A 267,946-nucleotide genomic window follows, 5' to 3' on the forward strand; every position below is an offset into this window, starting at 1 on the left:
AGGCAATATACCAAGGTGATAGGCTACAAAATCATTGTACAAAAATCAGTGACATTTCTTTACACAAACACTAAACATGAAGAAGAAGACATCTGTAAATCACTCCCATTTACTGTTGTAGCTAAATCATTATATAACCTAGGAATAAAGCTGAACAAAGAAGTGAAAGACTAGTATACTGAAAACTATGAGTCATTAGTCAAGGGAAATAGAATATGATACCAAGAAATGGAAAGACAGCCCATGCTCATGGATTGGAAGAATAAGTATCATCAAAATGAATATTCTCACCAGGGCCATATACAAATTTAATGCGATACCCATCAAACTTCCTCCGAGCTTCTTTAGGAGAATAGAACATAAACTGCAATCATTTATCTGGAACTAGAAAACACTTAGACTTGCAAAAAGAATCTTGCGGAAAAGAAACAGAAATGGAGGCTTCACACTGCCAGATCTCAAACTATACTAAAAGACCATCATCATCAAAACATCCTGGTACTGGAACAAAAATAGGCACACAGAGCAGTGGAACAGAATTGAAAGCCCAGAACTAAACCCCCACACCTATGGACATCTAATCTTTAATAAGGGGGCCCAAAGGATTAAATGAAAGGAGGAGACTCTCTTCAGTAAATGGTGCTGGGAAAACTGGGTTGAGACATGCAGAAGAATGAAAACGGAACCACCTTATGTGACCAGAAACAAAAATCAACTCCAAATGGATCAAGGACCTGGATGTTAGACCAGAAACTATCAAATACTTAGAGGGAAACATTGGTGGAACACTTTCCCACCTAAACCTCAAGGACATCTTTGATGATATAAATCTAATTGCAAGGAAGACTAAAGCAGAAACAAATCAATGGGACTACATCATATTGAAAAGCTTCTGCACAGCCAAAGAAACTGTCATACAAACAAGGAGACCCCTCACAGAATGAGAGAATATCTTCACATGCTATACATCAGACAAGAGACTAGTAACCAAAATATAGAAAGAGCTCAGGAAACTTAGCACAAACAAAGCAAATGACCCCATCCAAAAATGAGCAGAGGATATGAAGAAAACATTCACTACAGAAGAGATCCAAAAGGCTAACAAACATATGAAAAATTGCTCCAGGTCGCTGATTGTCAGAGAAATGCAAATAAAGACACCATTGAAATACTACCTCACTCCTGTGAGAATGGCATACGTCAAAAAGGAGAGCAGAAACAAATGCTGGAGAGGCTGTGGGGACAGAGAAACCATTCTGCACTGCTGGTGGGAATGTAAACTGGTCCAGCCTCTGTTGAGAGCAGTTTGGAAAACTCTCACATGTCTAGACATGGACATTCCATATGACCCAATAATCCCTCTCCTAAGGTTATACCCTAAAGACTCCATAATACCCAACCAAAAAGAAATGTGTACACCTATGTTCATAGCAGCATAATTAATAATAGCTAAAACCTGGAATCAGTCCAGGTTCCCACTAACAAATGAGTGGCTGAGAAAGCTGTGGTATATATACAAAATGGAATACTATGCAGCTATTAAGAACAATGAGCCAACCTTCTCTGACCCATCTTGGATGGAGCTAGAAAGAATTATGTTAAGTGAGCTAAGTCAGAAACATTAAGGTGAGTATGGGATGGTCCCACTCATAAACAAAATTTGAGAAAGAATAACAGAAAGGGAAACTCTAAGAGGGATCTGACTGAATTTGGAGTAGTAAAAACCCTGGGTTGAGGGTGAGGGTGGATATTCAGCTTCACGGGTTGGTGGGTGAGCAGAGGGGGTATGGGATGAAACAGTCTTTTGGTGGTGGGAATGGTGTTTATGTACACTCCTATCAATTTGTAGTCATATAGAGCACTACTTAATTAATATGACAGGGGAAAAACTGATCGAATGTCTCAAACTTTTTAAATAACAGACTGAGTCTTTTTAATACATAGGCTGAGTCTTTGATATGTTGACTCTCCTAAAACTTAGACCAGGGAGAACAGAAGCAACCAGTGGCACAGCTAAATACAAATAATGTCAAAGTTTTTGGTGGTGGGAATGGTGTTTATGTACACTCCTAGCAAAATGTAGTCATATAAATCACTAGTTAATTAATATGAGAGGGGGAAAAGTAATTGTATGTCTCAAAGTTTTTTAAAACACAGACTGAATCTTTTTAATATATAGGCTGTGTATTTGATATGCAGACTCTCTCAAAAGTCTAGACCAAGTAGATCAGAAGCAACCAATAGCACAGCTATATACAAGATACTGGGTACTGTACAGCAAACCATAACAAAAGGACTTTTCAAAGTTAACCCAATTACCAAATAATGTGATGATAACATTAACTATCAATTGTCTTTTTGAACCCTAAGACAGCAGGAACCTCACATCTCCACTATAGAGCCTCTCCTTCCCCCAGTCCTGGAACCCTTGGATAGGGCCTACTTTCCCATATGCCTCTCCCAATCCATATAAAATAATATTACACTGGCCGATCACAACCTAATCAATGCAACAATGGCCACCTCAACATGCTTCGGCTCAGACTGTGTCCAGAGACTTCACGTGTGGAATGACAACCCTTCAGCTTCATTGCTCGGGTGAGACCTTTCCTTTCATAGTATACTCTAATTCCATCTCAGGTGGTTCACTTTCTAACAAAGTCCCAAAACCTAGATATACACCCGTTTCTGTGAGAGAGAGCATATGTTCATACGTATCCATAACTACTGCAAAATATATACCTGAAAGCAGAAGTACACTAGAGTTTGCAGTGAGTATCCCCCTAATACTTCCTCTCCACTAATCCAAGCTTTGGGTCCATGATTGCTCAACAATTTGTATGTTAACTCTCTTTTCAGTCACCAGGTTCCAGATGTCATCAGGATGCCAGCCAGGCTTCCCTAGACTGAAGACCCCACCAATGTGTCCTGGACCTCTGCTTCCCCAGAGACTCACCCTACTAGGGAAAGAGAGAGGCAGACTGGGAGTATGGACCGACCAGTCAATGCTCATGTTCAGCGGGGAAGCAGTTACGGAAGCCAGACCTTTTATCTTCTGCAACCCACAATGACCCTGGGTCCATGCTCCCAGAGGGATAGAGAATGAGAAAACTATCAGGGGAGGTGGTGTGATATAGAGATTGGGTGGTGGGAATTGTGTGGAGTTGTACCCCTCCTACCCTATGGTTTTGTTAGTTTATCCTTTCTTAAATAAAAAAATAATAATAATAATGTCAAAAGACATAAATTATGGTGATGTTGTGTATGATACAGCAAATCCTAACAAAGGGATTTTTCAAAGTTAATCCAATTGCCAAATAATGTGATTATAGCAAAAAGTATCTACTATCTTCTTAAACCCTAAGACTGCAAGAACCTCCTGCTTCCTCTATAAAGCCTGTATTTCCCCCAGTCCTGGAACCTCTCAGATGGGGCTCACTTTCCTGCATGCTCCTTTCAATTCATACCAAGTGATATTGCATCCACTGATCCCAACCTAATCAATGCAACAAGTACCACCTCAGCATGCTTCACTTCAGACTGTGTCCAAAGACATCAAGCATGGAATGTCAACCCTTCACCTCATTACTCAGGTGAGACCTTTCCTTTCATAGGATTCTCTAATTCCATTCCAGGAGGTTCATTTCCTAACAAAGTCCTAAAACCTAGATATAAACCAGGTCCCATGAGCTAGAGCATATGTTCACATATATCCATAAATTAAGGCAAAATACATACCTGACAGCAAAAATACACAATAGTCTGCAATGAGTCAGTATAAAGTTCATAGTGAAATAGTGTCTACTTAGACTTAAATACCCTCCTCACCTACTTCCTATTACATTTTTCTAACTCACTGTCAAGCTATCCTTACCAAAGCAAGGACTGCAAAAGCTGAATAAGGGCAAGAGACTGGCATATTTTAAGGATGACTCTCTAGTCACTATCAGGCCTCCCCATCAGCTGGAGCCCTATTCAGGGAGTCCTGAGATTCCCAAACAGACTTGATAGGCCTAGATCTCAAATAAATCCCTCCATTGTTATCAGTCACCTCTATCAGGAACAACACAATAGACCCCTTTATGCACCCCCATAGGACCTTGCCCTTAACTTGGATCAACAATGGTGAGAATCTTCCAAGCCCCGAAGGGAGGATTGACAATATACTCTATGCTACACCTGAGGAAAATGGGTCCTGATATTGGGGCAGCTTTGGAATGTTCCCACTTATGACGACAGAATGTTACCTCAAATCTACAGGGATCCTGAGGTCACATAGGCTCCTAAGCTGAATACGGGCCCCAGATCACATCAAATCGATAGGGTTTACAATCAACAATATTTATACCCCTTTCCTATATTAAGGAGCTACTCTTCCCTGATCCAGCTTTCTGGTCTTTCTGCCAGCCATGATATCATCTCCCCAGATAATAAATAGGATCCACCCTCATATCAGATTTCAGGCTCAGGCAAAAACAAAACAAAACCAAAAAACCACACACACTAGTATAGCCATAGGCCCTTTGGAATATAACTAAAATATGCCTACTAGCTATCTACAATATGGAGAGTCACCCCCCTCCAACTCTTCATCTGCACTATTCCAACCTTTAGGTTCATGATTGGTCAACACTTTGTTTGGCTTTGTATGTTAAGTCTCTTTTCAATGTCCAGGTTCCAGATGCTAGCATGATGCCAACCAGACTTCCCTGGACAAACAACCCCACCAATGTGTCCTGGAGCTCTGCTTCCCCAGAACTCCACCCTAGTAGGGAAAGAGTGAGGCAGCCTGGGAGTATGAATCAACCAGACAACACCCATGTTCAGCGGGGAAGCAATGACAGAAGCCAGACCTTCAACCTTCGGCATCCCACAATGACCTTGGGCCCATACTCCCAGAGAGATAAAGAATACGAAAGCTATCATTGAGGGGATGGGATACAGAGATCTGGTGGTGGGCATTGTGGAGTTGTACTCCTCTTGTCCTGTGGTTTTGTCAATGTTTCCTTTTTATAAATAAAAAATTTTAAAATAAAAGAATACAGCAGATGAGATTTTGAGATCTTCATGTTGAAAGAAGCTAGGAAGTATTTTAGGTTTATCCCAAGGGGCCCATGACTTTACAAATTTTTGCCTGAGCTGAACAGTTAACATGCAGGTGGACTAAAAGTATTGTCTGGGAAGACAGTGTCAGAATTGCAAATGGGACTAGAAAGCTAGATAAGGACAGAAAGTAGCTCCCAAATATAGGGAAAGTATATAATTACCATTAACTGTAAGACCCATCATAGTCATATATTTTTATTACTTAAATTTTTATCTTTTAAAGTAAGTAGACACTATTTCAAGACAATTAGGACAGATTTCTGAATTTATGCTATCATAGACACTGTAAGTTATTCATCTTCAGTGCATCTGCCAGGCAATTTGATATAATACTAAGACAATTTAAGCATCTCAATTTCCTTCATATAGCAATTATTTAATAAGTGAAGCAAATTTTAAGTCATATCTTTCCTTATTTATTCATAATTTACCAATCAATTGAAGTACTTTCTTGTAAATTCAACCATAATATGATAAGTGCTTTAATCAGATAGTTTAAAGTTTAATCAACTCAGATTTCTATATCTATAGAAATGTTTTAGTAATTTAAATTAAAATCACCTACAATAGTTCACTCATTTCTCTCAATGGTATTTGCTAGTTCAAGGAGGGAAGAAAGTCATGGGGTTCGCTTTCAATAATTTTATATTCAATTGATTAAAAGTCATTTTCTCTAAGCACTGCATAAACTGCATTTTTAATCTCTACAGATTTTCATATTGACAAGAGAGAAGAATAGGAAACTTACTAAATAGGAGCTCCAGTGACACAGTTGGGTAATGTGCAGTAATTGTACAGGAAACAATAAATAAAACTGAACAGAATTGTCCAATGTTATTAATTATTTCATCTCCATATTTAAGTATATAATTTCACAGCTTAAAAACCATCAGATGAAATTATAGTCCCTATATTTTTAAATGGCAAATAAATTTGAGTTCATTAGAGCTCATATAATCAAGTAAATATAAACATTTTAAATTGTGTAAATTTGGAAAATAATCCATTGAGTTATAAATATTTATTAGATCACATGTAATATACAATGATATATATATATATAGAGAGAGAGAGAGTTACTAGAGGCAAAAAAAATCTACTTAATCAAGAAAAGATTTATACAAACATTTCTTGGTGCAAAGTAATATCAGATAGAGTGAGTTGACTGATTCTTCCAATCATATACTCTATTAACACTTGGAAAATAAAGACTATTTTAAGAAAAGGTTAAGAGTAATCTGTAAGTTCTATTTGCTATTAAACATGTACTTATCATTGACATTTTAAAAGTATAGGAATGTGTAGAAAAAACCACTTGCAATGTTAATATCCAAAGATAATAACTTTTAGCAATTTGACACACACATACATATATACCTACACATATTATACAAGGACTTGCAAGCATAAAATTTGAATGGGGTTATATTTTTACTACCAAAAATATACAACTTCCTACACAGTTTTTCACTGAAATTATGCCATAATTTTATTTTGAGATTATAACTAGATAGCCAAAATATGTTTATTATTAATAATTATGAATTATCCTTGAGCAATAAACACCATAAGCATAGGCACTAAGTCTGTTTTATTCATATAAGTGTTAACAAATATGTCATAATGTAACCATTTTCCTCTTAATTGGCATAGATGTGGTTTTCAAATATTCAGTACCATAAGTGCATGAGTTTTCTCAGTCTTTTATTTTTGCATGGCAGTTGCCTATTTTCTATTTCTCTCCCATCCTCCCAGGGGTTCTGATAACTCTGAGCTTCTGTGATATAGATTCAGAAGGAAAAAATGAAGTTGGAATATGAAGAACAAGAAACCTGTGGACAAGGTCAGGAACAGTTTTTCTAAGAATTTTGGAGGACAAGATATGGTTATAGCTGTGTAGAAGAACTACATGGAAGAGAAAAAGTATTTTAAGTAGTCAATGCCGCATCCCCCCCCCTCCCCCGAGTGTTACAAAATGCAAATATGGGGTGGGGGCACAGGCGGGTTAAGCACACATGGCACAAAGCACAAGGACCGGAATAAGGATCCCAGTTAGAGCCTGTGGCTCCCCACCTGCAGGGGATCCTTTCACAAGTGGTGAAGCAGGTCTGCAAGTGTCTATCATTCTCTTCCCCTCCTCTCTGGATTTCTCTGTGTCCTATCCAACAACAACAAAAAAGCTAACAACAACAAGGGTAACAAAAATGAAAAAATGTCCTCCAGGAGCAGTGGATTCATAGTTGCAGGCACTAAGCCCCAGTAATAGGCCTGAAAGAAATATATATATATATAAATTGAAGTGAATTTTTGTTTTTTGTTTCTGCCTGCCCAAACTCATTCTTAAGTCTTTGGGCAGTCTAACTTATGAAACAAACAATCTGTCAAATCTTAGTGACTCAATATCATTAGAATTTATTTCTTGCTCATGTCACAGTCCAATGAGGCATTAAGTCTTCATTTAATGACTTAGGAATTCAGTTCCTTCCATGTGGTTGATTAAATATATCCAAGGGTATCTTGCGCCTACCACCTCCTGCCTGGAGATGAGGAAGCAGACAGTACCCAAGACTACAAGTCTTAATGGTTCAGAGTTGAAGGTGGCATACATCATTGTTGTCACATTCTGTTGTCCAGAATTCAATCATGTAGCCATCACCCAGCTGCAAAGGAAGTCAAGAACATAGTTTACTGTGAACTAGAGAGAGCCAGTCTCTGCTATTTATGTTCCCCTGGCTTAACAGCATACACAGGCTTCAAGATTCTATTCAAAATCTTCTTCCCAGGTATTTAATCTAGAATAAAATGAAAAAAGGAGGGAAAAAATTGGGGGCTGGTTCATCCTGATGGTACCTTGTAATTACCATTTGTTCATTCTTGTACCCATCTTTTACAAGAATGAGATACTCTATTTTTCCTTCAGGTTTATGATCTAGTCACATCCTTCTAATAAAATCCTTTGCTACGTAAGATAATCACAATCAGGTTTTGTTTTATAGTCAAAGGACCCCAACTAATAGTGAATTTGAATTATCTTTAACAGGGACATGGAGAGAAAAATGAGGCAGTTGCATGTACAGGAAGAAAAAGTTTACTTAGTTAAAGAGCTAAGACTCTGGTGAACAAAAAGAGAGGGCATAGCTAATGGCTAATAGAATCAAAGGCCACAAGAGTTGGCTCTTATTAAGATAAGGGAGCAGATACACTAAAATTCATGGGCAGATGATGTGGACCAGATGTTCAAGTAGCAGATGTACTTGTTCTGATAATGGAGTTCATGCTAGCCAAGATCCACCATTTTTGTCCTGTTATCTAGATTTTGCCACCTAGGAAGATGTTGTTACCTATGTGCCTGCAGTCAAATCATATATGTTCATTTGTTGATGTTTACTTGGGAAAATGGCTGCCACTGCTTTGACAGAAGTGCCTCCATGCTGGATTGTCATCCTTCTTGTTCTTCAGCTTCCAGCATCAACTCTTTCCTTCTGAATCTGCATCATAAAAGCTGAAAGTGTCATCAAATAAAATAGAACTCCCCTGGGAAACTGGAAGAGATAAATTATTAATCTATGTTTCTTTGTTCATATCACCTTCAGATGATGGTTTTATAAGAATTACAGAAATAATGTTGTGACTGACTTTAACATAAACTTTTACCTTATTCCTGAGTATTTTCCTTAATCAAATGTCTAAATAAAATATTTCCAAAAGGTTTTATTACCAATTATGCATTTTAGAGACATCTATATAATTTTCTTCATATTGTAATCACTATCTTAGCTTTAGGAAATTATGCTTTCATCTTTTTAAGCTATAATAAACAATCTAATGTTAAAGTTAGGTTGAGCAGTGGTACACCCAATAGAGTACACGTGTTGAGGAACTGGATTCAAGCCCCCAGTGGCCACCTGCAGGGGGATGATTCATGAGAAGTGAAGCAATGCTGCATATATCTCTTTCTCTTGTTTTCACCCCTTTCCCTGTTAACTTCTGTCTCTACCCAAAAAATACATAAATAAATTAAATATTTTAAAAGGAAACTTTAGAAATTATATATTTAATTAGGTTAGGCTGGTACATATAGTCAGGAGTGAGGAAATTCTTCCAGAAATTTCACATACAGTATGAGCTTTATGGAAAATGCTGTCCTCATTTGCAATAAATAGGAAAAGTGTAACTACATTGCTAATGCAGCTTTTTGCTGCATATTGATTTTTAGTTGTGATCAGTTCAGAACTTGGTTTCAGTGGAAGCCACTTGTAGTCCCCTTTCTCCTTTCCTTAATCTCCTCTCACTTCAATTTTTTTCTCCTCCTATTTCTTAACATTGTGATATTTCTTTTTTTTTTTAAATAATTTATTTATTTATTCATGAGAAAGATAGGAGGAGAGAAAGAACCAGCCATCACTCTGGTACATGTGCTGCCGGGGATCAAACACAGGACCTCATGCTTGAGGGTCTAATTCCTTAGCCACTGTGCCACCTCTGGACTACAACATTGTTGCTGGGAAATTGTGCAGATGCAGTCACATCTGCCATGTTGTGCCCTCGGGGCATTGTCAATTCCCTGCGATAGTTGGAGTGCTTTGGTTACTCCTCCCCCTTCCCATTCTCATGAGAGTTATTATCCTACCCTGGAGTGCTATGGTTACTCCTCCCCCTTCCCATTCTCACCAGATTTATTATCCTACCCTGGAGTGCTATGGTTACTCCCCCCCTTCCCATTCTCACAAGAGCTATTCCCATAAAATCCCTCCTTATTCCGCCCCTTTCTCTCTTGCCCACCTTTCACTTTGGTGATTAGACACAGGGAAGGTTGCTGTGTGAGGCAGCCATTTTTGCTACCTCCACGTGGCCCAAACTGCTGCTCTCTCACCCAACTCTGAGGTGCCAGTGCAAATAAAGGATTGTGTTCCCTTTCTGCTCCAAACCTCCTTTTTCTGCATCCCTCTGCTGCAAGTGACACCTGGCACCCAACATGTCCCGCACTCATGCCCCACAGGGCGGCCTGGCCTGAGGTCCAGAAAAGCCACCCAGACACAGGTAAGTGGCAGCCGCCTGACTCTGCAGCCCCGCGTTTCCCCCCACCATGGGACTTTTCCCGCTTTATGAGGAGGTGTCCCAGACATTCTATTCTTTTCTCATGGGACAGGCTCTCTATCTCAGAGACGCTTTACTGGGGGCTGTACTGGGGGCTGCACCATGGGTTATCTTGGCTATGTTTGTAGTTTTCAGGATATATATAAGGTGCCCTGCCAAAGTTTAAGAGATCTTGAGGCTGAGATACAAGAGTTAAAGAAGATGTCTCAGCGCTTAGCCACCCTAAGCCTTCTGTATTTTGCCCCGAGTGTTCTATTTCAGCAGACACATGTTTGGTTTCTCTGGCAGCCGCTTCTCCAGCAGCTTCCACTTCCGTGACTCCTTCACCTGCTGATACCTCATCATAAAACCAAGTCCACACCTTCCCGGTAAATGTGGCCCCCCATAAACAAAACCCTCAGGTGTGGGACCCATACTCCTCCAAAGAACTCAAAGAAGCCAGACAGGCAGTGAAGGACGGAATCCATGCCCCATGGAACAAGTCCATTTTATGAGGCTTTTTCCAACACCTTAATAACCCCCAAGATTGGAGGGACTTAGTCCTTGCTGCACTCCCAGACACCCTCTACTTGCAATGGGAGGCATGTTTTCATGATGAATGCTCAAAACAATCCCAGAAAAATAGAAACAGCTACAATGGAATTTTGATGCACTGTTTGGAGCAGGAGAGTTTGAAACAGGAATCCAGCAGGCAGAATCCAAGTTTCCAGTCAGTTATTTTGAACAGGTATGCATCTGTGCAGCACAAGCATGGGAGAGGTTAATCCCATCCACAGGAGAGGCCTCAGTCCCCATTAACTCCCTTCACCAAGAAACCGATGAATCCTTAGCTAACTTCATTATCAGGGTGCGGTCAACCTTAGAGAGATTTATAATCCTGAAGTCCGCACTCTCCTCATGCATTCTATTGTCTGGGATGGCATGAGTCTGCTATTCCATCAGGCATGCCTCAGTCTTAAACACCAACACACAGATAATTGGATTTTAGCGACACAGGAACATAGACCAGGCTCTTATGGGGTACCCATTATGACACAAGCTTATGCAGTTACCCCATATAATCAAAAGAAGGACTGATTTCAGTGTGGTCACCAAGGGCATTGGCGTAACAAATGTCCAGATAAACCATGACCATGCTTCCAGTCAGGGCATCCAAGCCTCCAGTCAGGGTATCCACACCTCCAGTTAAGGCAACCACGCGTCCAGTCAGGGCAATCCCACCTTCAGTCAGGGAGCCAGAGGCCACGAACACTTTGTCCTAGATGTCAGAAAGGTTTTCATTGGAGAGATTGTTGGTCCAAGTTTCATAAAGATGGCATGCCCCTGAATGGTAAAAATTCAGGGCCTTAGATTTTGTGGACCACTCCTCTCTTAGAATGAGATCACCCTACTATGACAGTAAAGATTGGCAATATTCCTTTTAAATGTTTGATTGACACGGGGGCAGAAAAGACGATTTTAAGGCAAGCAGAGGTTCCCCAGAATTGGGAAATCCTCCCAGGACCCCGTTTACATGGACTTGGAGGGTTGACCCAAGCCTTTCTCACACGAGATTTGCTCATGTGGGAAGACCCTGAAGGGACTACTAGACACTTCTGCCCTTTGGTAGCTGATATTAGCACCAACCTACTGGGCAGGGATCTTCTGAAATGTCTTGATGTTAGGATATCCACAGATGACTCTACAGAGCATAACACCCGCTCCTGTGAGAATAGATCTAATCAGCACCCCCAATACTAACTGCCACTGTTCTTAACCACACTCCCTGTTTAGACTGGCTTTATAATGAGCCTGTCTGGGTGTAACAGTGGCCTTTGCCTAGGGATATGCTAGAAGTTTTATAGAGCTCGTCCAAGAGCAGTTGTCCTTGGGACACATTCATCATTCTCAAGCCCATAGAATACTCCTGTCTTTGTGATTAAAAAGCGCTCGGGAAAATGGCGCCTCCTCCAAGATCTCCATGTGGTAAATAAAACCATGCAGGTCTGGGGCTCCCCCCAAAGGGGTTTGCCTCTTGCTTCTGAAATTCCCACAGGGATTCCAATGAGATCTTGATATACAAAATTGTTTTTTCTCTATTCCCTTGCATCCACAAGACTGTAAATGTTTTGCCTTCTCTGTTCCTTCTATTAATAATGCCAGCCTTGCCGATAGATTTGAATGGGTGGTACTACCCCAGGGCATGGCCAATAGTCCTACAATTTGTCAAGAGGCTGTTAAATCTGCCCTTTTTCCATATATTCATAAGGGCCTTAATGTTTTTCACTACATGGATGACGTCTTAATATGGGGAGAATTAGATACAGATCTCTGTGCCCTCTGTGATTTTCTCATTCCTGCCTTAAAGAAAAGCGGCCTTAATGTAGCTCCTGAGAAGATACAGCTAATTCCTCCAATATCTTTCTTAGGTTCAGAGATTTCTCTAATGCAAATTCGTCCCTTAAAACCTAGTGTTACTTTTCCTTCTAACCTTACTCTTGCTTCTTTACAAAGTTTTCTTGGAAATTTAAATTGGCTTAGGCAGTATCTTAATCTGCCTACTAGCTGCCTCCAACCACTGTTTGACCTGTTAAAAGGAAACAAACAGCCCTCCTCAAAATGTATGTTAACTCCCAAGGCCTCCTTGACACTGGAAAGGGTTAACCAGGCCCCCGAGGACATGCACCTTGTTCGATTCTCCCCCACCTCTCTGGTAAACCTAATCTTTAACTCCACCCCCACAGTAGTGGGGGCACTGTGGCAGAACCATGGGGTTCTCGAGTGGCTTCACAAGCCAGTAGGTAGAGCTCCAAGACTTCTCACTGAGATAGACACATTAGCATTCATGGTTCGCTAAGGAAGAAACAGGTCTGTGCAGGTCTTAGGGAAAGAACCAGATTTAATTATTCTTCCTTTTTCTCTCACAGATACAGAATGGCTAATACGCCATCATTCCCGTTTTGCCATAAGCTTTATGGGGTTTCCAGGACAAACAGATAACCATTTTCCTTCTAATAAATTGATAGCTTCTTTACCTCTTTTGCCTCTACTCATACCTAAACTTTTCTCTCGAGATACCATCCCTTCTGCTCCTACAGTCTTCACTGATGGTGGAATATATGAGCCGCTGCTCTTATATATTACCCAGACAAACAATACCCTAAACCTCTCTTTACTGAGCTTCCTGATAATTCCCCTCAGTACAAAGACTGTATGCTGTTTTCCTTGCATTAAAAGCTGTACTAGAATCCTTCATCCTTTTTTCTGAGTGTGTATACTGTTAACTTACTTCCATGGCTTGCTTGTTCTTATGTGAAAATTGATGACAACCCACTTTCCCCTCTCTTGATTCAAATCGCCTCTATGCTCTGTTCTTGAACCCAACCACTGTATGTTCAACACCTTCATTCCCCACAGCCCTCTTCCTGGTTCCCTGTCTGAAGGGAATGCTGCAGCTGACCACCTTGCTTCCAGAGGAACTCTCCTAGTCTCTGTCTCTGATCCTGCTGACTTTCATTCCCTAACCCATGTTAATCTTAAAGGCCTTCTAGCTCAATTTCCTGATGTTCCTTTACCACAGTTGAAACATATCCTTGCTACATGTTCTTCCTGTGCAAGTCTCATAAAAACACCTGCTATTCAAACTCTTGGGGTTAACCCCCGAGGCTTAAAAGCCAATGCTCTTTGGCAAATCGATGTCATCCACATACCAAACAAAAATATGTGTTTGTCTCAATTGATACCTTTTCTAAATTTATGTGGGCAACAGCTCAGATGGGAGAAAGCTATAAAAAGCTTATAAGCCATATGCTCTCCTGTTTTGTTGTAATGGGCTTACCTCTTCAACTGAAAACTGACAATTGAAAGATGTTTACCAGCAAACAATTTAAAGATTTTTGTTCCTTCTGGAACATTACTCATACCACAGACATTCCCTATAATCCACAGGGACAAGGCATTGTCGAGAGGGCCCATCAAACCTCAATAAAATAAAGATAAAGGAGGAATGTACTCCCCCAATATCCAGCTAGCAAAAGCCTTAACTACATCAAATCTCTTTAATATTTACAATAACTCGGACTTACCTCCTATTATTCTTCACTGTCAAACACCATCCACCCTCCCAGCTATTAAGGTCAAATGGAAAGACCCACTTGATAAAATTTGGAAAGGGCCTGACCCCCTATTGACCATGGGAAGAGGTTTTGCATGCGTTTTTCCATAGAATTACTTCAAACCTGTCTGGGTTCCTGGCCGCCATGTCCAACAATACCCTCATGATGGCACTGCTATCCCTGAAGAACAAGAAATACTACAAGAGGACTAGATGCAGGATGCATCCCAGGATCCATAATACGACATGGTGGAACCTGGAAAATCTGGCTCACAGAGCCCTCTCTCCTACCCCTTCTCTGGATGTCTTATGTTATGCCTGGCCAGTTGTGTTTTGTGAGTGAGTGCGTTGAATGACCAAAAAAATTTTGTATGACCCATCTGCTCAGAGTACTCTAAAACGTAATTGACTTTATATAAAAATGCTGGACGCAGCCAAAGTTTCTGGAGACGTCCAGAAACATTCCAAAATTTTTTTTCTCTCTTTTGATTTTTTATATATAAGTCTTGGTATATATGTAAAGTGCTTAGTCTTAAACTGTGTGAGTAAAGATGTATCTGAATTTGTTTTCAAAATGATATGTTTTTATAACAAAATCTTTTCTCCTCCTGTGTGTTATAACTAAATGTTTATAGGTATGTTTCGAGTTTGGTAAACACTAACTTAATGGCTAAAAGTGTAAACTTGAAGCTACATTATTACCAGACAAGGTAAAATTAATTTGCTAAAAGTAACTATTTAAGGTAAAGTCTAAATATTTAACGTGACAATATATCCCCAAAACTAAAATGCAAATTCTCTATACAGGGCGCTTTTGGAGGACCCCCAAAAGTGCCCTGTAAACTATCTTGTGGAAATTAATCCACAACAGACCTGGCATCAATCTGGCACTGTAAATGTTAAAACCATTGTCACTAACATGTGTTAACTCTCTAAATAACCTGAGTCTGTTTATAGTCCAAAGTAAAATGGTTAAAAAATCAAGATATATATATTTTAACTAAAATAGGTCTGAAGATCCTGCTGTAGAGACTGCTACAAGAGGTAACATTAGATGACCTTTAAACAAAATCATAAAGATACTCAAACCAATTATAATCATTGAGCTATCAATTATAGTAAACCTCTAACTTGTTACAAGTTTTATTTTTTTCACAAGTAAGTGATTACAGCTATCAAGCCTTCATATGAAGAATCATCTGTTCATATGGTAAGGTATTAAACTATAAAAAGTTCCTGCATATACAACTTTTGTGAATTAACAACATTCACACATTCTTCTACACTTAACTAATGTATCTCATCTTGCCACTATAGGCCTGCCTTTGTCGGCCAACAATTTAAAGATATTTCCCTTTATAACATCACCCATGCCACGGACATCTCTTACTACCCCCAAAGACAAATGGCTGTTGAGAAGGCCTGCCAAATGCCTAGGCTCAATTAAGTTAAAAAAATAAAATAATAATAATAATAATAATAAATAGGGAAGATACATCCCCCAATACTTAGTTGGCTAAGGCACCAAACCTCTTCTTCTATAAAAAATTCAAATCAGATGCCCTGCTAACCACGAGAAGCAGATTGTTTGTGTTTCTTTCACAGGAATCCTGGGAAAAACCATCTGGACCTCTGCACACTCTGACATCACCCACTAGATGGCATGACTACAGTGGCACACCCCCGAAACCCTAGATGTCACCTGACATAATCTGAAGAACCTGATTCACAGACTCCAAGGACAGAATTTTTTACTGCCTGTCTGCCCTTCCTGCTTCTGCTTTGCCTGTCACCTTTTGGCAGTTCCAGCTCACTGTCTACAGAGAAGTGGAATTCCTGTGGCTGACCTTCCTCATGCAGCATTTCACCCCCTGCCATCTCTCCCCCTAGTCGCCTACTTTGGACTGACACTTATATTGGACTTGCTGGTTTACTCTTTGGACACTTTACACAATTTTACAGCAGCTTCCTTCCCTTCACGCTGCTGGCTTTTCAAAGACTGACCCTGAGTAGTTCATAGACTTTGCAGACTGTTGCCTTGAGGACTATAAAATGCCAAATAACCCCTCCACTTGGTGGGCTATGCCCTCCCACCTACAGGTCCTGCCCTTTGAGGCAGGAAATGCCCCCTCATTATGAACCCTTGCCACCACCCCCCCCCCAGAGACAGGGAACGTTCCTTTGCACACCAAGCCTTCCCTTGACATCACACTGGCTTTTACTGCTCCCCTACTTGTCCCTTCCTGTTTTGTTATATCATTCAGGTTTATGCCCAAAAGGTTTCTGCTCACCCCTACACTATAATTCCTCAGTCACAGATGGAGTCTATTACAGACATTGACCCATCTTAATGCAATGATTAGATAGAAAGATAGGGAAAGATGTAGAAAAATTGTAAGCAGATGGTGGAGCCTGGCAGAGCTTAACCTATGAAATGAGTCCCTCCAGGTAAGTCTCTCTCTACAGAGGGGTTGAGCACAGGGGGGACACATAAATCTCACAAGGTTTGCAGCCATGTAAGTTTTCCCTCCCCCACAAAAACATCCTACATCTTTCCACCTGAGCATGGCATTCCTTAAAAACATTTAAGCCTGCTCCACTCTAAATTTCCTATACTGTGGCCATTAGATATAAGGAAAGGGGGAGATGCTGGGAAATTGTGCAGATGCAGTCAAATCTGCCATGTTGTGCCCTCAGGGCATTGTCAATTCTCCACGATAGTTGGAGTGCTTTGGTTACTCCTCCCCCTTCCCATTCTCATGAGAGTTATTATCCTACCCTGGAGTGCTATGGTTACTTCCCCCCTTCCCATTCTCAGAAGAGCTATTCCCATAAAATCCCTCCTTATTCCGCCCCTTTCTCTCTTGCCCACCTTTCACTTTGGTGATTAGACACAGGGAAGGTTGCTGTGTGAGGCAGCCATTTTTGCTACCTCCACGTGGCCCAAACTGCTGCTCTCTCACCCAACTCTGAGGTGCCAGTGCAAATAAAGGACTGTGTTCCCTTTCTGCTCCAAACCTCCTTTTTCTGCATCCCGCCACTGCAAGTGACAATTGTGATACTTCTAAACATCCTTGAAGTAATATCCCACTATCAGTTCTGCACTCATAAGTCAGTCAGGTCTTTGTGAAATAGACAATGTGGCCTTGCAATTACATAAATCCAAATTCTTTCAGAGGACTGAAAGAAAGGCCTCTTTGATTTAGGAAAGGAAATAGAGTTTATGGCCATACCACCCAGACCATGCCCAATCTCCTCTGATCTTAGGAAAGAAAATAGAAAGTTTGGGGACATAACGTTCATATATACCCTATAAATGAAGTAAGGAAAAAAAAATGGAAGAGGCTTAATGTTCAAAAAGAAGAAAAAAATTTTTGAACTTTGCATGCCTAAGGCAATTCTTTATTTTTATTTTATTTTTTTAATTTTTAATTATTTGTTTGTTTTATTATTGGATAGAGACAGAGACATTGAGAAGTGAAATGGAGAATGAGGGAGAGAGAGAAACACCTGTAACCCTGCTTCACCATTCATGAAACTTCCCCCTGCAGGTGGGAACCAGAGACTGGGGCCTTTACTCACTGTAGTGCGTGCACTTAACTCCAATTCTTTATTTTTAATCACTTAAATAAGGGAAATAATAACTTATAAAACAATTATTGCCAGATAAAGACAGTTTCTTATCTTTGTGGTGTCTGCACATTTCAGTCACAACCACCATCGTGCACTGGGTGTCCAAAACTCTCTTTACCTCATCCCATCTTCTCCTCCCTTTAGAATCACCCCCACTGTGGTAGTAAACCACACTTAGCCTGGGGCAATTTTCTTTTTTGTTTTCCATTGCCAGTGCTTTACCACCCCAGGCTGAAAATTTCAGATACAGACAATGAGATAGAGGCAAAGAGACCACAGCACTGAAGCTTCCTCCAGAGCAGTAGAGACCAGACTCAAACATGGGCACACTATCAAGCTGAGTCATTTTGCCAGCCTGCGTCAAACAAGTCTAACACAATAATTTTCAATTATAAAACTGGAGTAATTGCCATCAGTTAAAATTTACCTCAAGTGTGAACTCAGTTAAGCACTTTGTTGTCATCTACCAATTTCTGATGTTGTTTGAAAATATGAATTCTTTAAGAAAATGCTAGAATAAATATTTAATTAGTATGTAATCCACAATGTGTAGTAATAAATTTTTTAAAGAGCAAAACAAATTTTGTCAATATTTTCTATTTTATAAATTAATTATTTTTAAAAAGAGAAAAACAAAACAGATTAAACATGGAAATTTTTAACAAAGTGATGCAAATGCATGAATAATCTAATTTAGTGAAATTAGATTAGAAAAAATCTCTTGAAATCCAAAGACAAAAGAAAATTTAAAGTTCTTTGAAAAGACTGACAGGATCACTCTATAAGCATTTAAAATCTAATTGAAATAAATTTCTTCAATGGATCCTGGAATAGTTTAAAGAAAAAAAATATTTCTAATGGGTGGTATGAAACTATTGGCAAGTATTAACCAAAGTAAAAGAAAAACTACCAATCAATCTCATTTATAAATATGAGCCAAAATATTCTAAACAAAGTACTAGAAAATTGAATTGAATGAGACACAGAAAAGATAGTAGGTCATGAATAAGTGTAATTTGTTCTGGATTGTATGTGTAATTTGATATCAGTATATAAATTAACATAATATATTCGTTTACTTGCCAAAAGCATTTTATATTCCAAATCTACTCCTGATTTTTGTTTTAAATTATGAAGAGGAATAAATTCTGCCTTCATATAATAAGACAATGTAATATTGTAAATTTAAGATCAGCAGTATGCATAGTGCATAAATAATGGAAATCTTTCTAATAAAGTTAAAAATAAAATACAGTGGGCAAGCAAAATAGCTCACTTGAATAGTGTGCTGCTTTGCCGTGTGTGCAATCCAGATTTGAGACTGACACCCACCACATTAAAAAACATTAGTGTTGTAGTTTATTTCACTCTTTTGCCTCTATCTTAAATATATTTATATAATTAAATAAGGTATGTTATCTTAGATACCCACAACTACTTAATGCCATTATAAATGTTCAAGTCAAAGCAATTAATAAAAAAAATAGAATAAGAGGAATGCACTCTTGAAGAAAATATACAATATTATCGTCATTTCCACTAGAAACAATTTTACACCTGTGAACACCAGGAAAACTTTTTTTTCTACTTCTTTTGAGTAGAGTACTGCTCAACTCTGGTTTATGGTGGTATGAGGGATTGATTGAACCTGGGACTTTGGTGCTGGCAGCAGGCATAAGAGTCATGGGTCCCTAGGAACATACATAAAAATAGACTTCCTCACTTCTTCTCTAAGATCCCTAATCTAACCTGCTCTATTACTAGTTTTGGTTCCTATTCATTAATCATTTTGTCCTGCTTTATATCTTATCACCTTTCAGCAACCAAGTTGTAGACACTATTATGATTCCTTCCTGACTTCCCTGTGCAGACAAACTCACCAATATGTGCTGGCACCCTACCTCTCCAGAGTCCTACCCCACTAAAGAAAGATAAAAACAGGCTGCAGGTATGTATCAACCTGATAACACCTATGTCCGGCAAAAGAACAATTACAGAAGTCAGAACTCCCACCTTCTGTATCCCAAAAAGAATTTTGATCCATACTGCCAGTGGGGTAGAAGTGATAGGAGGAAGATAACCAGAGGGCTCTGAACTCCAACTCCATCAGGACTCAGGGAGAGAAGAGGAAAAGAAGAAGGACATTTGGAAGTAGCAGTAGGTGTAGGTGTGATGTATAAAGGAAAAGAAGGCAGGACCATAGGAAAAAAATAGGCAAATATGTATGTCTAGACAGACAGTTATATAAATAATAGTCAACCCACATCTGCAACCTTGGGAGAACTTCTATAGCTTCCAATGGAGGGAATGAGGACACAGAACCCTGCTGGTGGGAACAATATAGGATTTAACCCTGTTGTCTTATAATTTTGTAAATAAATATTAGTGAATAAAATTAAAAATAATAATAAAATAAAATACTTTTAAAAAGAAATATAGGGAGTCGGGCGGTGGCGCAGTGGGTTAAGCGCACGTGGCGCAAAGCGCAGGGACCGGCGTAAGGATCCCGGTTCGAGCCCCCGGCTCCCCACCTGCAGGGGAGTTGCTTCACGGGCAGTGAAGCAGGTCTGCAGGTGTCTATCTTTCTCTCCCCTCTCTCTCTGTCTTCTCCTCCTCTCTCCATTTCTCTCTGTCCTATCCAACAACAAAAGCAACGTCAACAATGGCAATAATAACAGCAACGAGGCTGCAACAACTAGGGCAACAAAAAGGGGGAAAAATGGCCTCCAGGAGTGGTGGATTCATGGTGCAGGCACCGAGCCCAGCAATAACCCTGGAGGGAAAAAAAAAAAGAAATATATAGAAATATAATTAAAAAAAATATATATATATATATATTTATATAATAGTTTGCTTGAAATGAATTAAAGACAAACTCATAAAGCTACTAGAATATAGGGAGGTAGTTCTTTGACACATGACTTAGCAGTGCTTTTTAAAAAAATATTTACTTATCTGGGGCCCATATTCAGCATAGGAACCTTTGTAACCTCTACATCCCTGTAGGTCCAAACTTGCATTCTGTGGTCATCAGTACAGACATTCCAAGTTGCACTAATTTCAGGACCCATCTTCTTCAGGTGGTAGGTAGAGTGTTATCCAACTCCTCTTCGGAGGATGGAACATTCTCTGTTGTTAAAATTTGGTGGCTCTAGCTGGCCGGGCTAGCTTCACGGGCGGGTAACAGAGACTCAAGGACACACGGCTGGGCCGGGAAGCTATATTTCTTTATTCAGAAACAATGATCATAAACTAAACCAAACTAATCACCAAACAGAATTCTGCTGCCTCTTTCCCCTGTGGCGGCACCAAGCACTCTCTTACTCTCCAACTCTGGAACTCTGGAACCCTCTCGGGGTTCCTTGGGGCGGGGCCAAGCGGGCCAGCGAAACTAGCAGGACTGATCCAATTTTCTTGGCAGGAGGAGAGCTAGAACAACCCAATGTAAAGCATACAACAATTCTCTACCATTGTTGATCCACATAGAGGGCAAGGTCCTATGGGGGCCCCCAAAGGGGCCCATTATGTTGTACCTAATGGAGATGACCAGTGATAATAGGGAGAGGGATGTATTTGAGGTCTAGGCTCATCATGTTTGTGTGGGAATCCCAGGACTCCCCCACTATGGCCCCAGATGATGGGGTGGCCTGACAGTAACTAAAGAGTCATCATTCAAGTATGCCAGTCTCTTGCCCTTATTCAGATTTTGTAATCCTTACTTTGATAAGGTTAGCTTTGAAGTGACTGAGGGATTTGCAATAGGAAGTAGGTGAGATAGGTATGTAGGTCTAAGTAGAAACTATTTCATTAGGTACTTTATGGTGTCTTTCTAGTCTTGCTTCATTTATTGACTCACTGCAAACTTCTGTGAATTTTTGCATTAATGTATATATTTTGCCCTAAGTTATGGATACATGTGTACATCTGCTCTATCTCATGGGACCTGTGTCTATATCTAGGTTTTGAGGCTTTGTTAGGAAGTGGACCACCCAAAATGGTGTTTACAGTAAAAAATATTTATATATTTTTCCTATATTTGGGAGCTACTCTTTTCCCGGACCCAGCTTTCTAGCCTCTATTCCAGCCATGACATCTCCCCAGACAATAATCTGGGTCCACCTGCATATCAGATCTTAGGCTCAGGCAAAAACTAATAAAGTCATGGGCCCTTTGGAATATACCTAAAATAGACCTACTAGCTATTTCCAAAACAGAGACCCCAAATCTTCATCTGCAATATTCCAGCCTTTAGGCTCACAATTAATCAACAATTTGTATGGCTTTATATGTTAAACTTTTTTCCAGCTATCAGGTTCCAGATGCTATCATGATGCCAACCGGACTTCCCTGGACAGATGATCCTACCAATGTGTCCTGGAGCTCCGCTCCCTCAGAGTCCTACCCCACTAGGGGAAGAAAGAGGCAGGCTGGGAGTGTGGATCAGTCTATCAACACCCATGTTCAGTGGGGAAGCAATTATAGAAGCCAGACCTTCCACCTTTTGTATCCCATAATGACCCTGGGTCCATACTCCCAGAGTTAAAGAATAGGAAAGCTATCAGGGGAGGGGATAGGATACGGAGCTTTGGTGGTGGGAACTGTACCCCTCTTATCCTATGGTCTTGTCAGTGTTTCCATTTTATAAATAAATTAATTAAAAAATATATTTACTTGTTAGAGAGAGAGAACCATAGCATCACTCTGGCATTAGATGCTAGAGTTGAAACTTAAGACCACATGCTCACAAAGGTACAATATAGACTGTGATTGAGGCAATGGCTCAGCTGGTAAAGCATAGGATTTTCTTGATCCTCAGAACTACATGTGTAAGAGAGGTGCTGTAATCAATATCTCTCTCTTTCTCCCTCTCTCCCTTCTTTCTTGCACTTTGTCTCTAAATAAATAATATATATATATATAACAGGGATGGGGGCCAGGCAATGGCACACCAGATTAAGCATACATATCACCATGTGCTAGGACCCCCACTCCACACCTATAGGAGTGAACTTCATTAGCAGTAAAGCAGGTCTGCAGTTGTCTATCTTTATCTCCCCTCTCTAGCTCCCATTTCCCTCTCAATTTCTCTCTGTCCTGTCAAAAAGGAAGAAAAAAAAAAGAGAAATACAACAGGGACAATGTCATACTGGAAAACGGCAGAAGTAAAATATCATCAGCAAGTTGAAGATGCAACTTACTGAATATGAGAAATTATTTGCAAATAGTATAAGGGGTTAATATCCAAAATGTACAAAGATCTCATACAAAACAATAGGAAGAAAAGCAAGAAATTCAATTTAAAACAGGCAGTTTGAATAGACATTCTTTTTAGAAGCAAAACATACAGATGGTTGATATGCATATGAAAAAAATTAGTCAACATCAATAAACAACATGAAATTGAAAAGCAAAATCACAATGATATATCACTTAACAACTGTTAGAACAGCAATTTTCACTTAAGGCCAAGGAGGGGGTGGTCTCTATTACAACAAAAACTATAACATACAAGGAAAATCAGGCAATAAAAATGAATTTGGAGCTCGGGTGAATTAATGACAAAAAGAAAAAAAAAAAAAAAGAATCCAGGTGTAAAAAAAAAAAAGGAGGGTGAGGGAAACTTACAACTAAGGTTAAAATTCAGTGCACAATAGTGTACAGTGACCCTAAACAGGAAGCAAGTAGAAAGACCAAAAAAAAAAAAAAAAGAAACAATTATATACCTTTCCCATATTTGGAAGCTACTTTTGTTCCTGATCCAGCTTTCTAGTCCTATTTCCAACTCTGACACCATCTCCCCAGACAATACCTTTGGTCTACCTGCATTGTTAACTGTCAGGCTCAGGCAAAAATTAGTAAAGTCATGGGCCCCCTAGAATATACCTAAAATAGACATACTAGCTTTTTCCAAAATGGAGACCCCAAAACTCATCTGCTATATTCTTGCCTTTAGGTTCCTGATTATTAAAAAATGTGTTCTGCTTTATATCTTAATGCTTTTTCAGCCACCAAGTTGCAGATACTACCATGATGCCAACCTGACTTCTCCAGACAGAGGACCTCACCAATGGACCACTAGACCCCTACCTCTCCAGAGCCCTGTCCCACTAGGGAAAGCTAGGGACAGGCTGGGAGTGTGGATCAACATGCCAATGTCCATGTTCAGCAGATAAGCAATTTCAGAAGCCAGACCTTCCACCTTCTGTACCCCATCATGACCCTGGTTCCATGCTCCCAGAGGGATAAAGAATAAGAAAGCTTTCAAGGGAGGAAATGGGATATGGAACTCTGGTAGTGGAAATTGTACCCCTCTTGTGTGGAACTGTACCCCTTTTATCCTATGGTTTTGTTTTTTTAATTTTATAAATAAATTAATAATAATATAAAAACATTCACTTCCTGCTCATTTCCATACCACTGGTCCAGGATTTCACCACAGCAGTCATCTTTCCTCCTGGGTTCTAATCAGTGCTAATACCTGCTGCTATAGCCCAGCCTTTGCCACAGAATGCCGATTACATTTCTGGTGGCTGCTAGGCTCAACCCAATCCTTACTTAGATCTTTCCAGACAGCCCATCTAGCTTCAGTCCTCAGTTCCAGACAGATTCCCTTGCTGCTTGGTTCAGCTTGGCCCCATTCAATTCAAGCCCAGTTCAGCTCCAGGTCAATTGAACCTTTTCAAGAAGTACTAAAGGGACTCACATGAAACTATAGAATGACTCATTCACAGGTATAAAACAAACAAAGATAGGAAAATAAGCAAAACCCAACAAAATATATGAACTTGGGCAGCAGAACTTAGGTAAACAAAGGGATGGGATGGGGTGCTCATAAAGGTGATGGTTCAGTGGAGGAACACTGGTGATTTGGTGGGGGTGCGGTAACATATGGAGAGGTAAAAACTGTGTTTCTGAAACACTGATTGGCTTGTTGGCTATTGTTATATCAGGAACAAATAAAAACTTATTTTAAAAAGAATTGTTATGATCAAAAAGATACAAATTAAGAAGTATTGGGAGGGTATGGAAGAAAGAGAACCCTTCCACGGATGTCATTAGCAATGTAAATTGGTATATACATTATCTAAAATAGTACAGGGGTTCTTCAAAGTATTTAAAAATAGAACTAGCACATGAGCCACAAATCTACTTCTGGATATTTCTTTGGAAAAAAAAAAGCCACTAATTCAAAAGGCTATTATAGTTATCTCCGTGTTAATTGCAGCATTGCTTAAAATACCCAAAAATCTATAAACAGCCAAAGTATCTACCAATGGATGAATGAATAAAGACATTTTGGTGTGTATCAGCAGTGGAATATTATTCACTTGTTAAAAATGAAATCTTGGAATTTCTGAGACAATATAGATAGCTCTCAAGTAAAATGTCATGAAGAGAAAGATAAGTATTGTATGATCTCACCTACATGTAGAATATAAAAAAACACTAAAATCAAGAATAAAATAATAGTTACAGAGAAGAGAAATGAGAACACACAAAGTTCTACTCATCAATTTGATAAGATGAATTTGCAAGTTATAAGAATTCAATGCACAATATATGGCCATAGTCAATATGCCATATACACTTTAAACTTTGCAAAAAAGATCTTGAAAGTTCCCAATATGTGAACAAAAATTATGTAAGATCACAGACATAACTAGACTAATAATGGTGAGCCATGTATACGAACAACAAATTAGGTTGTACATCTGAAATTATTATAGTTTTATCAATTATGTCTTGGTAACAATTTCTAATGAAAGTTATAAACCCCAACAATAAAAACATAAATAAAAAGTCAAGTTATCATGTGTGAGTTCCTTCATTCTACAATACTGCACTTAAGAAAAAAAGTGAGCAGTATCTCTGGCAGCATTAACTGCTGGAATCTATTTTCCTTTTTTTATATAGTTACTTTATTCTTAGATTTTATTAGTGATTTTATACTGATTTACAAAACTATGTATCAACAGGAATATAATTGTATACTGTTCCCACCACCAGAGTTCTGAATTCACAGTTCCTCCATTGCAAGCCAAAGCAGTTCTCCTAAGGTTGCAGACAAGGGTTAACTATTATCTCTACAGCTATCTGTCTACATTTGTATATGATTTTCCCTTTTCTTCCACAGAGGTCCTGTCCTCTCTTCCCCTCTAAGCCACACATAACCCTACTACTACATTCAAATGTCCCTCCCGTTTTCCTCCTGTCTCATCCGGGTCCTAATGGAGCTGGAATTCAGAGACTTTTTATCCTCTTCCTCCTATCACTCATTCCACACTGGGAGTATGGGTCAAAATTGTTTCTGAGGTACAGAGAGTATGAGCTTTGGCTTCTATCATTTACAGCTTCTCTGCTGGACATGGATGTTGGCAGGTTGATCCATACCCCCAGCCCGTTTCTATCTTTCCCTAGTGGGCTAGAGTCCAGAATATATTTTTCTTTGTGGTTGTCTCAAAGATGCCTTCCATTTACCATTTAGGTCCACTTTCCATCCTTCTCCACTTAGTACTGACCCCTTTGCACTATGCAGACACATTGAACACAAGGAGCACCTTGACAGAATGCAGGAAGGCAGAACACTCACTCTCCCACGTGCTCCCAGTGAACTTGATTCAGGTAGCCTCTACAGTCCTCTTCCAGGTTACTGTAACCTCTCTTCCCCTCATCCTTTGACAGTGAAGAGGTGTCAGTCTTTGCATCGTCCCTCTTTGTTCACCTACCTCTTTGTAATTAGTTCCTATGCAAATAAAGCATGAGCCAGAAAAGAAGTCCAGAGAACAATGCTACATCTTACTAATGGCGTCAGTGCAGCTTTAGAACTGACTGGCTTTCCAATGCGTTTTCTTTTTTTTCATTTTCCATGTTATCAGGATAAAAAGACTGGCTTGTCCAAAACCTTCCCATTGCAGGGAGGCAGACTGGTGGGAGCTAGAAGCCAAGCGGGGCAGACATGAGGAAAATTGCCTCTTGCAGAGAGGCCTGGCCACTGGATTTTGGGCAGTGATCCACTGAAATTGTTTCTATGTTATAAATCCCATTTGCTATACTTACACCCACAGTCAGCTTGACAGTCTGATTTTATCTATGACACAAGCAAGGCTCAAATCTACCCCTTGTCGTGTAGCAGAAATAGAAGAACAGCAGGAAGGAGAAACTGGTTATCAAAGCAAAAATGGATCTAAAAAGGTCAGATGATGCTTGAATGGAAACAGTTGAAGGAAGGTGACAGGTAACCATCACAAGGGTCGAAGAATATAAATGATTTCTTTGTGGAGTCATACGTAACTGGGGGCAGGGGGAGATAAATACAGGACATTCTACTGCCACATGTGACTAGATATCAAAGCAGAGGGAGGCTCTGTGGAGACTTGGGACATTTCTATTTCCTACAAGTTTAAATCTATTTAGGTAACTATTGAGCCTTTGGGTGCATTAGTCCAATTTTCCCATGCTAGTGGTGAAAAGCAAGTCAGAACTTCCCAAATCATCTTAAAATCTTTTTAATGATTTGAGAAACTTCAGTTCTGGCAGGTATACATTTCACTAAAAAGCAGGCATTGTCATCATCATCGTCATCATCATCCTCATTATTACCAGATCACTGCTCAGCTCTAGCTTATGGTGGTACAGAGGACTGAACCTAGGACTTTGTAGCCTCAGGCATGAGAGGTATTTTTTAATTTTTAATGCTTTATCTATTTTACTTCGACTAGATCACTTGGTTAGGGAAATGTTGATTTCCAATTTCACATCCCCCCACAACAGAGGTTAGCATACTGCTCCATCATTTTTTTCTTCCTCCACTGTAGGACACTGGGCTACCACTCCCATTTTCTTCTCTCTCTCTCTATCTCTCTCTTTTTTTTTTTTCATTTTATTATTAGATAGAGACAGAGAATTGAGAGTGGGTAGAGAAGAAAGACACAATAAGGGAGTTGGGCTATAGCGCAGTGGGTTGAGCGAAGGTGGCACAAAGTGCAAGGACAGGCATAAGGATCCCGGTTCTAGCCCCCAGCTCACCACTTGCAGGGGAGTTGTTTCACAAGCGGTGAAGCAGGTCTGCAGGTGTCTATCTTTCTCTCCATTTCTGTCTTCCCTTCCTCTCTCCATTTCTCTCAGTCCTATCCAACAACTACATTAATAACAACAATAATAACTACAATAAAAGACAAGTGAACAAAAAAGAATAAATAAAATAAATATAAACAAAGTTGGCCTAGACATAAGTTAAAAAACAAAATCAGAAGAGAAAACACTAAGCAGAACTTGAGCTAGAGTTGGTGTACTACACTAAAATAAAAGCCTCTGAGATGGGTGAGAGGGGGTTCAGGTCCTGCAACATGATGGCAGAGGAGGACCTAGTGTGGGTTGTACTGTTATGTGGAAAATTGGAAAATGTTATGCATGTACAAACTATTGTATTTTACTGTCCACTGGAAACCATTAATCCCCTAATAAATAATTTTTTAAAAAATTGGTCTATAACAGTGAAATCACATGCACAAGGAAGTTCCACAAAAATAAAGTGCCCATTTTCCTTTAATTTGAACCTCCCCAACATAATTCTTTAATATTTCAGAATTAACATGCATTTAAGAAAAATATTACCTGAAAACTATTTCCATTTTCAGGGTTTTCTACTTTCATTTGTTAGTGGATTACTAAATAATGTGTGTATGAAATAAGAATATATAGAGAGCATTGGAGACATCATAATGGTTATGCAAACAGACTCTCATGCCTGAGGCTCCTAAGTCCCAGGTTCAATCCTCTGCACCGCCAGAGCTGAGCAGTGCTCTGGTGTTTCTCTCTGTGTGTGTCTCCTCTTTGCATCTCTCTCAAAAAAGAAAATTTTTTAAAATTTTAAGTATATACATATATAAATATGTATATATACATACATAAATATGTGTGTATATACATATATAAGTATATATATGTATATACATATATAAGTATATATATGTATATATATTTGCAGGAGCTTCATTGCTCAGAGCCAAATTTTTCAGATAGAAAGATAGACACAGAGAAACAGAGAAATAGGGGGAAAGACACCACAACACCAATGTTTCTTCAATGTTTCAGTGTAGAGGAAGCCCAGGCTCAAAACTGGCTTATGTTCATAGTAAAGTAGGCACCCTCAAAAGTGAGTTATCTTGTTGGTTCAAAAATAGGTTTATCTGTTTGGCCCACAGTCAAAACCATTAAGTTCTAGAAATTTCCATCTAGATGCAATACAACAGCAATATGGGAAAATGTCCCAGGAATTTTAATTATTTACATATGCAGAGTTTGATGCACATATTTTATGCCATAATGAGAAGATACAGGAGTAAATGATATTATATTCCCACCTCTGGCACCAGCTTCCCAGATAATACTTTTAGCCCATCTGCATGTAAGCTGTCAGGCTCAGGCAAAAATTAATAAAGTCATGGGCCCCTTGGGATAAATCTAAAATAGACTTCCTAGCTTCTTCCAATATGAAGACACCAATATCTCATTTGCTATATTCTTACCTTTAGGTTCCTGATTATTAAATAATTTGTTCTGCTTTCTATCTTAATGCTTTTCAGCCACCAAACTGCAGATGGGAAGTCAGTTTCCATTTAGAAGAAACACTCTTTGTAGATATAGAGAATTAGACATAAACTAAAGACTATATCCATGTGGGGAAAAATTAGTTCATTAGTTGTAGATATTCAGCACACCAAATTTTATAGTGGAATTAAAATGGATGGGCTTGATGTCTCTCCTTATTAAAACTGAAAGTAGCAATAGGTGTAGATGTGACTTAGAAAGAAAGAGAAGGGACCCAGGTGGTGACATACCTGGCTAAGTGTATGCACAAGGACCCAGGTTCAAGCCCCCGTACCCCCACCTACAGGGGGATAAAGCTTTGCAAGCCGTGAAAGAGTGCTGTAGGTGTCTCTCTCCCTATCACCCCCTTCCCTCTCAATTTCTAGCTGTCTCTACCCAATAAATAAATAAAATTAATATAATAAAAAAAGGAGAGAGGGCAGAACCATACAGAAAGTAGGGAAATATATATAAATAGTTATAGAAATAACAGTCAGCCCATATCTGTGACCTTGGAAAAACTACTGAAGTTTCTAGTGGAGGGAATGGGGACACAGAACTCCAGTGTGGAATTATACCCCTATGATCTTCTAGTTTTATAAATCAATATTAAGTCACTAATTTAAATGGGGGAGGGGTGATGGTTGCTCACTCAGTAGAGCACACATGTTATCATTTGCAAAGACCTGGGTTCATGCCCACTTGTCACCATTGCATCTGGGTTCCTCCCCACCTGCAGAGAGGAAGTTTCACAAGCAGTGGAGCAGTGTTAGAGGTATTTTCTTCTCGAACTACCTCTCTTTCACTATCGGTCCCTCACCACCTATCAAGACACATTAAAAAGAAAAAAAAAGGTCACTATGGAATAACGGACGTATGCAGGTACCAGAGTAGTAGTCATATCCCTGGTAGCAGATAATAATAATAACAACAATAGCAATAACACCAGCAACAATTACAATAAAAATTATTAAAAAGGGAAGGCAAAAGAAGTGCAGACACATGACACTCAAAGTATGGCATTACATGTAAAGTTTGTACATTAAGAACACTTATGAAACAAAGGCATTGTATATTGAGAGCACAGAAGAATTAATTGAAAGATCTACAGAGACTTCACAAAAGTGCTTCTGAGGAATGGGAGAGCTTGAGGAGTAAGAGGGATGACAAAGAACTTCCACTGGGCATCAGTGCATCAGCTCTGTCTCTAGTCACTTTTCTCTATATCAAGATTCATTTAATCTTCTCAACATCCATGAGACACTGGATGATACTATCCTCTTTGTAAAGGTGAAATAACTGATGTCAAAAAATACAGATATTGGGGCGGCAGGCAGTAGCACAGTGGGTTAATTACATGTGGCTTGAAGCGCAAGGATCCCAATTTGAGCCCCCGGCACCCCACCTGCAGGGGGGTCGCTTCACAAGCAGTGAAGCAGGTCTGCAGGTGTCTATCTTTCTCTCCTCCTCTCCATCTTCCCATCCTGTATCAATTTCTCTGTCCTATCCAACAACAATAATAATAACAACAGCAAGAGTAACAAAAATGGGTGGTGAAAAAAAAAGGCCTCCAGGAGCAGTGGATAACCCTGGAGGCAAAAAAGAAAAGAAATACAGATACTGGGAACATACTTGAAATCACAATAACCATATCAAAGGGATGCAATGAGTCTTTAGTGGTATGTAATATTTGAGTTCTTCCATTGTTAATAAAAACTTGGAGTTAATATGAAAAATTACAAACATAATATATGAATCGATGTTTAACTTCCCCTTTTTCCACAAAGTGTGAAATGTCAAGTTTAAATAAAACTTATTTTGTTCTTTCAGAAGTCCAAACCTCTCAAATAATTCTAAAATTCTGATTAGTACTTTCTTTGAAAATATTTTTATTTATAACTGGGTAGAGACAGAGAGAAATTGAGAAGAGGGGGAGATAGGGAGAGAGAAAGACACCTGCAGCCCTGCTTCACCACTCATGAAGCTTTCCCCCTGCAGGTGGGAATCAAAAGCTTGATCCTACATCCTTGCACAATGTCATATGTGCACTTACCCAGATGCACCACCACTTGGCCCCTAGAGTATTATTTCTTTTTTTTTAATTTATTTTTTATTTAAGAAAGGATAAATTAATGAAACCATAGGGTAGGAGGGGTACAGCTCCACACAATTCCCACCACCCAATCTCCATATCCCATCCCCTCCCCTGATAACTTTCCCATTCTCTATCCCTCTGGGAGCATGGACCCAGGGTTGTTGTGGGGATTATTATTTCTTTTAAAGAAAGTGAGTCTTGGGGGGCAGGCGGTGGTGCACCTGGTTAAGTGCATACAGTGCACAAAGGCCCTGATTCAAGTCCCTAGTTCTTCCCACCTGCAGGGAGAAAGCTTCATAAGTGGTGAAGCAGGGCTACAGGTCTCTCTCTCTCTCTCTCTCTCCCTCTCTATCTCCTTCTTCCCTCTCGATTTCTCTTTATCTCTATCCAATAATAAATAAATATAAAAAATTTAAGTGAGTCTATTCCTCAGTTGTCTTCGCCAAAAGTCAATAAGGAAGTTAGTGTCCTTTTTACTATTAGCTGTAATGAAATGGAAATGAATTTTATCTCAGCCTGCATTGGACAGTAGAACTATAAAATTGCATGCTCTGCAAAAATTCATGTTATAATATTTAAGAATTGATTCTCATCCAAAAAAGCTTTGCTTTGAATGGTTCAAATGGATAAAAGGGAGCTGGGCCAAATTTTTCCTAAATTTATTTAATATATTATTTTTTAAATTGTATAGATGAGTTAAGAGCCAGTATTTAAAAGCATGCTACATTTAGATTTCTAAGAGGCAAAACAATCAGCAACATAGTGATATTTGATTTATGCGCCCCAAACAGTTTCAGGTGTTAATTCCATCTCCACTTGCAAGATATATTTTAAAATTTGTCCAAAAACATTGATGAGAAAATTAATGTAGAAATGAGGATGGCTGGGGTAGCACAGCAGGTTAAGTACACGTGGCAGAAAGCTTAAGGACCTGGTTCGAGCCCCTGGCTCCCCAACTGCGGGGAAGTCACTTCACAGGTGGTAAAGCAGGTCTGCAGGTGTCTATCTTTTTCTCCCCCTCCGTCTTGCCCATCACCCTCAATTTCTCTCTGTCCTATCCAACAATAAAATGACAACAATAATATTAATAACAACAACAACGATAGTCAACAAGGGCAACAAAAGGGAAAAAAATGGCCTCCAGGAGCAGTGGATTCGTAGTGCAGGCACCAAGCCCCAGCAATAACCCTGGAGGCAAAATAAATAAATAAATATGAGGATGGCTATAAAGAGAAATTCTTGTTTGGAATTTTTCTCTAGGGCCAGTAAAGCAGCCAGTGCTGCCTCTCAGAAACCAGTCTCCACAAAGACCAGGATGGTAGAAACTGGCCAAATCTCCCTGACATATCTCCACTGGCACTTAGTTAGTCTAATTTATTTTTGCTTTTAAAAGCCAGGCAATTCCTTCAGTTCTTAGCTCCAGTGGTGGCACAAGAGTAGACTGGCCTAAACTATATAAACTGGTTTGGTTAACAGAATGCTTTAAATTACAAATGGGTCGTGGATGGGAGGGGAACACACATCTTCCAGTAACTAAGCAGCAGTAAGGTTTATAGAATCCTAGTCAATAAAAGGAAAACACTGAAGTGGAAAGATATTCCATGTTCATGGGTTGGAAGAATTAACATCATCAAAATGAATATATTACCCAGAGTCATCTACAAATTTAATGCTATCCCCATCAAGATCCCAAGCACATTTTTTAGGAGAATAGAAAAAATGCAACAAACGTTTATCTGGAACCAGAAAAGACCTAGAATTGCCAAAACAATCTTGAGAAAAAAGAACAGAACCGGAGGCATCACACTCCCAGACCTCAAACTGTATTATAAGGCCATTATCATCAAAACTGCTTGGTACTGGAACATGAACAGACACACTGACCAGTGGAATAGAATTGAGAGCCCAGAAATGAGGCCCCACACGTATGGACATCTAATTTTTGACAAAGGGGCCCAGACTATTCAATGGGGAAAGCAGAGTCTCTTCAACAAATGGTGTTGGGAACAATGGGTTGAAACATGCAGAAGAATGAAACTGAATCACTGTATTTCACCAAATACAAAAGTAAATTCCAAGTGGATCAAGGACTTGGATGTTAGACCAGAAACTATCAGATACTTAGAGGAAAATATTGGCAGAACTTTTTTCCACATACATTTTAAAGACATCTTCAATGAAACGAATCCAATTACAAGGAAGACTAAGGCAAGTATAAACCTATGGGACAACATCAAATTAAAAAGCTTCTTCACAGCAAAAGAAACCACTACCCAAACCAAGAGACCCCTCACAGAATGGGAGAAGATCTTTACATGCCATACATCAGATAAGAGTTTAATAACCAACATATATAAAGAGCTTGCCAGACTCAACAACAAGACAACAAATAACCCCATCCAAAAATGGGGGGAGGACTTGGACAGAATATTCACCACAGAAGAGGTCCAAACGGCTGAGAAACACATGAAAAAATGCTCCAAGTCTCTGATTGTCAGAGAAATGCAAATCAAGACAACAATGAGATATCACTTCACTCCTGTGAGAATGTCATACATCAGAAAAGGTAACAGCAGCAAATGCTGGAGAGGGTGTGGGGTCAAAGGAACCCTCCTGCACTGCTGGTGGGAATGTCAATTGGTCCAACCTCTGTGGAGAACAGTCTGGAGAGCTCTCAGAAGGCTAGAAATGGACCTACCCTATGACCCTGCAATTCCTCTCCTGGGGATATATCCTAAGGAACCCAACACATCCATCCAAAAAGATCTGTGTACACATATGTTCTTGGCAGCACAATTTGTAATAGCCAAAACCTGGAAGCAACCCAGGTGTCCAACAACAGATGAGTGGCTGAGCAAGTTGTGGTATATATACACAATGGAATACTACTCAGCTGTAAAACATGGTGACTTCACCGTTTTCAGCCGATCTTGGATGGACCTTGAAAAAATCATGTTGAGTGAAATAAGTCAGAAACAGAAAGATGAATATGGGATGATCTCACTCTCAGGCCGAAGTTGAAAAACAAGATTAGAAAAGAAAACACAAGTCGAACCTGAAATGGAATTGGAATATTACACCAAAGTAAAAGACTCTGGGGTGGGTGGGTGGGTGGTTGGGGAGAATACAGGTCCACGAAAGATGATGAATGACATAGTGGGGGTTGTATTGTTAAATGGGAATCTGGGGAATGTTATGCATGTACAAACTATTGTATTTACTGTTGAATGTAAAACATTAATTCCCCAATAAAGAAAGAAATAAAAAAAATAATAATAATAAAATATATACGTGTAGGTGTGATTTGGAAAGGAAGAGAAGATGGGACCATAGGGGAAAAAATGGGCAAATATATGCAAATATAAACAGAGAGTTGTAGAAATAATAGTTATCCCACATCTGCTACCAGAGAACTACTATAGCTTACAGTGGAGGGACTGGGGGTCCAGAACTCCGGTGGTGGGAACAGTGTGGAGTTGTACCCATGTTATCTTGTAACTTTGTAAATCAATATTAAATACCCAATAACATAAAAGAGAGAGAGAGAGTCTGAGAGAGAGAGAGAGAGAGAGAGAGAGGAGGTTCTGTAAGCAGACTAAGTTTTGCAGAGCAGGTTTATTGAAGAAGTTCCTTTTTGACAGGCAGATACTTTTAAACTGAAGCAAAGAATCCCTGAACTCTGCAAATTTAGCTGTCATTCCCCCCCCCCAAAAAAAAAAGGAAAACACTGGATGCCATTTTCACTGCTGTCTTTATTACCAACTTGTCACAAGGTCTGAATTTTTATCAAACATGTCAGGTGTAGACATAATCTAAGGAGTTGCTTGCTTCAGTGTAATCCTGTGCCTTATAAGAAAAGCAATTCAGGGGGGTCGGGCGGTGGCGCAGTGGGTTAAGCGCATGTGGTGCAAAGTGCAAGGACCGGCGTAAAGATCCCGGTTCGAGCCCCCGGCTCCCCACCTGCAGGGGAGTCGCTTCACAGGTGGTGAAGCGGGTCTGCAGGTGTCTGTCTTTCTCTCCCCCTCTCTGTCTTCCCCTCCTCTCTCCATTTCTCTCTGTCCTATCCAACAACGAACAACATCAACAATGGCAACAATAATAACGACAACTAGGCTACAACAACAAGGGCAACAAAACGGGGAAAAAATGGCCTCCAGGAGTGGTGGATTCATGGTGCAGGCACCGAGCCCAGTAATAACCCTGGAGGAAAAAAAAAAAAAAGAAGCAATTCAGACGTAATTTTGTAAATCAATATTAAATCACTAATAACATTTTAAAAGAAAGAAAGGGGGCTGGGTGGTGGTACACCTTGTTGAGCGCACAAATTACAGTGCACAAGGACCCAGATTTAAGCCCCCAGTCCCCACCTGCAGGAGAAAGCTTCACAAGCAGTGGAGCAGGGCTACAGGTATCTCTCTGTCTCTATTATTCTCTATCTCCTCCTTCTCTTGATTTCTGGATGTCTCTATCAAATAAATAAAGATAATAAAAAATTAAAAGAATAGGGAATCCTGCAATGGAGGGGATGGGATATGGAGCTCTAGTGGCGGGACTTGTACCCTTCTTATCCAACAATCTTGTTAATCATGATTAAAGCACTAATAAAAGGGGTACCTGGTTGAGCACACATGTCACAGTGCACAAGAACCCAAGTTCATGCCCCTAGTCCCCACCTGCAGGGGGAAAGCTTTGTGAGTGGTGAAGCAGAGCTGCAGGTGTCTCTTTGCCACTCTCCTTATCACTCCCTTCCTTTTCAATTTCTGGCTGCCTCTATCCACTAAGTAAATAAAGATAATGAAGGAATTTAAAAAAATAAATAGATGGGGAAAAAGAAATAAAAAATAAATCACTAATAAGAAATTAATTTTCAAAAAGAAGAAAAAAAGAAACTCAGATACCCAATGACAGGTGAGAGGTTAAAGTCATCTCATTCTCAATGGCTAATATTCACACATATTTTAGAAAGATGTAATCTTTATTGCAGGTACATTGACTCTCAGGTGACCCTGAACTAGTGCAAAATTCAGTATCCGATGCCTAGAATTACTTAATGATACAGAGATTACCCAGATCCGTACCAAAACCTAAGTACCAGTATGTCTTTAAAAATATTTGAAAATGATCGTATTTTTCTATATTAACAGCACAGAACATCATCTAGATGATTCAGCTTGCCAGCAATTTGGGGAATAGTAATTCTCAACATTTGGAAGCTACATCAACTGTACCTGAATGAAGAGTAAGCTGATTAAATATCCTTTCACTCTCCACTCCACTACAAGGCATATGAAGCAGAGTCTCTGGAAATTATCTAGAGTCCTAGATAATTCTTTTCTCTGGATGGAAGTAGAAAATACTAGATTTAAAATGCAGTGTTGGGGGCCTGGCAGTGGCACTCCCATTTAAGCACATAGTACAAAGTGAACCGCAAGTACCTGCATGCCTAAGGATCCTGGTTTGAGCCCCCGGCTCCCCACCTGCAGGGGGGTCGCTTCACAAGCAGTGAAGCAGGTCTGCAGGTGTCTATCTTTCTCTTCTCTTCTCTGTCTTCTGCTCTTCTCTCGATTTCTCTGTCCTATCCAACAACAACAGCAATAACAACAATGATAAACAAGGGCAAAAAAAGGGGAAAAAGTTATATATACATACATACATACATACACACACGCACAATGAAATACTACTCAGCTAATAAGGATGAAGTCACTGTCTTCACCTCATCTTGGATGGGATTTGAAGGAAGCATGTTACGTGAGATGAGCCAAAAGGAGAAGGGTGAATACTGGATGATCTCACTCATATGTGGAATTTAAGAAACAACAATAGTAAGGAAAAACACAAAGTAAAACTTGGACTGGGTTGGTGTATTGCACCAAAGCAAAGGTCTCTGAGGATAGAGGGGAGGGGAGAAAGATGGGGGATATGGGGAAGGCTTCAAGGTATATGATACTGGTGGTGAGAATGTTTTGCAGGCACCTATTATGGTGAGATGGGAAATTTCACAGGGGCAAGGCAGTAGCTCACAGGGTTAAGTGCACATAGTACGAAACACAAGGACCCGCTCAAGGATCCTGGTTCAAGCCCCCAGGTCCCCATCTGCGGGGAGGTGGGGGTGGTCGCTTCACAGGCAGTGAAATAGGTCTGTAGGTGTCTATCTTTCCCTCCCTCTCTGTCTTCCCCTCCTCTTTTAATTTCTGTCCTATTCAAAAAATTTAAGAAAGATGGCCACAGGAGCAGTAAGTTTGTAATGCACTGAGCCCCAATAACAATCCTGGAGGCAAAAAAAGAAATAAATTTTATGCAGGTGTCAACAACTGATATATAAACCATTAAGGCCCTAATAAAATTATTATTTTTTTAAATTTTTTATTTAAGAAAGGATTAATGAACAAAAACATAAGATAGGAGGGGTACAACTCCACACAATTCCCACCACCCAATCTCCATAACCCACCCCCTCCCATGATAGCTTTCCCATTCTCTAGCCCTCTGGGAGCATGGACCCAGGGTTGTTGAGGGTTGCAGAAGGTAGAAGGTCTGGCTTCTATAATTGCTTCCCCGCTGAACATGGGCGTTGACTGGTCGGTCCATACTCCCAGTCTGCCTCTCTCTTTCCCTAGTAAGGTGTGCCTCTGGGGAAGCTGAGCTCCAGGACACATTGGTGGGGTCTTCAATCCAGGGAAGCCTGGCCAGCATCCTGGTGGCATCTGGAACCTGGTGATTGAAAAGAGAGTTAACATACGAAGCCAAACAGTTTGTTGAGCAATCATGGATCCCAAGCTTGGAATAGTGGAGAGGAAGTGTTAGGGAGGTACTCACTGCAAACTCTAGTGTACTACTGCTTTCAGGTATATATTTTGCAGTAGTTTATGGATACGTGTGCACATAAGCTCTCTCTCACAGAAACTGGTGTATATCTAGGTTATGGGACTTTGTTAGAAAGTGAACTACCTGAGATGAAATTAGAGTGTACTATAAAAGGAAAGGTCTCACCCGAGTAATGAAGCTGAAGGGTTGTTATTCCACACGTGAAGTCTCTGGACACAGTCTGAGCTGAATGAAGCATGGTGAGGTGGCAATCGTTGCGTTGGTTAGGTTGTGATTGGCAGACGCAATATTATTTGATATGGATTGGGAGAGGCATGCAGGAAAGTGGGCCCTATCCAAGGGTTCCAGGACTGGGGGAAGTAGGGGCTCTATAGTGGAGATGTGAGGTTCCTGCTGTCTTAGGGTTCAAAAAGACAATCGATAGTGATAGTTAATCACATTATTTGGTAATTGGGTTAACTTTGAAAAGTCCTTTTGTTACGGTTTGCTGTACAGTATCCAGTATCTTGTATATAGCTGTGCTATTGGATGCTTCTAATCTACTTGGTCTAGGCTTTTGAGAGAGTCCGCATATCAAATACACCGCCTATATATTAAAAGGATTCAGTTTGTATTTTGAGAAACTTTGAGACATACAATTGATTTTCCCCCTCTCATATTAATTAACTACTGATTTATATGTCTACATTTTGCTAGGAGTGTACATAAACACCATTCCCACCACCAAAGGACTGTGACCCATCCCTCTCGCCCACTCCCACCCCCCACTGGCCCAGGAAGCTGCATGTCTACCCATCACCACTGGGTTTTTACTTTGGTGCCCTACTTACAATTTGATCAGGTCCTGCTTTTAGTTTCCCTTTATAAAATTATTTTTAAAAGGAGGGGAGAGATTCAGCTCTAGACTTCACTGGAAAAACAAAAATCTTTTAGTTTTTCCTTGCCTTACTGAAGTAGAATTTAGTTAATACATTCTCTCTAAAAATTAAATACCTTTCACTGCCTTTAGGTCAGCATTCTGGATTCAATTTAATTGTAGATAATTAAAGACCAAGAAGTAGGGAAGGAGCTAGTTGTTGAATGCTGACTTATGCCTTCAAGTAATTTCTCTGCATCTTTAGTCCTCCAGATGCCTAGATGCCTCAAAGGCAAGCTCTTCTTCTTCTTCTTTTTTCCTTGCATTTTTTTCCCACCAAGGTTACTACTGGAGCTCAGTGACTGCATGACTCCACAGTTCCCAGCAGTAATTTTTTTTAAATATTTATTTTGTTGCTCCCTGTTTTTGCCCTTGTTGTTTTTTATTGCTGTAGTTATTATTGTTGTCATCGTTGGATAGGACAGAGAGAAATGGAGAGATGAGGGGAAGACAGAGAGGGGGAGAGAAACAGACACCTGCAGACCTGCTTCACCGCCTGTGAAATGACCCCCCTGCAGGAGGGGAGCGCTGGGAGGGAGGGGAGGTTGAACCAGGATCCTTATGCTGGTCCTTGAGCTTTGAGCCACCTGCACTTAACCCACCGCACTACTGCCTGACTCCCAAGTAATTTTTTTTTTTTAAGAAAAAGTATGAGAGGCAGATATAGAGGAAAGGGGGAGAGAAAAAGTGAGATATGCCTAAAGTAATGTCTCACCACTGGTGAAGCTTCCCCCATGCAAGAGGGAGGAGTGGCTTAGTGAGACTCAGGTCTTCGTGAATGGTAATGTGTGGCACTACCCTGCCCCAAAGCAAGTTGTCCTTCCAAGTATGCACTCTATCCCTCCGTATAGTCTACCCATTACAGACTACTGTAGGAGTGGTTTTCTTAGTGTTTTGTGCATGTCATAATTATGCTGCAGTCAATTCTCAGCCAAACAAGTGCTAGGTTTTCTCCAGCTGATAACCACACCATTTCAGTGGAAAAGTAGTTTTTATGATTCTTTTTTTTTCTCACCATATTATTTGGTAGGACATTTGTTAAAATGTAGTTGTGCGTTTATTGAACCCAATCAGAAAAAGCAGATTGATTTGTTTGTTTTTTTTCTTCACTTTTCCAATTGTATTATATTTTCTGATGCACAACTCTGGAAAGATTCAAAGCTTTTTCATGGGCCAGAGAAAGAAGTAAACCATAGAGAGTGTATGACTTGCCATGCCTATGCTCACACCCTAGCAACTCACAGGTGGTGCTACAGGCACTGGAAGAAGCAGCAGTGCTTATAGTGTCTTTCCCACTCTCTATCTTTGTCTATCTCTGTCCCTCTCTATGTATGGAAAAGTGGCCCAGAACAAAGAAACCATGCATTCTTGAGGCCCTAAAAAAAAATACATCACCAAAGATATTTTGCTAATGTTGATTTATTATTTTTTTCATGATTTAATTATTATTTTTTTATTTAAGAAAGGATTAATTAACAAAACCATAGGGTAGGAGGGGTACAACTCCACACAATTCCCACCACCCAATCTCCATATCCCACCCCCTCCCCTGATAGCTTTCCCATTTTCCATCCCTCTGGGAGCATGGACCCAGGGTCATTGTGGGTTGCAGAAGGTAGAAGGTCTGGCTTCTGTAATTGCTTCCCCGCTGAACATGGGCGTTGACTGGTCGGTCCATACTCCCAGTCTGCCTCTCTCTTTCCCTAGTAGGGTGTGTCTCTGGGGAAGCTGAGTTCCAGGACACATTGGTGGGGTCTTCAATCCAGGGAAGCCTGGCCAGCATCCTGATGGCATCTGGAACCTGGTGACTGAAAAGAGAGTTAACATACGAAGCCAAACAAATTGTTGAGCAATCATGGACCCAAAGCTTGGAATAGTGGAGAGGAAGTGTTAGGGAACAAAGTCCCAAAACCTAGATATACACCAGTTTCTGTGAAAGAGAGCATATCTTCACACGTATCTATAAACTACTGCAAAATATATACCTGAAAACTTAAGTACACTAGAGTTTGCAGTGAGTACCTTCCTAACACTTCTTCTCCACTATTCCAAGATTTATTATTTTTTTTAGTTGTTGTAGTTGTTGTTATTATTATTGATGTCGTCATTGTTGGATAGGACAGAGAGCAATGGAGAGAGATGGGGAAGACAGAGGGGGGGAAAGAAAGATAGATGCCTACAGACCTGCTTCAACCACCTGTGAAGCGACTCCCCTGCAGGTGGGGAGCCAGAGGCTGGAACCGGGATCCTTACGCTGGTCCTTGCACTTCACATCAAGGGCGCTTAATCCGCTGTGCTACTGCACGACTCCTGCAAATGTTGCTTTAAAATGCACTTCTTTAAGCAATATCAGAAAATCATACCAAACATAACTCTAGTTTAATGTGCTAAACAGTAGGGAATTGTTTGTATTTGATCCTCCTTAAGAGTCTCATGCTTGAGCACTATAATGCTCTGTGGATATAGTTAAAGCTCTCCCTACAGGTAGATTGTTCACTTTGTCAAAGGCACATGACATATTTTTAGATTTACAATGGATTTTCTGCTGCCTTTCATCACAGTTCTGAATTCTCTCCCACTGCACAAGTGTGTGGGCTTAAAGAATAAAGAGCATCTTAATAATAACCCAATCAAAATGTAATTAAGAAAGATAATTTGGCACTAAAAATATTATATAAAACACATCAAAGATAAATTTGAGTAGTTTCTTACCATCTGCTCTTTAGGATTAGCACTTTTTTCCTCCACTGAGATCTAAATATATAATCTATCAATATACTGAAGCATACCTGCCTTTCTGAACCTACTTGTGCTTACCTTACAATATCCATTCTTTCTGTAACATTAAGTTTTTTCTGCCAGGCATTTAACTTTATGAATGTAGATCACTTCTTTAGTACATGAAGATTCCATTGCTTAGATAGTCTCTGACATCTTACCAACAATTCATTTGAATGAGCAATCGAATTAATGACTTTCTCTATCTCTGAGGGAGAATATGAATTAAGCTTTCCTTTTTTTTTGCTTCCAGCGTTATTGTTGGGACTCAGTGACAGCACTACAAAATCTACTGCTCCTGGCAGCCATTTTTTCCCATTTTATTGGCTAGGTCATAGAGAGAAATTGAGAGGGGAGGGAAGATAGAGAAGGAGAGATAGAAAGATACCTGAGGACCTGCTTCATCAATTGTGAGGTGACCACCCTGCAGGTGGGGAGCTGAGGACTTGAACCAGGATCCTTCCATGAGTCCTTCCACTTCCTACTATGTGCACTTAATGTTTAACCCTGTGCTTAATCCTGTGTGCAACTGCCCAGCCCCCAGCTTTCCTTTCTTCATAGTCTTGAGTTCTTGCCTATTACCTTTCTCTTACTCCATAGTATCTAGGCATAAAATTTATAATTTAAATAGAATTGAAAGTGTCTTATGTTGTTCTCCAGGGAGCTGTGGTTATATTCCTTCAACTCAGTTTTTTTTTTTAATGCTGAAGACCCAATATAATTGATATCTGCAAGTTCATACCTAAGAGTTGTCAACTTCTCACTATTTGCTTAAGATTAGCCATAGTAAATTTTGGTTTTGTATATTATATTGATGATTGTATCACATTTCTATTGTTTGCACCAAATAAATAGGGTTGATGTTGTTGTTTTAACATAGCTAACAGAAAGTGAAGAAGACTGATAGCATATCTGGTAGGGCTCATGCTTTGCCATGCATGAGGCCCAGGTCTGAGCCCAGGCATTGGGAGTGCTATGACACTGGAAGAAGTTCCATTGCTGTGGTGCCTCTCAAACCTCTCTTCCCCGTGTGTGTGTGTGTGTGTGTGTGTGTGTGTGTGTGTGTGTGTGTATGTCTGAAGGAAAAGGTGAGACTGTGAGCTGTGAAAATTCTGCATTCAAGCACTGGCTCTGGAAAAAAAAAAAAAAAAAACAGCAGACCCTGAGTTTAACACCTAGCACCAAAGACTCAGGAGTAATAATATGACCTCTCTATCTCTCTTGCTTGCTTTTTTTCTTTCTGTATGCCTCTCATGACATATATCTTTAAAAGAAAAAATTAATCTCCTCTTACAGGAAACATAGACAAATCAAGTATAAAGAGAGATTCAATTAGAGAGTCGGGTGGTAGGGCAGCGAGTTAAGTGCATGTGGCACTAAGCTCAAGGACCAGCGTTAAGAACCCCGGTTCAAGCCTCCGGCTCCCCACCTGCAAGGGAATTGCTTCACAGGTGATGAAGCAGGTCTGCAGGTGTCTTACTTTCTCCCTCTCTGTCTCCCCCTCCTCTCTCCATTTCTCTCTGTCCTAGCCAGCAACAATGAAAACAAGAATAACTAAAGCAATAAAACAACAAGGGCAACAGAAGGGAACAATAAATAAATATTTTTTTTTAAAAGAGAGAGAGATTCAATTATTTAAGTTTCCACTTCAGGGAATTAGATACCCTAAACTGATTCTGGAGGTTGCTTATTTCACACACAACATCTAAGAAGAAATTCCTTTCTGATACACACTGCATAGAGATGGGAAGGAATGACATTACAATATATTATTTCCACTGCTTTGAAAATGTGCTGACCCTCTGAAAGTTTCTGAATAGCTTCTCTGTGTGCTGTTAGGAAACATCTGGCTAGCTGCAGATGAACAAGTATCAACATATGAACATATGGGCCATAACACATACACAGCTCTGCTCCATTAGTGCAGATAATTAAGAAAAGGTCACTCTCTTTGGTATGTGAAGCTCATGCAAAAAAAAAAAAGGATTAGGGCAACAAAAGGATAAATAAATAAATATTTAAAAATAAAATAATAAAAAATAAAATAAATAGGATTATGTAGTAGAAGGCTTTCCCAGAGTACACATAGCAGTAGCAAGGACCTTTGTTTAAGTCCCCAGTCCCCACCTGAGGAAGGAAGCATCACAAGCAGTGAAACAGTGATGCAAGTGTCTCCCTTTCTGTCTGTCTCTCTCCATATATAGATATGAAAAAGGATATATATATATATACATATATCCTTTTTCAATTTCTCTCCTATCAAATAAAAGAAAGAAAAAATATGACCACCTAGAATGATGGATGTATTCACTGTACAGGCACTAAACCCTAGCAATAAAATAAATACTATCATGGCACCAGGAGGCATCATACCTGGTAGGTCATGAGTTTTACCATGTGTGAGGCCCAGGAGAATAGGTGATGACTGAGCACATGTGTTATCATGTGTGAGGTCTTGGGTACAAGTCCCTACATGGGAGCACTGTGGCATTAGAAGAAGCTCCATGGGGAGTCGGGCTGTAGCGCAGCGGGTTAAGCGCAGGTGGCGCAAAGCACAAGGACCGGCATAAAGATCCCGGTTCGAACCCCGGCTCCCCACCTGCAGGGGAGTAGCTTCACAGGCGGTGAAGCAGGTCTGCAGGTGTCTATCTTTCTCTCCTCCTCTCTGTCTTCCCCTCCTCTCTCCATTTCTCTCTGTCCTATCCAACAACGACGACAACAACAATAATAACTACAACAATAAAAAAAAAAACAAGGGCAACAAAAGGGAAAATAAATAAAATAAATATAAAAAAAGAAGCTCCATGGACTGTGCTATGGTATCTCTCTATCTCTCCCTTTCTCTGTGTCCAGAATAAAAAGAATTTGAAAAGTCAGCCTGGGAGCAGTGGGATCAGGCATATGCAAGGTCCTGCTGAAGAAGGAAGGAAGGAAGGAAGGAAGGAAGGAAGGAAGGAAGGAAGGAAGGAAGGAAGGAAGGAAGGGAGGAAGGGAGGGAGGGAGGGAGGGAGGAAGGAAAGGAGGGAGGAAGGGAGGAAGGGAGGGAGGGAGGGAGGAAGGAACTGTATGATAATTGTATTACATATGCCTATTATATGCATTCCAAACTATAATCCCTGAGTGAGGAGATAAGTCCTAAGTCATTCTTGCTAAAGACTCATAAAAATATACTTATAATGCTTATTTCAGATCACAATTCTTGGTTAAAACAAAGGCTGGCTCTTTGGCACAAGTTATGTCATATGTGAAAAATCATAAATTGATATTCACACACACTCAACTCCTGCCACTTATTTTCATTTTGATATCATACATATAAAGCACAGGAAATCAGTCCAATTATTGGAGTCATATTGATGGGAAAAACAGATGCAGAGGAGGAACTTGGGGGGGGGGTTAGACTGTTATGTGGAAAACTGAGTAATGTTATACATATACCAACTACTGTATTTTACTGTTGACTATAAACCATTAATCTCCCCCAATAAGGAAAAAAAGAACTCCCCCCCACACCAAAAAGACATGGTGCCATCCTTGAGGAATTACTAAACAATGGTGAAGAGATACATCAAATCAATAGTTAATAACAGAAAAAATATTCTTGATAGCAGAGGATAGCATGTTTGAGGGTTTTAAGATGAGAAGGAGCACAGTGTAGTGCAGGATCTATAAACATTTCTACCCACTAAAGTGAGGGCTTAGTTGATCATAAAAATGCTGGAAGAAAAATCTTCACTGCCTCCAGATAGCAATTTAACATATTTTCTAATATTCATTAATCTATTTATTTTGGGGGTTAGAGATAGAGAGGAATGGGAAAGAGAAAGGTAAGTACAGAGGGAGGGAGAGACACCTGCAGCACTGCTCTACCACTTGTGAAACTTTCTCCCTGCAGGTGAGGACCAAAGACTTGAACCAACATCCTTATGTGTTACAATATGAGCGTTCAACAGGGTATGCCACCGCCTGACCCCTCAGATGGCAATTTAGATAAATATATTCGCAAACACCATTTACTGGAAAAACGGCCTGAATTTTTTTGTCTTGATTTATCAAGATATTCCTAAGTTTAATAAAAGTGCATGGAAATATGACCTTCAGAAAAAATATAGAGCACCTCAAGTATGTTACACCACAGTGAAGGCTTTAAGAGTTGGGGTTGGATGGTGGGACACCTGGTTGAGCACATGTTACAATGCACAAGGACCTGGGTTCAAGCCCCCAACTCCACATGAAGGGAGAAGCTTCATGAGTGGTGAAGCAGGGCTGCAGGTGTCTGTCTCTCTCCTTCTCTGTCTCCCCCTTCCTCTCAATTTCTGGCTGTCTCTATCCAATACATAAATAAATAAATATAAAATTTAAAAAATTACAAATAAAAAAAGGCTTCATGAGTTATGGATAGCACCAACTCTGTGAGTATCTCCTGTTTAATGTTTACAGAACAAAACTAAACAGAATAGTAATAGTCATTAAGTTATCTTGTATGTACTTTACTTCCCAAGCATCATTTCCCAACATTCAATATTGCCAAAAATGACAGCTGATATCCTCGAGTGAGGAGATCAGTCCTAAGTCATTCTTACTGAATACTCATAAAATATGTGTAGTTCACTTTCTAAAAAGTCCCATAATCTAGATATACAACAGTTTCTGTGAGAGAGAGCTTATGTGCACACGTATCCATAAACTACTGCAAAATATATACCTGAAAGCAGAAGTACACTAGAGTTTGCAGTGAGTACCTCCCTAACACTTCCTCTCCACTATTCCAAGCTTGGGATCCATGATTGCTCAACAAATTGTTTGGCCTCATATGTTAACTCTCTTTTCAATCACCAGGTTCCAGATGCCACCAGGATGCTGGCTAGGCTTCCCTGGATTGAAGACCCCACCAATGTGTCCTGGAGCTCAGCTTCCCCAGAGACACACCTTACTAGGGAAAGAGAGAGGCAGACTGGGAGTATGGACCGACCAGTCAATGCCCATGTTCAGCGGGGAAGCAATTACAGAAGCCAGACCTTCTACCTTCTGCAACCCTCAACGACCCTGGGTCCATGCTCCCAGAGGGCTAGAGAATGGGAAAGCTACCATGGGAGGGGGGGGATTATGGGGATTGGGTGGTGGGAATTGTGTGGAGTTGTACCCCTTCTACCTTATGTTTTTGTTCACTAATCCTTTCTTAAATAAAAAATTTAAAAAAAAATATGTGCAAGATGCTTATTTCAGTGATTTTTTTTCTAAGTTCCAGTTTAAAAAAAAAATGTACCTTTACCACAAATTATAGCATGTCACACAGCATACACTGACTGGTTTTTCCCATTGACTCTCAATATCTACCTCTCCCTTTTATCTGACTTGCACATATGTAGCACACAGTATACATGTTCCAGCCCCTGCAAGCAGCCAGAAAGAAACAGAGTTCAGTAATAAGATATTCAAGTCAGGTGAGATGAACAACCAATTTGAATAAATAAGGCCTTGATCAAAACATGAAACCAAAACATCTGAAGTCCCAAATCAATCCACTTAGCCATATGCCATGTCTTAGAATACAGGAATGAAAACTGTCACTCCCTGCAGAAGGCTCAATGCTGATGGCTATAACCTTTATTGTACATTGTGACAATCTGAAATAGGTCTGCCTTTTACTGGATGGCAAATTCTTTAATTCTTTGTTGCTTTGATGGCTATATTAATCAAATCAAGGGGGGAGGTCATTTTAAAAAGAAAAAAAAACACTAAAAATGGTGGAGTTCTCAGAGAGAGATGAATGCAATTAATTACAGGATTTTTTTTTTCCCTCCAGGGTTATCATTGAGGCTTGGTGCCAGCACTACCAATCCACTACTCTTGGAGGCCTTTTTATTTATTTATTTATTTATTTATTTATTTATTTATTTATTTTTAGATAGAACTGAGAGAAATTGAGAGTGGGAGAGAGAGAGAGAAATAAAGAGGGAGCGAAAGAGAGATACTTGCAGACCTGCTTCATCACCTACAATGTGATCCTCCTACAGGTGAGGAGCTGGGGGCTTGAACTGGGATCCTTGCACTGGTCCTTGTGCTTCAGACTATGTGTGCTTAACCCGGCGCACCACCGTGCAGCCCCTGGATTTTAGTAAATATATTAGTCTCACTCTTCTGGTGTTCTGCATATAGCAACATTTATCACATCAGACCATCAAGTAAAAATCATTACTTAATTTGCTTTATTACAGCTACAAATAAGCTTTATTTGATGTAATATAATAAAGCATCTTCAAATTTAACATTTATCTGACCATAATTAATCATTTAAATTATGAATATAAGTATATACAGTCACGTTAGCAAATCTGAGGTTCAAGAACCTGTACAAGCTTTGTCTGAAAGAGCAGTGCCCACCTCCCCTGTCAGGAAGGCCAATCCCTCCCTGTTTCTAGTAAGAAGCAGTGACAATTAGATGAAATCTGCAGCCCACAGTGAATTCCACATTGTCCTGTGAGAGAACAGCTATACTTATTATAAGGAAATAACATTCTCCTTCAGCTCTTTCTTATCAAATGAAGGTTTGCATCCAGGTTTCCCCTAGTTACTCTTCAACACCCTCACTAACATCACAGTAACATAAAAAAAAAAGCAGGGGCCAGGTGATGGTGCACCTGGTTGAGTGCACATGTTACAGTGTGCAAGGACCCAGGTTTGAGCCCCAGGTCCCCACCTGCAAGGGGAAAGCTTTGCAAGTGAAGTAAGGGTGCAGGTGTCTGTCTCTCTCCCTCTCTATCTCCCTTCCCTTTTGATTTCTGGCTGCCTCTATTCAATAAATAAATTCAGATAATAAAATAAATTTAAAAACAAAAAACAAAAACTTGGACTGGGTTTGATGTATTGCACCAAAGCAAAGGATTCTGGGGAAAAAGAGACGGCAGCTGGGCATTGGTGTCCTGATGCATGACAATGGAAAAGGGCCTAAGTTAGGGGTGAGAGTGTTTTGTAAACACCAGTCACAGAGAGATGAGACACTGTACCCATGTATCAACAAGGGTACTGTAAACCATGAACCCCTTAATAAAGGAAAAAATATATCTCTATATATCCATAAAGGAATCTTCTCTCTTTCCTTACTTACTCTTAGTATCTATCACTTGGAGGCGAGAGGAAAATAGAATTGGTCAGTCACACATTTGATCTAAGAAGCAGAGAATACAGAGATAATCTTCTAGATGGAGTAGAATGTTATTCTGAAACATTTCCCAACCATGTTCCCAGTGACCACGTTTAGCCACAGATCTGTCTGGCACAACACTACTCAATAAGAATCAACACATTGCCGTTGAACATAGGGACAAATCAGAAGCTTTCATGGAAATCCCTTTGCTCTCATACTTCCTCCAAAAAGGGAGGAGGGGAGAGAGTTATGAACACACTCACGGGCTCACTGCACACATGTGAAAGGACAACATTCTGTGTTACTAGCTATGTGGATAGGCTACGCAGCTAAGGAGCACTCACTCTTCATCCAGGTAACAACCCTCACAGAAGGAAACTCCCTTACATCTCAGGACCTCTCCACAGAAGTGTCAGCACAAGGGAAGGTTTTCCCTCAGGTTTTATGATTCTCTCCATCCTGAACTCTGTTTCTGAGTTATACCATAACAGTACATGAGTGCACAAAGGGCTGTAGTGGGGAAGTCAGAGGGACCCTGCAGAAAAGTCAGACTCCTTGACAGAAGCTCTAAGCAGACACTGCTCTGGGAAATCATTTGTATTAGCTGACAACAGGACTCAGTTTGCTAACATGGACATGCAACATATTCAACACGAGGCTCACCGCAGTTTGCTTGGGGAAACACTCTTCTGGCCTACAAGGAAAAAATACATTCTGTCTCATGAATGGTTCCTGAATATTCACCACAATGCCTAGACTTGGAAGGATGGGGAAATGTGCATTGGAACTTTCTTCTGCTTGCATGAACTTGAACATACACAAAGCACCATAAACTGTTCCTTTTCTGGAACTCAATTCTATTTGTGCACTTAGTGCTGAGCTGATCAGTCTGTCTCAAACTGAGAACTAATTCCATTTGCATATAATAGCACTGATCCACAGGGGGGAAGAAAGGAGAGGTCGCCCTCTCCCTGGTCATATACTTTGTACAACAGATCACCCTGCTCGTCATGTTTTAGTCATCTCAAGGAAGGACAGAAGTCGCATTCCACTTCGTTGTCTCAGCAAATGATTGCATTCTGTGTCCACCTCTGTCTTGCCTTGTTTATTTCATCTCCATTATGCCGCTTTTGATCATGAATCATGACTTTTTTTTCTACAGTAGTCAGAGTTTTGTCTAAAGAGAGAGAGAGAGAGAAAGGGAAGAGACAAGAAAATGATTTAGCAGGACAGCAAATATGAGTTTTCAGCTTCTGGTAGGTGGATTTAATTTTTGCAACATTCAGTAATTTGAATCATTTGTGGCTTCTAAGGGGATGAGCACCTGGAAGGGGGGGGGGGATAAATGTCGTGGCTCTTTTCATAGATTTCATTAACTTACACAAGTTGCCAGGGCTTTAATATATTTGCAAATCATCTCCCAGATAAATCATTTAGAAATTCACTTTTATACTACCAAGATAGCTCTACTCTCAAAAAATCTTTGCAAAATATTAGAGCATGTCCTACATGAATTAATTATAGGATGCTAATGAGACATGCTCTCTCCTTCAAACCTAAGAGAGTTTACACATTATAGTAAATTATGTGTAAAGAGATCAGGACTCCACCCCCTCACTCCAATACATATTTTTAAAATTTTATTATTATATTTATTCATTTATTGCACAGAGACAGTCAGAAATCAAGGGGGGAGGGGAAGATAGCGGGGAAGATAGTCAGACACCTGTAGCACTGCTTCACCTAGCAAAGCTTTCCTCCTGCAGGTAGAGACTGGGGGCTCAAACCCAGGTTCTTGTACATTATAGCATGTGCATTCAACCAGGTGTACCACCACCGGCCCCTACACACGTCCTTCTCTCCAGATTCACAAAAGGTAGTATGAGTCAAGAGAAGTGATAGTCGGCAGCTGAGGAAGGCTCTTTCTCCTTAATGGAGCCCCTTCCTCTGTAGATTTGCACTCCCTTCACTCTGAACCTTCATTGGACTTATTAAATCTATTAAACTACTTCCATATGCTTAAAAGAGATGTGGCTATGAGGATCTAGCATCGTACCCCAGAACCTGTCTTGCCATCCCACTCAAAATGTCCCTCATAAGCATTTACAAGACCCAATGGATAAGAGTTTCCTGGTGACTAAGATCATCTTCTCCATGTGAGATGTTCTTATTTTTCAACTTCTTTCTGAGTGAGATCATTCCATATTCATCCTTCTCTTTCTGAATTATCTCACTTCATGTGATTCCTTCAAGCTCCATCCACAATGAGGTGAAGAAAGTGAATTCACCATTTTTAACAGCTGAGTAGTATTCCTTGTGTATATATACTACAACGTTCTCAGCCACTCATTTGTTGATGAACACCTGGGTTGCTTCCAGGTTTTGGCTATTAGAAATTGTGCTGCTAAGAATATATGTGTACACAGATCTTTTTGGATGGATGTGTTTGGTTCCTTAGGATATATTTCCAGGAGAGGAATTGCAGGGTCATAGGGTTGATCCACTTAGAATCTTCTGAGTTCTCCATACTGCCCTACTTTGAATTTTTATATATACTGTAGTTCTGGTCTCACTTCTGCTCAAAATCCCTCACCTCCATCAGACACACTTCCCAACTGACCTGCCATGCTGACTCCAGCCAACCAGTTTGCAGATACTGCTGAAGTCATGCCCTAGATGCCTAGATTCCCCACCCACATCTGTACTCCTCCACCCATACAGTCCCCTCTGGCCACACCCCAGCCCCTGGCCTTCCTTTTGTTAAATATTCCTGTTCCTTCAAGACCCGTCTCCTTAATGATTTCCATCATGCTTCTTTTCTTCCTACAACCTCTCACCCAAGACTTATTTTCCTTGTTCACCCATCTGTACAACTTACTTTCATTTTGTGCTATGTATGTTTCTTAGGTACTAAGAGAACAACTTCCACAAGGGAAAGGGGGGGGGGAGGGAGAGAGGATAGTCACCTGTCTCTCCTACTTTTAGAGATGTTCAAAGTTAAAATGTAGGCAACAACAAAGCTGGTATTTAGTCCCTGTTTATTTAATAAGATTAAAGCACAGAATTTCAGCTAGTTAATGATGAAGTAAAACAACTACTGAGAGTGGAGGTGGGAGGTAAACCTATAAAATAGTGAATTTTTGGGAGCCGAGCTGTGGTGCACCTGGCTGAATGCACGTTTCAGTGCGCAATGATCAGGTTTCAAGTCCCTGGTCCCCACCTGCAAGGGGAAAGCTCCACTGGTGATGAAACAGTGCTGCAGTTGTTTCTCTGTCTCTATCCTTCTCTGTCTCCCCCTTCCTCTCAATTTCTAGCTGTCTTTATCCAATAAATAGGTAAATAAATATAATAAAAATTTTAAATAAAATAGTGAACTTTTTTTGTCTCTGTTGTTAATGTAACATCATATCACAGGTAGCAGGGTCTCAAGAACCTTGAACTGTCCCAATTTCCACTGGTATTCATTCGTTGTTTGTTATTTCTGTTTTTCAATGATTAGCTTCCCAAAAGAAAAGGTAGGAAGACCCTGAGCTCCAAAGCTTCAGTACAAATCCTGGGGCAACAAATTCACAGGCTTATGACAGAAGCTCAAGGTTACTTCACAATGACACACCACTATAGGGATTATAGGGACTCTTAAGAGATTATAATGGACTCTATAGGGATTATAATGGACTCTTTGAAGAGAAAGACTGTACAATCACCAAGGAGGCAAAAGGGGAAAGGGAGAACTACTTTAAAACACTTTCATAAAATAATTTTCTATGGGTGCATTTTAGAAGTTGCTTTACAGTACAGCTCACAATAATAGTGCCAAAGAACAGGTGTCTTTAAAACCTGACACTTAATGGCAATTTGTGGCTATTTAAAGCAAATCCACAAGTAAAGTTATCATACAAAAAGGGGGAAAAAGATTCCCTGCTTATAGATTATTATTACATTAGACTTTGTGTTACCCAGATTTGAACACATGGAAAGGAAATAAGGATTAAAATCTGGAGTGATGAATTAAAATTACCACTATAGTAGCATTCATGGTCTTTCCTAGGCTCATTTATTTATGGTTATTTATTTATTTTTTTTTTACCTGAGCACTGCCCAGTTCTGGTTTTTGGTGATGTGGGAGATTGAACCTGGGACTTTGGAGCCTCAGACTTGAGAGTCTTTTTGCATAACAATTATTCTGTCATCTCCCCTACCCCCAACCCCTTTCATTTTCTACACCAGAACATTCCTGAGTACCTGCTGGACTACTGAACCATAGGTTATGCTGATCAAAGAAATAGGAAGATATGGGAAAAATATGGAATTAGCAATGCACAGCCTACCAGATTATCTACACAGGAAAGAAAGAAAACTATTAACTAGGAAAAAGAAGGGAAAAAATAGCAGAGAAAGCAGAATTAAGGACAAAAATAATACAGTAGAATTCAAACAGTTAAAGGGGAGAAAAAAACTAGGTAGACTAAAGGAAGGATTCCCTCCCTCCCCAAGTCCCTAGGCTGGCACAAGATGTTGAGAAACTAGGGGCAAGGTGAGGGCACACCTGGTTGAGAGTACATGTTACAGTGTGCAAGGACCCGGGTTCAAGCCCTCAGTCCCCACCTATAGGGGGAAAGCTTTGTGAGTGGTGAAGCAGTATGCAGATGTTTCTCTGTCTCTCTATCTCCCCTTTCCCTCTTGATTTCTGACTGCCTCTACCTAGTAAGCAAATAAAGAATACTACTACTAATAATAAATGAAATTGGGAAACTTGAGACACAGGTGGGGGCTACAAAGAATTCAGAGATTGCTAGGAGATACCCTGTCATTTTTCCAGAGACTCCAATAGAGTCCTAAACTGTTTAGGATTATCCAGCTAGTGCTTACTTGATTGCAACTGTACAGAATGTGGGCTATATAGAGGATATTCTGGTCACTACTCTACCAGCTGGTCTCCCATTCAAGCTCTAACCAGGCCGACCCTGCCTAGCTCCTGAGATCAGATAAGATCGAATGTCTTCAGACAGGTATGACTTTAGACGTGGCTACTACTCTTACTAGCCACCATATTTCCTATCACCGTGTCTATTGGATTACCCACTTCCAGAAACAAGGATGGCCATCTAGTCCTCCTTCCATCCTCTGCCATGTGTAGCACCATACCTTGCCTTCTGATTCAGCCCCCATGGGACTACTGAATAAGTTTTCACTGCTTTGCTGCTGATTCCATTCTCCTATCCACAGAGATACAGCCAGTGGCTTACTAGCTAGCTACTAGGTAGCTTCTCCCTCCGATATCTGTGACAACCTAAAATATCTCTAGACATTGTCAAATATCCCCTGAAGGCAAAAGAAAAAAAAAGTTCTCACTGAGACTCCCTTATCTGTACTAAAGTCCCATCTTCTGAAGCTAGAACTGATAATCCTTGGTAATTGAATCTTGTTCTAGTTTTCCATTGTGAATTCCAAACCATCCATCACATCTTGCAGACTGTCCTTTCCAAGAAAAAGTCACACACTAGTGCCTATATATAAAATGTGCTTCTCACCTGGAATTAGATTCTACTCTCCTTCAGTTGTAAACGTTTTGACTTTTGCTATCACTGACACACCGGAACACATATCCTCAGGAAGTCTTTTCTGAGCAAGGTTAGGCTAAGCTATCAGTTATTTTCCTCTCCTTAGAATCCTGTAGCTTTTCCTATCTTTAGTTTCCCTCTGCTCTTATTTCTTAAAAGGACAAATGTGTCTATGTGTGTGCTTATATGCAATCAGTGCAACAGAAATATGTGCACAAGAGTAGTGAAAAGTATCATCTATATTCTGTATCCTTTACAATATACAACTGCCATAAGAAAGAATTTTTTAAGGAATCATCTGATGTTGCAACAGACTAGAATAGCACTAGGTATAGAATTACAAAAACAGGGGACTGGGCTGTGGTGCACCTGATTAATTACACATAGTACTAAGAGCATGGACCCACACAGGGGTCCAAGTTCAAGCCCCTGGCTCCCCACCTACACAGGGGAAGCTTCACAAGTTGTGAAGCAGATCTGCAGGTGTCTCTCTTTCTCTGTTTCTATCTTCCCCTCCTCTCTCAATTTATCTGTGTCTTATTCAATAAAAGGGGGGGGGGGGTAAAAGGCGGCCAGAAGCAATGGATTCATAGTGCCAGCACCAAGCTCCAACACTGAGTCACAGTGATAACCCTGGAGACAAAAGAACAAGATGAAGAAGAAAAACAATGAAGAAGAGGAAGAAGAAGGAGAAGAATTACAAAATAGCAGCTATTCTAATACTTGTGTTAGAAGTTTCCTGAATTTGTGGTCCGGGAGGTGGTCCAGTAGTAAAGCATTGGACACTCAAGCATGAGGTCCCGAATTTGATCCCCAGCAGCACATGTGCCAGAGTGATGTTCTTTCTCCTCCTTTCTCATAAATAAATAAAATCTTTAAAAAAAAAAAAAAAGAAATTTCCTGAAGTTAATAGATATCTAGACCCACTATCTAAAAAGATTTATAATAAAACTAATAAAAATTGGGGGTAGATAGCATAATGGTTATGCAAACAGACTGTCATGCCTGAGGTTCCAAAGTCCCAGGTTCAAACCCTCACACCACCATAAGCCAGAGATGATTAGTGCTCTGGTTAAGTAAATAAATATATGCATATATATATATATATATATATATATATAGTTTTAAAAACCTAATAATAATAAATTTCAAAAACATATACCAAGGGGAGTCATTTTCTTAGACTAGGTGACAACAAACCATGGTTGGTGGACCAAATCCAACTGACCACCTATTTCTGTAAATAAATAATTTGGTTACTTCTATCAATGTATAGATGACTGCTTTCTCACAAGAATAGAAACAAATTACTACCTGGTCCTTCTTAGCAGAACTTTGTTGACTCCTGTCAACAAAGTTGACTAAACTAGCTAAAAGCACAAAGACTTTGGGCTCTGTATAAGATGATTAATATTGGGCTAGGAGAGTAAAAGCTAAAAGAACTTTCAAACACTGATTTATTTCCTGGGCTCCAATTACACTCCGTTGCTTTCTATATGTATGAGTTTGGGGAAACAGAAATGAAAATTACCAACCTCTCATAAAGTTTTTAGGATGAAGTGATATGATTCCCATAAAGTATTCAACATCATACTGAGAGTGAATTTTCAATAAACGTGGGTTATTATTTTAAGCTGGAAAACCCCTTTTTGGAGTACATTTTGTGAATTAGCTATGATAAGTTAAAATAATCAATAACATTATCCTCAAGGTCCTGACTGAGTAGGGAACATGCAAATATGATGATATCTCCTAGTTTACTTCTTTTATTGTTTTCTAGTTTCTATTTTCTAGTTTCTATAGTTTCTCCTGCTACTAATGTTTCTATTTCATCTGCCCCTATTCACTGCTTCCTCAAATATATCTCTCAGTTGATTACTACTGAGAACTCAAAACAGCATCTTTTCTTGTTCCCGTACTAAACAATTCTGGGACAAGGCAAAATAACCTAGTTACTGTTCCAGGAAAAAGCTGTTATCCAAAAGTTAGAGCAATTAAAATTGCTTATTTATTAAGACTAAGATTTTGTTTATTATTAGTTTCAAGACCCTCACCTTGCTACAAGTCCAAGGCTTCTACCATAAGCTCAATCTAGTCTTTATCAATTACCTAGAGACCTTCCAGCTTAAAACCTAACATTCTTTTTTTTTTAATTTTTTAATATTTATTTATTTCCCCTTTTGTTGCCCTTGTTGTTTTTCACTGTTGTTGTAGTTATTATTGTTATTGATGTCGTCGTCGTTACATAGGACAAAGAAAAGTGGAGAGAGGACGGGAAGACAGAGGGGGAGAGAAAGATAGACAACTGCAGACCTGCCTCACTGCTTGTGAAGCAACTTCCCCTGCAGGTGGAGAGCCGGGGGCTCAAACCAGGATCCTTAAGCCGGTCCTTGCATTTTGCGCCATGTGCTTAACCCGCTGCGTTACCGCCCGACTCCCAAAACCTAACATTCTATCAACTTTTCTTCTTTATTTATCTGAGAAGTTACCAGGATTTTGACAAGGTGTCCTCCTATACTTAACAAACTTAACTTCTAGATTTTTCTAATGTTATTTTGAGGTTGTTGATGGCTATAATCTCTGACACAAGATATTGCATGATTCTTCACTGTGGGTATTGGTAGACTTCTATCATTTGACAGTGTCATACAATGGTTAACAACCACATGAACTGGACTATTTCATACCACATCTACCATTTTGGAGCACGTGGTCCTAGGTAAGTTACTTTATGTCCCTGCATCTCAGATTTTCTTCTGAAAATTGTTGAAATTGGCAGTGCCTCCTGCACAGGTAGGACAGCCAATAGCATGTAGCAGGTATTCAACTGTTAGCAATTATCACTTTTACGTGTCGCCTGTTGTGTGTCACATATGATAATCAGATTCGGCAAATAAAAACTTAAGCTATGGGGTCAGGCGGTAGCACAAAGGGTTAAGTGCACATGGCACCAAGTGCAAGGACCAGCACAAAGATCCCAGGTTCCCAAACTGCGGGGGGGGGGGGGGGGGGGCACTTCACAAGTGGTGAAGTGGGTCTGCAGGTGTCTATCTCTCTCTCCCCCTCTTGTCTTCCCCTACTTTCTCCATTTCTCTCTGCCCTATCCAACAACAATGGCATCAATAACAACAATAATAATAACCACAACAACCATAAAACAAAATGGGAGAAAATAGCCTCCAGGAGCAGTGGATTCATGGTGCAGGCACAGAGCCCCAGCAATAACCCTGGAGGCAAAAGAAAAGAAAAAACTTAAGCTATAACTCCTTGCTGAAGGCACTTAGAAACTGGCAGGTAAAAGAGAGTGTTCAACTCACTAACAATTTTATAAGCTTAGAACAATCAATAAAGGTATAGGTTGCTCATAATGCACATTCTAAAACGTAATTACTTTCTTTTAAAAAACATTTCTTACTGTGAGCAGTCTTATATGTACAATAAAAGTAAAAACAAAAATGAGTGTCTGGGATCCGGCAGCGAGTTAAGGGCACATGGCACAAAACGCACTGACTAGTTTAAGGATCCAGGTAGGAGCCTCCAGCTCCCCACCTGCAGGGGAGTTGCTTCATAGGATGTGAAGCATGAAGCAGGTCTGCAGGTATCTATTTTTCTCTCCCCTTCTCTGTTTTCCCCTCCTCTCTCCATTTCTCTCAGTCCTATCCAACAATGATGATATCAATAACAACAATAATAATAACTACAACAATTAAAAAAAAACATGGGCGGTGAAGCAGGTCTGCAGGTGTCTTTCTCTTCCCCTCTCTGTATTCCCTTCCTCTCACCATTTATCTCGGTCCTATCCAACAACGACGACATCAATAACAACAGTAATAACTACAACAACAATAAAAAAACAAGGGCATCAAAAGGGAAAATAAATAAATAACTATTTTTTTTAAATGAGTGTCTGTGAATCTATTTCCAGGTCAAGAATTAGCACATCTGTGATCATATAACTGTAAGTTCCTAGAATAAATAATAATCACTGATTTTCCTTACCTCTATTAGATGTTTCTGTTTGCTTCATTCAAGTGATAAATTAAAGAAGCTGAGTTACTAGAGGTTTTTAGAATCATTTGGAGAGTGCCCTATATTTAAAGTTTTTTTTTTTATCTTTATTTATTGGATAGACATCCAGAAATTAGGAGAAAGGGGAGACAGAAAGGGAGAGAGACAGAGAGACCCTTCAGCCATGCTTCACCACTTGTGAAGCTTTTTTCCTGCAGGTGGGGACCAGGGGCTTGAACCTGGGTCCCTGTGCACTCAACCACCCAGCCCTGAATACCCTATATTTAGAGATACTGGACTCTGTTGTAATCCAAGAGGTTACTTTGGCGTCTATCTAGTGTAGCTGTGGATCACTACCCATGCCTTCCTTGGGCCTCTGGAACTCTCCTTGAGATGAGTGTGGCTCCCCTGAAACAGCTGAGGACAGAGGTCTCCTCAGTCACCTCATTACACATAAAAGCAGAACAGGCTATGAAAAGTGCATGGAAGCTTTTTGAGATATGCATCAAGAAGTTACAGAGGTGAGGGGTTTAGGGGGGCGAAGCTGAGGGAGGATAAAAAGAAAACAGTGATAAATGACCTTACAGCACAAACTCAGCTCTCTCTGGCCTCTCTGCAAGCTTCAGCGCCTCGTGCATGCCGGCAGCCGACAGCTTCCGGTTGATATTCCGGTACTGGCACTGGAGCAGGCTGCGATAGGTGGTCCTCAGGTCCCGGTTGAAGAAGGCATATATAAAAGGGTTAATGAGAGAGTTTGCATAACCCAGCCACAGAAATGTCCTCTCCACCCACAGCGGGATGCAGCTGCAGGAAGTGCCACAGATGAAGGGCCTGGCCGTCGAGAGGAGGAAAAAGGGCAGCCAGCACACTGTAAAAGCCCCGACGATGATCCCCAAGGTGGTGGCTGCTTTCTGTTCCCTCTTAAAGATGGAAATATTTTTCCTTTCGTGTTTGAGGAGTCTGGAAAGGTTTGCACACTCCTCCACCTCTTTCTGGAGCTTGACTATGCCGTTCAGGGAGATGATGCTGTCTGGCTCCTCCACACGCGGGAAGCCCGGGAACTTGTGCTTGGCCGCGCTCTTCCTGGCGGCCTTGTAGATCTGGTAGTACATGAAAAGCATAACCGACATGGGGATATAAAATGCCACCGCAGTGGAGTAGATAGTGTAGCCGAAATCCTGGCTGATCAGACACACCTTGTCATCATTGACGTTCTGGGCCCAGCCAAAGAGCGGGGGTAAGGTGATGGAGGCCGACAGTAGCCAGACAGAGAGGATCATCTTGGCCATGCATTTCCCATTCTGCCTCACCGGGTATGTCAGCGGCCTTGTGATCCCCAGATACCTGGGACAGAAGCAGGGAGAGAACAGGTGAATACTGTGACCACACTCCCTCCTCCACTTCCAGGAAGGTAGTACCCCCTTGGGGGCCAGGCAGTGGTGCATCCAGTTAAGCACTCACATTACCATGAGCAAGGGCCTAGGTTGAAGCTCCTGGCCCCCACCTGCAGGATAAAAGCTTCATGAGTGGTGAAGCAGGCTGCAGGTGTCTTTCCTCCTAACTCCCCCTCTCCTCTCAATTTCTCTCTGTCTCTATCCAACAATAAATAAAATAAATAAAAATAGGCCATTCTTTTTTTTTAAAAAAAAAAGGAAGTACTACCCTCTGAACACTGGCCTTGAAATCCAGTAGTCCCTTTCTCATAGCTGTCCTTCTAGAGAGACACAAATCAACACCATTTTTGCAGAAAGGAAAACAAAGGCTCTGAGGTGTCAGTTATCAATATTCCATGTCAGGTCACACAGTAAGTCAGAGGCAGGGACAGATTCAACCTTAAAAAAAAAACTTCTGCCTTGGGCTGGAGAGACAGCATAATGATTCTGCAAAAGCTTTTCAACCCTGAGGCTTTGAGGTCCCCTGGTTAAATCCCCAGCACTAATATAAGCCAGAACTGAGCAGTGTTTTGGTCTTTCACTCTGGGTAACTTTCCCTCTGTGTCTACTCTTTCTCATTAAAATAAAATTATATATATATATATATATATATATATCCTCCAGGGTTATTGCTGGGGCTCGTTGCCTGTACTACAAATCTACTGCTCCTGGAAGCTATTTTTTTCCACTTTGTTGCCCTTGTTGTTTATTGTTGTTGCTGGTGTCATTGTTGTAGAATAAGACAGAGAGAAATGGAGAAAGGCTGGGAAGACAGAGAGGGGAGAGAAAGATAGACACCTGCAGACCTGCTTTACCACCCGTGAAATGACCCCCCTGCAGGTGGGGTGCCAGAGGCTGGAACTAGAATCCTTACGTTAGTCCCTGTGCTTTGCACCATATGTGCTTAACCTGCTGTGTTACTGCTCAGGCCCCTAAAAATATTTTTAAATTTTTTTAAAAACTCTTATGCCTTTAGTACCAGCAGAGGCATTTTTCTATTCTGTAGCTTCTATCACTTTGTTGCGTTGTCAATGCACTAAAATTTCAACATCCTTCTCACCAACCCACATGACAACAGCCAAGAACAATATGTCAAGCCTGATATGAGATGTTGTGACATATTCTCAAGAATTAACCAAGATCTACCAGCACTCTGACATTATACACCCGCTGTTATCCTCACTTATCTCCATTCAAGCCTTGCTTTTAATTCATTTTAATTCCCTCTGCACTGTAGCAAAGGCCTTATTTTATTTTATTTTATTTTATTTTATTGCAAAAGCATTTCTTTAAGATCATAGAGATTTGTGAGATAATAAGATGTCCAAAGGCCTTTTGGAATGGAAGTAACAAGGTTTTTTTGTTTGTTTTCTCTCCAGGATCCCAGGAAATTTTCATTCTAGAGCAAGGTTAAAAACAAACAGAAAATAGAAAATAGCCTGTGGGCTGGAGAGATAGTATGATGGTTATGCAAAAGACTTTCATGCCTGAGCCTCTGAGGTCCTAGGTTCAATCCCCAGCCAGAGCTGAGCAATGCTCTGCTTCTCTCTCTATCTCTTTCCCATTAAAATAAAATACTGCTGCTTTATCTCTTCTCATAAGAAGGATCATGGGGTAGGGACCTGGGAAGATGGCGGAATGAGAAGCTGCTAGTGGCTTGAGCTCTGACCACATCTACTGGAAACGGTAGGATTTTTTGCCTTTAGTAGGCCAGTCAACAAGGGGTCCTAGCGGTGACACCAAGGAGGTGACTGTAACTCAATTTGGGTTAGAAAATAGAGTAAAAAGAAAGGGGAAATTTTTTTCTTTTAAATTATTATTCCTGAATAATTTTTCTTTTAAATTAAGATTCCTGTCCCACCAGGGGGTGTCATTCATTCTAATTCTATTCCCTTCTGAAACCTTTGGCCTCTTTCCTTTCTAAGTAGCCAACCAGCTGCCTCTGCTCAGGGGGCCTGAGGCAGTCTGGAGCCATCCAAGCTGAAGACAGGACAGTTTTTTCACTCTGTTCTATTTTATTATCAATACAAGATAAACATGTACCCTTTCCCCCTCTCCTTCAGGTTGACCAGAATTAACTCTTAGTGTATTTTCCATTGCTAGGGGACTGGGTGTCATATTCACTGCTAAAATAACTTGTTTTACTTTTCCTACCGCCCCTACCCATTCTCTCACTTCCCACCACATAGCTAATTAAATAATAAAAAATAAATAAATAAATAAATAACTCTTTCCTTTCACTGCTTTTATTACTGTTCTTTTTCTTATCTTTTTCTTTTTTCTCTCTCTCTTTTTTCTTCTTTTCTCATTCTTGTCATCCTTTCTTCCTTCCTCCTTCAGATTTCTTTTTTTTTAATTTATTTTATTTATTTATTCCCTTTTGTTGCCCTTGTACTCCTTCAGCTTTCTGAATTCACTGATACACTTTTAGGATTTATTTTGGGGAAGAAATCTGACTAAGAGTGGACTCTCTCTGAGTATATCTTTACTCTAATTCCCTTTCTCCTTTAGCTACCCCTAGAATATACAGTGGATAGTAGATTTGCATAACTGTCTATTCCTGCTACTCTTGTCTAGTCCTGAGATTTTTTTTTTCCCTTTTCTTTCTTAAAAATCAGCTGCCTCTGCTCAGGAGGCTTGAGGCAAACTGGGAACAGGTTTTTTACCCAGCTCTATTTTATTATTAATATTATATAAAGGTGTATCTCTCCCCCCCCCCTTTAGGTTGACCAGAATTAACTCTTAGGGTATCTTTCATTGCTAGGGGACTGGGCATCTTATCCACTGTTTCAGTACTCCTACCTCCTCTACAGACTCTCCCTTTCTACCTCCTCCTAGGTAATTAATAAAATAAAATAAAATATAAAATAAATTAATCAATTAAAAAACTTTCCTTTCACTGCTCTTTTATTACAGATCTTTTTCTTATCTTTTTTTTTATCTTGTCTTCCTTTCTTCCCTCCTTCTTAAGGGTTGAGACCCCCAAGGAAAATACTGATTATCTTGAGGCAATTAGAGAACTGAAAGCTGAAATAGCTGAACTGAGGAAAGCTGAGGGAAGGGAAAGCAGACTAACAGAAGCAGAAAACAGAACTAGTCAGACAGAGGATGAGTTAGAGAAAACTAAGAAAGAGGTGAAAGAGCTCAAAAAGAGATTGAGAGACACTGCAAACAACAACAGAGACATATGGGATGATCTCAAAAGAAGTAACATTCGTATAATGGGCCTGCCAGAGGAAGAAAGAGAGGAAGGGGAAGAAAACATTCTAGAGGAAATTACAGAAGAAAACTTCCCAGATCTGAATAACAGACAGGACATTAAGATTCAAGAGGCCCAGAGAGGTCCAAACAGAATCAACTGAGACCTGAAGACACCAAGACACATCATACTCACAATGAGAAGAAGTAAGGGTAAAGAAAGGATCCAAAAGGCTGCAAGAGAAAAAAAAAAGTCACATACAGGGGAAAACCCATAAGACAATCAGCAGACTTCTCCACTCAAACTCTAAAATCCAGAAGAGAATGGCAAGATATCTATGGAGCCCTGAATGAAAAAGGGTTTCAGTCAAGGATAATATATCCTGCTATACTTTCATTCAAACTTATTGATATGCTTCTAGTTCTGCTTCTGGGATCTAGTTCTGCTTCTGTTACATTGCTTGACATTGTGGTCTATTTACATGGTCTTTTCTGTTACATTGGTTTGGTCTCACTCTCCCCCGCTGGGAGATTTGGTTTAGCCCTTGCTAGTTTTCGTGCTTCTCTCTTCTCCCTGCCCCCTACCCTATGTACTTCCTGAGTTCCTGCAGCTGCCACCAGAGGAGAAAGATGGAGGACGACATGGTGTGGTGATCAGACTTGTCTTTAAATCGTTGCTCTCAAATAAACAAATACAACTTCTCTGCTCAGCCGTGTGTCTGCGAGTCTCTGTCTACCGCCACGAAGCTAGCCTGGCCTACTGGCACCCCGCACTCTGATGACACAAACTAGATGGAGGGATCAAAACCTTCTAAGACAAACAACAGTTAAAGGAAGCAACCATCACCAAACTGGCCCTGAAAGAGGTTCTAAAAGACCTCTTATAAACAAGAACATCACTATAATACTTGCAATATATCAGAGCAAACAAAAAAAATTTTTTTGAACAATGGCACTACAATACATTAAATCCATAATATCAATAAATGTCAATGGCTTAAACTCACCCATCAAAAGGCACAGAGTGGGGGGAGGATCAGAAAACATAACCCAACCATATGCTGCTTGCAAGAATCCCATCTGACACAACAAGATAAACACAGACTTAAAGTGAAAGGATGGAAAACTATCCTACAGGCTAACGGACCACATAAAAAGGCAGGAATAGCCATTCTCATCTCAGACACAATAGATTTTAAATTAAATAAAGTAATAAAAGATAGGCAAGGACATTACATAATTATTAGAGGATCAATCAGCCAAGAAGACTTAACAATTATTAACATCTATGTACCCAATGAGGGACCATCTAAATACATCAAGCACCTACTGAAAGAATTTCAAAAATACATCAATAGTAATACAATAATAGTGGGAGACTTCAATACCCCAGTCTCACAGACAGATCAACAAAGCAGAGAATCAACAAAGATAAAAGAGAATTAAATGAAGATATTGACAGACTAGACCTCTTGGACATTTTCAGAGTCCTTCACCCCAAAAAACTGGAATACACCTTCTTTTCAAATCCACATAACATATCCTCAAAGACAGACCACATGTTAGGCCACAAAGACAGCATCAATAAATTCAAGAGCATTGAAATCATCCCAAGTATCTTCTCAGACCACACTGGAGTAAAACTAACATTTAACAACAAACAGAAAATTATTAAAAATCACAGAATTTGGAAACTAAACAACATACTTTCTAAGAACCACTGGGTCAGAGAGTCACTCAAGCATGAAGTTCAAATGTTCCTGGAAACAAATGAAAATGAAGACACAACCTATCAAAATATTTGGGACACAGCTAAAGCAGTACTGAGAGGGAAACTTATAGCCATACAATCACATATTAAACAACAAGAAAAAGCTCAAATGAATGACCTTACTGCACACCTCAGGACTTAGAGGAAGAGGAACAAAGGAACCCTAAAGCAACCAGAAGGACAGAAATCACTAAAATTAGACCAGAAATAAACATTGAAAATAAAAGAACCATACAAAAGATCATTGAAGCCAAATGTTAGTTCTTTGAAAGATTAAAAAAAATTGACAAACCCCTAGCCAGACTCACCAAACAAAAAAGAGAGAAGACTCAAATTAATAGAATTGTAAACGATGGAGGAGATATCACAACTGACACCACAGAAATCCAGAGAATCCTGCGAAACTTCTATGAAGAACTATACGCCACCAAGCTAGAGAATCTGGAAGAAATCGAACAATTCCTAGAACCATATGCCCTTCCAAAACTGAACCAAGAAGAACTACAAAATCTAAATGCACCAATCACAGACAAAGAAATTGAAACCGTTATTAAGAACCACCCCAACAACAAAAGTCCAGGACCAGATGGCTCCCAATTAATTAATAAGAGTTTATTTTATGAAATTCTGTCAATTAGAAGGTTAGAAGAGAAAAAAAAATCAGGGCTCAATAGTGGCATGTCAGGTTAAGTGCACATTTTATTATCTCCAAGGAACCAGGTTCAAATCCCCACCTGCAGGGGGAAAGCTTTACAAGTGGTGAAGGATATATCTTCACAATGAAAATGAGTATTGATGCTACATTTTCAAAAGGCAAACTGAAGTACAGTTAAGAAGGAATAACTAACTACTTGAGAAGGTCAATGTGGAATGCCAAGGTTTAGTGCCCCCCTCTGGAAAGATAATATGTAAGAGACAAGAGTTGGTGAGAGGAAACAGGTTTATTTTCAGGCCCTAGCTATCTGATGGCAGACTCCTGTCCCCAAACACCATGATGTTTTCAGGAAAGAAAGGCTGGGGGTGGGGGGGGGACACTTGGGGACAGGAGTAGTGTGCTGAAAAATAAAGAAAGAATAAGTCAGCTTTGCTTATTCACTTGAGAGTATTCTTTATTTCAGCAAATATTAGAATATGGCTCTTTCTGTATGCCAAGTGCTGTTTTAAATGAGAGTATAGCAGTGAATAGATGAGACAAAAGTCTTACTTGCAGGCAGGTGACTGCACAGAGAACTAAGGCCTAAAGTAATGCTTCCAACTTCATTTCACAGCCACTGCCTGTCCTAGTCCTGGATAGAACTGACCCACAAGCAGATTCTCTGAGTTTGTTAGTTGTAACTAGGAAAATGTTTTAGTGCCCAACTAGAATGATGGATAAGTAAGAAGAAGGTTTTCCTAAAAACAAGAAGACTGGCAAATATAGAATTGAAAAGTGAAGTGAAAGCAGGAAGATTAAGAGAGTTAGGCGGAAGGGAGGGGTTGAAAGAGACAGAAAAGAGAAAGGTAAAACAGACTTGGCCTAATGTAATATTATTTGATATCTAAGTTTTCTAAATAAACTCTCCCTTTCTGTTTTGGCTCAGGAGAATACTTTCCCTGTTATTATTATTACTTTTTTTTTTGCCTTCAGGTTATTGCTGGGGCTCAGTGCCAGCACTACAAATTCAATGCTCCTGGCGGCTATTTTTCACATTTTATTGGGTAGGTAGAAAGAAATTGAGAGAGGAGGTACAGATAGAGAGGGAGAAAGACAGACACTTCAAACCAACTTCACCCCTTGTGAAGCAACCCCCTCTGCAGGTGGTGAGCCTGGAGCTGTAGCAGGAATCCTTGTGTGTGTCCTTGTGCTTAATACTAAGGTGCACTTGACCCAGTGTGCCACTGCATGGGCCCCTTTCCCACGTTTCTTTCCAGAACATCTTTGTAGACTTTCTCCTTTTGGATTAACTCCTGGCTCTCTACTAGCTCCTGAGGATTTAGTCTTTTGCCCCATCCTTGGTTCCTAATTCCCCAAACAGCTTTCTCTAGGACTTGAACTTCATCATCTCTGCTTGTCTGTAGCCAGAGACATAAACTGCTTGTTTTCAAGCTTATTTCTGACTTCCAGGACAGCAATCCAGATGGAGGGAGGCCCAACTAGAGATCAGCTCATACACTTCCCTATGTGACCACCAGATGGAACCATCCAACCATTTTACCCAGTTTACTTGAGGGTTGGAATGATGGCTAATACCACAGACATGTTGGATGGAAGGAGGATCACTCAACAGGAAAATTCTATTGTATTTATGGGAATATATAAAAAGCTAGCAAGCCTGAAATTCCCAACCTGGTAAGAAGGTTCTATGTTCAAGAAAATTTCCTTAATTTGCCCTTTGACTCCATCCCCCTTTGTGTGTGTGTGCCAGCGACTGTCTTCTGTACAACCCTTCTATGACTGGCATTTATAATACAGAGCTCTCAAATTAACAGTCCTGAGAGATTTACTGACAACATCTCATAATATTAGATCATCCCAAAAGAGTGCATATATCACAGTTCTGAAGGCAGGGCTACTAAGCAGCAGCAGTTGTGTTTCTCTCCTCTCCAATCCCAGGTCAACTAAGAATACCAAAGGAGACCACCTGGGACCTCAACAAAACAGGACTAGAACAACTTCAGGAACCCATAAAATCATCAGTGAATGCAAATACCTGTGGCCTGTGGACAGAGAGAAGCATAGGGAGAGATTAAGTGGCTGATAACAGTCCAGCAGTTTACCAGTTGAGACACACCTCCAATCTGTTTCACCAACAAAAAGACTGCTGAAGGGAGGAGAGGACTCCCCAAAGACTCTCCAAATGCAACTGTGTGTCTCCATTGCTACTGCCCTCAGAATCTGGAGTGGGGGGCTGAGCTGACACCAGGAGTCAGAGAACCAAAGAGGAAACTCAGGAGAAGATATGTATATCTCCATGGCTTGGCAGGGCGGCTGTGAAAGTCTCTTTGTATAACCCCTGGATTATCTCTGCCCCACCCTGTTTTACCTCTTGGTCTGGAGTCAGTTACTAAAATAAGAAGCCTACTTATAGTTTAAAACCCCTCAGGCTTCCATAGCCAACAGGAAAGAAAAGGAGCAAAAGAAGGTTTTAAGGCACTGTGCTCCAACTCATGGACTAAATAATATTGAAACAACTATCAATTTCTATAACTGTGAAGACTTTAATTACCTTACTTAGACACAAGTCAATCCAGGCAATAGTGATCAATAATTTGAAAAGTACTTAGAGAGGAACCTCATAAAATACTATATAAAATGGTTAAAGCAAAAAGAAGAAATACTGGAGAAATGAACCAGGACAAGAGTCCAGCTAAAAGCCCCCCAAAGGTTGAAGCACAAATTAATGAGATCAACATCCAAACACTAGTTAAAGAAATAATCACAGAAGTGAGTAAAGAGTTTGAAAGAATTGTCATCAGAAATGCAGAAACAACAAATGAGACTCTGGAAGAAAACACTAATTATTACAAGGTTATTAGAAAACTGAAATCTGAAATAGCTGAACTAAGAATACAAGTAGCTGAACAAGCTAAGACAGTATCAGAACAGGGCAACAAAATAGATGAACTCCAGAAAACAGCAGAGAGCAGAGAGAATAGAATCAATGAGGCTGAAGACAGAACTAGCAAGATCGAGGATGAATTAGAGACAACTAAAAAAGAAGTAAGAGATCTCAAAAAGAGATTAAGAGATGCTGAAAACAACAAGAGGGACCTATGGGATGACTTCAAAAGAAACAATATATGCATTATTGGCATACCAGAGGAAGAAAAAGAACAAGAGGAAGAAAGCATTCTCCAGGCCATAATAGCTGAAAACTTCTCTAGTCTAGACAACATCAAAGACATAAAGATTCATGAAGCCCAGAGGGTCCCAAACAGAATTAACCCAGACTTAAAGACACCAAGATATATCATATTTCGAACAGAAAGGAATAAGGATAAAGAAAGGATCCTGAAGGCTGCAAGAGAAAAACAAAGAGTCGCTTACAGAGGAAAGCCCATCAAATTAGCAGCAGACTTTTTCAAACAAACACTACAAGCCAGAAGAGAATGGCAAGATATCTATGGAGTACTAAATGAGAAAGGCTTTCAACCAAGAATACTATATCCTGCTAGACTGTCATTCAGACTAGATGAAGGCATAAAAACCTTCTCAGATAAGCAACAGTTGAAAGAATCAACTATCACCAAGCCTGCCCTGAAAGAAGTCCAAAAGGTCTCCTATAAACAGTTAGACCACCATAAATAGGCCATCGACCAGAACACTCTAAAAATCTACAAGAATGGCACTGAAATATCTTCAGTCTATACTATCAATAAATGTCAATGGCCTAAATTCAACTAATAAAAGGCACAGAGTAGGGAGTCAGGCGGTGGCGCAGTGGGTTAAGCGCACGTGGCACAAAGCGCAGGGACCGGCATAAGGATCCCGGTTCGAGCCCCCAGCTCCTCACCTGCAGGGGAGTCACTTCACAGGCGGTGAAGCAGGTCTGCAGGTGTCTATCTTTCTCTCCCCTCTCTCTCTGTCTTCCCCTCCTCTCTCCATTTCTCTCTGTCCTATCCAACAACAAAGCAACGTCAACAATGGCAATAATGACCGCAACGAGGCTGCAACAACTAGGGCAACAAAAAGGGGAAAAAATGGCCTCCAGGAGCGGTGGATTCATGGTGCAGGCACCGAGCCCAGCAATAACCCTGGAGGAAAAAAAAAAAAAAAAAGGCACAGAGTAGAAAGAAGGATCAGAAAACACAACCTAACAATATGCTGTCTACAGGAAACCCACCTAACTCAACAAAACAAACACAGACTCAAAGTGAAAGGATGGAAAACTATCATACAAGTCAATGGCCCACAGAAAAGGGCAGAAACAGTTATTCTCATATCTGACACAATACACTTTAAAACAAATAAAATTTTAAAAGATAGGGATGGACACTATTTAATGCTCAGAGGATCACTCAATTAAGTCACCCAGTGAGAAGCCATCTAAATACATCAAAGATCTAGTTAAAGAGCTACAGCAATATATTAACAGCAACACAGTCATAGTAGGGGACTTGAACACCTCATTCACTCAACTTGACATATCATCCAGGCAGAAAATCAATAAAGAAATGAGGGAGCTAAAGGACAGAAAAATGTAAGGATGCCAGTTCAAGGCCCTGGCTCCCCACCTGCAGGGGAGTCGCTTCACAAGCCGTGAAGCAGGTCTGCAGGTGTTTATCTTTCTCTCCTCTGTCTTCCCCTCCTTCCTTTGTCCATTTCTCTCTGTCCTATCCAACAACTTGATATCAATAATAACTACAACAATAAAACAACAAGGGCAACAAAAAGGGAATAAGTAAATAAAATAAGAAAGGAGGGAGGTAAATGAGATGGTATCCCATCAAGATCCCAACTGCATTTTTTTGGAGAATAGAACAAATGCTACAAATGTTTATCTGAAACTAGAAAAGACTTAGAATTGCCAAAACAATCTTGAAAAGAAAGAACAGAACTGGAGGTATCACACTCCAGATGTCAAGTTGTATTATGGGCCCATTGTAATCAAAACTGCTTGGTACTGGAACATGAATAGACACACTGACCAGTGGAATAGAACTGAAAGCCCAGAAGTAAGCCCCCACACCTATGGACATCTAATCTTTGACAAGGTGCCCAGACTATTAAATGGGGAAAGCAGAGTCTCTTCAACAAATGATGTTGAAAAAATGGGTTGAAGCATGCAGAAGAATGAAACTGAACCACTATATTTCACCAAATACAAAAGTAAATTCCAAGTGGATCAAGGATGTAGATGTTAGACCAGAAACTATAACATACTTAAAGGAAAATACTGGCAGAACACTTTTCCACATAAATTTTAAGGACATCTTCAGTGAAACAAATCCAATTACAAAGACTAAGGCAAGCATATACCTATAGGACTACATCAAGTTAAGAAGTTTCTGCACAGCAAAAGAAACTACTACCCAAACCAAAAGACCCCTCACAGAATGGAGAAGATCTTTACACGCCATACATCAGGCAGAAGTTGAAAAACAAGATCAGAAGTGAAAACACAAGTAGAACCTAAACTGGAATTGGCATATTCCACCAAGGTAAAAGACTCAGGTTGGTGGTGGGGAGAGAATACAGGTCCAAAAATGGTAACAGAGGACCTAATGGGGGTTGTATTGTTATATGGAAAACTGGGAAATATTATGCATGTACAAACTATTGTATTTACTGTCGAATGTAAAACATTAATTCCCCAATAAAGAAATTTAAAAATATATATTCAAAGTATCACAAAGCTCCAATTTTCCCTCCACATATCTAAAAATATTGTACAACTGCCACTGAATATTCCAGCAAAAGTTTGTTCCTTTCTCTAAATGGCTTTCAGGTAATTAAGTAAACATGCAAAGAGTGACAGAATACCTAAACAATGAAGAAAAATGACAAAATGCCTATTGGATATAACAGACCAGAAAAATGGCACAGCAGGCAGAGCACCGAATTTGCATATAAGTGGTCCTGAGGAGTCTAATCCTCAAGTCTGCCAGAACTCAGGCTTGCTCTTCAAGTAAATTTGTTTCATACCAGAGTGTTGCTTGGCTCTGGATTATAGTGGTGTTGGGGATTGACCTGAGATCTTGAGGTCTCAAGAATGAGTCCCTTTGGATAAACATTATGCTGTTTCCCCACCCTTCTTCTTCTTTTTTTTTTTTTTTTTTTTGTCATGATCAGGGCTTCACTTTGCTAGAATGGCTTTTTCATATAGAACGAGAGAATGAAAGACACCGTCTCCACTCCTCTCCCGGATCAAGTAGGAATACCAAAGGAGACCACCTGGGACTGAAACAAGACAGGACTAGAACAACTACAGGAACCCACCAAATCACCAGTGACTGCAAACACACATGGCTGGTGACAGAGAGGAGCCTAGGGAGAGACTAAATGGCTGGTAACAGTCCAAAAGTCTATCAGTTGAAACACCACCTCCAGTCTGTTCCACCAACAAGGGGACAGCTGAAGGGAGTAGAGAACTCCCCTGAGACTCACCAAGTGCAACTCTGAGTCTCCATTGCTACTGCCCTCAAAATCTGGAGCAGTGGCAGGGAGGGACACCGGGGGACAGAGATCTAACCAGGAAATTCAGGAGAAGACCTATACCTTGGTGGCATAGCTGTGGGGTTGTGAAAGTCTCTTTGCATAACTACTGGACTATCTCTGCCACACCCTGCCTTATCTCTTGGTTAGGAGTTAGTGATTAAGTTAAGAAGCCTACTTATAGTTAGAAACCCTCAGGTTCCCACAGCCTACAGAGAAGGAAAAAAAAAGAGGCTTTTAAATCACTGAGCTCCAACTCAGGAATTAAAATAATACAGAAACAACTGTCAACTTCCACCACTGTAAACCCTTTAATTACCTTACTTAGACACAAGTCAATCCAGACAAGAGTGATCAGTAATTTGAAAACTACTAAGAGAGGGAACTCATAGCATAATATATAAAATGGGTAAACCAACAAGAAGAAACATTGGAGAAATGAACCAGGACAACAGTCCTGCTAAAATTCCCCCTAAGGTGAAGCACAAAATAACGAGTTCAACATCCAAACATTAGCTAAGGAAATAATCACAGGAGTGAGTAAAGAGTTTGAAAAAATTGTCATCAGAAATACAGGAACAACAAATGAGAATATGGAAGAAAACACTATCTCAAGGATAGTGGAGAACACTAACTATCTCAAGGATAGTGGAGAACTCTCAGAAGGCTAGAAATGGACATACCCTATGATTCTGCAATTCCTCTCCTGGGGATATATCCTAAGGAACCCAACACACCCATCCAAAAAGATCTGTGTACACATATGTTCTTGGCAGCACAATTTGTAATAGCCAAAACCTGGAAGAAACCCAGGTTTCAACAACAGATCTTGGATGGACCTTGAAAAATTCATGTTAAGTGAAATAAGTCAGAAACAGAAGGATGAGTATGGGATGATCTCACTGTCAGGTATAAGTTGAAAAACAACATCAGAAAAGAAAACACTAGTAGAACCTGAACTGGAATTGGCCTATTGCACCAAAGTAAAAGACTCTGGGGTGGTTAGGTGGGGAGAATACAGATCCAAGAAGGATTCAGAGGACCTAGTGCGGGTTGTATTGTTATATGGAAACTGGGGAATGTTATGCATATAAAAACTATTGTAATTACTGTTGAATGTGAAACATTAATTCCCCAATTAAAAAAAAAAAAAAAGAAAGAAAGGAAAAAAAGAAAGAAAGACACCACACCCTCAACTTGCTCCAATGCAGTGGGTGCAGCCAAACAATTACTAATTTAAATAATGATTCTAAAATACTATATATTTAAAACTAGTACAGGACCACAGAAGTTAAAACTCTATAATTAGTCATAAATTGACTGTAACAGAACCCAGAAGTAGAAGAAATATATGTGACTTTTTTTATGGCAACTACAGCACCTCATTTGGCTGTGTCTAGAGTCTTGGAAACTTGACTACAACGCATTCTCCTACAAATGGGCCTTGAAAATTTGTTCAGAGATCCTAGGAAAGGCAATACAACTATTCATATACCCCAAATAAAGAAAGGTTCTTCTTTATTGGAAGTTCATCCTCTGTAGAGTATGCAGCTTGGGGAGGGATACATGCAACATGGAGTAGTGAGGGAGGAAGGGGACACCAATGTAGCCAGCCAGATCTGTTGAATCCTGGGTATCAATGACAGCTGTCACAGTCAGACTGCACTTACATCCACATAAGCGATTTAATTTAAGAAAGTTTATTATCTTGAATCAGTGCTCGACCAGACCTGCCAATATACGCGGATATCTTCGCCCACCCTGTTCAACGCTTGACGTCTCGTCATCCAATCTGGTCTCCTATGCCTACACTGAACTTCTCTGTTCCAGACTCTTGGAAACAGAGTTGGCAGCCAGCTGAGGTAAAGAACAAACACCTCATCACAGACCCCTGCAAGCATCAACCCGGCTTTGACCTAGCATGTTATGATTGGGCCCTCCTCAATCGGTATCGAACAGGCTATGGCCGGTGCGCCGGTGCGCCGCTATGTTCCATCGCTGGGGAGCCAGAGACTACCCGAACTGCCCCTGTGGCTACAGACAGACTATGTCCCACATAGTCAACAACTTCCACCTCTCCAGATTCAAAGGAGGTCTTGAAACTTTACATCAGGCTCAACCTGACGCTGTTGACTGGCTACAGAAGAAGGGCAAACGCTAGAAAAAGAAGTGGTAGCAGATTTGATATTCTTGAACTCTGACAACTGCCTAGCAATTGGAATAAAAATAAAACTGGCTTGCCTTCCTCCATACTCAGAAATAAATTCCAGATGGATTAAAAATTATACAAAAAAAATATGTCTAATTCCATGGATGGTGGAGTAGTGCTTTGAAGCCTTTCTCTCTCTCTCTCTCTCTCTGTCTCTGTGTCTGCGTGTGCGTGTGTCTATAAAGGATTTTAAACATTAGAACAAAATGCAATTTAGTGGCACTGATTATGGTGATCTATCCCCCAGAGAACATGTTTAAAAAGTATGGTTGAAAGATAGTTCAACTCATAGGGTGTGAGTTATCCAGGATTCTACCTCTGACACCACACGGGGAAAAACATCGGCAGCTTGAGAGCTTCATGGATGCTTTGGTGTTTGCCTTTGTCTCTCTCCTTCTCTCTTGAAGTGTAAAATTGGGGGCTGGGGAGGCCACTGGGCTAGTTATGGTGAATGTGAGGGTCTCTGTTCATTTCTTAGGGCTGCATACATATCTTTAATCTAAATTTTACTTCAATATTTTAATTCTTAACTTTTTACAACTAAATATATAAAAAATTTTAATTATATGGTCAAAATAAAAGATTTATGAGTATTCTGTGATTCCAAAGTCATCTAACTAATATTGTCAATAAAGACAATCTTTAACAAGCTGATAATTAAATCTTAGATTGCTTTATTTGATTAATTTGTCAAAAGTGTTTTATTACATTCATAAATTCACACAAAGGAAATGGAACTCAGTGCTTTTTAAAATCCCATAATTACTATATAAAGTAATGTTGGTATTTAGGGAAGTGATTGGACAAATTATACATTATCCCAAATCTTATATAGATTAATGTTACCTTAGAGTGTAAGAGGAGGAAGAAATCTAGATTGATTCTGAATATTTGCTAGTATGTGTGGCTAATATTTGTCATACTAACATTTATGCTTGCTATTAACTAGAAAGCAGGAAGCTTATAGAATCTTCAGAATTTCCATTTTGAACACATACAAATATTAAAATGCAGTAAATCTCAGATATAAAAGCACCAAAGTGTTACATAATTGAGAAATGTATGCAATACACATTAGGGGTCCCATTACAGTAGCAGTTTGTAGAAAAGGTGGATCAGGGAGTTATAAACTGCATAGAGAGAGGTTCAGAAGCAAATTCATACTGCTTCATAAAAATTAGATATAATAGTTCATAATTGAATGGCTTTGCTTGAATTTTGTTGTTATGGAGTATAATTTAGTGGGGAAGGACCAGGTGTTCAAAAATACAGTGGATTTTAGAGTGTTGGGATAAAAATGCTTTGCAAACTTTGAAAAAACTTTCACAAGAAACTCTTCCCTATGGTAGATAAAATCTACTGGGATCTCCAGTTTTGTTTGTTGTTTGCCTCCAGGATTATCACTGGGGCTCCATGTTCCTGTACTACAAACCCACTACTCCTGGAGGTCATTTTTCCCATTTTGTTGCCCTTGTTGTTGTTATTGTTGTCATTGCTGTTGTTGTTGGATAGGACAGAGAAAAATTGAGAGAAGAGGGGAAGATAGAGAGTGGGGAAGAAAGATAGATACCTGCAGATCTGCTTCACTGCCTGTGAAGTGACAACCCTGTAGGAGGGGAGCCCGGGGCTGGAACCAGGATCCTTACGCTGGTCCTTACACTTAGTGCTTAGTTAGTGCTGTTAACCCACTACGCTACCATCCCGCTCTCCAATCTTGTTTTAATAATTGGTTTAGAGTTGTTAGAATCACACTGGAGCTTCTAAAATATACAGAATCCAGTCAGATTTTTCTTTCAACTATCTAGAAACCTGGTGTGTGTGTGTGTGTATGTGTCTGTGTGTGTGTGCATGCATTTGTTTTTATATAGTAATTTACAAAAGTACTTGTATCTCTCTGTCCTATGATAGGTGTGCATGATACCCACTGCCATGGTATGTTCATCCTGTAGATTCTTACAGGTAACAGTGAATGTTTTATAAGGAGCACTGAATACTGAATAACCCAGTGCTGTGTTTTTGACAAAACATGATTCTCTCAAACTAATACTGGGTTGAATAAGCAGGGCAGGGGTTGAGGATCAGGGAGAAGATTGTTCAAACCTTATCTCTGTTGGGAGGGGTCGTCAATGACAATGAAAATGTATTGGGAAAATTTGGGGTCTGGAAATGTAATCCTTTATGTGGTGTGATATGGAGAGAATTTCACTTTCTATACCTTTAAGTGATGTAAAAAGTTATGACTTGTGCAGTGAGTGTAATAGATAAGTTTAGCTTTAAAAAGGCAAGTTGGCAGTCGGGCAGTAGTGAAGTGGGTTAAGCACAAGTGACGCAAAGCGGAAGAACTGGATAAGGCATAAGGATCCCAGTTCAAGCCCCCGGCTCCCCACCTGCAAGGGAGTCCCTTCACAGGTGGTGAAAAGCAGGTTTACAGGTGTCTATCTTTCTCTCACCCTCTTTGTCTTCCCCATTTCTCTCTGTCCTATCTAACAATGACACCAGCAATTGTTGGATAGTATGCCAGCTCCCTCTGGCTTCTGCTTAACCATATGCCTATATAGGGATAGATTTAATCCCATTCAAAGCTTTGGTCTATTTACATAAATCACTTTTACATTTACATAAAGCACTCCCTCCAGGGCATTGGTGGTTCAGTGATAGGATTCTCACCTGCTCCACCCCCTCCTTGTCACACTCTGATTTTCACCAGTCACTTTTCTCTCCACCCTCTCTATGTCACATCCTGTTTCCACCCTACTTGGCAAGTATATATAAAGATAGCATTGTGAGTTTTACAGTACTTGAGTTTAGCTTAGCTCGTCTTAGATTGTGCTGCACCCTGCATGAATAAAGAGATACTGCCTACAGCTCAACCATGAGTCCCTGGTCGCCTGTTACCCGCCCGTGAAGCCAGCCCGGCGAAAACAACATAACCCGTCGAAAACAACATATGGCGCTACAACGTGGGACTGGACCTGCGCAACTCCCAGATAAGTGAAGACTTTGCCTACCTATGCACTATGGTCTTCTCTTCTACTTATGAAGAGGTTTGCCAAAGCCTCTACTGTTTCATTATGAGACAGTTTCTCTGTCTCTGGAACATTTTACTCTGGGCCACACTTCGGTTCCCTGACCAGGAACTTTGGTTTCTTATGACCGGGATCATAGAGCTTGGGAGATGCACGGAGATTTCTCCTTGGACTTTCTGGATTCCCTCTCCCATGTTTCCTGAGGAAAAGGACTACATTTTGCTCCAGGCCACAGTTTGGTTCTTTATGACCGTGATCGTAGACCTTGGGATATGCATGGGGATTTCCCCTGGGACTTTCTGGACTTCTTCTCGAATGTTTCCCATGGAGAAGAACTACTCTAGTTTGAGGAGCATTCTCCAGTACCCTGGCAGTTCCCAAGTATGGAGACACGTGGTTAGTTCTACTCTCCTGATTGGATTCTTTCTTCGATGGGAAGACGCTTTTAAAAATGGGTGCCTGAAGCAATCCAGCAGGAACAGTCAGAAGCACCCTAAATGGAATTTCGAGGAGCTTTTTGGACTAGGACACCCTCCAGGGACTCTTAATCCTACATGATGAGATCTTGATAATCTGGTTCAAGTTGCGTTTCATAAGAGAATGATTTGAATGACTGAATTTTTGTTTGACATTGACTTAAAAAAAAAAAATGCTGGATGCAGCCATGATTTCTAGAGACATCCAGAAACAATCCAAAAAACTGTTTTTTCCTCCTTTGATTTCTCTTTTATGTCTTGACATGAATCTGAAATGTTTAATCCTGAAAACTGTATGAGTTATGGGTGGGGCAGATAGTGCAATGATTATGTTAATTATTCTCATGCCTGAGGCTTTTAACCGTGGTTCTTCTGTTTACCTTTCCACATTATATTGAGTTTAAACTGTTTAAACAAACCTTAAAATCATACTAGAAAGGACTTCCAATTATAATGGAGTTATCAATTATAGTAAACTTCTAATCTGCTACAAGTTTTGTTTGACAAGTAAGTGAATTTCAGCTGTCAAGTCTTCACATGAAAAAGCATCTACTCAAATGAAAATTTCTGGAAATCCATTTGGACCCCTGTTCTCTGACATCGCCCACAAGATGGAATGACTACAAACACACCCCCGGAAACCAATGATGAGACCTGGCACGACCTGAAGAAACAGATTCACAGACTCCAAAGCTCACTCTCTACAGAAAAGCAGAATTCTGGTGGCCGACATTCCCCATCAAGACAGACGTGCAGCATTTCATCCTCTGGCATTTTCTTCTGTGGTCAGCTACTTTGGACTGACACCTCCATCGGACTTACTGGTACACGCTGCTGTGTTTCTCAAAGACTAACTTCAGCCAATTCCCTTGAGACTTTATAGACCATGTCCCCTCACCTGCAGGCTCTGTCCCAGAGGCAGAAAACTCCCCCTCCTTATTAGGTTATGCCCACAGAGGCATGAAGCGCCCTTTGAGGGAAGAGATGCCCCCAGAGGCATGAAGCATTCCCAGAGGCAAAAAATGCCCTTTCACCTGCTAGGCCTTGCCCTTTGAGGCAAGGAACGTTCCCCTTGGCATCACACTGGTTATTGCTGTTCGCCTATTTTGTTTTCCATGTCTTATGTCAGTTCTTTTGAAAACGCCTGTACGATATAGGTTTCTGTTCACCCCACAATGGCCATTAGTTAAAAAGAAAGGGGGAGATGTTGGATAGTATGCCAGCTCCCCCTGGCTTCTGCTTAACCATATGCCTATATAGGGATAGATTTAATCCCATTCAAAGCTTTGGTCTATTTACATAAATCACTTTTACATTTACATAAAGCACTCCCTCCAGGGCATTGGTGGTTCAGTGATAGGATTCTCACCTGCTCCACCCCCTCCTTGTCACACTCTGATTTTCACCAGTCACTTTTCTCTCCACCCTCTCTATGTCACATCCTGTTTCCACCCTACTTGGCAAGTATATATAAAGATAGCATTGTGAGTTTTACAGTACTTGAGTTTAGCTTAGCTCGTCTTAGATTGTGCTGCGCCCTGCATGAATAAAGAGATACTGCCTACAGCTCAACCATGAGTCCCTGGTCGCCTGTTACCCACCCGTGAAGCCAGCCCAGCGAAAACAACATAACCCGTCGAAAACAACAAGCAATAACTACAACAATAATAAAAAAGGGCAACAAAAGCAAAATTAAATAAATATAAAAATTTTTTTTAAAAAGTCAAGTTATCCAGACAACAACTTGGGTCCACCTGCATATTAGATGTCACGTGCAGGAAAGAACTAGTAAAATCATGGGCCCTTTGGAAAGTAACTAAAATACATATACTAGCTATCTACAAAACAGAGACCCCAAATCTTCATCTACAATATTCCAACCTTTAGGTTCATGATTAGTTAACAATTTGTTTGGCTTTATATGTTATCTCTTTTTTCAGCTATCAGGTTCTAGATGCTACCATGATGCCAAACAGACCTCCCTGGACAGACAACCCCACCAATGTGTCCTGGAGCCCTGGTTCCCCAGAGCCCTGCCCCACTAGGGAAAGAGAGAGACAGGTGGGAGTATGGATTGACCTACCAATGCCCAAGTTCAGTGGAGAAGCAATTACAGAAGGCAGACCTTCCACCTTCCGCACCCCATAATGACCCTGGGTTCATACTCCCAAAGGGATAAAGAATAAGAAAGCTATCAGGGGAGAGGATGGGGTAGAGAGTTCTGGTAGTGCCAACTGTGTGAAGTTGTACCTCTCTTATCCTATGGTTTTTGTTTCCTTTTTATAAATAACTTAAAAAAAAAGTCATTCTGTTTTGAGTGGACACAGTAGCAAACTAGGTAAAGCACATGTTACCATATGCAAGGACATGTGTTCAAGCAGGTGGTCCCCACCTGCAGAAGGAAAGTGTCATGAGTGGTGCTAAAGGTGTCTCTATCTCATTCTCACTTTATCCCCTTTCAGTGTTGACTTCTGTCTCTATTAGAACAAAAAAGTATTGGGGGGGGGCAGGCAGTAGCATAGTGGGTTAAGTGGGTTAAGTGCATAGTGCAAGCACCAGTATAAGGATCCAGGTTCGAGCCCCCCGGCTCCTCACCTGTATGGAGTGTCACTTCACAAGCGGTGAGGCAGATTTGCAAGTGTCTTTTTCTCCCCTTCTATGTCTTCCCCTCCTCTCTCAATTTCTCTGTCCTATCCAACAACAACAACAGCAATAACAACAACAATGATAAACAACAAGGGTAACAAAAGGAAAAAAGTAGCTCCCAGGAACAGTGGACTCATAGTGCAGGCACAGAGCCCCAGTGAGGCAAAATATAAATAAGTGTTTTTTAAAGTAAAAGTATGAGATGGCCAGGGAGTGGGGAGATTGTTTAAGTGCCTACATTACAATGCAAAAGGACCTGGGTTCAAGTCCCTGGTCCCCACCTGCAGGGATAAAGCTTCACAAGTGGTAAAGCATGGCTGCAGGTATCACTCTATTTTTTTCCCTTCCTATCTCCCTTCCCCTTCTCAATTTCTCTGTCACTATTATTTTTTTAATTTTTATTTATTTATTTTGTATATATGTATTTATTTTCCCTTTTGTTGCCCCTGTTGTTTTTCATTGTTGTTGTGGTTATTATTGTTGTTGTTACTGATGTCGTCATTGTTAGATAGGACAGAGAGAAATGGAGAGAGAAGGGGAAGACAGAGAGGCGGAGAGAAAGGTAGACACCTGCAGACTCACTTCACCACTTGTGAAACAACCCCCCTGCAGGTGGGGAGCCGAGGGTTCGAACCGGGATCCTTACTCCAGTCCTTGCGCTTTATGCCATGTGTCCTTAACCCTCTGCACTACTACCCGACTCCCTTTGTCTATATTATTATTCAATAATAAGTAAATAAAAATGCTTTTTAAAAAGGTAGAAGTATGTTTTTAAATATTTATTTGTTTATCCGTGAGTGAGAGAACCAGATTATTACTTTGTCACATACAATGTTGGGATTGAACTTGGGACCTCATGCTCTCAGTTCTGAGACTCTATGGCTAAATGACCTCCCATACTGCAAATCAAAACATGATTCTAAAAATCACGCTGAATTAATTTGCCATTAACCTAGAACTTGACCCATTCTCTAAAACCACTGCTATTGCTATCCTTTTAAACCATTTTCAATAATGTCTCCAAGCTTTAATTATAATTAAGACCAGTAACCAGTCTGAATTTTAAAGATTTGTTTAGGTTTTTTTTTCCTATAAAAAGAAGAGAGGAAAACAAAGCAAACAAACGAACAAACAAAAAAAGAGCATCACTCTGGTATATGTGATGCTAGGGTCTGAACGTAGGACCTCATGATTGAGATTCCAATGGTATATATATATATATATATGTGTGTGTGTGTGTGTGTAATATATATATATATATATATATATATATATATATATATATATGTATATATGAAACATTGAATAAACCATAGGATAAGAGGGGTACAACTCCACACAATACCAAACACCAGAACTCTGTATCCCATCCCCACCCCGGATAGCTTTCCTATTCCTTAACTCTCTGAGAGTATGGACCCAAGGTCATTGTGGGATGCAGAAGGTGGAAAGTCTGGCTTCTGTAATTGCTTCCCTGCTGAACATGGGTGTTAACAGGTTGATCTATACTCCCAGCCTCTCTCTCTCTTTCCGTAGTGGAAAAGGGCTCTGGGGAAGCAGAGCTCCAGGACACATTGGTGGGCTTGTCTGTCCAGGGAAGTCTGGTCGGCATCATGGAACCCGAAACCTGGTGGTTGACAAGAGAGTTAACATACATAGCCAAATTGTTGACCAATCATGGACCTGAAGGCTGGAATAGTGCAGATGAAGGGGGGGATCCTACATTTTGTAGATAGCTAGTAGGAATATTTTAGTTATATTCCTTTAGCTATACTAGAGCTATACTGGTTTTCTTTCTTTTTCCCCTGAGCCTAAAATCTGATATGCAGGTGGATCTAAGTTATTATCTGGGGAGATGATGTCATGGTTGGAAAAAGGACCAGAAAGCTGGATCAGGGAATAGAGTAGCTCCTTAATATGTGAAAGAGGTATAAATATTATTGACTATAAGTCCCATCGATTTGATGATTCCAATTCATTTTTACCCAAGGTACTACCTCTCAGACCACCCAACACACAATATAAATTTCCCATTCTGATATCAGTATTGAGGAAGAAAAGTGAGTGGAAGAGAGAAGGGGGTTAAAAAAAATGAGGGGGCAGAGCCAAGACGATGACTTGGAAGCAACTGCTGGTGTGAGCTCTGACAACAACTACTGGAAAAGGTTGGATCCTGGCCTTCAGCAGGACGGAGAACAAGGAGGTCTAAGCCTGACACCAAGGAGGTGACTATAGCTCAACTTGGGTTAGAAAACAGAGAAAAAAGAAAGGAAAATTTTTATTATTTCTGAACCTCAGCCCTGCCCACCCAAAAACCTGGGAGTGGGGAGCCGCTGCAAGCAGGCTCCCCGCTGACCTTTTTTCTTTACCAAGATTCTTGGCTCATCAGGGGTGTCATTCCACTCCTGTTCCTTTCTGAATCCCTTGGCTCTTTTTTTTTTTGTTCTGCGTAAGTGACTTAGTCCCATTTGGACTGACAAATATCTGACCAAGCAAAGCCTCACCCCACCTGGGAAAGACTGCTAGAAAGATTTTTTTTACAATTGGTTGTCTTGGCTCAGGGTGCCTGAGCTAATCGGGAGCCCTCCAAGCTGCAGACCCACTGTTAGGGCTTTTTACTATGTTCTATTTTATTATTACTATTATATATAGGCGTGTCCCTTTACCCCCCCCCTCAGGTTGACCAAAATTAACTCTTAGGGTATTTTCCATTACTAGGTGACTGGGTGTCTTATCCATTGTGAGAGGAACTTGTTTCACTCTTCCTACCTCCTCTATCCACTCTCCCCCTTCTCCCTCCTCCTAGCTAATTAAAAAATAATAATAAATAAATAAAATTTAAAAATTCTCCGTTCACTGCTCTTTTTTTACTATTTTCTTTTCTTTTTGATTTTCTTTTTTTTTTTTCTTCTCAGACCACAGTGGAGTAAAGCTCACATTTAACAACAAACAGAAAATTACTAAAAGACACAGATTTTAGAAACTAAACAACATACTGCTTAAGAATCACTGGTTCAGAGAGACACTCAAGCAAAAAATTAAAATGTTTCTGGAAACAAATGAAAATGAAGACACACGCTATCAAAATATTTGGGACACAACTAACGCAGTATTGAGAGGGAAACTCATAGCCATACAATCAAATATTAAAGGACAAGAAAAAGCTCAAATAAACGACCTTACTGCACACCTCGGGACTTAGAAAAAGAGGAACAAAGGAACCGTAAAGCATCCAGAAGGACAGAAATCACTAAAATTAGAGCAGAAATAAACAACATCAAAAATAAGAGAACCATACAAAAGATCAATGAAGCCAAATGTTGGTTCCTTGAAAAATTAAACAAGATTGACAAACCACTAGACAGAATCACTAAAAAAGGGAGAAGACTCAAATAAATAGAATTGTAAACAATAGAAGAGATATCACAAATGAAACCACAGAAATCCAGAAAATCATGCAAAACTTCTATGAAGAATTATATGCCACTAAGCTAGAAAATCTGGAAGAAATGGAAGAATTCCCAGAAACATATGCTCTTCCAAAACTGAACCAAGAAGAACTACAAAACCTAAATACACCAATCACAGATAAAGATATCAAAACAGTTAATAATTTCCCCAACAACAAAAGTCTTGTTGGGACTACATCAAATTGAACTACATCAAATGGGACTACATCAAATCGAAAAGCTTTTGCACAGCCAAAGAAACTATCACACAAACAAAGAGACCCCTCACATAATGGGAGAAGATCTTCACACGCCATACATCAGACAAGAGACTAGTAACCAAAATATATAAAGAGCTCAGCAAAGTTAGCACCAAAAAAGCAAATGACCCCATCCAAAAATGGGCAAAGGATATGAACAAAACATTTACTACAGAAGAGATCCAAAAGGCTAACAAACATGAAAAATTGCTCCAGGTCGCTGATTATCAGAGAAATGCAAATAAAGACAACATTGAAATACCACCTCACTCCTGTGAGAATGGCATACATCAAAAAGGATGGCAGCAACAAATGTTGGAGAGGCTGTGGGGACAGAGGAACTCTTCTACACTGCTGGTGCAAATGTAAATTGGTCCAGCCTCTCTGGAGAGCTGTCTGGAGAACTCTCACAAGGGTAGACATAGACCTTCCATATGACCCAGTAATTCCTCTCCTGGGGATATATCCCAAGGATTCCATAATGCCCAATCAAAAAGATATGTGTAGACCTATGTTCATAGCAGCACAATTCATAACAGCTAAAAACTGGAAGCAACCCAGGTGCCCAACAACAGATGAGTGGCTGAGAAAGCTGTGGTATATACACACAATGGAATACTATGCAGCTATTAAGAACAATGAACCCACCCTCTCTGACCCATCTTGGACAGAGCTAGATGGAATTCTGTTAAGTGAGCTAAGTCAGAAAGATAAAGATGAGTATGGGATGATCCCACTCATCAACAGAAGCTGAGAAAGAAGAACAGAAAGGGAAACTAAAAGCAGAATCTGATTAAATCGAGAGTAGGGCACCAAAGCAAAAACCCTGTGGTGAGGAGGAGGGTGGACATTCAGCTTCCCGGGGAAGGGGGGTGGGGGGACAAAGTCTTTTGGTGGTGGGAATGGTGTTTATGTACACTCATATTAAAGTGTAGTCATATATATCAGTATTTAATTAATATGAGAGGGGAAAATTGAGTATATGTCTCGAACTTTTTAAAACACAGACTGAGTCATTTTTTTAAACAGGAAATCAACTTGCCTTTTTATTTATTTTTATTTTTTTTTTGTAATTTTTTTATTTATTTATCTTCCCTTTTGTTGTCCTTGTTGTCTTTTTGTTGTTGTTGTTGTAGTTGATGTCGTTGTTGTTGGATAGGACAGAGAGAAATGGAGAGAGGAGGGGAAGACAGAGAGGAGGAGAGAAAGACAGACACCTGCAGATCTGCTTCACCGCCTGTGAAGTGACTCCCCTGCAGGCGGGGAGCCGGGGGCTTGAACCGGGATCGTCATGCTGGTCCTTGTGCTTAGCGCCACCTGCGCTTAACCCGCTGCGCTACAGCCCGGCTCCCAGACTGAGTCATTTTAATACATAGGCTGATTCTTTGATATGCTGACTCTCTCAAAAGCCTAGACCAGATAGAACAGAAGCAACCAACCAGTGTCATAGCTATATATAACATGTTGGGTATTATACAGCAAACCCTAACAAAGGGACTTTTCAAAGTTAACCCAATTACCAAATGTGATAACAATAACTATCCATTCTATCTTCTTAAACCCTAAGACAGCAGGAACCTCACATTTCCACTATATAGCCTGTATTTCCCCCAGTCCTGGAATCTCAGGGTGGGGGTCCATGCTTTCCTGTATGCTTCTCTCAATCCATATCAAATAATATTGCATCCTGAGATCCCACCCTAATCAACACAACAAGTTCCACCCCAGCATGCTTCACTTCAGACTGTGTCCAGAGACTTCAGGTGTGGAATGACAATGCTTCATCTTCATCACTCGGGTGAGACCTTTCCTTTCATAGTATTCTCTAATTCCATTCCAGGTGGTTCACTTTCTAACAAAGTCCCCAAACCTAGATATAGACCAGGTCCCCTGAGATAGAACATATATTCACACATGTCCATAAACCAGGGAAATATATATATACCTGAAAGCAGAAGTACAAAAGAGTCTGCAGTGAGTACCCCCCAACAATTCATCTGCACTATTCCAGCCTTTAGGTCCATAATTGTTCAAAAATTTGTTTGGCTTTGTATGTTAACTCTCTGTTCAGCCACCAGATCCCAGATGCCATCAGGATGCCAACCAGAATTCCCTGGACAGATGATCCCACCAATATGTCCTGGATCTCCGCTTCCCCAGAGACCCACCCTACTAGGGAAAGAGAAAGTCAGACTGGGAGTATGGATCGACCAGTCAATGCCCATGTTCAGCGGGGAAGCAATTACAGAAGCCAGACCTTCCGCCTTATGCAACCCACAATGACCTTGGGTCCATACTCCCAGAGGGATAAAGAATGGGAAAGCTATCAGGGGAGGGGATGGGATATAGAGATCTGGTGGTGGGAATTGTGTGGAGTTGGACCCCTCCTATCCTACAGTTTTGTTAATGTCTCCTTTTTTAACTCAATTATAAAACATGTTTCCCTGGGCAGATCACCTGCTTTGTCACACAGAGGATCCAGCTTTGAATGCAGCCACCAATGCACTGGGAAAAGCTTTAGTGCTATGATGTTTCCTTGTCTCTCTCTTTCTATCTGGGGGAGAAAAAAACTGCCTCAAGCAGTGACACCCTGTTGACAACAGGATAGAGTTACCCCTTGTGGAGAAAAATCAGACTTAATTACAATAAAGTAAACTACTTATAGCTAAATGCACTTGTAAAAACTCATACACTGAAAGTCAAAGGCCCATGAGAATATATCTAAAACAGACTTCTTAGCTTCTTCCAACATTAAGGCACCAAATCTAATCTGCTATATTCTTTACTTTTAGGTTCTTGATTATTAAACAATTTGTTCTGCTTTATGTATATCTTAATGCTTTTCAGCTACCAAGTTGCAGATGCTACCAGGACATCAACCTGACTTCCCTGGGCAGAAAACCTTACCAGTATGTCCTGGAACTCCACCTCCTCAGAGCCCTGCCTCACTAAGGAAAGACAGAAACAGGCTGGGGAATATATGGTTCAACCTTCCAATGCCCATGTCCAACAATTACAGAAGCCAGAACACCCACCTCCTGCACCCCATAAATATCTTTGGTCCACACTCTCAGAGGGATAAAGAATAATGAAGTTTCCAATGGAGGGGATGTGATATAGAACTCTGGTGGTGGGAATTGTATGGAATTGTATCCCATTCACCCCACAATCTTGTCAATCATTACTACATCACTGACAAAATAAAATTTTTAAAATTCATACACTATACTAGTTTACTGGTTTCTATATAATTAATCACCATAATATAGACTTAAAATAATACCAATTTGAAGAAAAGAACTGAATCTTTTAAATGGTGAGCTTAACAAATTCCTAATATTTATTTGATATTCACTGATGTGTACTAAAGCCTATAAATGCTATCATGCAGTTGTATGTCAGTTAAAACAATTAATTAATTTTACAAAAATAACAGCAGCATGATAGAGGTGGCTCAGTAGGTAGAACACAGGACTTTCAAGTCTGATGACTCATGTTCTGGTCCCCAAAGCACAGATGCCTGAGCAGTGCTCTAGTTTCTCTCTTTCTCTCTCTCCCTCTCTCTCTCTCTCACACAGTCTCTCTCTCTCTCTCTCTTTCTCTCTCTCTCATGCACTCTCTCTTTCAAAAAAATTATTATTATTTAAATCAATCTATAGATAGACAGGACGAAATCTGTAGGTATCAACTGGGTTCTCTATTAAGGGTCTGGCTAAATCAAAATCAAGTTATGAGTTGGAACTAACATGTGATGAAGCTCAGGGTACTCTTCCAAGTACACGTGGCTGCTGTTGGCAGAGTCATTTCCCTGTAGCTGTAGAACTCAACGGGTCCATCTACAAGAACATCAAAAGAACATCTGCTGTATCTCTCAATCTCTCCAGTCATTATACCCTCTTTGAAAAGGCTGGGAAAATAGTGTGCAACTCAGGTTCGACATAGACCCCACTGAAGGGAACTTTACTGTTGTGTTTTTTCTCCCTCTCTCTCTAAAACAAAACAAAAACAAAAAATCCCTCATTACATCACATCCACAAACATTCATGAAGAAGGAATTATTACAGGGTATGCATACAAAATGGGAAATTCTTGGGGCCATCTGAAAATTCTTCCTATCACAGATACTTTGTAATGACAAAAAGCTAGGGATACAGAAAATGTTCCACTGAGAAAGCTCAGCAAAGATTTACTTCTAACCTACTTAAGTTGAGAGAACCCTCCCACTGAAGAGAATCTTATCTGTATCATGAGAGAACTGCTTTCTGTTGAATTTGTCTATCATTCAAAGCAAAAGCATAATGTTTCTCTTACTACCAGCCTACTATGTAAAACTTTATGTCTATCATTAAAAAAATAAAAGGATTTTAGATAATTACAGAGTCATAAAACTTAATGATGTAGGAGGAGATCAACAGTAACCCTTGAATTGTGGATAATAATCATTTCAGTTGTATCTGAACTTAAAATAAACCCTAAATTTTCCACCAGAAAGCTTCATTCTTCTGAGAAAAAAAGACAATGAATGAGCAAAAAAAAAAAAATTATCAAAAGCAGTAAAACAGAGGAAAGACATACATAAAACCTCAACTAAAAACTTTGGGACTGAAAACAAGAAAGAAAAAGGAAATGTTTTGTATAAGAGAGTAAGTTCAAAGTGACTACTAATCCAACTTCATCATATAGAATCAGTGCCCAGGATAAATGGTAAGTGAATGAAATCTTTAAAATTCTGACTAGTGGTTCTTGGTAGATGGCTAAGCAGTACAGCACATATCTTTTTTTTAAATTTTTTATTATCTTTATTTATTTATTGGATAGAGAAAGCCAGAAATCAAGAGGGGTGGGGGGGATAGAGAGGAAGAGGGACAGAAAGACACCTGCAGCACTGCTTCACCACTCGTGAAACTTTTCCCTGCCGGTGGGGACCAGGGACTCAAACCTGGGTCCTTGAGCACTGTAACATGTACACTTGGCCAGGTGCACCTCTACCCGGGCCCAGCCCATATTTTGAATGAGTGCAGCACTGGGTTTAATCCTCTGTATTACATATAACAAAGTGATGCCTCATTCTTTCGCTTCTCTCCTTTCTCTTTGTCACAAAAAAAACAACTTTTTTTTTTAATCTGACTAATACCCTCTTTGAGGAGAAACCAGATGATGTTTTAAGATGTTCACCTGAGAAACAATAGTGAGTTGATCTGAGAGGTGGTACAGTGGATAAAGCATTGGACTCTCAAGCATAAAGTCCCGAGTTCAATCCCCTGCAGCATTAACAGATAAATAAAGTAATCTAAAAAAAAGAACTGCAAAGTAAAAGAAACAATAGTGAAAACTCATAAATAGCAGAAGTCTTGATGTACTAGTTCAGGAGCCATGGGCAAATCCACCAGATATTACTGACTTTCAGGACATTGGATTGAGCTGAGTTACACACCAAAGTCCAAATATTGAGTAATCCTTAATTTAGGGTGATGTACTCTGGTACAGAAGACCTAAGAACAGTCCTCTATTCAGTGTTTCCATCTGTGGCAAAAGGAATTTACTCTTTTCTTTTCCCTGAAACTTTCACCTTTAGGCTACGGAAAATGAATACAATAAAAACTAGCCTAAATAGAAAGAATTCGTTGGTATCCAATGAGATAGAATAGCAAGAAGAATTCAACCATGCTATGGTAAGAACATTAATATTAAATTTTAAAAAGACACATTAAGAATAAGCAAGATGAAAAAGATTACAGCAACCACACAGCATGCTACAATAATAACAATAAAGAACCAAATCTGCATAAGACTATTGCAAACTCAAGTCAAGGAAGCACAATGGCTGGGGAAGTTGTACAACAGTCCGAATACAGAATTTTTTTTTGTGGGACTCTGTATTCAACTATTGGTGCTGGTAATATCAAAACACTGCTCTAGATTCTCCTCTCTTTCCCACTTGTAGAATAAGTAAATACAGCTAAACATCCAGAAACCTCTGCCGTGTCAGGCATTTCCATATAAGGTCAATTAAGTTTCAGAGTACTCTGAGCAAAATGTGTCATACAAAAAATTCAGTGATCAAATCACACTCTTACAAAACACAACTGGAAGCAGAGGGGGCAGACAGCAAGCTTAAGATATTCTGAGAGAACGAGAGGGGAGAGAGAAGCAGTAGGGAGGTTTTGTTTTGGGGGGTCAGTGAACTAGCTTTTTTAGCCTCCCCATGTCGCATTATGGGTCCTGGAGGGAGTCCTGCACCTAATCCTCTTGCCATGTTTCTTGTTCTTCAGGGATAGCAGCGCCATCTTGCAGGCATTGCCAGACATGGAGGGCAGGAAGCCAGACAGGTTTTGGGTAATCCTGTGGAAACACGCATGTAAAACCCCTACCCATGGCCAATAGGGGATCAGGCCCTTTCCAAATTTTATCGAAGGGGTCTTTCCATTTGACCTTAGGAAAAGCTCCATCATGAAGCCGGCAAAGGTATTCTGTGTCCAATAGCCGCATAGCAGTGTGGGGAGGAACCATGGTAGGATGAGCCGCAGAAGCAGTGGGGGCAGCCGGAGATGTGTCTATTGAAAAGGGAGCCTCTGGGTGAAGTGAAGAAGGCTCAGGGTGGGTCAGGATTGGGGAAGGTGGAGGGACAGGCTTGGGAGGTTTTGCTTTCTCTAGAAAGCATGTATGGTGCTGGGCAAGTAGAATGACCTTGTCCTTCAAATCTTGGATCCCAGCCTCAAGGTCCCTTAGACTGGGGCTGTTTTCCAAGTTAGAGTTGCCACTCTCCACGGGAGACACGGGAGGGGGAACTAGAAGGGGGAGCCAGGGAAGTCTTAGTGGGAACTTCCTCAGTCTTTTTGGGAGGGGGCCTTGCATATCTCCTGAAAGCTGCAATCATGGTCAAGAGGAACCAAGGTGTGGCCCAGAGCAAAATGTCCCAGAGACAGAGAACCTGTCTAGCGAAAAAGGAGTAGAGGATTTGGGGATCCTCTTGATAAGGAGGACGGTTGCCCATGACAGAGGGGTCTCAGAAAAATAAGAAGAGGGAGGAAAAGAACCACTGTGCCTTCGTTAAACATGAGGCTGCAGAGAGCCAAGCGGCCATATACTTATCTGGGGCTGGGGTGCCTTCGTACATCTGCTGCTTGTGTGTGAAGCTGAGGTGGGTAGGTCCCACATTCAGGCACCAGATGCCAGGCTAGCATGGGGGTGCCTATTACCGTGCTCGTGCTCTCTGGGTTGGAGAGAACTCAACCAGAGCCAGCCTGGGCTGCTACTCACTCAGCGATGCAAGGGAGATGACTCAGGAACCAAACACATGGCACGAGGAAATGCAATATCTTTATTGATCAGAGAGCCAAAGCTTTTAAAGGGTAGACCTGGAAGTGGCAAGTCAGAAACGGAAATGGCTAGGAAATGGGCAGAGAAAGGCAAAATGGGGCTGGAAAGGTAGAAACTTCCTTAGCAACTGTTGCAAGGGTTTTAACTGGTAGGATTAATGATACCCTGGAGGTAGGGAGGGTCTTGAGGGTAGAAAGAAGATAGATCAAAGGAATGGAATGGGTGGGAACATTTCAGGCAAAACAATGATTATGTAGATAGGCCATAGTATAAGGAATGCAGGGTGCTTTGTGAGCCCTGTTAAGCTCAACCACATATGCACAATTTCCCGACATGTACTCATAAATCTTTTGGGGAGAGGGAAACAAATCTATCTAAGCAAAAAATGAATCACAATGAAAAGTTTAGAACCACAAGATTTTTACTGGACATGTGTAATGTACAACTACCATTTTTAAGAACTATACTATAAAAAATGTAAATTTTGAAAACTAAAAAATAATATAAACTAAAAGAGTCAGGAGCTGTGGAAAGAGATATAATGTCCAGCATTATAATACTAATCTTTTAACTATGATGACAGGGAGCCACAATATTGTCTATATTTTAATATATAATTTCTATGAATCTATCCTGTTGATAAATCTCATTTTTCTCCAATAACCTTCAGTCTTTTAGAAACTATTAATTCTGTAACAGCTCTAGCTTAAATTTCTTTCTTCATTTACACTTTATTTCTCTTCTTTCAAGTGGAAGTAAACCCCATTTTAATATTTTGGTAAAGTAAAATTCATAGTGTGATCTCCTTCTTACATTTCTTTATCAACTTTCTACCTACCTGCCTACTGAGTCAGGCAACTAGCTAGTACGTCATTCTTTTCAGATGACATAGATGTTAGGAGACATCTAAAATAATACTAACATTAACACCAGTTTTTTGCTCTGTAAAGGGAGTTTAGATGATTTGTCACATTCTTAGATGCATTTTTGTAATTGCTTGGAATTGTTATAAGTACATCTAATTTTCACAAAATTAAATTATTCTCAAAAATACTGCACATTATATAACGACTTGAGGCAATAACTTCATTTCCTTGCCAGCTGATGCTGCTTTATAAATTTCTCCATCAACTTGGCAAAGTTGAAATTAACTGTTGATTTAACCATATTCAGTTTCTCAGAAAATGTTACAAATTGTCTTGGTCCTTTAAATTCTCATTAACCTCTTGGGAGAAAAACAGTTTTATATAACTCATTGATACAATCTCCTAATCAACTGGGCTCAATTACTTGGATAATTAGATGACTTGGATAACTACAGATTGGCTATTCTTTGTCATTGCTCTCTTCAAGAAGAAAACTCTTCTGCTCACTTTATTCTGGAGAGAGATTGTGTGTGTGTGTGTGTGTGTGTGTGTGTGTGTGTGTGTGTTTTCACCAGAGCACTGTTTAGCCCCAACTTAAGGTATATGCTGAGGACTGAACCTAGGAGCTCAGAGCCTCAGGCATAAAAGCTATTTACATAACCAATATGCTATTTCCTCAACCCTTCACTTGTCTTTACTGATACTTAGAAGTGATGTCACCTAACTTCTTTTTTTATCACTCTATTGGAAAAATAATGATTTATAGAACAGTTATTGACACATGTGTACAATCTCTTTCTTAACTTACCATTACCATGATAGATGTCTGCACACCACTCCCACCACCATCCCAAAGTCCCTCTTCACCATCGTGCACTGGGTATTCACAGCCCTCTCCTTCTTCCTCCCTCTAGACTTTCGGCCTCTGTCTTCACTGGGAAACTCCCTCTTGGCTGCTAGATGACCAGTAAGAAGTCTAAGACTAACACACTACAAAGAATCCTAGTTAAGTGTTGGTATGCTTCTAGTTCTGCTTCTGAGATCTCTTCTGTTACATTGCTTGACGTTGTGGTCTATTTACATGGTCATTCTGTTACATTGGTTTGGTCTTACTCCTCTGGGAAATTTGGTTTAGCCCTGGCCTTTTCGCCTTCTTCCTGCCCCCATCCTAGATACTTCCTGAGTTCCTGACGCTGCCATCAGAAGAGAAAGATGCAGGACAGATTTGTGTGGTGATTAGACTAGATTAGTTTTTTGAACCGTTTGCTCATGAATAAAGAAATACTGCTTCTCTGCTCAGCCGTGTGTCCCTGGTCTCTGTCTCCTGCCTGCGAAGCTAGCCCGGCATACTGGTGCCCCGAACTTAAACGACAGTTAAGCATGTTAAGAAAAGGTACACTGAAAAGCAAAATGGATGTGTACCCATTTAGGACCTTCCAATCCAGGCTTGACACCAGCTGGGTGCAGCCAAGTGAATAATCCCACATGATGCCATTTGGAGTCAAAGAACCACCCACACAAACTCTGCCCAAGTTCCTGACCAAAAGAATTAGGAACAATAATGAATTAAAATAGTCACAGCATGGCTTATTATGCAACAATAGATAACTGAGACCGCATTCCAATGTCATATTCTCCTAACTAGCATACAGTCTTAGAAATGAATTTGCTGCCAAGCATTTGATCAGTTTGGTAAGAATACATCTATCCAACCCAACTGTTTTAAGTTAGTGCCTGTGTCCTCAAGTGAGACACAAGACACTCACTTGAGAGCTTGAAACAACTCCAGATTCATTTTATGCCTACTTTAAATTTGAGTCCTTTATTCATTCAAAGAATGTACCCTGCACATCTGCAATACATCCAGGGATTTTTTTTTTCTTTTTCTCTCTCTTTTTTTTTAAGGAGTGGGAGATAAATAAACAGATATTTTTAAATAATACTTTTTAAAATATTTACTTATTCCCTTTTTTTTGTTGTTGTTGTTGCTGTAGTTATTACTGTTGTTGGATAGGACAAAGAGAAATGGAGAGAGGAAGACACCTAAAGGGGTAGAGAAAGACACCTAAAGACCTGCTTCACCTCTTGTGAAGCGACTTCCCTGCAGGTGTGGAGCCAGGGGCTCCCAACTGGGATCCTTATGCTGGTCCTCTTCACGCTTAACCTGCTGCACTACCGCCCCACTTCCGTAAACAACAGATTTATCCAGGTTTACAATCTGGGATAAGGTGGAAAGACGGGTCATAAATAAATAAATAAAAAATATCTTGTAGGTCAGATAGTTAACTGCCATGGTTACAGAAATATCTGCAGTACAGCTGAATGTTACAGCTGGAAAGTGTTACAGCTCCAAGGTGTTTCAGCTCTAAGGTGCAGTAGATCCAAAGGACAAATTTGAGTCCAAGACCGAGTAGAGGGCAAGAAGTTACCCTGGCAGAATCAAACAGACTCCTGCGCCACACTAGACTGTCTGCCTGATTTGAAAAGCTGCTTATATTCTCCTCAAACCCGGTGAGGGAAGCATTGATTGGTTATACATTGGTTTTGGAAAAGGTAGATTTTGATTGATTACAAACTGCACTAATCAGGTGTGCTCAGGTACAAGGCTAATGTACAAAGGGATTGGTCACATTGTGAGTCATCAAGGTACATGTAAAATGCAGTATGAGGTGGACTGGTTACATTCCATGCCAACCCAATCCCAGCCGCCAAGGTGCAAGTGAATACAAAATGAAAGATACAATTTGGTTGGCTACATTCTGCAAAACGAAGATTCAATCCGATTGGTTACATTTCTAGTCTCCTAGGTTTGTTGAAATGCTGACCGGTGGACTGTCCACTGTGGAATTGGGGAATATTTCATTTCACCATAGAGATAAATAAAGCAGGGAAGAGGCTAGGGAGTTCAGAGTGGCGCTTGGGGAGATGCTGCAATATAGACTGCATTGTGCTAACAGCTTCAAAGTCCTTTCATCTCTATCTCCCAAACTAGGTAAACCTTAGTTTTTCCTTAGAATTTAGATATTGAGCTGTGCCTTTAAGTTAAAATAGGCCAGATCTTATTAACCAAGTCCCAACTCCACCTCTTGCCAGAATGTAGCTAAACAGCACTGACTTCGAGTGACCTTTCTCTCTCTTCAGAGCCCCAACCCACCTGAAGTGTACAGGTTTATCCTACCCCACTCACAGATTTCTATCTCTACATGGTTACATGTGTGTGCACCTTGTGTATATATTCTATTTCACCCCGTTTCCATGGAGTTCATCCCTTTTTATTCCAAATTTAAGCCATTATCTGCTCAGTTATTTCTATTCCCTTCTGACTTTCCTAATAATCTGACATCTGTCTCCAACACTCCAAAGCAGTTTACTCTTAAATTACCTCCTTATTAGTCTATCTTAATTGATTTTTGTACTTTTTTGTCTTTTCTGATCATACTCAATTTCTCTGCTCCCTGTAAATTAGCTGCAGACTGTCCATGCTTCTGCTCTACTCTCAAATTCTGTGGCATTACCTTTAGCTTCTTCTTTATTGTAGGCTGAATAGGGAAGTACCACCTCCACGTAGTGACTAAACAGTATTAAACATCAAGATAAAACTAGAACAGTTTTAAATTTTGCACCAGGCAGATTTAGTTTGAATTATAGCTTGGTTCTCTTTACTGGCTGAAGTACTCTGAAAAAGACATTCAGCCTCCATGAGCTGTCACTACCTCCCATATAAGAAAAAAGAAAAGCACAGCTGTCTCATGGAATCAGTAGAATAATTAAATGATAGCATGTATGTAAGGGAGCCTCCAACCAATACTGACCAGAAACTAAAAAACCCTCAGAAAGCATCTCATTTTAAAGAAAAGAAATGACAAATAAGATTGCTACCTGAGCAGATTCAATAGGCGTGGGAGGAAAGAGGATGGTCATGTAAAGCATCTGACAAAGAAAGTTAGAACTATTGGGGCTGAGTGGTGGCACACCTGGTGGAGTGCAGATTTAACAATGAGTAAGCACCCAGGTTCCAGCCCCCGGCCCCCACCTGCAGGGGGAAAGTTTTGAGAGTGGTGAAGCAGGGTTGTAGGTATCTCTCTATCACCTTCTTCCCTCTCAATCTCTGGATATCTAATAAACAAAGATTTTAAAAAATTATTTTAAAAAGAACTATATAGGTGACTATCCCTACATATTAAAAAAAAAAAAAAAAGTATAGTATCCCATAGTAGGTGTTTATATGTGAACTGGATGGATCTGACCTGGTAAAGTGTGTCAATACAACTAGAGAAGAGGGGAGACAGAAGCAATGAATATTCTTGAGACAAAGTAAAATAGGACTTGATAACTGAGTTAGCAAGAGTAGGGGGGGGGGTACAAAGGCAAAGGAAGTATTGAAGAATCTCAGTTTTCAAGGCTGGGTGTAGAGGAAGATGATGCAGTTATTATCTGAAATAAGTGAGCCTCAACCCACTGCAGGTTTGAAGACCTTCCACCCTAAGAAGTCTCTGAAACAGACCTTTCAGGGATCCCTGATCACCTTCCTAAACCCAGTCGACATTTCTCCAAACTCATCAGCCCTCAGTATGCACTCACTGAAGATATGCACTGTTTTTTGGACACTCTTCCACTAGTTCAGTTTCACTATACTCTCTTTGTTTCCTTGCCCTAACTGCTCTTATCTATTATCAGTGTTTAAAAAACTGCTATTGACTGATATGCCCAATTTTCTTATTTTATTTTATTTTATTTTATTTTATTTTATTTTATTTTATTTTAGTCCTCCAGGGTTATCTCTGGGGCTCAGTGCCTGCGCTATGAATCCACAGCTCCTGGCGGCCATCTTTTTTCCATTGTTGTTGATGGTGTTGCTGTTGGTGGTGGTGGTGTTGCTGTTGGTGACGGTAGTATTGTTGCTGCTGCTGCTGTTGTTGGATAAGACAGAGGGAAACAGAGAGGAGGGAAAGATAGAGTGGGAGAAAGACAGACACCTGCAGATCTACTTCACCACTTGCAATGCGACCCCCCCCACACACAGATGAGGAGCCAGGGGCTCGAACCAGGATCCTTGAACTTTTTACTGTGTGCACTTAACCCAGTGCATTACTGCCTAACCCCCAATCCCAAAATTTGATGGCCCCAGACTTAACACTTGGAGCTCCAGATCCAGATATCCAATTGCCTCCTTCACACTTGTACTTTGATCTCTCTAAAACATGTTCCGTCCTCATTCAGAAAACTTTCATAAAGTATCTTTTATGGGTCTGGCACTATCTGAGCATATCCAAAAATATTATCATCTCCACAAAACTGAGCCTCCTTCTGCTTCCTGAATTTAGAAAAACTATCTAAGGGTGTGATCCAGAGAGCCAGGAGTTAACCCCATCGCCTCCTCCCCAGTCATCATCCCTCTCCCTATTATTAACCCAATCCAGCCTATTTTACCTTTTCAGTATCTCCAAAACCTATTCCTTTGCTCTTTCTCCGTTACCATTACAGTAGAATCACTATATCTCCAAGGATAGATTACTGAATGATGTCTATTCTTCTTCCTACTCATTCCTCATGAATATAGGCTAATTATTGCATTTTAAAAATATTCATGTGAACTAATTTCTCAATATCTTCAGTGTTCAAAAATTAAAGTATAAAATGTACATACAAGGTCTTACTTCAAATCCCACATTTCCATCCTTGTGAGTTCCTACCTTCTGTTTACATCACATTTGTTAGAATGTTATGTGAACTTCAGGCTTTCTTTGTACAAAAGCAAGCACATGGGAATATAGGTGGCTATCTCCCAACTTCTTACACATAAGAAGTTCTTTCCCATCCACCAATCAAAGGCAAAAAGAAATACATACTTCAGAATCAAATTTCCATGCACATAATGAATCTTTAAAAATCCAGTTCCTCAGTGATGAGAACTCTAAAATTTAGTGGCTACCTGTCAACTGTCCTCTGAAGAAAAGGAAGGATACTACTGGCCAAGGCTAGTACTCAACTACAGAGTCTGTCCCACTGACAGGCAGCATATTCCTGATGTTTCTTTCCACTAGTCAAGAACTACCCATTTACTGAAACCTTATACTTGCTCACACACACACAGAAAAAATCTTTCTATTGTGAATATTTATGACCTTAAATCATCCTTATGAAAAAGACAAGACAAATTTCTACCATGTACCTCACAGTGATGCTTGAATGTATACATTATTTTACTGCTACTTTAAGGAAGCCACACATAATTTAAATTCTTGAATACTTGCATTTTTTTAAGTATATAAAATATGGCATCTAATTACAGAAGCCAGACCTTCCACCTTCTGTACCCCATAAAGAATTATGGTCCATACTCCCAGAGGGATAAAGAATATAGAACCATCCAGTGAAGGAGAGGAGATACAGAACTCTAGTGGTGGGAACTGTATGGAATTGTACATCTCTTATCCTACAATTTTGTCAATCATTATTAAATCACTCATTAAAAAATGATATTAAATATGGCATCTATTTGCCTTGGGTAAGCAGTTGTCTCTGTACTGAATATTTTTTATAAATTTTTTCTTTATTCATTTATTGGATAGAGACAGTCAGAAATCGAGAGAAGGGAGTGATAGAGAGGAAGAGAGACACTTGCAGCCCTGCCTCACCACTTGCAAAGCTTTCCCCCTACAGGTGGGGACAGGGAGCTCAAACCCCCTTGTACACATTAACGTGTGTTCAACCAGGTGCACCACCACCCAGCCCCCTCTGTATTGAATATTTTGATAACACATTTCTCTTTTATTTTAGTTATATGGAAAAAAGGTTAAACACACTTCACATATTTTCTTTTCTACTCATAACTGTTGACAATTATCCATTAATTTTCCCATTTCTATTAATCTTCTATAGCAAGCAAAGTCACAAATACAACTTGAAATGGATATTATGTATGCATATATGCAAAATTTCAATGTGTTTCCTTTCTGAATTAAATTGCTTATCAGATTTAGGTCTATCACAAATGTTCAGATATTTCCACTAAAACTATAAATAAACAGACATATCAAGATGGATTTTCTGATTTAAAGTTTTAAGTATTAAACCTGGTAACTTCTATACCCAAGTACATACTTTTAAATAACTATGAAAACAAGTAAACAAAAAATTTTAGAATCTGATTATATACTCCTACCTCTAAAACAGATTTAAACATTGGGCCTAAAAACTAAAGCAAAAATAAAACAGTCACAGGAGAACTAGTTGGTAAAATAACAAATGTCAAGTTAGTACTTTGAAAATTAATGAAATTGAAAAGCCCATTTTATGGAGTATGAAATGAGAAGGATTAAAAGAAAAGGGGTGAGGAAGATAGCACAATGGTTATGCAAAGAGATTCACATGCCTGAGGCCCCAAAGTCTCAGGTTCATTCTACCCACCACACACACACACCACCACCACCATTAATCAAAACCTCTGAGCAGCACTCTCCTAAGAAAAAGAGAAAGAAAATTTCATATAGAATATTAAATTTTTTCAAAAAAAATTAAAGGACAAAGTATTTTTTAAAGAATGCATTTAGTAAAAACAATGAATAATATGTATGGAAAGCAATTAGGAAGAACTCTCAATATAGAACCAATAATAAAATTGCCATAATATGACCATATGACCCAGTAACCCCTCTCCTAGGGATATACACCATGGACTCCATAACACCCAACCAAAAAGATATATGTACACCTATGTTCGTAGCAGCACAATTCATAATAGCTAAAACCTGGAAGCAACCCAGGTGCCCAACAACAAATGAGTGGCTAAGAAAGTTGTGGTATATATACACAATGGAGTACTATGCAGCTATTAAGAACAATGAACCAACCTTCTCTGACCCATCTTGGATGGAGCTAAAAGGAATTATGTTACATGAGCTAAGTCAGAAAGATTAAGATGAGTACGGGATGATCCCACCCAGAAACAGAAGTTTAAAAAGAATAACAGAAAGGGAAACTCAAAGCAGGATTTGACTAAATTTGGAGTAGGGCTCCAAAGTAAAAACCCTGACTTGAGGGTGAGGGTAGATGTTCAGCTTCATGGGGACCGGGGGGGGGGGGGGGGGGGGGGAGAGACAGGGCTGGGATGGGATACAGTCTTTTGGTAGTGAGAATGGTGTTTATGTACACTCCTATTAACTTGTAGTCATTTAAATCACTATTTAACTAATATGAGAGGGGAGAAACTGATTGAATGTCTCAAACTTTTTAAATCGCAGACTGAGTCTTTTTAATACATTGGCTGAGTGTTTGATATGTTGACTCGCTCAAAAGCTTAGACCAAGGAGAACAGAAGCAACCGGTGGTACAGCTATATACAAATAATGTCAAAGGACATAAAATATGGTGATGTTGTGTATGATACAGCAAACCTTAACAAAGGGATTTTTCAAAGTTAACCCAATTGCCAAATAATGTGATTATAGCAATAATTATATATTGTCTTTAAACCCTAAGACAATAGGAACCTCCCAGTTCCTCGATAGAGCCTATTATTTCCCAAGTCCTGGAACCTCTAGGGTGGGGCTCACTTTCCTGCATGCTCCTCTCAATTCATACCAAATGATAATGCATCCGCTGATCCCAACCTAATCAACACAACAAGTACCACCTCAGAATCCTTCACTTCAGACTGTGTCCAAAGACATCAAGGATGGAATGTCAACCCTTCACCCTCATTACTTGGGTGAGACCTTTCCTTTCATAGTATTCTCTAATTCCATTCCAGAAGGTTCACTACCTAACAAAGTCCCAAAACCTAGATATAGAACAGATCCCATGAGGTCACGTGTATCCATAAATTAGGGCAAAATATATACCTGAAAGCAAAAATAAACAATAGTCTGTAGTGAGTCAGTATAAAGTTCATAATGAAATAGTGTCTACTTAGACTTAGATACCCTCCTCACCTACTTCCTATTACAGTTCTCTCAACTATTCCAAAGCTAACCTCATCAAAGAAAGGATTGCAAAAGCTTAATAAGGGCAAGAGACTGGCATACTTTAATGATGACTCTTTATGATTTAGTCACTATCATACCAGCCCATCAGCTGGGGCCATAATTGGGGAGTCCTGAGATTCTCAAACAGACTTGATGGGCCTAGACCTCGAATAAATCCCTCTCTCCATTGTTACTGCTCATTTCTTTCTTTTTTTTTTTTTCTCAAGACTATACTTTCAGGGATCATTTGTATAGTATGTTACTGCTCATTTCTATCAGGAACAGAACAATAGACCCCTTTGTGCCCTCCCCACCACCCCCCCAGCCATAGGACCTTGCCCTCAACTTGGATCAATAATGGTAGAGAATGTTCCACCCTCTGAAGGGAGGATGGACAACATACTCTATGCTACACCTGAGGAAGATGGGTTGATATTGGGGCAGGATGGAATGTTCCTACTTAAGACCACAGAATGTGAGCTCAGATCTAGAGCAACGCAGATCTGAGCTCACATTCTGATCTAGGCTCCTAAGCTGACTATGGGTCCTAGATCAGATCAAATTAATGGGGTTTACAGTCAACAATATTTAGACACCTTTCCCATATTAGGGAGCTACTCTCTTCCCTGGTCCAGCTTTCTTGTACTTTCCAACCATGACATCATCTCCCCAGATAATAACTTAGATCCACCTGCATATCAAATTTTAGGCTCAAGGGAAAAAGAAAAAAGAAAAAACAAACAAACAAAAAACTAGTATAGCCACAGGCCCTTTGGAATATAACTAAAATATGCCTACTAGCTATCTACAAAATGGAGGACCCCCCCACACACACACACACACTCTCTTCATCTGCACTATTCCAGCCTTTAGGTCCATGATTGGTCAACAATTTGTTTGGCTTTGTATGTTAACTCTCTTGTCAACCACCAGGTTCCAGATGCTAGCATGATGCCGACCAGACTTCCCTGGACAGATAACCCCACCAATATGTCCTGGAGCTCTGCTGTCCCAGAGCCCTTCCCCAGTAGGGAAAGAGAGAGACAGGCTGGGAGTATGGATTGACCTGTCAACACCCATGTTCAGCAGGAAAGCAATTACAGAAGCCAGACCTTCCACCTTTTGCATTCCACAATGACCTTGGGTCCCAGAGGATTATCTTGGGAGGGGATGGGATACAGAGTTCTAGTGGTGGAAATTGTGTGAAGTTGTACCCCTCTTATCCTATGGTTTAGTCAGTGTTTCCCTTTTATAAATAAAAACTTAAAAAAAAAAAGAAAGAAAAGAAAAAGAAAATTGTCTGGTCAATATGAAAGCCATGTTATCTATCTATAAACTAGTTGCTACCCATATTGTACTATAGAATACAGTGTGCTCTAAGTTTCACTTAGCAAAGTCTGACTTTGCTTGTATTCTGCTTCAGAAAATAAACTAGCAGGCTCTTAATTTAAAAAAATAATAATCAGCATAAGTGCAAAAAATAACTGTATTTATTCTTTTGCAGCATTTGAATAATACTAACTAGTATTAACTGAGCAACTTAGCACACAACATGCCAGCCTTTGTGGTAAGTGCTTATACATAGTGCTGGATCCATTCCCTATGACCATATATGGTAGGTTTAATCCCCATTTTGCAAATGAAAAAGTTGAGGATCAAATAGTTAACTTGTTCTCCTAATGTTGTGTAAGAAACAGATCTCAAAACTGAATTTCAAACATAGATTTTTCTAAAACATTTTTTCACAAACACATAATTTTCTATCTCATCAATCACAATGCACACCCACAGCTAAAACCTGGAAGCAACCCAGGTGCCCAACAACAGATGAGTGGCTGAGAAAGCTGTGGTATATATACACAATGGAATACTATGCAGCTATCAAGAACAATGAACCCACCTTCTCCGACCCATCTTGGACAGAGCTAGAAGGAATTATGTTAAGTGAGCTAAGTCAGAAAGATAAAGATGAGTATGGGATGATCCCACTCGTCAACAGAAGTTGAGTAAGAAGATCTGAAAGGGAAACTAAAAGCAGGACCTGACCAAAATGTAAGTAGGGCACCAAAGTAAAATCCCTGTGGTGAGGGGTAGACATGCAGCTTCCTGGGCCAGTGGGGGGTGGGAGTGGGTGGGAGGGATGGGTCACAGTCTTTTGGTGGTGGGAATTCCGGTGTTTATGTACACTCCTAGTAAAATGTAGTCATATAAATCACTAGTTAATTAATACGAGAGGGGGAAAATTAATTGTATGTCTCAAAGTTTTTCAAAACACAAACTGAATCTTTTCAATATATAGGCTGTGTAATTGATATGCAGACTCTCTCAAAAGCCTAGACCAAGTAGATCAGAAGCAACCAATAGCACAGCTATATACAAGATACTGGGTACTGTACAGCAAACCCTAACAAAAGGACTTTTCAAAGTTAACCCAATTACCAATTAATGTGACGATAACATTAACTATCCATTGTCTTTTCGAACCCTAAGACAGCAGGAACCTCACATCTCCACTATAGAGCCTCTCCTTCCCCCAGTCCTGGAACCCTTGGATAGGGCCCACTTTCCCATATGCCTCTCCTAATCCATATCAAATAATATTGCATCTGCCGATCACAACCTAACCAACGCAACGATTGCCACCTCAACATGCTTCACTTCAGACTGTGTCCAGAGACTTCACGTGTGGAATGACAACCCTTCAGCTTCATTACTCAGTCACCAGGTTCCAGATGTCATCAGGATGCCGGCCAGGCTTCCCTGGACTGAAGACCCCACCAATATGTCCTAGAGCTCCGCTTCCCCAGAGACCCACCCTACTAGGGAAAGAGAGAGGCAGACTGGGAGTATGGACCGACCAGTCAACGTCCATGTTCAGTGGGGAAGCAATTACAGAAGCCAGACCTTCTACCTTCTGCAACCCACAATGACCCTGGGTCCATGCTCCCAGAGGGATAGAGAATGGGAAAGCTATCGGGGAGAGGATGGGATATGGAGATTGGGTGGTGGGAATTGTGTGGAGTTGTATCCATCCTACCCTATGGTTTTGTTAATTAATCCTTTCTTAAAAGAAAAAAAAAGAAATTACTATTTCAAGTATCCTTAGCTTTGGGTTAAACTTGTAGATTGGGAGTGAAATCACAACTGCTCAAAGCAACCTGCTATTTACACCATAAAACAATCCCAAATGCTTAAAGTTTCTACATTAAGTTGATGGCAAACTCATGTTTCAGTGAATCCCTACACATGGTTGTAATTCTTTTAGAGCAGCTGAGAATAGTTCTCAACTAAGCTATAGGATAATTACATAAATGGATGCAAACATGCTTTAACTTTTCATACCTTCTATTTGGTTAAGTACTTCCCCTGAAGGTAACAGAACCCTCCACTCAAACAAGAGTAAGCAAAAAGGCAAATGTTAATGCCTTACTAATAATTTTTTTTAAAGTTGATATGTTTCAGGCATAATTTTATTTTTTTAATGTGGTTATCAGGAATCAATCCAGGGCCTCGTACATGTGTGATATTCCTGAACTACCACCCCAGGTCAATATTTATTCTGTTTTTTTTTTTTTTTTTGTCTCCAGGGTTATTGCTGGGGCTCAGTGCCTGCACTATGAATCCACTGTTACTGGAGGCCATCTTTCCCCACCTTTTGTTGCCCTTGTTGTGGTTATTATTGTTATTGTTGATGTCATTCGTTGTTAGATAGGACAGAGAGAAATGGAGAATGGAGGGGAAGACAGAAAGGGGGAGAGAAAGACAGACACCTGCAGACCTGCTTCACTGCCTGTGAAGCGACTTCCCTGTAGGTGGGGAGCCGGGACTCAAACCGGGATCCTTCCACTAGTCCCTGCGCTTTGCACCACGTGCGCTTAACCCACTGCACTACCGCCCAACCCCCTTATTCTATTATTTTTAGAGACAAAAAGATTGAGGAGAGAAAGACAACAAAGACATCATGCTATACCATCCATGAAGTTGCACCTGTTTGGGTTCTTGGTATCCATGGTACTCTCATGTGGTACCAAGGATTAAACCCAGGACTTTGCACACAGAAGGCATGAGATCTACTGCTGATGTACTCCTGAAGTGCTGTGTCAGGCTGAAATTATGCTACCAGAATATGGGTTCCCTCTAGCTCTCATCTTTTCTTTTTTAATTTCCTTATTGGGGAATTAATGTTTTACATTCAACAGTAAATACAATAGTTTGTAAATGCATAACATTTCCCAGTTTTCCATATAACAGTACAACCTCCACTAGGTCCTCCTTTTTGGATCTGTATTCTCCCCACAGCCACCACCACTGCCACCACCAATCCCAGAGTCTTTTACTTGGGTGCAATACACCAATTCCAGTTCAGGTTTTACTTGTGTTTTCTCTTCTGATCTTGTTTTTCAACTTCTGCCTGAGAGTAGGTCATCCCATATTCATCTTTCTGTTTCTGACTTATTTCATGTAACATGGATTTTTCTCTTTTTTTAAAGACTTTATTTATTTATTAATGAGAAAGATAGGAGAAGAGAGAAAAAGAATCAGACATCACTCTGCTACATGTGCTGCCAGGGATTAAACTCAGGATCTCATGCTTGAGAGTCCGATGCCTTATCCACTGTGCCACCTCTCGGACCACTAACATGAATTTTTCAAGGTCCACCCAAGATCAGCTGAAAACAGTGATGTCACCATTTGTAATAGCTGAGTAGTATTCCATTGTGTATATATACCACAACTTGCTCAACCACTCATCTGTTGTTGGACATCTGGGTTGCTTCCAGGTTTTGGCTATTACAAATTGTTCTAGCCCTCATCTTAATACTCCAATTCAACACAGTTATACAGAATGTGACTTCTCAAGCAATACAGCTACCAAGAGCTCCAGATTCTATTTGTCAAGATTTAGTCTGAACAAAAGTAATCGACTCTTACAAACAAACTCTTAAAAAGTTTTACAACTTTGTGTTGGTTCTGGTTGTTTCATATGCCTACTACTGTCGCTCTTGTGCAGATCAGGAAAACGCAATGCCTTCTTACCTACCACCTCAGACAGGAGGGGAAGCCACAGAAATCAAAACACATTGACAAGTCTAAGGGGAGGGATAGTCTCCCAGACAAAAATAATAGTTATTTCAGATATCTTCCTTGACTTCAATAGATGTTGTCAGTTATCTTCTTAATAATATAACAGAAGAAATGAACACAGGATATATGTCTGAGTCAGCATAGATAACATAAAAAGGATAGTAGCTTTTCCACTATTTGTTGCACTTATAATTCAAGATTAGAAATTATATTGATAATTCAAAGAATACATTCAATTTTTTTGTAGTTGCTCTTCAAAATGAGCATTTTGCACTCATTTTGTGCTCATTTAATATGCTTGTCTTTCCTTGGGAAAATAGTATTCTACATTATCATCTCATTACTTTCCTCATATTTGAGAGCTACTCTCTGCCCTAGTCCAGATTTCTAGTTCTATTCTCAACTCTCACACCATCTTCCCAGACAATACTTTTAACCCACCTGCATGTTAGCTGTTGGGCTAAGGCAAGAATAACTAAAGTCATGGGCCACATGAAACATACCAAAAATAGACTTCCTAGCATCTCCCCACAAAAAAATCTCCTAGTTTCATTTGCTCTATTCCTATATTTGAGTTCCTGTTTATTGAAAATTTGCTTTATATCTTACCACCTTTCAGTCACCAAGTTGCAGATGCTAGTATGACACCATCTTGACCTCCCTGGGCAGATGACCTCACCAGTGTGTTCTAGAACCTCATCTCTCCAAAGCCCTGCCCCACTATGGAAAAGATAGAAACAGGTTGGGAGTATGGATCGACCTGCCAACATCCTTATCCAGTGGAGAAGCAGTTACAGAAGTCAGATCTTCACCTTCTGCACTCTATAAAGAATTCTGGTCCATACTCCCAGAGGGATAATGAACAGGATGCTTCCAATGGAAGGGGTGAGACACAGAAATCTGGTGGGACATGGGAACTGTGTAGAATTGTACCATTGTTATCTTATAATCTTGTTAATAATTATTAAATCACTAATAAAATGTATTGTCTTTTATTATAATTTTTGCATTCTGACAGGTTTATAATTTTCTTGAATTTTTTAAAAATACACCATCAGTTAAAGAGATTTAACTGGAATTTTTTTACTTAGAAAGCACAGCTGAAAATGAATTAAACGATGATAATGACTGATCTCCCAAACAGAAAGTCACAACATAGGATAGCTTCAAGATAGATCATTCGTCAGTCCAACATCATCAACAACATCATTCATTTCATTTCTAGCTTTCACTCTGCCATTCTCACTGTTTGAGCCTAGCAGCTCCATGAACATAACATGACTGCTACCAGTCTAATCATTACACAAACTATCTATCTCAGCAATGCAGCCTCTTTCATATTGTCATCTCAACACTCTTCTATTCACAGCTCACCAGAACTTGGTCACATAACAATTCATAAAACAATACCAGATCAAAATACAAGTAATTTTGGTAACATATTACCATGACTGGCGCAGAAACTAAGTAAGACATATTTTAAGATTTCTTTATTGTTTCTATGGTGAAACAACATAATGGCTTTGTTGAGGGTAAAATGTACTGATAGCTGTCTTGGGGACATTGAAGATGTTTCCTTATAGGAGACTTCCAGAGCTGTGGCCATGGAGTAGCAGTGTATATGCAATCATTCCTTAAAACAATAAGAAAAACAATAAAGGAGCACAGCAAATCTCAAATTACAGCAGCTAATTCTGAAGAAACACATTTAACCTCAGGTGAGTGCTTGTGCTTGTGACTAGGGAGCAAGGGATGAAGAGGAGAAACACAGTATGGAAGAAGCCAAGAATGCTAGCATCTTCAGGATATACAAGAATGTATTCTTGGTTGGTGGTAGACAGCATAATAGTTATGCAAAGAGACTCATGTCTGAGACTCCAAAGTCCCAGGTTCAATACCCAGGCACCACCACAAGCCAGAGCTGATAAGTGCTCTGGTAAAATATATATATATCTTGATGGCCACAATGGAGCACAAAGCCTGTCATGGGAAAACAGGGAGTCTCTGAACTCTGAACTATTAAACTCTGAACTCCAACTTCAGGAATATCAGAACACTAAACTGCTTGCAAGGACTCACCAAACTGGCAGAGAAATAACCCAGCTGAGAAGCTGTGTGGTCTGTGACTATCTCAAGGTAGATTCATAGGAGATTAAGCAGATGGCTTGAACAGCTGACTGGAACAATTAAGCCTTGGCTCTTTAAACACACATAAGAAAAAACAGCTCTCACACATCTAGTCCTCTGAAGTCTAGGTGCAAACTGAAAACACAAAGAATACCAGGCCGACTTAAACACAACTATATCACAAACTGGAAATATACCCCTGCCTCAGCACCACTTTTATCCTGAAAATACAAAAATACACAAAGGGAAATTTACCACTACAGTTAGAGCACCACCTTCTGGCTCAACAACAGAAAGCATGCTAAATACACAAAGCAGGGACAATGTCAAAATTCAGCAGCAATCATGAGAAACCTTACAGGATGAAAGGATTCAGAGGAGCTCCAAGAATATAAAGAATTGGAGAATTTATGAAAGGAAGGGCATTAAACAGGTAATCCTTCAAGAACCTAAACTTCACACAGAAAAAAGATATTCAAAAATCAAAGATTATTTCAGTAGAGAATTAAAAAGGAAAAGAACGGGGCCGGTTCGCGGCACACCTGGTTGAGCGCACATGTTACAATGCACAAGGTCCCAGGTTCAAGTCTCTAGTCCCCACCTGCAGGGCAAAGCTTCTCAAGTGGTAATGCAGTACTGCAGGTGTCTCTCTTCCTATCTATCTCCCCTCCCCTCTCAATTTCTGGCTGTCTCTACCCAATAAATAAAGATAATTTTTTTAAAAAAGGAAAAGAACTATAAGTTAGAAAACACAAAAGAAGGGGGTTGGGCGGTGGCGCAGTGGGTTACGCACATGTGGCGCAAAGCGCAAGGACCATTATAAGGATCCCGGTTCGAGCCCCCGGCTCCCCACCTGCAGGGGAGTTGCTTCACAGGCGGTGAAGCAGGTCTGCAGGTGTCTATCTTTCTCTCCCCCTCTCTGTCTTCCCCTCCTCTCTCCATTTCTCTCTGCCCTGTCCAACAACGAACAACAGCAAGAATGGCAATAATAATAAACACAACGAGGCTACAACAACAAGGGCAACAAAAGGGGAAAAAAATGGCCTCCAGGAGCAGTGGATTCATGGTGCAGGCACCAAGCCCAGCAATAACCTTGGAGGAAAAAATAAATAAAAAGAGAAAAAAAAAAACATAAAACACAAAAGAAAAACACCAGAGTTCACAAAGGAGTTAGGAAGCATGAACGAAAAACTCCAAACTGTTTAAAGATGTGAAAAACACATTACATGCTGCAAACTCAGGTAGTGGGTCTAAGAAGTAGTCTTAATCATGTAGCAGAAAGAATATTTGGTATAGATAATACAATGAACTCACATCTGAAAAACATTATGAAGAAGAAAGATTTAGGGAAAAAAATGAAGTAATTCTTGTGTAACAGGAGTGTCCACTGAAAGGCAAATGCGACAGTTACAGGAATTTCTGAGAGAGAAGTGAAAGAAAAAGAAAACAGAGACCACATTCAAAAAGGTCATAGAAAAGTATCTGCCACATTTGTGCAATGAGATAGGAAGTAATAGGACAGAAATGGACAGATTATTGCAATCAAACGATAGTCAATCATTCATGCATAGGGTAATTATTGATACAGGTGATTTACTTATAGCTATTCTGATTTTTCTTCATGAGACAAAGTTTATCTGTAACTGTGAAGATGGGGGGGGTTCCTCTGATGATTTTTCTCACATTGCTGTTGTTGTACAGGACAGAGAGAAATCGAGAGATGAGGAAGACAGAGAGGGAGAAAGAAAGAAAGATAAACACCTGCAGACCTGTTTCACTGCTTGTAGGACAGCCCTCCTTGCAGGTAGGGAGCCAGGAGCTCAAACCAGGATCCTTGCTCCGGTCATGGCACTTTGCACCATGTGTGCTTAACCCACTGTGCTACCAGGCCCCTCAAAACTATCTTTTTAAAAATTTAGTCTTGATTGACAAATCCATGGCATTTATATATATGTGTGATGTGTCAAGAGAAAAGGGAACTGAAGCAATTTCATCTACAATCGAATTCAAAAAGATAAAATACCTAGAAATGTTTCTGACAAAGAGGTGAAAGATCTTTCCAATCAAATCATAGGACACTTCAAAGAGAGGGTAACACAAAGAAAGAGAAGAGCATTCCTTGTTCATAGACTGAAAGAATAAATATAAAAATGGTGATCCTACCAAAAATAATCTATAGATTTAACACAATCCCTATCAAAATCTAAGGGCATATTTCAAGGATATTGAACAATTGGCACAAAATTTCATGTGGTTCCATAAAATAACACAATCAGCCAAAGCACTTCTGAGGAAAAAGAAGAAAAATAGTAGTGTCCATGCTCCCCAACTTCAGTTTACCATACAATTTATACTATAGTACATACCTACATTATTCACAATAGCCAAAATATAGAAGTAACCTAAATGTTATCAACACATGACCAGGTAGAGAAGTTAAGAGATATATATTCTCTGGAATACTGTTCTGCAATTAAACAAGACAATATCGTTGCCTTCAGGACAAAATAAATGGAGCTGTGAGTGATTATGCTTAGTGAAGTAAGGAGGGAAAAGACTACCACTGAATGTTTTCACTCTTATGTAGAATACTGAGAACTGAAACACATGAATTCTCTTACTAAAATAATTTTATTTAATTTATTTATTATTGGCTAGAGACAGAGAGAAATGGAGAAGAGAGGGGGAGATAAAGAGGGAAAGTGACAGAGAGACCCCTGCAGCCCTGCTTCACCACTCCTGAAGCTTTCCCCACATGAGTTTTCAAGGAAACTCATCCATCTCTAAGACTTCGCAATGGTGGTTATCATTGGGGTGGGGTCACAGAAGTTGGGCAATGTGTGTGATTTGGGATTACTGTTATTTTATAACACTGTAAATCACTAATAAACTACTAATGATGAAAAGGTAAAATAAAAAGGAGGTTAAAAAACATACCCTTGTGTCAATAACAATCATATAAATCGATTTGTCCTCAATAAAGTGATACTGGAGTTGGGAAAAAAATAAACATCTATTCATTCATTATGAGATAGAAAGGATAAGAGAGAGGATCAGCTCTGGCATCAGGTGTTACAGGGACTTGAAGCAATGGTCTGGCACCTGCTGTTGGAAAGATAACAGGGAAAAAAAATCAAAATCATCCTTAATCTTATCACTCAGAATAAAAGCTTTATTGATATGCTGGTGTTTTTCCTTCTAAACTTTTATTCTCCTTTTCCAGTTGCTTCACTTAAAATTGCTTCATTCATTCAGTTTGACAAAGATTTATTGAGAACCTCCTATGTTCTACACCATAGAGACTGAGTAGTGGTAAAGGTTAGGAAATAAACACACCTTATTCAGGCAATTCAGTTGAGTGCTGTGTAGATTTTTACTTTATCTTTTTTTAAATATTTATTTACTTATGTAAGGAGCGAGAGAAGAGATAGAGACCAGAGTACCACTTGGAAATACGTAGTACAAATGATTAAACCTGGGGCTTCCTGCAATTCATGCATATTACTCTCTTGATACTTCCCCAAACTGCTGTGTAAATGAACTCGAAAGTTTAAGAAACTATGTGAGGAAGGATTGTGGGGCAAAATGACATATGGAGTTGAGAGGAAACCCATCAAAGTGCAGCTCTGGGAGGAGAGAGTGAGACACATGAAGATCCACAGAAAGTGAACTGTACATACGAAGGCCATCAGAGGAGCACATAATCATGTTTTTAAAAAATCTGCCAGGGCACCCAGCGGTAGTGCATCAAGTTAAGTGCATGTGGCACAAAGCACAAGGATCCGCAAGGATCCACATAAAGATGCCAGTTCGAGCCCTGGCTCCCCACCTGCAGGTCTGCAGGTGTCTCTCTTTCTCTCCCCCTCTCTGTCTTCCCCTCCTCTCTCCATTTCTCTCTGTCCTATCCAACAATGATGACATCAATAACAACAACAATAATAACTACAACAATAATAAAAAAGAGCAACAAAAAGGAAATAAATATTTTAAAAGATTTTTTAAAAAAGGAAATAAAATTTAAAAATTTAAAAAAAGAAACAAAAACATTTGAATCCAAATGCACATTCGAGTATATGTAGATTGGGTAGCTCTATTTCAGAACACTTATTTGTAAAAGAATGTTGGAAATCTTTGTATTCTTTAATTAACTGGATAAATTTCCTTAATTTTAAAAAAGATGGGAAGCTTAGCTAATTTTTTCTCTAAGTTTATGACCTAACTTTAATTTAGTTACAGGAGTAATTTTTATAAACTTTACAGAGGTTAAAAGAATACAGAAAAAAAAAATCTACCAAAGGGTCGGCATGGCTAGTGTGGGATGATCTAGAAGGGCTGATGTAAGTGATAAATCTATAAAATGGTCAAGAATCAAACCAATGGAACCAACTAGGCCACGAGGAGAATTCTATTATTTTTTAAATGGATATATATATTTTTTAATTACCTTTATTTATGGGATAGAAACAGCCAGAAATAGAGAGGGAAGGGGAAGGTAGAGAGAAAGAAAAGCAGAGAGACACCTTCAGCACTGCTTTATCACTCGCAAAGCCTGCCCCCTTACAGGTAGGGACTGGGAACTTGAACCTGGGTCCTTGCACAATTGTAACATTTGCTCAACCAGGTGCAGCACCACCCAGCCCCACAGACTTTTATTATTTTTTAATCATCTTTTAAAGATTGAATGGGATAGCACAGTGATTATACAAAAGATTTTTGCTCCTAAGCCTCCCAGCACATGTACCTGAGAGATATCTGGTTCTTACTCTCCCTCTCTCTCTCTCTCTCTCTCTCTCTCTCTCTATCTTTCTCATTAATAAATAAATAAAATCTTAGGAAAAAATAATAAATAAATACTGTTGGTTAACCAGAAAATAACATGGTTTTGTTAATTGAAGTCTACAGTTATTGGTTGTTCCTTAATGTGAAAAATCTTTTTCTAATATACTAAGCAAATACGTACTACAACTGACTACAACAGAATTTTCCTTAGTGATTCCAGAAATTTTATAGTCTCAGTGTTATTATTCTGAATATATCTATCCATGTACAGTGATACAATGGAAAGAAAATCCAATTATTTAAGGTCTCAGTTTAGCTGAGATCTGGCCAGAATTCACTAGGGGATGGCAAATGAAAGCAATTATTGATTTGTAGAGTAAGTGAGGGTGAACCCATTGGGAATGTTTTGGACTGAATATAATAACCTCACCAAAGTTACTCAACCAAATAGGGGTTTGTTTACCTCTGTGGATTAGGAGTCCCCATGCTACATCTTGGAGAAATGTGGAACTGGAAGTTTGCCTATAGTAACAGCAGTCTCAGAAACCAACATAGTAATACTGATATTGACATTGACTGAGAGAGAGAGAGAGAGAGAGAGAGAAAGCCAGCATGCTTCCCCATTTTAAGGATTTTTTTTTTTTTTTTTGCCTTCTGGGTAACTCCTGAAGCTTGGTGCAGGCACTACAAATCCACTGCTCCTGGTGGCCATTTTTTTCCATTTTATTGTACAGGACAGAGAGAAATTGAGAAGGGAGGAAGAGATAGAGAGGGAGAGAGAAAGATAGACACATGCTTCACCAACTCGTGAGTCATCCCCCTGCAGGTGGGGAACAAAGGCCCAAACCTGGATCCTTATGTGGGTCCTTGTGCTTCACATTATGTGAGCTTAACAAGGTGCACCACCACCCAGCCCCCCTAAGGACTTTTCTAAAAGGCACTTCATTACCATTTTTTTCTTCCAGTTTCTTGGGCCAGAACTTTGTAATCTGATCACCATGGCACCAAGAGAGGCAGGGAGGCAAATTCTTTTTAACTAGAAATGGTGACATCCTAAACAAAAGAGAAACTTGTCAAGAAAAATAAAAGAATGGGTTTAGAAAAAGCAAAGAGTGGTCCAGGAGGTGGTGTAGTGGCTAAAGCACTGGGCTCTCAAGCGTGAGGTCCCCAGTTCAATCCCTGGCAGCACACATACCAGAGTGTTGTCTGGTTCTTTCTCTCTCTCCTCCTCTTTCTCATGAATGAATAAATAAAATCTTAAAAAATAAATTCTTAAAAAAAGAAAAAGAAAAGAAAAAGCAAAGAACAGGAGGTTGAGCGGAAGCACAGCAGGTTAAGCTCACTTGACATGAAGCTCAAGGACCAGCAAAAAAAGGATTGCGGTTAGAGCCCTAGGCTCCCCACCTGCAGGGGGGTCACTACACTAGTGGTGAAGCAGGTCTGCAGGTGTCTATCTTTCTTTCCCCCTCTTTGTCTTCCCTTCCTCTCTCTATTTCTCTCTGTCCCATCCAACAACAACAATAATAACCACAACAACAATAAAACAACAAGGGCAACAAAAGTAAAAGAATAAAAATTAAAAAAGAGGAAAGATTATCTCAGCAAAAGGAAGGATAAATATATTTTTCTTTCAACAAAATTAAAGAGGAAAAAGAAAAAAAAAAAGTGTTGGACTCTCAAGCATTAAGTCCCAAGTTCAGTCCTCAGCAGCACATGTGCCAGAGTGATGTCTGGTTCTTTCTCTCTCTCCTCCTAGCCCTCTCATTAATAAATAAATAGAATATTAAAAAGATCATATGGTGACATTTATATTTACAATATTGCTTGTGATAGTGATATTAAGATTAGGAACTGAAATGGGAAAGGAAGCAGTCACTTTTAAATTTATGCCATTTTATATTATTCACTGTTTTTGCTGTGGGTCATATATTTCACTCCTACAAGCTAACTTTTTTTTTTATTATTTATAAAAAGGAAACATTGACAAGACCATACAATAAGAGGGGTACAGTACAACCCCACATAATTCCCACCACCAGAACTCTGTATCCAATTCCCTCTCTAGATAGCTTTCTCATTCTTTATCCCTCTGGGAGTATGGACCCAGGATCAGTCAACATTTTATCCACTGTGCCACCTCCCAGACCACACTATATAATCTTTTCATGTGAAATCATACTCTACATATTTTACAAATTGCATTTTATCTTCCTTATATTTACTGACTATATCTCATCAGTATGTAAATGTGCCTCACTTGTATCCTAGCTCAATAGTGAGAATAAGAAATTTAAATCAAGTCCCTAATAAATGAGCCACTACAATCACTTCAGATATTTGCTTTCAAATATATCTTTCAAAAAAGAAAAGAGCCTTTAAGATATTCTTCACTGGAAAAAAAAAATCTGAAATCCATGTATGTTATACACAGAATCAAGAAAACACCAGAAGGCTAATATGTAATCAACACAACAGAATAACTAATCTTTTAACTGAAGATAAGAATCTGGGAAAGTAACTACTTTAGCTTTCCTAGAAAATACTGCATGTGTTTCTACCAGAAAAAAAAAAATCTAATTTAAATATCATTAATTCAAATACTTTGTCTTGTTACATAGTAAGTCCTCTTTTTTCATTTTCTCATAAGCAGAGAAACTGAATTAACTGCCCGCCTTCATCAACTTAAAGAGATATTTCTGTGTGGTATTTTCTGCTTCAGAATCAGTAATCTATTTGTTAATGCCTACAATGTTTTTGGTATAACCTCGCCTGTAGTCAGACTTGACTACAGGCAACAGTCCAGCCAGCATCTCCACCTGACTCAAAAACTGACTCCCTTGGTTATGTTCTTTACTATGGACACTTAGCTCCAGACAAGGGTCTCACTCTCTGCTAGAGTTGATTAGGCTGAATCAGGCTGAACTCTAGAAAGAAGCACGAACCTCTAGTTCTATTCTAGTTTCCCCTTGAGACTGATCGCCGTTCCTTTATTGCTGCCAGTGTTAACTATTGCTGAGGTGCTCAATGCCAGTACTAAGAATCCACCGCTCCACTACTCCTGGCAACCATTTTTTCCTTTTGTATTTTTTTCTTTCCTATTTCCTATTTCTTCTATTTTATTAGATAAAATTAGAGAAATTGAGAGAGGATAGAGACAGCAACGGAGAGAGAGAAAGACACCTGCAGACCTGCTTCACCCATGAAACATACTCCCTGCAGGTGGGAAGGGGGAGGGCCAAGCCTGGCTATTTGTTTTTTCCATGACCACAAGTTCCTTTCCACATCATTCTTTCTTTCTTTCTTTCTTTTTTTCCTTCCAGGTTTATTGCTGAGGCTTCTTGTGGCATTATGAATTCAAGGATCCTTGCACGCACCCTGGCACTTAAACGGATGCACAACTGCCTGGCCCTCATGAACACTTTTTTTCCCCCTCAGGATTATTGCTGGGACTCAGTGCCTGCACCATGAATCCACTGCTCCTGGAGGCCATTATTTTCCCCTTTTGTTGCCCTTGTTGTTGTAGCCTTGTTGTGGTTATTATTGTTTTCCTTGATGCCACTCGTTGTTAGATAGGACACAGAGAAATGGAGAGAGGAGGGGGAGAGAGAAAAGGGGAGAGAAAGACAGACATATGCAGACCTGCTTCACCGCCTGTGAAGAGACTCCCCTGCAGGTGGGGAGCTGGGGCTCTAACCCGGATCCTTACGCAACTCCTTGCACTTTGCTTCAGGTGCACTTAACTTTCTGCACTACAGCCCAACCCCCATCCACATCATTCTTTCAAGTCATTTCTCTTGCTTCCTTACAAACTCAGCCAAAAAATAAAAATTACATATAGCGAACATGCTATTGAATGTTTTTAAAGTCCTGCATTATATGCATTTTAAGACTATCTAGTTGATCCATAACACAACCAGAAATAGCATGAACTTTGCTATTAAAATTTACTCTGTAGTTTCTTCACCCCATTATATAACAGACTTACAATTAATCTCTCCTTGTCATCTGCCCCTATAATTGGGATGTTCTGATTATACTTTGGAGACCCTCTAACACCTCTGTCTAAGTTTTCTGTTATTTTCTTCACTTGTTTTCCATTAAGCTATAGCTTTCTAGCATGAATTTCTTTCAGCTCTGCCTGCCCATAGGAGAAAGGTTACTGTATAATTATTGTTTTTATTCTGTAACTCCAAGCAAGATTTCTAGAGATTTTTGTTCTTGACAAGTGTAACACAATTACACAAAGGAGAGATAAATTACATTCTCTCTAATACAAGTTCTATTAGAGATGATGTGGAATAGTATAACATTTTATACATTATCTGTCATAAAATATACCACATATACAACTCTCTAATCATACTGCTCACCACCCCAGGAGACAGCCATCTATCTCCTATAGTCCTTTCATTATATTAAAATTAAACACAAAGGACTTTGAGCAAAATCCAGTAATAACCAGTGTATTGTGTGCTAAATACCTCCATGTTATTTTTTTTTCCTTCCCTCTCAATTTCTTTCTGTCTCTATCCAAAGTAAATAAATTTAAACTTTTTCCATTAAAAATAAACAAAATAGGGAGTCGGGCGGTAGCGCAGCAGGTTAAATGCACATGGCGCAAAACACAAGGACCAGCATAAGGATCCAAATTCAAATCCCCAGCTCCCCACCTGCAGGGGGGTCACTTCACAGGTGGTGAAGCAGGTCTGCAGGTGTCTATCTTTCTCTCCTCCTCTCGGTCTTCCCCTCCTCTCTCCATTTCTCTCTGTCCTATCCAACAACAATGGCATTGTTATTACAATAACTACAACAATAAAAAAGGGCAACAAAAGGGAATAAATAAATTTAAAAAATAAACAAAATAAACATTCACCTAATATTATTGTAGAGTAGTGACACCAACTGAGCCTCTATTAATAGTCAACCTGCCGACATCCATGTCCAGCATAAAGGCAACTGCAGCAGCTAGACCTTCCACCTTCTGACCTCATAATTTTGGTCCATACTCTCAGAGGGATAGAATATAGGGAAGCTTCCATTGGAGGGAATGGGACACAGAACTCTGGTGGTGGGAACTGCATAGAATTGCACCCATTATCTTACAATCTTATTAATCATTATTAAATCACTAATGAATTTTTAAAAAAATATATAGTGTAAGGAAATTTTAAAAAATGCACTAGCCTCACTTTCTCTACCACATGGTCCTCTGTAGGGCCAGCCCATTCTCCAAGAGGGTGACTATAAAGCCTGATGGTTCTCATCCTGATTCAGGATTTGTAATGGCTAAGAATTTTACTTGAATTTTACTTTAGCACCAGAATATATGGTTCTAATACTGCCTATTTCACTCATCACTCATTCCTACTCTCAACTCACTGAGAAAGACTTAAGATCCTAGACCAGCAGGCTGTTCCTCTGAGTAGAACTCTCCAGACTTTTCATTAGCCTAAATCATATTCATTCTGTAACTATTAACTTGGAAGCTGTCTACTCCATGAAAACACTACAGTCTCACTGGACACCCTGCTCTGAGTTGCCAGAGTATCTCCTCATCATAGTATCAATTGCCCTGATAATGGTTTCCTATTTATTTGTTTGGATCCCCAGAAATGCAAAGATGCATTAGGGCAAAACTCAAGATTTTCATTGTTCAGCCTAACTCCTAGTCCGATGGCTGATGTGACAGGCAGGAAGTAAACTGTGATTCGGTGAATCAATGAGTGCAAGATGCAGGAAACTGTGGCAAAAGACTGCATTTGTCTAATACATGTCACTTAGAGGCATTAGAAATATCAAAGGTTTTGATCACACAGACAGACCTGAATCTGACATAGTCCAGTTGAAGATCTTGCAGAAACATAAGATTTTGTTTTTTTAAAATCTTTATTTATTTATTCCCTTTTGTTGCCCTTGTTGTTTTAGAAACATAAGATTTTGAAAGGTCTTTCCTCCATAAAAATCAGAGTCTGGGGGAGTCGGGTGGTAGTGCAGTGGGTTAAGCGTAGGTGGCACTAAGCGCATGGACCGACTAAGGATCCTGGTTCGAGCCCCCGGCTCCCCTTGTGAAGCAAAACCCCTGCAGGTGGGGAGCTTGGGGCTTGACCCAGAATCCTTGCACAGGTGGGTCCTTGTGCTTTGTACTAAGTGTGCTTAACACGTTGTGCCACCACCCAGCCCCATTAATTCTTCCTTCTTTAGTCCTTTAGGTTGTGCTGATTCTGCTCCCCCAATGTTTCCTATTGCTCCTCAAACTGCTCTGCAGTGCCTGATGAGAAAGAATGTGACCAGAATGCAGTACAGTGATCCATGGAGTCATCCATGCATCCGGCCCTTGGCACCATTTCTCAGGAGCCCCAGAAAGCACACCCGGCACTGCCTGCTAAGCAACCCCACATCAGAATGGAGCTGCCCCTGGAGTGTACTTGCTCCCCAAAATTTATGTGGCCGCGGGGATGTAGCCTTTCTCCAAGTGCTTTCACACCACCTGGCTTCCATTGTCAATACTGCTCATTCCAGGCATTTTTCAGAAGGTAGTACATTATGCCCAAGTTTATCTCTGACCTGAGCCAACCTCATTTTCATTAAAAACCCAATATGTAGAAAAAGGAGGCAGATTAACAGCTAATCTTCGCTCAGCATTTGCCCATAGGTCCAAGAAGCAGGCTAACCACTGGGGTGTATTAGCACTGTAGCAAAATGCCTGTGACATTTGCCTACTGCTAGACTGTCTGTTCATACTTCTTCATGCAGGTCACTGTCTTAATTTTTTTATTTTTTTAAATATTTTTATTTATTTATTTATTTTCCCTTGTGTTGCCCTTGTTGTTTTTCATTGTTGTTGTAGTTATTGTTGTTGTTGTTATTGATGTCATCGTTGTTAGATAGGACAAAGAGAAATGGAGAGAGGAGGGGAAGACAGAGAGGAGAGAAAGACAGACACCTGTAGTCCTGCTTCACTGCCTGTGAAGAGATTCCCCTGCAGGTGGGGAGCCGGGGGCTCAAACCGGGATCCTTATGCCGGTCCCTGCACTTTGCACCACCTGCGCTTAACCTTATTTTTTATTTACTTATTTATTTATTTATTTATTTATTTATTTTGTCATATATGTTCTCTTGGGAACTTTAAAGCAAGTAAGGCAGCCAGATGTGATGCCTGGTCTAAGATTTCCATGTGCATTTATTCCTGACATTGAAATATAAACTATAATGACAAGCTAAGAAATGCAAAAAGGGATGGAAAAACGATGAGACAAGGGGGGAAAAAAGAAAGCCTGACAGTGTTTGACTTCCCTTATTTTTGGTTATTACCTGAACTTTTATTTTTAAATGACAAAGTCTTGAAATTCATGAATAATACAGGAAATCTGTGAAATGCCACTTTTCTGGAATAAGCAGGACATTAAAATGCAAATTGCAGTTCCACACACAGCTGTACTTGATGTGACAAATTAAGCTCTTCTTATTCCTGGTCTTGACATTTGCCTTCAAGATGTTTGTTCAATGTAGAGAGAAAGAGCAAGGCAGAACAGACGAGGAGTGGCTTCAATACCCTCAGGAGATGAGTTCCACCACCACCCCCCACCTCCAAGGGTCAACCCCCAGGGAGTAAAAGATGTCTCTGGGAACTCTTTTCCTTTCCAGCAAAATACATGGGGGGAAACATCATCCTTTGCAATATTGTACTTCCTTATAAAGACACATCTTTAAATGAGTAGGACAGAAATCTAAAAGAAACTATGTAAACTAGAAAGCTTGTAAGTCTCTGTTACACACACACACACACACACACACACACACACACACACACACACACACGCCATTCCATATTTAATTTACTCAGCTTTTTCAAAAAGCCCATCCTTTATGCCTGATTGTTCAATGTATTTATTCAAGAGTAGCTTCTATGTGTCTGGAACCCTCAGAGTAAGTGGGTGGCCCACTTACTTACACCCAGTAGACCTCAGGCAATACAGAACCTGGATTCAAGCACATAGTCCCAACCTGCAGGGAGAAAGCTTCACAAATAGTGAAGCAGTGTTGCAGGTGTCTTTCTCTATCTATCTCCCCCTTCCTATCAATTTCTCTCTGTCTCTATCCCAAAATGAAGAAGAAAATCGCTGATAGGAGCAGTGGATTTGTAGCACAGATACCAAATCCCAGTGATAACCCTGGTAGCAAAAAAAATAAAATAAAATAAATACATCAGTTAACAATTCAGACATGGTTTGCTGCCTTCTTTGGGTTTTCATGGTAACTCCTTGGGGTGAGATGAATGACTAACTGTCAAGGCAGATGCAATACTAAGAGCTTTTAGTGTTTAGCTCGTATAACTGCAGTCCTGTGAGGGAGGTACTAGTATTATTCACATTTTACAGATAAGGAAAATAAGGCATAGACAGGGCAACTAAGTTAATAAGCAAGCTAGTAAGTGATTGAACTGGGGTGAGAATGAATTAGCATGCTTAATCACTTCTTTAGATTCTTTTGCTCCTGTGGCCTTTCAGTTGCTACCAAGTGAACTGAATGCAACAATGACTGTACCCAACCCCAACAGCAGGGTCTGCACCTAAGCATTTACTGAGGAAACCACCATTTAGAAAAGAATTTACTTATTTTTTTATTACTGGTAGAGAGAGAAAAATTGAGGAGGAAGAGGTAAGAGAGGGAAAGACACAGAGGGACACCTCCAGCCCTGCTTCACACTTGTGAAACTTTTTCTCCTGCAGGTGAGGACCAGGGACTTGGACCTGGGTCCTTGCACACTGTCATGTGTGTGCTTAACCAGGTACACCACCACCTGGTGCCCCCAACAATTCACCTTTTATTACCCCAGCCCTGGAGCCACAAAAGAAATATTAGCACCATCTAGTGGAGAGAGACCTGGCACAGAAAAGACTACCTTTAAAAAGAAGCTGACACTTTGGCTGAAGCTTCACCTTTCTGGACCCCTACCCCACTAGGGAAAGATAAAAACAGGATAGGGGTATGAATAAACCTGTCAATGTCCATGTAGCAAATAAGTAATTACAGAAGCCAGAACTCCCACCTTCTGCACCCCATAAAGAATCTTGGTCCAGGGGGCTGAGCGGTGGTACACCTGGTTAAGAGCACATAGTACAAAGCACAAGGACATGGGCAAGGATCTCAGTTCAAGCCCTCAGCTCCCCACCTGCAGGGGAGTGCTTTGTAAGTGGTGAAGCAGGTCTTCAGGTGTCTATCTTTCTTTCTCTCTCCCTTTCTATCTTCCCCTCTTCTCTCAACTTCTCTCTATTCTATTCCAAAAAAAAAAATTGAAAATAAAATGGCCACAGAAGTAGTGCATAGTGCAGGCACCAAGCTCCAGCGATAACTCTGGGGTGTGTGGGGGGGGAACCTCTTGGTCCATACTCCCAGAGGAATAAAGAATAGCGAAGCTTCCAATGGAGGGGGTGGGACTAGAACTCTGGTGGTGCCAAGTGTATGGAATTATACTCCCGTTATCTTACAATCTTGTTAATCATTATTAAATCATTAATAAAAGTTTAATAAATAAAGAGTGGCTGACAACCGCACAATCAGAGACAGACAAAGGTTGTGCAATTATCTGGTAATTCAAGTAAATTTCTTCTGTAGATACTTTGCTGTCAATATACAGACCTCTGACACTTGATCTATGACAAAAAGCTAGTCACCTATTATCAAGACTAAATGAAAGTCTAAGTCCAAAGCAGAGCAAGCTTTGATATTCTTTCTTTTTTAAGTCTAGGCTTTTAAATTTTTCTTTTTTATTTACTTCATGAGAGAAAGAACCCCAGATCACTATTCCAGCAGATGCAATACTGAGGATCAAATCTGATGCCTCATATCCTGCACTCTAACCACTAAGATACCATCCTAGTTGCAGGTTTTGGTATTCTTATTCTTGTTTTTTTTTAATATTTATTTATTCATTTTCCCTTTGTGTTGCCCTTGTTGTTTTATTGTTGTAGTTATTATTGTTGTTGCCATTGATGTCGTCATTGTTGGATAGAACAGAGAGAAGTGGAGAGAGATGGGGAAGACAGAGGGGGAGAGAAAGATAGACACTTGCAGACCTGCTCTATCGCCTGTGAAGTGACACCCCTGCAGGTGGAGAGCCGGAGGCTTGAACCAGGATACTTATGCCGGTCCTTGCACTTTGTGCCACATGCGCTTAACTGCTGCTTTACCACCCGACTCCCTGGTTTTGTTATCTGAACAATCCATGACCATCATTATAGCACAATAGGGAAGACCTCAGATTCTGTCAGGAAAGACTTGTATTTGTGAATGCAAATAGCAACACTCACTTTTTATTGTTTTTCTATATTTTTGTTTATTTACTGGATATATATATATATATATATATATATATATATATATATATATAGAGAGAGAGAGAGAGAGAGAGAGAGAGAGAGAGAGAGAGAGAGAAAGCTGCTACATTGCTTCATAGCTTTTGCCCCCTACAGGTGTGGACTGGGAGCCTGAACCCAGGTCTTCAAACATTGTAAAATGTGTGCTGTTCTGCAAATGCTACTGCCCAGTTCCTATTATTATTATTTTTTAATTAGTGCCAAAGGATGAATTTAGAGACTTGTTTATGACATCACTGAGAAGTCTCACCAGTTCGATTTTAAATTTTCCATTACTTATTTCTTAGAGAGAGAAGGAAGAGATAGAGAGAGATAAGAGAAACACTACAGCACTACTCCTCCTTCTGTGGAGCTGCCCTTGTGTCATCTATGGTGATCCCATGTAGGGCCAGTGCTTCTCAGCTCCCAGCCTCTGCACTTATCATGTTAGAATAGATAAGGCCAATAATTTGGAGAACAAGAGTCTGATTAGGTTCAAACATAAGGCCTAAAAGAAAAATTCTATCCCAGACCTCTGCTTCTACAGGAATCAAATCTCTTTGAAATTCTCTTACTACATATTAATAGTGTTATCAATGTGTTAACATGAGATAAGAATAAAGGTTGTGACTACATTTGTTTTTATTAAAACAAGCAAAACAAACTAAATTTAAGCTAATTTTTAAATGTCCCGAAAAGTAACAGAAAATTGGCCAGGGAGTTGGTACAGTGGATAAAGTACTTATTAGACCCTCAAGCATGAGCTCCTAAATTCAATCCTGGCATAGCATGTGCCAGACTGATGCTCTGATTTTCTATCTTAGAAATAAATCTTTTTTAAAATAAAAGAAAAATAAAGAGTATTTTATTTCAATTAATTATTTTCAGCTGTTGCTTCAACTATATAATGACAGGGAGAAATCAGGTGTGTGATACTGAGCAAAAGGTAATATATACAGACTTAAAAGACTGTTTAGAAACTAAATAATGTTATAAATCAATACTATTTTGAACAAAACTTTAAGCAGAGGGAGGAGGTTGAGGATTTGGGGGGAGATAGATGGCATAATGGTTACGCAAAGAGACTCATGCCTGAAGCTCCAAAGTTACAAGTTCAATCCCCCCACAATATCACAAGCCACAGCTGAGCAGAACTCTGGTAGAAAATAAATAAATTTTTTTAATTAAAAGAGGAAGGAGTTAGATGAAAAATGTAAGAAGAAAACACATAATAAAATCAAGTGGATGGGTAAGAAAGAGCCTCAACTTGTATACCCCACTTCCCAATCTGGAAAACTCAAAACTTCAGTGTGAAGATCATCCTAGCAGTCCCTAACTCCAGCTATTTACTCACAAGATTGAGGACCTATAGCACATGATATGTGTCTCTAGAATGTAGCATCATCAATTCATATTACAATTCTGCAATGACTTATCCTCCTCTAAAGAGTAGGAGGCTTTTCTTGTGAAGTTTCCCAGCATATCCGCCAGCAAAATCACTACTGAGAACAGAAGTAAATAATGATCATTTCAAATGAATACCACTTCCTTCTTTCCAAGCTGTACTGGAAATTGTTTCAAGAAGTTCCTGAAAGTAACATAGAGACCAAACAATTCTCAAAACACTTATACTACCCGCGCCCAAAGTGGGCTTCAAAACCAGTCATCCCAAGTTTTTTGGGTTTTTTTTTTTTAATATATCATTAAAATGCAAAGTAGAAAAAACATAACCAAAGGCTTTGGTTTTCAAAGTTATTCTCCTCTCTTCTCTTCCCCCCACTCATCAGTGCATCTGCCTGCACTGAAAAGAATGTGGCTAGTCTCACTGGGAACATCAAATCCATTTTATAACTCTGAGAGCCCAGACACATTGTTTCTTTAAGTGTTGTTGGCAAAGACACTGCTGAAGGTTAACAGACAATTAATAATCACTGTAGTTCCATGAAAACAGAAAGATCAGTCTTGCATGTTTGCATAAAATCAACCACTCTTAAACAAAAACAAATCACTAGGAAAAGCTGGTTTTGACTAGAAAAGTATCTTGCTGAGACAGAATAATGGTGAAACATTTGCCTTTCAGAAGACCATGGAGCCAGAATTCAAGTCCATTACTTTGCAGTGTATAAACTGGGGAACCTAGAACACCCTATTTAATATCATTATGTCTCTATTTTCTTAGCTGTTCAATTAGGAAGAGTAAGTACAATCTGAGTTGGTGAAGAACACTTACCAGGGCATCTGGAATATAGTAAGCATCTAGTAAGTAGAAATGATTCTTCTTCATGTCTCACTCATCAATTTCTTCAATTAATACTCAGCGCACAAACTAGATATATCACTCCAGATATTTTCACACATGTCACTCAAGTTCCCATGTAGAAAAATGAAAAGAACTAGACACAATGAACTTTTCCAGTACTAACACTTTTATTTCAGTCAAAGAGTAGTCAAACTGCTTCTGGAGTTCTCCAAGCATTTGGTATAAATCAGGCTATTAAAATACATTAATAATTTTTAAAAGAGATATAGAAAAGCATTACCCCCACACAATTGTATTCTAAACCAATTTTAGCACAGAAGATGCCCCAAATTACTTAGTTTGTGATGCCTAACAGGTGTTTATTTGTTTGTTTTCTATGAGAGCACTGTTCAGCTCTGGTTTATGGTAGTGCAGGGCATTGTTTCAGAGACTTCAAAGCCTCAAGCATGAAAGTCTTTTGCAAAAGCACTGTGCAGTATCCCCCATCTTGGGTTAACTTCTTTCTTCCAGGTACCCTCAAAAGAAATGTGTGTGTGTGTGTGTGTGTGTGTGTGTGTGTGTGTGTGTGTGTACACCTCTTGTGGGAAATAGTAATTCAGAAGACTGAAGATCTTTTTTAAAAAAAAATTCGGAAAAAAAAAAAAATTCGGTCTTGCACAAATCTACTAACATAAAATCACATACTCCTACCACACATATTCTCCACTGAATTAACTGACAAGATACATGGTATTCACATGGTATTTTACACCAAGTTAAAATGGCTGAGGAACCCATTAACCAATGCTTGGAAGTGAACACTTAACAAATAATTGCATGCACTTGTGGCCTGCTGCAATATTATTTTGAAACAAGTATTTCCTATTCACCTGAGTTACTGTATCAATTAAATTGGAGAACAAACTATTTAAAAATACTTCCATTTGTAACAGCTTATCAGTATGGATCCAGATTTTCTTGGTATCATATGACATACAGATAATGACATACAGAGAAAAATTAACGTGGATACGTAAATTGATGTAGCTGTCTTCTATAAGCACAAAGCTCCTTGAAAGTTCATTAATAAGTAGGGCATCGAAGTAAAAACCCTGTGGTGAGGGGTAGACATGCGGCTTCCTGGGCCGGTGGGGGATGGGAGTGAGTGGGAGGGATAGGTCACAGTCTTTTGGTGGTGGGAATGGTGTTTATGTACACTCCTAGTAAAATGTAGTCATATAAATCACTAGTTAATTAATACGAGAGGGGGAAAATTAATTGTATGTCTCAAAGTTTTTCAAAACACAAACTGAATCTTTTCAATATATAGGCTGTGTAATTGATATGCAGACTCTCTCAAAAGCCTAGACCAAGTAGATCAGAAGCAACCAATAGTACAGCTATATACAAGATACTGGGTACTGTACAGCAAATCCTAACAAAAGGACTTTTCAAAGTTAACCCAATTACCAAATAATGTGATGATAACATTAACTATCAATTGTCTTTTTGAACCCTAAGACAGCAGGAACCTCACATCTCCACTATAGAGCCTCTCCTTCCCCCAGTCCAGGAACCTTTGGATAGGGCCCACTTTCCCGCATGCCTCTCCCAATCCATATCAAATAATATTGCATCTGCCGATCACAACCTAACCAACACAACGATTGCCACCTCAACATGCTTCACTTCAGACTGTGTCCAGAGACTTCACGTGTGGAATGACAACCCTTCAGCTTCATTACTCGGGTGAGACCTTTCCTTTCATAGTATACTCTAATTCCATCTCAGGTGGTTCACTTTCTAACAAAGTCCCAAAACCTAGATATACACCAGTTTCTGTGAGAGAGAGCATATGTTCACACGTATCCATAACTACTGCAAAATATATACCTGAAAGCAGAAGTATACTAGAGTTTGCAGTGATTACCCCCCTAACACTTCCTCTCCACTATTCCAACCTTTGGGTCCATGATTGCTCAACAAATTGTTTGGCTTCGTATGTTAACTCTCTTTTCAGTCACCAGGTTCCAGATGTCATCAGGATGCCGGCCAGGTTTCCCTAGACTGAAGACCCCACCAATGTGTCCTGGAGCTCTGCTTCCCCAGAGACCCACCCTACTAGGGAAAGAGAAAGGCAGACTGGGAGTATGGACCGACCAGTCAACAGCCATGTTCAGTGGGGAAGCAATTACAGAAGCCAGACCTTCTACCTTCTGCAACCCACAATGACCCTGGGTCCATGCTCCCAGAGGGATAGAGAATGGGAAAGCTATCAGGGGAGGGGATGGGATATGGAGATTGGGTTGTGGGAATTGTGTGGAATTGTACCCCTCCTACCCTATGGTTTTGTTAATTAAACCTTTCTTAAATTAAAAAAAAAAAAAGTTCATTAAATCCATTTCATTGCTCTTTTGAATGACTTTATCAAGTATCACAAACTTAAACTAGAAAACTTGTACTAATAATAAAACCTGCCCTAATGTTTTCTACATATTTAAATTCTATATGATAGTTCATTTGGGGGGAGAAGTTACTTCCAAGACATCATTCCCTTTAGTGAGTAACTACCATAGACCAGTATCAATTAATGGTCTCTAGGTGGGATTCTCTCCTGCTCCTGCTGTCCCTCCTACTCTTTCTTTTTCTATCACCGCCTACTTCCCTTCCCCCATCCCTTCTATAATAGGGTTTAAGTCTGAAAAAAAGACACACATATACAAAACTAGAATAAGGAAATGTACCTGAAGCGCCATCAAAGCGTATATTACATATGTAATAGGAAAGGAGTTAGACATTAGATTGGGATGTCATTAATTTCAATTGGGAACTTCAAGGGAAGTTACATAAGTAATTAGTACTTAAGTTTCATGGAGGATGGAATGGAAAATACCAAGAGAAAAAATTACTTGAATAAAATGTTCAAGACAGATGAGTGGTTGAAGAATATGTATGTTTTGGTTTTTTAAAAATATTTATTTTCCTTTTTGTTGCCCTTGTTGTTTCTTTTTGTTGTTTCATCATTTTTGTTCATGTGCACTTAAAGCAGGAGAGGGGGACATCACACAACATGTCAAGTGTAGCCTAAACTAAAATGGTACTTAGAATGAAGCTGAATGTTTGGTATTTATCTTAGGTCTAATGAGCTGTTAAGAGTAGAATGTTTAAAGTAGGCTAAGTTGATGTTCCCTAGCAGTTTTTTTCCTTTCATTCAATGTGACACTAAAATTCCCAGTAAACTGAAACTCTATAATCCTCCCATTTCCGAATCTATCTTAAGAATCCTCACAAATGTGAAAATTATTCTAGAGGTTGACAGGGAGTTTGGTTCCTCAAATCTGAAATTGTGGTTACAGCTGGTCCTTCCAGTTTTTTAAAAAATTTTACCTAGGAAAAAAATCCAGATCTATTTCCAGTGTAACTCACAAGAAGTTACTATCTATTTCCAGTGTAACTCACAAGAAGTTACTATGGAATAATTGAAGTTTGAAGAGGGAATAAAAAAAAAAAAAAAACCCTAAAAGTAATGTGACTCAAACTCCTCCTTTTCAAAGGCGTATATGGTTTACCCCTAGTAAAGTGTAGTCATATAAATCACTAGTTAAGCAACAACTAGGGCAACAAAAAGGGAGGAAAAATGGCCTCCAGGAGCGGTGGATTCATGATGCAGGCACCGAGCCCAGCAATAACCCTGGAGGAAAAATAAATAAATAAATCACTAGTTAATTAATACAAGAGGGGGAAAATTAATTGTATGTCTCAAAGTTTTTCAAAACACAAACTGAATCTTTTCAATATATAGGCTGTGTAATTGATATGCAGACTCTCTCAAAAGCCTAGACCAAGTAGATCAGAAGCATCCAATAGCACAGCTATATACAAGATACTGGGTACTATACAGCAAACCCTAACAAAAGGACTTTTCAAAGTTAACCCAATTACCAAATAATGTGATGATAACATTAACTATCAATTGTCTTTTTGAATCCTAAGACAGCAGGAACCTCACATCTCCACTATAGAGCCTCTCCTTCCCCCAGTCCAGGAACCTTAGGATAGGGCCCACTTTCCCACATGCCTCTCCCAATCTGTATCAAATAATATTGCATCCGCCGATCGCAACCTAATCAACGCAACAATTGCCACCTCAACATGCTTCGGCTCAGACTGTGTCCAGAGACTTCACGTGTGGAATGACAACCCTTCAGCTTCATTACTCGGGTGAGACCTTTCCTTTCATAGTATTCTCTAATTCCATCCCAGGTGGATCACTTTCTAACAAAGTCCCAAAACCTAGATATAGACTAGGTTCTGTGAGAGAGAACATATGTTCACATGTATCCATAAACAAGTGCAAAATATATACCTGAAAGCAGAAGTACACTAGAGTTTGTAATGAGTACCTCCCTAACACTTCCTCTCCACTATTCCAACCTTTGGATCCATGATTGCTCAACAATTTATTTGGCTTTGTATGTTAACTCTCATTTCAGCCACCAGGTTCCAGATGCCATCAGGATGTCAGCAAGGCTTCCCTGGACTGAAGACCCCACCAATGTATCCTGGAGCTCTGCTTCCCGAGAGACCCACCCTACTAGGGAAAGAGAAAGGCAGACTGGGAGTATGGACCGACCAGTCAATGTCCATGTTCAGTGGGGAAGCAATTACAGAAGCCAGACCTTCCACCTTCTGCAACCCACAATGACCCTGGGTCCATGCTCCCAGAGGGATAGAGAATGGGAAAGCTATCAGGGGAGGGGATGGGATATGGAGATTGGGTGGTGGGAATTGTGTGGAGTTGTACCCCTCCTACCCTATGGTTTTGTTAATTTATCCTTTCTTAAATAAAAAATAAATTAAAAAAAACAGAAATGGCACTATTAAAAAGATGAAACGAAACACTAAAATCATTTTTTAACTCAAAAGTCATGGGAAATTTTTTAGTAAGTATGAAAGCAATATGGACATAAGATATTGTCACAATTATTTGTATTATTCTATCAAGGAACAAGAACTATGAAGCCTGTGGGGGGAAAATGAGAATGTGTCATCAGAGATGCCCAATAAGCAACATTTCCAAATAGTGGATGTCTAGGCAGCAGAAATTTTGATAAGCACTTCTGAGTGAACAACATCAAAAGTAATTTGTATGTGTATTTGCATTTTGAAACAGTAGCTACAGAACAAAATCAGTTTTTTCTGTTGACTCAGTGTTTCTTCAAAAGCCAACAACCTGTATATGATTCAGCTATGCCCTGAGCTATCTCATTCTCTAGATTGATTTCCTCTATGCTAAATACAAATTCATAGGTTTTACTGCAGCCTTTTACAGCTTAAATATATTGAATTTTAGAGTTGGAAAGGACTGCAGAGATTAACCATCCAGCCCACTCATTTTACAGAGAAGGAAACTATTTTCCTCCAACTGTGAGGCTCTAGCTCCAAATTTACTGTTTGAAAGTGCCTATGATGAGCAACTTTTCTAATTTTCTGATTCTAATCTGACTACTGAGAAACCAGATAAGCAACCTTGTTTGTCTCTAAAATGGCTTTTTCAGATGAAAGAGTGATAGAGAGACAAAATGAGATAGGATAAGAAATCTCGGCACCAAAACTTCCTCCAGCATACTGGCTGGGTGTCTGGCTCTAACCTGGGTCAAATGCACAACAAACCAGGAGCACAGCATAATGGTTATGCAAAGAGACTCTCATGTCTAAATCCCAGGTTCAGTCCCCTGCACCATCATAAACCAGAGCTGATCAGAGCTCTGATTTAAAAAAAAAAAAGACAAGCATTCAATTGGGGGGGGCAGTGGGTGGCACATCTGGTAAAGCACTCACATTATAGTGTGTGAGGACCCAGGTTCAAACTCCCAGTCCCCATTTGCAGGGGAAGGTTTCATGAGTGGTGAAGCAGTGCTACAGGTGTCTCTCTGTCTCTCTCCCGCTATATCTCCCCCTCTCAATTTCTGTCTCTTTCCAATATAAATAAAAAGAAATAAAAAATAAGCTTAGACCAGAGAAAAAAGAAGCAACTGGTGTCATTACTCTATAAGACACAGCTATATATAAATAATGTCAAAGGACATAAATTATGGTGATGTCGTGTATGATACAGCAAATCCTAACAGTGGGATCTCCAAAGTTAACCCAATTGCCAAATAATTTAATTATAGCAATAACTATCTATTGCCTTCTTAAACACTAAGAGAGCAGGAAACTTCTGCTTGCTCTGTAAAGCCCATATTTCCCCAAGACCTAGAATCTCAAGGGTGGGGCTCACTTTCCTGTATGCTTCTCTCAATTCATACCAAATGATATTGCATCTGCTAATCCCAACGTAATCAAAGCAATGAGTACCACTTCAGCAAGCTTCTCTTAGGACTGTGTCCAGAGATGTCAGGCATGTAATGTCAACCCTTCAGCCTCTGTCGTATGCTTTACATTGGCTTGTTCTAGCCCTCCCCCTCCAAGAGAATTGGATGAGTCCTGTTAATTTCGCGGGCCTGCTTGGCCCCGCCCGAAGGGACCCTGGGAGAGGGTTCCGGAGTCCGAGAGTTCCTGAGTTCCCCAGTGACAGAGTTCCTGAGTTCCGGAGTTCGAGAGTGCGAGGGTGCGAGAGTTTCTGAGTTCGAGGGTAAGGGAGAGGGTTCCTGAGTTCCAGAGTAAGAGAGAGTGCTTGCGCCGCCGCAAAGAGACAGCAGAGTTCTGTTTGGTGATTAGTTTGTCTTAGTTTGTGAATCATTGTTCCTGAATAAAGAAATACATCTGCCCTGCCCAGCCGTTGTCTCCGCGTCTCTGTTACCCACCGTGAAGCAAGCCAACCCGGCCGGCAAGAGCATCCGAAATTTTAACAACAAATGGCGCCCACGTGGACCTGACCTGCGCATCTCTCAGATAAGTAAAGACAATTTGGCTACCTATGCACGATGGCCTTCTCTTCTGCTTGTGAAGAGATCTCCAAAGGCCTCTGCTCTTTCTTCACGAGACTGTTTTGCTGTTTCTGGAACATTTATCTCTGGACCACTCTGTGGTTTCCACTCGCTCGAGCGAACTCAGAACAGCCAGCGGGAAGAGCCAGCGGGCGGGAGGCAAGGCGCGGAGCTGCTGTTTCCACCTGGTCAAACAGCCAGCCAGCCGGCTGCGCCCAGACAACCCCGCGCACCGCGCCAGCAACCCCGCAGCCCCGCAGCCCGCAGGAGGCCTACGCCACCATGCAAGAGCCCGATGCCAGCATGCTAGAGCCCGATGCCAACATGCTGGAGCCCGATGCCAACATGCTGGAGCCTGAGGCCAACATGCTGGAGCCCGATGCCAACATGCTGGAGCCTGAGGCCAGCCCACAGGAGCCGGCTCTCCACCGCGTGGTGCAGGGCACTGGACGCTTGATCCCTCCACGCTGCTCGGCCACTGCGAACAGGGCAGCAGACATGGCAGGGCCATGGGGCAGGGCCGCGGCGTTCTATCATGGCCGCCACCCCTGGGCACCTAGGCTCACGCCTTCTACAAAGATGGCCTGCCTGCCCTCTTTCTATGAATTCTGGAACCATCCCGGGACTCCCGGACTCCCGGGCTCCCTGCCAAAACTGGGCACACGAGATCTCCAGCCGCCGGTCCAGTCTGAAGGCAGACAAGCTGGAGTACGCAGAGACTTGTGCAGAGATCACAACCTGCAATTCCTAGAAGTGGAGCTGCTCGGGAATGGAGCTGCACAGGAAGCCACCTCCGGATGGTGAACCCCCCCCCCCCCAACAACTAAGACAGTACAGACTTAAATTCGTGTTTAAAATGACATGTCTTCGTAACAAAGGTTTCTCTCCTTGTGTATTAATGACTATGTTTATGTGTATGTTTAAAGTTTGGTAAACAGTAGCTTTAAGGCTAAATTCTTACTAGTCAAAGATAAATGAAAAAGGTTTTCAACGTAATTCTCATAAAGATAAAAATTAACTTACATTTAAAGTCTGAGGTAAAAATTAGTTAACAATCAATATATTTCAACTAAGTTGGTCTAAACAAAAGGTTAAATAGACTTGTTGATATGTAAAACACTACCTTCTCTATTAGAAATGGTAGATCGCACAATGGCTATGCTAATTATTCTCATGCCTGAGGTTTCCTCTCCGGCCCACACCTAGGGTGTGTCTCCATCTTGAATGGGTGTAACAAAAGGTTAAAAGACGTTGTTGATATGTAAAAGTCTCAAATTCCTTCTCTATTAGAAATGTTAGATCGTGCAGTAGATATGCTAATAACAAGTTTTGTTTCATAGTAAGTAAGTTGCAGCCAGCTGCCTTTGGGACCCTAGGCCGTTCCCGCCCCCATGCAAATGCCCGTCGAGGCAAGTAGCCCCCCAGAGGCAAGAAATGTTTTTTTTTTCAGATATGGCCCCATCAGGCCTTCCCTTGGCAACATGCTGGTTTTGGTTATATATGTTTCTGTTCACCCCACACCCTTGATACTATAGTCATTTAGTTAAAAAGAAAAGGGGGAATTGTCGTATGCTTTACATTGGCTTGTTCTAGCCCTCCCCCTCCAAGAGAATTGGATGAGTCCTGTTAATTTCGCGGGCCTGCTTGGCCCCGCCCGAAGGGACCCTGGGAGAGGGTTCCGGAGTCCGAGAGTTCCTGAGTTCCCCAGTGACAGAGTTCCTGAGTTCCGGAGTTCGAGAGTGCGAGGGTGCGAGAGTTTCTGAGTTCGAGGGTAAGGGAGAGGGTTCCTGAGTTCCAGAGTAAGAGAGAGTGCTTGCGCCGCCGCAAAGAGACAGCAGAGTTCTGTTTGGTGATTAGTTTGTCTTAGTTTGTGAATCATTGTTCCTGAATAAAGAAATACATCTGCCCTGCCCAGCCGTTGTCTCCGCGTCTCTGTTACCCACCGTGAAGCAAGCCAACCCGGCCGGCAAGAGCATCCGAAATTTTAACAACAAGCCTCATTACTCAAGTGAGACCTTTCCTTTCTCATAGGATTCTCTAATTCCATTTCAGCTGGTTCACTTCCAAAGTCCCAAAAGCTGGATATAAACCAGGTCCCATGAGATAGGGCAGATGTTCACATGTATCCATAAATTAGGGCAAAATATATACCTGAAAGCAAAAGTACACAATAGTCTGCAGTGAGTCAAATAAAGCAAGTAGAAAGACCTAAAAAGACATCATAAAGTTCCTAATGAAATAAGTTTCTACTTAAACCTAGATACCCTCCTCACCTACTTCCTCTTATACTTTCCTCAGTCACTCCAAAGCTAACCTTATCAAAGTAAGGACTGAAAAAGCTGAGTAAGGGCAAGAGGCTGGCATACTTTAGTTATGACTCTTTAGTCAATATCAGGACACCCCATCATCTGGGGCCCTAGTCAGGGAGTCCAGAGACTCCCACACAGACATAATGGGCATAGACTTGAATAGACCCCTCTCTCCATTGTCACTGATCATCTCCATCAGGAACAACACAACAGACCCCTTTGTGGGCCCCCATTGGACCTTGCCCTCACTGTGGATCAACAACAGTAGAGAAAGTTCCATCCTGTGAAGGGAGGCCGAATAACATACTATATCTACCACCTGAGGAAGATGAGTCCTGAAATAGGGACAGCTTGGAACAATCCTTCTCATGACCAAATGTGGGTCATCCCAGGCTCTCTGCCTCCCTAGCTACTGGTGGTATAGACCAGGGTGGCCCCTAGGGGTCCTGGGAGTTGCATGGAGAGGAGTCAATCACATGACTTATTAGCAGCAAATAATAGTATGGGACTTCAACACCCCACTCCCTCAACTTGACAGATCATCCAGGCAGAAAATCAATAAAGAAATGAGGGACCTAAATGACAAAATAGATAAACTAGAACTCTTGGACATTTTCAGAGTCATTTACCCCAAGAAGCTGCAATACACATTTTACTCAAGTCCACATGGGTCATTCTCAAGGACAGACCATATGTTCGGCCATAAAGACACCATCGGCAAATTCAAGAGCATTGAAATCATCCCAAGCATCTTCTCAGACCACAGTGGAATTAAACTAACACTTAACAATCAACAAAAGAGTAGTAATAGTCCTAAAATGTGGAAGCTCAACAGTATACTACTTAACAACTACAGGGTCAAAGAGGAAATAAAGGAAGAAATCAAAGGCTGTGAGAGTACAATGAAAATGACACAAGCTATCAAAATATTTGGGACACACCTAAGGCAGTACTGACAGGGAAGTTCATAGCCATACAAGCACATATTAGGAAACAAGAAAAAGCACAAACAGCTTGATTGCATATCTTAAAGATGAAGAAGAAGAACAACAACAATAACAACAACAAAGGAATACTAAAGCAACCAGAAAGACAGAAATCACTAAAGTTAGGGCAAAAATAAAAAACATTGAAAATAAGAAAGCCATACAAAAGATCAAGGAAAAGTAAATGTTGGTTCTTTGAAAGAGTGAACAAAATCGACAAACCTTTAGCCAGACTCACAAAACAAATAAGGGAGAAGACCCAAATAAATAAGATTGTAAATGAAAGAGGAGATATCACAACAGACACCACAGAAATTCAACATATCATGCGAGGCTTCTATGAACAACTATATGCCACCAAGCTAGAGAACCTGGAAGAAATGGATGATTTCCTTGATACCTACCAACTTCCAAAATTAAATAAAGAGGAACTAGATAACATGAACAGGCTCATCAAAGCTAGTGAAATTGAAACAGTTAACAAAAACCTTGCCAAGAATAAAAGTCCTAGACCAGATGATTTTACAAATGATTTCTACAAAACCTTCAAAGAAGAATACCTCTACTTTTAAAAGTCTCCCAGAAGATTGAAGACACTTCCAGCTTCTATGAAGCCAAAATCACTCTGATACCAAAAGCAGACAGGGACACAACCAAAAAAGAAAACTACAGGCCAATATCTCTAATGAACATAGATGTGAAAATACATAACAAAACTCTAACAAACCAGATACAGCAGTATATTCAAAAGACTATTGATCATGACCAAGTGAGGTATATCCTAGGAATGTAAGGTTGGTTTAATATATGTAAATCAATCAATGTGATCCACCACATCAACAAAAGCAAGACCAAAAACCACATGGTCCTATCAAAAGATGCAGAGAGCCTTTGACAAAATACAACATCCCTTTATGATCAAAACACTACAAAAAATGGGAATAGAGGGAAAATTTCTGAAGACAATAGAGTCTATATATAGTAAACCTACAGCAAACATCATACTCAATGATGAAAAATTGGAAGCATTTCCCCGCAGATCAGGTACTAGACAGGGCTGCCCTCTATCACCATTATTACTCAATATAGTCTTGGAAGTTCTTGCCATGACAATCAGGCAGGAGCAAGGAATTAAAGGGATACAAATTGGAAAAGAAGAAGCCAAAATTCTTCCTATTTGCAGATGACATGATAGTATACATAGAAAAACCTAAGGAATCTAGCAAGAAGCTTTCAGAAATCATCAGGCAATATAGTAAGGTGACAGGCTGCAAAATTAACATGCAAAAGTCAGTGGCATTCCTCTATGCAAACACTAAGTTAGAAGAAGAAGAAAGCCAAAAATCAATTCCTTTTACTATAGCAACAAAAACAATAAAATATCTAGGAGTAAACCTAACCAAAGAAGTGAAAGACTTATAAACTGAAAATTATGAGTCACTCACTACTCAAGGAAATTGAAAAAGACACAAAGAAGTGGAAAGTTATTCCACGTTAATGGGTTGGAAGAATTAACATCATCAAAATGAATATACTACCCAGAGCCATATACAAATTTAATGCTATCTCCATCAAGATCCCAACCACATTTTTTTGGAAACTAGAACAAATGCTACAAGTGTTTATCTGGAACCAGAAAAGACCTAGAATTGCCATAACAATCTTGAGAAAAAAGAACAGAACCGGAGGCATCACACTCCCAGATTTATAGTGTGCAAGAGCAGGAGGAAAGTTTCATAAGTGGTGAAGCAATGCTTCAGGTATTTCTCTTTCTCTCTCCCTGTCTGCTCTTTCCTTTCAATGTCTCTCTGTCCAATAAATAAATAAGAAACCATGTTCATATGACAACTGTCTGCTAAATCATTAACCTCTCCCCTGTAAAGTGATTTGGAAAAGAAAAAAAAATCTTATGCCCAGTAAAATCCAGACAAAAGGTCACATAATATATGATTCTCTAAATACGACATTTCCAGAAAAGAAAATCTATAGAGATAAAAAGTAGTTGAGTGTTTGCCTGCGGTGGGGGATGGAGATGGGCATAGTCTAATGGATATATATTAAAAGAGTATAGACAAAGGAAGGTACTGGAAATGTTCTAAGATTAGATTGTGATAACATATACACAACTACAAATTACTGGTCTATACACTTGCAGTTGGTACATTTATACTTGACTAAAACTGTTTAAAAACAAAAAGAAAGAAAGAAAATAAAAAAAGAAGGGAGGGAGGAAGAAAGGAAGGTCATTGTAGAAATATAAGTGTTCAGGGGTTAGGTGGTAGCACAAAGCCATGGTGCAAAGCGCAAGGACTGGCATAAGGATCCTGGTTCGAGCCCCCAGCCTCCACCTGCAGGGAGGTCACTTCAAAGGTGGTGAGCAGATGTGCAGGTGTCTATCTTTCTCTCCCTCTCTCTGTCTTCCCCTCCCCTCTCTATTTCTTTCTGTCCTATCCAACAACAATGACAACAACAGCAACAACAATAATAATAACAACAACAACATTAAACAACAAGGGCAATAAAAGAAGAAAAAAAATCCTCTAGGAGCAATGGATTTGAGCCCCAGCAATAATCCTAGAGGCGAAAAAAAAAAAAATGTAAGTGTTCATCTCTACTCCTTCCCAGAAAAAAAAAAATTGTCCCACTCCTTTCTGATCACAAATACTGTCTCTTTATCTACTATAGCAAGCAAGCAGAAAGTCCTATGGCTAGGAGACAAAGCCAATAGCAATTTGCTGGGTTTGAGGCCTTGTGTTTCAGCTGAGAACTCTATTATTCCCCCTTAACTTCTTCCAAATGTCCAGACATAGGTATAATATGGAATTACAGCCCAAATTGTCCCATAAAGGTTTAAAATTATATCCAGTTCCTACTTCTGTGGTCTACTCACTCCCAACTATCCTTTTGGACCCTAAATTCCCTTTCACCCAGAACAAAGATTTAAATTCAGTGTTATCCTGCAATGCCTACATCTGAAACACCAACCCCTAACACTAGTCCAGGTCCAGAGCTGAAAAATCTCATGTAGGCTGGAACTAGTTACCTTTCCACTAGTTCTGGGTGTGGCTAGCATGCAGACAATATCCTCCTAGAAAAAAGGTGCATCCAAGGGAACCTCACCCTTTTTTTTTTTTTTTTTATGAAGACCCTTGTATATGTTAAAACATTTCTCAAAACCATACTTAGTGGCAGTTACACATTTTCTATCAGTTGACTAAAAGAAAAAATAACAGAATGACAAAAAGTGACTATGATCACGTATGTGATCTTACGTCAATCTGCATTTTATTAATCATAAGCACAGCTACATTTCCCAGGAAATCTACTCTTCTGCAAAAGTGAGACTTACTCCAGTTGTTTTTATTTTCTGGATAAGTGCAGAAATTGTCTCACAGGGAAAACGTCACCCATTTCCTTAGATGACACAGCCCTCAGCTCTGGAAAGAGAAAAGTCTACTACTCAAAAGAGAGAGGTAAAGGCTGAAAGTAAATAAGTTGTTCTACACAGTAAGAAAATAGATATTTTTAACTTGTTAATTGGTAGCTTAAAAGAGGGGGCTCTAGGGTTTTTTGGTTTTTTTTTTTAACTATACATTTTGACTTTGTTTGATTCTGGGGGTGGGCAAAGAGAGGAGGAAGAGTTAAATGTGTTGAATTGAGATTTTAGAGTAGGAATTGGAAGGGAAGAGGAGTTGAGTATGGACATGATCACCATGTCTGCATGCAGCAAGAACCTAGAGGTTTGTCAGAATATCTGAGCTACAAGATGAGGAGATTCGTTACAGAAAAGTAGTTTCTAGTAGTTTCCTTGAGAATCATAAGAAGTATAAGTGAGTTTTAATGATAAGGTGAAAATCTCAAGCATCTCAAATAGATCAAAACATAATCGGGCACAAAGACAATGAAATGTATGAATCACTACTATGGAAATAAAAAAAAAAGGGAGTCAGGTGGTAGCACAGCGGGTTAAGCACAGGTGGCGAAAAGCACAAGGATAGGCTAAAGGGTTCCGGTTAGAACTCCTGGCCACCTGCAGAGGAGTCGCTTCACAAGTGGTAAAGCAGGTCTTTCTCTCCCCCTCTCTGTCTTCCCCTCCTCTCTCCATTTCTCTCTGTCCTATCTAACAATGACATCAATAACTGCAACAATAATAACTACAACAATAAAACAACAAGGGCAACAAAAGGGAATAAATAAATTTTTTAAAATTAAGAAAAAGAAAAAACACAAAGAAACAGAATGGTATACATGTTCATGGGTTGGAATACTTAACATCATTAAAATGACTATCCTACTCAGATCCATATACATATTTAATGTAATCCCTATCAAGATTTCATGAAGTTTCCTTAATGGACTAACAGAAGTTACAAAAGTTTATCTGGAACCAGAAAATATCTAAAATTAAGAAAGCAACTCTAAGGGTGGAGAGGGGGACAAGAAGGAGGCAGAATCCTTCCTGGCCTCAAATTATACCACAGGGTTAAAATAATCAAATCTCTTAGTATTGGAACAACGATACACAAACCAGTAAACTCCCAAATCTAAAAACAGCTAATTTTTGAGAAGAGGGCTCAAAGCATTAATAACTGAAAATTTTTTACTTAGCAAAAGGAACCATCATCAAAACAGAAAGACACACTGAATTGGAAAAAGATCTTTACACAAAGCACTAATAACCTAAATATATAATTAACTCACAAAATTCAATAATTAAAAAAAAAGCCTATCAAAAAAAATAGAGAACATAGAAAAAAATCTTTTTTTTTCCCCTCCATGGTTATCGTTGGGGCTCAGTGCCTGCACTACAAATCCACTGCTCCTGGAGGCCATTTTTTTCCCATTGTTGTTGCCCTTGTTGTTGTACTTATTGTTATTGTTGTTGTTGGGTAGGGCAGAGAAATCGAGAGAGATGGGGAAGACAGACAGGGGGAGAGAAAGATAGACACCTGCAGACTTGCTCCACCACTTGTAAAGCGCCCACCCACCCCACAGGTAGGGAGCCAGGGACTCCAACTGGATCATTATGCCGGTCCTTGCACTTTGCACTTTGCGCCTTGCGCCATGTGCACTTAGCACAATGCGCTACCGCCTGGCCCCCAACAAAATATTTTTTTAACGATTTTATTTATTCATGAACATAGAAGGAGAGAAAAAAACAGACATCACTCTTGTACATGTGCTGCTGGGGACTGAACTCAGAACCTCATGCTTGAGAATCCAACACTTTATCCAGTGTGCCACCTCCCAGACCACCACAGACAAAATCTTCACCAAAGAAAATATCCAGATGGTCAAGAAACATATGGGGGGGGGGTGCTCCAAATCACATATTTGTAATACAAATAAGGACAGCAATAAGCTACCACCTTATGTTTGTACGAATGGCATACATTAGAAAGAACAAAAACAGCAAATGTTGAGGAGAATGAGGAGGGAAAAGAAACCCTTCTTACATTGCTGGTGGAAATATACAATGACTCAACCCCTGTTGAAAAAAAGTCTGAAGTGTCCTCAGCTCACTGGAGCTAGATCATGATCCAACAATTCCTACACTGGAATTCAACCAAAGGGAAAGAAAAAAATAAAAACATATCTGAAGAAATCCATGTAAATGTACATTTACCACAGCAGCACAATTTGTAATAGTCCAAACTTGGAAGTAACCCAGACGCCCAATGATAGGTGAGTGGAAAAGAAAGTTTGGTATATATATATATATATATATATATATATATATATATATATATATATACACACACAATTGAATACTACTTAGCTGTGCAAAATGATGAAGTCATCTCCTTTGCCTCATGTTGAATGGAACTTGAAGAAGTCATATTAAGTGAAATGAGCTGACAGAAAAGGACAAATAACAGGAGGTCTCACTAGGAGGTGAAACAAGAAATCAAAGAGAAAATGCAGGATGCAACTTGGACTGGTTGGGATATATTGTAACCAAGCAAAGAGATACAGGGGAGGAGAATGTTAGATGCAGTAGTTTTAAAGTTTTAAGTATAGTTGCTTTTCTGCTTAGTGTGAGATGGAAAATTCCTTGCCCTTTCCTCTAGAAACAGGACCTAATCATTAAGCTACCAGTTGTTTACCAAGAATCAGTAAGCCATCGGTTGTTTACCAAGACCCTGCAAACAGGCAAGGCTTATCAGGGCCTTTGCACAAGGAAATTATTTTCTAGGAAGGGGCAGCTGATGGCGGGAGGATGTGGTGACCCTACCTGGCTAGATTCTATTGGTTGTGTGATTTTGCAGTGTTTGAAACTAGCCCACGCTTTGCTTTGAATGGATCATGCTTTTGCTAAGTTTGAAATGATTGGATTTTGCATTTTCTATAGACTGTTATTGGCTATAGGTTGATAAGGTGATGTGTTCCCCCTCCCTGACTATAGTCTGAATTCCTATAAATTGTGTGGTTTGAGCCTTGTTCAGGGTCGAGCTGGTGGACTGCTGTCAGTCACCACTCAGCCCGGATTCGAATTCGTGAATAAACATCTTTTGCTTCCTTGCAGTGGATGGTGGTTTGATTTTAGCTCGCTAACAGAGAAGATGGGAGTGTAGAGAAGGCTCGATGATAAAGACTTAAGCTACTGTTGATAGGGGTGTGTAGGCACCACTAAATCACAGGGACAAATGTACACATTTGTCTCATGCCATAACTGACTCAATAAATGATTTGGGTGAGTAAAAAGAGGGGGGGGGAAGCAATAAATTTACAATGTATAGATAAAGAATTCTTATTGATATGTTTTTTTTCTTTTCTTTTCTTTTCTTTTCTTTTTTTTGCCTCCAGGGTTATCGCTGGGGCTCGGTAACTGCACTATGAATCCACTGCTTCTAATAACCATCTTTTTTCCACCCATTTTATTATCCTTACTGTTACTGCTGTTGTTATTGTTGGACAGGACAGAGAGAAATGGAGAAAGGAGGGGAAGACAGAGAGGGGGCAAGAAAGACAGACTTCTGCAGACCTGCACCAATTGTGAAGCAACGCCCCCTACAGGTAGGGAGCCAGGGCCTCCAACAGGGATTTCTTACACTGGTCGTTAAGTTTCGTGTCATGTGTGCTTAAACCACTGTGCTATACCACCTGACCCCTATAAATGCATTTTTACTTAACTATCAAAAATACCCTATAATTTCTTCTTCTTCTAGTGTTTGCCCTTCTTCCGTAGCCAGTCAACAACATCAGGTTGAGCCTGATGTCTGCTTGTTGCTGGCTTTGAAAGTGACTGGGATCCATGTGGATTCAGTCGGCTAGGAAGGATCATCAGTTTCCCCAATAAATGGATACTCACGGGATGCACCACAAGAAGGTCGATCCAATGCATCCCGCTATAATAATGGTACTCAACACCCAAGTTTATGCAAATTGAGTAAACTAAGGCTCAGGAATAGTGCAGTGATATCTTAAGTCACAGTTACCATTTCCAAACTATAAAATGCCCAGACCTGTTTCTGTTTTTAAGATAGAGAGGCAAAGATAATAAAAGAGAACACAGCACTGAAGCTTCCTTCAACGCAGTAGGGGCCAGGCTTAAACCTGGGTCACACAGGTGCCAAAGCAATGCACTATCCGAGTGAGCCCAGCAGGCTCTTCAAACTCCAAAAGCTCTTGAGACTCCAAATCCTACTTCATTACAGGTATGGAAATAAAGGAGGAAAAGTCAAGGCATCCACAAGCTTCTATTCAATTTCATATGAATGCAGCCACCAACAAAGCCTCAGAAGTCAAAGAATTAACCACTACTCCAGACAGACTGGATGCTACAGGTAATTTATACTATCATTTCCTATTCATTGATAATAATAATATTCATTCACTTAATTATTCAACAACTTTTTTTCCACTGTTTAGCTTGTGCCAGCACAATATCCAAAGCCAAGTTTCATTAATTGTAACCTAAATATCATTCAATAACTGTTACCAATACATAAGGTGATGGGATATTATTCCCCTGATGGTAAGAACCTGATCCACTGCCATGTTTGGTTTGTAGATGTTATTAAACTGATGAAAACCTTGAATTTCAAAAAAAAAAAAAAAAACACCACTGTCTTTGCTAAAAGATGTTAATTACACTGGCACAGAAACTATCTGCTCACACTGCTTTTAAATTTGTAATCAAACAAACACAGAGACCCATTCATGACAGATTCTATTCTGGAACACACAAGGTAAGGCAAGAAGGTACAGATGAAAAACTACCAAAGTACCATGATGTGGACAGAAATAATTACAGTGAAGTGGCTCTGAAAAGAAGGGGGAAGAGGAGGAGGAGGAGGAGATCAACAACTGCCTGGATTAATGGTTATGTCATTCCCTGATATTTCCTTGCTGAAGCATATAGGAAAATCACTGAATAAGAAATTGATATAGTATGTCCTCAAAGTTCTGCTTCAAGCAGGCACTTAATTTCTTCCTACATAAGTTTGATTTATTTATTATTTATTTAATTTCAGGGCAATAACGGTTGATAAGACAGTCATTGTTACATGAGTAAAATTAATCATCCTTTCGATGAATATGGGATGATCTCACTCTCAGGCAGAAGTTGAAAAACATGATCAGAAGAGAAAACACAAGCAGAACCTGAACTGGAGTTGGTGTATTGCACCAAAGTAAAAGACTCTGGGGTGGGTGGGGGGAGAGTACAGGTCCAAAAAGGATGGCAGAAGACCTAGTGGGGGTTGTATTGTTATATGGAAAACTGAGAACTGTTATGTAGAAACTATTGTATTTACTGTTGAATGTAAAACATTAATCCCCAATAAAAATTAAAAATAAATAAATAAAATAAAAAATAAATCATCCTTCCAATGGTAGGTTTTTTGCTCCTTATAGTAAGTGAAAGTAGAGCTACCTAATCTCTAGAAATCCCTACCAGTATGTGTTCCAAAAATAAACACACTGCAGGGGGTCAGGCAGTAGCACAGTGGGTGAAAAGCACCTGGCACTAAGCACAAGCACAGGTTTAAGGATCCTGGTTTGAGCTGCCGGCTCCCCACCTGCAGGGGTCACTTCACAAGCAGTGAAGCAGGTCTTCAGGTGTCTCTCTTTCTCTCCCCCCCCTCCCCGTCATCCCCTCCTCTCTCGATTTCTCTTTCCTGTCCAGCAACAACATCAGTGGCAACAATAACAATAATGACAAGAGCAGCAACAAGGGCAACAAAATGGGGGAAAAATTGCCTCCAGGAGCAATGGATTTGTAGTGCAGGCACAGAGGCCCAGCAATAACCGTGGAAGCAAACAAAAAAAAAAAAAAAAAAAAAAGAAAGAAATGAAAAAAGAAACATACTGAAGATTTACAATAGGCATATTTCAAGATGCTGGGTATACTGTGAGAAATAGGTTGAGTGTGGTGAGGCTTTCCCCATTGAAAAATGAGGAACTGAGAAAAGGAATCTTCCTATAAGACTCCCTCTTGTGAGGCTTGGAAGAGGCACGACTCAGTTTTTTGCCTCCATGTCTTCAGAAACCCTACATTTTTCTGCCTCCAGGAGCCCAGCATTCCTTAAAACATTAAGCCAGCTCCCCCTGCTCCACCCTGCATTCCTTGATACTATGGCCAGCCCTTTAATTATTTACATATCTATCTTCTGCTTTTTCTAACAAATGACTTAAGGCTTCCACCCTATTCTCCCACCCATTCTGCTCATTTAATATATTCTTTTCCTACCCTCAAGACTGCAGGATATTATTAATCCTACCAGCTAAACCCCTAGCAACAGTTGCTAAGGAAGTCCCTACCTTTCCCAGACCCTTTTTACCTTTCTCCGCCCCTTTCCTAACCATGTATGGTATTATTAAGCCACTTCCATTTCTGACTTGGGGGGCTTCCAGTCTCCAGCCTAGAGGAGCACCTGGGCAGACTGGGAGACTGCTGCTGGCCATGCAGTTTGCACCAACCAGGTGTGCTACCACCCACTCTGGGGCGCTCTGATGAATAAAGATTTGAACGGCCTCACCACCACAAGCTTGGTTCCTGGGTCATTTCTCTCTAGCCCAACATCAGAAGACTACAGAGGTTTGAATGACAGGTAGGAACACCACAGAGGAGCGTGCAACAATAGCAGATGAACACTATCCCAGACACAAGGGGAGGAAGAAAGGAGGCAATTACTGGAACCTACAAGAAGTCACACAACAAAAGTCACCTCTAGAAGAACAACAACTTGCAGGCAAAGGGAACAGTCAGTGCAAAAGAGCCCTAAGAAAGGATGGAGCCCCGTTTTGTAGGGAAGGGCCCTCTGTCTGTGAAGTCCAGGCCATTATTTCCATGAGGGTTTGAAAGGGTTGACCCCTACCCCTCTCTTTCTCAGGAGAGGCAGTAGGCAGGTCCTCACCTGACCTCATGACTTTATGATGGATGGGCTTTTCCAGACTGGGAAACTTCTTGCACATGTTTCCTCATTCCCTTTAAACAAAAGCCATGAATTACTGTGTATGGCCAACCAAAACCCACCACAAATATCCTGGTCTTGCTTAACTGCCCTCTTCCCCCTGCCCCACCCTGAGGTGCTCAAGATTCACCTTTAGAGAGAAGTCTACCTATGTATTATGAGCTAATGACCAAATCTTATATGGTAACTTTCCAGTTGTGATCAAATACTTGATAGGTCAAGATTTAACTCTATATTGTATATGGATTAATGATTACCTCAAACTTTTTTCTAACACTTGAGTATATCTACTTGCTTGTACCCCCAATGAATGAGTCATCTCTCTAAAGCTTCTCCCGGAGGAGGAGGTCCTGTGATTACTCTCTGCACATTCTCCCTCATCATCAGGGTCCCCCAGGATGCCCAGGGGCCGCTCCAGTCTACACCGCCAGTGGCCAGGGAGGCAGAGATCCCAGGATGACCCACACCCCTTAGCTTGCTTAGTATTTGCCAAAGGATGAGCCCATTCTGAAGACTGAGAGCATATCACCTTCTTAGGAAAGAGAAGTATAGAAACCGAGACAGTACTTATGGAAAAGTGAGTTGACAAAAGTCCCTTCCAGACTTTTTTATTAGTGATTAATTATTGATTTACAAAATTATGGGGTAACAGGAATATAATTCCACACTCACCACCAGAGTTCTATGTCCCCATTCCTCCTCCCATTTGGAAACTGTAGTAGTTTTCCCATGGTCACAGATGTAGGCTATTATTTCAGTATATATATACACACATATATATATTCATTGTTTTCTTCTGTTTTTAAAAATTTATTCATGTTTTCTTAGGATAGAGTCTGGAAAGAATGATTAAATCCTGACACTTTTTAAAAAATATTTATTTATTCCCTTTTGTTGCCTTGTTGTTTTATTACTATTATGGATGCCATTGTTGTTGGATAGGACAGAAAGAAATGGAGAGAGGAGGGAAGACAGATGGGGGGAGAAAAAGACACCTGCAGACCTGCTTCACCACCTGTGAAGCAACTCCCCTGCAGGTGGGGAGATGAGAGCTCAAACCGGGATCCTTATGCCTGTGCTTATGCTTTGCGCCACGTGCACTTAAACCGCTGCACTACTGCCCAACTCCCATATTCACTTTTTCTATGGTCCTGCCTTCTCTTCCTTTCTAAGTCACACCTACACCTATTACTACTTCCGAATGTCCTTCCTCTTTTCCTCTTCTCTCTCTGGGTCCTGATGGACTTGGAGTTCAGAGCCCTCTAGTCATCTTCCCCTGTTATATTTCACCCTCTGGTAGTATGGACCAGAATTCTTTTTGAGATGCAGAAGGTAGGAGTTCTGGCTTTTGTAGTTGCTTCTCTGCTGGATATGAGCATAGACAGGTCGACCTATACTTCCAAGCCTGTTTCTATCTTTCTCTAGTGGGGTAGGGCTTTGGAGAGGTGATGTTCCAGGACACATTAGTAAGGTCATTTGCCCAGGGAGTTCAGGATGAAATCATAGTAGTATCTGCAACTTGGTGGCTGAAAGGCAGTAAGATATAAAGCAGGACAAAGTGTATAATAAACAGGAACTAGGGGCTGGGGGTTAGTGTAGACATGTGTGCCAAGCACAATGACTGGTGTAAGGATTCAGGTTAGAGCCCCCCATTCTCCACCTGGAGAGGGTCACTTCACAAGTGGTGAAGCAGGTCTGAGGTGTCTATCTTTCTCTCCTCCTCTCTGTCTTCCCCTTCTCTCTTCATTTCTCTCTGTCCTATACAACAACAGTGACAACAATAACAATAACAACAGTAACAATAACAAGGGCAACAAAAGAAAGAAAATGGCCTCCAGGAGCAGTAGATTCATAGTACAGCACTCAACCCCAGAAATAACCCTGGAGGCAAAAAAATAAAAAATAATGATAAAACAATAAACAGGAACCAAAAAACAGGAATAGAGCAGATGAGATTAGGGACCGATTAGAAAGTCTATTTTAAGAACACTGGAATACTCCCTGCCAGCTTCTATGAAGCCAACATCACTCTGATACCAAAAGCAGACAGGGACACAACCAAAAAAGAAAACTACAGACCAATATCTCTGATGAACATAGATGCGAAAATACTGAACAAAATTCTAGCCAACCGGATACAGCAGTATATCAAAAAGATTGTTCATCATGACCAAGTGGGGTTTATCCCAGGCATGCAAGCTTGGTTTAATATATGTAAATCAATCAATGTGATCCACCACATCAACAAAAGCAAGACCAAAAACCACATGGTCATATCAATAGATGCAGAGAAAGCCTTTGACAAAATACAACATCCCTTTATGATCAAAACACTACAAAAAATAGGAATGGATGGAAAATTCCGGAAGATAGTAAAGTCTATATATAGCAAACCTACAGCCAACATCATACTCAATGGTGAAAAACTGGAAGCATTTCCACTCAGATCAGGTACTAGACAGGGATGCCCACTATCACCATTACTATTCAACATAGTGTTGGAAGTTCTTGCCATAGCAATCAGGCAGGAGCAAGGAATTAAAGGCATACAGATTGGAAGAGAAGAAGTCACACTGTCCTTATTTGCTGATGACATGATAGTATACATGGAAAAACCTAAGGAATCCAGCAAGAAGCTTTTGGAAATCATCAGGCAATACAGTAAGGTGTCAGGCTACAAAATTAACATTTAAAAGTCAGTGGTATTCCTCTATGCAAACACTAAGTTAGAAGAAATTGAAATCCAGAAATCAATTCCTTTTACTATAGCAACAAAAACAATAAAATATCTAGGAGTAAACCTAACCAAAGAAGTAAAAGGCTTGTATACTGAAAATTATGAGTCACTACTCATAATTTTCAAGGAAAATTGAAAAATTTTCAAAAATAAAATTCAAGGAAATTGAAAAAGACACAAAGAAGTGGAAAGATATTCCATGTTCATGGGTTGGAAGAATTAACATCATCAAAATAAATATATTACCCAGAGCCATCTACAAATTTAATGCTATCCCCATCAAGATCCCAAGCACATTTTTTAGGAGAATAGAAAAAATGCTACAAATGTTTATCTGGAACCAAAAAAGACCTAGAATTGCCAAAACAATCTTGAGAAAAAAGAACAGAACCGGAGGCATCACACTCCCAGATCTCAAACTGTATTATAGGGCATTGTCATCAAAACTGCTTGGTATTGGAACATGAATAGACACACTGACCAGTGGAATAGAACTGAGAGCCCAGAAATGAGGCCCCACACCTATGGACATCTAATCTTTGACAAAGGGGCCCAGACTATTACATGGGGAAAGCAGAGTCTCTTCAACAAATGGTGTTGGAAACAATGGGTTGAAACATGCAGAAGAATGAAACTGAATCACTGTATTTCACCAAATACAAAAGTAAATTCCAAGTAGATCAAGGACTTGGATGTTAGACCACAAACTATCAGATACTTAGAGGAAAATATTGGCAGAACTCTTTTACGCATAAATTTTAAAGACATTTTCAATGAAACGAATCCAATTACAAAGAAGACTAAGGCAAGTATAAACCTATGGGACTACATCAAATTAAAAAGCTTCTTCACAGCAAAAGAAGCCACTAGCCAAATCAAGAGACCCCTCACAGAATGGGAGAAGATCTTTACATGCCATACATCAGATAAGAGTTTAATAACCAACATATATAAAGAGCTTGCCAGACTCAACAACAAGACAACAAATAACCCCATCCAAAAATGGGGGGAGGACTTGGACAGAATATTCACCACAGAAGAGATCCAAAAGGTCGAGAAACATATGAAAAAATGCTCCAAGTCTCTGGTAGTCAGAGAAATGCAAATAAAGGCAACAATGAGATATCACTTCACTCCTGTGAGAATGTCATACATCAGAAAAGGTAACAGTAGCAAATGCTGGAGAGGGTGTGGGGTCAAAGGAACCCTCCTACACTGCTGGTGGGAATGTAAATTGGTCCAACCTCTGTGGAGAACAGTCTGGAGAACTCTCAGAAGGCTAGAAATGGACCTACCCTACGACCCTGCAATTCCTCTCCTGGGGATATATCCTAAGGAACCCAACACATCCATCCAAAAGGATTTGTGTACACATATGTTCTTGGCAGCACTATTTGTAATAGCCAAAACCTGGAAGCAACCCAGGTGTCCAACAACAGATGAGTGGCTGAGCAAGTTGTGGTATATATACACAATGGAATACTACTCAGCTGTAAAAAATGGTGACTTCACCGTTTTCAGCCGATCTTGGATGGACCTTGAAAAAATCATGTTGAGTGAAATAAGTCAGAAACAGAAGGATGAATATGGGATGATCTCACTCTCAGGCCGAAGTTGAAAAACAAGATCAGAAACGAAAACACAAGTAGAACCTGAAATGTAATTGGCATATCGCACCAAAGTAAAAGACTCTGGGTTGGGAGTGGGTGGGTGGGGAGAATACAGGTCCATGAAGGATGATAAATGACATAGTGGGGGTGTATTGTTAAGTGGGAAACTGGGGAATGTTATGCATGTACAAACTATTGTATTTACTGTTGAATGTAAAACATTAATTCCCCAATAAAGAAATAAAAAGAAAAAAAGAAAACAGCCAAAAAAAGAAAGAAAGAAAGTCTATTTTAGATATGTTCCTAGGGGAACTGGTAATGTTGTCTATGCTTGATAGCTATGCCTATGCTTGATATGCCTATGCTTGATAGCTAACATGCAGGTAGACTGAAAATATTATCTGCGAAGATGAAACCAAAGTTGAGAATAGCGCTAGAAAGCTGGATTAGAGCAGAAAGTAGCTCCCAAACTTGAAGAAAGTGTATATATGTGGTCCAGAAGGTGGCACAGTGGATAAAGTATTGGACTCTCAAATATTATATCCTGAGTTAAATCCCCAGCAGCACATGTACCAGAGTAATGTCTGGTTATTTCTCTCTCCTCCTATCCCTTTCATTAATAAATTTTTTTTAAATGCATCAAAAATACATGTTGATTTTAGACCAAAAAAAAGTACATGAATACATTTTTAACTGTTTACCCTATCAATCTGACCTAGGGCCCATATATATTCACATTTAGCCCTGGAGCCTGTGTAATCTCTGAGTCCTTGTCAGTCTGAGCTTTCATTCCATAGTCATAGCTGGGAATATTCTAGGCTGCCTTCATTTCAGGATCAGTTTTCCTTGAGTGGTAAAGTAAGATGACCCAGCCTCCCTTCGGAAAGTTGGGCAATCCCTACCGTTGCTAGTTTATAGTGATGACAAGGTCCTGCAGAGGCCCACAAAAGGTCTTATGATGACATTCCTAATGGAAGTGACCAGTGATGGTGGGCAGAGGAATCTATTATAGGATTCCCTGATGAGGGTCCTAGACGATAGGGTGGTCTGGTATTGGCCAAAAAGGCCATCATTAAGTGAGCCAGTCTCTCGCCTTTATCCAGATTTTGTAGTTCTTTCTTTATCTGATGAGCTTAGATTTTTCTCCCAGTTGTTAAAGTGTTGAGTGCTATTTGTTGTATCCTAATTTGGGGGGAGGGGGGGCTTGATGCACCTGGTAGAGTACACACATTACAAACAGCAAGGATCCAGGTTACAGCCCCTGGTCCCCAACTGCAGGGAGAAAGCTTTGCAAATGGTGAAGCAGGACTGCAGGTGTCTCTCTCAATCTGTCTCTCTCTCTCTCTCTCACCTCCTTCCCTCTCGAAGTCTGGCTGTTTCTATCCAATAAGTAAAGATTTTAAAAGAATTATCAAACTGGCATTGGCTTTATGAGGTCAGGCCTCAAGTTAGGGAGGAATTAGACCTAGGGTTTTAGTGTGGTCTACGTTAACCTTAAGTTTTACTAAATCTACTTGCTTGATGATTCTAATAAAAATTGTCATAAGGACAGTAATTGTTCTTTAGTTGATAAACACTTTTTTTACCAGTATATCTCTTGACCAACTGTAAACTCTGTTTCTTCTAAAGATCGTCAAGGGGTAACAATAATGCTGATGATGCTGTCAGAAGATATTAGGAGATATATCTTACTTTCTTTTATGTCATTAGTTGAGTAGTGTTTGAGCGAAGTGAAGTATGTGGTATAAGATGAGGGTGACTAGGCCTAAGTAGAAAATATTTGATTAGACAATTAATGGAGCCTTCAATAGGCTTTTCTACTTGCTTGCTGCACTTATTATTATGCCTAAATCTAATCACAGAGGACTATTAAGCACTTTTACTTTGAGGTATATAGTTGTGCCTAATTTATGGATATGTGTATACATAAACCCAGTCCCCTAGGCCCTAGCCTATATCCAGGGTCTGTGTGCGCCATATGAAATGGAACTAGTTAGTCCCATGTGTTAGGAAAAGTCTCACAAGATTATTGCAGTTGGAAGATTGATATCTCGGGCCTGACTCCTCTAGATACAAACAGAAGTGGAGAGGCAGCGGCAGCATAATGTGGCATGGTAGCACTGGTTACATCGACTTAATTGAGGTCAGCAGAAGCAGCATAACAGGGAAAGGGGTCAAGAGAAGAGGCACCAAGAAATACAAGCAAAGTCCCAGAGGTTCCAGGACTGGGAAAAATAGGGATTTTAAAGAGAATGGGGAAGGTTCCTTGCAGTCTTAAGAGTTTAAGGCAATAGATACTATAGTTATAATTACAAATTATAAAGTTATAATTATAAACAGTGATTTATAAGGTTGTAAATTAATAGTATAGTTTAACACCATTCCCACCTCCAAAAGTCTGTGTCCTTCCCCCAACCCCCTAAGAAGGACCTAACAGTCCACCATCCTAGAGTCTTTTACTTCGATGCAAGTTTTCTGTTGTTGTTGTGTGGGGTTAATGCTTTACAGTGCAGTTATTGATATATAAGTACAATTTCATTATGCACCAGAAATTTAGCCCACATTTCAGTCCACGTTTCATTTCATGTTCTCCCTCCCTGTCCCTATTTATTATGTGCCACTTATAAATGAGATCATTTAGTTTTTTTTTTTATGAAGACATATTTTGCCTTTCTTTTTCCTCCAGTTATCACTGGGGCTCTGTATCTGCAGTACAAATCCACTGCTCCTGGAGGCCTTTATTTATTTATTTTTTAAATTTTTAGATATGTCAGAGAGAAATTGAGAGAGAGAGAGAGAAACATGCAGACCTGCTTCACTGCTTGTGAAGTGACCCCTCACCCCCTGCAGGTGAGGATCTGGGGGCTCAAACCAGGATCCTTGCTCAGGTCATTGAGCTTCGTACTATGTGTAAATAACCTGGTGTGCCATGCTCAGCCCCCTCATTTAGTATTTTTCATCCACTTTTTGTCTTATCTCACTTAACATGATGTCTTCTAGTTCTATCCAAGTTGACTTAAAGATGATGACCTTGTCATTTTTTTTTATTGGGGGATTAATGTTTTACAGTCAACAGCAAATACAACAGTTTGTACATGCATAATATTTTTTGTTTTCCCCACAACAATATAACCCCCACTAGGAACTGCCATCCAGTTCCAGGACCTGAACTCTCCTCCCAACCCACCCCAGAGTCTTTTACTTTGGTGCAATACACCAGACTTTGTCATTTTTAACAGATGAGTAGTATTCCATCATGTATATACAGTATACATTTTTTTAGTCACTTATCTGTTGTTAGACATCTGGGTTGCTTCCAGTTTATGGCAATTAAAATTGTACTGCTATGATAATTGATGTGCATAGATCTCTTCTGATAGGTGCTTTGTTTCCTTTGAATAAATCTCCAGGAGAGAAATTTCTGGATCATGGAGTAAGATCTATTTCTTGTATTCTGAGAAATCTCCAGACTGTTTTCCATAAAGGTTGAAACAATGTACACCCCCCAGCAGCAGTGCAGAAGTGTTTCCAATGTTGGAGAGTGAACTCACTGTCTGGGAAGTCCAGACTGTTGTTTCCATGAGGTCCAAGTCGGTCGACCCCAGGCTCTCCCCTCTCCAGGTCCAGACAGTGGCAGGTTCCCCTGACCTCGTGAACTAATGACAGATGGCTTCTCAGGATGGGGGCTACCTTTCTGCACATCCCCCTCCTCTCCCCTTAAAACAAAGGCCATGAATTACTGTATATTGTGTATGGCCAAACTTGAAAACCACTGTAAACTCGTGTTACTCAACTGCCCCCGTCCTCTAAAGTGCCTATAATTTACCCCCCCCCCCCAGGGAAAACTGTATTATGAGCTTATGATCAAACCTTGTATGGCAACTTTTCACTTGTGATCAGAAAGTTTGTAGTTCAAAATGCATTGTGTTGCTTTGTGTTTGGATTAATGATTACCTTAACCTTCTCCCTGTGCAATGGGTATATCTGCCTGCTTTCTCTCTCAATAAATGAGTTGCCCCACTGAGGCTCTCCCAGAGATAACTGCTTGTCTCTCTGAGCACTTGCCCTTGACATGCAGAGCTACCCCAGGACTCCCAGGGGGCTACTCTGACTTTCACCACCAGTAGCCAGGGAGGGGGCGGAGGACCCAGAGCAGGCAGCCCACAGATATGGCACCCAAACAGGGACCTGGGCCTCTGTGAAGTGTCGTGATCAAGGAAGACTGGGTGAGTGCTCCATACCAGTGGGTTAAAACAGGGGGCCACTCTGACCTCTGTCGCCCAATGAGGGACCCAGAGCGGGGGACTCAGAGTGCCAGCCTGCACTCCAATATTTGTTGTTATAGTTCTTCCTATGTATGACATTCTCACAGGTGTAAAGTGGTATCTCATTGTCACCTTTATTTGCATTTCTCTGATGATCAGTGACTTTAAGCACCTTTTTGTGTGTTTGTTGGCCCATGGATCTCATCTGTGAAGTTTCTGTCCATGTTTTTGCCCCATTTTATTTTTTAAATAAATCTTTGTTTAATTTTTCTATTATCATCATTTATTTATTTATTGGATAGAAACAGCCAGAAATCAAGATGGAGGGGGAGTGATAGAGAGGGAGGGAGATAGCTGAAGACACCAGCAATACTGCTTCACCACTTGCAAAGCTTTCCCACTGCAGGTAGGGACCAGGGGCTTGAACCCAGTTCCTTGCACACTGTAACATGTGCACTCAACCAGGTGTGCCACCATCCAGCCCCTTTGCTCCATTTTCTTTTTCTTTCTTTTGCCTACAGGGTTATTGCTGTGGCTCAGTGCCTGCACTACAAATCCACTACTCCTTTCTTTTTTCCATTGTTGTTGTTCTTGTTGCTATTATTGTTGCTGCTGCTGCTCCTGCTGCTGCTGCTGATGCTGCTGCTGCTGCTGTTATAGAACAGAAAGAAATTAAGAGAGGAGGGGAAGACAGAGAGGGGGAGAGAAAGACACCTGTAGACCTACTTCAATGCCTGTGAAGCAAACTCCCCCCGCCCCCCGTGCACAGGTGGGGAAACAAGGGCTGGAACCAGGATCCTTGTACCTGTCCTTGCACTTCACACTGTACGCTTAAACCACTGTACTACTGCCCAGCCCCCCTTCGCCCCCTTTTCTAATGAGTTTTTTTTTTATTGTCAAGTTTACTGAGCTCTTTATATATGTTGGTTATTAGTCCTTTATCTGATGTGTGTTATATAAAGATCCTCTCCCACACTGCAGGGTAGCTTTCTGTTAGGTTGTTGGTACCCTTTTCTGTGCTGAAAGTTTTCAGTTTGATATAGTCCCATTGATTTGTTTATTTTCTTTGTCGTTGGATTTGAGCTTAGAAGCTTTTTGAAGCATAGATGGTGAAGTGTTCTGCCAATTTTTAAAATGTATTTGATAGTTTCTGATCTAATATCCATGGCATTGATCCACTTGAAGTTGACTTTTGTGCATAGTAATATGTGGTGGCCTAACTGTATTCAACTACTTGTTTCAATCCAATTTTCCCAACACTACTTGTTGAAGAAATTCTCCTTCCTCCACTTAATGTTTTGAGCCTCCTTGTAAAAAACCAGTTATCCAAAGATGTGGGAGACTATTCTTGAGATTTCAATTCTATTCCATTGATCTATGTGTCTATTTTGGTTCCAATACCAGGTGGTTTTGATTACTGTAACTCTGTGGTATAGTTTGAGATCAGGAAGTGTGACACCTCCAGTCCTGTTCTTTTTTCTTAATTGCTCTGGCAGTCCTAGGGACTTTTTGGTTCCATTAATACTTCATAACAAAAACTTCATGGGGATGCTAGGAGACAACATAGTGATTTTGCAAAAGACTTTCATTCCTGAGACACCAGGGGTCCAGACACCACCATAACCCAGAGCTGAGCAGTGTTCTCATAAAAAATTTTTAAAAAATCATTATCATAATCGGAAGTTGTTATTGACTTCTACCTAATTTACCTTAATTTATCTTCATTCTGACTTTGAAGAATGTCATATCTTGACTTTCTAGGGTTCCCCAAAATGCCAGCATTCAAACAAGGATTTTTACTGAAACTGCACATCAAATAAATTTGCTTGGAGAGTTATCACCTTAGATGAGATAAAATTAATAAGCTTAATAGAAATTTTTTTCATTTTGAAAATGAGAATCTTACATATTGCAACTAAAGTCAAATCTGAATGAGATAAAAATCAATCATCACACAATGCCATTTGAAAAATATAATTTATAGAAAGAAAATTTGGACTCTTACCAAAAGCTTTTGCTTTGGCTGAGTATGTAACGCTACTTTTTAAAAAAACTTTTGGGGACTTGGCTATTATCTATAAGAACACTAAGAAATTGAGTAAGAAATCAGCATCTACAGAGAAAAGAATTTAGGGGGAGCTGGAGGTGGTGCACCTGGTTGAGCACACGTTACAATGTGAAAGGACCCAGGTTTAAGCCCCCAATTCCCACCTCCAGGAAGAAAGCTCTGTAAGTGGTAAAGAAGTGTTGCAAGTATCTGTCTGTCTCTCTCCCTCTCTATCACCCCTTTCCCTCTCAATTTCTGGCTGTCTCTATCCAATAAAAAAAAAGTTTTTTTAATTTTTTAATATAAACTATATAGAAAACATCAGATTCTGTATACCTAGCTAAGGAATGAGACTGAATAAAGATGCTATTGATTCAAAGACATCATAGTTGTGGTGTTCCGTATACAAACTATGAGTCAGAGAATAGGGAAATGAAGGAAGCAATTCCATTTACAAGTAAACTGAAAAAAAGAGCAACTTCCTTGGAATAAATCTAACAAAAGAAATCAAAGGTCTCAATAGCAAAACCTATAGGACAATGTTAAAAGAAACAGAAAAAGGCATGAAGAAATAGGACGTTCTCTGTTCATGAATTGGAAGGAAAATATTGTTGAAATGGCCACTCTTATGAAAGCAATTAATAGACTAAATGCAACCCTTATCAAAAACCCAATAGTGGGAGTTGGGCGGTAGCGCAGTGGGTAAGTGCACGTGGCACAAAGTGCAAGGACCAGCATAAGGATACCAGTTCGAGCCCCTGGCTACCCACCCGCAGGAAGGTCGGTTCACAAGCGGAGAAGCAGGTCTGCAGATGTTTATCTTTCTCTCCCCCTCTGTCTTCCCCTCCTCTCTCCATTCCTTTCTGTCTTATCCAACAACATTGACATCAATAACAACAATAATAACAACCACAACAATGATAAAAAAAACAAGGGCAACAAAAAGGGGAAAAAATAGCCTCCAGAGCAGTGGATTTGTGGTGCAGGTACCGAGCCCCAGCAATAACCCTGAAGGCAAAAAAAAAAAACTCCAATAGTATTCAAGCAATCCTAATATGTATGTAGAATCAAAAAAAAAAAAAAAAAGCACAGATATCCAAAGTAACTCTGAGAGAAGAGAATATGGGTAAAAGAAGAAAAAAAAGACAAAATTGTAACATTTGGAACAAAATACATGGAACTGGAGTTGACTATGCTAAGTGAAATAAAGTGCTAAAGGACAACTACAGGATTATTTCACTTGTATTTAAAATAGAGATGACTAATACAAATAAACTTGCAAAAAATAGATGGTAACGCAACTGTCTCTTGGACTCTGAGAATGATGGGAGAAGGAAACAGGGAGAAGGAATGGGGACACAGAACTTTGGTGGAGGTTGTGAATAAGAAATTATGTCCTTGAAATCTTGTAATTCTGTAAAAAAAAAAAGTCCTGTGAAATCACTAATGAGGAAAAAATAAAAAGCAAAAGATATTAAAATTGAGTAGCACATATTTATCTAACCCATTCACATCTCTGAACTGCATTCTACGTCTCTAACACTGGAATCAGCCTGTGTGAGCAAACTCTTAGTAGTCCAGACACTGTTCCTGCCCATGAGCAACCAATGTCTACTGAGGGGACAAAGTCATGAACAATATCCAGAGAACATGATGGACCTTGTGCCTTCATATTCACAAGTCAATTTGAGAACATAAATTCAAGTGTGAGTGAAGTCACTATCAGTAAGCTTTTCCTGTGTAAGAAACTATCCCAGGAATCAGGTGGTGGTGCACCCAGTTAAGCACACAGTATGAAATGCAAGGATCAGGGTTGGAGCCCCCGCTCCCCACTTGCTGGGGATGATTCACGAGCATCCCCTCAGTTTCTCTCTGTCCTATCCAATAAAATGGAAAAATGGCCACCAGGAGCAGTGGATGTATATTGCCAGCACCCCCAGTGATAATCACCCCCAGTGATTTCTCCCTGTATTTATCTAAAGAAAGAAAGAAAAGCAACAAATCTCCACATCAGACTGAAAGGTGTGATGTCTAATATTCAAAAATTTAGTGTAGAATTTTAACCCTAGAGGCGAAAAAAGGGAAGGAAGGAAGGAAGGAAGGAAGGGAGGGAGGGAGGGAGGAGAAAGAAAGAGAGAGAGAAAGAGAAACTATTCCCAAACCTCATTGCTTAAAACCTAGTCATTTATTCACCTTGTTATTCTGTGGGCTGCCTGGAAGCCTTACTTCACCTACAGTAGAATTTCTTATGTCTGTGGTCAGGTGATCGATCGGCGGTACTTGACTAATTTATGATAACCTCATTCACTGGATTGGTATTAGGCAGCCAAAGAAGTAAAAGGACTAAGCCATAGATCCTCCACTGCTTTTTCCAGTCTTTTTGTGCATCATATTTGCTAAAGTCCCATTAGCCAAAGCAAGTTATAAAGCCAAGCCCACATACAGCATGGCAAAGACTGTAAAGTCACACTTGAAAGGGTTATATTTTTTCTTTGAGGACCATTTTTATAATCTACCACAGGACTAAATTCAAGTGCCATTTGAGGGAAATACAATAGTCCCCTAGGAATTTTCCAGGGTAGGAGATAGTCTCTGGAAGCTGAATTAAGACAGAAACTGGTGTAGAAATATTAAAAAAAATGCCTCTGACTCACCCAAGATGCAGCAATGAGAGCTCCAGAGACAAGGTTAGATTTCATCACATGTACTTCCATTTTTTGCAGCCTATTTAAAATACTGTGACTGTGGTGCCTCCCATGCTTACCCAATAGAAATTGAATACTGCTTCCAATGTCTAATCTTGCCTCTGGGGCTTTGAAGCTAACCCAATAATGCTGCTGGAGTATTCATGTAATGAGCTACGAAAAGTGAAAATCCCCTTATACTGACTACCCTCACAGGGGGGATCTAAATGACAAAACATTCTGAAAATGAAATCTACAGTGTCTTCATAAATCATCTGAAGCAGAACAGTGCCTTCAAAGTCATAAGGAAAAATACTTGTGGCAGCAAGGATGAAGTCTCTACTCAGGGGAGAAGGAAGCAGAGTCCACCAAAGCAGAACTGACTCCAAAGTAGTATGGCTTCCACATCCTCATTTCATTTTCCCCTGGCTATTGCCTACCTATTTCATACCCAACACCCAATTTGAAAGCCCACTGTTGCCTGCTTCATTCATTCAACAAAAATGTATCCAACACATACCACTAATAGGAGGTAGAAACAGAAATCAGTAAAATATCCTTGTTTCTAAGGGCCTCAGTATTTGATATGGAGAGACATTGAATGAAAATAGAGAAGAAAACTCTGGGTGCTAGGGGACAGTGACAAAAAAGAATTACATGGAGAAAAGAACAGGAAACAGCCAGGATCTTTTCTGAGGAGTGATGATTTGCTTCAGGGATTCCCTTCCACTATATCTAATGATGTTTTTTGTTTGTTTGTTTTGTTTTTATTTATTTATTTATTGCCTCCAGGGTTATCTCTGGGACTCAGTGCCCACAGGATGAATTCACTGCTCCTGGAGGCCATTTTTTCCATTGTACTGGATACGACAGACAGAATCTGAGAGAGGAGGGGGAGACAGACAAGGAGAAAGACAGACACCTACAGACTTGCTTCACCACTTGTGAGGTAGCCCCTCTGCAGGTGGGGAGCTGGGAACTCGAACCCACATCCTTGCCCAGGTCCTTGCACTTAGTACTATGTGTGCTTAACCTAGTGCACCACCACCCGGGCCCCTCTAACGTTTTATATAAAATATCACTAAGGATCAATTGGCCTGCTGAGTATACCCCAGCATAAATGAGTTCAAGTCCCTAATTTGCCTTAAATAATAGCATCTGAACCTAATCATGGACTAGACCCTGACCCCTATTTTTACCATTAGTAAACAGGTGGTTAGCCTGGGGACCAGCTGGCATTATCTGAGGCTTCATCAAGACCTTCTATAAGGGCCAGGTGGTAGTGCATCAAGTAATGCAATACATTACCAGTCCTGAGGACCTGGGTTCAAGCTCCTGTTCCCCATCCAAGAGGCAGCTTCATGAATCATTAGCAGTGCTGTAGTTCTCTCTCTTTCTCCCACTGCCCCCTGACTCCCAAATCCTCTCCATTTCTATTTCTATCTCTGTCAGGAGAGAGAAAGAGAGAGAGGAGATGGATCTAGGAACAGTGGATTCATCATGCAGGCAGCTATCCCTAGCAATACTCCCAGAGACAAAAAAAAAAAAAAAGATTAAGATAAGAAAAACTTTTTTTTTTGCTTCCAGGGTTATTGCTGGGTTCACCACTTGTGAAGTGACCCCCCCACCTCCTGCAGGTGGTGAGCCCGGGGCTCAAACCAGGATCCTTATGCCAGGTCCTTGCACTTTGTACCATGTGTGCAAAACTGATGTGTGCACCATGTATGCTTAACCCGATACGCTACTGCTCAACCCCCAATGAGAAAATGTTTAAAGGCCCTTTGTAAACTTTTTCTTTTTTAAAATATTTTATTTATTAATGAGAAAGATAGAAGAAGAGAGAGAAAGAATCAGACATCACTCTGGTACATGTACTGCCAGGGATCGAACTCAGGAACTCTCCTGCTTGACAGTCCAATGCTTTATCTATTGTGCCACCTCCCAGACCATTAGACTTTTTCTAGAGATAAATTTGATACTTTTTTAAGGATGAAAGCAGAAAGAAAAGTAAGAAAGGACATCAAGCAACATTTTAATCCCAGACCACCATAACTAGCTTGCAGACTTCAGGTCCCCAGCGCAGTTCAAAGTTGAACAATATTAACAATAGCAATAATAACAGTCTCTCAATCAGTGAGTGTTTTATGAGCAGATTCACATCCTCATGGATGGGATCTCATTTCATTCCTCATGTAAATACTATGGAGATTTTTCTATCATTATCAGGAATGAGGTTTAGATATGACACATAGTAATTTATGTAAGCTTACAGTTAGGAATCTCAGAAAAAATCTGTATCCTATTCACTGACTTCTACTTCCACAGAGCTCTCTGTGGTATCTCTAGGACACCAAACATGGGTTTTCCTCAGTCTTACAAGAGCGCTGGTATCTATAATCCCTAACTTTAACTTCCCCTAAGCTGCCCAACTCTCCTCCCAAGATTCTATGCAAATTCATTTATCCATTGAGGAATGTTTTTGCATCCAGTTATTGTACATGAAACTATAAGAGGTAATTAAACTAGGTAGCTTCTACTATAGTGAGATATCCATAAATTCTTTCATCTGTTCACTCAACTAATGTAATTAAGCACCTAAAGATGTATCAAGGCACTTCCTAAACAAGTAAGTTGGTGAAAGACAACTACAGAATGGCTTCATTCATTTACAGAATATAGACAACTGAGTATAAGAATGTGAAAAAAAGGGGGGACTGGGTGGTAGCACGGCATGTTAAGCACACATAGCACACATGGCGCAAAGTGCAAGGACCAGCATAAGGATCCCGGTTGGAGCCCCCAGCTCCCCACCTGCAGGGGGGTTGCTTCACCAGCAGTGAAGCAGGTCTGCAGGTGTCTTTCTCTCCCCATCTCTGTCTTCCCCTTGTCTCTCAATTTCCCTCTGTCCTATCCAACAACAATGACAGCAATAACAACAATAATGACCACAACGATAAAACAAGGAGGGCAACAAAAGGAAAAAAAATAGCCTCCAGGAGCAGTGGATTCGTGGTGCAGGCACTGAGCCCCAGCAATAGGTCTGGAAGCAAAAAAAAGAAAAAAGAAAAAGAAAAAGAAAAATGAAGTCATAGTTTCTGCCCATTCTAAAGGAATTTTAGACACATCCAAAACAAATATTAGGATATAAAGCAGCAAATTGAGGATTGGAATCAAGGTTCCCTAACTCCCAGATGAATTATCTATCAGCAAGACTTCTTTAAAGAGTAATTTCTAGTCATCCCCCCACCCCTTCTTTTCTCTCATTGATTTATTTAATTCAGGGCACTGCTGAGCACTGGCTTCCAGTGGTGCTGGGGATTAAACCTAGGATATTGGAAACTCAGGCACAAAAGTCTTTTGCATAACCATTATGCTATCTCTCTAGCCCTCTCTTACTAACATTTCACCTAACTCTACTTGGACTTCCATCCCACTGCTTCAGTCAAACTTCTAAAGCTCATTAAAGAAATCAAGGCCATAAAATTGACATTCCATTTCTCTGGTTTTATATTACAATAGCATTGACGTAGTTGACATTATATTTTTGTCAAAACATGATTCCATTAGTTTTATGATTCCACACAATTTTTGGGACAGGTTGTTCGATTTGCTTGAAAAATGCCACTAGAATTTTGATGGGAATTGCACTGAAATTGTAGAATGCTTTTGGTAAAGTGGCCATTTTAATAATGTTTATTCTTCCAATCTAAGAACAAGGATCGTTCTTCCACTTCTGTGTGTTCTTCTCTACTTCTTTTAGCAATGTCATATAGTTTTTTTTAATATTTATTTATCTCCTTTGTTGACCTTGTTGTTTTATTGTTGTAGTTATTATTATTCTTATTATTGATGTTGTCATTGTTGGATAGGACAGAGGGAAATGGAGGAGGGGAAGACAGAGGGGAAGAGAAAGACAGACACCTGCAGACCTGCTTCACCGCCTGTGAAACAACTCCCTGCAGGTGGGAGCCAGGTCCTTGAGCTTTGTGCCATGTGCACTTAATCCGCTGTGCTACCACCTGACTCCCTATAGTTTTTGTCGTAAAGATTCTTCACATCTTTTGTGAGATTCACCCCAAGGTATTTTATTTTGGGGGGTTCAATTGTAAATGGGATTGAGTCTTTTATTTCCCTTTCCTCTGGGGCTCCTTGTTTGTATACAAAAATGCCACAAATTTATGTGTATTGACTTTGTAACCTGCTTACTAAATTTATTAATTATTTCCAATACTTATTTTGTGGAGTCTTTGGGTCTCTCTAGGTATAATATCATGTCATCAGTGATAGTTTTACTTCTCCTTTTCTGATCTATATGCCTTTAGTATCTCTTTCTTGTCTAATTGTAGTGACCAGGACCTCGAGAACTATGTTAAATAATAGTGGAGATAGTGCTATCCTTGTCTGGCTCCCAATTTTAGGGGGCAAGCTCTCTATCTTTTCCCCATTGAGAATGATGTTAGCTGTGGGTTTATCATAAATGGTTTTTCTTATGTGGAGGAACTGTCATACTAGTCCCAATTTCTAGAGGGCCTTTATCCTTTTTTTTTTTTTTTTTTTTTTTTCCCTCCAGGGTTATTGCTGGGCTCGGTGCCTGCACCATGAATCCACCGCTCCTGGAGGCCATTTTTCCCCCTTTTTGTTGCCCTAGTTGTTGCAGCCTCGTTGCGGTTATTATTGCCATTGTTGACGTTGCTTTGTTGTTGGATAGGACAGAGAGAAATGGAGAGAGGAGGGGAAGACAGAGAGAGAGGGGGAGAGAAAGATAGACACCTGCATACCTGCTTCACCGCCCGTGAAGCGACTCCACTGCAGGTGGGGAGCCGGGGGCTCGAACCGGGATCCCTACTCCGGTCCCTGTGCTTTGCGCCACGTGCGCTTAACCCACTGCGCCACCGCCCGACCCCCGAGGGCCTTTATCCTAAATGGGTGCTGGATGTTGTCAAGTGCTTTTTCAGCATCAATAGATATAACCATGTGATTTTTAAAAAATATTTATTTATTTATTGCCTTTTGTTGCCCTTGTTTTATTGTTTTAGTTATTGTTGTTGTCTTTGTTGGCTAGGGCAGAGAGAAATGGAGAAAGGAGAGGAAACAGAGAGGGGGAGAGAAAGAGAGACACCTGCAGACCTGCTTCTGTGCCTGTGAAGCGACTCCCCTACAGGTGGGGAGCCAGGGGCCTGAACCGGGATCCTTACGCCAGTCCCGTGCTAAACCTGCTGTGCTACCACCCGACTCCCAGCCATGTGATTTTTATCTTTCTATTTGTTGATATGATGATTGTCTTGAGAATGCTGAACCATCCCAGTTTTCCAGAGAGGAATCCCACGTGATCTTGGTGAATTATTCTCTTGATGTGTTGCTGAATTCGATTTGTCACGGTCTTGTTCAGGATCATCAATGTTCATCAAGGATATAGGTCTATTGTTTTCTTTTCTGGTAGAGTCCATTCCTGCTTTTAGGATCAAAGTGATGCTTGCCTCATAAAATGTGTTTGGTAGTGTTTGCCCTGCTTCATTTTTCTGGAATAGTTTCAGGAGAATCAGTGCTAGTTACCTGAAAGTTTTACAGAATTCATCTGAGCCAGGGCTTTTATTCTTACAAAGATTTTGATTACTGATGCTACCCCCCCTCCATTTCATGCTTTTGCAAAGTAACTACAATGAACCATTAAAATTAGAATGCAAATCATACTAGACTACATTCTCTCCTTTGGCTCCATTTAGTACATAATCCAAACATTTTTTTTTTTAAATATTTATTTTATTTATTTATTCCCTTTTGTTGCCCTTGTTGTTTTATTGTTGTAGTTATTATTGTTGTTGTTGTTGGATAGGACAGAGAGAAATGGAGAGAGGAGGGGAAGACAGAGAGGAGGAGAGAAAGATAGACACCTGCAGACCTGCTTCACCGCCTGTGAAGGGACTCCCCTGCAGGTGGGGAGCCGGGTTCGAACCGGGATCCTTATGCCGGTCCTTGTGCTTTGCGCCACCTGCGCTTAACCCGCTGTGCTACAGCCCGACTCCCAATCCAAACATTTTTTAATATTTATTTATTTATTTATTTATTTTCCCTTTTGTTGCCCTTGTTGTTTTTTGTTGTTGTAGTTATTGTTGTTATCAATGTTGTCATTTTCTGATAGGACAGAGAGAAATGGAGAGAGGAGGGGAAGGCAGAGAGGAGGAGAGAAAGATACCTACAGACCTGTTTCACCACTTGTGAAGCAATTCCCCTGCAGGTGGGGAGCTGGGGCTCGAACCAGGATCTTTATGCCAAGTCCTTGCACCACGTGCACTTAACCCACTGCACTATCACCTGAATCCCCTAAAATCAAACTCTTTACCTGGCTGTAATCTCACCACGATCTGTGATCACTTCTCTATTCTCATCTTCTTCCACACTTTACCTTTATCTACCATAAGCACGCTAGCCCAGAGTTTTTACACTAACCCTGTGAAAAGCATTTACCTGGAATGTTCTCTTTCTGATCCTTCTGACCATAGTTGGCTCCACCGTGTCAGTATCATGTCAAAACATGATATAATATCTCTTCAAAAGAACTTCCATGATAGCCCACTCAAATACATCTTTATGTTTGAGTTCTCTGTGTTGCACTTGCTATTAATGAATGCACATGTACGTGTGTTAGGTTTTTTTTTCTAGTTGTCTAATGTTTATCTGTATCTTCCCTACTTTTTCTGACTAGAATAAAAGATTCAGGATAATAAAGACCTCACTTACCAAGTTTAGGAAATGGAAACGTAATCACTGAATAAAAAGTAAACAATATATTTTGGAAAAGTGAATGGAATATAATAACACCAATCTGAAGGGATATATGCAGCCCCATGTTCATAATGGCTTTATTTACAATAGGAGAAACCTAGAAATATTCAAAATGCCCTTCAACAGATGACTGGATAAAAACGTTATGAGACCGGGGTCAGGCGTAGTGCAGTGGGTAAAGCGCATGTGGCGCAAAGTGCAAGGACCTGCGTAAGGATCCAGGTTAGAACACCTGGCTTCCCATCTGCAGGGGGGGGTCACTTCACAGGCAATGAAACAGGTCTGCAGGTGTCTTTCTTTCCCCATCTCTGTCTTCCCCTCATCTCTCCATTTCTCTCTGTCCTATCCAACAATGACGACAACAATGACAACAATAATAATAACAATGATAAACAACAATGGCAGCAAAAGGGAAAAAATAGCCCCAAGAGCAGTGGATTCATAGTGCAAGCACCCAGACCCAGCAATAACCCTGGAGACAAAAAAAAAAAGTTATGGGACATATACTCAACCAAGTATTACTCAGCAATAAAAAAAAATGATATTGTGTCCTTTGGGATAAAGTGAATGGAATTGGAGAAGATTATGCTTAGTGAAGCAAGGAAGGAAGTGAAGGACAACTACAGAATGGTTTCACTTATATGCAGGATATAGACAACTGAGTATACAAATGTGAAAAAACAAAATGTCAGCCTATATTTAAGACTGGAGGTGGGGATGGAGACACAGACCTTTGGTCACAGGTGGTAGTGAAAAAAAATAATAAATAAAAATTTAAAAGAAAATAATAGTCAGGGGGGTCGGGCAGTAGCAAAGCAGGTTAAGCGCACATAGCACAAAGCACAAGGACTGGCGTAAGGATCCCAGTTCGAGCCCCGGCTCCCTACCTACAGGGCAGTCACTTCTCAGACAGTGAAGCAGATCTGCAGGTATCTACCTTTCTCTCCCCTTCTGTCTTCCCCTTCTCTCTCCATTTCTCTCTGTCCTATCCAACAATGACAACACCATCAACAACAACAATAATAACTACAACATCAATAAAACAACAAAGGCAACAAAAGGGAAAAAAATTTAAAAAAAAAAAAGAAGAAGAAGAAGAAGAATGGCACCAGAGAGATAGCTTCTGGAAGAATGCCTTCTTGCCATGGATACTAAACCAAGTCTGAGCACTGGAAGGAAATAGGAAAGTTCAATGATATGTCTCTCTCTCACCTTTTCCTTCTTCCTCTCTCCTCCCCACCCTCTACCCACCGAGATCCAGGAGTGATGAAATCTTGCAACCAACAATAAAAGACAGTAGGAAGAGTATGCAGACAGATCTTCCTACAAAATGGATGGATTAAGAGAGAAACATACTTTTCCCAAAATGCAATCTTTGTCATTATCTGCTTGTTATCTAGATGACACACTTAATAAGGAACTCTCTGGGGGCGGGGGGAAGCAGCATAATGGTTCTGCAAAAGCTGTTTATGCCTAAGGTTCAATCTCTAGCTCTAGAGCTGAGCAGGGCTCTGGTATCTCTGTCTTTCTCTATAGCTCTCTATATCTCTGTCTCTCTCTATCTCTCTTTTGTTAAAATAAAAATAGACTATCTTTCTCTCTCTCTCAATTTCTCTCTGCACTATCAAATTTTAAAAAAAGGAAGAAAAGTGAATAGATGAATCCCATTATAAGAAAAGATTATTTTGATATGTAAAAAATAAGAACTATAATCCTTATGACCCAGAAAGGAAGTCAGAATAAGGACCTATAGAAGGCAGGTAACAGCCTGCAGAATACAGAAAACTATAATTTATAGAACACACAAGGAATTCTACTTGTCAGCACAGAATATTCGGTGACTTTTGCTGAAAATATTTGAGACCTTTCAAACCAAACATGCAGAACAATTTCCTAAAATAAAATTCTAGAATATTCAGACAACTGGACCAGATTGATTATAACAATCCAAGTGCTATAATCAAATCTATCGACTGTAAATCAAACCAGGTTGATTGTAAGATCAAGTCAACTGATTATTTCACTTAGAGCATGGCACTAAGCTCACCTCCTAACCTCATCCATACATTTAACCTCAAGTATAGATGTCTCCATTTGGGTGGGCAGTTCTGCCTGATTCTCCATATGGAAGAACCACTTGGAAGGACACAAGAGATCCAAGCCTCTTTGAAATAGTGGGAAATATTAACAGAATGCCCAGTAATCTGGATCAGAACAGAGGCCAGGATGAAAGTGAGAGTGCAAATCAGCTAAATGTAAAAAATAAAGTTCCCTAAATAGATGTACAAAAAAATGTTTCCCCAAAAGGCCCACAGCTGCTCAACCCCCAGAGGCTAGGATCCTTTACTTTGACATCAGAAGGGTATTTAGGTCTAATCTCGGAGCCATTATTTTATAGCAATCTTGACAAGGTTTCAGCAGGCACAGAAAGGTTGTTCTAAAACAGACTACAAAGTACCTGAATTTTATTGATCAAGTGCTCAAACAGCCTCAATGATTTTTCAACCAGAAGCTAAATGACTCATAAACTCCTTCAAGAAAGGTCATACCACACAGAAATTGGCTGCAAAGCAATATGTATAACTGGATTTTCTGATATGTGAATAAAATAAAATTTATAGTCAACTAGATAATATCATGAAGTCATGACTTACTATCCACCTTTGCATCAGCATACTACATAAACACTTGGTAGGCAAACAATAAGGGTCTGTTGATTAAACCTCACCTTCACTGTTTGCTCTAGCCTGTACAGGCATGCATCCTCCTCCCCCCCACCACCATCTCCTTCCCTCCTCTCCCTCTCTGCTTCAGCATTACAGTCATCATTATATTTGATGATAAGCCTGTAAAGCAGTGAATCTTAAATACCTCAACACTAACCCACAAGCTAAGAAAGTGACTGGAGTGGGTGATGCCCTAGATCAACAGTGGAGATGAATGAAGTGAGAAAGTCAGATGGATTCCCTCCATCCTCCTGCCACCAAATAGAGACACGTGCAGAAAACCCCTGCTACAAGAATCTGGAACACCCAGCACTTACAGAGTCACCAGAACAAAGAGAGGAACCCTGTGAATCTAAGTGGAGTTAATTTGATTTTTTCTAAACAAGTTTCAACCCATGAGAACTATATGTAATTTTCTTTTGTTGTTGATGTTATTCATATTTTCCTTCACAGAGATCTGACTCTATTTACAGCAATATATTCCTCACTGAATAAAGAAGCATAATATTAAGCCAACAATGATACTACAAAAAGCTCATATTAACTAGCAGAAGTATAAGCCAGAAATACTGCTAAACCCCAACCCCTCTAACTACCAATTGCCTATGAGGGAGGCACTGTTACTGTCTGCTTTAAAGTGTCCTGAGACTCAAAGAAATGAAGTGATATCCTCATAGTCATAGAACTAATAATGTCCAATTTGGAATGTAAACCTGTATGCTAACCCCAAGGTCTGGGCAACATTCGACTTTAACTTGTTCTCTATCTATAGTTTTCTGTCTAGAATGTGTGCACTTGGTCAAAATTGGTTTATTTAATGAAAGAAAAAAAAGGCTCTCAGATTTTCATTTAATTTTTTCTGTATTTTCACCCTGCACCTTGGCACAGCAAAAATGATAATAAAAAGGCAATTCCTGGCTAAGCTGCATAAGGCTTTTACATCACTCGGGCCTTGTTAATGTCAGTGTGCTACTTATGCACAAAAAAGCAAAAAGTGACTCACCAGCCCACTATGTCTTGAAGGGACAATCCCCTGAGACTGTCACACTGCATTCATGCTGCTTCTGTTTCATTAATCTCTTGATCTTAATTTGGTTTCCCAAATAGGCTTCTCTACTATCACCAAGAGAAATGTATCATGGGAAGCTGGAGAATAAGAAGTCAAAAGCCAGAGACATTTGAGAATCAGAGGCAAAAACTCTTCTCTCTTCCTCTCTTCCTTCTCTCCTCCTTCCTTCCTCCCTTCCTCAATCAATTTACAGAGATTACCTGAAAGCCTAGTATGGGCTAAGTACAATGCTAAGGGGTGAGGATGTAGTCTCCAGAGGAAATTAGGGTTGCCAGGCAGAATGTACAGATGATCTGCAAATCATGACTTCATTATAGTTAATTTCACAAACCATTAATTACAAATTGCAGAGTACTGGAGAGAAAAAAAAATGCAGGGAGATATAAGACTGTCTAAGATAATCTGGGGATTCCAGGAATGCTTTCATGAGACAGTAACATCTCATCAAGATCCTGCCTGAAAAGTGATAAAGATTAACCAGCCAGAGAGGTAGAAAAGTGTGTTGGGGGTAGGGCAAGGGGAGAAGAAGGCTGAAAACTGGACAATGAAAATACTTCTGAAGGCACTGAACATCAAAATGTCAAGGAACTAAATGAAGACTAGGATCACTGGGATAAGCAGAGAACAGAACGGGCTTGCAAAGGGAAATGAAAATAGATGATAGATACATAAATGAATAGATAGGTAGATAGATAGACAGACAGACAGGATTGAATCCAGTGAAAACAGAAGAAATGGGCAAACTCCAGCAGGATCAAATCTAACCCCTAGTCTGTTTTTAATAGCTTCACAACTACAAAGTGTTTCTTATATTTTAAAATAACTGAAAAAATCCATAAGGTTTCATTGGAACACAGCCGCATCCATATATATATATATATATATATATATATATATATATATATATATATATATATATATATTCCACCACTGCTTTCATGCTACAGCAGCAGAGTTGAGGTCAGATCATAAAATCTCTTAGATCAACAAAAGAATTAAGCTCTTATCCCAAGAGTGAAGAAACTAATTAACTCATTAAGGAATTTGAAGAAGAACAGCATAAACACAGGCTTAATCTAGGCAGTGGTCAAAATAGGAATGCATGAGTTAGCCTTACATGTGGCCTGGGTATAGGCACTGGAGTGTGTGTTTGCTGTTAAACAAAATCAGTGCTCAGTTCTGGCTTACAGTGGTGCTAGGGACTGAATCTGGGACTTCAGTGCCTCAGATATGAAAGTTGTTTGCATAATCATTACACTATCTCTCCGGACCATCATTGGAAAAAAACATTTTTTAAGACTCGGGTAATTTTAATGAGGCATGAATTTATGAACCATTGCACTTTTTTAAGTTTTTTGTTTTCTTTTTTACCAGAGCACAGCTAAACTCTGGCTTCTGGTGGTGCTGGGAATTAAACATAGAACCTTTGGTGCCTCAGACACAAAGGTCTTTCTGCATAATCACTGTGCTATCTTCCCCCATTGCACTTCCTTCTTTCTTTTTTTTTTTTTGTTTTTTTATATTTATTTATTCGATAGAAGCAGCCAGCAGCCAGAGGGAGCAAGACAGAGAGACACCTACAGCACTACTTCACCACTTGCAAAGCTTTCCCTCTGCAGGTGGGGGCCATGAACTTGAACCCAGGTCCTTGTGCATTGTAACAGGTATGCTTAACCCAGTGTGCCACCATGCACCCCTCCCCTCACTGTACTTTTAAAAATATCCTGCTAGCCCAGAAATTCTCCCACTGGGTCTACATTAGAATGACCTGAGAGGGGAGTCAGGTGGTAGTGCAGCGGGTTAAGCATACATGGCACAAAGCACAAGGACCAGAGTAAGGATCCCAGTTCCAGCCCCTGGCTCCCCACCTGCAGGTGAAGCAGGTCTGCAGGTGTCTCTCTCTCCCCCTCTCTGTCTTCTCCTCCTCTTTCCATTTCTCTCTGTACTATCCAACAAGGACGACATCAATAACAACAACAATAACTACAACAATAAAAACAACAAGGGCAAAAGGGAATAAATAAATAAATTCTTTTTTAAATTTTCATTTTATTTTATTGGATAGAGGCAGAGAGAAATCGAGAGGAAAAGAAGAGATAGAGAGGTCAAGAAAAAGTGACACTTACTTACGGCAGTACTTCACCACCTGTAAAGCTTCTCCAGCTGCAGGTGGGGACCAGAGCCTTGAACCCAGTCCTTGGCAATGGTAACATGTACGCTCAAGTGGGTAACCCACTGCCTAGCCCAACCTGAGGGAAATCTTCAAACATACTGATGCCCTTGCCCACTTAGACCAATAAATCAGGATCTCCAGAAATAGGCTATAAGCATCACCATTTATTTTTAAAGATTTACTTTTCTTCTTACGAGAGAGAAACCAGAGCACCACTCTAGTACATACAGCACCAGGGAACTAACAGGGAACCACAATCATGCACGTTTGATAGTGTTCTACCAGCCATGCATCAGTATTTATTTATTTACTTATTTACTTATCTATCTATTTATTTGTTTTTAAAGATTTTTAATATTTATTTATTTCCTTTTTGTTACCCTTGTTTTTATTGTCGTTGTAGTTATTGTTGTTGTTGTTATTTGATGTCATTGTTGTTGGATAGGACAGAGAGAAATGGAGAGAGGAGGGGAAGACAGAGGGGGAGAGAAAGACACCTGCAGACCTACTTCACCGCCTGTGAAGCGACTCCCCTGCAGGTGGGGAGCCGGGGGCTTGAACTGGGATCCTCACACCAGTCCTTGTTGCTTTGTGCCACATGCACTTAACTTGCTGCGCTACCGCCCGACTCTGTATTTACTTTTTTTTTTTTACCAGAGCACTGCTCAGCTCTGGCTTACAGTGTTGCTGGGGATTGAACATGGGACTTTGGAGCCTCAGGCATGACAGTCTCTTTGCATAATCATTATGCTCTTTACACTGCCCGCATCAATATTTTTTAATGTTTTGGTTTTTTATTAGTGATTTATTATTTATTTACAAAATTATAAGGGGTGTAATTGTAATAGAGGTATAATTCCATACATTTCCCAGCAGTATTCTGTGTCCCTATCTTTTCCACTGGAAACTTCTCTATTGTTTATTCCCCTGGGAGTATGGACCAGAATTCTTTTACAATCTTGTTAATCATCATTAAACCACTATTTTAAAAAAACAATTACAGAAGACAGACCTTCCACCTTCTGCACCCTATAACGACCCTGGGTCCATACTCCCAGAGGGTTAAAGAATAAGAAAGCTATCAGGGGAGATGACGGGATATGGAGTTCTGGTGGCAGGAACTGTGTGGAATTGTAACCCTCTTATCCTATGGTTATGTCATTGGTTCCTTTTTATAAATAAAAATTTAAAAAAAAAAGGCACAGGCTCCTAGGAACATTCCTAAAATAGACTTTCTAGCTTCTTTCTACCCTTAAATTCCTACTGTCATCTGCTCTATTTCTTACTTTATGGTTCCTGTTTATTAAACTTTTTGTCCTGTTTTCCATCTTACTGCATTTCAGCCACCAAGCTGCAAATGCTTATAAGATCCCACCCTGATTTCCCTGGACAGATGATCTTTAATAAGTATTTTTCTAATGTGCAGCTGAGGTTACTCAGTCTATATTAAAATGGAACAAAGGTAGATGCAGGGAAATCTCTGTAAGGTTACTCTAATCATTCAAATGAAAAGTGGCAGGGGCTTAGTCTGAGTTGTTGGTTCCGGGAAGGACAGGACAGAGACAACCAGCAGAATCTGATGATCAGTTAGTGAAGAGTGGGAGTCTAGCTAAAAAGTTTCAACATGATACCCAAGCATCTAGCAAAGCAACGGGTATAGGCTGATGTCATTTACTGGATGAAACCCTTGGAAGAGGAACATGCTTTGGCTGTAAAAGCATTTGTTCTAAAGTTAGTAAACTTCAAGAATTTTATTACTATTCAAATAATAGTCTCCTCAGGTAAAAGTCAATGGCTGCACTGATATAAAGGAACACATATGAGCTTTTGATTTAGATGATATTCCTGTCACATACCACATGTGTGATTCCTGTTTTCTTTAATATTTATTTTTGTGAGGGGCTGGGCAGCGGTGCACCCAGTTATGCACAAGGACCTGGGTTTGAGCCCCCCCACTCCTCATCTGCAGGGGGGAACACTTCACGAGTGGTAAAGCTGATCTCTCTCTCTGTGTCTGTCTCTCTGTCTCTCTCTCTCCCCTTTCAACTCCTCTCTGTCCTATCAAAATAAAATAGAAATAGAACAAACAGCCTCTAGGAGAAGTGGATGTGGTGCTAGCCTTAGGCCCCAGTGATAACCCTGGTGGCAATAAAAGAAAAAAAATAAATTAAAAAATATTTTTAATTATTTTTGTGATAAGGAAAGGCAGACCAGAATACTGCTCAACTTTGGCAAATACAATGACAAGGGTTGAACCTGGGTTCTCAGACCTGTCTACCCAATTTACCTACAAAATGGAATTGAAAATATTCAGACTGCTTTGTTCACCTTTAGTCATCAGAGACAATGACAGATACTCTAGAAACACCCTTGTAAGGGTGTTATGAAGATAAATGAGATAAAATATAAAAAGTCTCCAGGAATCTATGAACACAAAAGACCCACAGAAGTGGTAGCTGCTATTTCTAAAGGGTTTTCAAAGGAGAACAACTAAGTAAGACCTTCACAAATTTATCTTCTAGATGACAAGAAGTAGGAAAGAATACAAAAGAATGGAAAGAGGATACACAACATTTGTCTTGAAGGAACTTTTCAAGAAGCTGAAACACATTTTTTTTGGGGGGGAGGGGGCCACTTGGGTTAAGTTATTGCTGGGGCTCAGTGCCCGTGTGATGAATCCATCATTCCCAGTATTCTTTTTTCCCCCATATTTATTTGATAGGACAGAGAGAAATTGAGAGAGGAGGAAGAGATAGAAAAGAGGAGAGAGAGAGAGAGAAACCTGCAGCCCTGCTTTAGAGCTCCTGGAGCTTCCCCCAGCAGATGGGGAGTCGGGCTTGAACATGGGTCTCCGAGCATGCTATGCACCCAGCGGGGTGCACCACAGCCTGGCTCCAAAATACAATCCTTTCACTAGCTTCTCTTGAGTCAAGTTTTAGTAACATGGCAGCAGGGAAGGACTAGAAAGTAGATTTTTTTATTCTGAGCAGTCATATTCACAGGTAAAACAGGAATTCCTACAACTTAAAAGGCGAAAGAGCAGGACAAGGTTTGGGAAAGTAGCAGCAGTATCTACCACCAGCAATGAAAACTCGTAATGCTTGATTTTTTCAGTGCTATCCCTTCTCTTGGAATACCTTCCTGTTTCCACTGGCTCTATGCTTTTGGCATCTGCTATTGCCCTTGTCTAAAACATTCGCCTGCTGTTTCATTACCACTCTAATTGAGCATTTCCTTTAAGATCTAAATCGGGATTTATTCCAAGATGGCCCATATCTAAATATTGCAACTCCTTAAATATACAGACATAAATACAGGGCACTTGAATAAGTGTTGAACACAGGTTCCATCCCTAGAATGGTACATCCTTGAGACAAGTTACTTCCCTCCTCCAGCTCCTCCTACATCAGTGGGAAGATATAGGAAGACACAAGAGCAATTTCTGTATGTGGAAAACAGTGAATGTTTATTAGCTGTTGATATTTTTACTGGTCATTTACAAGATTATAAAACAACAGTGTATTATAAAGATTATAAAACAGGGGTATGGGGCCAGGTGGTGGCGCACCTGGTTGAGTACACATGTTACAATGCATAAGGACCCCGGTTCGAGCCCCCAGTCCCCACCTGAAGGGGAAAAGCTTCACGAGTGATGGAGCAGGGTTACAGGTGTCTATCTCTCTTTTCTTTCCATTTCTATCTCTATCCAATAAATAAATTAAAAGGTAAAAAAAAAACAGGCATATAACTTCACATCACTCCCACCATAGCTGCTAACACCTAACACTCATATTTTATTTCCTGTTAATTAATGTAAGAAACAAAAGGGGGGTGGGCAGTATTGAAGCGGGTTAAGGGCATATAGCACAACTCGCAAGGACTGGCATAAGGATCCAGGTTCGAGCGCCCAGCTCCCCACCTGCAGGGGGGTCACTTCACCAGGCGGTGAAGCAGGTTTGCAGGTGTCTTTCTCTTCCCCTCTCTGTCATCCCTTCTTCTCTAGATTTCTCTCTGTCCTATTCAACAACAACAATGACAGCAATAACCACAACAACAATAACAACGATAAACAACAAGGGCAACAAAAGGGGAGGGGAATACCCTCTAGGAGCAGCGGATTTGTAGTGCATGGAGGAAAAAAAAAGAAGAAAGAAACAAAAGTAGGGGGCCAGGTGGTGGCGCACCTCGTTAAGCACTCAAATTACAGAGCTCAAGGACATAGGTTCAAGCCCCTGGTCCCCACCTGCAGGGGGGAAGCTTCATGAGTGGTGAAGCAGGGCTGCAGGTATCTCTCTGTCTCTTTCCCTCTCTCTCTGTCTCCTCACCCCATCTTAGTTTTTCTCTATTCAATAATTAATAAAAATAGATGAAAAAAAAGATAAGAAACAAAAGTAGTTTGTGGGCAGGTTTACCACAGCCTGTTTCTTTTCTCCTTTCTCCCTCTCATTCTCATTCTCTCTCTCTCATTCTCATTCTCTCTCTTTTCTCTCCCCCCTCCCCACAGGAAAACCAGAAGAGGCTTCTACCAACTGTATTACTTAGAAAACAATAATAACCATTGCAGAGATGAGAGAGAAAGGCTTCCTTCATAGAGAAAGGCAATCCAAAGGCCCGGTGGTGCTGGTGCACCTGGTTGGGCACACGTGTTGCAATGTGCTAGGACCCAGGTTCGAGTCCCCAGTTCTCACTTAAAAGGGGAAAGCTTTGCGAGTGGTGAAGCAGTGTTGCAGATGTCTCTCTGTTTCTCTCCCTTCTCTATCACCCCCTTCTTTCTCAATTTCTGGCTGTCTCTATCCAAAAACTAAACAAAAATTTTTAAAAATTAAAACAAGAGAGAGAAAGGCAATCCAGGGAAGGCAAAATGCACCAGCACTGCTGATCGAAGCAGAATTAAAGCCAAGAGCAGGATTCATATCACTGAAGTGAATGAGTCATAGTACCTGGCAAGACATCAGCCAAAACTAAAGACAACCTCTCTTGCAAGTAAGCCAGATGAGTTCCTGTAACAGTGAACAACTCAAAGATGACCCCGCCTTTACACATGAAGCTAAAAAAGAATGGCTGCTGATAGCATTAAAATAATAACTGTAAGGTAACAAGCAGTGGTACACCTGGCAGAGCACCTACATTACCATGTGCAGGGACGCTTTGCTCTCCTCTGTATAAGAAAGAAAAGAAAAAGGGCGGAGTCATCTTGTAGGCACTGTGCCCCAGGGATCACAGCCCTGGTAAAAAAAAAAAAAAACACAACCTATAATTGAATCACCTCAGTATAGTTATCAATTGGATAAAAATCCAAATATAACTCAAAATCTATCATCAAATAAATACTCTTGTCCCATTTTGTTGTTAAAAAAATACATATGGGTGGGGGTGGGATAGATAGTATAATGGTTATGCAAAGAGACACACATGCCTGAGGTTCCAAAGTCCCAGGTTCAATCATCCACACCACCTTAAACCAGAGCTGAGCAGTGCTCTGGTAAATATATATAGCAAAGCATCAACAGGAAAAAAAAAAATATATATATATATATGTATGTATTCAGTACTTTAACAGAAACAAGAGTTTTCCCAACAATAAAAGTCCAGGATTAGATGGCTTTACAAATGAATTTAGCAAAACCTTTAAGGCACTGCTAATATTCATATTTTTTTATTTATTTGTTATTGGATAGAGACACAGAGAAATTGAGAGAGAAGGGGGAGAAAGAGAGGAAGAGAGACAGAGAGAAACCTACAAACCTGCTTCACCACCTGTGAAGCGACTCCCCTGCAGGTGGGGAGCCCAGGGCTTGAACCAGGATCATTATGCCAGTTCCTGTGCTTTGCAACATGTGTGCTTAACCCACTGCGCTAACGCCTGACTCCAGCTTTTTTTTTATAATTTTTAGTCATTTTTTAAAAATATTTATTTATTTATTCCCTTTTGTTGCCCTTGTAGTTATTATTGTTGTTGTTATTGATGTTGGATAGGACAGAGAGAAATGGAGAGAGGAGGGGAAGACAGAGAGGGGGAGAGAAAGATAGACACCTGCAGACCTGCTTCACCCCCCATGAAACGACTCCCCTGTAGGCGAGGTGCAGGGGTGGGGGGGCTCAAATCAGGATTCTTGCGCCCATCTATGTGCTATGCGCCACCTACGCTTAACGCACTGTGCTAACGCCCAACTCCCATATCTATACTTTTTAAGCTCTTCCAAACTATCAAGGATAGAAGACTACTCCATACCACTTTTTATAAATCTGACATTATCTGATACCAAAAGCATACACAAACATACACTACAGTACAATTGTATCTGATAAGTAAAGATATAAAAATATTAAAATACTGAACAAAGTTCTAGCCAACAGGATATAGCAGTGCATTAAAAAGACTGCAGGGAGGAGTCGGTAGCACAGTGGTTAAGTGCATGTGGCGCAAAGCACAAGGACCAGTGTAAGGATCCCCACCTGAAGGGGAATCACTTCACAGGCAGTGAAGCAGGTCTGCAGGTCTCTCTCTTTCTCTCTCCCCCTCTATCTTCCCCTCCCCTCTCAATTTCTCTCTGTCCTACCCAAATAAATAAATAAATAAATAAAAGAAATGGCCACAGCCACAGTGGATCTGTAGTACAGGCACTGAGCCCCAATGATAGTCCTGAAGGAAAGATAAATAAATAAAGACTACATCAAGATCAAGTGAAATATGCCCCCACACCTATGGACATCTAACTTTTGACAAAGGGGCCCAATATATTAAACTGAGAGTGTCTCTTCAACAAATGCTGTTGGAAAAATTGGGTTGAAATGTGAAGAATGAAACAGAACAACTTCATCTCACCATACACAAAAGTAAACTCCAAATCAATTAAGGATTTGGATGTTAAACCAGAAACCATCAAACATTTAGAGGAAAATACTGGCAGAACTCTTTTCAATCTAAGTTGTCAAGGTGTCTCTAATGACTCAAGTCTATTCACAAGAAGAACAAAAACAAAAATAAGCCTATGAGACTACATCAAATTGAAGTTTCTGCATTGAAAAAAAAAAAAAGCCACCACCCAAATAGACTTATTGTGGAATGGAAGAAGAGCTTTTTACACCATCCATCAGTCAAAGGCTAATAACCAAAATATACAAAGAGCTCACCAAACTCAGCAACAACAACAACAACAAAAAGAATTCAGAGAGTTGGGCGGTAGCGCAGCGGGTTAAGCGCATGTGGCGCAAAGCGCAAGGACCAGAGTGAGGATCCCCGTTCCAGCCTGGCTCCCCAGCTGTGGGGGAGTTGCTTCACAAGCAGTGAAGCAGGTCTTCAAGTGTCTCCTCCTCTGCCCCTCTCTGTCTTCCCCTCCTCTCTCCATTTCTCTCTGTCCTATCTAACAACGAACAACATCAACAATGGCAATAATAATAACCACAACGAGGCTACAACAACAAGGGCAACAAAAGGGGGAAAAAATGGCCTCCAGGAGCAATGGATTCATGGTGCAGGCACCGAGCCCAGCAATAACCCTGGAGGGAAAAATAAAAATCCAGAAGTGGGGAGGTAAAATGGACAGAATATTCATCAAAGAAGAGATCCAAAGGAACAACAGATTTATGAACAAAACTCCAAGTCAAGGATTATCAGAAAAAATGCAAATAAAAACAATGAGATACCACTTCACTCCTGTGAGAATGTCATACATTAAAAAGGGCAGTAAAGAGGCCGGGTGGTGGTGCACCTGGCTGGGCATACACTACAATGTGCAAGGGCCCAGGTTTGAGCCCCCAATCCCCACCTACAGGGGTAAGCTTTGCAAGTTGTGAAGCAGGGCTGTAGATGTCTCTCTGTCTCTCTGCCTCACTATAACCCCCTACTCCTCCCCCACCGATTTCTGGCTATCTCTAGTAAATAAATAAAGATAATAAAAAATTTATAAAGACTCATTTAAAACAAAAAGGATAGTAACAAATGTTGGAGAGGCTGTGAGGACAAAGAAATCCTCCTGTATTGCTGGTGGGAACATAAATTGGTCCAGCCACAGTGGAAAGCAAACTGGAAAACTCTCAGAAGGCCAGAAGTGGACCTACCTTATGACCTAGCAATACCTCTTTTGGGGATATAGCCTAAGGAACCAAAACACCAATCCAAAGAGATCTGTGTATGCCTATGTTCATAACAGCACTTGTAATAGCCCAAACTTGGAAATAACCTGTGTGTCCAACAACAGATGTCTAAGAGAGTCCTAGTACATATACATAATGGAATACTTCTTCACCTCATCTTGGATGGAGTTTGAAGGAATTATGTTGAGTGAGATAAGTCAAAAAGAAAAGGATGAATATGGTGTAAAAGATGGTTAGGTCTTCTCTTCAAAAGAACATGAATATAGGGGGTCGGGTGGTAGCACAGCGGGTTAAGCATACGTGACTCGAAGACAGGCATAAGGAGCCCTGTTCAAGGCCTGGCTCCCCACCTGCAGGGGAGTTGATTCACAGGTGGTGAAGCAGGTCTGCAGGTGTCTATCTTTCCTTCCCTGTCTCTGTCTTCCCCTCCTCTTTCCATTTCTCTCTGTCCTATCCAACAACGACAACATCAACAACAACAATAACTACAACAGTAAAAAAAATAACAAGGGCAACAAAAGGGAAATAAATAATAATAATAAAGAAGCATAATTAAAAAAGAACATGAATAGAACAGTTGTTTAGTACAAAAATATTTTTTATATAAATTGTTATCTGTAACTACCTGTGCTCACTAGTTCTGTATTCTTTAGGTCAGATAATATTTACTTGCAGTGCTTGTTAATCCTCCAATAGAGACCCTCAGACTCTCTTCTTTACCTTATTTAGGGGATAGGGAGATTGTGAGCTCTGAAGCCCTGCCTAAGGGTAGAGTAAACAGTTCTACATCAGGTATAAGGTGGGGGGGGGGGGACACTGTTGCCTGACTACCACTGTTGGCTGCACGCCCTTCTGCAATAGAAGAAACTTGCCTTGCCTCAACTCCTTATCTTTTGCCTTGACAAGTAATTTTAATTGGACATTATTTACAACAATGGAATGATCTCACTCAAGGACAGAACTTAAGAAATAAGAACAGAAAGGGGAAACACAAAGTAAGATTTGGATTGGTTTGGTGTATTGCACCAAGGCAAAGTACTGGAAAAATGGGGGTAAGGAAGGGGTTGGGTGGAGAGGAATTTCAGGACCTGGTACACGATGGTGGAAAAGGACCTGATCTAGGAGTGAGAGTGTTCTGAAGACACCTATCACAGTCTAATGGAAAATTGTATCCAGGTGCAAGTAACTCTACTGCAAATCATTAACCTCCCAAAAAAATATAAATAAAAGAAATAAAATAGTACACTCTGACTACACATATTGTCTCAAACCATTAACCTCCCAATAAAGTATAAATAAATAAAAGAAATAAAATAGTACACTCTGACTACACATATCCTCTTATTACCTAGAAGTGAGAACTATCCTGGTTCTCATGGTATATCTATTTCCTAACTTTATAATAATTCTTTTTATTTATTTTTTTAATATTTATTCCCTTTTGTTGCCCTTGTTATTTTATTGTTGTAGTTGTTGTTGTTGTTGTTGGATAGGACAGAGAGAAATGGAGAGAGGAGGGGAAGACAGAGAGGGGGAGAGAAAGATAGACACCTGCAGACCTGCTTCTCTGCCTGCTCGGGGGCTCGAGCCTGGATCCCTATTCCAGTCCTTGTGCTTTGCACCACGTGCGCTTAACCTGCTGTGCTACCACCCAGCTTCCTACTTTATAATAATTTTATCTCTGCTTCAGATGTTGTTTGCTTCAAATTTTGATGTGAATGGGATCATATTACATGCGTCCTTTTGTACTCTGCTTCTTTCCCCAACATTATGTTTAGAACACTAGTATTTATCAATAACAGACCATTGTGGAAGCTTGGTGATGGTATGCTAAACTCTTGATTTTTAAGTATATATTCTCACTAATAAGGAATGAAAGTTTCCTTTGCTCTACATCCTTACCAACAGTATTTTTCAGACATTTCAATTATTGCCATTCTAAATATGCTTAAACTTTCCAATTTGAGTTCAAAAGACATATTGGGGAATAGAACTTGAAGCATAAAGTTCCAATTTTTCAAGTATATTAGTTGATGAGTTTGAATGAAATGAACTGATGCAGGAAAGAATTCAGCATGATGGAAAAACTGAAAATATGACCAGACTATGGGAAACTAAATGAAATAATGGTAGAAAATACAGTGTGTAATAGAAAAACAAATTGGAAACCCTTCATTTTTTATCCCACGTGAAATGAAAGTAACAATGAAGATCCCTTCATTTCCTGTAAGCAGAAATGTCTATTATATTCCTGTATCTATACATAACTGTGTCTGTGTCTGTGTTTCCACATTTCCAACTGTAAATATTTAATCTATAGTAGGTAGCTTGATATCCCAGATTATATCCTGGTAAAAACAACTAGAAAAACTCAATAAAACACAAAGTCCCAAACATACACATACACTTGCTTGAAAGAATTGCAAAATTGTGGAAACAAACAGGAAATAAAGGTGAGAGACATTTCTGTACTCACTCTTTCTCTTGGGACATTTACTATAACTGGGTGAGAGGTGAAAAGGTTATAGGCAAAGAACCTCAGCAGAATTGCCATTTAAAGGTGTAAAAAAAAAAAAGGGAGTCGGGTAGTATTGCAGCGGGTTAAACGCAGGTGGCGCAAAGTGCAAGGACCTGCATAAGGATCCCAGTTCGAGCCCCCGGCTCCCCACCTGCAGGGGAGTCGCTTCACAGGCGGTGAAGCAGGTCTGCAGGTGTCTGTCTTTCTTTCCCCCTCTCTGTCTTCCCCTCCTCTCTCCATTTCTCTCTGTCCTATCCAACAATGACAACAACAATAATAACTACAACAATAAAACAACAAGGGCAACAAAAGGGCATAAATAAATAAGTATTAAAAAAAATAAAAATAATAATAATAATAACTCTGGGAGGTCAAGATATACCCACATCAGGCCAATATTCTACTAAACATTAGCTGATTCTGAACCTAAGAGGGTTTAAAAGATAGCATAATGGTTATGCAAAAAGACTTTTAGCCTGAGGCTCCAAAGTCCCCAGGACCACCATAAACCAGAACTGAACTGAAACAGAAATGGGGGGGGGGGGGGTCTGGGGGACATAATAACAAAACAAAAAAACTTCTCAGTGGAAATGGGGGGATTTTGACTGAGGAGAATATTAAGAGAAAGTTAGTTTTGAACTACCCAGGGAGAAACATCAAGTGCACCCTGTGCTTGCAAAAAACAAAAAGGGGGGGGGGGGGGTTCGTCGGGCAGTGACACAGCCAGTCAAGTGCACACATGGTGCAAAGCATAAGGACCAGCTTAAGGATTCCAGTTCCAGCCCCCAGCTCCCCACCTGCAAGGGGTTCAATTCACAGATGGTGAAACAGGTCTGCAGGTCTATATCTTTCCCTCCCCCTCTGTCTTCCCTCCTCTATCAGTTTCTCTCCCTTCCATCCAACAACAACATCAATGGCAACAATAACAACAAGGGCAACAAAAATGAGAAAAAAAAATGGCCTTGTTTAGGACAACAAATGGGAAAATAAATAAATAAATAAATAAATATTTTTAAAAATTTTAAAGAGTTGCAAAAAGGGATCAACTTCAGCTCCACTTTACCATTTGCCAATGTGCTTCTCTATTCATGTCCTTTGACTTTTCCTGAATAAAACTTTTTTAAAAAATTTTTTAAAAGGCCTTATTTGGCTTTATATGTTAATTATCTTTTCAGCAACCAAGTTCCAGATGCTAGCACAATGCCAACCAGACTTCCCTGGACAGACAACCACACCAATGTGTCCTGGATTCCCCAGAACCCCGGCCCACTAGGGAAAGAGAGAAGCAGGCTGGGAGTATGGATCTACCTGTCAATGCCCATGTTCAGTGGGGAAGCAATTTTCCACCTTCTGTACCTCATAATGACCTTGGGTCCATACTCCCAGAGGGTTAAAGAATAGAAAAGCAATCTGAAGAGGGGAAGGGATACGAAGTTCCGGTGGTGGGAACTGTGTGGAGTTGTACCCCTGTTATGCTACGGTTTTGTCAGTGTTTCCTTTTTATAAATAAATTAAAATTTTTTTAAAAAATTTTAATTTTGATTAAGAACAGAAACCTTTTTCTTTTCTTGTTTTCAATTTCTTTATCAGGGAATTGATGTTTTACATTCAACAACAAATACAATAGTTTGTACACGCATAACATTTCCCAGTTTTCGATATAACAATACAACACCCTTTATTTATTTGTCTTTATTTATCTTTATTTGCATTTCTCTGACAATCAAAGACTTGGAGCATTTTTCATGTGTTTCTCAGAATTTTGAACATCTTCTGTGGTGAATACTCTGTCCATGTCCTCTTTCCATTTTTGGATGGGGTTATTTGTTTTCTTGTTGTTGAGTTTGGCAAGCTCTTTATTTTGGTTATTAGCCTCTTGTCTGATGTACGACATGTAAAGATCTTCTCCCATTCTGTGACGGGTCTCTTGGTTTAGGTAGTGGTTTCTTTTGCTGTACAGAAGCTTCTTAATTTGATGTAATCCCACAGATTTATGCTTGCCTTTGTATTCTTCGTAATTGAATTCGTTTCATTGAAAATGTCTTTTAAAATTTATGTGGAAAACAGTTCTGCCAATATTTTCCTCTAAGTATCTGATAGTTTCTGGTATAACATCCAAGTTCTTGATCCACTTTAGAATTTACTTTTATGGGAGTCGGGCAGTAGTGCAGCGGGTTGAGCACACATGGCGCAAAGCACAAGGATCGGAATAAGGATCCCAGTTCAAGCCCCTGGCTCCCCACCTGCAGGGGAGCCACTTCACAGGCGGTGAAGTAGGTCTGCAGGTGTCTGTCTTTCTCTCCCCCTCTCTGTCTTACCCTCCTCTCTCCATTTCTCTCTATCCTATCCAACAAGGACAACATCAATAACAACAACAATAATAACTACAACAACAAAGCAACTAGGGCAACAAAAGGGAAAAATAAATAAATAAATGTTTAAAAACAATTTATTTTTATATTTGGTGAAATATAGAGGTTCAGTTTCATTCTTCTGCATGTTTCAACCCATTTTTTCCAACACTATTTGCTGAAGAGACTGCTTTCCCCCATTTAATATTCTGGGCACTTTTGTCAAAGATTAGATGTCCATAGGTGTGGGGGCTTACTTCTGGGCTTTCAATTCTATTCCACTGGTCATTATGTCTATTCATGTTTCAGTACCAAGCAATTTTTATGACAATAGCCTGATAATACAATTTGAGATCTGGAAGTATGATGGCTCCAGTTCTGTTCTTCTCAAGAATGTTTTAGCAATTCTAGGTATTTTCTGGTTCCAGACAAACATTTGTAAAATGTGGTTGGGATCTTGATGGGGATATCATTAAATATGTATATGGCTCTGGGTAGTATATTCATTTTGATGATGTTAATTCTTCCAACCCTAGAACATGGAATATCTTTCCACTTCTTTATGTCTTTTTCAGTTTCCTTGAGTAGCGACTCGTCATTTTCAGTATACAAGTCTTTCACTTCTTTGGTTAGGTTTACTCCTAGATATTTTATTGGTTTTGTTGCTATAGTAAAAGGAATTGATTTCTGGATTTCATCTTCTTCTAACTTAAGTGTTTGCATAGAGGAATGCCGCTGACTTCTGAATGTTAATTTTGTAGCCTGACACCTTACTATATTACCTGATGATTTCTGAAAGCTTCTTGCTGGAATCCTTAGGTGTTTCTATGTATAGTATCATGTCATCTGCAAATAGGGAGAGTTTGACTTCTCTTCCAAGCTGTATCCCTTTAATTCCTTGCTCCTGCCTGATTGCTATGGCAAGAACTTCCAACACTACGTTGAATAATAATGGTGATAGTAGGCAGCCCTGTCTAGTACCTGATCAGAGGGGAAATGCTTACAGGTTTTCACCATTGATTATGATGTTGGCTGTAGGTTTGCTATATATGGATTCCACTACCTTGAAAAATTTTCCATCTATTCCCACTTTTTGTAGTGTTTTGATCATAAAGGAATATTGTATTTTGTCAAAAGCTTTCTCTGCATCTATTGATATGACCATATGGTTTCTGGTCTTGCTTTTATTGATGTGGTGGATCACACTGATTGATTTACGTATATTAAACCAACCCTTCATCCCTAGGATAAACCCCACTTGGTTATGAAGAACAGTCTCTTGAATATACTGCTGTATCCAGTTTGCTAGAATTTTGTTCAATATTTTAGCATCTATGTTCATCAGAGATAATAGTCTGTGGTTCTCTTATTTGGTTGTGTCCCTGTCTGCTTTGGTATCAGAGTGATGTTGGATTCATAGAAGCTGGAAGGGAGTATTCCAGTGTCTTCAATCTTCTGGAAGACTTTAAAAGTAGAGGTATTAGTTCTTCTTTGAAGGTTTTGTAGAATTCATTTGTAAAACCATCTGGTCCAGGACTTCTTTTCTTGGGGAGATTTTTGATAACTGTTTCAATTTCATTAGCTGTGATGGGCCTGTTCATGTTACCTAGTTCCTCATTACTTAATTTTGGAAGTTCGTAGGTATGTAGGAAATCATCCATTTCTTCCAGGTTCTCTAGCTTGGTGGCATATAGTTGAGTTGTTCATAGAAGCCTTGCATGATATGTTGAATTTCTGCAGTGTCTGTTGTGATATCTCTTCTTTCATTTAGTATCCAATTTATTTGGGTCTTCTCCCTTATTTGTTTTGTGAGTCTGGCTAAAGGTTTGTTGATTTTATTCACTCTTCCAAGGAACCAACATTTACTTTCGTTGATCTTTTGTATGATTTTCTTATTTTCAATGTTATTGATTTCTGCCCCAACTTTAGTGATTTCTGTCCTTCTGGTTGCTTTAGGGTTCCTTTGTTCTCCTTCTAGGTCTTCAAGATGTGCAATCAGGCTGTTTGTGCTTTTTCTTGTTTCCTAATGTGTGCTTATATGGCTACGAACTTCCCTGTCAGTACTGCCTTAGCTGTGTCCCAATATTTTGATAGCTTGTGTTTTCATTTTCATTGAAATCTCAAAACATTCTGATTTCTTCCTTTATTTCCTCTTTGACCCAGTAGTTGTGGAGTAGTACACTGCTGAGCTTCCACATTTTGGGACTATTACTACTCTTTTGTTGATTGTTAAGTGTTAGTTTAATTCCACTGAGAAGATGCTTGGGATGATTTCAATGCTCTTAAATTTGCTGATGCTGTCTTTGTGGCCTAACATATGGTCTATCCTTGAAAACGATCCATGTGGACTTGAGTAAAATGTGTATTCCAGTTTCTTGGGGTAAATGACTCTGAAAATGTCCAATAGTTCTAGTTTATGTATCTTGTCATTTAGGTCCCTCATTTATTTATTGATTTTCTGCCTGGATGATCTGTCAAGTTGAGAGAGTGGGGATCCTTAAGCTGGTCCTTGTGCTTCACACCGCTTGCACTTAACCTGCTGTACTACTGCCCGACTCCCACTACCTTATATTTTTACTTCCTTTTAAAACTATATTATTTGGTGGGGGAGCGAGCAGTAGCACATCCAGTTAGGCACATATAGTAACTCCGAGGACCTACCCCAAGGATCTCAGTTCAAGCCCCTGGCTCCCCACCTGCAGAGGGATTGCTTCACAAGCAGTGAAGCAGGTCTGCAAGTGTCTGTCCTTCTCTCTCCCTATCTCCTCCTCCCCACTCAATTTCTCTCTGTCTTATCTATTAAAATGGAGGGGAGGTGGGGGTGATGGCCACCAGGAGAAGTGAATTCGTAGTGCTGACACCATGCCACAGGAGTCCATGGAGGCAAATACTATATATAATTTTTTCACTTTTTTAAAATGTTTTCTTTTTAGAGACCAATAAAAACTAAAATGTATGGGGGGGGGGGATAGAGAGGGAGAAGCTACCCACTCTATAGGTGGGGACCAGAAGCTTGATCCTGTTTTCTTGCACACTATTACATGTTTGCTCTACCCGGAGCGCCACCACCGTACCTCTATTTCTTATTGAAGCTTCCCTGAGCAATATATAGAACTATTTTTCATGTTTTACAAGTCTCTATAAAAGGTAATTTTATTTCTATTTTTGAAAATATCATTCTAAAAGTAGCACAAAGTTGGGGGGGGGCAGGCGAGAACCCAGCAGTGGTGCACTGGGTTAGGTGCACACAGCACAAAGAGCAGCTCAAGGATTCTGGCTGGAAGCCCCAGTTCCCCACCTGCAGGGAGGGTCACCTCACAAACAGTGAAACAGGTCTTCAGGTGTCTTTCTCTCTCTACCTCTCTGTCTTACCCTCCCCTCTCAATTTTTCCTATCTGAAAAGAAAAAAAAAATAGCCACAGGAACAATGGATTCATAGTGTCTGCAATGAGCCCCAACAATAACCATGGAGGGGAGGAAAAAAACAAAAGCACAAAGCTACAAAGGAAGTTGGTACAGCAGAGGAGTAATAGGTTTGCAAATATAAGGTCCTAAACTCAATCCTCAGCACTACAAATGTCAAAGATGCTCTGGCCAGTGAGTGTGTGTGTGTTTATACAAAATTATCTTTTTGTATATTTTTTTATTTATTTGCCCTTTTGTTGCCCTTGTTTTTTATTGTTGTAGTTATTATTGAGGTCATCATTGTTAGATAGGACAAAGAGAAATGGATAGAGATGGGGAAGACAGAGAGGGGGAGAGAAAGATAGACACCTGCAGACCTGCTTTACTGCTTGTGAAGCAACCCCTCCACAGGTAGGGAGCCAGAGGCTCAAGCTGGGATCCTTGCCCAGGTCCTTGCACTTTGCACCCCATGCGCTTAACCCACTGTGCTACTACCTAACTTCCATGCTCAGCTCTGGCTTATGGTTGTGCAGGGGACTGAACCTGGGACTTTGGAGTCTCAGGCACAAGAATCTGTTTGCATAACCATTATTCTTTCTCCCCCCCCCCGACCTAAAATAATTTTTATTCATTCTTTTTTCTTTATCAGAAGCTTAATGGTTTATAGTCAACAGTAAAATATGGTAGTTTGTACATGTGTAACATTTCTCAGTTTTCCACATAACAATTCAGCCCCCTCTAGGTCCTCCGCTGCCAACATGTTCCAGGACCTCCTAGACATTCTTCCCACCCCAGAGTCTTACTTTGGTGCAATACACTAAAAAAAAAAAAAAAAGGTTAAAAATCATTCAAATGTCTCTTTTTGTAAAGGTGGCTATAGAAATAACTCTGCTGGTTACTGAACATTAAACTTGAATGCCTGAGGTTCCTGGTTCCATCTCAACACCACGATGTATCAGAGAATGGTTCTCTAGCTTTTCTCTGTCTTTCTCATGTGGAACCCTTTTTCATATGCAATAAATAAAATAAAGCCTTAAAAAAAATTTTTTAACTTTTTCTCAAGTTTTTTGTCATCACCAAGCGTTCACCAAATTCGGCTAACTTTATTTTTGGACAGAAAGACAGAGGGAAAGACACCACAACACCAAAGCTTCCCCCAATACAGTGGAGGCCAGGCTTGAACTTCAGTTGTGTGCACAGCAAAAGAAGCACTCTCCCAGGCAAGCTAGGTCAATGGCCATATTTATTCATCAGTGAGATAGTTAAATCAACTTGTAGATTAATATCTGTGCATTTCATTCATTACAGGTAAGTTTTGCCTCACTTAAGTCTTTTTTTTTATTATTGCCTCCAGGCTTATTGCTGGGGCTTGGTGCATACACTATGAATCCGCTGCTCCTGAAGGCTATTTTTCCCTTTTGTTGCCCTTGCTGTTTATCGTTGTTGTTGTTGTTGTTATTGTTGTTACTGCTGGTGTTGTTGTTGGATAGGACAGAGAGAAATGGAGAGAGGAGGGGAAGACAGAGGGGGAGAGAAAGATAAACACCTGCAGACCTGCTTCACCACTTGTGAAGTGACCCCCTGCAGGTGGGGAACTGGGGCTATGAATCAGGATCCTTATGTCGGGCCTTGCGCACACTATGTGCAAATCCTCTCTTCATTTCTCTCTGTCCTAACCAACAACAACAGCAATAGCAATAACAACAACAGTAACACACGGGCAACAAAATGGGAAAAATGGCCTCCAGGAGCAATAGATTTGTATTTGCAATAACCCTGGAGGCAAAAAAAAAAAAAGTATTTTTAAGTGAACAGGAAGATAGCTCAACTGGTAGAGTATTAAACTTGCATGTCTGAGGTTCCTGGTTCAATTCCCAGCAACACATGTACCAGATGGTGTTTGTTGGGGGGGGGGGGGGTAATGTGTTTTGTGTGGCTTGTGTGTCTGTCTCATATAAAACTCTCTCTCATTGTAATAAATAAAATAAACCTTTTAAAAATAGTTTTTAAAATATTCTAGCTTCCTCATGAAGGACAGACAGGCCGAAACACATGGGATGCCAGAGACTGAACTCAGGACTTCATACACACACATTCTGTACTTTCCGCACTGTGCTACTAACTGCTATATCTGAAAAGAGTAGGGATGAAAGTGTTGAAGTCCAATTGTATTGGAAAATCATCCAAGAAAGGCAAAAATTGTTAAAATTGAAGAAAAAAAAGCAAAGGTTTATTTTGGAGGGACTGAATGCCCAACAGATATCCAAATTCTCACAATATAGTATGAGCTCAAATGTAGGAATGCAGTTCTTTGTTGACTAACATAACCTAGAGGAACTGGATAAACAGAAAAAGGAAGATTGTTTCTTTTAATTTTAAGATAGAGAGAGAAAGGGGGAGAGGAGACAGAGGGATAGAGAGACACCACAGCACGAAAACAAGTTTCTTTCAGTGTGGCAGCAGCTGAGCTTAAACCTGTGCCAAGCACAAGGCAAAGCAATATGTTATCCAAGTAAGCTCTTCCCCTGCCCTCACTGTTTCTTAAAACTTTTTATTATCATTGTTCATATTCTACAATGAAACAGAATACTGAAGGAAAAAACTGTCTTTTCAGAAACCTTAGATTTAAAAAATATATATTTCCTTTTTTTCCTCAATTCTGTGTTCTTAAAAGAAAAGCAACCTGTATCTCTCAAGGCTATAAATTATTTCCTCTATAAAAACATTTTTCTTCATGCTTCCATCTACTAAATAAATTTTGAGCAGTTCTCACAGGAAATGGAGATAGAGTCTATATCTGTGTTACTACAATTTGTGACATTCAGAAGGATACAATTATTGAAGAAATTAGAAGCTCTTGCCAAGAAGGATTAACCTTTTGTCAGTCTGCAGAGCATTCCTGCTGCTGCTAAGTCACACACACACTGAATGAGGAAAGCCTTTAGTCCAAGTACTGGAATCTCAGGGTGGACCAAGTGAAGCCTAAATGTGCCCAGAACAAAATACTGCCTCTAGCAACATATTGTTTATCATACACCACTTATCATTTTTTTTTAAATAGTGTAAATGCATTAATTGCAGCATAACATGTTTTTTTTGTTACACTAAGTTCCATTTGAAAGGACACCATGAACACAAACAGCACCGTTTCTAATTGGTGAGCTGGTGGATTTCTGCACTTCTAAGCTCACATATACACCTATTATGTATATTGTGTTCACTCTCCTAGTTCTTGCTGCCAGAGTCAGACTGTACATGCAATTGTGTTATTGACTACAGTAATTCAGAACTTCAGTTGTCAAGTTTGGAGCTAATACTCTCATCTACACAGTTCATGCTCTACTCTAAACTATAATTATTTGTTTACTGTCATACACTCATGTCCTAGTACATAAAAATGGAAGCATCAGTGGTCCAGGAGGTGGCACAGTGGATAAAGCATCAGACTCTGAAGCATGAGGTCCTGAGTTCAATCCCTGGCAGCACATGTACTAGAGTAATGTCTGGTTCTTTCTCTCTCTCTCTCTCCTTCTCTCTTCATGAATAAATAAATAAAATCTTTAAAAAAAAATGGAAGCATCAATTCTTTAAAAGTAATCTAGAAGGGTGTCAGGAGGTGGCACAGTGGGTTAACAGCAGGTGATGCAAAGCACAAGGACCCGCATAAGAATCTGGGTTTGAGCCCCTGGCTCCCCACCTGCAGGGGAGTGGCTTCACAAGCTGTGAAGCAGGTGTCTGTCTTTCTCTCCCCCCTCTGTCTTCCCCTCCTCTCTCCATTTCTCTCTGTCCTATCCAACAACAACGACATCAATAGCCACAATGTTAAACAAGGGCAACAAAAGGGAAAATAAATAAATAAATATTAAAAAACTTATAAAAAAGTAATCTAGATATTTAACTCAAAGAGGCCAGCTACTTTGTATATTTCCCTTGAAAATATGCCCCTTCCTTTCATTCCCTTTATTCCATAACTATAAAGTCTGGCTGAACAGTAACATAGCAAAACATATCAAATATCAACAAACCACAAATAACAGCTTTTACAAGAAGGAAATCTCAAGTTTCATGCTGGATCATCCTTTAAGGCACTGTCATTTTCACGTAGAAGCATCAATTACTTCTATGATGCTGAAAGGTCTACACATTTAAAGCTTCAGTAGGTCCACCAAGAAAATAAGCAACCATGTCTTCATATCATTAAACACAACATGATACTCGCCTGAGCTGGTTTTAAAACACTAACAGAATTCAGAGTGAGAACATCAAGATTTAATATTTCTATTTCAAGAAAAGCAGAGAGTTGTGCTGTGGCCCAGGAGCATTGGAACCATACTTCAAGTTGTCAACTGCACAATATTTCTAGGACCAAAGACTAGCTCCATACAGAGTCTAATAACTGTAGAGTCTGAAGAAACCCTGGAGCTCTCATAGTCCAATCTGACAAGAAATGATTTTTTTCCCTCAGTATCCATGACAGATGGGCAGCTTCTGCTACAGTTACTCCAGTGGGGGAAGTCCACAAGAGAAGATTCCCAAGGGAAATGATGAAAGGCTACAACCAACCATTCAGACAAGGAGTAAGTTTCCAGCTAGTAGGCTTACAGAATATACACAGCATTGCCAAATATGAAAGCCAGACATCCACAAGAAATCAATCCAGAACCAGCATTAGTAGGGGTGCCATCGTAAAATATGTCAGACCATTCTAGGTCCTTTCATTGACCTGAAGCTCCTACAACTGAGAAAGCAAAAGTCTTTTTAATTTTTTTTTAACTCTTTAAAGGTTTGTTCATAAGATAGGCCGTTCAAACATGGACAAGTTCAAATCCCTTGCTTCTAAAAAAAATCAAGCCAAGGGATTCTCAGGTGGAAATGTTAAGTGCTTAAAATATCTTGACCTTAAAAAAAATATATATATATATACACATATATGTATATATCAACTACAGTAAGCCTGAACATTTTGGGCTCTTCTTTAAAAGGTAGATAGGGGCTCTATATGCCATGACTGAAGTTTGGTTGGTGTAGGGGCTGATATGCATGGAGGAGGTTGTTTCAAAGTGCAGTCCTTCTGGCCAGGAAGTCTGCCTGGCTTCTCCTCCCAAGCAAGGTGAGCGTGCAGGACTGGGCTGCCAACACTTGACCCTGCAGGACCTGGGGATAGAGCGACCTTACCTGTCGATGCTGATCACGCACAGGGTCATGATCGAGGCCGTGCAGCACATGACGTCCATGGCGATGAAAACGTTGCAGAAGAAGTGGCCAAAGATCCACTTGCCCCCGATCAGGTCAGTGACGCTGACGAAGGGCATGACCGCCACGGCCACCGAGAGGTCGGCCAGAGCCAGGGACACGATCAGGTAGTTGGAGGGCTGGCGGAGCTTCTTGACGAAACACACCGAGATCACCACCAAGCAGTTGCCCGCGATCGTGAGCAGCGTGATGAGCGTCAGGATGGAGCCGATCACAACTTTTTCGGCTCTGCCATAGTTGATCTGCTCCCCGCAGCCAGAGACATTGTCCGGGGGCGCGTTCCAGGTGGGCACGGGGCTGGCCGTCACCTCGGGGTCGCCGCGCAGCAGGTGCGGCGCCCAGGAACCCGCCACCTGGCCGGCGCCGTCGGGGCTCAGGGCCGGCAGCCCGCGCCCCACCTCGGGCAGAAGGAAAGAGCGGAGGTGCCCGTAGAGGTCCGGGCGGCCGCTGCTGTTAACGTCCATCATCCTGCCTCTGCGCGCCGCTGCCCATGGAGCCGGCGCCCTCACCGCGCGCTCCGGCTGCCGGCCCCGGGGGCTTCACCTCGCCGGCTCCGCTTCGCCTGCCCGGGCCATTGAGCCCGCGCCGGCCGCTGGGGGGCGCCCCGACTCGGCCTCGCGGCCCCTCACGTCCCAGGCTTCCAGCGGCTGCGGACCACGCAGAAGCGCCCCGGCGCCGAATACTCCCGGCGGGAGGCGCGTGCAGCCCCCGACGGACGCCCGGAATCTGCGCGGGTTCAGGGAACCGCCGCCCGGGCTCGGCCCGCAAGCCGCCGCCAGCAAGCCGCAGCAGTGCGCGCCTCGGCCGAGAGCGCCCGAGAGGCAGCGGCAGAAGTTGCGGAGAGCGCCCCGCCCCTCGCGCCCGCCGCCGCCGCAGCTGCTGCCGCCGCTCCCCTGCGGCAACCGCGCCGCGTTCTCGCCGCCACAGCCGCCTGCGCCCCGCGGGCTCCAAGACGCGCTTCCCGAGCTGTGCACACCGCAGCCTCTCCCGCGCCTCCGCGCAGCGCTCGGGGGGCGGCGCTCCCCGCGCCTCCCCGAATCCCCTAGCCGGCTCTCTAGGGCTGCGCTCCCTTTCTTTGCGATTGCGAAGCTCACACCTCCGCCAGCAGACACTCCAACCTGCTCACAGTTGCAAATGATAATTGGGTGGGTTGGGGATGACTGGGGACACGGTGCGAAATTTAAGAACATCTAAAGGATGTGTTCTGTTGTTTTTTGGTCCTTTCTTAATTGATTTTAAATCCTGCACCAAGCAACAAATAGATACTTCCGTTTCCTATTTTGACCACTTATGGGAGAAAGCGAAGATGGAAATGGAGAAGCTGCTGAATGGGGTGGGGGTGGAAGCTCTGACTAAGAAGGAAAAAATGGAGAGGAAAGGATATGCCTTCAGACCTTGGCGCCGAGGAGGAGCTGGGAGCCTGAGGGAAAGGACCTCCTGGGGGTGCTTTAACTCGTTCTGAGAGAAGCTTCTGGGGTGTAGAAACAGGCCTTTCTGCTTTGGAAATAAACCCTAACTGCCTTTATCTTCAGACTGCAAAGCCTAATTTATTGAAATGAGGGTTAATCCACCACCCTGCATTCCGGAAATCTTGCATATCAATGAAGAAATGGCCAATTGTAATGCTCTACAGAAGAACTCTGGAGGTGAATGTTGATTTAATGCCTGTTGCCTAAAACCCCCTCGGTGTTCAAACCTTGTCAGAATGTCTCATTTTTATTATTTGTGAGATTTCATTCCGTTTCACTGAAAGGTTTTCTTGAAAGCCAGCAGTGACTTTAAGACTCTGAAAATAATAAAATTTGTTTTCTAGTTAGGTCCTAGTGGATTATAGTAAATAATAAGGAGCATGAGCCTCAAAAGGTATTGTTCTGAATGCTGAATAATACCTTCTTCAAGAGGGGTTATTAGACCTACATTTTAAGATAAGGAAACACATTTACTATTGCAATTAACTAGTCATCTAAGTTTCAAACCCAGGGTTATCTCAGTAAGATGCCTATATTTACTCAACACATTCAAAACAGGTTTTTTTTTAAATCCTATATTATGGGTCAGCTTTCACAACACTCACTATTTTGTCAGGAACAAAACTATCTCTACTGGGATAAAATAAAAAATTAAAAAATAAGTCACTCAGTCAAAAGAAAAGTTGGAGATAAATCTTGGACACAAAACAATTCTAGCTAACAGTGACGGCCATGAGCAAGGATATTTCTTCAACCCTACTTATTTATGTTAGTAGTAAACATCACTTCAGAGGAAAGAAAACTAATTTTTAACTGACAGGCATTTGTTCTTCCATGCAGATGGAAGCTGTATGCTCCTCCACCACCACCACCACCACCACCACCACCACCATAAACCAAAACTGAGCAGTGCTAAATGCATACATACATACAGCTGGGGAAAATTTAGCCACTTATCCAAGATCATATATGACTGCACTGGAATGTCTTTATTTGGGGTTATGAGGTTTCTAATTGCCTTAAGACCTCTTATTACTTCTGTAAGACAGAAAATTTCATGAAATACCTTTGATTTTCTTATTTTAATCTTTAAATGCCCTTTAACTTTTCTCTTTTTGTTTCTTGAATATTCTAGTCAGTTCATTTTATACAATCTGTCTTGGCTCCTTTGAATAACATTCCATGTTAATAAATTATACAAAGAATTTGAAAAGCAGTTGTTTGGGTTTTATTTGGACCTACAATCAATGTAATTTCCCACATATACTCTTTTCTTAATATTTATTGATGGGACAGAGACAGAGAAATCAAGAGAAAAAGGGAATGATGGTAAAGGAAAGAGACACCTGCAGCACTGCTTCACTACTTGTGAAGCTTCCTTCTCTCCTGCAGGTAAGGACGAGGGACTTGAACTAGAGTCCTTGCACATGGTGCTCAACCAGATGTGCCACTGCCAGGCCCTTGCCGTGGATACTCTTACTGGTCCTTCCCCAGCCACTTATATTACATAGCAGCTTCTGACTTTTTTTTTTTGCTCTTTTTAAAATGTAGAGCACAAAAGCACACCAAATAAACATTAAATGCTTTTATTTTTAAAGTACTTCCTCTTCCATCTTCAATGTAGCAGTAAGTTCAAAATCTTTTTATAGAGCAGCCACCTCTGTTATATTATCCCTGATGAGAGCTGAGTTTTATTTCCACAGAGTTGCTAGGCTTTTAATTTATAAGCTGTCACAATACATAAGCATAGTTATTGAAAATCTCAGTGTCTGTGGCATTACCATGCTTGCATTGACTTCATATCACATCTATCATTCTATTTACAAAATCCTGACAAAACAATCTGAAATTCTTCCCATTTTCCCCTAACCTTGACTAACAAATAATCACATCTGTATAAAAGTGCTAAAATCTCATGCAGGCCTTTCCATAATTTTCTTGCATAGGGAAAGTGAGGATACAGCCTAACAAAATAGTCATAAAAAATACAAAAATATTCACGTAGGTCTGTTACTTGTTTTGCCCTGGGTTTCCTGGAGTTGAAAAGTCCATCTCAAGGTATTATCTCCCTCAGCCTCTCTCTGCCCACTCTTGACAGTTAGACTGGAGGTAATAAAAAAAAAAAAGTGTTTGGCATCTAAGGTAAAGCACATCTTCTTTCATTTTTATCCCTTTCATTTCTTTCATTTAAAAAAAATGATTTGACTGCTTTAAAAAGTACCCATCTATGTCTAGACTCTCATTGCCTTTAGCAGCATTCTTATAAAATTGTCAGCAAGTGCACCTGAGAATATAGCTTTCTGATGCTTCCAACTGGCAAGCTTCTGCTCTCAAAACTACTCTGGGAGAGTAAAGGAAGAGCAGCAGTCCTACAACTGGAATTAGCATCTTTTTATAAGCTCTTCTTCCCTCTAGGGATTCATCTAGCTCATCTAAATGCATATGCTTAATCATGTGTCTGCAGACCCACACATTCCCATTCAGAGGCCATATGCTTAGACTATTTTATTTCCCCCCTACAAACCAGAACATTCTAACAATTTGGATTTACTATCAGACACACAAATAAAGTAAAAACTTCCTGCCATCAGGAAGGTGGCTCCAAGGATAGGTTGCAGGGTTCGCATACATGAGGCCCCAGGTTTGATCCCCAGTTCTATATATACCAAAATGATAACCTGTGTTCTCTTATCATATATATATATATATATATATATATATATATATATATATATAGATAAATAGAATAAGATAAATAGAAATTGAATAAAGTTTTCTGGACTGAAGAAATAGCTCAGAAAGATAGTATACTGTTTTGTTATGTTTGTGCCCAGGGTTTGAGCCTGGCCCCCATCACTTTGAAGGAATTCTCAGTGCTGTGGTTTCTTTTCTCTCTCCACTTCTCTGTCCATATCTGAGTAAGTCAGCCCAGAGCAGTGTATCCCTGGAGTTGACCAAAATAAGCGTATAAATAAATAAAGCAAAGTTTTCCTTTTTCATAGAATTGTTCACAGATGACTAGCCAAATAAGCTTATTGTTGACTGGGGTTCCAGTAACTTCTGATGACTAATACAGTTGACTTCTTACTCTCTCACTTCTCTAATTTTTTTTCAGCCACTCACTTTTATAACCTCATTGCTTCACTCAGCTAACCAAAATTTCTGGGTTGGTTAAATGAGAAAAGACCAAGAACACAAGAATTCTTGACAGGAATAGTATTAAGATTAGTATATAAACATTCAAATGCTACCCTGTGGCTGTGATGCAGTAACATAGAACATACATCCTAGTAACAAGTAATGAGTCTGGTAGTAAACATTTGGGAGGCTCAGTTGGGATAAAAGTAATTAATCAGTGGAGATGATGTAGAAACTATATATATATATATATATATATATATATATATATATATCCAAGTTTTTTCTCTAAATATGCTTAAGTCATACACTGATATTCCCTTACTTTCTCATAAGATAATTAAATCTTGAGAAGAGAAGAGGGGAAAGGAGGGGAGGGGCACGAAAGGGAGGGATGAGTGTGGGAACCCAGGAATAAGTCCCCTCCACCATAACTTAATCTTCATTTCTTCTAGACTCTTTAAACACTTTTTCATGTACATATTATAACACTTATTATTGCACTATGATTTTTATTTTCCCCATTAGACTCTAATGTACCTCAGAGCAAGAATGTTTTCTGTTTCTGCTGTATACTAGGTCTCCACAGACATGTGTCAAATAAATTCAGTGTAAATCAATGCCTACAACCAATAAATATTCATGATCTTAAATAACTCCTCAGGACCAGGTTGATGGCGAATGTTACCATGTGGAAGGACCCAGGTTCAAACCCCACCTAACAAGGAAAGCTTCAGGACTGGTGAGGTAGGTCTGCAATTACCCCTACCATCTCAATTTCTCTCTGTCCTATCTAATAAAATAATAATAATGATCCTTATCATTATCATCTTAAATGTCTGTTTAAGATGGACTGAGGAGGTAATTCAGCCTATTAAAGCACAGAACTTGCAAGCCAGAGGTCACAGGTTCAATCCCCAGTGCTGGACCTGAGCCATGCTCTGTATTCTTTTCTATCTCTTTTTATCCTTCCCCTCTCTCATAATACATACATAAATATTTTTAATTAAAGGCTATATTTTTTTAAGTGAATTGTGAGCTTGGTTATAAAATCACATGTCTTTTAATTATGTCACTATGCATTATCCCTTTATGCTAACTATGAAATGTACTTCATTTCTTTGATTCCTTCCATCTAGAAACTTTCAAATTTTTTTTCTGAAAAAAAAAAAAAAGAAAATCTGAAAAATAGATCTATCCAAGAACACTCATTTTCTTGATTTTTTTTTTAACTAGGACCACTATTGAAATATAAATGGTGCTTGCACACCCCCTAGTGGAAAATATATTCTTCAATGCAGAGTCAATGAGGAGAACTTTTGTTCAAGCAACAGGCAGCTTCCCTGTTCCAAATGTGAAGGACTAACTAAAAGGAAAATTAAGGGGAGGGGAGGCAACAAGATAGCTCACCTTGGAGGATGCCAATTTTGCCATGTACTTGACGCAGTTTGAACTCTGCATGGAAGCATGGTACTGGGGGAGGTCTTGATAGTCTCATATTTCTCTGTCTCTCATTTCTGAAAAATCCTGGGGTGGTGAACAACAGTGACAATAACAAAATTTTAAGTTCTTTAGTATTAAAATAATGATAACAATAACTGTCAGATGGGGGTTAACCAGTTGCACACCTGGTTGAGTACACACATATTAGCATATCCAACCATTTGGGTTCAAGACCCACCTCCCCACCTGCAGGGGAAAGCTTCACAGCTGCAGGTGTCTCTCTCCCACTTTATCTCCTCATTTTCAAGTTTTCGGTGTCCTATTAAAGTAAATAAAACAAAACTATTTTGGGGGGCAGGCTTAGCACAGCGGGTTTAGCGCACATAGCACTAAGCACAAGGATCCTGTTTGAGTCTCTAGCTCCCCACCTGCAAGGGGGTCACCTCACAAGCAGTGAAGCAGGTGTGCAGGTGTCTATCTGTCTTCCCCTCCTCTATCAATGTCTTTCTGTCTTATCTGACAAGGGCATCAAAAATGGGGAAAATGTCCTCCAGAAGCAATGTATTTATAGTGCTGGCACCAAGCCCCAGCAATAATCCTAGAGGCAAAAAAAAGGGGGGGGGGAGTCAGGTGGTAGCACAGCGGTTTAAACACACGTGGCACAAAGCACAAGGAAGGACCAGCTTAAGGAGCTCTGTTACCCGGGTTCCCCACCTGCAGGGGAGTCGCTTCACACTATGAAGCAGCTCTGCAGGTGTCTATCTTTCTCTCCCCCTCTCTGTATTCCCCTCTCTCCATTTCTCTGTCCTATCTAACAATGACGACATCATCAACAACAAAAATAATAACTACAACAACAATAAAAAAACAAGGGCTACAAAAGGAAATTTTTTTAAAAGACTACATTACCTCATTGACTGAGTAAACATTTATTGTGTGTCTAATACATAGCTGATACTGTTTTACATGTTTTGTTTTGTTTTGTTTTGTTTTGTTTTAACAACTCCAATATCCTTGTTCAAGAAAAAGGGCACAGAGAGAAGAGGCTTGATAATCCAACCTAGAATTCTGCTGGGGTCAAAGACAAGAAAGGACTGAAGAAAAGCCAGTGAATTAAGAGAAGGACCCTGACAGATTGGATACTTAAGAGACATGGGAAGAAAATGTCTTAAGGAGAAAGAACTGATGGAAGGAGTCAAATACCAAGCAAGGCAAATAACTCTACTTTTCAGGGATCGTTTCTACACTTCCAACTAAGGCAGGAACACTTTCAGTATTGGTATGGATAAAAGTCAACTGGAGGGGGTCGGGCGGTGGCGCAGTGGGTTAAGTGCACGTGGCGCAAAGCGGAAGGACCGGCGTAAGGATCCCGGTTTGAGTGGTGAAGCGGTTCTGCAGGTGTCTATCTTTCTCTCCCCCTCTCTGTCTTCCCCTCCTCTCTCCATCATTCTCTGTCCTATCCAGCAGCAAACAACATCAACAATGGTAATAGTGATGGCCACGGCAAGGCTGCAACAACGGGGGGGGGGGGCAGTGGGGGGGGAGGAAACAGGGGGAAGAGGTGACCTCCAGGAGCAGAGGATTCATGGTGCAGGCACTGAGCCCAGCAATAACCCTGGAGGGAAAAAAAAAAAAGTCAACTGGAATGGGTCAAAGAAAATTTCATCTAATTGGGCAGACAACATTTGGGGTGATTCTATTAAAAGGCATAACAGGGAATTGGGGCAGAAGCTGAAGGGGTATGTGGCATTTAAAAATAATCAACATAAAAGCAGGAAAGTTTACATGTAATAACTGATAAGATACAGTTTATTCCATTTCTATTGTTATTATTATTATTATTTTGCCTCCAGAATTTATTGATGGAGGTTGGTGCCTGCACTGTGAATCTACCACTACCGGGGCCCACTTTTTTTCTGCTTTTTACTTTATAAGACAGAGAAATTGAGAGGGGGAAAGGGAGATAGAGAGTGAGAGAGAACACTAGTAAAGCGTCCCTGTTGCACATGGGAAACAGGGACTAGAACCTGGATTGTTTGCACTTAATACTAATTGGACTTAGTACTAAGTGCATATAATCAGGTGCACTACAGCCCATCCCCTACTCTACATTTTCTAATGCTGTTTCATGAATCTTTCAGCATTCTTCCAAATATTATCTGAAATGAAAGGTACCTTACGTTCATGGTCTCCTTTCTAGCTAAAGCTATATATTATTCATTCTTTCAGTGGTCATTCAGCAAATACATACCAGTTACTTATTAATAAGCACTGTGCTAAATTCAGGGATGGTTGTATAATGCAGCTTCTCTATCTTTGACCTCATTAAAAAGACAGACAAATTATAGCATAATGTGAAAACCCTCACAATATAGGCATTAAACAAAGATAGGGAATTCCAGAGCAAAGGAATATAGGCAAACAAAAAACTTCACAAAGATAACTTTTTTTTTCTCCTGGGGCTTGGTGCCTGCACTGTGAATCCACTGCTCCTGGAGGCTATTTTTTCCCTTTTGTTGCCCTTGTTTATTGTTATTATTGTTGTTGCTGCTGGATAGGACAGAGAGAAATGGAGAGAGAAAGGGAAGACACAGGGGGGAGAGAAAATTAGACATCTGCAGACCTGCTTCACCACCTGTGAAGCGACCCCGCTGCAGGTGGGGAGCCAGGGCTTGAACCGGGATCCTTATGCCAGTCCTTGTGCTTTGCGCCATGTGCACGTAACTGGCTGATCTTCTGTCCGGCCCCCCAGAGATAATTTTTCAACTAAAGTAGAAATTCCATTCATAGACAGGAAGAGAAGAGAGTGCAATGTTGGCAGGGTTCTGCAAATATATGTGAAATCCTTGCCATAAATGTGTCCTGAAAAATGCATTAGGTAAAGATAAACCTGGTGGGGGAAGATCATAAAAATATGTGTCTCCATTTTCCCAGAGAATACTCCCAGCCCACCTGCATGTTAGCTGGCTCAGGCAAAAATTAGTAAAGTCAATTTCTCTCTGTCCTATCAAATGAAATGATGGGGGGATTAGCTGTCAGGAACAGTGGATTTGTAATGCTGACACCGAGCCCCAATGACTGGAGACAAAAAAGAATGTTATACAATTTTTCTGAAATTAACTATATCTGTATGTCCCATATTATTTTTTTTAATTTCATTATTGGAGGATAACTGGTTTATAGTCAACAGTAAAATACAAAAGTTTGTACATGCATAATATTTCCCAGTTTTCCACATAACAATACAACCCCCACTAGGTCCTCCTCTGATATCATGTTCCAGGACCTGAACCCTGCCCCCCACCCCAGAGTCTTTTACTTTGGTGCAATACACCAACTTCAGTCCAAGTTCTGCTGTGTGTTTTCCTTCTGATCTTGTTTTTCAACTTATACCTATGAATGAGATTATCCCATATTCATCCTTCTATTTCCAACCTATCTCACCCATCTTAATTTCTCTCACAAGAGAAATTCAAGTTATTTTTATTGCGGCTTCTTCTGTCACTCCCTACCTTTCCCCAATGTCTAGGTTAGGTTATGTGATGGATCTGGAGTCTTACACCTTAATTAAAACATTACAGAGGTTTGCTATGATTCTCAATATTGTCCAAAAACAATTTCATGAGCCAGCACTGCAGCTCCCGTACCCTTCAGGAGAATGGAAACCTTAACTGCAGCTGGGCACCTATAGCCCAAGACTTGACCCCTGTAGGACTGTGGAAGATTCATTTACCAGTAGGTCTATCCACTTCCCAGAGCATCCCTACCAGATAAGGAAAAAAACAACCACACCTACCCCATGTCAGAAAACGTGCCATTTCCTTTCCCTTTGGTTTTCTAAAACTTTCTCAAAGGAAGAAAAAAAGTCACAATATGGGGCTGGGTGGTGGCACACCTGGTTGAGTGCACATGTTATAATGTGCAAGGACCAGGGTTCAAGCCCCCAGTCCCCACCTGCAGGAGGAAAGCTTTGCGAGTGGTGACGCAGGGCTGCGGGTATCTCTCAGTCTCTGTCCCTCTCTCCCCCTATTTTCTCGATTTCTGGCTGCCTCTATCTAATAAATAAAGATTTTTTTTAAAAAGTCACAATACACTACTTCAAATGCTGACATGTTACTAGTCTAGAATTTTGTTTTCTAGGATACATCTGGCAGTGTTTGGCAACATCTTCAGTTTTCACAAGTGAGGACATGCTATTGATAGCTAGAAGCACAGGACAAAAATCTCCAGAATTGGACTTCCGGAGGCAGAGCTACGAGCAGCAGATCACTTTCTCTCCTCTCCTCTCCTCTCCTCTCCTCTCCTCTCCTCTCCCGGATCAACTAGGAATACCAAAGGAGACCACCTAGGACTGAAACAAGACAGGACTAGAATGACCACAGGAACCCAGTAAATCACCCGTGAGTACAAACACATGTGGCTGGTGACAGAGAGGAGAGGAGCCTAAGGAGAGATGAAGTGACTGCTAACAGTTCAGCAGTTTATCAGTTGAGACACCACCTCCAGTCTGCTCCACCAACAAGGGGACAGCTGAAGGGAGGAGAGGACTCCCCAGAGACTCACCAAGTGCAACTGTGAGTCTCCATTGCTACTACCCTCAGAATCTGGAGCAGTGGCAGGGAGGGACACCAGGGGACAGAGATCTAACTGGGAAACTCAGGAAAAGACCTATACCTCGGTGGCATAGCTGAGGGGCTGTGAAAGTCTCTTTGCATAACCACTGGGTTATCTCTGCCACACCCTGCTTTATCTCTTAGTCAGGAGTCAGTGATTAAGCTAAGAAGCCTATTGATAGTTTAAAAGCCCTCAGGCTCCCATAGCCTACAGGGAAGAAAAAAAAAGAGGCTTTTAAACCACAGAGCTCCAACTCAGGGATTGAAAAAACTGTTAACTTCCACCACTGTAAACCCTGGGCAAATGCTAGAAGAAGAAGACTGTAAACCCTTAGACACAAGTCAATCCAGGCAATAGTGATCAATAATTTGAAAAGTACTGATAAAGGGAACTCATAACATAATATATAAAATGGTTAAAACAACAAGAAAAAATATTGGAGACTCGAACCAGGACAAGTGTCCAGCTAAAAGTCCTCCAGAGGGTGAAGCACAAAACAGCGAGTTCAACATCCAAACATTAGCTAAGGAAATAATAACAGGAGTGAGTAAAGAATTTGAAAAAATTGTAATCAGAAATGCAGGAACAACAAATGAGAATATGGAAGAAAATTCTAATTATCTCATGGTTATTAGAGAGCTGAAAGCTGAAGTCGCTGAGCTAAGAATGCAACTAGCTGAACAAGCTAAAACAGTATCAGAGCAGGGCAACGAAATAGATGAACTCCAGAAAGCAGTAGAGGGCAGAGAAAATAGAATCTATGAGGCTGAAGACAGAATTAGCAAGATTGAGGATGAATTAGAGACAACTAAAAAAGAAGTAAGAGATCTCAAAAAGAGATTAAGAGATGCTGAAAACAACAACAGAGTCCTATGGGATGACTTCAAAAGAAACAATATACGCATTATTGGCATACCAGAGGAAGAAAGAGAAGGAGAGGAAGAAAGCATTCTCCAGGCCATAATAGCTGAAAATTTCTCTAGTCTAGACAACATCAAAGACATAAAGATTCAAGAAGCCCAGAGGGTCCCAAACAGAATTAACCCAGACCTAAAGACACCAAGACAGGTCATACTTAGAATGGAAAGGAATAAGGATAAAGAAAGGATCCTCAAGGCTGCAAGAGAAAAACAAAGAGTCACCTACAAAAGAAAACCCATAAGATTAGCAGCAGACTTCTCCATACAAACACTACAGGCCAGAAGAGAATGGCAAGATATCTATCAAGTGCTCAATGAGAAAGGCTTTCAGCCAAGAATACTATATCCTGCTAGACTGTCATTCAGACTAGATGGAAGCATCAAAACCTTCTCAGACAAGCAACAGTTGAAGGAAGCAACCATCACCACGCCTGTCCTGAAAGAAGTTCTGAAAGGCCTTCTATAAACAACCAAACCAACACAAATAGGACATATATCAAAACACTCTAAAACTCTACAAGAATGGCGTTAAAATATCTTCAATCTTTGATATCAATAAATGTCAATGGCCTGAATTCACCTATTAAAAGACACAGAGTAGGAAGATGGATCAGAAAACACAACCCAACAATATGTTGTCTACAGGAAACTCACCTAACTCAACAAGACAAACACAGACTTAAAGTGAAAAGATGGAAAACTATCATACAAGCCAATGGCCCACAAAAAAGGGCAGGAACAGCTATTCTCATATCTGACATGATAGACTTTAAAATAGATAAGATTAAAAAAGATAGGAATGGACACTACTTAATGCTCAGAGGATCAGTCAATCAAGAGGACTTAACAATTATTAACATCTATGCACCCAATGAGAAGCCATCTAAATACATCAAACTTCTACTGAAAGAGCTATAGCAATATATTAACAGTAACACAATCATAGTAGGGGACTTCAACACCCCACTCTCTCAACTTGAAAGATCATCCAGGCAGAAAATCAGTAAAGACATAAGGGAGCTAAATGAAGAGATAGATAAACTAGAACTATTGGACATTTTCAGAGTCATTCATCCCAAGAAACTGGAATACACATTTTACTCAAATCCACATGGGTCATTCTCAAGGATAGACCATATGTTAGGCCACAAAGACAGCATCAGCCAATTCAAGAGCACTGAAATCATCCCAAGCATCTTCTCAGACCACAGTGGAATTAAACTAACACTTAACAATCAACAAAAGATTAGTAACAGTCTCAAAATGTGGAAGCTCAACAGTACACTTCTTAACAACTTCTGGGTCAAAGAGGAAATCAAGGAAGAAATCAAAATGTTTCGAGAGTTCAATGAAAATGAAGACACAAGCTATCAAAATATTTGGGACACAGCTAAAGCAGTCCTAAGAGGGAAGTTCATAGCTATACAAGCACACATTAGGAAACAAGAAAAAGCACAAATAAACAGCCTGATTGCACATCTTAAAGACCTAGAAGAAGAACAACAAAGGAATCCTAAAGCAACCAGAAGGACATAAATCACTAAAGTTAGGGCAGAAATAAATAACATTGAGAATAGGAAAACCATACAAAAGATCAATGAAAGTAAATGTTGGTTCTTCGAAAGAGTAAACAAAATCGACAAACCTTTAGCCAGACTCACAAAACAAAAAAGAGAGAAGACCCAAATAAATCAGATTGTAAATGAAAGAGGAGATATCACAACAGACACCACAGAAATTCAACATATCATGCAAGGCTTCTATGAACAACTATATGCCACCAAGCTAGAGAACCTGGAAGAAATGGATGATTTCCTAGATACCTACCAACTTCCAAAACTAAGTAAAGAGGAAGTGGATAACATGAACAGGCCCATCACAGCTAATGAAATTGAAACAGTTATCAAAAATCTTCCCAAAAATAAAAGTCCTGGACCAGATGGTTTTACAAATGAATTCTACAAAACCTTCAAAGAAGAACTAATACCTCTACTTTTAAAAGTCTTCCAGAAGATTGAAGACACTGGAATACTCCCTGCCAGCTTCTATGAAGCCAACATCACCCTGATACCAAAAGCGGACAGGGACACAAACAAAAAAGATAACTACAGACCAATATCTCTGATGAACATAGATGCGAAAATATTGAACAAAATTCTAGCCAACCGGATACAGCAGTATATCAAAAAGACTGTTCATCATGACCAAGTGGGGTTTATTCCAGGCATGCAAGGTTGGTTTAATATACGTAAATCAATCAATGTGATCCACCACATCAACAAAAGCAAGACCAAAAACCACATGGTCATATCAATAGATGCAGAGAAAGCCTTTGACAAAATACAACATCCCTTTATGATCAAAACACTACAAAAAATGGGAATAGATGGAAAATTTCTGAAGATAGTGGAGTCTATATATAGCAAACCTACAGCCAACATCATACTCAATGGTGAAAAACTGGAAGTATTTCCACTCAGATCAGGTACTAGACAGGGATGCCCACTATCACCATTACTATTCAACATAGTGTTGGAAATTCTTGCCATAGCAATCAGGCAGGAGCAAGGAATTAAAGGCATACAGATTGGAAGAGAAGAAGTCAGACTCTCCCTATTTGCAGATGACATGATAGTATACATGGAAAAACCTAAGGATTCCAGCAAGAAGCTTTTGGAAATCATCAGGCAATACAGTAAGGTGTCAGGCTATAAAATTAACACTCAAAAGTCAGTGTCATTTCTCTATGCAAACGCTAAGTTAGAAGAAATTGAAATCCAGAAATCAGTTCCTTTTACTATAGCAACAAAAACAATAAAATATCTAGGAGTAAACCTAACCAAAGAAGTAAAAGGCTTGTATACTGAAAATTATGAGTCACTACTCAAAGAAATTGAAAAAGACATAAAGAAGTGGAAAGATATTCCATGTTCATGGGTTGAAAGAATTAACATCATCAAAATAAATATATTACCCAGAGCCATCTACAAATTTAATGCTATCCCCATCAAGATCCCAAGCAAATTTTTTAGGAGAATAGAAAAAATGTTACAAATTTTTATCTGGAACCAGAAAAGACCTAGAATTGCCAAAACAATCTTGAGAAAAAAGAACAGAACCGGAGGCATCACACTCCCAGATCTCAAACTGTATTATAGGGCTATTGTCATCAAAACTGCTTGGTACTGGAACATGAACAGACACACTGACCAGTGGAATAGAATTGAGAGCCCAGAAGTGAGCCCCCACACCTATGGACATCTAATCTTTGACAAAGGGGCCCAGACTATTACATGGGGAAAGCAGAGTCTCTTCAACAAATGGTGTTGGAAACAATGGGTTGAAACATGCAGAAGAATGAAACTGAATCACTGTATTTCACCAAATACAAAAGTAAATTCCAAGTGGATCAAGGACTTGGATGTTAGACCAGAAACTATCAAATACTTAGAGGAAAATATTGGCAGAACTTTTTTCCGCATAAATTTTAAAGACATTTTCAATGAAACGAAACCAATTACAAAGAAGACTAAGGCAAGTATAAACCTATGGGACTACATCAAAATAAAAAGCTTCTTCACAGCAAAAGAAACCAGTACCCACACCAAGAGACCCCTCACAGAATGGGAGAAGATCTTTACATGCCATACATCAGATAAGAGTTTAATAACCAAAATATATAAAGAGCTTGCCAGACTCAACAAGTCAACAAATAACCCCATCCAAAAATGGGGGGAGGACTTGGACAGAATATTCACCACAGAAGAGATCCAAAAGGCCGAGAAACACAGGAAAAAATGCTCCAAGTCTCTGATTGTCAGAGAAATGCAAATCAAGACAACAATGAGATATCACTTCACTCCTGTGAGAATGTCATACATCAGAAAAGGTAACAGCAGCAAATACTGGGGAAGTTGTGGGGTCAAAGGAAGCCTCCTGCACTGCTGGTGGGAATGTAAATTGGTCCAACCTCTGTGGAGAACAGTCTGGAGAACTCTCAGAAGGCTAGAAATGGACCTACCCTATGACCCTGCAATTCCTCTCCTGGGGATATATCCTAAGGAACCCAACACATTCACCCAAAAAGATCTGTGTACACATATGCTCTTGGCAGCACTATTTGTAATAGCCAAAACCTGGAAGCAACCCAGGTGTCCAACAACAGATGAGTGGCTGAGCAAGTTGTGGTATATGTACACAATGGAATACTACTCAGCTGTAAAAAAATGGTGACTTCACTGCTTTCAGCCGATCTTGGATGGACCTTGAAAAAATCATGTTGAGTGAAATAAGTCAGAAACAGAAGGATGAATATGGGATGATCTCACTCTTAGGTCGAAGTTGAAAAACAAGATTAGAAAAGAAAACACAAGTAGAACCTGAAATGGAATTGGAGTATTGCACCAAAGTAAAAGACCCTGGGGTGGGTGGGTGGGGAGAATACAGGTCCATGAAAGATGATGAATGACATAGTGGGGGTTGTATTGTTAAATGGGAATCTGGAGAATGTTATGCATGTACAAACTATTGTATTTACTGTTGAATGTAAAACATTAATTCCCCAATGAAGAAATAAATAGAAATTTTTAAAAAATCTCCAGAATTGTCCAAAAATTTATCTGTTGAGTAAATAGGATTGTACTTTGCTTTGCTTAGAACTGTGGATTGATCCTCTTGTCATTGTGACAACACTGCTCTTATTTACAATGCAGCCAATGTGTTATCACTGTGCAAGCAGAGCAGTTACACACATGATGATTCATATACTATCAGTCCTCACTTAAAACCACTGATAGATTCTTAGAAACTGACTTTAGTCAAAAAAAAGTATAATAAAAGCAGGTCAGAGGGTCGGGCGGTAGATCAGTGGGTTAAGAGCACATGGCCTGAAGCACAAGAACCGGCTTAAGGGTCCTGGTTCGAGCCCCTGGCTCCCCACCTGCAGAGGGGGTCGATTCACAGGCAATGAAGCAGGTGTGCAGGTGTCTTTCTCCTCTGTCTTCCTCTCCTCTCTCGATTTCTCTCTGTCCTATCCAACAACAATTAAATAAAAACAATAATAATAACTGCAACAATGATAAAGCAACAAGGGCAAAAAAAGGGGGGAAAAATAGCCTCTAGGATTAGTGGTTTGTGGTGTATGTAGGCACCAAGCCCCAGCAATAACCCTGGAGGTAAAATAAAAAAGAGAGAGAGCGAAAGAGAGAAAAGAAGGAAAGGAAGGAAGAGTGAAAGAGAGAAAGGAAGGAAGGCAGGAAGGAAGAGAAAGAAAGTATGAAAGAAAGGAAGGAAGAAAGGAAGAGAGAGAGAGAAATAAGGAGCTGGACAGTAGCACTGCGAGTTAAGCACAGGTAGCACAAAGTGCAAGGACCAACGTAAAGGATCCCGGTTCGAGCCCCCCTGCTCCCCACCTGCAGGGGAGTCGCTTCACAAGCGGTGAAGCAGGTCTGCAGGTGTCTCTCTTTCTCTCCCCCTCTGTCATCCCCTCCTCTCTCCATTTCTCTCTATTCTATCTAACAACAATAATAACTACAACAATAAAAAAACAAGGGCAATAAAAGGAATAAATAAATATTAAAAATATTTTTAAAAGAAAGAAAGAAATAGAGAAAGAAAGGAAGATATGAAAGAAAAGCAGATTGGGGGGGCCTAGACGGTGGCATACCTGGCTGAGCGCACATACACATAGTACCATGTATGTGCTTCATGTCCAAGTGTTGTGCCAGAAGTTCGAGTCCCAATCTCACACAAGGAAGACCAGCATCACATGCACTAGCAAGAGCCTTTATTAGCAAGCTTAAGCTTGGGTCACCGACACCCTTCCACACGAGGGGAGAGTCTGCTGCCCACGACCCTGCAACACTGTTGCTCCCGGCTTTTTATAGTACACAGAACAAGAGCTGTTGGTTTCAGTTTAATGGCTTTAACGGCTGTAACAAGGAACTGTTGGTTTCAATGTAAAAGTCTCTAACAAGTAACAGTTGGTTTCAGTGTAGCAGTCTCTAAGAAGTAACAGTTTCTCTACATTCTAATCTCCACATTCCCCCCTTGTCTTTTGTAACTTCTAAGGCCCAATCTTGGGCCAATCTCTGTTTCTGACTACTGTCCCCGTATCTAGGTGAGGTTCGATGGGATGTAAGTAGTAGTAGTAGCAGGAATGAAGATTAGAGTAACTCTTCTGTCTCTACTGCATGAATGTGGGAGTGGTGGATCCATGGGCTGATACCGTCCACCTTCAGAGCCGTGGGGGTGGCTAGGATAACAGTATAAGGTCCTTTCCACCGGGGCTCGAGTGTCTCTTTTTGGTGGCATCTCACCAAGACCAAGTCTCCAGGCTGGAAGGGATGAGGGTCTGGAGGAGGTGCAGCTTCATATATTGCTCTCAGTCTTGGCCACACATGCTTTTGGACCTGAGCTATTGTCTGTAAAGAGGCAAGCATGTCCTGATTATTAATATCAGCAAGCAAGTTTGATCTCAAGGCTGGGATTATGGGAGGGGGATGACTGAACATGATCTCAAATGGGGTCAGCCTCGTAGGATAGGGGGTATTTCTTACACTATAAAGGGCAAAGGGAAGGAGAGTTACCCAGTCTATGCCAGTCTCCATAGTTAATTTTGTTAAGGTCTCTTTTAGAGTTCTATTCATCCTTCCTACCTGTCCTGAGCTTTGGGGCCTATAGGCACAATGTAATTTCCATTTTGCCCCAAGGACACCTACCAAGTTCTGGGTTACCTGGGAAGCAAAGGCTGGACCATTATCTGAGTTTAATTGAAGAGATATACCAAACCTGGGAAAAATCTCTTCGAGTAGTTTCTTCGCCACTGTCTGGGTCGTCTCTCTCTTAGTCGGAAATGCTTCAGTCCATCCTGAAAAGGTATCTACAAACACTAACATATATTTATACCCATATTTTCCTGGTTTTACCTCAGTGAAGTCTATCTCCCAGTAGGCGCCTGGTCTGGTTCCTTTTTCACACACCCCGGAAGTTCTAGGCTGTTTGCTAGCATTTGCAAGTCTGCAGGCTTTGCATTCTGCAACTATTTCCTTAATCAGTTGGCTCTTGTTGTGGATTTTCAGGCTGGCTTCTTGCAAAAGTTCAGCAATTTTCCTTGTCCCCAGGTGGGTGGTTCTGTGTATGTGCTGTAGCAGGTGTTTGGCCATGGCTTGGGGTAAGATGAGTTTACCATCAGCTGTCACCCACCAGTTACCACACTTGTCAGCAAGAGGTAACTTTTTTATCTGGAGCTCATCATCTGGTGTATATTCCGGCTTATCAGGCAGGGTGGGCTCTCCAGGGTTCGGCAGACAAAGAGCTAATTCATCAGTTCTTTCTAATGCTGCTTGTCTGGCTGTGGTATCTGCTAGGTGGTTGCCCCATGCCACAGGACTGTCTCCCTTTTGGTGTCCAGGGCAGTGTATTATGGCCACCTCATCTGGCATCCAGATAGCCTCTAATAGGTCTAATATTTCTTGTTGGTTTTTGATAGCTTTACCTTCAGCTGTGAGCAGTCCCCTTTCTCGATATATAGCCCCATGGATGTGGGCTGTGGCAAAGGCATAGCGGCTATCAGTGTAGATGTTAAGTCTTTTCCCTTTTCCTAGGTTGAGGGCTTTTGTGAGGGCAATTAATTCAGCTTTTTGGGCTGAAGTCCCTGTGGGCAGGGCGGCTGCCCACACAGTCTCATGTTCAGTAGTTACCGCGGTCCCAACATACCATACCCCATCTCTGATGAAGCTGCTCCCATCAGTATACCAGTTCACTTCTGTTCTTTTTAAAGGCTGGTCTTTCAGGTCTTCCTGGAGGCTGGATGTGCAGCTCAGAATCTCAGAGCAGTCATGTAAGGGAGCGTCTAATTCGGGGTCAGGGAGCAAGATAGCTGGGTTTAAGGATGATCTGGATGAGAACTGAATGACAGATGGGTTTAGCAACAAGCTTTGATAATGAGTTAATTGAGCATTGCTAATCCACCTGTCAGGAGGTTGTCGAAGGATTCCATCTACAGCATGAGGAGTAATCAAGGTCAGTTTCTGACCAAGAGTCAACTTCTGAGCATCCTTTGTCAACATAGCCATAGCAGCTATAATGCGGAAGCACGGTGGCCATCTGGCTGCCATTGAGTCTAGCTCTTTTGAGAAATAAGCTACCATCCGCATCCAGAGCCCTACTGTTTGTGTTAGGACCCCTTTTGCTATCCCTTGATTTTCATCTATGAAAAGGTGAAAGGGTTTAGTCACATCAGGTAGTCCCAAGGCCGGAGCCGACAACAGGGCATGCTTTAGTTGTTGAAAGGCACTCTCATGAGCCTCAGTCCATTTAAAAGGCTTCCCTTCTCAGGTCACCTCTTAAAGGGGTTTTGCTATTTCAGCAAAACTGGGGATCCACAGCTGGCAAAATCCCACCAAACCCAAGAATTCTCTTACCACCTGTTGGGTCGTGGGAGTAGGTATCTTAAGTATACCTCTGCTCTTTTCAAACCCTCGGGGAGGATGGGCTTCTTGGCCTTTCCACTGAGGGCGTTCTGCGGTAGCTGCCAACAATACCTTAGTGAGATTGCGAGTCTGTCGCTCCCTAGCTGCTGTCATTGTCCATAATTGGCATTCTTCAAGGGTCTTTTAAAGACTTTCTCTACTACTGCTTGTAGTTCTAATCTATTTTCTGGAGATTTTTTTGGATATCAGGGGCAGCCTGGTTTACAAAGGCCATAATTACTGCTAACTCATTCTCTGGAGCTTCTGGATCTAGGGGAGTGAACATTCGATATGCCTCCATAATTCTTTCTAAGGCGGCAGCTGGGGTTTCTGTCTTTTCCTGTTGCACACTACTAACCAAATTGATGGGTCGGCATGCAGTCACCTGGAGACCTCCCATTAGAGTCTGGCGATAGACCCAGGGCTTCTCCTTACCTTCAGGTGAGTTAAAATCCCAAGTGGGTCTTATCAGAGGGAAACTGGCATCTATCAGGGCTGGCTTTAAGGTGGGGTTCCATCTACCCCGGGCATGAATTTTTGGGCTTCTGAGAGGATCTTTTCTCTTTCTTCCGTGGTAAAAAGAATCTATAAAAGCTGCTGGCAGTCATCCCAGGTTGGCTGATGGGTAAAAATAACAGAATCTTATTTTTTTTCTTGTGTATTTTTTTTCTTTATTGGGGAATTAATGTTTTACATTTAACAATAAATACAATAGTTTGTTCATGCATAACATCCCCCAGTTTCCCATTGAACAATAAAACCCCCACTATGTCATTTATCATCCTTCATGGACCTAAAATAACAGACTAACAGGTCAATGAGTGCTGCTGGTTTTTCTGAAAACTTAGGGATCTGCATTTTTCCAATTATAAAGGTCACTAGTGAAAAACGGCCAATACTGCATCAATTGTTCACCATTCTTGTTCGGGGGTCCTAGGGCTCAGAGGGGCAGAGCCACCGAATCAGGGGCTCTCTGGGCTGTATGGGCTCTCGTACAAGGAGGGCTCTGTAAGTCCTGGCCTGCTGCTGGGGGTTCCTGTGGGACTGGGGGAGGTTGAGGTTGAGGTTGGTAGGGAGGAGAGTACTCTAGGAGGTCTACTTCAGGACCACCTTGGAAAATAGGGTAGGAGGGGGAAGTGGGAGGGGCATGGAGGGGGCAGTAGGCTGGCAACGAGAATTCTTTAAAGCAAGAACCCTGTGGAGGAAGAAAAGGTTTTAGCCAAGGGGGGGTTCTCTACCAGATCCTGCCAAGTAAGGATATGAGAAATCTGGTCCGGGTATCCTGGGTGTCCGAAGATGCCGTCTCTGGTAGCATAGATAGTAGGCAGGTTCCGTGTTCCTTCAGGGGCCAACTGGTAGAGAAGGTTGGCCACTTATCTTGACAATAAGTGATCATCCGGTCTTGTTTTACTCCTAGACTTAAATTGTAAGCTCTCGGTTTGAATTCTTTGAAATGATCCAGGCCCATAGTCAGAGGAGTTGAAGTAGCCTGACTCCTGACTTTGGACTTAAGAAAGACAAAACTGAATATGAATACAAAGACAATACACACAAGGAAAATACAGAGACCACATACACAAAGAGAATACAGAGACAACAACATTTTTAAAGAGAACTCTAGAGGCCCATCCGCCAACACTCTGAACCAACAGATGGGAGGACAGCTCTCGCTGCTTCCCTACAGATGGGAGGACGGCCTCTCACGCCACTTCCCTACAGATGGAAGGACGGACAGCCTCTCACGCCGCTTCCCTACAGGTGGTAGGACAGCCTTTCGCTGCTTCCCTACAGATGGGAAGATGGCCTTTCGCTGCTTCGTGGGCGTGACCCACTCTCCCAAATTTGTGAGGGGGATCCAATCCAATCCCCTACAGCAGGATCTGGGACGTCTCCCAGGACCCTGGACCCCGAGCGTCCCAGCGCTTCCGCCTTCGACTCCAAGGGTCTCTTGCTACAAATGCCTGAAGTTTGACCTGTCTTGCTACTTCTCTACAGATGGGAGGACGGCCTCTCACGCTGCCACTTCCCTACAGATGGGAGGACGGCCTTTTGCTGCTTCGTGGGCATGACCCACTCTCCCCTTCCAAATTTGCGAGGGAGATCCAATCTCTTACAGCAGGGCCTGAGACGTCTCCCAGGACCCTGGACCCCGAGTCGCCCAGTGAGTCTGCCTTCGACTCCAAGGGTCCTCTCACTACAGATAGACCGGTCCAGAAGGCTCAGTGAGGCTAGCGTTCCTTTAGTGAGATGGGGATCCAGGACGAGGCCCCAAATGTTGTGCCCAGAAGTTCGAGTCCGGATCTCACACAAGGAAGACCAACATCACGTGCACTAGCAAGAGCCTTTATTAGCAAGCTTAAGCGTGGGTGGCCAATACTCTTCCACACCAGGGGAGAGTCTGCAGCCGACCCGCAACATTGTTGCTCTTGGCTTTTTATAGTACACAGAACAAGAGCGGTTGGTTTCAGTTTAAGGGCTTTAAAGGTTGTAACAAGGAACTGTTGGTTTCAATGTAAGTCTCTAACAAGTAACATTCTAATCTCCACACAAGGACCACATCTGCAGGGCTGGAGGCTTCACAAGTGGTGAAGCACTGCTATAGGTGTTTCTCTGTCACTCCTCCTCTTTGTCTCTTCCTTCCTTCTTGATTTCTATCTCCAATAAATAAAAAATTTAAAAATTAATAATAAACTCAACTTAAAAAAAAAAGGTAGGTCCTTGGGTAATGTCATTTCATTCAGCATATTGGGAATGCCAGGATTGAATTTGAGGCCTCATGCTTGAGAGTTCACTGCTTTATTTATTTTGCCAACGCCAGGTTGTAGGTTAGAATTATTAACTGACATGAAATCTGAAAATTTATTTCTAAAATGATTGTTTGATGCTTGTGATTGAGAATGGTGTTTCTTATTTTTTAAATTTCAGTCTTTGCACAAAGCTGAAAAAAAAAAAAAAAGAGGGAGTCGAGTAGTAGAGCAGTGGGTTAAGTGCACGTGGCACAAAGCGCAAGGACCGGCTTAAGGATCCCGGTTCAACCCCCCAGCTCCTCACCTGCAGGGGAGTTGCTTCACAGGTGGTAAAGCAGGTCTGCAGGTGTCTCTCTTCCTCTCCCCCTCTCTGTCTTCCTCTCCTCTCTCGATTTCTCTGTCCTATCCAACGATGGCAACAACAACAATAATAATAATAACCAGAACAATGATAAAACAATAAGGGCAACAAAGGGGGAAAAATGGTCTCCAGGAGCAGTGGGTTTGTGATGCAGGCACCGAACACAGGCAATAACCTTGGAGGCAAAAAAAAAAAAAAAAGAAAGAAAGAAAGAAAGAAAGAAAAAGAAAATTATTGAAGGGGCCAGGTGTTTGTGCACTCAATTGAAAGCACATGTTATCATGCAAACGGACATGGGCTCAAGCCCTGAGTTCCCACCTTCAGGGGTGAGGGAGGATGGGTGAAGCTTCATGATCTGTGAAGCAGTACTGTAGATATCTCTATTTCTCTCTCTCTCTGTCTTCCTCTCTGTTTCTCTCTACTTCTTCCCTCTACTTTAGTTTCCTTCTGTTTCTATCAGATAAATGAGTAAATTAAATATATATTTTTTAAAAATCATCAAAATTCACACTGTTGACCCATTGGACTTCTATATAATTAACTGAACAAGGATATTCAGTTTCTATTTCTGACAAATTTCCCAATGGTAGCTCATAATGTTGATGACTTAACAGATACTACTTGTTCTCAATACATTAACAATTTTTTCATTAAAGTTTTTTTTCTTTTTTTTTTTCCTCCAGGGTTATTGCTGGGCTCGGTGCCTGCACCATGAATCCACTGCTCCTGGAGGCCATTTTCCCCCCTTTTGTTGCCCTTGTTGTTGTAGCTTCGTTGCGGTCATCATTATTGCCATTGTTGATGTCGTTGTTGGATAGGACAGAGAGAAATGGAGAGAGGAGGGGAAGACAGAGGGGAGAGAAAGATAGACACCTGCAGACCCGCTTCACCACCTGTGAAGCCACTCCCCTGCAGGTGGAGAGCTGGGGGCTGCACTCTGTGCCACATGCGCCCAACCCTCTGAGCCACCACCCAACCCCCCAAAGTTTTTTTTTAAAGTAACACTTTTCCAGCTTACTTTGAACTAGTTGGGATCTGTTGCAGCTGAGTTAAGGATTTTAAATGGTGAGGCATACAGAACTTGGAAGTCATTGGAGTCCCAGGGCATTATGGTCCAAGATCATAATTTGCTAGTTTCCAATGTAAGTGAATACACGCAAGATATTTGTAAAGTTCTATTATCTCACTAGTGTCATACTTAGTATCCAGTGTAGCATACTAGTGGTCAAAACATCTTCTTGTGATTTTTATTCTAGTCTAAATAATTAATGGTTGTATTAGTTGGAAAAGGTAAATTAGGCACTATTGTCAAAGAGTTTAAAGGCTTAAGTCAGGCTATTTTTTTTCTGGACTACGGTCTTCAAATATAGAAATCAATCTCAGTGAAGAAAATGAACATGATAAGTTTTCCAGAGGCTCAATTTCACTATACAGTTGGCTCCTAAAAACCATGGATGCCAGAGGCACCAACAGTTGAAAAACTAAGTAAAACATTTGACTCCCCCTAAACTTAACTGTTAAGAATCTGGGGGGGGCAGGTGGTGGCACACCTGGCTAAGCGCACACATTACAGTGCACCAGTAGCCAGGTTCAAGCCCCTGGTCCCCATCTGCAGGGGGAAAGCTTCACAGTGGTGAAGCAGGGCTGCAGGTCTCTCTCTCGCTCTCTCTCTTTCTCTCTCTCTTTCTCTCTCTTTCTCTCTCCCTCTTGATTTCTCTGTCTTTATTCAATAATAAATAAATAAAACACCAAAAAAAGAATTTTTGTTGGCAATATTCTATAAGGATGACATAAACATTCAATTAACATGGATCTTACATTACATGTATTATCAGTAAATGTGTGTGTGTGTGTGTGTGTGTGTGTGTGTGTGTGTGCGCGTGCGCACATGCACTTAAAAGTTCAATGAGATAAGTCTCTGGCACAAGAATGAATTGGCTCCATCAGACTAGACATGTCAATTTTTAAAAATGCATCAGTCTATATGGTTTCTAACATTATTTTTTTTAAGGTGTGTCTGTACTGGGGATGAGGTAAGGATTCAGAATATTAATTCAAGTGATTCTGTCACTGGTCAAAGGAACCAAATCTGGTCCTGCCAGATTTTCCTTACTGATGAGCTGAGGTGACAGCATTCTCCTTGATAACACTAATAAGTCAATTTCTCTCAGCTGTTCAAAAAATTTTCACCATCCACTATGCCAATACAGCTATTCAGAGCATGAACTGTGTGGGGGCTCTGGCTAGTTACCATGGCTATTTTTGGTAGAGCTTTTAAGTTAGGAACTCAAAGTAATTTCTGGTCAATAGTGCAGTAAATTAACTAGAATTCTGTATCTTGACAAAATTTTGTCACATTGTGCTTATGTTTCATAAGCCTGATGTTAACACTGACCCCTGCAGGAGTCCCATCTGTTGTCATGGTTACCAATTCTGACAAATCTACTTTAAAATTCTCAAAATTCTTCTCTATACACAAAAATAACCTTCTTCCTAATAATGTGCCTTTTTTGGGGGGTACCATTTTCCAAAAGATACTTAGTCATGTCAAAATTCTCAACAACACAAATAGCTTTCATATGTCTACTTGCTTATCAACTGCAATATAAAGTGTTAGGAAATACCTAGTTTTTCAGGTACTTTATATTGCATGTTCTAAACTATATTCTCAATATACTGAACAATTGAATTTATAGTTACCACATCTGTTAAGTATCAGTTTCTGTTTAGGACTTGTTCTTTCTTTGGGCATTAATGTTTTCTGTAAACTTGCCTGTGAACATTTTTGTTGTCTGAGTAAAATTTTCTCTCTTTAGTATGCAACAATTTTTAAGTTGCAATACTATGGTTGTGAATTTTACTGATCAAATTGGGCACATGTATTTGGTCAGTTATTTTCTGCATTATTCTGGGGGAAATGCAGCAAGAAGGTTTTCTGTGAAAGAGATAAGCATTTGAATTAGTGGCTAAATAAAACTGACTAGTCTCCCTAACATGGGTGGGCCTGGTTCTATAAAATGAAAGCTTAAATAAGATAGAAAAGCTGACCCTTCTTCAAGCAAGGAATGATTTCTCTTCCCTGACTGCCTGTGAACAGAAACAATGGCTTCTTCCTATCACTAAAACTGAAATGACAAGTCTCCCTTCTGTCTTGGAACTGAAACTACACCATTACCATTCCTGGGTCTCTAGTTTGCAAATAGCAGATCTTGTAACATATGTACCCATGTTTTACTTGCATTACAAAATCAATTCTGTTGCAATTCACTTATCAATTTTCTTATCACTCATTAAGTTTAATATCAAACAGCTTTTCCATTTTTTTAAAGGCAAGGAATGTATTTATTAAGGGGGTGGGAGACAGAATGTGGTAAGGGAAACATCATAGCACTGCTCCACCTCTCAAAAGTTTCCTTTTCGCACAATGTTCTACTGTGGTGGTGGTGAGGTTTCAATATATATCACTGCTTGGTATTGTGCAATCTACCTACTGGGTGAGTTCATATCTTTTTTTAAAATTTATTTCTCTTCTTTTTCTTTCTCTTTCTTCCTTTCTTTCTCTCTCTCTCTCTCTTTTTTTTTTTTTTTGCCTCCAGGGTTATTGCTGGGACTCAATGCCAGCACTAAGAATTCACTGCTATTTGTGGCCATTTTTTTTTCCCATTTTACTGGACAGAATAGAGAGAAATTGAGAGGGGAGGGGAGATAACCCTGGAGGCAAGAGAGGAGAAAAAGACTTGCAGCACTGCTTTACCACTCATAAAGCTAAGCCCTGCAGGTGGGGGCCTGGGGCTTGAATCTGGTCCTTGCACTTGGTAACATGTGTAGTACATCAGATATTACACCACCAGTTTCCTAATTTGTTATTTATTTATTTACCTCCAGGGTTATTGCTGGGGCTCAGTGCCTGCACTATGAATCCAATGCTCATGGAGGTTTTTTTTTCCCCCCTTTTGTTGCCATTTTCTTTAGCATTGTTATTATTGTTGTTATTGCTGTCGTTGTTGGATAGAACAGAGAGAAGTCAAGAGAGGAGGGGGAAGACAGAGGGCGCAGAGAAAGACACTTGCAGACCCGCTTCACCGCTTGTGAAGCGAACAGCCCCTGCATGTGGGGAGCTGGGGGCTCAAACCTGGTTCCTTATGTTAGTCCTTGTGCTTTGCGATACTTACACTGTGCTGTGCTACTGCTCAGCCCCCATTTGTTTATTTTTTATTTTATTTATTTATTTATTTATTGCCTCCAGGGTTATTGCTGGGGCTCAATGCCAGCACTGTGTATCCACTGCTCCTGGAGGCCATTTTTTCCCCATTTAGTTGTCCTTGTTATTATTGTTGTTGTTATTGATGTCATTGTTGTTGGATAGGACAGAGAGAAATGGAGAGAGGAGGGGAAGACAGAGAGGGGGAGAGAGAGACATCTGCAGACCTGCTTTACTGCCTGTGAAGTGACTCCCCTGCAGGAGGGGAGCCGGGGGCTCCAATCAGGATCCTTACTCTGGTCCTAGCACTTTGTGCCACCCGTGCTTAACTCACTGCACTACCACCCAACTCCCCATTTATTTACTTATTTTATTTATTTCTACAACAATAAAAATTATCTATTTTAGTGAAAGAGAGACAAAGATACAGAGGGTGAGGAAGGGAGAGAGACAGATAAGAGCACTGCTCAGCTCTGGCATAGTGGGACTGGGGGTTGAACCTGGGACCTTGGAGCCCCAGGCATGAAAGTCTCTGCATAATCATTTTGCTGTCTCCCCAGCCCCAATCTGATACTTTTTTTTAAAAAAAGTGTCTTATTTACAGAAGAGAGAGATGGGGGCTGGGTGGTGGTGTACCTGGTTGAGTGCTCAATGACCCAGGTTCAAGCCCCTGGTCCACACCTGCAGGGGAAAAGCTTTGCAAATGGTGAAGCAGGGCTGCAGGTGTCTCTCTGTCTCTCTCCCTATCTCCCCATCCCTCTTGATTTCTGGCTGTCTCTATCCAATCAGTAAATTAAGATTTTTAAAAAATAATCTCTTAAACAAAAAAATAAAAGGGACCCAGGTGCTTTATCACCCTAGTCCAGAAGCTAGCTGGACTAGGGCCTGTGTCTAAGACACCCCTCAGTCGAATTTGAAGAAGAAAAACCTGTGGCCAGAGGCCAAAAGGAGTCATCCCCTAAGTGGTAGAGAGTTGGCCTAGCTAGCTAGCGCTCCAAATATGCTATAACCATACAGGTCAAGAAGTAAAGAAGGAAGGATGCCTGCATCCACCTAAGAGCCCTCCAGGCATTTGGGGTATCTTGGCTGGCCTCCCTGCTGGAGAGGTACCTGACCTGGACTAGCAGTCAGGAAGGGCTTCCTGCAGGAGAGGACAGCTGAACTGAGCTTTAAAGAGCAGCTGGGAACTCGGTAGAAGGTGGAGTGGTGGGTGCAGTAGTGCATCTCCTTTCTTTCTTTCTTTCTCTTTAATATTTTGAAATGCTTTTTAAAAAAGTTTTTATTTATTTATTAATGAGAAAGATAGGAGAGAGAGAAAGAAAGAACTAGACATCACTCTGGTACATGTGCTGCCAGGGATTAAATGCAGGACCTCATGCTTGAGAGTCTAGTGCCATAGCCAATGTGCCACCTCCCGGACCACGCATCTCCTTTCCGTCTGTCTGTCTCCTCTCTCTTTCTCATCTTTCTGTATTTCACCCTAAAGAATAGAGCTGGAGAGATAGCATAATGGCTCTGCAAAATCTCATGCCTGAAGCTCCAAAGGACCCAGGTTGAATCTCCCACACCACCAGAAGCCACAGCTGAGCAGTGCTCTAGTGAAAGGAAGGAAGGAAGGAATGAATGAAGGGCGAAATGGGTTGTCTTCCTCTGTCAAAAATACCAAGGAACCAGAAACCTCCAGCACATCTGGCTGTAAACCAGTGACTGAAGATGTTCCTGATTCTTCAAGCAGGGGCAGGGGGGAGGGGGCTCTTTAATGAAGAGAGCTGCAATCTCTCATTGTGGCATGGGGGGTGGCACAGTGGATAAGCCAGTGGGCTCTGGAGCCTGTGGTAAATTCAGTCCCTGGCACCACATATACCAGAGTGATGTTCTGGTTCTCTGTTTTTCAATCTCTCCTCCCCTGCCCTCCCCTTCCTCCTCCTCTTCCTCTCTCTCTCTCTCTCTCTCTCTTATACATAAGAATAAATACTAAAAATAATAATGGTCCAGGAGGTAAATTCTCAAGCATATTAATAAATAAATAAAATCTTTAAAAAAAAAAAAAGGAGTGGTCCGGGAGGTGGCACAGTGGGTAAAGCATTCGATTCTCAAGCATGAGGTTCTGAGTTCAGTCCCTGGCAGCATATGTACCAGAGTGATATCTGGTTCTTTCTCTCTCTCCTCCTATCTTTCTCATAAATAAATAAATAAATAAATAAATAAATAAATAAATAAAAGTCTTTAAAAAGAAAAAAGGCCAATTCTTTATTCACTGCACCACCTCCCACGTCAATCAATGGACATGAACCTCCCACAATGCCTTGCTTCAGACTCAATCAAAATCCAGTGAAATCGAGCAAGTGAATCACGATAGACTGCCTAGAAAATTAATAGGCACTTGCACAAGCGTATATAATGTTCCCACAAGCAATAACGGAAGAGTTCTCCACTCGCCCCAAATTCACCTTTCTGTAATAGGGATCTTGTTTATTGGGTACGGCGGCGGGAGTCTACCTCTTTAGCTTTGCGCAGTGGCAGTATCGTAGCCAATGAGGTTTATCCGAGGCGCGATTATTGCTAGTTGAAAACTTTTCCCAATACCCCGCCGTGATAACTTGAAATACAGTTGTCATTGGCAATTTTTGACAGTCTTTATGAAGACTGAATGACACGGTTAAAAAAAGACAATGTTAATTATACTTAGGGAACAATTTTTTTTTTTTAGTAACTTCAGTTACTCTTAGGTTTTCCCTATAGTTTTTCTCCTGTTTTCTAGTAGCTGACCCGAGTTCCTTTATTTCACGTTCTTTGAAAGTTACTTTCTCCTCATTTATTTTTTGATGAGAGATGATAGGATGACTGAAGAAGAGGCACCAGAGCACTAATCAGCTCTGGCTTGTGGCGGTGCTGGGGATTGAATATGGGATCCTAGAACCTCAGGCTTCAAAATCTTCTGCATAATCATGCAGTCTTCTCAGCCTACAGGTGAGGTGTTCCTCTTCAAAATCTTCTGCATAATCATGCAGTCTTCTCAGCCTACAGGTGAGGTGTTCCTCTTCAACTCACAGGAAACCTGTAGTTGTCTATAACATAACTGACAGTATTCTATGAAAAGTGTTCTCTAGGCATTGAGGCAACCAAGTACCATCATTTAAAATGATTTGGGGGGGGGATGGTAGCGCAACGGGTTAAGCCCACGTGGCACAAAGCGCAAGGGCCATAGATCCCCACCTGCAGGGGAGTCACTTCACAGGCTATGAAACTGGTCTGCAGTTGTCTGTCTTTCTCTCCCCCTGTCTGTCTTCCCCACCTCTCTCCATTTCTCTCTGTCCTATCCAACAACGACATCAGTAACAACAAAAATAGCTACAACAATAAAACAACAAGGGCAACAAAGGGTGAAATAAATAATTTAATATTAAAAGGTTTAAAAATATTTTATTATTTTTATTTATTTGATAGAGCGTCAGAAATAAAGAAAAAAGGGGAAGATAGGGAGAGAGACAGAGAGATACCTGCAATACTGCTTCAGCTTCACCACTTGCAGAGCTTTCCTTCTGCAGGCGGGGACTTGGGGTTCCAACCCGGTCTTTGAGCATTGTAACATGTGCACTCAGCCAAGTGCGCCACCACCTGGCCCCATTGTAAAAGATTTTATATTGGGTGGGAGAGAAAGCAAAATGGATATGCAAAAAACTTTCATGCCTGAAGCTCTGAAGTCCTAGGTTCAGGAATTTCTGTCTTCCTAACCTATTTTCTGGGCTCCTGTGCCTTTTTAATTTTTGTCCCAATTATACTTAACATTTTACAGTCTACTGTAGTTTGCCTTCTTATTGTGATACCATGGGCTAATGATGACTAGCAGGTATATACTTAAGCAGTAAACATCCAATTACTAAGACAGTCATTGTTTACAATAAATTTCCCTAGAATACCTTTTTAAAAAATATTTATTTATTCCCTTTTGTTGCCCTTGGTTTTTTATTGTTGTGGTTATTATTATTGTTGTTGTCGTTGCTAGATAGAACAGAGAGAAATGGAGAGAGGAGGAGAATACAGAGAGGGGGAGAGAGAGACCTGCAGACCTGCTTTAACTCTTGTGAAACCACTCCCCTACAGGTGGGGAGCCAGGGGCTGGAACCGGGATCCTTACTCCGGTCCTTGCGTTTGGCGTCACGTGCGCTTAACCCGCTTTGCTACCCCTAGAATACCTTTTAAGTTAACCTTTAAAGTTAAAATTCTGCTATTGAGAAGGGGAAAAAGAAGACAGCTTAATCAACATAATAGAATTATATAACTTTTTAAATTTATTTATTAGATAGAGATAAATACAGAGGGGAGGGAGAGGTAGAAAAGGGAAGAGAGAAACACCTGCAGCCCTGATTAACCACTCATGAAGCTTTCCTCCTGCAAGTGGGGACCAGGAGCTTGAACCTGGATCCTTGCACACAGTTATGTGTGCACTCAGCCAGGTGTGTAACGGTCTGGCCCCACTTACTTATATTTTTTATAAATCTATTTATGGAGAAAATGTTGATTTGTAGGACTGTTGCTTTTTACTTGCTTTTGGTCTTCCTAAAAAAAATAGTGTTTCTTGGGAGTCCGGCTGTAGCACAGCAGGTTAAGCACACGCAGCGCAAAGTGCAAGCACAAGGACTCGTGTAAGGATTCGAGCACCCAGCTCCCTACCTGCAGGGGAGTCGCTTCACAGGCTGTTAAGCAGGTCTGTAGGTGTCTGTCTTTCTCTCCCCCTCTCTGTATTCCCCTCCTCTCTCCACTTCTGTCTGTCCTATCCAACAACGACGACATCAATAAAAACAACAATAACTACAACAACAACAACAAAAACAAAACAAAACAAGGGCAACAAAAGAGAAAATAAATAAATATAATTTTAAAAAATTAGTGTTTCTTTAATCAGTGATTTAATTAATAATGGTTCATAAGATTACAGGGGTATAGTTCTACACTACACTTACTAATAAATTTCTGTGACCAACCCCAAACACCTAACAATGACCACCAAATGAAATTTGCCATCAGTTTTAAAATGGAATTTCTAAAAGGCAAGACAAGGTTTTAAACACAGACTATAAAAATTAGCATACAGTAGCTTTTTTTTTTTTTGCCTCCAGGGTTATTGCTAGGGCTCCGTGCCTGCACTAAGAATCCACTGCTCCTGGAGGTTATTTTTTCCCTTTTGTTGTGGTTGTTGTTAATTATTATTGGTGTTGTTGTTCTTGGATAGGGCAGAGAAATCGAGGGGAAGAAGCAGGAGAGAAAGATAAACACCTGCAGACCTGCTTCACAGTCTGTGAAACAATCCCTCTGCAGGTGGGGAGCTGGGGTCTCCAACTGCCATTCTTATGCCGGTCTTCGTGCCTTGTGCGCTTAACCCGCTGCACTACCGCTCAGCCCCCTAGAGTAAACACTTTCTAAATTAAGAAAATACTTAGGGGCTGAAGTCGGGCGGTAGCGCTGCAGGTTAAGCGCACGTGGCACAAAACGCAAGGACAGGTGTAAGGGTTCCCGTTCGAGCCCTGGTTCCCCACCTGAAGGCGCATTGCTTCACAAGCAGTTCTTCTTCTTCTAGCGTTTGCCCTTCTTCCCTAGCCAGTTAATGGCTTTGGAAGTGACTGGGATCCATGTGGATTAAGTCGGCTAGGAAGGATCGTCAGTTTCCCCAATGAATGGGTACTCACGGGATGCACCACGGGAAGGTCGATCCAATGCATCCCTTCACGAGCAGTGAAGCAGGTCTACAGGTGTCTTTCTCTCCCCTTCTCTGTCTTCCCCCTCCTCTCTCTTTTCTCTCTGTCTTATCCAACAACGACGATATCAATAACAACAATAATAACTACAACAATAAAACAACAAGGGCAACAAAAGAGAATAAATAAATATTTTTTAAAAATACATAGGGGCTGGGTGGTGGTATATATCTGGTTGAACACACGTTACAATACACAACGACCCAGGTTCCAGCCCCCAGTTCCTACCCACAGGATGAAACCTCACGTGGTTGAAGTTGTGCTGTGGGCGTCTCTCTGTCTCTCTCCCCTTCTATACTCCCCTTCCTCTTGATTTGTGGATGTCTCTATCAAATAAATAAAGATAATAAAAAATAAAAATATCTAAAGTGACCAGAATTAAAAACGTCCATTACTATACAGTTGATTAAGTAAAATTTTTCATTATGATACGTTGATCAGATATTTGACATGAATGGGGTTCTGATGGTGAGGATAGATGGACTTTGAGTTGTTCCTAAAGCCATATCTTTTATTCTGTAAAAACTATTTTAAAACAAAGACAGCTCTTTTAACTCCTCAAATAGGATTTGCCTCCTAAATGATATCAAAGTCCCGACTGTCAATTCATTTATCCTGGAATATTTTTCATTAACTCTGGATTCACTTAGATTAGAGGAGGACGTCTAAGAAAAATTACTTTGAAAGAAAAAGCCTTGATTCTCTTTAAAAACAAGATTATATTTCCTCTTATGACTTCTTACATTATGATTCCACTACTTAGTAAAAGTCTAGTCCAGGGGTCCTGCGGTGGAACAGCGGGTTAAACGCACATGGCGTGAAGCCCAAGGACCAGGTAAGCATTCTGGTTCGAGCCCCTGGCTCCCCAACGGCAGGCGCTCACTTCATAAGCGGTGAAGCAGGTCTGCAAATGTGTGTCTCTACCCCTTCTGTCTTTCCCTCCTCTCTCCATTTCTCTCTGTCCTATCCAACAACAATGATATCAATAACAAAAACAGTAATAATAACCACGACAATGATAAAACAACAAGGGTGGAACAAAAGGGGGAAAAAATAGCCTTCAGGAGCAGTGGATTCGTGGTGCAGGCACCGAGGCCCAGCAATAACCCTGGAGACAAAAAAAAAAAAAAAATTAAAAAGGCTAGTCCGTACTAGACGCTCAATAAAGTGTGTAAATCCAGGAGTTGGGCGGTAGCACAGTGGGTTAGCCACACGTGGCGCAAAGCACAAGGACCCGCTTAAGGATCCCAGGTCCCCACTTGCAGGAGCGTCCCTTCACAAGTGGTGAAGCAGATCTGCAGGAGTCTATTTCTCTCCTCCTCTCTGTCTTCCCCTCCTCTCTCCATTTCTCTCTGTCCTATCCAACAACAACGACATCAATAACAACAGTAATAACTACAATAAAACAACAAGGGCAACAAAAGAGGAAATAAATAAATAAAAATTAAAAAAACCTGTGTAAATCGATTTTTTCTATGTGATGTTACAGGAAGGATGACACCCTTGCAAATCAAATATTTATTTGTTTATTTTAATTTATTTTATTATCTTTATTACTGGATAGAGACAGTCAGATATTGATAGGGGAGGGGGAGATAGAGAGGGAGAGCGACAAAGAGACACCTGCAGCCCCATTTCACACTTGTGAAGCTTTTCCACTACACACGGAGACCAGGTGCTTGCTTGAACCTGGGTTCTTGCTCATTGTAACATGTGCATCAACCAGGTGTGACACCACCCGTCCCCCATATTATTTTTTATGTTTATTTCAGAAGAAGCTTTCAAAAAGGGGGGGGGGAAGTAGCATAATGGTTATGCAAAAGACTTTCCTGCTTGAGGCACCAGAAGTCCGAAGTTCCCTTACAATGCCATAAATAAAAGAAGAAAAGAGTGGTCAGGAGGTGGCGCAGTGGATAAGGCTTTGGGCTCTCAAGCATGAGGTCCCAAATTCAATCCCTGGCAGCACATGTGCCAGTGATGTCTGGTTCATTTTCTCTCTCCTATCATTTCTCATGAATAAATAAATAAAATATTTTTAAAATTTTAAAAAAAAAGAAGAAAAGAAAAAGAAAGATGACGCGAGGCTACTGGAGGCTACCTCCACTTTAAAGCGAGGCAATTCCCTGGCCGCCCTAAGGCAAAACTGTCAGTTTGAGGAAGTGATAGACCAGGAAGCAAGGTAAACTACAGTTCCCAGCATGCTTTGCGCGGATGGACCCAGCGACCGCGCAGACTGCGGAGCAGTCGGTCACGTGACTTCAGCATGGCGGTGTTTGCGGATTTGGACCTACGAGTGGGCTCGGATCTGAAGGCGCTCCGCGGACTTGTGGAAAACGCTGCTCACCGTGAGTCGCCCCGACTTTGCGAGCCCCTGTGTTTGCCCAGCTTCGCCATCCCCTACAATAGTCAGGCCATACTTGGAGGGAGTGCTCAGGGCCCGGCCTCCTGCACGGTTTCTAATAAATTGTCTGGCGCGTCTTTGGATGCTGATGGCACCCGAGATCCTACTGTGATCCTAGGTGCGGGGAACTCAGTGGCCCTGGATTTGGAAACTGTCACACACATCTGTTGCATTTCTTCTGTGGCTTGAAACCAAGACCCTTAAGTGGTAGGGTTTTGTATGAACTCTGCAGCTGATGAATGGGCTGTGCGTGCAAATACAGTCTCCATTGCCAGTACTTCTTTTTCTTTTTACTTACTTATTTTTAACAGAGCACTGATCAGCGCTGGTTTCTGGTGGTGCGGGAGATTGAACCTGGGACTTTGGAGCCTCAGGCATGGGAGTCTCTTTGCATAACCATTATGCTATCTATCCACTCCCATCCTCGTTGCCAGTGCTTTTATTATCACTTTTTTCCCCCCCGCACTTAAGAAAGTGTTGGAGTAAATGCTTGAGAAAAGCTAGCACAGTCCAGGGAGGTCTGTGGCCTCTTGGAAAAACTGGATATTTTGGGTCATGAGGTCATTGCATCATTTCTTCTCAGGAAAAGAGTCTTGAGGGGAGTATATGCACAGACGTTTTTTGACAACCCCCTTCCTGAGCTTTAGATGATGCTGAGGATTGTGAAACCTCTGGCATGAAAGTTTTTTGCGTTATTATACTGTCTCTTCAGCCCAGGAGGTATGAAGGGTAAAAAGAAATGAGGAAGCATAAAGTAATGATCAATAATATGAAAAATAATTTGGTGATTTGAAAATGTAAAAAAAAAAAGTTATGGAAAGGGATGATTAGAAAGAAACGCAAAGTTTTGGGTCTTGAGTATCGGGCTGTAAAATACATTCACAGAGGTCAAAAAAGTTCTGTGTGCCAGACACTGTCTTAAAACATTCTAGTATATTATTTTATTGTCATTACAGATCTATAAAGTTCAGTTATTATGCTATGACAGGTGAAGGACCTGCAACATAGGGTTGGTTAATGAACTTGTAAGTGGCAATGCTTGAGTTTGAAACCAGAGTCCATATCCTTAACTCTCTTAATTGCTTCATAATCTTAACATCTGGTATTGAGATGAGTCTGTATGTACAGGGAAGAGGTTATTACATTCAACGTGAAGATTCTTCTTTTTTTTTTCCTTTTCAGTTGGCTATTCAGTTGTTGCCATCAATCATGTTGTTGAATTTAAGGAAAAAAAGCAGGTAAGATACAATGTCTGATGTTAATAATAACTAGTATTTATAATTATTTGTGTTTACATGTTACAAGTTGAGCTAATACATTTTTGTGCTGAAGAAGAAAATTGTATAGAGTACTAGATCCTGGTATGAGGATTCTTTTTTTTTTTTTTTTTTTTTAATTTATGGGGCAGAAAAGATAACCAAGCATCACTCTAACGTATACCATGCCAGAGATAGAACTCTGGGCCTCATGCTTGAGAATTCAGTGCTTTGTCCACTGTACCACCTCCCAGACAGCCTTGTGATTCTTAAAATTGATATGTTATCAAGTCACTTTCACTAATTTTTAGAAAGTATATTATTGACAGAACTGTAATCACAAGTCTTATTCTTTTATATTTTATTGTCATAGGATTATTAGTTGATATTCTTTTTTCAATATTTTATTTATTATTGAGAAAGAAGGAGAGAGAGAAAGAACCAGACATCACTCTAGTACATGTGCTGCCAGGGATTGAACTGAGGACCTCATGCTTGAGAGTCCCAATGCTTTATCCATTCTGGACCTTCCAGACCATTAATTGATATTCTTTTTTTTTTTTAATACTTTATCTTATTTTATTTTATTTTATTTTTATTTTTACCAGAGCACTGATCAACTCTGGTTTATGGTGGTGCAGGGGATTGAACCTGGGACTTTGAAGCCTCAGGAATGACAGTCTGTTTGCATAACCATTATGCTATCTACCCCTGCCCATTAATTGATATTCTTAAGTATACTAGTAAATAAGTCTTTTGAAGCCAAAAATTATACCTTCTAGATTATTTCATGCTAAAAGCTATTTATCCCTGCTACTAATTGATAGTCTTAGTTACTTATTTGCTTATTATCTTCATTTAAAAATAGAGAACTTTCTTTTTGTTTTGGATTGTTAGAAATTAGCTTGCTTTCTTTTAAAAATTATCTTTTTAAAAATCTGGGCTGGGGGACCTTGTAAAATAACTTACATAGTAAGGTACACAGGACTTGGCATGTCTGAAGTTTCCGGTTTGATCCCCTCATGGCAGTTTATCCCTCTATTTGGTGAAACTTTCCCTCTCATATGAACTAAGTAAAATAAATATTGAAAAATGAACAATAACAATAAAACTTTGTAGGCTTTCCACTGTTTATCTCATTAACATTGTTAATTTTGGGTGACTGTTTATTGTTTATTATAGGAAATTGAGAAACCAGTAGCTGTTTCTGAACTCTTCACAACCTTGCCAATTGTACAGGTATGTATTTTGTTGAAAGTCATAGTACCAGGGGATAGATAGCATAATGGTTATGCATAAAGTCTCATGTCTGAGGCTCCAAAGTCCCAGGTTCAGTTTCCCCGCACCACCCCAAAAGGAAAAAAAAAAAAAAAAAAAGGGTGTCGGGCTGTAGCGCAGCGGGTTAAGCTCACGTGACGTGAAGCGCAAGAACCAGTGTAAGGATCCCGGTTCAAGCCCCCAGCTCTCCACCTGCAGGGGAGTCGGAGTCGCTTCACAGGTGAAGCAGGTCTGCAGGTGTCTATCTTTCTTTCCTCTTCTCTGTTTTCCCCAACTCTCGCCATTTCTCTTTGTCCTATCTAACAATGACGACATCAATAACAATAATAACTACAAAAACAAACAATAAAAGACAAGGGCAACAAAAGGGAAAATAGGGAAAATAAATAAATAAATATTTAAAAAATCATAGTACATATTCAGTGAAATGTAATTTAATGTGTGGTTCTCTAACCTGCTTTGCCCCTTTGTCTACCAGTCTGATTTTTCTACACAAGACTTTTCTTTCTTCCTTTTTCTCTTTTTTTATAATTTCAGTGGGGGTGGCTGGGTATGGTTTACAGTGCAGTCATTGATACAAGGGTACAGTTTTTCATTTCCCCATGAAAGTTCTCTGCAGAATACTCCGACCCACAACCTAGGTCCTTTTACGTCATCATGCACCAGGACCTCAAGTTTCTCTTCATTCCTTCCCTCCCTTTACTCCCCCAAATCCTTTGCTTTGATGTAATACGTGATACCTATTTTTTTTAAATTATTTTATTTATCTATTAGAGACAAATGGGGGGGGGATACAGAGGAGGAAAGACAGAAATACACCTGCAGTTCTATCTCACCACCTGTGAAGCTTCCCCCCCTATAGGTGGAGACCAGGGACTTGAACACAGTCCTTGTGCACTATAGTGTGTGTGCTTAACCAGATGTGCCACCACATCTCCAGCCCCCAGTCCATGTTTTGTGTTCTCCCTCCCTGTCCCTATTTATTCTCACCTATAAGTGAGATCACTTGGTATTTGTTCTTTTCTTTTTGGCTTACGTCATTTAATATGATGTTTTCAAATTCCATCCAAGATAAAGTAAAGGCAATGGCTTTATCATTATTTATAGCTGAGTAGTATTCTATCATGTATCTATACCACAATTTTTTTAGCCACTCATCTTCTGTTGAGTATCTGGTTTGCTTTCAAATGTTGGCTATTACAAACTGTGCTGCTACGAACATAAGTATATATAGATTTCTTCTGATAAGTGTTTTTTGTCTCAATTTCTCCCCTGGGGATTTACCTAGATCCCTAGGGGAGAAATTGTGCTACCACCCGACTCCCAGTTTAGGTTTTATTAATCTTCACCACCCCATATTTCCTGGTGCCTGCCTGTGGAATACTTTCCACTGGTGAATAGGAAAAGCAGTCAGTTGTATTATATGTTCTTTGACAGTATGTTTTAATTATAGGGAAAATCAAGGCCCATTAAAATTTTAACTAGGTTGACGATTATTGTTTCTGACCCATCACACTGCAATGTTTTGGTAAGTTACATTTTTTTTCTTTCTTTTTGGTCTTGTGTGTTATAATGATGTTGGGCAGTGCTACTTTTCAATTTTCAACTCATCCCATTCTTATATTACCTCTGCTTCACCCACCAATGAGTGACACCTAGCTATTCTCCCAATCCTCAAATTTTACTCTGTGTAACATGTTTATTCTACTTATAACACATAGTTAAAGACTCCTTTGATAAGTGTTATTCACTGAATTCACATGAACTAGGTTTACCTCATTGAGTGGATTAGGATAGATTAATTAGAGGGTTTAAGAAGCATCTATGAGAGGGGATTGATGAGATTTGATAGGTGATTTGAGGATAGAATTATAACTCCCTGGCATAACTTGAGCAATCAGGTGGTCCCATTTTTTTTCCAGATAGAATCTAACAAAATAAGCAAAAAAAAAAAACAAAAAAAACTAGGTTTGAATTCATCAAGTTTGAGACATGGTGAGATACTGTGAGAGTCCCAGTGAAGCCTGACAAGTGGAAGGTTGGAAGTAAAAGTGTTATTTTCAGGACAGTGACCTGAATTAAGGACACTGATTTTTTTTTTTTAATATTTATTTATTCCCTTTTGTTGCCCTTGTTGTTTTATTGTTGTAGTTATTGTTGTTGTTATTGGTGTCATTATTGTTGGATAGGACAGAGAGAAATGGAGAGAGGAGGGAAAGACAGATGGGGAGAGAAGGATAGACACCTGCAGACCTGCTTCATCTGTGAATCGACTCCCCTGCAGGTGGGGAGCCAGGGGCTTGAACTGGGTTTCTTACACCTATCCTTGTGCTTTGCATCACCTGCGCTTAACCCACTGCACTACTGCTCAACTCCTAAGTACACTGATTTGTTAATGGTTATTCTGTAGAGTATAACTGAAATGGGAATGGGTGAGACTTCCAGATGAAGGTGTAATAGGGTAAGAAAAGATCTGAGGGGCTGAAGAGATAGCATAATAATAATGAAAAAAGACTTTCATGCCTGAGGCACCTAAAGTCCCAGGATCAATCCCTAGCACCATGATAAGCCAAAGCCAGTGCTCTGGTAAAACAAAAAACAAACAAAAATGAATGAAAGAAAAGGAACTTAAGCATTTAATGGTGGAGTACAGGAGTGAAAAGCTTAGACTGGTGGTTCAAGAGTGGAGGGAGGAAGGTGCTCTCTGAGCGATAGGAGCATAGGAGAAAAATTGGAGGACAGGAGAGAGAGCGTCAGTGTGCCTGAGTAGCCAAGCTGAAAGGCCAGGGAATATTTGTGTTACTTATTGTATTGGGAGCCTCAGGCCTGACAGTTTTTTCACATGCGAGAAAAAAGGGGAGAAAAAGTACCAACACCAAAGAATCACACTAGCACATGCAATTCTGGGGACTGAAATTAGGACCTCATGCTTTCAAGTCCAAAGCCCTAAGGCTTTGCACTACCTCTCAGGCCACAAGTTATGTGTAGTTTATGTATCACCAAAAATAGAGATTTTCGGTGGCCAGGTGATAACGCAACAGGTTAAACACACATGGCATGAAACACAAGGACCAGCGTAAAGGATCCCTGTTCAAGCCCCCTGGCTCCCCTTCTGCAGGGGGGTCGCTTCACAGGCAGTGAAGCAGGTCTGCAGGTATCAATCTTTCTCTCCCCGCCTCTGTCTTCCCTTCTTCTCTCCATTTCTCTCTGTCCTATCCAATAACAATAGCAACAATGACAACAATAACAATAATAACGACAAGGGCAACAAAAAAATGGCCTCTGGGAGCAGTGGATTCGGAGCCCCAGCGATAACCCTGGAGGCAAAAAAAAAAATAGTTTCAGGGAGTGCATAGACTATAAATGACTTGTATTCCTAGTGTCCCCCACATAGCAGTAGCTCAATAGTTGTCTGGCAAACTTCTTCAGTTTATAAGGGTTATCAAATTTGGTTTTTGTATCTCAAACACAGTGATACACACACACACACACACACACACACACACACACACAGTAAAGTGGAATAGTTTAAGGAAGAGGAGAGAGGAGATGGTGGTGGCTGGTTGTTGGCATTTAAATTCTCATGTGCTTAGCAATTCTTTTTTCTACCAACATAGAAAGCAAAGCAGATATTCCACTGACTTAGAGATGTTATATGATTGAAATATGGGTGTGACGAAGTTACTAGCCCTGTTCGCAGGTATGTGTATTTTGTTTTGATACTGTGTGATAATACTCTTCTTATATTACTAGAGAGCAACTTCTTCAAGGGTTCGGCTATATGATATTGTTGCAGTTTTTCCAAAGACAGAAAAACTTTTTCATGTAAGTAACAGAATATAGTATTTAAAAAAATTTTTCTATAAGCAGGCTTATAAACTAGTTTTTGTAAGTGACATGTCATGTCCCTTTTAGAAACTTTTAAGTTCTTTCATTTATATTTGAAGTCCTGAAATTTTTCAAGGGTATATTTAGTTGGCATGTTTGTTTGTTTTTGTTTTGTTTGTACTATTTAACTTGAACAGCAATTTTGATGGACTTGGAGATAAATAGCACTTTAAGGGCTGGGGAAACAGCATAATGGCTATGCAAAAGACTTTCATCTCTGTGACTCTGAGGTCCCAGGTTCAATCTTTAGCACCACCATAAGCAAGAGCTGAGTAGTGCTGTGTTCTTTCTCTGTATCTTGCTCATAAATAAAGAAATAGCACTTCAAGTTTTCTTCTCTCTGTGTGTATTTCTTTAAATTTCTTCATTTATCCACTCATCTGAGCCTTTTCTTAGGAAAACGTGTCCTTCTTCCTTCTCCTCTTCTTCCTCCTTTTCCCCCCATAGCTCTGGTTTTGGTAGTGCTGGGTATTGAACCTTCGAGCCCAGAGCTCAGGCTTTAGAGTATTTTGCATAACTGGTTTGCTGTCTCCCTTGCCCTCTCTCTCTCTTTCTTTCTCTCTTAGTGATTTAATAATTGATTTACAAGATTTCATTTCCATACCATTCCCACCAGCAGAGTTCTGAATCCTCAATCCCTTCATTGCAAGCAAGAGCAGTTCTCCTAAGGTGGAAGACATGGGTTAACTGTCATCTCTACAACTATCTGTCTACATTTGTACATAATTGCCCCCTTTTTCTTCCAGATCCAGTCCTCTCTTCCCCTCCAAGCCACACATAACCCCATTACTACATCCAAATAGTTCTCTCCTTTTCATCCCCTTTCTGGGACATGATGGAGCTGGAGTTCAGGGCCCTCTTAGCTTCTTCTTCCTATTACTTCTACCCACTGGGAGTATGGATCAAAATTGTTTTTGGGGTGCAGAAGGTAGAACTTCTGGCAGCTGTAATTGCTTCTCCACTGGACATGGGTGTTGGCAGGTCCATCCATACCCCCAGCCTTTCTCTTTCCCTCTCTAGTGTGGTAGAGCTCTGGAGAGGCGAGGTTCTAGGACACATTGGTGAGGTCCTCTGCCCAGAGAAGTCAGGGTGGAATCTTGATAGCATCTGTAACTTGGTGTCTGGGAGGTCCCTGCCCTCTCTGTTTCTAAAATCATTTCAGTTCTTGCCTTTAGTATTTACTGGTTTTTGAGGGAAGAAAAGTACAGGGATGTACCTTGTAGCATATAAACGCCCATCTGTGCTCCAGCTTTCTCCGTTGTCTGCTCTGAGGAGTGGTCCATAGGCCACTGTGGTCATTTGAACCTTTAATCTTCCAGAACTACTTCAAAATTAACCACCTGCTGATACCATTCTCCTTTGCGTTGTGAGAGCCTTTGTATTTTTAAACTTAATTTTGTACTTTAGCTAATTTTATTTACTTACTGGGTTGAGACAGAAAAATCCAGAGGGAAGGGGTAAGTGGGGAGAACGATACTTGGACCACTGCTTCATTGCTTGTGGAGCTTCTCTCTGCAGGTGGAAACTGAGGGCTTGAACCCAGCTTCAGCAGCATTGTAACATGTGCCTTCAACCTGGTCGTGCCCCCAACTGGCCCCCTAATTTTGTACTTTAAAAAATTGCCATGGTACTGACTGCTCAGGAGGTGATACTGTTTAAGATATGTGCTCATTTTGTGAGCTTGAGACAGCACACAGGACATTTTCAATTACAAAAAAGGAGAAATCAACAGTAATAGTTTTTCAGGAATATATCTCACTGTATAAAATAATATATAGCTACTGATGTTTTCCTTTGATTATAGGGTCTCTATCTGCCAAAAATATAGTCACTAGAGAGATAGCAGAGAAAAAAATAATAACTGCTTTCTGATGTTTTAGTTTTATGGCATAATTCACTTCTAAACAACCCCTCCTAAAATTATAGAAAGCTGTTTCACTGAGTTTATCCAGTAGATGGAGCTGTTGTCTCACCAGATTGACTTGTAAATTTAGTTTTCAAGGTGTGGTCCAGGAGATGTTGCAGTGGATAAGGCTTCTCAAGCATGGGGTCCTGAATTCAATCCTTGGCAGCACATGTACCAGAGTGATGTCTGGTTCTTTCACTCTTTTCTCCTTTCTCATCAATAAATAGGTACAACCTTTAAAAAAGGAGAGAATTAAATGACTAAAAAAAAAAAAAAGTTTTCAAGGCACAGTCCAAAATCTTGCATGCTTATGTTAGTGTGGAGAAGCAGTTCAAATTGGCTGTAGGTGCTACTTTTTTATGACTTCCATTATAAGATGCTTCCACTATAATTCAGCAATTATATTAATTCTAAAGACTTTCATTCAGAAAGACGGCGAGTAAAGTCAGTGGTTGTTAGTCATCAGAGACTTCTGGGAAACTTCCCACCACTGGAAATACTGCTCTAGTCCATTTGGGGTTGAGTCTGCACATATATATATTTTTAATTTTATTTATAAAAAGGAAAAACGGACAAAACCATAGGATAAGTGGGGTACAACTCTACACAATTCCTACCACCAGAACTCTGCATCCCATCCCCTCCCCTGATAGTTTTCCTATTCTTTAACCCTCTGGGAGTATGGACCCAGGGTCATTATGGGATAGAAGTTGAAGGTCTGGCTTCTGTAATTGCTTCCCCACTGAACATGGGTGTTGACAGGTTGATCCATACTCCCAGCCTATCTTTCTCCCTAGTGGTGCAGGACTTTGGAGAAGTGGGGCTCTAGGACACATTGGTGGGGTCGTCTGCCCAGGGAAGTCTGGTTAGCATCATGGTAGCTGCACATTTATTTTTATCAATTTCCATGGGAGATTCTGATTTGGTAATGAGATCATATTGTGTAGTTGGGGTGGGGAACCTTTTTGCTACCAAGAGTCATTTGAATATTTATTTATTGATTTTCCTTTTGCCACCAGGATTATTGCTGGGGCTCAGTGGCTGCACTGTAAATCCACCTCTCCTGGCCACCTTTTTGTTTGTTTGTTTTGTTACTTTTTTTTTTGATAGGACAGAGAGAAATTGAGAGGGGAAGGGAAATTAGAGAGGGAGAGAAAGCTAGACACCTGCAGATCTATTTCACTGCTTGTGAAGCAGCACCTGATACTTAGGAGCCTAACAGTGTTCACTGTACTACTTCCTGACCACAAGGTCATTTGGATACTTATAACATCATGCAAAATTATTAGCTTAATGTTGCTATGAAAAATGTCCCTAGACATACTAAATTTCAAGTTCCTCCTGTGGTTTCTTTTTCATGGTCAGACCAAATGATTTAGCCCTTGGACTGGATGTTCTCCATCCTTTGTGCATAATATAAGGCAGACTATGGACTTTTTCTGATTTGTAAAACAATAGTTTTGTCATTAAATCATAACAGCTCAGTATGTACACCAAAAATTGGGAACCTACTCAAGGTTTTGCTATACATTTATTTTTTTGAATTGATTTTGCAAGATAAAATGGTTTCCTTTAAACTTTAGACAGTATATAGAGCTAAAATTTGGAGACTTTAGAATGCTTTATAGTTCCATATGATCATTTTATTGTATTCACTTATCTTCTAACTTGTTTTTCTCAGGCTTTAAAAAGTTTGAATTCAGACATGTGAATACATATTTGATGGTATTGACAAAGCTATCAGGGGAGGGGGTGAGATATGGAGATTGGGTGGTGGGAATTGTGTGGAGTTGTACCCCTCCTACCCTATGGTTTTGTTAATTAATTCTTTCTTAAATAAAAAAGAAAAAAAAAAAGAAATGTTCTTAAAGAGGTCAGCAAATTAGCTCACTTGAATAGTACCCCTGCTTTCCCATGCACACGATCCAGGTTCAAGCCCAGTCCACACTGTATTGGAGAAGAAAACATTAGTGCTGTCTTGACATGCGCTCCCCTTCCCCACACACACCTGAAAGTCAGCCCAGAATAGTGAAGCTCCGGTGGAGATAACAATTTATTTCTGGAAGATGGGAGAAAGCTATAGGTCATTTACAATGTACTTGTTAGTAGTTAACCATACATTAAGACTCAAAAAATTACAGGAAAACATTTTTCAGTTGGAATATCTTCCTGTTATTTATTCAAATCTTAACTACTTCTCCAGATTTGGTTGAAGTCAAGGCTCTCTCTTTCTTTTTTTTTTTAATAATTTTTTTTTAGAACGTATTTATTTATTCATGAGAAAGACAGGCAGAGAGAGAAAGAAGCAGACATCAGTCTGGTACATGTGCTGCCGGGGATTAAACTCAGGACCTCATGGTTGAGAATCCAGTGCTTTATCCACTGCGCCACCTCCCGGACCACGGCTCTCTGTTTTCTAAAGAGAAAACAGAAGGTGGCACACCTGGTTAAGCACACGTGCTACAGTCCACGAAGACCCAGATTCAAGCCCCTGGTTCCCACCTGCAGGGGAAAAGCTTCACAAGTGGGGAAGCAGGACTGCAGGTGTCCCTCTGTCCTTTTTCCCCCTCTATCTTCCTCTCCTCTCTCAATTTCTCTCTTTCTGTGTGTGTCTCTATCAAATAATAAATAATTTTTTTAAGGTTTTGGTTTTTTTAAATTTTTTTATTATCTTTGTTTATTGGATAGAGACAGCCAGAAATCAAGAGGGAAGGGGGCGATAGAGAGGGAGAAACACAGACACCTGTAGCCCTGCTTCACCACTCATGAAGCTTTCCCCCCTGCAGGTGGGGGCCAGGGGCTGGAACCTGGGTCACTGAGCATTGTAATACGAGCCCTCAACCAGGTGCGCCACCACCCAGCCCCCATAAATTATTATTTTTTTTATAAATTAAATTAAAAAAAAATCAACTCACATATTTTTGTGAGTATATTGTGGTTTGGAATCAAATCAGATACAAGCAGATTGTTTTTTAATAGTTTAGAGTCTACAAGTGATTTTATTTATTGGGTTTGTAAGTTGACTATAGAATTAAAACAGATACCCCTCTAGATGTGACATTCTAAAACTGTTAGATCTCTAAGCTGATCATAAAGGCACGCACATACATATGTTAACAATTAGCGGCATGAAATTTAACTACTTTAAATGGCATTGTTTCCACGGGAAATGACTTACTGTTTTCCACTCAGATTATCTGGGAGATGTCTCAGAGATAATGTTTCTGCATTGTTATGCCAGGGCAGACTCTAAAAACCAGAAATTGTGAAAGGAGTTCACTGGCCCAGACTTCTTGGGACTATAGGTGGTGGTGGAATTTTGGAAGAGCAAGTTACATAGAAGCTTCAGCACTTTCAAAGTAGTTACTCTCATTTAAGATTTGAAGTGGCTGAACAGAAGGAAGTGAATGCAGGTTATTTAACCCAGGGGTTTCCCACTTGTTTGATTATGTACCCAATTAATTTGGAAAAAGACTGAGCCCTGCATTTCCAGTTTAGTTATGTTTACTATAAATTATTTTTGTTTCATTATTGTTGGTGTGCTCATTAAAATCATGTACACACAGTAGTAGCAACAATAACAACAGATTTGAGAGACTGAAACCAGGTCCACTCATACATGCACAGCCACCTTTCTGACCTCTGACTTGTATTAATTACTATTATTTATTTATTTATTTTTTTGCCACTAGGGTTACAGTAGGGCCTTGGTGCCAGCATGAGAATACTCCACTTCTGGTGTATGCTTTTCCTTTTTTTCACCCCCCCCCCCATATGCTAGGAAAGAGAAAAATTCAGGTTCCGGTGGAGTAGAGAGGAAGAGAGAGACACCTGTACCACTTACTTCAAAGTGTTTGAACAAGATACCATTGGTGGTACTGTGCTGGTGTTTTTTTTTTTTTTTTCAGTCACTCTATAGACTAGTAAGAGCCATAGGCCTAGGACAGTGTCCCGCATACATAGATACATACATTGCATTGTTGCCCTTGATGTTTATAGTTTTTGTTGTTATTGTTACCATTGTTGTTGGGTAGGACAGAGAGAAGTCGAGAGAGAAGGGGAAGACAGAGAGGGGGAGAGGAAGACAGACACCTGCAAACCTGCTTCACCACCTGTGAAGCGAACCCCCTGCAGGTGGGGAGCCTTTCTATCAGAGCACTGCCCAGCTTTGGCTCATGGTCATGTGGGGAATTGAACTGTGACTTGGAGCCTCAGGCACGAAAATCTTTTTTTTGCTTAACTATCCCCCTCACCCAATACATTGGATATTATTTTATTTTTATTTCCTTCTTTTTTTTCACTTTCTTTTTATCTGTCTCTCTCTCTCTCTCTTTTTTTTTTTTTTGATATTAGACAGTAGAGAAAACGAAAGAGGCCACAGCAGCACCAAGGCTTCAGACAGTGCGATGGAGGCCAGGTTTGAACCCAGGTTGTGCACATGGCAAAATAGCACACTATCCCAGTGAGCTATTCTGCTGACCCACTCCTGGATTTCAGAATAGTGAAATTTTCTTTTTTTTTTTTGGAGTAATTTCAAATATCTTTGGAGAAACTAAGCCTTTCTTACTCATCCTGATTGAGGTGATTATGAGTTAAGAGAGTCACTATCCCCTCTCTGTGGAGATGGTCTGTCTCGATGCTTTTAACTGATTACAGTTTAAACCTTTAATACAGAAATGGGGGGGAGGGGGGAGACTAACCATTGACTTAAAGGGTCATGTGTATTTCATCAGAGTCAACATAATGCCTATGGAGTGAATCCTGTCTGTTTATATTTCTATATTTCTTTGTTTCAGGTTTGACTGATAGTGAGGTTTTTTGTTTGTTTGTTTTGTTTTTGCCAGAGCACTGCTCAGCTCTGGCTTGTGGTGATTTTACCTGGGACTTCAGAACCTCAGGCACAAGAGTCTTTGCTTTACCATTATGCTATCTACCTCTGCCCATAAGTGCCATTTTTAATGTAAACTAGTTTTCGTTGTATCATTATCTGTATTTTCCTTCTTGACAGGTTTCTTGTACACACTTAGATGTAGATTTAGTCTGCATAACTGTAACAGAGAAGCTACCGTTTTACTTCAAAAGACCTCCTATTAATGTGGTAAGTGCTGTACTTTATTATTATCATTATGAAGCACTAGGTCTGTAGAAACTTGCATTAACAGATTCAAAAAGGGGATGAGAGAATCCAATGTTCTGAGAGGAAAAATTGAGTCTTATGTAATTTGAAAAAAAAAAAATATATATATATAATTTTTTTTGAGAGAGAGAGCACCATACAACTCTGACTTCTGTGGTGCCAAAGATCTAACCTGAATTCTCATCTGTGCTGTCTCCCTAGCCCAAGGATTTTTTTTTTTAGGTTACAAAAAAGGAAATTAAATATTAAAATACATCTAATAATTAGGGGCTGGAGAGAGGTGAATGGTTAGGGTGCTTGTCTTCCATGGGCTTGGCTTCAGCACGACATGGGATTTATTGTTAAACTAGAGGAAGCTCCAGTGTGGGGTGTCTCTCCCCTCCTTCCCCTCCCCTTCTCTGTCTCTCTAGCTAAATGAAAAAGTGGTCCAGAGCAATATGAAATACTGTAGTGAGAAGACCCAGCTCCATGGGAATATGAAAATAAAAATTAAAAATCCAGTCATTATCAAGATGTTCCTGAAAGACCTTAGAAGTCACAATTTATGAAGTAGAATGTTTAAGAGAATAACTCATAATGATGGGCCTGTATTGCCTCATTAAAGGAACAGAGCATTGAAGAAAGAAAGGTGTGTGTGTGTATGTGTGTGTGTGTGTGTGTGTGTGTGTGCGTGCGTGTGCGTGTGCAGGGTGGGGGTGTGTGGGGGGAGAGCACTTCAGGCCCCAGTAAGCCAGGGGCCAAATGGGAGCAGCATGTCGAATACACAAGAGGTGTGGTCCATACAGAATTAAAATAAATCTTCTTGGAAGCATTTTAGCTCACACAGAAACTCAGGGTTACTTTTGCATGGCCATGCACTCATGCATTTGGGGAAACTTACTTCTCCCCTTCTCTACTAGAGGGTTATTCTCATTACTCTCCTATATAGTTTCTTTTGTTTCCTCTTCCATTTCTCATCCCCTATGGTAAGTCTTATGCCAGCATAAGGGTGTTATTATTTGACATTGGTAACAAAGATTCAGGTTTTAGCAATTTGCTTTAGCTCCCAGATCCAAGGAGGGGGGTTAGTATGCTGTTTTAGATTAGTGGTTTCTTTCTTTTTTCTTTTTTGTGACACAAACATGCATTCATTTTATTCACAAAACAGCCCAGTTTCCTTTAAACAATACAGGTCAATGGCTCCTAAATTTTTAAGAATTTTCCCCATTCTTAAAAATTAACAGTTGAAAGAGAAAAAGCACTTACTAAATAGTCCAGGAATTGGGAAATTAAAGTCTTATGCATATTTTCAAGACAGAAAGTTCCTATACACTTTGTGCCTGTACAATCACAAGAGGTTTTTTTTAAGAAAGGATTAATTAACAAAACCATAGGGTAGGAGGGGTACAATTCCACACAATTCCTACCATCCGATCTCCATATCCCACCCCCTTCCCTGATAGCTTTCCCATTTTCCATCACTCTGGGAGCATGGACCCAGGGTCATTGAGGTTTGCAGAAGGTAGAAGGTCTGGCTTCTGTAATTGCTTCCCCTTTCAAGAGGTTTTTTTCCCAGTCTCCAATGTTAAGAAATTGACTTGATGCTCAGAATAGAGATCATAAAGAGAGGAAAGTAATCTATATGATACAGAAAGACTGAACTCAGTTTAGAGAAGCTTAAGTTGGCCAAGTCCTACCCCTGAAAAAATTCTATGAAAACTAATGTAAGTTCTGTAAATTTTTAGGAGAAAGCTCTTTTCTGATAAGTATTGAAAATACCTCTGGACGTACAGCAATGGTGATTAGGCTTAAATCAGACTTCCCCACATTCTTGCCAGTACTTGGGAGTAAAGAAGCAAACACAGAAATATCCCCTAACACATCACATTTTAGAGTTGGGAGATGTATGATGAACAGCACATTTATCAAACATGGTAAAATGAAGTTTAGTAAGAAGCCTCCTGAGTCATAGAGTTGAGGCATTTCTGATTGATTTCCTATTAAATGAGATGCTTGGTGTGTCCCAGGTACTCATGATAAAGGCAAAAATTAATACGGCACTCAAATGTAAGACTATCTTGTTGACCTGAGGCTGTTTAAAAAAACTTTGTAGCAACTTTCAAACTACTAACCCAGTATCTATGTAAATGGCACCCCCCCCCCTTAGGTAGGACAGGGGCTCTGTAAATTGATATTTCAACTTTCAACTTTTTTTAAAACCTTTATCTTCACCTAATGAACTATCAGTAGGAAGATCTTTTTTTTTTTCCCTTATTGGGGATTAATGTTTTACATTTGACAGCAAATACAATAGTTTGTACATGCATAACATTTCTTAGTTTTCCACATAACAATACAACCCCCACTAGGTCCTCTGTCATCCTTTTCCAGGACCTGTACTCTCCCCATCACCCACCCCAGAGTCTTTTACTTTGATGCAATATACCAAAGGAAGATCACTTTTTAGATGTCTTTGCCTGAGTAAACCTTTGTACCATAATGTGTCCTTGGTTGGGAGGAGGTAGTTACCTCCAATGCTAATAAGGCCAAGTTCATGGAATGGATGACATCCTCAGGACCTAACTCCTCATGTCCCACAACAGTGGTAAATTTCCTGATGGTTGTTCTGGTGAGGGTGTTCAGTTACTTTCTTCTTTGAAAAAAAAAAAAAAAAAAACTTTTTCAGAGTCTCTATTTTTCCATGAGAGAGAAGAGAGACCTGAGCTCTTCATATCTCTATTAGGATGTGGTGCTAGAGATCAGACCTGGGCTGTTAGGCATGCAGGTCTTGTGCTCTAATGCACTGAGCTATCTCCTGCGTACGCCTTTCAAGATTGAGAATACTGAATGGGTTGTGGCCCTTTTTTAAAAAAAATTATTCCAAGTCTTTCCTATATACCCCACTCCCACCCAACCCCCTCATTTGTCAATTCACTCGAACAACTATATGTCTGATTTAACATATCAAAGTACAGTTCAGGAAATCCTGGCTAAATTCTGCTTGTCATTAGTTGTTACCTGTTTGCTGTCACACTACAGGAAGCATATGCAGTGAGGGAAGTGGGGCACTGGGGTGACAAGAAGGGGATGACAGTGGAGACAGTAGCACAAGGACATTCCACCCTCCAGTTCCATCTGTAAGCACAGGAAAGTGACTGTCTGATGGGTATATTTGGCTCACTTCCCACATTTTTCAATTTAAGAATTCTAAAAAGTTTGACAAGTGAGAGAGGTATGCAATATTTAGCAGAGTGTCTGCCTTTTTCAAGTCTGGTGTGAACATTTTGCATATGTTGTTTAATACAAACGAGATGAGGGAAAGGCTGCATTAAGACTATTTTTAGTCTTCATCTAGTGTAGTGGGCTACAGTGTGAATTGATCAGGAAGTAGAAAAGTCCCTATTCAGTTATTCACTTTTTTTTTTAATTTAAAAGAGAAAGCTAAAAACTTGCAATAAAAGCTAATGCACTGGAGCCAGGTGGTGGCACACCTGGTTGAGCGCACATATTACAATGCACAAGGGCCCAGGCTTGAGCCCCGGTCCCCACCTGCAGGGGGAAAGTTTTGTGAGTGGGGAAGCAGTGCTGCAGATGTTGATCTCTGTCACTCTTCATCTCTGTCTCCCTCTCCCCTCTCGACTTCTGACTGTCTGTCCAACAAATAAAGATAATTAAAAAGAATTTTTAAAAAAGATAATAAGCTTATTGTGCAGGGTAGATAATAGTTGTATAGGTACATATATATATACTTTGTATACAGTATTAATTAATCCAAGAGGTAGTGCAGTGTATTTATATTAGCATAGGGAAATAGATGCACCATGAAAGCACAGATCATAGAGTGGATGTGGTTAATAATTCAGTTATTTTTTTAAGTAGTTTTTATTTGATTGCAGTGAAGAACACACACACACACACACATACCACCACCACCCAGAACACTGCCTACCGCTGGCAGATGATGGTGTGGGGGATTGAATTTGGGACTTTGGAGCCTTGGGCATAATAGTTTTCTTGTGGGGGTCAGGTGGTAGCGCAGTGGGTTAAGCACATGTGGCACAAAGCACAAGGACCTGCATAAGGATCCCTGTTCGAGCCCCCGGCCCCCAACCTGCAAGGGAGTTGCTTCACAGGCAGTGAAGCAAGTCTACAGGTGTCTATCCTTCTTTCCCCTTCTGTCTTCCCCTCCTCTCTCCATTTCTCTCTGTTCTATCCAACAATGAGGACATCAACAACAATAAAAACAAAGGCAACTAAAGGGAAAATAAATAATAATTTAAAAAGTTTTCTTGCATAATCACTATGCTATCCCCTCCTGTTCCAACAACTCAGTCTTAATCATGGCACTTGGAATCCTCTTTGGCCCTGAAAAATTAAAGGGTTTTCACCATGAAAAGTTCATAGTGGGTTAAGCATGTGGCACAAAGCACAAGGACCAGCATAAGGATCCTGGTTCTAGCCCCTGGCTCCCCACCTGCAGGGGAGTTGCTTCACAGGTGGTGAAGCAGGTCTGCAGGTGTCCATCTTTCTCTCCCTCTCTTTCTTCCCCTCCTCTCTTCATTTCTCTTTGTCCTATTTAACAACGACAACATCAATAACAACAACAATAATAACTACAACAATAAAACAACAAGGGCAACAAAAGAGAATGAATAAATAAACATTAAAAAAGAAAAGTTAATAGGTCGCTTTATAAGGATCTCTTTATTGGGAAAATGAGAAAATAGCCTGATCTTAATTTAGTTGGAGTTTATGCTCTCCCCCCATTATTTATTTATTTATTTTTGTTGTGGTGAAAAGCAAGAGTTTTAAGGTATGGACTATTTTAGTCTTTTTATTTTGTTAGTGATTTAATATTGATTTACAAAATTATAAGATAACAGGGCCATAGTTCCACACCTTCTGCACCACCAGAGTTCTGTGTCCATATTCCTTCCATTGGAAACCACAGTAGCTCTCCCAAGGTCACAGATATAGGTTGACTATTTCTTTTTTTATTTTTTTAATATTTATTCCCTTTTGTTGCCCTTGTTTTATTGTTGTTGTTATTGTTGTTGTTGATGTTTTCATTGTTAGATAGGACAGAGAGAAATGGAGAGAGGAGGGGGAGAGAAAGACACCTGCACACCTGCTTCACCGCTAGTGAAGCGACCCCCCTGCAGGTGGGGAACCTGGGGCTCAAACCAGGATCCTTATGTCTGTCCTTGTACTTTGCACCGCCTGCGCTTAACCCGCTGTGCTACCAACCCCTGTGGGTTGACTATTTCTATAACTAAGCTTAGGCTTTCTCCCAGTTGATAAAGCATTGAGCGTCATTTATTGTATCCAAACCAGTATTAGGTTTATGAGAAGAAAATCACCTAGGATTTTTGTGGGGTCTAAGGTAACCTTGAGTTTTACTGTATTTATTTGTTTGGAGATTCTAATAAAGGTTGTCATAGAGACAATAAATGTCTTTCAGTTAATGTGTTTTTTTTGCCAGTCGTATAGCCAATCGTATACACTGTTTCTTCTAAAGATTATCAGGAGGGGATGGGTGGTGGCATACCTGGTGAGCACACATGTTACAATGTGCAAGGACCCAGGTTCGAGCCCTTGGTTCCCACCTGCAGGGGGAAAGCTTTGTGACTGGTGAAACAGGACTGCAGATGTCTCTCTCTCTCTCTTCCTCTCTATCTCCCCCTTCCCTTGCAATTTCTATCTCTATCCAATAAATAAAGATAATTAAAAAATAAGTGAGATGTAAAGATTATCAGGGGAAGATAATAATGCTGATACTGTCAGAAGAGATTAAAAGGCATATCTTCTGTGTAATTAGTTGAGTAGGTAATCTGACTGAGGGAAGTGAAGTAGGGGGTAGGAGAGGAGGGTATCAAAGCCTAAGTGATAAATATTTAATTAGGAAATTTATGGTGTCTTCTTTAGGCCTTTCTGCTAGATTGCTGAGCTAAATAGTTGTATAATTTAGTCTTTGACCTAAAGGCTCGAAGCCCTGTGAGACTGATGAGAAGTTTGGGAATGTGAGATAGGCCCTGGGAGATGGCACAAACCAGAGCATTCCATTTAGTTAAAATTAATAGCTCTTGTCCCTTTCCTTACTTATCACATGCTTAAAGCGCCATAATTTTCAACCACACAGTTCTCTGCAAAACATAATACAAGCATCCTCTGGAGACTTAAGTAATTCATATGGGATTCAAGACTGATCATGTGGAAGTCAGGTTTCTGTGGTCACTAGAGGTAACTAGCAGAGCACAGGACTTGCCTTCCTGATGCTTCAGGTTTGAGACCCTATGCCATATGTGTCAGAGTGGTGCTTTGGTTTCTCTCCCTCATGCTCTTTTTCCTATCATATGAGTTAAAAAGTAAATCTTGAAACAAAACAAACACCACCACCACCAAAAAAAGCTTTCTACAAACTTGAATTCAGCTTCTCGTATAACTAAGTGATTTCTAATTATTTAATGTGCTATGGCAGAAACACTTTCCCACTTGCCCTGATGCAGCAGCTTCAGGGTGGGCTAAATAAAGATTTTTTTTACAGCATGCAGGAAGTGGAGTTGAGACTCAGATATGGCTCATATAGACATACTTCTCCACGTTGATTTTGTGTTTATATTGAAGCTTTGATTCTAAATCTGCTATCATTTCCCCACTTAGAAATACTATTTAAAGTTATTTTATAGCAGAGCTCCTTGTTAAGCACAGAATAACTTCATATTTTAAGACATGGTCTTGGGGCACAGGTGCTAGCACACCGGGTTAAGCGCACATGGCTCAAAGCACAAGGACCTGCATAAGGATCCTGGTTTGAGCCTGGACTCCCCACCTGCAGGGTAGTCGCATCATAGGCGGTGAAGCAGGTCTGCAGGTGTCTATCTTTCTCTCCCCCTCTGTCCTTCCCTTCTCTCTCAAATTCTCTCTGTCCTATCTAATAACTACAGCAGTAACAACAAGAACTAACAACAAAATGAAGAAAATGGCCTCCAGGAGCAGTGGATTTGTAGTGTAGGCACCAAGCCCCAGCAATAACCCTGGAGGAAAAAAAAAAAAAAAGACATGGTCTTTATGAAATCAGTTTTCGAAAATGATTTTTTTTTTTTAAGCAGAACATATTAGAAAAGAGAAAAAGCAGGGCAATACTTTATCTCCCTTTGATTTTTTTTTTCCCTCCAGTTATGATTCAACTATGGCTTCAAGCCTATAGAGTTATTTTTAGTGATTATATGTGTTAAGCTATCTGGTCTGGTTTGTCCCTACTGGTTGATGGTTAGGAGATAGTGTTTGAAGCACTGAGATTGTTAAAGGAATTATGCTCTCTTGTACTTTAGTTGGGTATCAGTTCTCTTATAAACTTAATTTTTCATACATACTGTAAACCTATGTGTGTTAAGTTTTTTGGTTTTTTTTTTAAATCCAGTAATTTGGGTCAGTACATTTATTAGCATATGTGCCAATATCAGGAGTTTGTGTGTGGCAAAAAAATAAGTAAATTAAATAAATAAAACACACACAAACAAGTTAAAAGACTAATGACCGACTGACAAATTATTTTTTACTCATATCATAGCCATAAAGCTAATCTCCTTACTATATAAAGAGCTCCTAGAAATTGAGAATTTTTTTCTTCCCGGAACCCTCCTCCCCTTCCTCCCTTTATTTTCTTTATTTAAGAGATTTTTTTTTACTTTATTTTTTGGATAGAGACAGCCAGAATTGAGAGGGAAGGGGGCGATAGGGAGGAAGACAGACACCTGCAACCCTGCTTCACCACTCACAAAGCTTTCCCCCTGCAGATGGGAAATGGAGGCTCAAACCCAGGCCTTTGTGCATTATAGCATGTGCACTCAACCAAGTGCACCATCACCCGGCCCCTCCCGTCCTCCTTTTCTATCCACAGCACTGTTTAATTCTGACCAGTAAAGTCTTGTTCAAGGCATACCAGACCTCTGCGATACAACACCATGCAGCTATGAAGCAAAATGAAGTCATGAGTTGACATGGGAAACCCCTCAGGTCAGAACACAATTTGTGCAGGCTACTTCGTGGGTTAGAAAGAAAAAAACAGCATATGTTCATGTTTGCTTGGAAGAAGACAAGAAAGTAATGAAAATGATTATGGGAGGTGTGGGTAGTAGAGATGGAAACAGATGTAAGGAAAGCTTCACTGCTTTTGTGTGTCACTTTAATTTACTAAGCATGGGAACAAATTCCCTATGTTCAAGAAATATATGCCAGGGACTGGCAGGTGGATTACCCAGTGTATCAGCACCCACATTACTACACAAAGTGGCCCAGCCTTGAACCCCAGGCCACCACATGGGAGCACCCACAAGGGGTGGGGGAGCTTTAGGAGCAATGGAGCAAAGAAGGAGGAGGTAGTGGAGGAGGAAAACAAAAAGGGTATGCAGAAGGTATCAGCCCTTTGAAACCAAGAAAGAACTAATTTTTGTGACATTCAGAGAGAATTTATATATTCTAGTAACCAACTCCCTAGTTTCTTTCCCTCTGCACTCTTAAGTTTTGCTTACTTCTTGAGCTTTTTACTACCAGCATCACTTGATTCAAGTAACAAAATGCCTGCGTTTGGTTTCTAGCCTTACTGTGACTTCTTTCTCATCAGAAAAGAAGTAATGATCATCTCCCTGCTCCAGATACTTTGGTCAGATATGCAAACAAACACCAATAAGGCAGATACTGTCTTTTTTTTTTTTTTTTAGGAACAATTACTTGATGAGCTCAAGGCAGTTTTCATTGAAATGGTCTTAGAAGCAGGAGCCCAAGTAATGAATGAGTTTCTTTCATCTTTATAAAAATTTAAAATAGAATGTTGTGAAAGAAATGTTCACAGTTTTCAGTGACACATCTTTAATTTCCCTGTCTTGGTTTTCTTAGTAGTTTTTAAAGGGAACTTGATTAATGTGTCAAGTTAAAAAAAAAAAAACACGTTTTTTTTTTCTTTTTGTTTTCCAACCAAATTTTGTCTTTCTCCTTTTTAAAACTTATTAATTTTTAGAAAAGTTTTACTAAAGTGTAAGATTTCAGGGTATAATTTCACAACCATGCATGGTCAATATAAGTCATAGTACCGTCCACCAAAATTCTGTGCATCTCTTGTCCTCCTCCCCCACAAGCTGCATAGTTCAGTAATTTTGTGACCAACCCCCCCCTTTAGTATGTATTTGTTTTGTTAGGTAAAGAGGGAGAGAGATAATTAGAGCTTCACTCTGGCACATGCAACAGTGATTGAACTTGAGATCTAATATTTGAAAGTCCAGTACCTTATCCACTGTGCTACCTCCAGGCCCACAACCCCCCCCTTTCTTATTTTGTTTTATTTTTTATTTTATTTTATTTTTGCTTCCAGGGTTATTGCTGGGGCTCGGTGCCTGCACCACGAATCTACTGCTCCTAAAGGCTTTTTCTTTCCTTTTGTTGCCATTGTTGTTTTATCATTGTTGTGGTTATTGTTGTTGTTATTGATGTCGTTGTTTTGAATAAGACAGAGAGAAATGGAGAGAGGAGGGGAAGACAGATGGGGGAGAGAAACATAGACACCAGAAGACCTACTTCACTGCCTGTGAAGCGACCCCCCTGCAGATGGGGAACCGGGGGCTCGAATTGGGATCCTTAACACCGGTCTTTGTGCTTTGCGCCATATGTACTTAACCCACTGCTCTACTGCCTGACCCCCTTCATTTTATTTTTTTTATTAGTGTTTTACAAAATTATAAAATAGGCTGAGTGGTGACACATCTGGTTGAGTGCACATGTTACAATACACAAGGACCCTGGTTCAAGCCCCCAGTCCCCACCTGCAGGGAAAGCTTCACAAGTGTTGAAGCAGTATTGCAGGTGTCTCTCTGTCTCTCTCCCTGTCACCCCCTTCCCTCTCAATTTCTGCTTATTTCTATACAATAAATAAAGATAATAATTTTTTTTAATTACAACATAACCGGAATATAATTCCACACAGCTCTCACCCAAGAGTTATGAATCCCCTTTCCCTCCCATTGGAAACTACAGTGGTTCTCCCAAGGTCACAGGTATGGGTTGACTATTATTTCTGTATCTGTCTATCTATCTGTATTTTTGCCCCCCCCCCTTTTTTTCTATAATACTGTCTTCTCTTCCTTTTTTTTTTTTTTTTTGCCCCCAGGGTTATTGCTGGGGCTCAGTCCCTGCATTACGAATCCACTGCTCCTGGAGGCTATTTTTTCCCTTTTGTTGTCCTTGTTGTTTATCGTGTTGCTATTATTGTTGTTATTGCTGTCATTGTTGGATAGGACAGAGAGAAATGGAGAGAGGAGGGGAAGACATAGAAGGGGAGAGAAAGATAGACACCAGCAGACCTGCTTCACCACCTGTGATGCGACTCCCCTGCAGGTGGGGAGCCAGGGGCTCAATAGGGATCCTTACACCAGTCCTTGCGCATGGTGCCATGTGCGCTTAACTTGCTGTGCTACCTCGCAGCCCCCCCCCCCTTCTCTTCCTTTTTAAGTCATAACTACACTTATTACTACTTCTGCATGTCTTTCCTTTTTTCCTCTTCTCTCTCTGGGTGCTGATGGAATTGCAGTTCACAGCTCTCTGGTCATCTTCCCTTAACATTTCTCCCCCTCTGGAAATATGAACCAGTATCCTTTTGGGGGTGCAGAAAGTAAGAGTTCTGGCTTCTGTAAGTGTTTCTCTGCTGGACATGGACATTGACAGGCTGATCCATACCCTCAGCCTGTTTCTGTTTTTCCTTAGTGGGGTAGGGCTCTGGAGAGGTGAGGTTCTGGGACACATTGGTGAGGCTGTCTGCCTGTGGAATTCAGGACAGAATCATAGTAGCACCTGCAACTTGGTGTCTGAAAGGCAGTAGGTTATGAGGCAGGATAAAATGTTTAATGAATAAATACCAGAAAATAGGAATATAGCAGGTGGAAATAGGGACCTTAGGGTGGTAAAAAGCTAGGAATTCTATTTTAGGTATGTTCCTAGGGGCCCATGACTTCAGTCATTTTTGCTTGAGTTTGATTGTTAACATGGAGGTGGGCTAAAAATAATTATCTGGGAAAATGTAGTCAGAGTTGAGAAGTGGCTGAGAAAGTTGTGATATATATACACAATGCAATACTACTCAGATATTTAAAATAATGAATATAATAAACCTTCCTTTCATCTGAATTAAGCCAGTAATACAAGGATGGATATGGGATGATCCATTCATAGACAGAAGTGAGAAATAAGGACAGAAGGAGCCCACCCCCTTTCTTTTGGTGCCCCACTTGTTTCCTTTTCCCAAGTTCATTTGTTTCAGTCTTCTCTATTCCACATACAGGTTAAACCATCTAGTAGTTGTCTAGAATTCAAAAAAAAATTTTTTTTGTATTTATTTATTCCCTTTTGTTGCCTTTGTTGTTTTATTCTTGTAGTTATTATTGTTACTGATGTCATCGTTGTTGGATAGGACAGAGATAAATGGAGAGAGGAGGGGAAGACAGAGAAGGGGAGAGAAAGATAGACACCTGCAGACCTACCTCACCGCCTGTGAATCGATTCCCCTGCAGGTGGGGAGCCGGGGACTCAAACTAGGATCCTTCTGCTGGTCCTTGCACTTTGCGCCACATGTGCTTAACCCGCTGCGCTACTGCCCAACTCCCTAGAATTTGTTTCTTAAAACTAATAAATCTGATCATTATAATTTATTTCTCTCTTTCCCAGCCTCCAAGCAAAGGGCTTTACTTGATCTGACCCCCGCACCCCCCAAGCAGGAGTTGTTAAAATTTTAGGTTCAGTTATTAGCAATACAGAACTTGTTCACTCAGTTTTGCATATCTTTTATTTCTCCTCTTTTTCGTACTTTGCCTTGTTTTAGGTTAGCAAGTAGGAAAATAAGGAAGATAAATATGCCAGCTTCTCTGGTTAGTTAGTAGTTAAGGTGCTACAAAAAGTCATGGGGGATAGCTAATAGTATGTCTAAACATGATGTTTTGGGTAGTCTGTGAATTTCAATTAGCCAAATGATCTTAGTTCTTTTCGTGATGGATAATCCATTTTGGAGAGCATTATCATTTGCCTTCATTTCCAGAAGCGACTATTTACTCACTGACAATATTAAACAATTTTGTTCTTAAGGAATTGTCTATTATAGATAAATATGATACTAACTCTTACGTGTATAAGCTAGGCAGGAACAATGAGGAGTATATTGAATTACGGCATAGTGCATATCATTCCCAGAAATAGTTAACATGACTGGCAGAATCAGAACTAAGAGAAAGATAGAGAAGTAAGAGAGGAAGGTTGTGATGTGGAACTCACTATCAGATGTATAGGAAATCTAATCTAAAATCTAGTCCAAAATTGAAACCTGAATGTAAGGGGAAGAGTTACGGGAAGGGAGGGCTAGGAGTGGGGTGTGGTATGGAAGAAAGGACATTATCTGTTCAGGAAAGGATGTTAGAAAAAACCTATTAGATATAGATGAATTAAATCAAGGTGGGTCACCGAATCTGAAAGAAAGCATTTCCACTTCGACTGCAACTTTGAAGAATTGATATCATCTAACGGACTGTTCTATGCAGAGCTATGCAGAGATTTAATGCAACCCTTACCACAGGAGATAGAAAAAACAACCAGAACGGGCCTGTCACACTTGCAGACCTCAAACTATAGTATAGGGCTATTGTAATAAAAAACAAACCAAAAAAAAAAAAAATTACCTGATATTGGAACAAAAATAGACTCACAGACCAGTGGAAAAGAGTTGAGAGTCCAGAAATAAGCCCCACACTGATGGACATCTAATTTTTGACAGAGCAGAGGCAAAATATTACACAGAGTAAGAAGAGTCTTCTTCAACAAATGGTGTTGGGAAAATTGGGTTGAAACATGCAGAAGAAACAAGGTGTTTTCTTAACCATTATAAGTTAACTAGTTAATAGCTTCCAAAAAAAAATACATGTTGACTGTTCCAACAGATAGTTATTTAGCTTAGCACACACATATGTCTTGTGAATGGCTGAAAATATTGGGGAAACTGAACAGTGTGGTGGTGGATTTCAGTTTCATTGCCAACCTCCCAATCTGTTTTCTTACCTCTGAGTACCTCCTAGGAAGAATGCTTTACTGAAGAGAAAGGCCAAAAGTGTCTAAAGATGAGCAAAAACTTCAAGCTCCCAGCCCTCTGCCATTTTTTTTTTCCTGCAGATGAAAGCAACAAATTTAAGGAATTCTGTTACTAAAGAAAAAAGGGGTGGGCGGGGGGAAGGGAGGCTGGGGGTAAAGGTGGGGCAGATCTCAGGGGCAATTTTCCATCTCTGTGACATGCCTTATAAAGGTTTTGTAAGACTAAATGTTTGTCAGACTCAGTGCTGTGCCTGCCTGGTATGTAGTTCAGCTATAGTTGCTCATATTCCTTTATCCACTATGCATGTGAGCAGTGATTTATCTGAGAGACATTCCCATTCCTATTCTTTGGACATTTTTCAGTTCCACTTAATTTCATCATTCTTGGATCAGATTACTTTTACTATGTACACACTTTACCTCAGGTGTCGGAAGCATTTCTTTGTTCTTAAATGATGCCCTTCTACAACCCCTCTGTGACTATTTCTTTTTTCTTTTTTCCTTTCTTTTTTTCTTCTTTCTGTGATAATTTCTGTTTTATATACAGAGACAGCTTCTTCATAGCCAGGATAAACTCTGTTGATCAAATAAAGCCACAGATGTGTTTTCCTCTCTGGGTGGTGCCACTTGGGCAAAATCTGCCATTGTTTAAGGCTATATGTAGGAGGTAGGAGGTAAGAGAGCACTTCATTGAAAATGACAGTTTATTTTCTTTATTTCCTGTGAAGGCAATTGACAGGGGCGTGGGCTTTGAACTTGTCTACAGCCCTGCTATCAAAGACTCCACAATGAGAAGGTACACAATTTCCAATGCCCTCAATTTGATGCAGGTCTGCAAAGGAAAGGTATGGTTCCATAACTTTTGAATGTTTTTTCAAGACTAACACCTTATTTTTCTTAATACACTGCAATTGTGAATTTTCTTTTCTCTTTTTTATTTATTTATAGAAAGGAAACACTGACAAAACCATAGGATAAGAGGGGTACAACTCCACAGAATTCTCTCCACCAGAACTCTGTATCCCATCCCCTCCTCTGATAGCTTTCCTATTCTTTAACCCTCTGGGAGTATGGACCCAGGGTCATTATGGGATACAGAAGGTGGCAGGTCTGGCTTTTGTAATTGCTTCTCCGCTGAACATGGGCAGGCATTGACTGGTTGATCCATACTCCCAGCCTGTCTCTCTCTTTCCCTAGTGGGGAAGGGCTCTGGGAAAGTGGAGCTCCAGGACACATTGGTGGGGTTGTCTGTCCAGAGAAGTCTGGTCGGCATCCTGCTAGCAGGATGGAACCTGGTGGCTGGAAAGAGAGTTAACATACAAAGCCAAACAAATTGTTGATCAATCATGAGCTTAAAGGCTGGAATTGTGCAGATGAAGAGTGGTGGTGGTGGTGGTGGGGGGTTTCCTCCATTTTGTAGATAGCTAGTTGGCATATTTTAGTTATATTCCAAAGGGCCTGTGGCTATACTAGTCTTTTTTTTTTTTTTTTTTTTTTTGCCTGAGCCTGAAATCTGATATGCAGGTGGATCCTAATTATTGTCTGGGGAGATGATGTCATGTCTGGAGAAGGACCAGAAAGCTGGATCAGGGAAGAGAGTAGCTCCCTAATATGGGAAAGGGGTATGAATATTGTTGACTATAAACCCCATCGATTTGATGTGATCTGGGGTCCATATTCAGCTTAGGAACCTATGTGACCACTACATCCTTGTAAATCTGAGCTCACATTCTGTAATCATCAGTAGGAACATTCCAAGCTGCCCCAATATTGACCCATCTTCCTCAGGTGTAGCATAGAGTATGTTGCCCAGCCTCCCTTCAGAGGATGGAACATTCTCTACCGTTGTTGATCCAGGTTGAAGGCAAGGTCCTATGGGAGGCCCACAAAGGAGTCTATTTTGTTGTTCCTGATAGAGATGACTAGTAACAAGGCGAGAGGGATTTATTTGAGATCTAGGCCCATCATGTCTATTCAGGAATCTCAAGACTCTCCAAATAGGGCCCCAGCTGATGGGGTGAATTGTGAATTCTTAATGCCAAGTGTTCTTGAAGCGCAGAGGAATGAATATTATAAGGGGTGGGGGGAACAAGTTGAAAGCCTTTATCTTTCAGTAAAGACCTTGCAATTTACTTACTGTGAAAATAATCTAGATAACAGTTGTTTGTCATCCTGAGTTGAATTATAGCTTTTCCCACTAAGGTTTTTTTTTTTTTTTTTCCCTTATCTTTCAAAGAAGTTTGGTATTTATAGAACTTTAAATGTTAAAATGTGATTACTGGCATTTGTATTCAATCTCTTCAGTTGTTTTTTTTTTTTTTACACTTACTCTTAAGATTAATATTGATTACTTTCTGTTTTGTAGAATATAATTATATCTAGTGCTGCAGAAAGGGTAAGTCTGATATTAAATACCTTGTTTTTACTTTTCAAGTTATAAAGCTTTGACGAGTTTCTAGGGGAGAAATTAAAATAGTACTGTAATGAGTGTTTCTTGCATGGTTTCATTTTAATCTGCACTTGGTCTTTGCGACTGCTAAAAAATAAAATTTATCTCCATTCCTTTTTGGCTTCAAAGTTTGTTTACATGGTTTTTCCTTTGTACTGTTATAAAAGGCTTTTTAAGGATCTTTCATATCTTCAAAAACTTAACAAACCCATAAAACATAAAAGAACTTAAATATTATACAAGTGTATATCATACTTTTAGATACTTAAGCCTCCTATTGATTTGCTGCAAATGAAGTCATGGAAATGTTATGAATAACTTTTTTCATGTCTATTTTTTGTTCATTTTATTTTAGCCTTTAGAAATAAGAGGACCATATGATGTGGCAAACTTGTATCCTTTTCTGATAAAAATTTTGTGCAAATTTTTCTTAGAGGAAATTTGGAATTTGATAGCATATACTTAACCATTTACTGTTAGTTAACTAATAGTCCCTAAAACAAATTACATGAAGTTATAGAAAGCTTCATCCTATTGATTAAGGATTAAGGATGAGACAGAGAAAGTGGATCCGAGGACCCTGTATTATAAAAGCTTCGATTTAATAAGTCTCTTAGTGGCAGGTTCCATTTGAGCTAAGAATCACTGTAGACTTGAAATTTCTCTTGCAGTATGACTGGGTAAGCTAGCATTTTAAATTATTTTGGTATTAGTACAGTGTCCTTGTCCGACTCTGAGTTGAAGTCCTTAATAACTGAACCAGAGGACTGCTATTTGGTCTGTCTGAAAATGATGCCAAGGCTGCTGTGTCCACCAACTGTCGAGCAGCAATTCTCCATGGAGGTGAACAAGTTATTATTATTTTTTTATATCTTTATTTTTTATTCGATAGAGATGGCCAGAAATTGAGACGGAAGGGGGTGATAGAGAGGGAGAGACAGACACCTGCAACACTGCTTCACCACTTGCAAAGCTTTCCCCCTGCAGGTGGGAACTATAGTATTGCTTGTAGGTTTGTTCTGATAGTAATAAATTCCTTTAGCTATTGCTTGTCTGAAAAGGTGCTTATGTCTTCTTCAAATAAGATTAATAGTCTCACAGGATAAAGTATTGTTGGGTGGAAGTTTTTTCCACCAGAACTTTGAGTATATCCTGTCATTCTTTTCTAGCCTTTACAGTTTCTGTTGAGAAATCAACTGATAGTCTTAGGAATTTCCTTTGTAAGCGACTCTTTTTTTCTAGCTGCCTTTAGAAACCTCTCTTTGTCTCTGCTCTGCCATTTTAGTTATTGTGTACCTTGGTGAACTCAGGTTTGGATTCATTTTTCTTAGAGTATATAGTTTTATTTTTTACTATATTATTTATTGGAAAGAGACAGCCAGAAATCAAGAGGGAAGAAAGGAGGATATAGAGAGGGAGAGAGAAAACATCTGCAGCACTGCTTCAACACTCGCAAAGCTTTCCCCTTGCAGGTGGGGACCAGGATCTTGACCTGAGTCCTTTGCATTGTAACATTTGTGCTTAACCAGATGTGCTACCACCAAGCCCCGAGGTTTTTTTTTGTTGGTTTTTTTCATTGCTGTGCTTTCACTGCTGTAAGCCAACTTTTTTCAAATAGAGAGTAACATAGAGTAGAAAGGGACCACAGCAGCAAAGCTTCCTCCATTGTGGTGAAAGTGGGCTTGAACCTGGGTCATGTGCATGACAGACCAGGAGCACTATCCAAGTGAGCTATTTCACTATGCTTTTTTCTTGGTGCTCCTTGAACTTCCTGCGTCTGGGGCTAGGGGCGGAGGGGGTGGGGGCTTATCTCTTTCAATAACTTCAGTTATGGATTCTGTCCCTTTCTCTCTATATTCTCCTTCTTGTACTTCTATAATGTGAATGTTGTCCCACTAAATGTTGTCTCATAGTGTTATCAGATTCTCAGACAGAGCGGTGGGACACACCAAGGCTTTAATGTAGGAAGCAGTGTTGATTATGCCAGCAGATCCAGCCAGACTCATGTCCACAAAAGACTAGGTCCCCAACAGAATGGCGCTTGCCCTTTTATATAGTTATCAACTTTCCCATAGTAACTCATAGTAACAAACTTAACACATTACCTTTTCTTTTGTGTATCCAGAGAGTATAACTTCTTTGGGTTATCAGCAGACTCTTGGGCACAAGTAGCAGATTCTAAGGCCACCAACCTCAGGCTGCTTTGATAACAGTAGTAGAAAGCCCTGTTTACCACCTTCTGCATCCTGTAAAGATCTTTGGTCAATACTCCCAGAGGGCTAAATATAGGGAAATTTCCAATGCAGGGGATGTGATATGGAACTCTGGTGGGAATCATATGGAATTATACCCCTCTTATAACATTGTTGTCAGTCATTGCTGGGCTAGCATGGGAGTGCCTCTTCCTGGGTGTGTACTCTCTGCCTTGGAGAGAATGCGACTGGAGCCAGCCTGGGCTGCTACTCATTCAGCGACAGGAGGGAGATGACTCAGGAACAGACTGGTGGTGGCGAGACAATTCAATTTTTTATTGATCAGAGAGCCAAAGCTTTTAAAGGGCAGACCCGGAGGTGGCAAGTCAGAAATGGAAATGGCTAGGAATGGTGCGGAGAAAGGCAAAAGGGGCTGGAAAGGTAGGAACTTCCTTAGCAACTGTTGCGAGGGTTTTAACTGGTAAGTTTAATAATATCCTGCAGGCAGGGAGAGTCTTGGGGGTAGAAAGAAGATAGATCAAAGGAATGGAATGGGTGGGGATCTTTCAGGCAAAATAATGATTATGTAGATAATAAGTCTGATAAGACGAGAGGATGAATGTCCCTCAAGCCCTGTCAAGCTCAACCACATCCTCACAATTTCCCGACAAATGATTACTAAATCACTAATAAGGAAATATATATATATGCCCTGTTCATGCTAAGAGAAGGGGGGAGATTGCTGCCAACTGCATTTTTCTTTTAACTGAGAAGTTAACAGTTGCTTTACTCTTTAAAAGTTAACCCTTTTAACTTTTAAAGTCAGGCTGTAGTGCAGTGGGTTAAGCGTAGGTGGCGCAAAGCACAAGGACCGGCCTAAGGATCCCGGTTCGAGCCCCCTGCTCCCCACCTGTAGGGGAGTTGCTTCACAGGTGGTGAAGCAGGTCTGCAGGTGTCTGTCTTTCTCTCCCCCTCTCTGTCTTCCCCTCCTCTCTCCATTTCTCTCTGTCCTATCCAACAACAACATCAATAATAACTACAACAATAAAACAACAAGGGCAACAAAAAGGAATAAATAATAAATAAATATTAAAAAGAAAAAAGTTAACCCTTACTTGCCTCAGTAGCCCTCGTATTTTAGTGTGTTTTTCTTCTTCTTTTTTTTTTTATGGGTAACTTCCTCTATGTTATCTTCCTGCTCTCACCGCTTGTGAAGTGACCCCCCTACAGGTGGGGAACAGGGGCTCAAACCAGGATCCTTGCACAGGTCCTTGCACTTAGCACTGTGAGCACTTAACTTGATGTGTCTACCACCTGACCCCCTATTATTTATTTATGTATTTATTTAATTTTTATTTATTTATTTGCCTCCAAGGTTATTGCTGGGGCTCGGTGCCTGCGCCACGAATTCACTGCCCCTGATGGCTTTTTTTCCCCTTTTGTTGCCCTTGCTATTTATTGTTATTATTTTGTTGTTGTTGGATAAGACGGAGAGAAATCAAGAGAGGAGGGGAAGACAGAGAGGGAGAGAGAAACCTGCAGACCTGCTTCACTGCTTGTGAAGTGACCCTCCCTGCAGGTGGAGAGCCAGGGGCTCAAACTGGGATCCTTAGGCCGGTCCTTGTGCTTTGCGCCATGTATGCTTAACCCATTGCGCTATACTGCCCAGCCAGCCCCCTTATTTTTATTTTATTATTTTTTTGTGTGTTTTCAATTTTAGTTTTATTTAAAAAATTTTTTTCGATGGAGAGAGAACCATTTTTTAAAATATTTATTTATTTATTCCCTTTTCAGTTGCCCTTGTTGTCCTTATTTTTATTTTTAAGATTTATGTTTATGGGGGAGGCTAGAGCACCACTTGCTCTGTCATTTATGCTGTCAGGTATCACCCTTTTAGCATCTACTAAACCACTGTGCTATCTCCCTTTCCCAAACATTTGTCTTTTTTTTTTTAATGCTGAATAATAATCCATTGCACATATTACCATAATTTATTTATCCACTCATTTTTTGGGCATTTATATTGTTTTTCTTTTTCTTTCTTTTTTTTGTTTACCAGAGCACTGATCAGCTCTGGTTTATGGTGGTGCAGGGGATTGAACCTAGGTCTTTGGAGCCTCAAGCATGAGAGTCTCTTTGCATAACCATTATGCTATCTACCCCTGCCCTTCGATTGTTCTTTTTTGTTGTTGTTGTTGCCCTTGTCGTTTTTATTGTTGTAGTTATTATTGCTGTTGTTGTTGTTATTGATATTGTTGTGTTGGATAGGACAGAGAGAAACGGAGAGAGGAGGGGAAGACAGAGGGGTAAAGAAAGATAGATACCTGTAGACCTGCTTCACCGCTTGTGAAGTGACTCCCCTGTAGGTGAGGAGCCAGGGGCTTGAACTGGGATCCTTATGTTGGTCCTTGCGCTTTGCACCACATGTGCTTAACCCACTGCTCTACCGCCCAACTCTCCTGGATTGTTTTTTTATCTTAACTATTGTAACCAGTACTGTAATGAACATAGGTGTTCATATATCCTTTTTTACAGTTGCTTTTATGTTTTGAGGGTAAAATTGCTAGATCATATGGGAATCAGTTTTTAATGTTTTCAGAAGTTTCCATACTGTTTTCCATAAAACCTGGTCCAGTTAACATTCCTGCTAATAATTTGGAAATTAATGAAATGTGAATAATATATTGATACCTCTATATGCTGGGAATAAAATATAATGGTAGTAAATGGCATCAGCACTTACAGGAATTCATATGGTTTTATGATTCACTGATGCCATGAATCAGAGTAAGAGAGGCTGATTCTTACTAAACCCTTTAAAAGTCATGTTTTGGGGCGAGGATAGATAGCATAATGGTTCTGCAAAGAGATTGTCATGACTGAGGCTCAAAAGTTCCAGATTCAGTCCCCTGCACCAGAGCTAAGCTGTGCTCTGGTAAAAAAAAAAAAAAAAAAAAAAAAAAAGTCATGTTTTAACTTCAAGTACAATGTTCTCCCCATCTGTTTTATAGAAACAAGAAAAACTGCTTTTGGAATTATTGCCACAGTGAAGAAACCTCGGTCATCTGAAGGAGATAGTGATCCTCCTCCAGCTTGCAAGAAATCCAAGTGTGAGGACTGAAACAGAGCACCCCATTCTCTACCAGCACCTCCATCTTACAGCCCAGCTTTAACAGACATTAAATCTTCCTGTGTTTACTACTTTCACGGGGAGTTTGAAATCAATAGCATCTATAAAAGACAGTTTTATTCAACTCACTAAAATAATAAACAAGCTAGGGAAGCAGTTTTTAAAAAGGTCAGCTTAATGAACTTACTCTATAAAAGAAAAGAAAGTATATCCTTTGTATCAGTCATAACACAGAAAAATATAACTAAAATATTTTAATATTTAGAGAGACTGTTTCTTCAGTGCTAAAATATAGTGCTGCTTCAGTTTTTTAAAAGTTAGACAAGACAAAGGGGCCTGGTGGTGGCACACCTAATTCAGCATACATGTTACAGTGTGTGAGGATACGGGTTTGAGCCCCCAGTTCCCACCTGCAGGGGGAAAGCTTTGCGAGTGGTAAAGCAGGTCTACAGGTGTTTCTCTATCTCTCTCCCTCTCTATCACCCCCCTTCCCTTTCAATTTCTGACTATATCCAATAAGTAAATAAAGATAAGTGAAAAAAAAGAGAAGAGTTCCACTATTAAAAAACAAAATTTATTTAAAAGTTAGACAAAGAGGTAAAGTTATGCTGAAACTAAGTAGAAAAAAAGGATATAAGCGTAAGATAGGAAACATGAGATGGGTAAATTAAAATTTTGCCAGGTTTTCAGCACATACCACTACCAGAAACTATTTTTTGCCAAGCATGAAATCAGTCATATCATTTTGTCTAAATTGATTCAGTGCCTTCCAGTTCAAATTCCTCAGAAGAGCACATAACACAGAATCTGACTAGAGGTTCAGAACTGTGTCTTTCCTACCTTTCTATGTGTTTGGTGTCCTGCTGTATAGCAGACACTGAATAAATATTTACTATCTGTATAGAATAATAATTGAAGTGATAAAAATATTTCTTACTTAAAACCTAATGCTTGTCTGCTTTACTTGATATGCATAGGTTAAAGTAATAAGGGGTTGGCTTTTAGTTAGTCTATTTAAGCATCCTTTTTATTATATTTATCCTAGTTAGGGTTTTTTTATGATTGAATAGAGACAGAAATTGAGAGGGGAGTGGGAGGTAGGGAAAGAGACAGAAAAACACCTGCACCCCTGCTTCACTACTTGTGAAGCTTTCCCCCTACAGGTGGGGGCCAGGGACTTGAACCTGGGTCCTTGTGCACTGTAATGTGTGCGCTTAATCAGCTGCACTACTGCATAGCCCCTAGTTAAGAGTTTTTTGTAAAAGAAATTACCACAAAATTTGTGAAATAAGAGTGGAAATCACACTTCACCTTTTCCCTTGTTGCTTCTCAATTTTTGATGACCTCGACACAGGATTCCTTCCTTTGAACTAGTATCCCAAACATACCTATTGGGGGAAAAGTGCAGTAGTACAGCATAGGACTTAGCATGTATAAGGCCCTGAATCCAATGTGCCAGAGTGATTCTTTTTCCCTTTCATATTACTAAGTGAATACATCTTTTAAAGGCTTTGAGAAATAAAAATGCCATTTTTTTGCAGATAATACACCTATGACATTACTATTAAATTTTTTATATTTATCTATTTTCTCTTATTGCCCTAGTTTTTTATTTTTGTTGTAATTAATTTTGTTGTTACTGATGTCATCATTGTTAGACATGAAAGAGAGAAATGGGGAGAGGAGGAGAAGACAAGGGGAGAAAAAGGTACCACTTATGAAACGACTTCCCTGCAGGTGGGAAGCCAGGGGTTCGAACCGGGATCCTTACACCAGTCCTTGCCCTGGTCCTTGCGCTTTGCACCACGTGTGCTTAACCTGCTGTGCTAGACTCCCCCCCCCCCCCTTTTTTTTTTCAACTTTTTTTAACCAGAGCATTGATCAGCCCTGGCTTATGGTGGTATGGGGGATTTGAGCCATGGACTTTGGAGCATCAGGCTCTTTGCGTAACCATAATGCTATCTACCCCCATACTATAAAATTCTTTTTTTTTTCTTCCAATGTTATTTCTGCGGCTTGGTGCCTACACTATGAATCCACTGTTCGTGGAGACAATTTTTTCCTTTTTGTTGCCCTTGTTTATCATTGTTATTGTTACTGATGTTGTTGTTGTTGGATAGGACAAGGAGAAATCAAGAGAGTGGGAAAGAAAGACACTTGCTGACCTGCTTCACCACCTGTGAAGCGGCCCTCCTACAGGTGGGGAGCCAGGGGCTCCCTCCAACTGGGATCCCTACAGCCGCTCAGTGATCTTTGTGCCATGTGCTTAACCCGCTGCGCTACCTTCTGGCCCCCTATAAAATAACTTTTATTTATTTTTAAAATTTTAATTAATTTTTTAAAAGTCATTCTTTTTATTTATTTTTATTTTTTCCCTTGTGTTGCCCTTGTTTATCATTGTTGTTGTTATTGCTGTTGTTTTGGATAGGACAGAGAGAAATTGAGAGAGGAGGGGAAGACGGGGTAGAGAAAGATAGACACCTGCAGACCTGCTTCACCACCTGTGAAGTGACTCCCCTGCAGGTGGGGAGCTGTGGGCTCGAACCTGGATCCTTACGCTGGTCCTTTTGCTTCACGCCATGTGCACTTAATCCGCTACATCTTCGCCTGGATCCCTAAAATAATTTTAAATGAGAAAAAGAGCATAGTTCTGAGGGTCAGAGAAAACACAATTTAAAAAAAGATTTTTTAAGATTGGTATAGACCAATCTCATGAGATAAATGTTTAAATAAAATATTAGCAAAGAGAAACTATTAACATATTGTTAACAGGTGAGATACATTATGTTTGGATATTTTAGTTATTAATAATACATATTTTTCATACTAATAGGCCAAATGAAAAAATCAGAGTCATCTTAATAGATATTAGCAAGGTGTTTGCTAAAATTAAACATGTACTGCTGATTTTTCAAAATTAAAAACCATGGTAAAATGCAATTAGAATATTCCTTCCACCCACATTTGCCTATTAAATGTCCATGCATACATTGATATGCATGGACATATCAAAGGTGAATCATGATGGCTCTAGCAGTGAAGCCTTTTTTTCTTTCCTTTTTTTTTCTTTTCTTTCCTTCTTTTTTTTTCCTCCAGGGTTATTGCTGGGCTCGGTGCCTGCACCATGAATCCACCGCTCCTGGAGGTCATTTTTTCTCCCTTTTGTTGCCCTTGTTGTAGCCTCGTTGTGGTTATTATTATTACCATTGTTGATGTTGTTCATTGTTGGATAGGACAGAGAGAAATGGAGAGAGGAGGGGAAGACAGGGGGAGAGAAAGATAGACACCTGCAGACCCTCTTCACTACCTGTGAAGCGACTCCCCTGCAGGTGGGGAGCCGGGGGCTCTAACCGGGATCCTTACGCTGGTCCTTGCGCTTTGCGCCACGTGCGCTTAACCCACTGCGCCACCGCCCGACCCCGAAGCCTTTTTTTCTGACTTCCACATCAGCAGTTTGTTGAGTTCCTTATATTTCATATCCTCTGTAAGACAGATGGTCTCTGTCTGCTGCTGGACCCACACCCCAGAAGTGTTGAGTGC

The 267,946-nt window shown here is 40.3% G+C and overlaps 2 protein-coding genes and 1 non-coding gene across 7 annotated transcripts; 2 read left to right on the forward strand and 1 right to left on the reverse strand.

Moving 5' to 3' along the window:
- Positions 1 to 48,278: 48,278 nt before the first annotated feature.
- HTR7 (5-hydroxytryptamine receptor 7) lies at positions 48,279 to 195,039 on the reverse strand. Of its 2 annotated transcripts, none has more exons than XM_007516809.3 (3): positions 194,477 to 195,039; positions 59,437 to 60,195; positions 48,279 to 50,459 (listed from the first exon to the last, which is right to left on the reverse strand). In XM_007516809.3, the coding sequence occupies exons 1-3, from the start codon at positions 195,019 to 195,021 to the stop codon at positions 50,417 to 50,419; spliced, it is 1,347 nt and encodes a 448-aa protein (XP_007516871.1). In that variant the 5' UTR covers positions 195,022 to 195,039; the 3' UTR covers positions 48,279 to 50,416. The 2 variants fall into 2 exon arrangements, with proteins under 2 accessions (XP_007516871.1, XP_007516872.1); XM_007516810.3 differs by having other exon boundaries at positions 59,432 to 60,195.
- Positions 195,040 to 224,423: 29,384 nt separating this feature from the next.
- Positions 224,424 to 224,564, forward strand: LOC132542637 (U4 spliceosomal RNA). Its single transcript, XR_009553600.1, has one exon. It is a non-coding gene; the product is annotated as a U4 spliceosomal RNA (small nuclear RNA).
- Positions 224,565 to 229,884: 5,320 nt separating this feature from the next.
- On the forward strand, positions 229,885 to 265,349 carry RPP30 (ribonuclease P/MRP subunit p30). 4 transcript variants are annotated; one of them, XM_007516808.3, is made up of 11 exons: positions 229,885 to 230,019; positions 231,258 to 231,313; positions 232,514 to 232,570; positions 234,063 to 234,137; positions 236,363 to 236,434; positions 243,412 to 243,501; positions 257,364 to 257,480; positions 259,001 to 259,030; positions 259,440 to 259,477; positions 259,848 to 259,927; positions 264,288 to 265,349. In XM_007516808.3, the coding sequence occupies exons 1-11, from the start codon at positions 229,938 to 229,940 to the stop codon at positions 264,395 to 264,397; spliced, it is 807 nt and encodes a 268-aa protein (XP_007516870.1). In that variant the 5' UTR covers positions 229,885 to 229,937; the 3' UTR covers positions 264,398 to 265,349. The 4 variants fall into 4 exon arrangements, with proteins under 4 accessions (XP_007516870.1, XP_060047872.1, XP_060047869.1 ...); XM_060191889.1 differs by lacking the exon at positions 243,412 to 243,501; XM_060191886.1 differs by lacking the exon at positions 234,063 to 234,137.
- Positions 265,350 to 267,946: the final 2,597 nt, after the last annotated feature.

This window comes from Erinaceus europaeus, chromosome 1, assembly GCF_950295315.1.
Source record: "Erinaceus europaeus chromosome 1, mEriEur2.1, whole genome shotgun sequence".
Classification (NCBI taxonomy): domain Eukaryota; kingdom Metazoa; phylum Chordata; class Mammalia; order Eulipotyphla; family Erinaceidae; genus Erinaceus; species Erinaceus europaeus.

Bases quoted from the DNA above. Each gene is read 5' to 3' on its own strand.
- HTR7 (XM_007516809.3), bottom strand. From the start codon at position 195,021: ATGATGGACGTTAACAGCAGCGGCCGCCCGGACCTCTACGGGCACCTC. The intron at 60,196-194,476 runs GTAAGGTCGCTC...CTTCTGTCCCAG, and splicing joins TGCGTGATCAGCATCGACAG to GTATCTGGGGATCACAAGGC. The intron at 50,460-59,436 runs GTAAGGTCATTT...CTCTCTCTTTAG, and splicing joins GAGAGAGCTGAGTTTGTGCT to ACAAAACTCTGACTACTGTA.
- RPP30 (XM_007516808.3), top strand. From the start codon at position 229,938: ATGGCGGTGTTTGCGGATTTGGACCTACGAGTGGGCTCGGATCTGAAG. The intron at 243,502-257,363 runs GTAAGTGCTGTA...TTTCCTGTGAAG, and splicing joins AAAGACCTCCTATTAATGTG to GCAATTGACAGGGGCGTGGG. The intron at 259,928-264,287 runs GTGAACAAGTTA...TCTGTTTTATAG, and splicing joins AGCAGCAATTCTCCATGGAG to AAACAAGAAAAACTGCTTTT.